The sequence below is a fragment of the Bombus affinis genome, unplaced genomic scaffold (genome assembly GCF_024516045.1).
Source record: "Bombus affinis isolate iyBomAffi1 unplaced genomic scaffold, iyBomAffi1.2 ctg00000058.1, whole genome shotgun sequence".
NCBI lineage: Eukaryota > Metazoa > Arthropoda > Insecta > Hymenoptera > Apidae > Bombus > Bombus affinis.
In genome coordinates, this window is record NW_026108819.1 from 2287392 (window position 1) to 2575749 (window position 288358).

Consider the following 288358-nt stretch of genomic DNA (forward strand, 5'->3'; position numbering starts at 1 on the left):
CATAAATAGTACTATTTCCACATACTACAGTGTAATGTGATGTCCGAAATGTCTGAGAAAATTAGGTAATAACACGAAACAAATGCAAGGCAATATAAGGTATATGTATAGCTTGGAAATTGTGATCGTTTGCTCGCTCGCTCCGCTCGCTCGTAAAAATCTAGTCCAACCTAACAACCGATGCGACACGTTCGCAAATTTGAAATAAGTCGCCTCAATGTCGAATGACTAACGCAACAGGGATTGGATTTAGTTTAGGCTATAGTTTTCGAGCGAGCACTGTGAGCGAGGGACGCGGAAAGTTGTGTCACAATCCTACGGTTTGGCACATAAGGACATTGAAATATTCGCACCACCCCGAGGAGCCGGAAGTCTTTATCGAATTGCCTACTGACACATGTTTACAGGTTTATGAATAGTTTCACATAACTAGTACTATTTCCACATAGTAAAGTGCAATCTGATGACAGAAATGGCTGACAAAATTAGGTAATAACACGAAATATATGCAAGGCAATGTAAGGTATATGTATAGCTTGGAAATTGTGATCGTTGCTCGCTCGCTCCGCTCGCTCGTAAAAATCTAGTCCAACCTCACAACCGATCCGACACGTTCGCAAATTCGATATATGTCGCCACCATATCGAATAATGGACGCAAGATGTATGGTTTTAGGTTAGGCTATAGCTTTCGAGCGAGCGCAGCGAGCGAGAGACGCGTAAAGGTGTGTCACAAACCAACGGTTTGGCACATACGGACATTGAAATATTCGCACCAGCCCGAGGAGCCGGAAGTCTTGATCGAATTGCCTACTGACAAATTTTTACAGTTTATGAATAGTTTCACATAAATAGTACTATTTCCACATAGTAAAGTGCAATGTGATGTCAGAAATGGCTGACAAAATTAGGTAATAACACGAAGCAAATGCAATGGAATGTAAGGTATATGTATAGCATGGAAATTGTGATCGTTGCTCGCTCGCTCCGCTCGCTCGTAAAAATCTAGTCCAACCTAACAACCGATGCGACACGTTCGCAAATTTGAAATAAGTCGCCACCATATCGAATAATGAACGCAAGATGGATTGGTTTTAGGTTGGGAAATAGTTTTCGAGCGAGCGCAGCGAGAGAGGGACGCGTAAAGGTGTGTCACAAACCAACGGTTTGGCACATACGGATATTGAAATATTCGCACCAGCCCGAGGACCCGGAAGTCTTTATCGAATTGCCTACTGACAAATGTTTACAGTTTATGAATAGTTTCACATAACTAGTACTATTTCCACATAGTAAAGTGCAATCTGATGACAGAAATGGCTGACAAAATTAGGTAATAACACGAAATATATGCAAGGCAATGTAAGGTATATGTATAGCTTGGAAATTGTGATCGTTGTTCGCTCGCTCCGCTCGCTCGTAAAAATCTAGTCCAACCTTACAACCTATACGACACGTTCGCAAATTTGAAATAAGTCGCCACCATATCGAATAATGAACGCAAGATGGATTGGTTTTAGGTTGGGCAATATTTTTCGAGCGAGATCCGCGAGCGAGGGACGCGTAAAGGTGAGTCACAAACCAACGGTTTGGCACATACGGACAATGAAATATTCGCACCAGCCCGAGGAGCCGGAAGTCTTTATCGAATTGCCTACTGACAAATGTATACAGTTTATGAATAGTTTCACATAAATAGTACTATTTCCACATACTACAGTGCAATGTGATGTCCGAAATGTCTGAGAAAATTAGGCAATAACACGAAACAAATGCAAGGCAATATAAGGTATATGTATAGCTTGGAAATTGTGATCGTTGCTCGCTCGCTCCGCTCGCTCGTAAAAATCTAGTCCAACCTCACAACCGATCCGACACGTTCGCAAATTCGATATATGTCGCCACCATATCGAATAATGGACGCAAGATGTATGGTTTTAGGTTAGGCTATAGCTTTCGAGCGAGCGCAGCGTGCGAGAGACGCGTAAAGGTGTGTCACAAACCAACGGTTTGGCACATACGGACATTGAAATATTCGCACCAGCCCGAGGAGCCGGAAGTCTTGATCGAATTGCCTACTGACAAATTTTTACAGTTTATGAATAGTTTCACATAAATAGTACTATTTCCACATAGTAAAGTGCAATGTGATGTCAGAAATGGCTGACAAAATTAGGTAATAACACGAAATATATGCAAGGCAATATAAGGTATATGTATAGCTTGGAAATTGTGATCGTAGCTCGCTCGCTTCGCTCGCTCGTAAAAATCTAGTCCAACCTCACAACCGATCCGACACGTTCGCAAATTCGATATATTTCGCCACCATATCGAATAATGAACACAAGATGGATTGGTTTTAGGTTGGGCAATAGTTTTCGAGCGAGCGCAGTGAGCGAGTGACGCGTAAAGGTGTGTCACAAACCAACGGTTTGGCACATACGGACATTGAATTGTTCGCACCAGCCCGAGGAGCCGGAAGTCTTTATCCTATTGCCTACTTACAAATGTTTACAGTTTATGAATAGTTTCACATAAATAGTACTATTTCCACATACTACAGTGCAATGTGATGTCCGAAATGTCTGAGAAAATTAGGTAATAACACGAAACAAATGCAAGGCAATATAAGGTATATGTATACCTTGGAAATTGTGATCGTTGCTCGCTCGCTCCGCTCGCTCGTAAAAATCTAGTCCATCATAACAACCGATGCGACACGTTCGCTAATTTGAAATAAGTCGCCACCATATCGAATAATGAACGCAAGATGGATTGGTTTTAGGTTGGGCAATAGTTTTCGAGCGAGCGCAGCGAGCGAGGGACACGTAAAGGTGTGTCTCAAACCAACGGTTTGGCACATACGGACATTGAAATATTCGCACCAGCCCGAGGAGCCGGAAGTCTTTATCGAATTGCCTACTGACAAATGTTTACAGTTTATGGATAGTTTCACAAAAATAGTACTATTTGCACATAGTAAAGTGCAATGTGATGTCAGAAATGGCTGAGAAAATTAGGTAATAACACGAAACAAATGCAAGGCAATATAAGGTATATGTATAGCTTGGAAATTCTGATCGTTGCTCGCTCGCTCCGCTCGCTCGTAAAAATCTAGTCCAACCTAACAACCGATGCGACACGTTCGCAAATTTGAAATAAGTCGCCACCATATCGAATAATGAACGCAAGATGGATTGGTTTTAGGGAGGGCAATAGTTTTCGAGCGAGCGCAGCGAGCGAGGGACGCGTAAAGGTGTGTCACAATCCAACGGTTTGGCACATACGGACATTGAATTATTCGCACCAGCCCGAGGAGCCGGAAGTCTTTATCCTATTGCCTACTGACAAATGTTTACAGTTTATGAATAGTTTCACATAAATAGTACTATTTCCACATAGTAAAGTGCAATGTGATGTCAGAAATGGCGGACAAAATTAGGTAATAACACGAAATATATGCACGGCAATATAAGGTATATGTATAGCTTGGAAATTGTGATCGTTGCTCGCTCGCTCCGCTCGCTCGTAAAAGTCTAGTCCAACCTTACAACCGATACGACACGTTCGCAAATTTGAAATAAGTCGCCACCATATCGAATAATGAACGCAAGATTGAATGGTTTTAGGTTGGGCAATAGTTTTCGAGCGAGCTCAGCGAGCGAGCGACGCGTAAAGGTGAGTCACAAACCAACGGTTTGGCACATACGGACAATGAAATATTCGCACCAGCCCGAGGAGCCGGAGGTCTTTATCGAATTGCCTACTGACAAAGGTATACAGTTTATGAATAGTTTCACATAAATAGTACTATTTCCACATACTACAGTGCAATGTGATGTCCGAAATGTCTGAGAAAATTAGGCAATAACACGAAACAAATGCAAGGCAATATAAGGTATATGTATAGCTTGGAAATTGTGATCGTTGCTCGCTCGCTCCGCTCGCTCGTAAAAATCTAGTCCAACCTAACAACCGATGCGACACGTTCGCAAATTTGAAATAAGTCGCCACCACATCGAATAATGAACGCAAGATGGATTGGTTTTAGGTTGGGCAATAGTTTTCGAGCGAGCGCAGCGAGCGAGGGACGCGTAAAGGTGTGTCACAAACCAACGGTTTGGCACATACGGACATTGAAATATTCGCACCAGCCCGAGAAGCCGGAAGTCTTTATCGAATTGCCTACTGACAAATGTTTACAGTTTATGAATAGTTTCACATAAATAGTACTATTTGCACATAGTAAAGTGCAATATGATGTCAGAAATGGCTGAGAAAATTAGGTAATAACACGAAACAAATGCAAGGCAATATAAGGTATATGTATTGCTTGGAAATTGTGATCGTTGCTCGCTCGCTCCGCTCGCTCGTAAAAATCTAGTCCAACCTCACAACCGATCCGACACGTTCGCAAATTCGATATATGTCGCCACCATATCGAATAATGGACGCAAGATGTATGGTTTTAGGTTAGGCTATAGCTTTCGAGCGAGCGCAGCGTGCGAGAGACGCGTAAAGGTGTGTCACAAACCAACGGTTTGGCACATACGGACATTGAAATATTCGCACCAGCCCGAGGAGCCGGAAGTCTTGATCGAATTGCCTACTGACAAATTTTTACAGTTTATGAATAGTTTCACATAAATAGTACTATTTCCACATAGTAAAGTGCAATGTGATGTCAGAAATGGCTGACAAAATTAGGTAATAACACGAAATATATGCAAGGCAATATAAGGTATATGTATAGCTTGGAAATTGTGATCGTAGCTCGCTCGCTTCGCTCGCTCGTAAAAATCTAGTCCAACCTCACAACCGATCCGACACGTTCGCAAATTCGATATATTTCGCCACCATATCGAATAATGAACACAAGATGGATTGGTTTTAGGTTGGGCAATAGTTTTCGAGCGAGCGCAGTGAGCGAGTGACGCGTAAAGGTGTGTCACAAACCAACGGTTTGGCACATACGGACATTGAATTGTTCGCACCAGCCCGAGGAGCCGGAAGTCTTTATCCTATTGCCTACTTACAAATGTTTACAGTTTATGAATAGTTTCACATAAATAGTACTATTTCCACATACTACAGTGCAATGTGATGTCCGAAATGTCTGAGAAAATTAGGTAATAACACGAAACAAATGCAAGGCAATATAAGGTATATGTATACCTTGGAAATTGTGATCGTTGCTCGCTCGCTCCGCTCGCTCGTAAAAATCTAGTCCATCATAACAACCGATGCGACACGTTCGCTAATTTGAAATAAGTCGCCACCATATCGAATAATGAACGCAAGATGGATTGGTTTTAGGTTGGGCAATAGTTTTCGAGCGAGCGCAGCGAGCGAGGGACACGTAAAGGTGTGTCTCAAACCAACGGTTTGGCACATACGGACATTGAAATATTCGCACCAGCCCGAGGAGCCGGAAGTCTTTATCGAATTGCCTACTGACAAATGTTTACAGTTTATGGATAGTTTCACAAAAATAGTACTATTTGCACATAGTAAAGTGCAATGTGATGTCAGAAATGGCTGAGAAAATTAGGTAATAACACGAAACAAATGCAAGGCAATATAAGGTATATGTATAGCTTGGAAATTCTGATCGTTGCTCGCTCGCTCCGCTCGCTCGTAAAAATCTAGTCCAACCTAACAACCGATGCGACACGTTCGCAAATTTGAAATAAGTCGCCACCATATCGAATAATGAACGCAAGATGGATTGGTTTTAGGGAGGGCAATAGTTTTCGAGCGAGCGCAGCGAGCGAGGGACGCGTAAAGGTGTGTCACAATCCAACGGTTTGGCACATACGGACATTGAATGATTCGCACCAGCCCGAGGAGCCGGAGGTCTTTATCGAATTGCCTACTGACAAAGGTATACAGTTTATGAATAGTTTCACATAAATAGTACTATTTCCACATACTACAGTGCAATGTGATGTCCGAAATGTCTGAGAAAATTAGGCAATAACACGAAACAAATGCAAGGCAATATAAGGTATATGTATAGCTTGGAAATTGTGATCGTTGCTCGCTCGCTCCGCTCGCTCGTAAAAATCTAGTCCAACCTAACAACCGATGCGACACGTTCGCAAATTTGAAATAAGTCACCACATCGAATAATGAACGCAAGATGGATTGGTTTTAGGTTGGGCAATAGTTTTCGAGCGAGCGCAGCGAGCGAGGGACGCGTAAAGGTGTGTCACAAACCAACGGTTTGGCACATACGGACATTGAAATATTCGCACCAGCCCGAGAAGCCGGAAGTCTTTATCGAATTGCCTACTGACAAATGTTTACAGTTTATGAATAGTTTCACATAAATAGTACTATTTGCACATAGTAAAGTGCAATATGATGTCAGAAATGGCTGAGAAAATTAGGTAATAACACGAAACAAATGCAAGGCAATATAAGGTATATGTATTGCTTGGAAATTGTGATCGTTGCTCGCTCGCTCCGCTCGCTCGTAAAAATCTAGCCCAACCTCACAACCGATCCGACACGTTCGCAAATTCGATATATGTCGCCACCATATCGAATTATGGACGCAAGATGTATGGTTTTAGGTTAGGCTATAGCTTTCGAGCGAGCGCAGCGAGCGAGGGACGCGTAAAGGTGTGTCACAAACCAACGGTTTGGCACATACGGATATTGAAATATTCGCACCAGCCCGAGGACCCGGAAGTCTTTATCGAATTGCCTACTGACAAATGTTTACAGTTTATGAATAGTTTCACATAACTAGTACTATTTCCACATATTAAAGTGCAATCTGATGACAGAAATGGCTGACAAAATTAGGTAATAACACGAAATATATGCAAGGCAATGTAAGGTATATGTATAGCTTGGAAATTGTGATCGTTGCTCGCTCGCTCCGCTCGCTCGTAAAAATCTAGTCCAACCTTACAACCTATACGACACGTTCGCAAATTTGAAATAAGTCGCCACCATATCGAATAATGAACGCAAGATGGATTGGTTTTAGGTTGGGCAATATTTTTCGAGCGAGCTCCGCGAGCGAGGGACGCGTAAAGGTGAGTCACAAACCAACGGTTTGGCACATACGGACAATGAAATATTCGCACCAGCCCGAGGAGCCGGAAGTCTTTATCGAATTGCCTACTGACAAATGTATACAGTTTATGAATAGATTCACATAAATAGTACTATTTCCACATACTACAGTGCAATGTGATGTCCGAAATGTCTGAGAAAATTAGGCAATAACACGAAACAAATGCAAGGCAATATAAGGTATATGTATAGCTTGGAAATTGTGATCGTTGCTCGCTCGCTCCGCTTGCTCGTAAAAATCTAGCCCAACCTCACAACCGATCCGACACGTTCGCAAATTCGATATATGTCGCCACCATATCGAATTATGGACGCAAGATGTATGGTTTTAGGTTAGGCTATAGCTTTCGAGCGAGCGCAGCGAGCGAGAGACGCGTAAAGGTGTGTCACAAACCAACGGTTTGGCACATACGGACATTGAAATATTCGCACCAGCCCGAGGAGCCGGAAGTCTTGATCGAATTGCCTACTGACAAATTTTTACAGTTTATGAATAGTTTCACATAAATAGTACTATTTGCACATAGTAAAGTGCAATGTGATGTCAGAAATGGCTGACAAAATTAGGTAATAACACGAAACAAATGCAATGCAATGTAAGGTATATGTATAGCATGGAAATTGTGATCGTTGCTCGCCCGCTCCGCTCGCTCGTAAAAATCTAGTCCAACCTAACAACCGATGCGACACGTTCGCAAATTTGAAATAAGTCGCCACCATATCGAATAATGAACGCAAGATGGATTGGTTTTAGGTTGGGAAATAGTTTTCGAGCGAGCGCAGCGAGAGAGGGACGCGTAAAGGTGTGTCACAAACCAACGGTTTGGCACATACGGATATTGAAATATTCGCACCAGCCCGAGGACCCGGAAGTCTTTATCGAATTGCCTACTGACAAATGTTTACAGTTTATGAATAGTTTCACATAACTAGTACTATTTCCACATAGTAAAGTGCAATCTGATGACAGAAATGGCTGACAAAATTAGGTAATAACACGAAATATATGCAAGGCAATGTAAGGTATATGTATAGCTTGGAAATTGTGATCGTTGCTCGCTCGCTCCGCTCGCTCGTAAAAATCTAGTCCAACCTTACAACCTATACGACACGTTCGCAAATTTGAAATAAGTCGCCACCATATCGAATAATGAACGCAAGATGGATTGGTTTTAGGTTGGGCAATATTTTTCGAGCGAGCTCCGCGAGCGAGGGACGCGTAAAGGTGAGTCACAAACCAACGGTTTGGCACATACGGACAATGAAATATTCGCACCAGCCCGAGGAGCCGGAAGTCTTTATCGAATTGCCTACTGACAAATGTATACAGTTTATGAATAGTTTCACATAAATAGTACTATTTCCACATACTACAGTGCAATGTGATGTCCGAAATGTCTGAGAAAATTAGGCAATAACACGAAACAAATGCAAGGCAATATAAGGTATATGTATAGCTTGGAAATTGTGATCGTTGCTCGCTCGCTCCGCTTGCTCGTAAAAATCTAGTCCAACCTCACAACCGATCCGACACGTTCGCAAATTCGATATATGTCGCCACCATATCGAATAATGGACGCAAGATGTATGGTTTTAGGTTAGGCTATAGCTTTCGAGCGAGCGCAGCGTGCGAGAGACGCGTAAAGGTGTGTCACAAACCAACGGTTTGGCACATACGGACATTGAAATATTCGCACCAGCCCGAGGAGCCGGAAGTCTTGATCGAATTGCCTACTGACAAATTTTTACAGTTTATGAATAGTTTCACATAAATAGTACTATTTCCACATAGTAAAGTGCAATGTGATGTCAGAAATGGCTGACAAAATTAGGTAATAACACGAAATATATGCAAGGCAATATAAGGTATATGTATAGCTTGGAAATTGTGATCGTAGCTCGCTCGCTTCGCTCGCTCGTAAAAATCTAGTCCAACCTCACAACCGATCCGACACGTTCGCAAATTCGATATATTTCGCCACCATATCGAATAATGAACACAAGATGGATTGGTTTTAGGTTGGGCAATAGTTTTCGAGCGAGCGCAGTGAGCGAGTGACGCGTAAAGGTGTGTCACAAACCAACGGTTTGGCACATACGGACAGTGAATTGTTCGCACCAGCCCGAGGAGCCGGAAGTCTTTATCCTATTGCCTACTTACAAATGTTTACAGTTTATGAATAGTTTCACATAAATAGTACTATTTCCACATACTACAGTGCAATGTGATGTCCGAAATGTCTGACAAAATTAGGTAATAACACGAAACAAATGCAAGGCAATATAAGGTATATGTATACCTTGGAAATTGTGATCGTTGCTCGCTCGCTCCGCTCGCTCGTAAAAATCTAGTCCATCATAACAACCGATGCGACACGTTCGCTAATTTGAAATAAGTCGCCACCATATCGAATAATGAACGCAAGATGGATTGGTTTTAGGTTGGGCAATAGTTTTCGAGCGAGCGCAGCGAGCGAGGGACACGTAAAGGTGTGTCTCAAACCAACGGTTTGGCACATACGGACATTGAAATATTCGCACCAGCCCGAGGAGCCGGAAGTCTTTATCGAATTGCCTACTGACAAATGTTTACAGTTTATGGATAGTTTCACAAAAATAGTACTATTTGCACATAGTAAAGTGCAATGTGATGTCAGAAATGGCTGAGAAAATTAGGTAATAACACGAAACAAATGCAAGGCAATATAAGGTATATGTATAGCTTGGAAATTCTGATCGTTGCTCGCTCGCTCCGCTCGCTCGTAAAAATCTAGTCCAACCTAACAACCGATGCGACACGTTCGCAAATTTGAAATAAGTCGCCACCATATCGAATAATGAACGCAAGATGGATTGGTTTTAGGGAGGGCAATAGTTTTCGAGCGAGCGCAGCGAGCGAGGGACGCGTAAAGGTGTGTCACAATCCAACGGTTTGGCACATACGGACATTGAATTATTCGCACCAGCCCGAGGAGCCGGAAGTCTTTATCCTATTGCCTACTGACAAATGTTTACAGTTTATGAATAGTTTCACATAAATAGTACTATTTCCACATAGTAAAGTGCAATGTGATGTCAGAAATGGCTGACAAAATTAGGTAATAACACGAAATATATGCACGGCAATATAAGGCATATGTATAGCTTGGAAATTGTGATCGTTGCTCGCTCGCTCCGCTCGCTCGTAAAAGTCTAGTCCAACCTTACAACCGATACGACACGTTCGCAAATTTGAAATAAGTCGCCACCATATCGAATAATGAACGCAAGATTGAATGGTTTTAGGTTGGGCAATAGTTTTCGAGCGAGCTCAGCGAGCAAGCGACGCGTAAAGGTGAGTCACAAACCAACGGTTTGGCACATACGGACAATGAAATATTCGCACCAGCCCGAGGAGCCGGAGGTCTTTATCGAATTGCCTACTGACAAAGGTATACAGTTTATGAATAGTTTCACATAAATAGTACTATTTCCACATACTACAGTGCAATGTGATGTCCGAAATGTCTGAGAAAATTAGGCAATAACACGAAACAAATGCAAGGCAATATAAGGTATATGTATAGCTTGGAAATTGTGATCGTTGCTCGCTCGCTCCGCTCGCTCGTAAAAATCTAGTCCAACCTAACAACCGATGCGACACGTTCGCAAATTTGAAATAAGTCGCCACCACATCGAATAATGAACGCAAGATGGATTGGTTTTAGGTTGGGCAATAGTTTTCGAGCGAGCGCAGCGAGCGAGGGACGCGTAAAGGTGTGTCACAAACCAACGGTTTGGCACATACGGACATTGAAATATTCGCACCAGCCCGAGAAGCCGGAAGTCTTTATCGAATTGCCTACTGACAAATGTTTACAGTTTATGAATAGTTTCACATAAATAGTACTATTTGCACATAGTAAAGTGCAATATGATGTCAGAAATGGCTGAGAAAATTAGGTAATAACACGAAACAAATGCAAGGCAATATAAGGTATATGTATTGCTTGGAAATTGTGATCGTTGCTCGCTCGCTCCGCTCGCTCGTAAAAATCTAGCCCAACCTCACAACCGATCCGACACGTTCGCAAATTCGATATATGTCGCCACCATATCGAATTATGGACGCAAGATGTATGGTTTTAGGTTAGGCTATAGCTTTCGAGCGAGCGCAGCGAGCGAGAGACGCGTAAAGGTGTGTCACAAACCAACGGTTTGGCACATACGGACATTGAAATATTCGCACCAGCCCGAGGAGTCGGAAGTCTTGATCGAATTGCCTACTGACAAATTTTTACAGTTTATGAATAGTTTCACATAAATAGTACTATTTGCAGATAGTAAAGTGCAATGTGATGTCAGAAATGGCTGACAAAATTAGGTAATAACACGAAACAAATGCAATGCAATGTAAGGTATATGTATAGCATGGAAATTGTGATCGTTGCTCGCTCGCTCCGCTCGCTCGTAAAAATCTAGTCCAACCTAACAACCGATGCGACACGTTCGCAAATTTGAAATAAGTCGCCACCATATCGAATAATGAACGCAAGATGGATTGGTTTTAGGTTGGGAAATAGTTTTCGAGCGAGCGCAGCGAGAGAGGGACGCGTAAAGGTGTGTCACAAACCAACGGTTTGGCACATACGGATATTGAAATATTCGCACCAGCCCGAGGACCCGGAAGTCTTTATCGAATTGCCTACTGACAAATGTTTACAGTTTATGAATAGTTTCACATAACTAGTACTATTTCCACATAGTAAAGTGCAATCTGATGACAGAAATGGCTGACAAAATTAGGTAATAACACGAAATATATGCAAGGCAATGTAAGGTATATGTATAGCTTGGAAATTGTGATCGTTGCTCGCTCGCTCCGCTCGCTCGTAAAAATCTAGTCCAACCTTACAACCTATACGACACGTTCGCAAATTTGAAATAAGTCGCCACCATATCGAATAATGAACGCAAGATGGATTGGTTTTTGGTTGGGCAATATTTTTCGAGCGAGCTCCGCGAGCGAGGGACGCGTAAAGGTGAGTCACAAACCAACGGTTTGGCACATACGGACAATGAAATATTCGCACCAGCCCGAGGAGCCGGAAGTCTTTATCGAATTGCCTACTGACAAATGTATACAGTTTATGAATAGTTTCACATAAATAGTACTATTTCCACATACTACAGTGCAATGTGATGTCCGAAATGTCTGAGAAAATTAGGCAATAACACGAAACAAATGCAAGGCAATATAAGGTATATGTATAGCTTGGAAATTGTGATCGTTGCTCGCTCGCTCCGCTCGCTCGTAAAAATCTAGTCCAACCTAACAACCGATGCGACACGTTCGCAAATTTGAAATAAGTCGCCACCATATCGAATAATGAACGCAAGATGGATTGGTTTTAGGTTTGGCAATAGTTTTCGAGCGAGCGCAGCGAGCGAGGGACGCGTAAAGGTGTGTCACATACCAACGGTTTGGCACATACGGACATTGAAATATTCGCACCAGACCGAGGAGCCGGAAGTCTTTATCGAATTGCCTACTGACAAATGTTTACAGTTTATGAATAGTTTCACATAAATAGTACTATTTGCACATAGTAGAGTGCAATGTGATGTCAGAAATGGCTGAGAAAATTAGGTAATAACACGAAACAAGTGCAAGGCAATATAAGGTAAATGTATAGCTTGGAAATTGTGATCGTTGCTCGCTCGCTCCGCTCGCTCGTAAAAATCTAGTCCAACCTCACAACCGATCCGACACGTTCGCAAATTCGATATATGTCGCCACCATATCGAATAATGGACGCAAGATGTATGGTTTTAGGTTAGGCTATAGCTTTCGAGCGAGCGCAGCGTGCGAGAGACGCGTAAAGGTGTGTCACAAACCAACGGTTTGGCACATACGGACATTGAAATATTCGCACCAGCCCGAGGAGCCGGAAGTCTTTATCGAATTGCCTACTGACAAATGTTTACAGTTTATGAATAGTTTCACAAAAATAGTACTATTTGCACATAGTAAAGTGCAATGTGATGTCAGAAATGGCTGAGAAAATTAGGTAATAACACGAAACAAATGCAAGGCAATATAAGGTATATGTATAGCTTGGAAATTCTGACCGTTGCTCGCTCGCTCCGCTCGCTCGTAAAAATCTAGTCCAACCTTACAACCGATACGACACGTTCGCAAATTTGAAATAAGTCGCCACCATATCGAATAATGAACGCAAGATTGAATGGTTTTAGGTTGGGCAATAGTTTTCGAGCGAGCGCAGCGAGCGAGGGACGCGTAAAGGTGTGTCACAAACCAACGGTTTGGCACATACGGACATTGAAATATTCGCACCAGCCCGAGGAGCCGGAAGTCTTTATCGAATTGCCTACTGACGAATGTTTACAGTTTATGAATAGTTTCACATAAATAGTACTATTTCCACATAGTAAAGTGCAATGTGATGTCAGAAATGGCTGACAAAATTAGGTAATAACACGAAATATATGCACGGCAATATAAGGTATATGTATAGCTTGGAAATTGTGATCGTTGCTCGCTCGCTCCGCTCGCTCGTAAAAATCTAGTCCAACCTCACAACCGATCCGACACGTTCGCAAATTCGATATATTTCGCCATCATATCGAATAATGAACGCAAGATGTATGGTTTTAGGTTAGGCTATAGCTTTCGAGCGAGCGCCGCGAGCGAGAGACGCGTAAAGGTGTGTCACAAACCAACGGTTTGGCACATACGGACATTGAAATATTCGCACAAGCCCGAGGAGCCGGAAGTCTTTATCCTATTGCCTACTGACAAATGTTTACAGTTTATGAATAGTTTCACATAAATAGTACTATTTCCACATACTATAGTGCAACGTGATGTCCGAAATGTCTGAGAAAATTTGGTAATAACACGAAACAAATGCAAGGCAATATAAGGTATATGTATAGCTTGGAAATTGTGATCGTTGCTCGCTCGCTCCGCTCGCTCGTAAAAATCTAGTCCAACCTAACAACCGATGTGACACGTTCGCAAATTTGAAATAAGTCGCCACCACATCGAATAATGAACGCAAGATGGATTGGTTTTAGGTTGGGCAATAGTTTTCGAGCGAGCGCAGCGAGCGAGGGACGCGTAAAGGTGTGTCACAAACCAACGGTTTGGCACATACGGACATTGAAATAATCGCACCAGCCCGAGGAGCCGGAAGTCTTTATCGAATTCCCTACTGACAAATGTTTACAGTTTATGAATAGTTTCACATAAATAGTACTATTTGCACATAGTAAAGTGCAATGTGATGTCAGAAATGGCTGAGAAAGTTAGGTAATAACACGAAACAAATGCAAGGCAATATAAGGTATATGTATAGCTTGGAAATTGTGATCGTTGCTCGCTCGCTCCGCTCGCTCGTAAAAATCTAGCCCAACCTCACAACCGATCCGACACGTTCGCAAATTCGATATATGTCGCCACCATATCGAATAATGGACGCAAGATGTATGGTTTTAGGTTAGGCTATAGCTTTCGAGCGAGCGCAGCGAGCGAGAGACGCGTAAAGGTGTGACACAAACCAACGGTTTGGCACATACGGACATTGAAATATTCGCACAAGCCCGAGGAGCCGGAAGTCTTTATCCTATTGCCTACTGACAAATGTTTACAGTTTATGAATAGTTTCACATAAATAGTACTATTTCCACATACTATAGTGCAACGTGATGTCCGAAATGTCTGAGAAAATTTGGTAATAACACGAAACAAATGCAAGGCAATATAAGGTATATGTATAGCTTGGAAATTCTGATCGTTGCTCGCTCGCTCCGCTCGCTCGTAAAAATCTAGTCCAACCTAACAACCGATGCGACACGTTCGCAAATTTGAAATAAGTCGCCACCATATCGAATAATGAACGCAAGATGTATGGTTTTAGGTTAGGCTATAGCTTTCGAGCGAGCGCAGCGAGCGAGAGAGGCGTAAAGGTGTGTCACAAACCAACGGTTTGGCACATACGGACATTGAAATATTCGCACCAGCCCGAGGAGCCGGAAGTCTTTATCCTATTGCGTACTGACAAATGTTTACAGTTCATGAATATTTTCACATAAATAGTACTATTTGCACATAGTAAAGTGCAATGTGATGTCAGAAATGGCTGAGAAAATTAGGTAATAACACGAAACAAATGCAAGGCAATGTAAGGTATATGTATAGCTTGGAAATTCTGATCGTTGCTCGCTCGCTCCGCTCGCTCGTAAAAATCTAGTCCAACCTCACAACCGATCCGACACGTTCGCAAATTCGATATATTTCGCCATCATATCGAATAATGAACGCAAGATGTATGGTTTTAGGTTAGGCTATAGCTTTCGAGCGAGCGCCGCGAGCGAGAGACGCGTAAAGGTGTGTCACAAACCAACGGTTTGGCACATGCGGACATTGAATTATTCGCACCAGCCCGAGGAGCCGGAAGTCTTTATCCTATTGCCTACTGACAAATGTTTACAGTTTATGAATAGTTTCACATAAATAGTACTATTTCCACATAGTAAAGTGCAATGTGATGTCAGAAATGGCTGACAAAATTAGGTAATAACACGAAATATATGCACGGCAATATAAGGTATATGTATAGCTTGGAAATTGTGATCGTTGCTCGCTCGCTCCGCTCGCTCGTAAAAGTCTAGTCCAACCTTACAACCGATACGACACGTTCGCAAATTTGAAATAAGTCGCCACCATATCGAATAATGAACGCAAGATTGAATGGTTTTAGGTTGGGCAATAGTTTTCGAGCGAGCTCAGCGAGCGAGCGACGCGTAAAGGTGAGTCACAAACCAACGGTTTGGCACATACGGACAATGAAATATTCGCACCAGCCCGAGGAGCCGGAGGTCTTTATCGAATTGCCTACTGAGAAATGTATACAGTTTATGAATAGTTTCACATAAATGATCCTATTTCCACATAGTAAAGTGCAATGTGATGTCAGAAATGGCTGACAAAATTCGGTAATAACACGAAATATATGCAAGGCAATATAAGGTATATGTATAGCTTGGAAATTGTGATCGTTGCTCGCTCGCTCCGCTCGCTCGTAAAAATCTAGTCCAACCTCACAACCGATCCGACACGTTCGCAAATTCGATATATTTCGCCATTATATCGAATAATGAACGCAAGATGTATGGTTTTAGGTTAGGCTATAGCTTTCGAGCGAGCGCCGCGAGCGAGAGACGCGTAAAGGTGTGTCACAAACCAACGGTTTGGCACATACGGACATTGAAATATTCGCACCAGCCCGAGGAGCCGGAAGTCTTTATCGAATTGCCTACTGACAAATGTTTACAGTTTATGAATAGTTTCACAAAAATAGTACTATTTGCACATAGTAAAGTGCAATGTGATGTCAGAAATGGCTGACAAAATTAGGTAATAACACGAAACAAATGCAAGGCAATATAAGGTATATGTATACCTTGGAAATTGTGATAGTTGCTCGCTCGCTCCGCTCGCTCGTAAAAATCTAGTCCATCATAACAACCGATGCGACACGTTGGCAAATTTGAAATAAGACGCCACCATATCGAATAATGAACGCAAGATGGATTGGTTTTAGGTTGGGCAATAGTTTTCGAGCGAGCGCAGCGAGCGAGGGACACGTAAAGGTGTGTCTCAAACCAACGGTTTGGCACATACGGACATTGAAATATTCGCACCAGCCCGAGAAGCCGGAAGTCTTGATCGAATTGTCTACTGACAAATTTTTACAGTTTATGAATAGTTTCACATAAATAGTACTATTTCCACATACTATAGTGCAACGTGATGTCCGAAATGTCTGAGAAAATTTGGTAATAACACGAAACAAATGCAAGGCAATATAAGGTATATGTATAGCTTGGAAATTGAGATCGTTGCTCGCTCGCTCCGCTCGCTCGTAAAAATCTAGTCCAACCTCACAACCGATCCGACACGTTCGCAAATTCGATATATGTCGCCACCATATCGAATAATGAACGCAAGATGTATGGTTTTAGGTTAGGCTATAGCTTTCGAGCGAGCGCAGCGAGCGAGAGAGGCGTAAAGGTGTGTCACAAACCAACGGTTTGGCACATACGGACATTGAAATATTCGCACCAGCCCGAGGAGCCGGAAGTCTTTATCCTATTGCGTACTGACAAATGTTTACAGTTCATGAATAGTTTCACATAAATAGTACTATTTGCACATAGTAAAGTGCAATGTGATGTCAGAAATGGCTGAGAAAATTAGGTAATAACACGAAACAAATGCAAGGCAATATAAGGTATATGTATAGCTTGGAAATTCTGATCGTTGCTCGCTCGCTCCGCTCGCTCGTAAAAATCTAGTCCAACCTCACAACCGATCCGACACGTTCGCAAATTCGATATATTTCGCCATCATATCGAATAATGAACGCAAGATGTATGGTTTTAGGTTAGGCTATAGCTTTCGAGCGAGCGCCGCGAGCGAGAGACGCGTAAAGGTGTGTCACAAACCAACGGTTTGGCACATACGGACATTGAATTATTCGCACCAGCCCGAGGAGCCGGAAGTCTTTATCCTATTGCCTACTGACAAATGTTTACAGTTTATGAATAGTTTCACATAAATAGTACTATTTCCACATAGTAAAGTGCAATGTGATGTCAGAAATGGCTGACAAAATTAGGTAATAACACGAAATATATGCACGGCAATATAAGGTATATGTATAGCTTGGAAATTGTGATCGTTGCTCGCTCGCTCCGCTCGCTCGTAAAAGTCTAGTCCAACCTTACAACCGATACGACACGTTCGCAAATTTGAAATAAGTCGCCACCATATCGAATAATGAACGCAAGATTGAATGGTTTTAGGTTGGGCAATAGTTTTCGAGCGAGCTCAGCGAGCGAGCGACGCGTAAAGGTGAGTCACAAACCAACGGTTTGGCACATACGGACAATGAAATATTCGCACCAGCCCGAGGAGCCGGAGGTCTTTATCGAATTGCCTACTGAGAAATGTATACAGTTTATGAATAGTTTCACATAAATAGTCCTATTTCCACATAGTAAAGTGCAATGTGATGTCAGAAATGGCTGACAAAATTCGGTAATAACACGAAATATATGCAAGGCAATATAAGGTATATGTATAGCTTGGAAATTGTGATCGTTGCTCGCTCGCTCCGCTCGCTCGTAAAAATCTAGTCCAACCTCACAACCGATCCGACACGTTCGCAAATTCGATATATTTCGCCATTATATCGAATAATGAACGCAAGATGTATGGTTTTAGGTTAGGCTATAGCTTTCGAGCGAGCGCCGCGAGCGAGAGACGCGTAAAGGTGTGTCACAAACCAACGGTTTGGCACATACGGACATTGAAATATTCGCACCAGCCCGAGGAGCCGGAAGTCTTTATCGAATTGCCTACTGACAAATGTTTACAGTTTATGAATAGTTTCACAAAAATAGTACTATTTGCACATAGTAAAGTGCAATGTGATGTCAGAAATGGCTGACAAAATTAGGTAATAACACGAAACAAATGCAAGGCAATATAAGGTATATGTATACCTTGGAAATTGTGATAGTTGCTCGCTCGCTCCGCTCGCTCGTAAAAATCTAGTCCATCATAACAACCGATGCGACACGTTGGCAAATTTGAAATAAGTCGCCACCATATCGAATAATGAACGCAAGATGGATTGGTTTTAGGTTGGGCAATAGTTTTCGAGCGAGCGCAGCGAGCGAGGGACACGTAAAGGTGTGTCTCAAACCAACGGTTTGGCACATACGGACATTGAAATATTCGCACCAGCCCGAGAAGCCGGAAGTCTTGATCGAATTGCCTACTGACAAATTTTTACAGTTTATGAATAGTTTCACATAAATAGTACTATTTCCACATACTATAGTGCAACGTGATGTCCGAAATGTCTGAGAAAATTTGGTAATAACACGAAACAAATGCAAGGCAATATAAGGTATATGTATAGCTTGGAAATTGAGATCGTTGCTCGCTCGCTCCGCTCGCTCGTAAAAATCTAGTCCAACCTCACAACCGATCCGACACGTTCGCAAATTCGATATATGTCGCCACCATATCGAATAATGAACGCAAGATGTATGGTTTTAGGTTAGGCTATAGCTTTCGAGCGAGCGCAGCGAGCGAGAGAGGCGTAAAGGTGTGTCACAAACCAACGGTTTGGCACATACGGACATTGAAATATTCGCACCAGCCCGAGGAGCCGGAAGTCTTTATCCTATTGCGTACTGACAAATGTTTACTGTTCATGAATAGTTTCACATAAATAGTACTATTTGCACATAGTAAAGTGCAATGTCATGTCAGAAATGGCTGAGAAAATTAGGTAATAACACGAAACAAATGCAAGGCAATATAAGGTATATGTATAGCTTGGAAATTCTGATCGTTGCTCGCTCGCTCCGCTCGCTCGTAAAAATCTAGTCCAACCTCACAACCGATACGACACGTTCGCAAATTCGATATATTTCGCCACCATATCGAATAATGAACGCAAGATGTATGGTTTTAGGTTAGGCTATAGCTTTCGAGCGAGCGCAGCGAGCGAGAGACGCGTAAAGGTGTGACACAAACCAACGGTTTGGCACATACGGACATTGAAATATTCGCACAAGCCCGAGGAGCCGGAAGTCTTTATCCTATTGCCTACTGACAAATGTTTACAGTTTATGAATAGTTTCACATAAATAGTACTATTTCCACATACTATAGTGCAACGTGATGTCCGAAATGTCTGAGAAAATTTGGTAATAACACGAAACAAATGCAAGGCAATATAAGGTATATGTATAGCTTGGAAATTCTGATCGTTGCTCGCTCGCTCCGCTCGCTCGTAAAAATCTAGTCCAACCTAACAACCGATGCGACACGTTCGCAAATTTGAAATAAGTCGCCACCATATCGAATAATGAACGCAAGATGTATGGTTTTAGGTTAGGCTATAGCTTTCGAGCGAGCGCAGCGAGCGAGAGAGGCGTAAAGGTGTGTCACAAACCAACGGTTTGGCACATACGGACATTGAAATATTCGCACCAGCCCGAGGAGCCGGAAGTCTTTATCCTATTGCGTACTGACAAATGTTTACAGTTCATGAATATTTTCGCATAAATAGTACTATTTGCACATAGTAAAGTGCAATGTGATGTCAGAAATGGCTGAGAAAATTAGGTAATAACACGAAACAAATGCAAGGCAATATAAGGTATATGTATAGCTTGGAAATTCTGATCGTTGCTCGCTCGCTCCGCTCGCTCGTAAAAATCTAGTCCAACCTCACAACCGATCCGACACGTTCGCAAATTCGATATATTTCGCCACCATATCGTATAATGAACGCAAGATGTATGGTTTTAGGTTAGGCTATAGCTTTCGAGCGAGCGCCGCGAGCGAGAGACGCGTAAAGGTGTGTCACAAACCAACGGTTTGGCACATACGGACGTTGAAATATTCGCACAAGCCCGTGGAGCCGGAAGTCTTTATCGAATTGCCTACTGACAAATGTATACAGTTTATGAATAGTTTCACATAAATAGTACTATTTCCACATACTACAGTGCAATGTGATGTCCGAAATGTCTGAGAAAATTAGGCAATAACACGAAACAAATGCAAGGCAATATAAGGTATATGTATAGCTTGGAAATTGTGATCGTTGCTCGCTCGCTCCGCTCGCTCGTAAAAATCCATTCCAACCTAACAACCGATGCGACACGTTCGCAAATTTGAAATAAGTCGCCACCACATCGAATAATGAACGCAAGATGGATTGGTTTTAGGTTGGGCAATAGTTTTCGAGCGAGCGCAGCGAGCGAGGGACGCGTAAAGGTGTGTCACAAACCAACGGTTTGGCACATACGGACATTGAAATATTCGCGCCAGCCCGAGGAGCAGGAAGTCTTTATCGAATTCCCTACTGACAAATGTTTACAGTTTATGAATAGTTTCACATAAATAGTACTATTTGCACATAGTAAAGTGCAATGTGATGTCAGAAATGGCTGAGAAAGTTAGGTAATAACACGAAACAAAGCAAGGCAATATAAGGTATATGTATAGCTTGGAAATTGTGATCGTTGCTCGCTCGGTCCGCTCGCTCGTAAAAATCTAGCCCAACCTCACAACCGATCCGACACGCTCGCAAATTCGATATATTTCGCCACCATATCGAATAATGAACGCAAGATGTATGGTTTTAGGTTAGGCTATAGCTTTCGAGCGAGCGCCGCGAGCGAGAGACGCGTAAAGGTGTGTCACAAACCAACGGTTTGGCACATAGGGACATTGAAATATTCGCACAAGCCCGAGGAGCCGGAAGTCTTTATCCTATTGCCTACTGACAAATGTTTACAGTTTATGAATAGTTTCACATAAATAGTACTATTTCCACATACTATAGTGCAACGTGATGTCCGAAATGTCTGAGAAAATTTGGTAATAACACGAAACAAATGCAAGGCAATATAAGGTATTTGTATAGCTTGGAAATTGTGATCGTTGATCGCTCGCTCCGCTCGCTCGTAAAAATCTAGTCCAACCTAACAACCGATGCGACACGTTCGCAAATTTGAAATAAGTCGCCACCACATCGAATAATGAACGCAAGATGGATTGGTTTTAGGTTGGGCAATAGTTTTCGAGCGAGCGCAGCGAGCGAGGGACGCGTAAAGGTGTGTCACAAACCAACGGTTTGGCACATACGGACATTGAAATATTCGCACCAGCCCGAGGAGCCGGAAGTCTTTATCGAATTCCCTACTGACAAATGTTTACAGTTTATGAATAGTTTCACATAAATAGTACTATTTGCACATAGTAAAGTGCAATGTGATGTCAGAAATGGCTGAGAAAGTTAGGTAATAACACGAAACAAATGCAAGGCAATATAAGGTATATGTATAGCTTGGAAATTGAGATCGTTGCTCGCTCGCTCCGCTCGCTCGTAAAAATCTAGTCCAACCTCACAACCGATCCGACACGTTCGCAAATTCGATATATGTCGCCACCATATCGAATAATGAACGCAAGATGTATGGTTTTAGGTTAGGCTATAGCTTTCGAGCGAGCGCAGCGAGCGAGAGAGGCGTAAAGGTGTGTCACAAACCAACGGTTTGGCACATACGGACATTGAAATATTCGCACCAGCCCGAGGAGCCGGAAGTCTTTATCGAATTGCCTACTGACAAATGTATACAGTTTATGAATAGTTTCACATAAATAGTACTATTTCCACATACTACAGTGCAATGTGATGTCCGAAATGTCTGAGAAAATTAGGCAATAACACGAAACAAATGCAAGGCAATATAAGGTATATGTATAGCTTGGAAATTGTGATCGTTGCTCGCTCGCTCCGCTCGCTCGTAAAAATCTAGTCCAACCTAACAACCGATGCGACACGTTCGCAAATTTGAAATAAGTCGCCACCACATCGAATAATGAACGCAAGATGGATTGGTTTTAGGTTGGGCAATAGTTTTCGAGCGAGCGCAGCGAGCGAGGGACGCGTAAAGGTGTGTCACAAACCAACGGTTTGGCACATACGGACATTGAAATATTCGCACCAGCCCGAGGAGCGGGAAGTCTTTATCCTATTGCCTACTGACAAATGTTTACAGTTTATGAATAGTTTCACATAAATAGTACTATTTGCACATAGTAAAGTGCAATGTGATGTCAGAAATGGCTGAGAAAGTTAGGTAATAACACGAAACAAATACAAGGCAATATAAGGTATATGTATAGCTTGGAAATTGTGATCGTTGCTCGCTCGCTCTGCTCGCTCGTAAAAATCTAGCCCAACCTCACAACCGATCCGACACGTTCGCAAATTCGATATATGTCGCCACCATATCGAATAGTGGACGCAAGATGTATGGTTTTAGGTTAGGCTATAGCTTTCGAGCGAGCGCAGCGAGCGAGAGACGCGTAAGGGTGTGTCACAAACCAACGGTTTGGCACATACGGACATTGAAATATTCGCACCAGCCCGAGGAGCCGGAAGTCTTGATTGAATTGCCTACTGACAAATTTTTACAGTTTATGAATAGTTCCACATAAATAGTACTATTTCCACATAGTAAAGTGCAATGTGATGTCAGAAATGGCTGACAAAATTAGGTAATGACACGAAATATATGCAAGGCAATATAAGGTATTTGTATAGCTTGGAAATTGTGATCGTTGCTCGCTCGCTCCGCTCGCTCGTAAAAATCTAGTCCAACCTCACAACCGATCCGACACGTTCGCAAATTCGATATATTTCGCCACCATATCGAATAATGAACGCAAGATGTATGGTTTTAGGTTAGGCTATAGCTTTCGAGCGAGCGCCGCGAGCGAGAGACGCGTAAAGGTGGGTCACAAACCAACGGTTTGGCACATACGGACATTGAAATATTCGCACAAGCCCGAGGAGCCGGAAGTCTTTATCCTATTGCCTACTGACAAATGTTTACAGTTTATGAATAGTTTCACATAAATAGTACTATTTCCACATACTATAGTGCAACGTGATGTCCGAAATGTCTGCGAAAATTTGGTAATAACACGAAACAAATGCAAGGCAATATAAGGTATATGTATAGCTTGGAAATTGTGATCGTTGCTCGCTCGCTCCGCTCGCTCGTAAAAATCTAGTCCAACCTCACAACCGATCCGACACGTTCGCAAATTCGATATATGTCAACACCATATCGAATAATGAACGCAAGATGTATGGTTTTAGGTTAGGCTATAGCTTTCGAGCGAGCGCAGCATCGAGAGAGGCGTAAAGGTGTGTCACAAACCAACGGTTTGGCACATACGGACATTGAAATATTCGCACCAGCCCGAGGAGCCGGAAGTCTTTATCCTATTGCCTACTGACAAATGTTTACAGTTTATGAATAGTTTCACATAAATAGTACTATTTCCACATAGTAAAGTGCAATGTGACGTCAGAAATGGCTGAGAAATTTAGGTAATAACACGAAACAAATGCAAGGCAATATAAGTTATATGTATAGCTTGGAAATTGTGATCGTTGCTCGCTCGCTCCGCTCGCTCGTAGAAATCTAGTCCAACCTCACAACCGATCCGACACGTTCGCAAATTCGATATATGTCGCCACCATATCCAATAATGAACGCAAGATGTATGGTTTTAGGTAAGGCTATAGCTTTCGAGCGAGCGCAGCGAGCGAGAGACGCGTAAAGGTGTGTCACAAACCAACGGTTTGGCACATACGGACATTGAAATATTCGCACCAGCCCGAGGAGCCGGATGTCTTTATCGAATTGCCTACTGACAAATGTTTACAGTTTATGAATAGTTTCACATAAAGAGTGCTATTTCCACATAGTAAAGTGCAATCTGATGACAGAAATGGCTGACAAAATTAGGTAATAACACGAAATATATGCAAGGCAATATAAGGTATATGTATAGCTTGGAAATTGTGATCGTTGCTCGCTCGCTCCGCTCGCTCGTAAAAATCTAGTCCAACCTAACAACCGATGCGACACGTTCGCAAATTTGAAATAAGTCGCCACCACATCGAATAATGAACGCAAGATGGATTGGTTTTAGGTTGGGCAATAGTTTTCGAGCGAGCGCAGCGAGCGAGGGACGCGTAAAGGTGTGTCACAAACCAACGGTTTGGCACATACGGACATTGAAATATTCGCACAAGCCCGAGGAGCCGGAAGTCTTTATCCTATTGCCTACTGACAAATGTTTACAGTTTATGAATAGTTTCACATAAATAGTACTATTTCCACATACTATAGTGCAACGTGATGTCCGAAGTGTCTGAGAAAATTTGGTAATAACACGAAACAAATGCAAGGCAATATAAGGTATATGTATAGCTTGGAAATTGTGATCGTTGCTCGCTCGCTCCGCTCGCTCGTAAAAATCTAGTCCAACCTCACAACCGATCCGACACGTTCGCAAATTCGATATATTTCGCCACCATATCGAATAATGAACGCAAGATGTATGGTTTTAGGTTAGGCTATAGCTTTCGAGCGAGCGCCGCGAGCGAGAGACGCGTAAAGGTGTGTCACAAACCAACGGTTTGGCACATAGGGACATTGAAATATTCGCACAAGCCCGAGGAGCCGGAAGTCTTTATCCTATTGCCTACTGACAAATGTTTACAGTTTATGAATAGTTTCACATAAATAGTACTATTTCCACATACTATAGTGCAACGTGATGTCCGAAATGTCTGAGAAAATTTGGTAATAACACGAAACAAATGCAAGGCAATATAAGGTATATGTATAGCTTGGAAATTGTGATCGTTGCTCGCTCGCTCCGCTCGCTCGTAAAAATCTAGTCCAACCTAACAACCGATGCGACACGTTCGCAAATTTGAAATAAGTCGCCACCACATCGAATAATGAACGCAAGATGGATTGGTTTTAGGTTGGGCAATAGTTTTCGAGCGAGCGCAGCGAGCGAGGGACGCGTAAAGGTGTGTCACAAACCAACGGTTTGGCACATACGGACATTGAAATATTCGCACCAGCCCGAGGAGCCGGAAGTCTTTATCGAATTGCCTACTGACAAATGTTTACAGTTTATGAATAGTTTCACATAAATAGTACTATTTGCACATAGTAAAGTGCAATGTGATGTCAGAAATGGCTGAGAAAGTTAGGTAATAACACGAAATATATGCAAGGCAATATAAGGTATATGTATAGCTTGGAAATTGTGATCGTTGCTCGCTCGCTCCGCTCGCTCGTAAAAATCTAGCCCAACCTCACAACCGATCCGACACGTTCGCAAATTCGATATATGTCGCCACCATATCGAATAATGGACGCAAGATGTATGGTTTTAGGTTAGGCTATAGCTTTCGAGCGAGCGCAGCGAGCGAGAGACGCGTAAAGGTGTGTCACAAACCAACGGTTTGGCACATACGGACATTGAAACATTCGCACCAGCCCGCGGAGCCGGAAGTCTTTATCGAATTGCCTACTGACAAATGTTTACAGTTTATGAATAGTTTCACATAAATAGTACTATTTCCACATAGTAAAGTGCAATGTGATGTCAGAAATGGCTGACAAAATTAGGTAATGACACGAAATATATGCAAGGCAATATAAGGTATTTGTATAGCTTGGAAATTGTGATCGTTGCTCGCTCGCTCCGCTCGCTCGTAAAAATCTAGCCCAACCTCACAACCGATCCGACACGTTCGCAAATTCGATATATGTCGCCACCATATCGAATAGTGGACGCAAGATGTATGGTTTTAGGTTAGGCTATAGCTTTCGAGCGAGCGCAGCGAGCGAGAGACGCGTAAGGGTGTGTCACAAACCAACGGTTTGGCACATACGGACATTGAAATATTCGCACCAGCCCGAGGAGCCGGAAGTCTTGATTGAATTGCCTACTGACAAATTTTTACAGTTTATGAATAGTTTCAATAAATAGTACTATTTCCACATAGTAAAGTGCAATGTGATGTCAGAAATGGCTGACAAAATTAGGTAATGACACGAAATATATGCAAGGCAATATAAGGTATTTGTATAGCTTGGAAATTGTGATCGTTGCTCGCTCGCTCCGCTCGCTCGTAAAAATCTAGTCCAACCTCACAACCGATCCGACACGTTCGCAAATTCGATATATTTCGCCACCATATCGAATAATGAACGCAAGATGTATGGTTTTAGGTTAGGCTATAGCTTTCGAGCGAGCGCCGCGAGCGAGAGACGCGTAAAGGTGTGTCACAAACCAACGGTTTGGCACATACGGACATTGAAATATTCGCACAAGCCCGAGGAGCCGGAAGTCTTTATCCTATTGCCTACTGACAAATGTTTACAGTTTATGAATAGTTTCACATAAATAGTACTATTTCCACATACTTTAGTGCAACGTGATGTCCGAAATGTCTGCGAAAATTTGGTAATAACACGAAACAAATGCAAGGCAATATAAGGTATATGTATAGCTTGGAAATTGTGATCGTTGCTCGCTCGCTCCGCTCGCTCGTAAAAATCTAGTCCAACCTCACAACCGATCCGACACGTTCGCAAATTCGATATATGTCGCCACCATATCGAATAATGAACGCAAGATGTATGGTTTTAGGTTAGGCTATAGCTTTCGAGCGAGCGCAGCAAGCGAGAGAGGCGTAAAGGTGTGTCACAAACCAACGGTTTGGCACATACGGACATTGAATTATTCGCACCAGCCCGAGGAGCCGGAAGTCTTTATCCTATTGCCTACTGACAAATGTTTACAGTTTATGAATAGTTTCACATAAATAGTACTATTTCCACATAGTAAAGTGCAATGTGACGTCAGAAATGGCTGAGAAATTTAGGTAATAACACGAAACAAATGCAAGGCAATATAAGTTATATGTATAGCTTGGAAATTGTGATCGTTGCTCGCTCGCTCCGCTCGCTCGTAGAAATCTAGTCCAACCTCACAACCGATCCGACACGTTCGCAAATTCGATATATGTCGCCACCATATCCAATAATGAACGCAAGATGTATGGTTTTAGGTAAGGCTATAGCTTTCGAGCGAGCGCAGCGAGCGAGAGACGCGTAAAGGTGTGTCACAAACCAACGGTTTGGCACATACGGACATTGAAATATTCGCACCAGCCCGAGGAGCCGGATGTCTTTATCGAATTGCCTACTGACAAATGTTTACAGTTTATGAATAGTTTCACATAAAGAGTGCTATTTCCACATAGTAAAGTGCAATCTGATGACAGAAATGGCTGACAAAATTAGGTAATAACACGAAATATATGCAAGGCAATATAAGGTATATGTATAGCTTGGAAATTGTGATCGTTGCTCGCTCGCTCCGCTCGCTCGTAAAAATCTAGTCCAACCTAACAACCGATGCGACACGTTCGCAAATTTGAAATAAGTCGCCACCACATCGAATAATGAACGCAAGATGGATTGGTTTTAGGTTGGGCAATAGTTTTCGAGCGAGCGCAGCGAGCGAGGGACGCGTAAAGGTGTGTCACAAACCAACGGTTTGGCACATACGGACATTGAAATATTCGCACAAGCCCGAGGAGCCGGAAGTCTTTATCCTATTGCCTACTGACAAATGTTTACAGTTTATGAATAGTTTCACATAAATAGTACTATTTCCACATACTATAGTGCAACGTGATGTCCGAAGTGTCTGAGAAAATTTGGTAATAACACGAAACAAATGCAAGGCAATATAAGGTATATGTATAGCTTGGAAATTGTGATCGTTGCTCGCTCGCTCCGCTCGCTCGTAAAAATCTAGTCCAACCTCACAACCGATCCGACACGTTCGCAAATTCGATATATTTCGCCACCATATCGAATAATGAACGCAAGATGTATGGTTTTAGGTTAGGCTATAGCTTTCGAGCGAGCGCCGCGAGCGAGAGACGCGTAAAGGTGTGTCACAAACCAACGGTTTGGCACATAGGGACATTGAAATATTCGCACAAGCCCGAGGAGCCGGAAGTCTTTATCCTATTGCCTACTGACAAATGTTTACAGTTTATGAATAGTTTCACATAAATAGTACTATTTCCACATACTATAGTGCAACGTGATGTCCGAAATGTCTGAGAAAATTTGGTAATAACACGAAACAAATGCAAGGCAATATAAGGTATATGTATAGCTTGGAAATTGTGATCGTTGCTCGCTCGCTCCGCTCGCTCGTAAAAATCTAGTCCAACCTAACAACCGATGCGACACGTTCGCAAATTTGAAATAAGTCGCCACCACATCGAATAATGAACGCAAGATGGATTGGTTCTAGGTTGGGCAATAGTTTTCGAGCGAGCGCAGCGAGCGAGGGACGCGTAAAGGTGTGTCACAAACCAACGGTTTGGCACATACGGACATTGAAATATTCGCACCAGCCCGAGGAGCCGGAAGTCTTTATCGAATTGCCTACTGACAAATGTTTACAGTTTATGAATAGTTTCACATAAATAGTACTATTTGCACATAGTAAAGTGCAATGTGATGTCAGAAATGGCTGAGAAAGTTAGGTAATAACACGAAATATATGCAAGGCAATATAAGGTATATGTATAGCTTGGAAATTGTGATCGTTGCTCGCTCGCTCCGCTCGCTCGTAAAAATCTAGCCCAACCTCACAACCGATCCGACACGTTCGCAAATTCGATATATGTCGCCACCATATCGAATAATGGACGCAAGATGTATTGTTTTAGGTTAGGCTATAGCTTTCGAGCGAGCGCAGCGAGCGAGAGACGCGTAAAGGTGTGTCACAAACCAACGGTTTGGCACATACGGACATTGAAACATTCGCACCAGCCCGCGGAGCCGGAAGTCTTTATCGAATTGCCTACTGACAAATGTTTACAGTTTATGAATAGTTTCACATAAATAGTACTATTTCCACATACTATAGTGCAACGTGATGTCCGAAATGTCTGAGAAAATTTGGTAATAACACGAAACAAATGCAAGGCAATATAAGGTATATGTATAGCTTGGAAATTGTGATCGTTGCTCGCTCGCTCCGCTCGCTCGTAAAAATCTAGTCCAACCTAACAACCGATGCGACACGTTCGCAAATTTGAAATAAGTCGCCACCACATCGAATAATGAACGCAAGATGGATTGGTTCTAGGTTGGGCAATAGTTTTCGAGCGAGCGCAGCGAGCGAGGGACGCGTAAAGGTGTGTCACAAACCAACGGTTTGGCACATACGGACATTGAAATATTCGCACCAGCCCGAGGAGCCGGAAGTCTTTATCGAATTGCCTACTGACAAATGTTTACAGTTTATGAATAGTTTCACATAAATAGTACTATTTGCACATAGTAAAGTGCAATGTGATGTCAGAAATGGCTGAGAAAGTTAGGTAATAACACGAAATATATGCAAGGCAATATAAGGTATATGTATAGCTTGGAAATTGTGATCGTTGCTCGCTCGCTCCGCTCGCTCGTAAAAATCTAGCCCAACCTCACAACCGATCCGACACGTTCGCAAATTCGATATATGTCGCCACCATATCGAATAATGGACGCAAGATGTATTGTTTTAGGTTAGGCTATAGCTTTCGAGCGAGCGCAGCGAGCGAGAGACGCGTAAAGGTGTGTCACAAACCAACGGTTTGGCACATACGGACATTGAAACATTCGCACCAGCCCGCGGAGCCGGAAGTCTTTATCGAATTGCCTACTGACAAATGTTTACAGTTTATGAATAGTTTCACATAAATAGTACTATTTCCACATACTATAGTGCAACGTGATGTCCGAAATGTCTGAGAAAATTTGGTAATAACACGAAACAAATGCAAGGCAATATAAGGTATATGTATAGCTTGGAAATTGTGATCGTTGCTCGCTCGCTCCGCTCGCTCGTAAAAATCTAGTCCAACCTAACAACCGATGCGACACGTTCGCAAATTTGAAATAAGTCGCCACCACATCGAATAATGAACGCAAGATGGATTGGTTTTAGGTTGGGCAATAGTTTTCGAGCGAGCGCAGCGAGCGAGGGACGCGTAAAGGTGTGTCACAAACCAACGGTTTGGCACATACGGACATTGAAATAATCGCACCAGCCCGAGGAGCCGGAAGTCTTTATCGAATTCCCTACTGACAAATGTTTACAGTTTATGAATAGTTTCACATAAATAGTACTATTTGCACATAGTAAAGTGCAATGTGATGTCAGAAATGGCTGAGAAAGTTAGGTAATAACACGAAACAAATGCAAGGCAATATAAGGTGTATGTATAGCTTGGAAATTGTGATCGTTGCTCGCTCGCTCCGCTCGCTCGTAAAAATCTAGCCCAACCTCACAACCGATCCGACACGTTCGCAAATTCGATATATGTCGCCACCATATCGAATAATGGACGCAAGATGTATGGTTTTAGGTTAGGCTATAGCTTTCGAGCGAGCGCAGCGAGCGAGAGACGCGTAAAGGTGTGACACAAACCAACGGTTTGGCACATACGGACATTGAAATATTCGCACAAGCCCGAGGAGCCGGAAGTCTTTATCCTATTGCCTACTGACAAATGTTTACAGTTTATGAATAGTTTCACATAAATAGTACTATTTCCACATACTATAGTGCAACGTGATGTCCGAAATGTCTGAGAAAATTTGGTAATAACACGAAACAAATGCAAGGCAATATAAGGTATATGTATAGCTTGGAAATTCTGATCGTTGCTCGCTCGCTCCGCTCGCTCGTAAAAATCTAGTCCAACCTAACAACCGATGCGACACGTTCGCAAATTTGAAATAAGTCGCCACCATATCGAATAATGAACGCAAGATGTATGGTTTTAGGTTAGGCTATAGCTTTCGAGCGAGCGCAGCGAGCGAGAGAGGCGTAAAGGTGTGTCACAAACAAACGGTTTGGCACATACGGACATTGAAATATTCGCACCAGCCCGAGGAGCCGGAAGTCTTTATCCTATTGCGTACTGACAAATGTTTACAGTTCATGAATATTTTCACATAAATAGTACTATTTGCACATAGTAAAGTGCAATGTGATGTCAGAAATGGCTGAGAAAATTAGGTAATAACACGAAACAAATGCAAGGCAATATAAGGTATATGTATAGCTTGGAAATTCTGATCGTTGCTCGCTCGCTCCGCTCGCTCGTAAAAATCTAGTCCAACCTCACAACCGATCCGACACGTTCGCAAATTCGATATATTTCGCCACCATATCGTATAATGAACGCAAGATGTATGGTTTTAGGTTAGGCTATAGCTTTCGAGCGAGCGCCGCGAGCGAGAGACGCGTAAAGGTGTGTCACAAACCAACGGTTTGGCACATACGGACGTTGAAATATTCGCACAAGCCCGTGGAGCCGGAAGTCTTTATCGAATTGCCTACTGACAAATGTATACAGTTTATGAATAGTTTCACATAAATAGTACTATTTCCACATAGTAAAGTGCAATGTGATGTCAGAAATGGCTGAGAAAGTTAGGTAATAACACGAAACAAAGCAAGGCAATATAAGGTATATGTATAGCTTGGAAATTGTGATCGTTGCTCGCTCGGTCCGCTCGCTCGTAAAAATCTATTCCAACATAACAACCGATGCGACACGTTCGCAAATTTGAAATAAGTCGCCACCACATCGAATAATGAACGCAAGATGGATTGGTTTTAGGTTGGGCAATAGTTTTCGAGCGAGCGCAGCGAGCGAGGGACGCGTAAAGGTGTGTCACAAACCAACGGTTTGGCACATACGGACATTGAAATATTCGCGCCAGCCCGAGGAGCCGGAAGTCTTTATCGAATTCCCTACTGACAAATGTTTACAGTTTAAGAATAGTTTCACATAAATAGTACTATTTGCACATAGTAAAGTGCAATGTGATGTCAGAAATGGCTGAGAAAGTTAGGTAATAACACGAAACAAAGCAAGGCAATATAAGGTATATGTATAGCTTGGAAATTGTGATCGTTGCTCGCTCGGTCCGCTCGCTCGTAAAAATCTAGCCCAACCTCACAACCGATCCGACACGCTCGCAAATTCGATATATTTCGCCACCATATCGAATAATGAACGCAAGATGTATGGTTTTAGGTTAGGCTATAGCTTTCGAGCGAGCGCCGCGAGCGAGAGACGCGTAAAGGTGTGTCACAAACCAACGGTTTGGCACATAGGGACATTGAAATATTCGCACAAGCCCGAGGAGCCGGAAGTCTTTATCCTATTGCCTACTGACAAATGTTTACAGTTTATGAATAGTTTCACATAAATAGTACTATTTCCACATACTATAATGCAACGTGATGTCCGAAATGTCTGAGAAAATTTGGTAATAACACGAAACAAATGCAAGGCAATATAAGGTATATGTATAGCTTGGAAATTGTGATCGTTGCTCGCTCGCTCCGCTCGCTCGTAAAAATCTAGTCCAACCTAACAACCGATGCGACACGTTCGCAAATTTGAAATAAGTCGCCACCACATCGAATAATGAACGCAAGATGGATTGGTTTTAGGTTGGGCAATAGTTTTCGAGCGAGCGCAGCGAGCGAGGGACGCGTAAAGGTGTGTCACAAACCAACGGTTTGGCACATACGGACATTGAAATATTCGCACCAGCCCGAGGAGCCGGAAGTCTTTATCGAATTCCCTACTGACAAATGTTTACAGTTTATGAATAGTTTCACATAAATAGTACTATTTGCACATAGTAAAGTGCAATGTGATGTCAGAAATGGCTGAGAAAGTTAGGTAATAACACGAAACAAATGCAAGGCAATATAAGGTATATGTATAGCTTGGAAATTGTGATCGTTGCTCGCTCGCTCCGCTCGCTCGTAAAAATCTAGCCCAACCTCACAACCGATCCGACACGTTCGCAAATTCGATATATGTCGCCACCATATCGAATAATGGACGCAAGATGTATGGTTTTAGGTTAGGCTATAGCTTTCGAGCGAGCGCAGCGAGCGAGAGACGCGTAAAGGTGTGACACAAACCAACGGTTTGGCACATACGGACATTGAAATATTCGCACAAGCCCGAGGAGCCGGAAGTCTTTATCCTATTGCCTACTGACAAATGTTTACAGTTTATGAATAGTTTCATATAAATAGTACTATTTCCACATACTATAGTGCAACGTGATGTCCGAAATGTCTGAGAAAATTTGGTAATAACACGAAACAAATGCAAGGCAATATAAGGTATATGTATAGCTTGGAAATTGAGATCGTTGCTCGCTCGCTCCGCTCGCTCGTAAAAATCTAGTCCAACCTCACAACCGATCCGACACGTTCGCAAATTCGATATATGTCGCCACCATATCGAATAATGAACGCAAGATGTATGGTTTTAGGTTAGGCTATAGCTTTCGAGCGAGCGCAGCGAGCGAGAGAGGCGTAAAGTTGTGTCACAAACCAACGGTTTGGCACATACGGACATTGAAATATTCGCACCAGCCCGAGGAGCCGGAAGTCTTTATCCTATTGCGTACTGACAAATGTTTACAGTTCATGAATAGTTTCACATAAATAGTGCTATTTGCACATAGTAAAGTGCAATGTGATGTCAGAAATGGCTGAGAAAATTAGGTAATAACACGAAACAAATGCAAGGCAATATAAGGTATATGTATAGCTTGGAAATTGTGATCGTTGCTCGCTCGCTCTGCTCGCTCGTAAAAATCTAGCCCAACCTCACAACCGATCCGACACGTTCGCAAATTCGATATATGTCGCCACCATATCGAAGAATGGACGCAAGATCTATTGTTTTAGGTTAGGCTATAGCTTTCGAGCGAGCGCAGCGAGCGAGAGACGCGTAAAGGTGTGTCACAAACCAACGGTTTGGCACATACGGACATTGAAATATTCGCACCAGCCCGAGGAGCCGGAAGTCTTTATCCTATTGCCTACTGACAAATGTTTACAGTTTATGAATAGTTTCACATAAATAGTACTATTTCCACATAGTAAAGTGCAATGTGACGTCAGAAATGGCTGAGAAATTTAGGTAATAACACGAAACAAATGCAAGGCAATATAAGGTATATGTATAGCTTGGAAATTGTGATCGTTGCTCGCTCGCTCCGCTCGCTCGTAAAAATCTAGTCCAACCTTACAACCTATACGACACGTTCGCAAATTTGAAATAAGTCGCCACCATATCGAATAATGAACGCAAGATGGATTGGTTTTAGGTTGGGCAATATTTTTCGAGCGAGCTCCGCGAGCGAGGGACGCGTAAAGGTGAGTCACAAACCAACGGTTTGGCACATACGGACAATGAAATATTCGCACCAGCCCGAGGAGCCGGAAGTCTTTATCGAATTGCCTACTGACAAATGTATACAGTTTATGAATAGTTTCACATAAATAGTACTATTTCCACATACTACAGTGCAATGTGATGTCCGAAATGTCTGAGAAAATTAGGCAATAACACGAAACAAATGCAAGGCAATATAAGGTATATGTATAGCTTGGAAATTGTGATCGTTGCTCGCTCGCTCCGCTTGCTCGTAAAAATCTAGTCCAACCTCACAACCGATCCGACACGTTCGCAAATTCGATATATGTCGCCACCATATCGAATAATGGACGCAAGATGTATGGTTTTAGGTTAGGCTATAGCTTTCGAGCGAGCGCAGCGTGCGAGAGACGCGTAAAGGTGTGTCACAAACCAACGGTTTGGCACATACGGACATTGAAATATTCGCACCAGCCCGAGGAGCCGGAAGTCTTGATCGAATTGCCTACTGACAAATTTTTACAGTTTATGAATAGTTTCACATAAATAGTACTATTTCCACATAGTAAAGTGCAATGTGATGTCAGAAATGGCTGACAAAATTAGGTAATAACACGAAATATATGCAAGGCAATATAAGGTATATGTATAGCTTGGAAATTGTGATCGTAGCTCGCTCGCTTCGCTCGCTCGTAAAAATCTAGTCCAACCTCACAACCGATCCGACACGTTCGCAAATTCGATATATTTCGCCACCATATCGAATAATGAACACAAGATGGATTGGTTTTAGGTTGGGCAATAGTTTTCGAGCGAGCGCAGTGAGCGAGTGACGCGTAAAGGTGTGTCACAAACCAACGGTTTGGCACATACGGACATTGAATTGTTCGCACCAGCCCGAGGAGCCGGAAGTCTTTATCCTATTGCCTACTTACAAATGTTTACAGTTTATGAATAGTTTCACATAAATAGTACTATTTCCACATACTACAGTGCAATGTGATGTCCGAAATGTCTGAGAAAATTAGGTAATAACACGAAACAAATGCAAGGCAATATAAGGTATATGTATACCTTGGAAATTGTGATCGTTGCTCGCTCGCTCCGCTCGCTCGTAAAAATCTAGTCCATCATAACAACCGATGCGACACGTTCGCTAATTTGAAATAAGTCGCCACCATATCGAATAATGAACGCAAGATGGATTGGTTTTAGGTTGGGCAATAGTTTTCGAACGAGCGCAGCGAGCGAGGGACACGTAAAGGTGTGTCTCAAACCAACGGTTTGGCACATACGGACATTGAAATATTCGCACCAGCCCGAGGAGCCGGAAGTCTTTATCGAATTGCCTACTGACAAATGTTTACAGTTTATGGATAGTTTCACAAAAATAGTACTATTTGCACATAGTAAAGTGCAATGTGATGTCAGAAATGGCTGAGAAAATTAGGTAATAACACGAAACAAATGCAAGGCAATATAAGGTATATGTATAGCTTGGAAATTCTGATCGTTGCTCGCTCGCTCCGCTCGCTCGTAAAAATCTAGTCCAACCTAACAACCGATGCGACACGTTCGCAAATTTGAAATAAGTCGCCACCATATCGAATAATGAACGCAAGATGGATTGGTTTTAGGGAGGGCAATAGTTTTCGAGCGAGCGCAGCGAGCGAGGGACGCGTAAAGGTGTGTCACAATCCAACGGTTTGGCACATACGGACATTGAATTATTCGCACCAGCCCGAGGAGCCGGAAGTCTTTATCCTATTGCCTACTGACAAATGTTTACAGTTTATGAATAGTTTCACATAAATAGTACTATTTCCACATAGTAAAGTGCAATGTGATGTCAGAAATGGCTGACAAAATTAGGTAATAACACGAAATATATGCACGGCAATATAAGGCATATGTATAGCTTGGAAATTGTGATCGTTGCTCGCTCGCTCCGCTCGCTCGTAAAAGTCTAGTCCAACCTTACAACCGATACGACACGTTCGCAAATTTGAAATAAGTCGCCACCATATCGAATAATGAACGCAAGATTGAATGGTTTTAGGTTGGGCAATAGTTTTCGAGCGAGCTCAGCGAGCAAGCGACGCGTAAAGGTGAGTCACAAACCAACGGTTTGGCACATACGGACAATGAAATATTCGCACCAGCCCGAGGAGCCGGAGGTCTTTATCGAATTGCCTACTGACAAAGGTATACAGTTTATGAATAGTTTCACATAAATAGTACTATTTCCACATACTACAGTGCAATGTGATGTCCGAAATGTCTGAGAAAATTAGGCAATAACACGAAACAAATGCAAGGCAATATAAGGTATATGTATAGCTTGGAAATTGTGATCGTTGCTCGCTCGCTCCGCTCGCTCGTAAAAATCTAGTCCAACCTAACAACCGATGCGACACGTTCGCAAATTTGAAATAAGTCGCCACCACATCGAATAATGAACGCAAGATGGATTGGTTTTAGGTTGGGCAATAGTTTTCGAGCGAGCGCAGCGAGCGAGGGACGCGTAAAGGTGTGTCACAAACCAACGGTTTGGCACATACGGACATTGAAATATTCGCACCAGCCCGAGAAGCCGGAAGTCTTTATCGAATTGCCTACTGACAAATGTTTACAGTTTATGAATAGTTTCACATAAATAGTACTATTTGCACATAGTAAAGTGCAATATGATGTCAGAAATGGCTGAGAAAATTAGGTAATAACACGAAACAAATGCAAGGCAATATAAGGTATATGTATTGCTTGGAAATTGTGATCGTTGCTCGCTCGCTCCGCTCGCTCGTAAAAATCTAGCCCAACCTCACAACCGATCCGACACGTTCGCAAATTCGATATATGTCGCCACCATATCGAATTATGGACGCAAGATGTATGGTTTTAGGTTAGGCTATAGCTTTCGAGCGAGCGCAGCGAGCGAGAGACGCGTAAAGGTGTGTCACAAACCAACGGTTTGGCACATACGGACATTGAAATATTCGCACCAGCCCGAGGAGCCGGAAGTCTTGATCGAATTGCCTACTGACAAATTTTTACAGTTTATGAATAGTTTCACATAAATAGTACTATTTGCAGATAGTAAAGTGCAATGTGATGTCAGAAATGGCTGACAAAATTAGGTAATAACACGAAACAAATGCAATGCAATGTAAGGTATATGTATAGCATGGAAATTGTGATCGTTGCTCGCTCGCTCCGCTCGCTCGTAAAAATCTAGTCCAACCTAACAACCGATGCGACACGTTCGCAAATTTGAAATAAGTCGCCACCATATCGAATAATGAACGCAAGATGGATTGGTTTTAGGTTGGGAAATAGTTTTCGAGCGAGCGCAGCGAGAGAGGGACGCGTAAAGGTGTGTCACAAACCAACGGTTTGGCACATACGGATATTGAAATATTCGCACCAGCCCGAGGACCCGGAAGTCTTTATCGAATTGCCTACTGACAAATGTTTACAGTTTATGAATAGTTTCACATAACTAGTACTATTTCCACATAGTAAAGTGCAATCTGATGACAGAAATGGCTGACAAAATTAGGTAATAACACGAAATATATGCAAGGCAATGTAAGGTATATGTATAGCTTGGAAATTGTGATCGTTGCTCGCTCGCTCCGCTCGCTCGTAAAAATCTAGTCCAACCTTACAACCTATACGACACGTTCGCAAATTTGAAATAAGTCGCCACCATATCGAATAATGAACGCAAGATGGATTGGTTTTTGGTTGGGCAATATTTTTCGAGCGAGCTCCGCGAGCGAGAGACGCGTAAAGGTGAGTCACAAACCAACGGTTTGGCACATACGGACAATGAAATATTCGCACCAGCCCGAGGAGCCGGAAGTCTTTATCGAATTGCCTACTGACAAATGTATACAGTTTATGAATAGTTTCACATAAATAGTACTATTTCCACATACTACAGTGCAATGTGATGTCCGAAATGTCTGAGAAAATTAGGCAATAACACGAAACAAATGCAAGGCAATATAAGGTATATGTATAGCTTGGAAATTGTGATCGTTGCTCGCTCGCTCCGCTCGCTCGTAAAAATCTAGTCCAACCTAACAACCGATGCGACACGTTCGCAAATTTGAAATAAGTCGCCACCATATCGAATAATGAACGCAAGATGGATTGGTTTTAGGTTTGGCAATAGTTTTCGAGCGAGCGCAGCGAGCGAGGGACGCGTAAAGGTGTGTCACATACCAACGGTTTGGCACATACGGACATTGAAATATTCGCACCAGACCGAGGAGCCGGAAGTCTTTATCGAATTGCCTACTGACAAATGTTTACAGTTTATGAATAGTTTCACATAAATAGTACTATTTGCACATAGTAAAGTGCAATATGATGTCAGAAATGGCTGAGAAAATTAGGTAATAACACGAAACAAATGCAAGGCAATATAAGGTATATGTATTGCTTGGAAATTGTGATCGTTGCTCGCTCGCTCCGCTCGCTCGTAAAAATCTAGCCCAACCTCACAACCGATCCGACACGTTCGCAAATTCGATATATGTCGCCACCATATCGAATTATGGACGCAAGATGTATGGTTTTAGGTTAGGCTATAGCTTTCGAGCGAGCGCAGCGAGCGAGAGACGCGTAAAGGTGTGTCACAAACCAACGGTTTGGCACATACGGACATTGAAATATTCGCACCAGCCCGAGGAGCCGGAAGTCTTGATCGAATTGCCTACTGACAAATTTTTACAGTTTATGAATAGTTTCACATAAATAGTACTATTTGCAGATAGTAAAGTGCAATGTGATGTCAGAAATGGCTGACAAAATTAGGTAATAACACGAAACAAATGCAATGCAATGTAAGGTATATGTATAGCATGGAAATTGTGATCGTTGCTCGCTCGCTCCGCTCGCTCGTAAAAATCTAGTCCAACCTAACAACCGATGCGACACGTTCGCAAATTTGAAATAAGTCGCCACCATATCGAATAATGAACGCAAGATGGATTGGTTTTAGGTTGGGAAATAGTTTTCGAGCGAGCGCAGCGAGAGAGGGACGCGTAAAGGTGTGTCACAAACCAACGGTTTGGCACATACGGATATTGAAATATTCGCACCAGCCCGAGGACCCGGAAGTCTTTATCGAATTGCCTACTGACAAATGTTTACAGTTTATGAATAGTTTCACATAACTAGTACTATTTCCACATAGTAAAGTGCAATCTGATGACAGAAATGGCTGACAAAATTAGGTAATAACACGAAATATATGCAAGGCAATGTAAGGTATATGTATAGCTTGGAAATTGTGATCGTTGCTCGCTCGCTCCGCTCGCTCGTAAAAATCTAGTCCAACCTTACAACCTATACGACACGTTCGCAAATTTGAAATAAGTCGCCACCATATCGAATAATGAACGCAAGATGGATTGGTTTTTGGTTGGGCAATATTTTTCGAGCGAGCTCCGCGAGCGAGAGACGCGTAAAGGTGAGTCACAAACCAACGGTTTGGCACATACGGACAATGAAATATTCGCACCAGCCCGAGGAGCCGGAAGTCTTTATCGAATTGCCTACTGACAAATGTATACAGTTTATGAATAGTTTCACATAAATAGTACCATTTCCACATACTACAGTGCAATGTGATGTCCGAAATGTCTGAGAAAATTAGGCAATAACACGAAACAAATGCAAGGCAATATAAGGTATATGTATAGCTTGGAAATTGTGATCGTTGCTCGCTCGCTCCGCTCGCTCGTAAAAATCTAGTCCAACCTAACAACCGATGCGACACGTTCGCAAATTTGAAATAAGTCGCCACCATATCGAATAATGAACGCAAGATGGATTGGTTTTAGGTTTGGCAATAGTTTTCGAGCGAGCGCAGCGAGCGAGGGACGCGTAAAGGTGTGTCACATACCAACGGTTTGGCACATACGGACATTGAAATATTCGCACCAGACCGAGGAGCCGGAAGTCTTTATCGAATTGCCTACTGACAAATGTTTACAGTTTATGAATAGTTTCACATAAATAGTACTATTTGCACATAGTAGAGTGCAATGTGATGTCAGAAATAGCTGAGAAAATTAGGTAATAACACGAAACAAGTGCAAGGCAATATAAGGTAAATGTATAGCTTGGAAATTGTGATCGTTGCTCGCTCGCTCCGCTCGCTCGTAAAAATCTAGTCCAACCTCACAACCGATCCGACACGTTCGCAAATTCGATATATGTCGCCACCATATCGAATAATGGACGCAAGATGTATGGTTTTAGGTTAGGCTATAGCTTTCGAGCGAGCGCAGCGTGCGAGAGACGCGTAAAGGTGTGTCACAAACCAACGGTTTGGCACATACGGACATTGAAATATTCGCACCAGCCCGAGGAGCCGGAAGTCTTGATCGAATTGCCTACTGACAAATTTTTACAGTTTATGAATAGTTTCACATAAATAGTACTATTTCCACATAGTAAAGTGCAATGTGATGTCAGAAATGGCTGACAAAATTAGGTAATAACACGAAATATATGCAAGGCAATATAAGGTATATGTATAGCTTGGAGATTGTGATCGTAGCTCGCTCGCTTCGCTCGCTCGTAAAAATCTAGTCCAACCTCACAACCGATCCGACACGTTCGCAAATTCGATATATTTCGCCACCATATCGAATAATGAACACAAGATGGATTGGTTTTAGGTTGGGCAATAGTTTTCGAGCGAGCGCAGTGAGCGAGTGACGCGTACAGGTGTGTCACAAACCAACGGTTTGGCACATACGGACAATGAAATATTCGCACCAGCCCGAGGAGCCGGAGGTCTTTATCGAATTGCCTACTGACAAAGGTATACAGTTTATGAATAGTTTCACATAAATAGTACTATTTCCACATAGTAAAGTGCAATGTGATGTCAGAAATGGCTGAGAAAATTAGGTAATATCACGAAACAAATGCAAGGCAATATAAGGTATATGTATAGCTTGGAAATTGTGATCGTTGCTCGCTCGCTCCGCTCGCTCGTAAAAATCTAGTCCAACCTAACAACCGATGCGACACGTTCGCAAATTTGAAATAAGTCGCCACCATATCGAATAATGAACGCAAGATGGATTGGTTTTAGGTTTGGCAATAGTTTTCGAGCGAGCGCAGCGAGCGAGGGACGCGTAAAGGTGTGTCACATACCAACGGTTTGGCACATACGGACATTGAAATATTCGCACCAGCCCGAGGAGCCGGAAGTCTTTATCGAATTGCCTACTGACAAATGTTTACAGTTTATGAATAGTTTCACATAAATAGTACTATCTGCACATAGTAAAGTGCAATGTGATGTCAGAAATGGCTGAGAAAATTAGGTAATAACGCGAAACAAATGCAAGGCAATATAAGGTAAATGTATAGCTTGGAAATTGTGATCGTTGCTCGCTCGCTCCGCTCGCTCGCAAAAATCTAGTCCAACCTCACAACCGATCCGACACGTTCGCAAATTCGACATATGTCGCCACCATATCGAATAATGGACGCAAGATGTATGGTTTTAGGTTAGGCTATAGCTTTCGAGCGAGCGCAGCGAGCGAGAGACGCGTAAAGGTGTGTCACAAACCAACGGTTTGGGCACATACGGACATTGAAATATTCGCACCAGCCCGAGGAGCCGGAAGTCTTGATCGAATTGCCTACTGACAAATTTTTACAGTTTATGAATAGTTTCACATAAATAGTACTATTTCCACATAGTAAAGTGCAATGTGATGTCAGAAATGGCTGACAAAATTAGGTAATAACACGAAACAAATGCAAGGCAATATAGGGTATATGTATACCTTGGAAATTGTGATCGTTGCTCGCTCACTCCGCTCGCTCGTAAAAATCTAGTCCATCATAACAACCGATGCGACAGGTTCGCAAATTTGAAATAAGTCGCCACCATATCGAATAATGAACGCAAGATGGATTGGTTTTAGGTTGGGCAATAGCTTTCGAGCGAGCGCAGCGGGCGAGGGACACGTAAAGGTGTGTCTCAAACCAACGGTTTGGCACATACGGACATTGAAATATTCGCACCAGCCCGAGGAGCCGGAAGTCTTTATCGAATTGCCTACTGACAAATGTTTACAGTTTATGAATAGTTTCACAAAAATAGTACTATTTGCACATAGTAAAGTGCAATGTGATGTCAGAAATGGCTGAGAAAATTAGGTAATAACACGAAACAAATGCAAGGCAATATAAGGTATATGTATAGCTTGGAAATTCTGACCGTTGCTCGCTCGCTCCACTCGCTCGTAAAAATCTAGTCCAACCTTACAACCGATACGACACGTTCGCAAATTTGAAATAAGTCGCCACCATATCGAATAATGAACGCAAGATTGAATGGTTTTAGGTTGGGCAATAGTTTTCGAGCGAGCTCAGCGAGCGAGCGACGCGTAAAGGTGAGTCACAAACCAACGGTTTGGCACATACGGACAATGAAATATTCGCACCAGCCCGAGGAGCCGGAGGTCTTTATCGAATTGCCTACTGACAAAGGTATACAGTTTATGAATAGTTTCACATAAATAGTACTATTTCCACATAGTAAAGTGCAATGTGATGTCAGAAATGGCTGACAAAATTAGGTAATAACACGAAATATATGCAAGGCAATATAAGGTATATGTATAGCTTGGAAATTGTGATCGTTGCTCGCTCGCTCCGCTCGCTCGTAAAAATCTAGTCCAACCTCACAACCGATCCGACACGTTCGCAAATTCGATATATTTCGCCATCATATCGAATAATGAACGCAAGATGGATTGGTTTTAGGTTAGGCTATAGCTTCCGAGCGAGCGCAGCGAGCGAGAGACGCGTAAAGGTGTGTCACAAACCAACGGTTTGGCACATACGGACATTGAAATATTCGCACCAGCCCGAGGAGCCGGAAGTCTTTATCGAATTGCCTACTGACAAATGTTTACAGTTTATGAATAGTTCCACATAAATAGTACTATTTCCACATACTACAGTGCAATGTTGTGTCCGAAATGTCTGAGAAAATTAGGTAATAACACGAAACAAATGCAAGGCAATATAAGGTATATGTATAGCTTGGAAATTGTGATCGTTGCTCGCTCGCTCCGCTCGCTCGTAAAAATCTAGTCCAACCTAACAACCGATGCGACACGTTCGCAAATTTGAAATAAGTCGCCACCATTTCGAATAATGAACGCAAGATGGATTGGTTTTAGGTTGGGCAATAGTTTTCGAGCGAGCGCAGCGAGAGAGGGACGCGTAAAGGTGAGTCACAAACCAACGGTTTGGCACATACGGACAATGAAATATTCGCACCAGCCCGAGGAGCCGGAAGTCTTTATCGAATTTCCTACTGACAAATGTATACAGTTTATGAATAGTTTCACTCAAATAGTACTATTTCCACATACTACAGTGCAATGTGATGTCCGAAATGTCTGAGAAAATTAGGCAATAACACGAAACAAATGCAAGGCAATATAAGGTATATGTATAGCTTGGAAATTGTGATCGTTGCTCGCTCGCTCCGTTCGCTCGTAAAAATCTAGTCCAACCTAACAACCGATGCGACACGTTCGCAAATTTGAAATAAGTCGCCACCATATCGAATAATGAACGCAAGATGGATTGGTTTTAGATTTGGCAATAGTTTTCGAGCGAGCGCAGCGAGCGAGGGACGCGTAAAGGTGTGTCACATACCAACGGTTTGGCACATACGGACATTGAAATATTCGCACCAGCCCGAGGAGCCGGAAGTCTTTATCGAATTGCCTACTGACAAATGTTTACAGTTTATGAATAGTTTCACATAAATAGTACTATTTGCACATAGTAAAGTGCAATGTGATGTCAGAAATGGCTGAGAAAATTAGGTAATAACGCGAAACAAATGCAAGGCAATATAAGGTAAATGTATAGCTTGGAAATTGTGATCGTTGCTCGCTCGCTCCGCTCGCTCGCAAAAATCTAGTCCAACCTCACAACCGATCCGACACGTTCGCAAATTCGACATATGTCGCCACCATATCGAATAATGGACGCAAGATGTATGGTTTTAGGTTAGGCTATAGCTTTCGAGCGAGCGCAGCGAGCGAGAGACGCGTAAAGGTGTGTCACAAACCAACGGTTTGGCACATACGGACATTGAAATATTCGCACCAGCCCGAGGAGCCGGAAGTCTTGATCGAATTGCCTACTGACAAATTTTTACAGTTTATGAATAGTTTCACATAAATAGTACTATTTCCACATAGTAAAGTGCAATGTGATGTCAGAAATGGCTGACAAAATTAGGTAATAACACGAAACAAATGCAAGGCAATATAGGGTATATGTATACCTTGGAAATTGTGATCGTTGCTCGCTCACTCCGCTCGCTCGTAAAAATCTAGTCCATCATAACAACCGATGCGACAGGTTCGCAAATTTGAAATAAGTCGCCACCATATCGAATAATGAACGCAAGATGGATTGGTTTTAGGTTGGGCAATAGCTTTCGAGCGAGCGCAGCGGGCGAGGGACACGTAAAGGTGTGTCTCAAACCAACGGTTTGGCACATACGGACATTGAAATATTCGCACCAGCCCGAGGAGCCGGAAGTCTTTATCGAATTGCCTACTGACGAATGTTTACAGTTTATGAATAGTTTCACATAAATAGTACTATTTCCACATAGTAAAGTGCAATGTGATGTCAGAAATGGCTGACAAAATTAGGTAATAACACGAAATATATGCACGGCAATATAAGGTATATGTATAGCTTGGAAATTGTGATCGTTGCTCGCTCGCTCCGCTCGCTCGTAAAAATCTAGTCCAACCTCACAACCGATCCGACACGTTCGCAAATTCGATATATTTCGCCATCATATCGAATAATGAACGCAAGATGTATGGTTTTAGGTTAGGCTATAGCTTTCGAGCGAGCGCCGCGAGCGAGAGACGCGTAAAGGTGTGTCACAAACCAACGGTTTGGCACATACGGACATTGAAATATTCGCACAAGCCCGAGGAGCCGGAAGTCTTTATCCTATTGCCTACTGACAAATGTTTACAGTTTATGAAAAGTTTCACATAAATAGTACTATTTCCACATACTATAGTGCAACGTGATGTCCGAAATGTCTGAGAAAATTTGGTAATAACACGAAACAAATGCAAGGCAATATAAGGTATATGTATAGCTTGGAAATTGTGATCGTTGCTCGCTCGCTCCGCTCGCTCGTAAAAATCTAGTCCAACCTAACAACCGATGTGACACGTTCGCAAATTTGAAATAAGTCGCCACCACATCGAATAATGAACGCAAGATGGATTGGTTTTAGGTTGGGCAATAGTTTTCGAGCGAGCGCAGCGAGCGAGGGACGCGTAAAGGTGTGTCACAAACCAACGGTTTGGCACATACGGACATTGAAATAATCGCACCAGCCCGAGGAGCCGGAAGTCTTTATCGAATTCCCTACTGACAAATGTTTACAGTTTATGAATAGTTTCACATAAATAGTACTATTTGCACATAGTAAAGTGCAATGTGATGTCAGAAATGGCTGAGAAAGTTAGGTAATAACACGAAACAAATGCAAGGCAATATAAGGTATATGTATAGCTTGGAAATTGTGATCGTTGCTCGCTCGCTCCGCTCGCTCGTAAAAATCTAGCCCAACCTCACAACCGATCCGACACGTTCGCAAATTCGATATATGTCGCCACCATATCGAATAATGGACGCAAGATGTATGGTTTTAGGTTAGGCTATAGCTTTCGAGCGAGCGCAGCGAGCGAGAGACGCGTAAAGGTGTGACACAAACCAACGGTTTGGCACATACGGACATTGAAATATTCGCACAAGCCCGAGGAGCCGGAAGTCTTTATCCTATTGCCTACTGACAAATGTTTACAGTTTATGAATAGTTTCACATAAATAGTACTATTTCCACATACTATAGTGCAACGTGATGTCCGAAATGTCTGAGAAAATTTGGTAATAACACGAAACAAATGCAAGGTAATATAAGGTATATGTATAGCTTGGAAATTCTGATCGTTGCTCGCTCGCTCCGCTCGCTCGTGAAAATCTAGTCCAACCTAACAACCGATGCGACACGTTCGCAAATTTGAAATAAGTCGCCACCATATCGAATAATGAACGCAAGATGTATGGTTTTAGGTTAGGCTATAGCTTTCGAGCGAGCGCAGCGAGCGAGAGAGGCGTAAAGGTGTGTCACAAACCAACGGTTTGGCACATACGGACATTGAAATATTCGCACCAGCCCGAGGAGCCGGAAGTCTTTATCCTATTGCGTACTGACAAATGTTTACAGTTCATGAATGTTTTCACATAAATAGTACTATTTGCACATAGTAAAGTGCAATGTGATGTCAGAAATGGCTGAGAAAATTAGGTAATAACACGAAACAAATGCAAGGCAATATAAGGTATATGTATAGCTTGGAAATTCTGATCGTTGCTCGCTCGCTCCGCTCGCTCGTAAAAATCTAGTCCAACCTCACAACCGATCCGACACGTTCGCAAATTCGATATATTTCGCCATCATATCGAATAATGAACGCAAGATGTATGGTTTTAGGTTAGGCTATAGCTTTCGAGCGAGCGCCGCGAGCGAGAGACGCGTAAAGGTGTGTCACAAACCAACGGTTTGGCACATGCGGACATTGAATTATTCGCACCAGCCCGAGGAGCCGGAAGTCTTTATCCTATTGCCTACTGACAAATGTTTACAGTTTATGAATAGTTTCACATAAATAGTACTATTTCCACATAGTAAAGTGCAATGTGATGTCAGAAATGGCTGACAAAATTAGGTAATAACACGAAATATATGCACGGCAATATAAGGTATATGTATAGCTTGGAAATTGTGATCGTTGCTCGCTCGCTCCGCTCGCTCGTAAAAGTCTAGTCCAACCTTACAACCGATACGACACGTTCGCAAATTTGAAATAAGTCGCCACCATATCGAATAATGAACGCAAGATTGAATGGTTTTAGGTTGGGCAATAGTTTTCGAGCGAGCTCAGCGAGCGAGCGACGCGTAAAGGTGAGTCACAAACCAACGGTTTGGCACATACGGACACTGAAATATTCGCACCAGCCCGAGGAGCCGGAGGTCTTTATCGAATTGCCTACTGAGAAATGTATACAGTTTATGAATAGTTTCACATAAATAGTCCTATTTCCACATAGTAAAGTGCAATGTGATGTCAGAAATGGCTGACAAAATTCGGTAATAACACGAAATATATGCAAGGCAATATAAGGTATATGTATAGCTTGGAAATTGTGATCGTTGCTCGCTCGCTCCGCTCGCTCGTAAAAATCTAGTCCAACCTCACAACCGATCCGACACGTTCGCAAATTCAATATATTTCGCCATTATATCGAATAATGAACGCAAGATGTATGGTTTTAGGTTAGGCTATAGCTTTCGAGCGAGCGCCGCGAGCGAGAGACGCGTAAAGGTGTGTCACAAACCAACGGTTTGGCACATACGGACATTGAAATATTCGCACCAGCCCGAGGAGCCGGAAGTCTTTATCGAATTGCCTACTGACAAATGTTTACAGTTTATGAATAGTTTCACAAAAATAGTACTATTTGCACATAGTAAAGTGCAATGTGATGTCAGAAATGGCTGACAAAATTAGGTAATAACACGAAACAAATGCAAGGCAATATAAGGTATATGTATACCTTGGAAATTGTGATAGTTGCTCGCTCGCTCCGCTCGCTCGTAAAAATCTAGTCCATCATAACAACCGATGCGACACGTTGGCAAATTTGAAATAAGTCGCCACCATATCGAATAATGAACGCAAGATGGATTGGTTTTAGGTTGGGCAATAGTTTTCGAGCGAGCGCAGCGAGCGAGGGACACGTAAAGGTGTGTCTCAAACCAACGGTTTGGCACATACGGACATTGAAATATTCGCACCAGCCCGAGAAGCCGGAAGTCTTGATCGAATTGCCTACTGACAAATTTTTACAGTTTATGAATAGTTTCACATAAATAGTACTATTTCCACATACTATAGTGCAACGTGATGTCCGAAATGTCTGAGAAAATTTGGTAATAACACGAAACAAATGCAAGGCAATATAAGGTATATGTATAGCTTGGAAATTGAGATCGTTGCTCGCTCGCTCCGCTCGCTCGTAAAAATCTAGTCCAACCTCACAACCGATCCGACACGTTCGCAAATTCGATATATGTCGCCACCATATCGAATAATGAACGCAAGATGTATGGTTTTAGGTTAGGCTATAGCTTTCGAGCGAGCGCAGCGAGCGAGAGAGGCGTAAAGGTGTGTCACAAACCAACGGTTTGGCACATACGGACATTGAATTATTCGCACCAGCCCGAGGAGCCGGAAGTCTTTATCCTATTGCCTACTGACAAATGTTTACAGTTTATGAATAGTTTCACATAAATAGTACTATTTCCACATAGTAAAGTGCAATGTGATGTCAGAAATGGCTGACAAAATTAGGTAATAACACGAAATATATGCACGGCAATATAAGGTATATGTATAGCTTGGAAATTGTGATCGTTGCTCGCTCGCTCCGCTCGCTCGTAAAAGTCTAGTCCAACCTTACAACCGATACGACACGTTCGCAAATTTGAAATAAGTCGCCACCATATCGAATAATGAACGCAAGATTGAATGGTTTTAGGTTGGGCAATAGTTTTCGAGCGAGCTCAGCGAGCGAGCGACGCGTAAAGGTGAGTCACAAACCAACGGTTTGGCACATACGGACAATGAAATATTCGCACCAGCCCGAGGAGCCGGAGGTCTTTATCGAATTGCCTACTGAGAAATGTATACAGTTTATGAATAGTTTCACATAAATAGTCCTATTTCCACATAGTAAAGTGCAATGTGATGTCAGAAATGGCTGACAAAATTCGGTAATAACACGAAATATATGCAAGGCAATATAAGGTATATGTATAGCTTGGAAATTGTGATCGTTGCTCGCTCGCTCCGCTCGCTCGTAAAAATCTAGTCCAACCTCACAACCGATCCGACACGTTCGCAAATTCGATATATTTCGCCATTATATCGAATAATGAACGCAAGATGTATGGTTTTAGGTTAGGCTATAGCTTTCGAGCGAGCGCCGCGAGCGAGAGACGCGTAAAGGTGTGTCACAAACCAACGGTTTGGCACATACGGACATTGAAATATTCGCACCAGCCCGAGGAGCCGGAAGTCTTTATCGAATTGCCTACTGACAAATGTTTACAGTTTATGAATAGTTTCACAAAAATAGTACTATTTGCACATAGTAAAGTGCAATGTGATGTCAGAAATGGCTGACAAAATTAGGTAATAACACGAAACAAATGCAAGGCAATATAAGGTATATGTATACCTTGGAAATTGTGATAGTTGCTCGCTCGCTCCGCTCGCTCGTAAAAATCTAGTCCATCATAACAACCGATGCGACACGTTGGCAAATTTGAAATAAGTCGCCACCATATCGAATAATGAACGCAAGATGGATTGGTTTTAGGTTGGGCAATAGTTTTCGAGCGAGCGCAGCGAGCGAGGGACACGTAAAGGTGTGTCTCAAACCAACGGTTTGGCACATACGGACATTGAAATATTCGCACCAGCCCGAGAAGCCGGAAGTCTTGATCGAATTGCCTACTGACAAATTTTTACAGTTTATGAATAGTTTCACATAAATAGTACTATTTCCACATACTATAGTGCAACGTGATGTCCGAAATGTCTGAGAAAATTTGGTAATAACACGAAACAAATGCAAGGCAATATAAGGTATATGTATAGCTTGGAAATTGAGATCGTTGCTCGCTCGCTCCGCTCGCTCGTAAAAATCTAGTCCAACCTCACAACCGATCCGACACGTTCGCAAATTCGATATATGTCGCCACCATATCGAATAATGAACGCAAGATGTATGGTTTTAGGTTAGGCTATAGCTTTCGAGCGAGCGCAGCGAGCGAGAGAGGCGTAAAGGTGTGTCACAAACCAACGGTTTGGCACATACGGACATTGAAATATTCGCACCAGCCCGAGGAGCCGGAAGTCTTTATCCTATTGCGTACTGACAAATGTTTACTGTTCATGAATAGTTTCACATAAATAGTACTATTTGCACATAGTAAAGTGCAATGTCATGTCAGAAATGGCTGAGAAAATTAGGTAATAACACGAAACAAATGCAAGGCAATATAAGGTATATGTATAGCTTGGAAATTGTGATCGTTGCTCGCTCGCTCCGCTCGCTCGTAAAAATCTAGTCCAACCTAACAACCGATGTGACACGTTCGCAAATTTGAAATAAGTCGCCACCACATCGAATAATGAACGCAAGATGGATTGGTTTTAGGTTGGGCAATAGTTTTCGAGCGAGCGCAGCGAGCGAGGGACGCGTAAAGGTGTGTCACAAACCAACGGTTTGGCACATACGGACATTGAAATAATCGCACCAGCCCGAGGAGCCGGAAGTCTTTATCGAATTCCCTACTGACAAATGTTTACAGTTTATGAATAGTTTCACATAAATAGTACTATTTGCACATAGTAAAGTGCAATGTGATGTCAGAAATGGCTGAGAAAGTTAGGTAATAACACGAAACAAATGCAAGGCAATATAAGGTATATGTATAGCTTGGAAATTGTGATCGTTGCTCGCTCGCTCCGCTCGCTCGTAAAAATCTAGCCCAACCTCACAACCGATCCGACACGTTCGCAAATTCGATATATGTCGCCACCATATCGAATAATGGACGCAAGATGTATGGTTTTAGGTTAGGCTATAGCTTTCGAGCGAGCGCAGCGAGCGAGAGACGCGTAAAGGTGTGACACAAACCAACGGTTTGGCACATACGGACATTGAAATATTCGCACAAGCCCGAGGAGCCGGAAGTCTTTATCCTATTGCCTACTGACAAATGTTTACAGTTTATGAATAGTTTCACATAAATAGTACTATTTCCACATACTATAGTGCAACGTGATGTCCGAAATGTCTGAGAAAATTTGGTAATAACACGAAACAAATGCAAGGTAATATAAGGTATATGTATAGCTTGGAAATTCTGATCGTTGCTCGCTCGCTCCGCTCGCTCGTAAAAATCTAGTCCAACCTAACAACCGATGCGACACGTTCGCAAATTTGAAATAAGTCGCCACCATATCGAATAATGAACGCAAGATGTATGGTTTTAGGTTAGGCTATAGCTTTCGAGCGAGCGCAGCGAGCGAGAGAGGCGTAAAGGTGTGTCACAAACCAACGGTTTGGCACATACGGACATTGAAATATTCGCACCAGCCCGAGGAGCCGGAAGTCTTTATCCTATTGCGTACTGACAAATGTTTACAGTTCATGAATGTTTTCACATAAATAGTACTATTTGCACATAGTAAAGTGCAATGTGATGTCAGAAATGGCTGAGAAAATTAGGTAATAACACGAAACAAATGCAAGGCAATATAAGGTATATGTATAGCTTGGAAATTCTGATCGTTGCTCGCTCGCTCCGCTCGCTCGTAAAAATCTAGTCCAACCTCACAACCGATCCGACACGTTCGCAAATTCGATATATTTCGCCATCATATCGAATAATGAACGCAAGATGTATGGTTTTAGGTTAGGCTATAGCTTTCGAGCGAGCGCCGCGAGCGAGAGACGCGTAAAGGTGTGTCACAAACCAACGGTTTGGCACATGCGGACATTGAATTATTCGCACCAGCCCGAGGAGCCGGAAGTCTTTATCCTATTGCCTACTGACAAATGTTTACAGTTTATGAATAGTTTCACATAAATAGTACTATTTCCACATAGTAAAGTGCAATGTGATGTCAGAAATGGCTGACAAAATTAGGTAATAACACGAAATATATGCACGGCAATATAAGGTATATGTATAGCTTGGAAATTGTGATCGTTGCTCGCTCGCTCCGCTCGCTCGTAAAAGTCTAGTCCAACCTTACAACCGATACGACACGTTCGCAAATTTGAAATAAGTCGCCACCATATCGAATAATGAACGCAAGATTGAATGGTTTTAGGTTGGGCAATAGTTTTCGAGCGAGCTCAGCGAGCGAGCGACGCGTAAAGGTGAGTCACAAACCAACGGTTTGGCACATACGGACACTGAAATATTCGCACCAGCCCGAGGAGCCGGAGGTCTTTATCGAATTGCCTACTGAGAAATGTATACAGTTTATGAATAGTTTCACATAAATAGTCCTATTTCCACATAGTAAAGTGCAATGTGATGTCAGAAATGGCTGACAAAATTCGGTAATAACACGAAATATATGCAAGGCAATATAAGGTATATGTATAGCTTGGAAATTGTGATCGTTGCTCGCTCGCTCCGCTCGCTCGTAAAAATCTAGTCCAACCTCACAACCGATCCGACACGTTCGCAAATTCAATATATTTCGCCATTATATCGAATAATGAACGCAAGATGTATGGTTTTAGGTTAGGCTATAGCTTTCGAGCGAGCGCCGCGAGCGAGAGACGCGTAAAGGTGTGTCACAAACCAACGGTTTGGCACATACGGACATTGAAATATTCGCACCAGCCCGAGGAGCCGGAAGTCTTTATCGAATTGCCTACTGACAAATGTTTACAGTTTATGAATAGTTTCACAAAAATAGTACTATTTGCACATAGTAAAGTGCAATGTGATGTCAGAAATGGCTGACAAAATTAGGTAATAACACGAAACAAATGCAAGGCAATATAAGGTATATGTATACCTTGGAAATTGTGATAGTTGCTCGCTCGCTCCGCTCGCTCGTAAAAATCTAGTCCATCATAACAACCGATGCGACACGTTGGCAAATTTGAAATAAGTCGCCACCATATCGAATAATGAACGCAAGATGGATTGGTTTTAGGTTGGGCAATAGTTTTCGAGCGAGCGCAGCGAGCGAGGGACACGTAAAGGTGTGTCTCAAACCAACGGTTTGGCACATACGGACATTGAAATATTCGCACCAGCCCGAGAAGCCGGAAGTCTTGATCGAATTGCCTACTGACAAATTTTTACAGTTTATGAATAGTTTCACATAAATAGTACTATTTCCACATACTATAGTGCAACGTGATGTCCGAAATGTCTGAGAAAATTTGGTAATAACACGAAACAAATGCAAGGCAATATAAGGTATATGTATAGCTTGGAAATTGAGATCGTTGCTCGCTCGCTCCGCTCGCTCGTAAAAATCTAGTCCAACCTCACAACCGATCCGACACGTTCGCAAATTCGATATATGTCGCCACCATATCGAATAATGAACGCAAGATGTATGGTTTTAGGTTAGGCTATAGCTTTCGAGCGAGCGCAGCGAGCGAGAGAGGCGTAAAGGTGTGTCACAAACCAACGGTTTGGCACATACGGACATTGAATTATTCGCACCAGCCCGAGGAGCCGGAAGTCTTTATCCTATTGCGTACTGACAAATGTTTACTGTTCATGAATAGTTTCACATAAATAGTACTATTTGCACATAGTAAAGTGCAATGTCATGTCAGAAATGGCTGAGAAAATTAGGTAATAACACGAAACAAATGCAAGGCAATATAAGGTATATGTATAGCTTGGAAATTCTGATCGTTGCTCGCTCGCTCCGCTCGCTCGTAAAAATCTAGTCCAACCTCACAACCGATCCGACACGTTCGCAAATTCGATATATTTCGCCACCATATCGAATAATGAACGCAAGATGTATGGTTTTAGGTTAGGCTATAGCTTTCGAGCGAGCGCCGCGAGCGAGAGACGCGTAAAGGTGTGTCACAAACCAACGGTTTGGCACATACGGACGTTGAAATATTCGCACAAGCCCGAGGAGCCGGAAGTCTTTATCGAATTCCCTACTGACAAATGTTTACAGTTTATGAATAGTTTCACATAAATAGTACTACTTGCACATAGTAAAGTGCAATGTGATGTCAGAAATGCCTGAGAAAGTTAGGTAATAACACGAAACAAATGCAAGACAATATAAGGTATATGTATAGCTTGGAAATTGTGATCGTTGCTCGCTCGCTCCGCTCGCTCGTAAAAATCTAGCCCAACCTCACAACCGATCCGACACGCTCGCAAATTCGATATATTTCGCCACCATATCGAATAATGAACGCAAGATGTATGGTTTTAGGTTAGGCTATAGCTTTCGAGCGAGCGCCGCGAGCGAGAGACGCGTAAAGGTGTGTCACAAACCAACGGTTTGGCACATAGGGACATTGAAATATTCGCACAAGCCCGAGGAGCCGGAAGTCTTTATCCTATTGCCTACTGACAAATGTTTACAGTTTATGAATAGTTTCACATAAATAGTACTATTTCCACATACTATAGTGCAACGTGATGTCCGAAATGTCTGAGAAAATTTGGTAATAACACGAAACAAATGCAAGGCAATATAAGGTATATGTATAGCTTGGAAATTGTGATCGTTGCTCGCTCGCTCCGCTCGCTCGTAAAAATCTAGTCCAACCTAACAATCGATGCGACACGTTCGCAAATTTGAAATAAGTCGCCACCACATCGAATAATGAACGCAAGATGGATTGGTTTTAGGTTGGGCAATAGTTTTCGAGCGAGCGCAGCGAGCGAGGGACGCGTAAAGGTGCGTCACAAACCAACGGTTTGGCACATACGGACTTTGAAATAATCGCACCAGCCCGAGGAGCCGGAAGTCTTTATCGAATTCCCTACTGACAAATGTTTACAGTTTATGAATAGTTTCACATAAATAGTACTATTTGCACATAGTAAAGTGCAATGTGATGTCAGAAATGGCTGAGAAAGTTAGGTAATAACACGAAACAAATGCAAGGCAATATAAGGTATATGTATAGCTTGGAAATTGTGATCGTTGCTCGCTCGCTCCGCTCGCTCGTAAGAATCTAGCCCAACCTCACAACCGATCCGACACGTTCGCAAATTCGATATATGTCGCCACCATATCGAATAATGGACGCAAGATGTATGGTTTTAGGTTAGGCTATAGCTTTCGAGCGAGCGCAGCGAGCGAGAGACGCGTAAAGGTGTGACACAAACCAACGGTTTGGCACATACGGACATTGAAATATTCGCACAAGCCCGAGGAGCCGGAAGTCTTTATCCTATTGCCTACTGACAAATGTTTACAGTTTATGAATAGTTTCACATAAATAGTACTATTTCCACATACTATAGTGCAACGTGATGTCCGAAATGTCTGAGAAAATTTGGTAATAACACGAAACAAATGCAAGGCAATATAAGGTATATGTATAGCTTGGAAATTCTGATCGTTGCTCGCTCGCTCCGCTCGCTCGTAAAAATCTAGTCCAACCTAACAACCGATGCGACACGTTCGCAAATTTGAAATAAGTCGCCACCATATCGAATAATGAACGCAAGATGTATGGTTTTAGGTTAGGCTATAGCTTTCGAGCGAGCGCAGCGAGCGAGAGAGGCGTAAAGGTGTGTCACAAACCAACGGTTTGGCACATACGGACATTGAAATATTCGCACCAGCCCGAGGAGCCGGAAGTCTTTATCCTATTGCGTACTGACAAATGTTTACAGTTCATGAATATTTTCGCATAAATAGTACTATTTGCACATAGTAAAGTGCAATGTGATGTCAGAAATGGCTGAGAAAATTAGGTAATAACACGAAACAAATGCAAGGCAATATAAGGTATATGTATAGCTTGGAAATTCTGATCGTTGCTCGCTCGCTCCGCTCGCTCGTAAAAATCTAGTCCAACCTCACAACCGATCCGACACGTTCGCAAATTCGATATATTTCGCCACCATATCGTATAATGAACGCAAGATGTATGGTTTTAGGTTAGGCTATAGCTTTCGAGCGAGCGCCGCGAGCGAGAGACGCGTAAAGGTGTGTCACAAACCAACGGTTTGGCACATACGGACGTTGAAATATTCGCACAAGCCCGTGGAGCCGGAAGTCTTTATCGAATTGCCTACTGACAAATGTATACAGTTTATGAATAGTTTCACATAAATAGTACTATTTCCACATACTACAGTGCAATGTGATGTCCGAAATGTCTGAGAAAATTAGGCAATAACACGAAACAAATGCAAGGCAATATAAGGTATATGTATAGCTTGGAAATTGTGATCGTTGCTCGCTCGCTCCGCTCGCTCGTAAAAATCCATTCCAACCTAACAACCGATGCGACACGTTCGCAAATTTGAAATAAGTCGCCACCACATCGAATAATGAACGCAAGATGGATTGGTTTTAGGTTGGGCAATAGTTTTCGAGCGAGCGCAGCGAGCGAGGGACGCGTAAAGGTGTGTCACAAACCAACGGTTTGGCACATACGGACATTGAAATATTCGCGCCAGCCCGAGGAGCCGGAAGTCTTTATCGATTTCCCTACTGACAAATGTTTACAGTTTATGAATAGTTTCACATAAATAGTACTATTTGCACATAGTAAAGTGCAAAGTGATGTCAGAAATGGCTGAGAAAGTTAGGTAATAACACGAAACAAAGCAAGGCAATATAAGGTATATGTATAGCTTGGAAATTGTGATCGTTGCTCGCTCGGTCCGCTCGCTCGTAAAAATTTAGCCCAACCTCACAACCGATCCGACACGCTCGCAAATTCGATATATTTCGCCACCATATCGAATAATGAACGCAAGATGTATGGTTTTAGGTTAGGCTATAGCTTTCGAGCGAGCGCCGCGAGCGAGAGACGCGTAAAGGTGTGTCACAAACCAACGGTTTGGCACATAGGGACATTGAAATATTCGCACAAGCCCGAGGAGCCGGAAGTCTTTATCCTATTGCCTACTGACAAATGTTTACAGTTTATGAATAGTTTCACATAAATAGTACTATTTCCACATACTATAGTGCAACGTGATGTCCGAAATGTCTGAGAAAATTTGGTAATAACACGAAACAAATGCAAGGCAATATAAGGTATTTGTATAGCTTGGAAATTGTGATCGTTGATCGCTCGCTCCGCTCGCTCGTAAAAATCTAGTCCAACCTAACAACCGATGCGACACGTTCGCAAATTTGAAATAAGTCGCCACCACATCGAATAATGAACGCAAGATGGATTGGTTTTAGGTTGGGCAATAGTTTTCGAGCGAGCGCAGCGAGCGAGGGACGCGTAAAGGTGTGTCACAAACCAACGGTTTGGCACATACGGACATTGAAATATTCGCACCAGCCCGAGGAGCCGGAAGTCTTTATCGAATTCCCTACTGACAAATGTTTACAGTTTATGAATAGTTTCACATAAATAGTACTATTTGCACATAGTAAAGTGCAATGTGATGTCAGAAATGGCTGAGAAAGTTAGGTAATAACACGAAACAAATGCAAGACAATATAAGGTATATGTATAGCTTGGAAATTGTGATCGTTGCTCGCTCGCTCCGCTCGCTCGTAAAAATCTAGCCCAACCTCACAACCGATCCGACACGTTCGCAAATTCGATATATGTCGCCACCATATCGAATAATGGACGCAAGATGTATGGTTTTAGGTTAGGCTATAGCTTTCGAGCGAGCGCAGCGAGCGAGAGACGCGTAAAGGTGTGACACAAACCAACGGTTTGGCACATACGGACATTGAAATATTCGCACAAGCCCGAGGGGCCGGAAGTCTTTATCCTATTGCCTACTGACAAATGTTTACAGTTTATGAATAGTTTCACATAAATAGTACTATTTCCACATACTATAGTGCAACGTGATGTCCGAAATGTCTGAGAAAATTTGGTAATAACACGAAACAAATGCAAGGCAATATAAGGTATATGTATAGCTTGGAAATTGAGATCGTTGCTCGCTCGCTCCGCTCGCTCGTAAAAATCTAGTCCAACCTCACAACCGATCCGACACGTTCGCAAATTCGATATATGTCGCCACCATATCGAATAATGAACGCAAGATGTATGGTTTTAGGTTAGGCTATAGCTTTCGAGCGAGCGCAGCGAGCGAGAGAGGCGTAAAGGTGTGTCACAAACCAACGGTTTGGCACATACGGACATTGAAATATTCGCACCAGCCCGAGGAGCCGGAAGTCTTGATTGAATTGCCTACTGACAAATGTATACAGTTTATGAATAGTTTCACATAAATAGTACTATTTCCACATACTACAGTGCAATGTGATGTCCGAAATGTCTGAGAAAATTAGGCAATAACACGAAACAAATGCAAGGCAATATAAGGTATATGTATAGCTTGGAAATTGTGATCGTTGCTCGCTCGCTCCGCTCGCTCGTAAAAATCTAGTCCAACCTAACAACCGATGCGACACGTTCGCAAATTTGAAATAAGTCGCCACCACATCGAATAATGAACGCAAGATGGATTGGTTTTAGGTTGGGCAATAGTTTTCGAGCGAGCGCAGCGAGCGAGGGACGCGTAAAGGTGTGTCACAAACCAACGGTTTGGCACATACGGACATTGAAATATTCGCACCAGCCCGAGGAGCGGGAAGTCTTTATCCTATTGCCTACTGACAAATGTTTACAGTTTATGAATAGTTTCACATAAATAGTACTATTTGCACATAGTAAAGTGCAATGTGATGTCAGAAATGGCTGAGAAAGTTAGGTAATAACACGAAACAAATAGAAGGCAATATAAGGTATATGTATAGCTTGGAAATTGTGATCGTTGCTCGCTCGCTCTGCTCGCTCGTAAAAATCTAGCCCAACCTCACAACCGATCCGACACGTTCGCAAATTCGATATATGTCGCCACCATATCGAATAGTGGACGCAAGATGTATGGTTTTAGGTTAGGCTATAGCTTTCGAGCGAGCGCAGCGAGCGAGAGACGCGTAAGGGTGTGTCACAAACCAACGGTTTGGCACATACGGACATTGAAATATTCGCACCAGCCCGAGGAGCCGGAAGACTTGATTGAATTGCCTACTGACAAATTTTTACAGTTTATGAATAGTTTCACATAAATAGTACTATTTCCACATAGTAAAGTGCAATGTGATGTCAGAAATGGCTGACAAAATTAGGTAATGTCACGAAATATATGCAAGGCAATATAAGGTATTTGTATAGCTTGGAAATTGTGATCGTTGCTCGCTCGCTCCGCTCGCTCGTAAAAATCTAGTCCAACCTCACAACCGATCCGACACGTTCGCAAATTCGATATATTTCGCCACCATATCGAATAATGAACGCAAGATGTATGGTTTTAGGTTAGGCTATAGCTTTCGAGCGAGCGCCGCGAGCGAGAGACGCGTAAAGGTGGGTCACAAACCAACGGTTTGGCACATACGGACATTGAAATATTCGCACAAGCCCGAGGAGCCGGAAGTCTTTATCCTATTGCCTACTGACAAATGTTTACAGTTTATGAATAGTTTCACATAAATAGTACTATTTCCACATACTATAGTGCAACGTGATGTCCGAAATGTCTGCGAAAATTTGGTAATAACACGAAACAAATGCAAGGCAATATAAGGTATATGTATAGCTTGGAAATTGTGATCGTTGCTCGCTCGCTCCGCTCGCTCGTAAAAATCTAGTCCAACCTCACAACCGATCCGACACGTTCGCAAATTCGATATATGTCGCCACCATATCGAATAATGAACGCAAGATGTATGGTTTTAGGTTAGGCTATAGCTTTCGAGCGAGCGCAGCATCGAGAGAGGCGTAAAGGTGTGTCACAAACCAACGGTTTGGCACATACGGACATTGAAATATTCGCACCAGCCCGAGGAGCCGGAAGTCTTTATCCTATTGCCTACTGACAAATGTTTACAGTTTATGAATAGTTTCACATAAATAGTACTATTTCCACATAGTAAAGTGCAATGTGACGTCAGAAATGGCTGAGAAATTTAGGTAATAACACGAAACAAATGCAAGGCAATATAAGTTATATGTATAGCTTGGAAATTGTGATCGTTGCTCGCTCGCTCCGCTCGCTCGTAGAAATCTAGTCCAACCTCACAACCGATCCGACACGTTCGCAAATTCGATATATGTCGCCACCATATCCAATAATGAACGCAAGATGTATGGTTTTAGGTAAGGCTATAGCTTTCGAGCGAGCGCAGCGAGCGAGAGACGCGTAAAGGTGTGTCACAAACCAACGGTTTGGCACATACGGACATTGAAATATTCGCACCAGCCCGAGGAGCCGGATGTCTTTATCGAATTGCCTACTGACAAATGTTTACAGTTTATGAATAGTTTCACATAAAGAGTGCTATTTCCACATAGTAAAGTGCAATCTGATGACAGAAATGGCTGACAAAATTAGGTAATAACACGAAATATATGCAAGGCAATATAAGGTATATGTATAGCTTGGAAATTGTGATCGTTGCTCGCTCGCTCCGCTCGCTCGTAAAAATCTAGTCCAACCTAACAACCGATGCGACACGTTCGCAAATTTGAAATAAGTCGCCACCACATCGAATAATGAACGCAAGATGGATTGGTTTTAGGTTGGGCAATAGTTTTCGAGCGAGCGCAGCGAGCGAGGGACGCGTAAAGGTGTGTCACAAACCAACGGTTTGGCACATACGGACATTGAAATATTCGCACAAGCCCGAGGAGCCGGAAGTCTTTATCCTATTGCCTACTGACAAATGTTTACAGTTTAGGAATAGTTTCACATAAATAGTACTATTTCCACATACTATAGTGCAACGTGATGTCCGAAGTGTCTGAGAAAATTTGGTAATAACACGAAACAAATGCAAGGCAATATAAGGTATATGTATAGCTTGGAAATTGTGATCGTTGCTCGCTCGCTCCGCTCGCTCGTAAAAATCTAGTCCAACCTCACAACCGATCCGACACGTTCGCAAATTCGATATATTTCGCCACCATATAGAATAATGAACGCAAGATGTATGGTTTTAGGTTAGGCTATAGCTTTCGAGCGAGCGCCGCGAGCGAGAGACGCGTAAAGGTGTGTCACAAACCAACGGTTTGGCACATAGGGACATTGAAATATTCGCACAAGCCCGAGGAGCCGGAAGTCTTTATCCTATTGCCTACTGACAAATGTTTACAGTTTATGAATAGTTTCACATAAATAGTACTATTTCCACATACTATAGTGCAACGTGATGTCCGAAATGTCTGAGAAAATTTGGTAATAACACGAAACAAATGCAAGGCAATATAAGGTATATGTATAGCTTGGAAATTGTGATCGTTGCTCGCTCGCTCCGCTCGCTCGTAAAAATCTAGTCCAACCTAACAACCGATGCGACACGTTCGCAAATTTGAAATAAGTCGCCACCACATCGAATAATGGACGCAAGATGTATGGTTTTAGGTTAGGCTATAGCTTTCGAGCGAGCGCAGCGAGCGAGAGACGCGTAAAGGTGTGTCACAAACCAACGGTTTGGCACATACGGACATTGAAACATTCGCACCAGCCCGCGGAGCCGGAAGTCTTTATCGAATTGCCTACTGACAAATGTTTACAGTTTATGAATAGTTTCACATAAATAGTACTATTTCCACATAGTAAAGTGCAATGTGATGTCAGAAATGGCTGACAAAATTAGGTAATGACACGAAATATATGCAAGGCAATATAAGGTATTTGTATAGCTTGGAAATTGTGATCGTTGCTCGCTCGCTCCGCTCGCTCGTAAAAATCTAGCCCAACCTCACAACCGATCCGACACGTTCGCAAATTCGATATATGTCGCCACCATATCGAATAGTGGACGCAAGATGTATGGTTTTAGGTTAGGCTATAGCTTTCGAGCGAGCGCAGCGAGCGAGAGACGCGTAAGGGTGTGTCACAAACCAACGGTTTGGCACATACGGACATTGAAATATTCGCACCAGCCCGAGGAGCCGGAAGTCTTGATTGAATTGCCTACTGACAAATTTTTACAGTTTATGAATAGTTTCACATAAATAGTACTATTTCCACATAGTAAAGTGCAATGTGATGTCAGAAATGGCTGACAAAATTAGGTAATGACACGAAATATATGCAAGGCAATATAAGGTATTTGTATAGCTTGGAAATTGTGATCGTTGCTCGCTCGCTCCGCTCGCTCGTAAAAATCTAGTCCAACCTCACAACCGATCCGACACGTTCGCAAATTCGATATATTTCGCCACCATATCGAATAATGAACGCAAGATGTATGGTTTTAGGTTAGGCTATAGCTTTCGAGCGAGCGCCGCGAGCGAGAGACGCGTAAAGGTGTGTCACAAACCAACGGTTTGGCACATACGGACATTGAAATATTCGCACAAGCCCGAGGAGCCGGAAGTCTTTATCCTATTGCCTACTGACAAATGTTTACAGTTTATGAATAGTTTCACATAAATAGTACTATTTCCACATACTATAGTGCAACGTGATGTCCGAAATGTCTGCGAAAATTTGGTAATAACACGAAACAAATGCAAGGCAATATAAGGTATATGTATAGCTTGGAAATTGTGATCGTTGCTCGCTCGCTCCGCTCGCTCGTAAAAATCTAGTCCAACCTCACAACCGATCCGACACGTTCGCAAATTCGATATATGTCGCCACCATATCGAATAATGAACGCAAGATGTATGGTTTTAGGTTAGGCTATAGCTTTCGAGCGAGCGCAGCAAGCGAGAGAGGCGTAAAGGTGTGTCACAAACCAACGGTTTGGCACATACGGACATTGAATTATTCGCACCAGCCCGTGGAGCCGGAAGTCTTTATCCTATTGCCTACTGACAAATGTTTACAGTTTATGAATAGTTTCACATAAATAGTACTATTTCCACATAGTAAAGTGCAATGTGACGTCAGAAATGGCTGAGAAATTTAGGTAATAACACGAAACAAATGCAAGGCAATATAAGTTATATGTATAGCTTGGAAATTGTGATCGTTGCTCGCTCGCTCCGCTCGCTCGTAGAAATCTAGTCCAACCTCACAACCGATCCGACACGTTCGCAAATTCGATATATGTCGCCACCATATCCAATAATGAACGCAAGATGTATGGTTTTAGGTAAAGCTATAGCTTTCGAGCGAGCGCAGCGAGCGAGAGACGCGTAAAGGTGTGTCACAAACCAACGGTTTGGCACATACGGACATTGAAATATTCGCACCAGCCCGAGGAGCCGGATGTCTTTATCGAATTGCCTACTGACAAATGTTTACAGTTTATGAATAGTTTCACATAAATAGTACTATTTCCACATAGTAAAGTGCAATGTGATGTCAGAAATGGCTGACAAAATTAGGTAATGTCACGAAATATATGCAAGGCAATATAAGGTATTTGTATAGCTTGGAAATTGTGATCGTTGCTCGCTCGCTCCGCTCGCTCGTAAAAATCTAGTCCAACCTCACAACCGATCCGACACGTTCGCAAATTCGATATATTTCGCCACCATATCGAATAATGAACGCAAGATGTATGGTTTTAGGTTAGGCTATAGCTTTCGAGCGAGCGCCGCGAGCGAGAGACGCGTAAAGGTGGGTCACAAACCAACGGTTTGGCACATACGGACATTGAAATATTCGCACAAGCCCGAGGAGCCGGAAGTCTTTATCCTATTGCCTACTGACAAATGTTTACAGTTTATGAATAGTTTCACATAAATAGTACTATTTCCACATACTATAGTGCAACGTGATGTCCGAAATGTCTGCGAAAATTTGGTAATAACACGAAACAAATGCAAGGCAATATAAGGTATATGTATAGCTTGGAAATTGTGATCGTTGCTCGCTCGCTCCGCTCGCTCGTAAAAATCTAGTCCAACCTCACAACCGATCCGACACGTTCGCAAATTCGATATATGTCGCCACCATATCGAATAATGAACGCAAGATGTATGGTTTTAGGTTAGGCTATAGCTTTCGAGCGAGCGCAGCATCGAGAGAGGCGTAAAGGTGTGTCACAAACCAACGGTTTGGCACATACGGACATTGAAATATTCGCACCAGCCCGAGGAGCCGGAAGTCTTTATCCTATTGCCTACTGACAAATGTTTACAGTTTATGAATAGTTTCACATAAATAGTACTATTTCCACATAGTAAAGTGCAATGTGACGTCAGAAATGGCTGAGAAATTTAGGTAATAACACGAAACAAATGCAAGGCAATATAAGTTATATGTATAGCTTGGAAATTGTGATCGTTGCTCGCTCGCTCCGCTCGCTCGTAGAAATCTAGTCCAACCTCACAACCGATCCGACACGTTCGCAAATTCGATATATGTCGCCACCATATCCAATAATGAACGCAAGATGTATGGTTTTAGGTAAGGCTATAGCTTTCGAGCGAGCGCAGCGAGCGAGAGACGCGTAAAGGTGTGTCACAAACCAACGGTTTGGCACATACGGACATTGAAATATTCGCACCAGCCCGAGGAGCCGGATGTCTTTATCGAATTGCCTACTGACAAATGTTTACAGTTTATGAATAGTTTCACATAAAGAGTGCTATTTCCACATAGTAAAGTGCAATCTGATGACAGAAATGGCTGACAAAATTAGGTAATAACACGAAATATATGCAAGGCAATATAAGGTATATGTATAGCTTGGAAATTGTGATCGTTGCTCGCTCGCTCCGCTCGCTCGTAAAAATCTAGTCCAACCTAACAACCGATGCGACACGTTCGCAAATTTGAAATAAGTCGCCACCACATCGAATAATGAACGCAAGATGGATTGGTTTTAGGTTGGGCAATAGTTTTCGAGCGAGCGCAGCGAGCGAGGGACGCGTAAAGGTGTGTCACAAACCAACGGTTTGGCACATACGGACATTGAAATATTCGCACAAGCCCGAGGAGCCGGAAGTCTTTATCCTATTGCCTACTGACAAATGTTTACAGTTTAGGAATAGTTTCACATAAATAGTACTATTTCCACATACTATAGTGCAACGTGATGTCCGAAGTGTCTGAGAAAATTTGGTAATAACACGAAACAAATGCAAGGCAATATAAGGTATATGTATAGCTTGGAAATTGTGATCGTTGCTCGCTCGCTCCGCTCGCTCGTAAAAATCTAGTCCAACCTCACAACCGATCCGACACGTTCGCAAATTCGATATATTTCGCCACCATATCGAATAATGAACGCAAGATGTATGGTTTTAGGTTAGGCTATAGCTTTCGAGCGAGCGTCGCGAGCGAGAGACGCGTAAAGGTGTGTCACAAACCAACGGTTTGGCACATAGGGACATTGAAATATTCGCACAAGCCCGAGGAGCCGGAAGTCTTTATCCTATTGCCTACTGACAAATGTTTACAGTTTATGAATAGTTTCACATAAATAGTACTATTTCCACATACTATAGTGCAACGTGATGTCCGAAATGTCTGAGAAAATTTGGTAATAACACGAAACAAATGCAAGGCAATATAAGGTATATGTATAGCTTGGAAATTGTGATCGTTGCTCGCTCGCTCCGCTCGCTCGTAAAAATCTAGTCCAACCTAACAACCGATGCGACACGTTCGCAAATTTGAAATAAGTCGCCACCACATCGAATAATGGACGCAAGATGTATGGTTTTAGGTTAGGCTATAGCTTTCGAGCGAGCGCAGCGAGCGAGAGACGCGTAAAGGTGTGTCACAAACCAACGGTTTGGCACATACGGACATTGAAACATTCGCACCAGCCCGCGGAGCCGGAAGTCTTTATCGAATTGCCTACTGACAAATGTTTACAGTTTATGAATAGTTTCACATAAATAGTACTATTTCCACATAGTAAAGTGCAATGTGATGTCAGAAATGGCTGACAAAATTAGGTAATGACACGAAATATATGCAAGGCAATATAAGGTATTTGTATAGCTTGGAAATTGTGATCGTTGCTCGCTCGCTCCGCTCGCTCGTAAAAATCTAGCCCAACCTCACAACCGATCCGACACGTTCGCAAATTCGATATATGTCGCCACCATATCGAATAGTGGACGCAAGATGTATGGTTTTAGGTTAGGCTATAGCTTTCGAGCGAGCGCAGCGAGCGAGAGACGCGTAAGGGTGTGTCACAAACCAACGGTTTGGCACATACGGACATTGAAATATTCGCACCAGCCCGAGGAGCCGGAAGTCTTGATTGAATTGCCTACTGACAAATTTTTACAGTTTATGAATAGTTTCACATAAATAGTACTATTTCCACATAGTAAAGTGCAATGTGATGTCAGAAATGGCTGACAAAATTAGGTAATGACACGAAATATATGCAAGGCAATATAAGGTATTTGTATAGCTTGGAAATTGTGATCGTTGCTCGCTCGCTCCGCTCGCTCGTAAAAATCTAGTCCAACCTCACAACCGATCCGACACGTTCGCAAATTCGATATATTTCGCCACCATATCGAATAATGAACGCAAGATGTATGGTTTTAGGTTAGGCTATAGCTTTCGAGCGAGCGCCGCGAGCGAGAGACGCGTAAAGGTGTGTCACAAACCAACGGTTTGGCACATACGGACATTGAAATATTCGCACAAGCCCGAGGAGCCGGAAGTCTTTATCCTATTGCCTACTGACAAATGTTTACAGTTTATGAATAGTTTCACATAAATAGTACTATTTCCACATACTATAGTGCAACGTGATGTCCGAAATGTCTGCGAAAATTTGGTAATAACACGAAACAAATGCAAGGCAATATAAGGTATATGTATAGCTTGGAAATTGTGATCGTTGCTCGCTCGCTCCGCTCGCTCGTAAAAATCTAGTCCAACCTCACAACCGATCCGACACGTTCGCAAATTCGATATATGTCGCCACCATATCGAATAATGAACGCAAGATGTATGGTTTTAGGTTAGGCTATAGCTTTCGAGCGAGCGCAGCAAGCGAGAGAGGCGTAAAGGTGTGTCACAAACCAACGGTTTGGCACATACGGACATTGAATTATTCGCACCAGCCCGTGGAGCCGGAAGTCTTTATCCTATTGCCTACTGACAAATGTTTACAGTTTATGAATAGTTTCACATAAATAGTACTATTTCCACATAGTAAAGTGCAATGTGACGTCAGAAATGGCTGAGAAATTTAGGTAATAACACGAAACAAATGCAAGGCAATATAAGTTATATGTATAGCTTGGAAATTGTGATCGTTGCTCGCTCGCTCCGCTCGCTCGTAGAAATCTAGTCCAACCTCACAACCGATCCGACACGTTCGCAAATTCGATATATGTCGCCACCATATCGAATAATGAACGCAAGATGTATGGTTTTAGGTTAGGCTATAGCTTTCGAGCGAGCGCCGCGAGCGAGAGACGCGTAAAGGTGTGTCACAAACCAACGGTTTGGCACATAGGGACATTGAAATATTCGCACAAGCCCGAGGAGCCGGAAGTCTTTATCCTATTGCCTACTGACAAATGTTTACAGTTTATGAATAGTTTCACATAAATAGTACTATTTCCACATACTATAGTGCAACGTGATGTCCGAAATGTCTGAGAAAATTTGGTAATAACACGAAACAAATGCAAGGCAATATAAGGTATATGTATAGCTTGGAAATTGTGATCGTTGCTCGCTCGCTCCGCTCGCTCGTAAAAATCTAGTCCAACCTAACAACCGATGCGACACGTTCGCAAATTTGAAATAAGTCGCCACCACATCGAATAATGAACGCAAGATGGATTGGTTCTAGGTTGGGCAATAGTTTTCGAGCGAGCGCAGCGAGCGAGGGACGCGTAAAGGTGTGTCACAAACCAACGGTTTGGCACATACGGACATTGAAATATTCGCACCAGCCCGAGGAGCCGGAAGTCTTTATCGAATTGCCTACTGACAAATGTTTACAGTTTATGAATAGTTTCACATAAATAGTACTATTTGCACATAGTAAAGTGCAATGTGATGTCAGAAATGGCTGAGAAAGTTAGGTAATAACACGAAATATATGCAAGGCAATATAAGGTATATGTATAGCTTGGAAATTGTGATCGTTGCTCGCTCGCTCCGCTCGCTCGTAAAAATCTAGCCCAACCTCACAACCGATCCGACACGTTCGCAAATTCGATATATGTCGCCACCATATCGAATAATGGACGCAAGATGTATTGTTTTAGGTTAGGCTATAGCTTTCGAGCGAGCGCAGCGAGCGAGAGACGCGTAAAGGTGTGTCACAAACCAACGGTTTGGCACATACGGACATTGAAACATTCGCACCAGCCCGCGGAGCCGGAAGTCTTTATCGAATTGCCTACTGACAAATGTTTACAGTTTATGAATAGTTTCACATAAATAGTACTATTTGCACATAGTAAAGTGCAATGTGATGTCAGAAATGGCTGAGAAAATTAGGTAATAACACGAAACAAATGCAAGGCAATATAAGGTATATGTATAGCTTGGAAATTGTGATCGTTGCTCGCTCGCTCCGCTCGCTCGTAAAAATCTAGCCCAACCTCACAACCGATCCGACACGTTCGCAAATTCGATATATGTCGCCACCATATCGAATAATGAACGCAGGATGTATGGTTTTAGGTTAGGCTATAGCTTTCGAGCGAGCGCAGCGAGCGAGAGAGGCGTAAAGGTGTGTCACAAACCAACGGTTTGGCACATACGGACATTGAAACATTCGCACCAGCCCGAGGAGCGGGAAGTCTTTATCCTATTGCCTACTGACAAATGTTTACAGTTTATGAATAGTTTCACATAAATAGTACTATTTGCACATAGTAAAGTGCAATGTGATGTCAGAAATGGCTGAGAAAGTTAGGTAATAACACGAAACAAATACAAGGCAATATAAGGTATATGTATAGCTTGGAAATTGTGATCGTTGCTCGCTCGCTCTGCTCGCTCGTAAAAATCTAGCCCAACCTCACAACCGATCCGACACGTTCGCAAATTCGATATATGTCGCCACCATATCGAATAGTGGACGCAAGATGTATGGTTTTAGGTTAGGCTATAGCTTTCGAGCGAGCGCAGCGAGCGAGAGACGCGTAAGGGTGTGTCACAAACCAACGGTTTGGCACATACGGACATTGAAATATTCGCACCAGCCCGAGGAGCCGGAAGTCTTGATTGAATTGCCTACTGACAAATTTTTACAGTTTATGAATAGTTTCACATAAATAGTACTATTTCCACATAGTAAAGTGCAATGTGATGTCAGAAATGGCTGAGAAATTTAGGTAATGACACGAAATATATGCAAGGCAATATAAGGTATTTGTATAGCTTGGAAATTGTGATCGTTGCTCGCTCGCTCCGCTCGCTCGTAGAAATCTAGTCCAACCTCACAACCGATCCGACACGTTCGCAAATTCGATATATGTCGCCACCATATCCAATAATGAACGCAAGATGTATGGTTTTAGGTAAGGCTATAGCTTTCGAGCGAGCGCAGCGAGCGAGAGACGCGTAAAGGTGTGTCACAAACCAACGGTTTGGCACATACGGACATTGAAATATTCGCACCAGCCCGAGGAGCCGGATGTCTTTATCGAATTGCCTACTGACAAATGTTTACAGTTTATGAATAGTTTCACATAAAGAGTGCTATTTCCACATAGTAAAGTGCAATCTGATGACAGAAATGGCTGACAAAATTAGGTAATAACACGAAATATATGCAAGGCAATATAAGGTATATGTATAGCTTGGAAATTGTGATCGTTGCTCGCTCGCTCCGCTCGCTCGTAAAAATCTAGTCCAACCTAACAACCGATGCGACACGTTCGCAAATTTGAAATAAGTCGCCACCACATCGAATAATGAACGCAAGATGGATTGGTTTTAGGTTGGGCAATAGTTTTCGAGCGAGCGCAGCGAGCGAGGGACGCGTAAAGGTGTGTCACAAACCAACGGTTTGGCACATACGGACATTGAAATATTCGCACAAGCCCGAGGAGCCGGAAGTCTTTATCCTATTGCCTACTGACAAATGTTTACAGTTTATGAATAGTTTCACATAAATAGTACTATTTCCACATACTATAGTGCAACGTGATGTCCGAAGTGTCTGAGAAAATTTGGTAATAACACGAAACAAATGCAAGGCAATATAAGGTATATGTATAGCTTGGAAATTGTGATCGTTGCTCGCTCGCTCCGCTCGCTCGTAAAAATCTAGCCCAACCTCACAACCGATCCGACACGCTCGCAAATTCGATATATTTCGCCACCATATCGAATAATGAACGCAAGATGTATGGTTTTAGGTTAGGCTATAGCTTTCGAGCGAGCGCCGCGAGCGAGAGACGCGTAAAGGTGTGTCACAAACCAACGGTTTGGCACATAGGGACATTGAAATATTCGCACAAGCCCGAGGAGCCGGAAGTCTTTATCCTATTGCCTACTGACAAATGTTTACAGTTTATGAATAGTTTCACATAAATAGTACTATTTCCACATACTATAGTGCAACGTGATGTCCGAAATGTCTGAGAAAATTTGGTAATAACACGAAACAAATGCAAGGCAATATAAGGTATATGTATAGCTTGGAAATTGTGATCGTTGCTCGCTCGCTCCGCTCGCTCGTAAAAATCTAGTCCAACCTAACAACCGATGCGACACGTTCGCAAATTTGAAATAAGTCGCCACCACATCGAATAATGAACGCAAGATGGATTGGTTTTAGGTTGGGCAATAGTTTTCGAGCGAGCGCAGCGAGCGAGGGACGCGTAAAGGTGTGTCACAAACCAACGGTTTGGCACATACGGACATTGAAATAATCGCACCAGCCCGAGGAGCCGGAAGTCTTTATCGAATTCCCTACTGACAAATGTTTACAGTTTATGAATAGTTTCACATAAATAGTACTATTTGCACATAGTAAAGTGCAATGTGATGTCAGAAATGGCTGAGAAAGTTAGGTAATAACACGAAACAAATGCAAGGCAATATAAGGTGTATGTATAGCTTGGAAATTGTGATCGTTGCTCGCTCGCTCCGCTCGCTCGTAAAAATCTAGCCCAACCTCACAACCGATCCGACACGTTCGCAAATTCGATATATGTCGCCACCATATCGAATAATGGACGCAAGATGTATGGTTTTAGGTTAGGCTATAGCTTTCGAGCGAGCGCAGCGAGCGAGAGACGCGTAAAGGTGTGACACAAACCAACGGTTTGGCACATACGGACATTGAAATATTCGCACAAGCCCGAGGAGCCGGAAGTCTTTATCCTATTGCCTACTGACAAATGTTTACAGTTTATGAATAGTTTCACATAAATAGTACTATTTCCACATACTATAGTGCAACGTGATGTCCGAAATGTCTGAGAAAATTTGGTAATAACACGAAACAAATGCAAGGCAATATAAGGTATATGTATAGCTTGGAAATTCTGATCGTTGCTCGCTCGCTCCGCTCGCTCGTAAAAATCTAGTCCAACCTAACAACCGATGCGACACGTTCGCAAATTTGAAATAAGTCGCCACCATATCGAATAATGAACGCAAGATGTATGGTTTTAGGTTAGGCTATAGCTTTCGAGCGAGCGCAGCGAGCGAGAGAGGCGTAAAGGTGTGTCACAAACAAACGGTTTGGCACATACGGACATTGAAATATTCGCACCAGCCCGAGGAGCCGGAAGTCTTTATCCTATTGCGTACTGACAAATGTTTACAGTTCATGAATATTTTCACATAAATAGTACTATTTGCACATAGTAAAGTGCAATGTGATGTCAGAAATGGCTGAGAAAATTAGGTAATAACACGAAACAAATGCAAGGCAATATAAGGTATATGTATAGCTTGGAAATTCTGATCGTTGCTCGCTCGCTCCGCTCGCTCGTAAAAATCTAGTCCAACCTCACAACCGATCCGACACGTTCGCAAATTCGATATATTTCGCCACCATATCGTATAATGAACGCAAGATGTATGGTTTTAGGTTAGGCTATAGCTTTCGAGCGAGCGCCGCGAGCGAGAGACGCGTAAAGGTGTGTCACAAACCAACGGTTTGGCACATACGGACGTTGAAATATTCGCACAAGCCCGTGGAGCCGGAAGTCTTTATCGAATTGCCTACTGACAAATGTATACAGTTTATGAATAGTTTCACATAAATAGTACTATTTCCACATAGTAAAGTGCAATGTGATGTCAGAAATGGCTGAGAAAGTTAGGTAATAACACGAAACAAAGCAAGGCAATATAAGGTATATGTATAGCTTGGAAATTGTGATCGTTGCTCGCTCGGTCCGCTCGCTCGTAAAAATCTATTCCAACATAACAACCGATGCGACACGTTCGCAAATTTGAAATAAGTCGCCACCACATCGAATAATGAACGCAAGATGGATTGGTTTTAGGTTGGGCAATAGTTTTCGGGCGAGCGCAGCGAGCGAGGGACGCGTAAAGGTGTGTCACAAACCAACGGTTTGGCACATACGGACATTGAAATATTCGCGCCAGCCCGAGGAGCCGGAAGTCTTTATCGAATTCCCTACTGACAAATGTTTACAGTTTAAGAATAGTTTCACATAAATAGTACTATTTGCACATAGTAAAGTGCAATGTGATGTCAGAAATGGCTGAGAAAGTTAGGTAATAACACGAAACAAAGCAAGGCAATATAAGGTATATGTATAGCTTGGAAATTGTGATCGTTGCTCGCTCGGTCCGCTCGCTCGTAAAAATCTAGCCCAACCTCACAACCGATCCGACACGCTCGCAAATTCGATATATTTCGCCACCATATCGAATAATGAACGCAAGATGTATGGTTTTAGGTTAGGCTATAGCTTTCGAGCGAGCGCCGCGAGCGAGAGACGCGTAAAGGTGTGTCACAAACCAACGGTTTGGCACATAGGGACATTGAAATATTCGCACAATCCCGAGGAGCCGGAAGTCTTTATCCTATTGCCTACTGACAAATGTTTACAGTTTATGAATAGTTTCACATAAATAGTACTATTTCCACATACTATAATGCAACGTGATGTCCGAAATGTCTGAGAAAATTTGGTAATAACACGAAACAAATGCAAGGCAATATAAGGTATATGTATAGCTTGGAAATTGTGATCGTTGCTCGCTCGCTCCGCTCGCTCGTAAAAATCTAGTCCAACCTAACAACCGATGCGACACGTTCGCAAATTTGAAATAAGTCGCCACCACATCGAATAATGAACGCAAGATGGATTGGTTTTAGGTTGGGCAATAGTTTTCGAGCGAGCGCAGCGAGCGAGGGACGCGTAAAGGTGTGTCACAAACCAACGGTTTGGCACATACGGACATTGAAATATTCGCACCAGCCCGAGGAGCCGGAAGTCTTTATCGAATTCCCTACTGACAAATGTTTACAGTTTATGAATAGTTTCACATAAATAGTACTATTTGCACATAGTAAAGTGCAATGTGATGTCAGAAATGGCTGAGAAAGTTAGGTAATAACACGAAACAAATGCAAGGCAATATAAGGTATATGTATAGCTTGGAAATTGTGATCGTTGCTCGCTCGCTCCGCTCGCTCGTAAAAATCTAGCCCAACCTCACAACCGATCCGACACGTTCGCAAATTCGATATATGTCGCCACCATATCGAAAAATGGACGCAAGATGTATGGTTTTAGGTTAGGCTATAGCTTTCGAGCGAGCGCAGCGAGCGAGAGACGCGTAAAGGTGTGACACAAACCAACGGTTTGGCACATACGGACATTGAAATATTCGCACAAGCCCGAGGAGCCGGAAGTCTTTATCCTATTGCCTACTGACAAATGTTTACAGTTTATGAATAGTTTCACATAAATAGTACTATTTCCACATACTATAGTGCAACGTGATGTCCGAAATGTCTGAGAAAATTTGGTAATAACACGAAACAAATGCAAGGCAATATAAGGTATATGTATAGCTTGGAAATTCTGATCGTTGCTCGCTCGCTCCGCTCGCTCGTAAAAATCTAGTCCAACCTAACAACCGATGCGACACGTTCGCAAATTTGAAATAAGTCGCCACCATATCGAATAATGAACGCAAGATGTATGGTTTTAGGTTAGGCTATAGCTTTCGAGCGAGCGCAGCGAGCGAGAGAGGCGTAAAGGTGTGTCACAAACAAACGGTTTGGCACATACGGACATTGAAATATTCGCACCAGCCCGAGGAGCCGGAAGTCTTTATCCTATTGCGTACTGACAAATGTTTACAGTTCATGAATATTTTCACATAAATAGTACTATTTGCACATAGTAAAGTGCAATGTGATGTCAGAAATGGCTGAGAAAATTAGGTAATAACACGAAACAAATGCAAGGCAATATAAGGTATATGTATAGCTTGGAAATTCTGATCGTTGCTCGCTCGCTCCGCTCGCTCGTAAAAATCTAGTCCAACCTCACAACCGATCCGACACGTTCGCAAATTCGATATATTTCGCCACCATATCGTATAATGAACGCAAGATGTATGGTTTTAGGTTAGGCTATAGCTTTCGAGCGAGCGCCGCGAGCGAGAGACGCGTAAAGGTGTGTCACAAACCAACGGTTTGGCACATACGGACGTTGAAATATTCGCACAAGCCCGTGGAGCCGGAAGTCTTTATCGAATTGCCTACTGACAAATGTATACAGTTTATGAATAGTTTCACATAAATAGTACTATTTCCACATAGTAAAGTGCAATGTGATGTCAGAAATGGCTGAGAAAGTTAGGTAATAACACGAAACAAAGCAAGGCAATATAAGGTATATGTATAGCTTGGAAATTGTGATCGTTGCTCGCTCGGTCCGCTCGCTCGTAAAAATCTATTCCAACATAACAACCGATGCGACACGTTCGCAAATTTGAAATAAGTCGCCACCACATCGAATAATGAACGCAAGATGGATTGGTTTTAGGTTGGGCAATAGTTTTCGAGCGAGCGCAGCGAGCGAGGGACGCGTAAAGGTGTGTCACAAACCAACGGTTTGGCACATACGGACATTGAAATATTCGCGCCAGCCCGAGGAGCCGGAAGTCTTTATCGAATTCCCTACTGACAAATGTTTACAGTTTAAGAATAGTTTCACATAAATAGTACTATTTGCACATAGTAAAGTGCAATGTGATGTCAGAAATGGCTGAGAAAGTTAGGTAATAACACGAAACAAAGCAAGGCAATATAAGGTATATGTATAGCTTGGAAATTGTGATCGTTGCTCGCTCGGTCCGCTCGCTCGTAAAAATCTAGCCCAACCTCACAACCGATCCGACACGCTCGCAAATTCGATATATTTCGCCACCATATCGAATAATGAACGCAAGATGTATGGTTTTAGGTTAGGCTATAGCTTTCGAGCGAGCGCCGCGAGCGAGAGACGCGTAAAGGTGTGTCACAAACCAACGGTTTGGCACATAGGGACATTGAAATATTCGCACAATCCCGAGGAGCCGGAAGTCTTTATCCTATTGCCTACTGACAAATGTTTACAGTTTATGAATAGTTTCGCATAAATAGTACTATTTCCACATACTATAATGCAACGTGATGTCCGAAATGTCTGAGAAAATTTGGTAATAACACGAAACAAATGCAAGGCAATATAAGGTATATGTATAGCTTGGAAATTGTGATCGTTGCTCGCTCGCTCCGCTCGCTCGTAAAAATCTAGTCCAACCTAACAACCGATGCGACACGTTCGCAAATTTGAAATAAGTCGCCACCACATCGAATAATGAACGCAAGATGGATTGGTTTTAGGTTGGGCAATAGTTTTCGAGCGAGCGCAGCGAGCGAGGGACGCGTAAAGGTGTGTCACAAACCAACGGTTTGGCACATACGGACATTGAAATATTCGCACCAGCCCGAGGAGCCGGAAGTCTTTATCGAATTCCCTACTGACAAATGTTTACAGTTTATGAATAGTTTCACATAAATAGTACTATTTGCACATAGTAAAGTGCAATGTGATGTCAGAAATGGCTGAGAAAGTTAGGTAATAACACGAAACAAATGCAAGGCAATATAAGGTATATGTATAGCTTGGAAATTGTGATCGTTGCTCGCTCGCTCCGCTCGCTCGTAAAAATCTAGCCCAACCTCACAACCGATCCGACACGTTCGCAAATTCGATATATGTCGCCACCATATCGAAAAATGGACGCAAGATGTATGGTTTTAGGTTAGGCTATAGCTTTCGAGCGAGCGCAGCGAGCGAGAGACGCGTAAAGGTGTGACACAAACCAACGGTTTGGCACATACGGACATTGAAATATTCGCACAAGCCCGAGGAGCCGGAAGTCTTTATCCTATTGCCTACTGACAAATGTTTACAGTTTATGAATAGTTTCATATAAATAGTACTATTTCCACATACTATAGTGCAACGTGATGTCCGAAATGTCTGAGAAAATTTGGTAATAACACGAAACAAATGCAAGGCAATATAAGGTGTATGTATAGCTTGGAAATTGAGATCGTTGCTCGCTCGCTCCGCTCGCTCGTAAAAATCTAGTCCAACCTCACAACCGATCCGACACGTTCGCAAATTCGATATATGTCGCCACCATATCGAATAATGAACGCAAGATGTATGGTTTTAGGTTAGGCTATAGCTTTCGAGCGAGCGCAGCGAGCGAGAGAGGCGTAAAGTTGTGTCACAAACCAACGGTTTGGCACATACGGACATTGAAATATTCGCACCAGCCCGAGGAGCCGGAAGTCTTTATCCTATTGCGTACTGACAAATGTTTACAGTTCATGAATAGTTTCACATAAATAGTGCTATTTGCACATAGTAAAGTGCAATGTGATGTCAGAAATGGCTGAGAAAATTAGGTAATAACACGAAACAAATGCAAGGCAATATAAGGTATATGTATAGCTTGGAAATTGTGATCGTTGCTCGCTCGCTCTGCTCGCTCGTAAAAATCTAGCCCAACCTCACAACCGATCCGACACGTTCGCAAATTCGATATATGTCGCCACCATATCGAAGAATGGACGCAAGATCTATTGTTTTAGGTTAGGCTATAGCTTTCGAGCGAGCGCAGCGAGCGAGAGACGCGTAAAGGTGTGTCACAAACCAACGGTTTGGCACATACGGACATTGAAATATTCGCACCAGCCCGAGGAGCCGGAAGTCTTTATCCTATTGCCTACTGACAAATGTTTACAGTTTATGAATAGTTTCACATAAATAGTACTATTTCCACATAGTAAAGTGCAATGTGACGTCAGAAATGGCTGAGAAATTTAGGTAATAACACGAAACAAATGCAAGGCAATATAAGGTATATGTATAGCTTGGAAACTCTGATCGTTGCTCGCTCGCTCCGCTCGCTCGTAAAAATCTAGTCCAACCTTACAACCGATACGACACGTTCGCAAATTTGAAATAAGTCGCCACCATATCGAATAATGAACGCAAGATGGATTGGTTTTAGGTTGGGCAATAGTTTTCGAGCGAGCTCAGCGAGCGAGGGACGCCTAAAGGTGAGTCACAAACCAACGGTTTGGCACATACGGACAATGAAACATTCGCACCAGCCCGAGGAGCCGGAAGTCTTTATCGAATTGCCTACTGACAAATGTATACAGTTTATGAATAGTTTCACATAAAAAGTACTATTTCCACATACTACAGTGCAATGTGATGTCCGAAATGTCTGAGAAAATTAGGCAATAACACGAAACAATTGCAAGGCAATATAAGGTATATGTATAGCTTGGAAATTGTGATCGTTGCTCGCTCGCTCCGCTCGCTCGTAAAAATCTAGTCCAACCTAACAACCGATGCGACACGTTCGCAAATTTGAAATAAGTCGCCACCACATCGAATAATGAACGCAAGATGGATTGGTTTTAGGTTGGGCAATAGTTTTCGAGCGAGCGCAGCGAGCGAGGGACGCGTAAAGGTGTGTCACAAACCAACGGTTTGGCACATACGGACATTGAAATATTCGCACAAGCCCGAGGAGCCGGAAGTCTTTATCCTATTGCCTACTGACAAATGTTTACAGTTTATGAATAGTTTCACATAAATAGTACTATTTCCACATACTATAGTGCAACGTGATGTCCGAAGTGTCTGAGAAAATTTGGTAATAACACGAAACAAATGCAAGGCAATATAAGGTATATGTATAGCTTGGAAATTGTGATCGTTGCTCGCTCGCTCCGCTCGCTCGTAAAAATCTAGTCCAACCTCACAACCGATCCGACACGTTCGCAAATTCGATATATGTCGCCACCATATCGAATAATGAACGCAAGATGTATGGTTTTAGTTTAGGCTATAGCTTTCGAGCGAGCGCAGCGAGCGAGAGAGGCGTAAAGGTGTGTCACAAACCAACGGTTTGGCACATACGAACATTGAAATATTCTCACCAGCCCGAGGAGCCGGAAGTCTTTATCCTATTGCCTACTGACAAATGTTTACAGTTTATGAATAGTTTCACATAAATAGTACTATTTGCACATAGTAAAGTGCAATGTGATGTCAGAAATGGCTGAGAAAATTAGGTAATAACACGAAACAAATGCAAGGCAATATAAGGTATATGTATAGCTTGGAAATTCTGATCGTTGCTCGCTCGCTCCGCTCGCTCGTAAAAATCTAGTCTAACCTCACAACCGATCCGACACGTTCGCAAATTCGATATATGTCGCCACCATATCGAATAATGAACGCAAGATGTATGGTTTTAGGTTAGGCTATAGCTTTCGAGCGAGCGCAGCGAGCTAGAGAGGCGTAAAGGTGTGTCACAAACCAACGGTTTGGCACATACGGACATTGAAATATTCGCACCAGCCCGAGGAGCCGGAAGTCTTTATCCTATTGCGTACTGACAAATGTTTACAGTTCATGAATAGTTTCACATAAATAGTGCTATTTGCACATAGTAAAGTGCAATGTGATGTCAGAAATGGCTGAGAAAATTAGGTAATAACACGAAACAAATGCAAGGCAATATAAGGTATATGTATAGCTTGGAAATTGTGATCGTTGCTCGCTCGCTCTGCTCGCTCGTAAAAATCTAGCCCAACCTCACAACCGATGCGACACGTTCGCAAATTCGATATATGTCGCCACCATATCGAAGAATGGACGCAAGATCTATTGTTTTAGGTTAGGCTATAGCTTTCGAGCGAGCGCAGCGAGCGAGAGACGCGTAAAGGTGTGTCACAAACCAACGGTTTGGCACATACGGACATTGAAATATTCGCACCAGCCCGAGGAGCCGGAAGTCTTGATTGCATTGCCTACTGACAAATTTTTACAGTTTATGAATAGTTTCACATAAATAGTACTATTTCCACATAGTAAAGTGCAATGTGATGTCAGAAATGGCTGACAAAATTAGGTTATGACACGAAATGTATGCAAGGCAATATAAGGTATATGTATAGCTTGGAAATTGTGATCGTTGCTCGCTCGCTCCGCTCGCTCGTAAAAATCTAGTCCAACCTTACAACCGATACGACACGTTCGCAAATTTGAAATAAGTCGCCACCATATCGAATAATGAACGCAAGATGGATTGGTTTTAGGTTGGGCAATAGTTTTCGAGCGAGCTCAGCGAGCGAGGGACGCCTAAAGGTGAGTCACAAACCAACGGTTTGGCACATACGGACAATGAAATATTCGCACCAGCCCGAGGAGCCGGAAGTCTTTATCGAATTGCCTACTGTCAAATGTTTACAGTTTATGAATAGTTTCACATAAATAGTACTATTTGCACATAGTAAAGTGCAATGTGATGTCAGAAATGGCTGAGAAAATTAGGTAATAACACGAAACAAATGCAAGGCAATATAAGGTATATGTATAGCTTGGAAATTGTGATCGTTGCTCGCTCGCTCCGCTCGCTCGTAAAAATCTAGCCCAACCTCACAACCGAACCGACACGTTCGCAAATTCGATATATGTCGCCACCATATCGAATAATGAACGCAAGATGTATGGTTTTAGGTTAGGCTATAGCTTTCGAGCGAGCGCCGCGAGCGAGAGACGCGTAAAGGTGTGTCACAAACCAACGGTTTGGCACATACGGACATTGAAATATTCGCACAAGCCCGAGGAGCCGGAAGTCTTTATCCTATTGCCTACTGACAAATGTTTACAGTTTATGAATAGTTTCACATAAATAGTACTATTTCCACATACTATAGTGCAACGTGATGTCCGAAATGTCTGAGAAAATTTGGTAATAACACGAAACAAATGCAAGGCAATATAAGGTATATGTATAGCTTGGAAATTGTGATCGTTGCTCGCTCGCTCCGCTCGCTCGTAAAAATCTAGTCCAACCTCACAACCGATCCGACACGTTCGCAAATTCTATATATGTCGCCACCATATCCAATAATGAACGCAAGATGTATGGTTTTAGGTTAGGCTATAGCTTTCGAGCGAGCGCAGCGAGCGAGAGACGCGTAAAGGTGTGTCACAAACCAACGGTTTGGCACATACGGACATTGAAATATTCGCACCAGCCCGAGGAGCCGGATGTCTTTATCGAATTGCCTACTGACAAATGTTTACAGTTTATGAATAGTTTCACATAAAGAGTGCTATTTCCACATAGTAAAGTGCAATCTGATGACAGAAATGGCTGACAAAATTAGGTAATAACACGAAATATATGCAAGGCAATATAAGGTATATGTATAGCTTGGAAATTGTGATCGTTGCTCGCTCGCTCCGCTCGCTCGTAAAAATCTAGTCCAACCTTACAACCGATACGACACGTTCGCAAATTTGAAATAAGTCGCCACCATATCGAATAATGAACGCAAGATGGATTGGTTTTAGGTTGGGCAATAGTTTTCGAGCGAGCTCAGCGAGCGAGGGACGCGTAAAGGTGTGTCACAAACCAACGGTTTGGCACATACGGACATTGAAACATTCGCACCAGCCCGAGGAGCCGGAAGTCTTGATTGAATTGCCTACTGACAAATTTTTACAGTTTATGAATAGTTTCACATAAATAGTACTATTTCCACATAGTAAAGTGCAATGTGATGTCAGAAATGGCTGACAAAATTAGGTAATGACACGAAATATATGCAAGGCAATATAAGGCATTTGTACAGCTTGGAAATTGTGATCGTTGCTCGCTCGCTCCGCTCGCTCGTAAAAATCTAGTCCAACCTCACAACCTATCCGACACGTTCGCAAATTCGATATATTTCGCCACCATATCGAATAATGAACGCAAGATGTATGTTTTAGGTTAGGCTACAGCTTTCGAGCGAGCGCCGCGAGCGAGAGACGCGTAAAGGTGTGTCACAAACCAACGGTTTGGCACATACGGACATTGAAATATTCGCACAAGCCCGAGGAGCCGGAAGTCTTTATCCTATTGCCTACTGACAAATGTTTACAGTTTATGAATAGTTTCACATAAATAGTACTATTTCCACATACTATAGTGCAACGTGATGTCCGAAGTGTCTGAGAAAATTTGGTAATAACACGAAACAAATGCAAGGCAATATAAGGTATATGTATAGCTTGGAAATTGTGATCGTTGCTCGCTCGCTCCGCTCGCTCGTAAAAATCTAGTCCAACCTCACAACCGATCCGACACGTTCGCAAGTTCGATATATGTCGCCACCATATCGAATAATGAACGCAAGATGTATGGTTTTAGGTTAGGCTATAGCTTTCGAGTGAGCGCAGCGAGCGAGAGAGGCGTAAAGGTGTGTCACAAACCAACGGTTTGGCACATACGGACATTGAAATATTCTCACCAGCCCGAGGAGCCGGAAGTCTTTATCGAATTGCCTACTGACAAATGTATACAGTTTATGAATAGTTTCACATAAATAGTACTATTTCCACATACTACAGTGCAATGTGATGTCCGAAATGTCTGAGAAAATTAGGCAATAACACGAATCAATTGCAAGGCAATATAAGGTATATGTATAGCTTGGAAATTGTGATCGTTGCTCGCTCGCTCCGCTCGCTCGTAAAAATCTAGTCCAACCTAACAACCGATGCGACACGTTCGCAAATTTGAAATAAGTCGCCACCACATCGAATAATGAACGCAAGATGGATTGGTTTTAGGTTGGGCAATAGTTTTCGAGCGAGCGCAGCGAGCGAGGGACGCGTAAAGGTGTGTCACAAACCAACGGTTTGGCACATACGGACATTGAAATATTCTCACCAGCCCGAGGAGCCGGAAGTCTTTATCCTATTGCGTACTGACAAATGTTTACAGTTCATGAATAGTTTCACATAAATAGTACTATTTGCACATAGTAAAGTGCAATGTGATGTCAGAAATGGCTGAGAAAATTAGGTAATAACACGAAACAAATGCAAGGCAATATAAGGTATATGTATAGCTTGGAAATTCTGATCGTTGCTCGCTCGCTCCGCTCGCTCGTAAAAATCTAGTCCAACCTCACAACCGATCCGACACGTTCGCAAATTCGATATATGTCGCCACCATATCGAATAATGAACGCAAGATGTATGGTTTTAGGTTAGGCTATAGCTTTCGAGCGAGCGCAGCGAGCGAGAGAGGCGTAAAGGTGTGTCACAAACCAACGGTTTGGCACATACGGACATTGAAATATTCGCACCAGCCCGAGGAGCCGGAAGTCTTTATCCTATTGCCTACTGACAAATGTTTACAGTTTATGAATAGTTTCACATAAATAGTACTATTTCCACATACTATAGTGCAACGTGATGTCCGAAATGTCTGAGAAAATTTGGTAATAACACGAAACAAATGCAAGGCAATATAAGGTATATGTATAGCTTGGAAATTGTGATCGTTGCTCGATCGCTCCGCTCGCTCGTAAAAATCTAGTCCAACCTAACAACCGATGCGACACGTTCGCAAATTTGAAATAAGTCGCCACCATATCGAATAATGAACGCAAGATGGATTGGTTTTAGGTAGGGCAATAGTTTTCGAGCGAGCGCAGCGAGCGAGGGACGCCCTAAAGGTGTGTCACAAACCAACGGTTTGGCACATACGGACATTGAATTATTCGCACCAGCCCGAGGAGCCGGAAGTCTTTATCCTATTGCCTACTGACAAATGTTTACAGTTTATGAATAGTTTCACATAAATAGTACTATTTCCACATAGTAAAGTGCAATGTGAGGTCAGAAATGGCTGAGAAAATTAGGTAATAACACGAAACAAATGCAAGGCAATATAAGGTATATGTACAGCTTGGAAATTGTGATCGTTGCTCGCTCGCTCCGCTCGCTCGTAAAAATCTAGTCCAACCTCACAACCGATCCGACACGTTCGCAAATTCGATATATGTCGCCACCATATCGAATAATGGACGCAAGATGTATGGTTTTAGGTTAGGCTATAGCTTTCGAGCGAGCGCAGCGAGCGAGAGACGCGTAAAGGTGTGTCACTAACCAACGGTTTGGCACATACGGACATTGAAATATTCGCACCAGCCCGAGGAGCCGGAAGTCTTGATCGAATTGCATACTGACAAATTTTTACAGTTTATGAATAGTTTCACATAAATAGTACTATTTCCACATAGTAAAGTGCAATGTGATGTCAGAAATGGCTGACATAATTAGGTAATAACACGAAATATATGCAAGGCAATATAAGGTATATGTATAGCTTGGAAATTGTGATCGTAGCTCGCTCGCTCCGCTCGCTCGTAAAAATCTAGTCCAACCTAACAACCGATGCGACACGTTCGCAAATTTGAAATAAGTCGCCACCATATCGAATAATGAACGCAAGATGGATTGGTTTTAGGTAGGGCAATAGTTTTCGAGCGAGCGCAGCGAGCGAGGGACGTGTTAAGGTGTGTCACAAACCAACGGTTTGGCACATACGGACATTGAATTATTCGCACCAGCCCGAGGAGCCGGAAGTCTTTATCCTATTGCCTACTGACAAATGTTTACAGTTTATGAATAGTTTCACATAAATGGTACTATTTGCACATAGTAAAGTGCAATGTGTTGTCAGAAATGCCTGAGAAAATTAGGTAATAACACGAAACAAATGCAAGGCAATATAAGGTATATGTATAGCATGGAAATTGTGATCGTTGCTCGCTCGCTCCGCTCGCTCGTAAAAATCTAGTCCAACCTAACAACCGATGCGACACGTTCGCAAATTTGAAATAAGTCGCCACCATATCGAATAATGAACGCAAGATGTATGGTTTTAGGTTAGGCTATAGCTTTCGAGCGAACACAGCGAGCGAGAGAGGCGTAAAGGTGTGTCACAAACCAACGGTTTGGCACATACGGACATTGAAATATTCGCACCAGCCCGAGTAGCCGGAAGTCTTTATCCTATTGCCTACTGACAAATGTTTACAGTTTATGAATAGTTTCACATAAATAGTACTATTTCCACATAGTAAAGTGCAATGTGATGTCAGATATGGCTGAGAAAATTAGGTAATAACACGAAACAAATGCAAGGCAATATAAGGTATATGTATAGCTTGGAAATTGTGATCGTTGCTCGCTCGCTCCGCTCGCTCGTAAAAATCTAGTCCAACCTCACAACCGTTCCGACACGTTCGCAAATTCGATATATGTCGCCACCATATCGAATAATGGACGCAAGATGTATGGTTTTAGGTTAGGCTATAGCTTTCGAGCGAGCGCAGCGAGCGAGAGACGCGTAAAGGTGTGTCACAAACCAACGGTTTGGCACATACGGACATTGAAATATTCGCACCAGCCCGAGGAGCCGGAAGTCTTTATCGAATTGCCTACTGACAAATGTTTACAGTTTATGAATAGCTTCACATAAATAGTACTATTTCTACATACTACAGTGCAATCTGATGTCCGAAATGTCTGAGAAAATTAGGTAATAACACGAAACAAATGCAAGGCAATATAAGGTATATGTATAGCTAGGAAATTGTGATCCTTGCTCGCTCGCTCCGCTCGCTCGTAAAAATCTAGTCCAACCTTACAACCGATACGACACGTCCGCAAATTTGAAATAAGTCGCCACCATATCGAATAATGAACGCAAGATGGATTGGTTTTAGGTTGGGCAATAGTTTTCGAGCGAGCTCAGCGAGCGAGGGACGCCTAAAGGCGAGTCACAAACCAACGGTTTGGCACATACGGACAATGAAATATTCGCACCAGCCCGAGGAGCCGGAAGTCTTTATCGAATTGCCTACTGACAAATGTATACAGTTTATGAATAGTTTCACATAAATAGTACTATTTCCACATACTACAGTGCAATGTGATGTCCGAAATGTCTGAGAAAATTAGGCAATAACACGAAACAAATGCAAGGCAATATAAGGTATATGTATAGCTTGGAAATTGTGATCGTTGCTCGCTCGTTCCACTCGCTCTTAAAAATCTAGTCCAACCTAACAACCGATGCGACACGTTCGCAAATTTGAAATAAGTCGCCACCATATCCAATAATGAACGCAAGATGTATGGTTTTAGGTTAGGCTATAGCTTTCGAGCGAGCGCAGCGAGCGAGAGACGCGTAAAGGTGTGTCACAAACTAACGGTTTGGCACATACGGACATTGAAATATTCGCACCAGCCCGAGGAGCCGGATGTCTTTATCGAATTGCCTACTGACAAATGTTCACAGTTCATGAATAGTTTCACATAAATAGTACTATTTCCACATAGTAAAGTACAATCTGATGACAGAAATGGCTGACAAAATTAGGTAATAACACGAAATATATGCAAGGCAATATAAGGTATATGTATAGCTTGGAAATTGTGATCGTTGCTCGCTCGCTCCGCTCGCTCGTAAAAATCTAGTCCAACCTTACAACCGATACGACACGTTCGCAAATTTGAAATAAGTCGCCACTATATCGAATAATGAACACAAGATGGATTGGTTTTAGGTTGGGCAATAGTTTTCGAGCGAGCTCAGCGAGCGAGGGACGCTTAAAGGTGAGTCACAAACCAACGGTTTGGCACATACGGACAATGAAACATTCGCACCAGCCCGAGGAGCCGGAAGTCTTTATCGAATTGCCTACTGACAAGTGTATACAGTTTATGAATAGCTTCACATAAATAGTACTATTTCTACATACTACAGTGCAATGTGATGTCCGAAATGTCTGAGAAAATTAGGCAATAACACGAAACAAATGCAAGGCAATATAAGGTATATGTATAGCTTGGAAATTGTGATCGTTGCTCGCTCGCTCCGCTCGCTCGTAAAAATCTAGTCCAACCTAACAACCGATGCGACACGTTCGCAAATTTGAAATAAGTCGCCACCATATCGAATAATGGACGCAAGATGTATGGTTTTAGGTTAGGCTATAGCTTTCGAGCGAGCGCAGCGAGCGAGAGACGCGTAAAGGTGTGTAACAAACCAACGGTTTGGCACATACGGACATTGAAATATTCGCACCAGCCCGAGGAGCCGGAAGTCTCTATCTTATTGCCTACTGACAAATGTTTACAGTTTATCAATAGTTTCACATAAATAGTACTATTTGCACATAGTAAAGTGCAATGTGTTGTCAGAAATGCCTGAGAAAATTAGGTAATAACACGAAACAAATGCAAGGCAATATAAGGTATATGTATAGCTTGGAAATTGTGATCGTTGCTCGCTCGCTCCGCTCGCTCGTAAAAATCTAGTCCAACCTCACAACCGATCCGACACGTTCGCAAATTCTATATATGTCGCCACCATATCGAATAATGGACGCAAGATGTATGGTTTTAGGTTAGGCTATAGCTTTCGAGCGAGCGCAGCGAGCGAGAGACGCGTAAAGGTGTGTCACTAACCAACGGTTTGGCACATACGGACGTTGAAATATTCGCACCAGCCCGAGGAGCCGGAAGTCTTGATCGAATTGCATACTGACAAATTTTTACAGTTTATGAATAGTTTCACATAAATAGTACTATTTCCACATAGTAAAGTGCAATGTGATGTCAGAAATGGCTGACATAATTAGGTAATAACACGAAATATATGCAAGGCAATATAAGGTATATGTATAGCTTGGAAATTGTGATCGTTGCTCGCTCGCTCCGCTCGCTCGTAAAAATCTAGTCCAACCTAACAACCGATGCGACACGTTCGCAAATTTGAAATAAGTCGCCACCATATCGAATAATGAACGCAAGATGGATTGGTTTTAGGTAGGGCAATAGTTTTCGAGCGAGCGCAGCGCGCGAGGGACGCGTTAAGGTGTGTCACAAACCAACGGTTTGGCACATACGGACATTGAATTATTCGCACCAGCCCGAGGAGCCGGAAGTCTTTATCCTATTGCCTACTGACAAATGTTTACAGTTTATGAATAGTTTCACATAAATAGTACTATTTCCACATAGTAAAGTGCAATGTGATGTCAGAAATGGCTGAGAAAATTAGGTAATAACACGAAACAAATGCAAGGCAATATAAGGTATATGTATAGCTTGGAAATTGTGATCGTTGCTCGCTCGCTCCGCTCGCTCGTAAAAATCTAGTCCAACCTCACAACCGATCCGACACGTTCGCAAATTCGATATATGTCGCCACCATATCGAATAATGGACGCAAGATGTATGGTTTTAGGTTAGGCTATAGCTTTCGAGCGAGCGCAGCGAGCGAGAGACGCGTAAAGGTGTGTCACAAACCAACGGTTTGGCACATACGGACATTGAAATATTCGCACCAGCCCGAGGAGCCGGAAGTCTTGATCGAATTGCCTACTGACAAATTTTTACAGTTTATGAATAGTTTCACATAAATAGTACTATTTCTACATAGTAAAGTGCATTGTGATGTCAGAAATGGCTGACAAAATTAGGTAATAACACGAAATATATGCAAGGCAATATAAGGTATATGTATAGCTTGGAAATTGTGATCGTTGCTCGCTCGCTCCGCTCGCTCGTAAAAATCTAGTCCAACCTAACAACCGATGCGACACGTTCGCAAATTCGATATATGTCGCCACCATATCGAATAATGAACGCAAGATGTATGGTTTTAGGTTAGGCCATAGCTTTCGAGCGAGCGCAGCGAGCTAGAGACGCGTAAAGGTGTGTCACAAACCAACGGTTTGGCACATACGGACATTGAAATATTCGCACAAGCCCGAGGAGCCGGAAGTCTTTATCCTATTGCCTACTGACAAATGTTTACAGTTTATGAATAGTTTCACATAAATAGTACTATCTCCACATACTACAGTGCAATGTGATGTCCGAAATGTCTGAGAAAATTAGGTAATAACACGAAACAAATACAAGGCAATATAAGGTATATGTATACCTTGGAAATTGTGATCGTTGCTCGCTCCCTCCGCTCGCTCGTAAAAATCTATTCCAACATAACAACCGATGCGACACGTTCGCAAATTCGATATATGTCGCCACCATATCGAATAATGGACGCAAGATGTATGGTTTTAGGTTAGGCTATAGCTTTCGAGCGAGCGCAGCGAGCGAGAGACGCGTAAAGGTGTGTCACAAACCAACGGTTTGGCACATACGGACATTGAAATATTCGCACCAGCCCGAGGAGCCGGAAGTCTCTATCGAATTGCCTACTGACAAATGTTTACAGTTTATGAATAGCTTCACATAAATAGTACTATTTCTACATGCTACAGTGCAATGTGATGTCCGAAATGTCTGAGAACATTAGGTAATAACACGAAACAAATGCAGGGCAATATAAGGTATATGTATACCTTGGAAATTGTGATCGTTGCTCGCTCGCTCCGCTCGCTCGTCAAAATCTAGTCCAACATAACAACCGATGCGACACGTTCGCAAATTTGAAATAAGTCGCCACCATATCGAATAATGAACGCAAAATGGATTGGTTTTAGGTAGGGCAATAGTTTTCGAGCGAGCGCAGCGAACGAGGGACGCGTAAAGGTGTGTCACAAACCAACGGTTTGGCACATACGGACATTGAATTATTCGCACCAGCCCGAGGAGCCGGAAGTCTTTATCCTATTGCCTACTGACAAATGTTTACAGTTTATGAATAGTTTCACATAAATAGTACTATTTGCACACAGTAAATTGCAACGTGATGTCAGAAATGGCTGAGAAAATTAGGTAATAACACGAAACAAATGCAAGGCAATATAAGGTATATGTATAGCTTGGAAATTGTGATCGTTGCTCGCTCGCTCCGCTCGCTCGTAAAAATCTAGTCCAACCTCACGACCGATCCGACACGTTCGCAAATTCGATATATGTCGCCACCATATCGAATAATGGACGCAAGATGTATGGTTTTAGGTTAGGCTATAGCTTTCGAGCGAGCGCAGCGAGCGAGAGACGCGTAAAGGTGTGTCACAAACCAACGGTTTGGCACATACGGGCATTGAAATACTCGCACCAGCCCGAGGAGCCGGAAGTCTTTATCCTATTGCCTACTGACAAATGTTTACAGTTTATGAATAGTTTCACATAAATAGTACTATTTCCACATAGTAAAGTGCAATGTGATGTCAGAAATGGCTGAGAAAATTAGGTAATAACACGAAACAAATGCAAGGCAATATAAGGTATATGTATAGCTTGGAAATTGTGATCGTTGCTCGCTCGCTCCGCTCGCTCGTAAAAATCTAGTCCAACCTCACAACCGATCCGACACGTCCGCATATTCGATATATGTCGCCACCATATCGAATAATGAACGCAAGATGTATGGTTTTAGGTTAGGCTATAGCTTTCGAGCGAGCGCAGCGAGCGAGAGACGCGTAAAGGTGTGTCACAAACCAACGGTTTGGCACATACGGACATTGAAATATTCGCACAAGCCCGAGGAGCCGGATGTCCTTATCCTATTGCCTACTGACAAATGTTTACAGTTTATGAATAGTTTCACATAAATAGTACTATTTGCACATAGTAAAGTGCAATGTGATGTCAGAAATGGCAGAGAAAATTAGGTAATAACACGAAACAAATGCAAGGCAATATAAGGTATATGTATAGCTTGGAAATTCTGATCGTTGCTCGCTCGCTCCGCTCTCTCGTAAAAATCTAGTCCAACCTCACAACCGATGCGACTCGTTCGCAAATTCGATATATGTCGCCACCATACCGAATAATGAACGCAAGATGTATGGTTTTAGGTTAGGCTATAGCTTCCGAGCGAGCGCAGCGAGCGAGAGACGCGTAAAGGTGTGTCACAATCCAACGGTTTGGCACATGGGGACATTGAAATATTCGCACCAGCCCGAGGAGCCGGAAGTCTTCATCGAATTGCCTACTGACAAATGTTTACAGTTTATGAATAGTTTCACATAAATAGTACTATTTCCACATAGTAAAGTGCAATGTGATGTCAGAAATGGCTGACAAAATTAGGTAATAACACGATATATATGCACGGCAATATAAGGTATATGTATAGCTTGGAAATTGTGATCGTTGCTCGCTCGCTCCGCTCGCTCGTAAAAATCTAGTCCAACCTCACAACCGATACGGCACGTTCGCAAATTTGAAATAAGTCGCCACCATATCGAATAATGAACGCAAGATGGATTGGTTTTAGGTTGGGCAATAGTTTTCGAGCGAGCTCAGCGAGCGAGGGACGCGTAAAGGTGAGTCGCAAACCAACGGTTTGGCACATACGGACAATGAAATATTCGCACCAGCCCGAGGAGCCGGAAGTCTTTATCGAATTGCCTACTGACAAATGTTTACAGTTTATGAATAGTTTCACATAAATAGTACTATTTCCACATATTACAGTGCAATGTTGTGTCCGAAATGTCTGAGAAAATTAGGTAATAACACGAAACAAATGCAAGGCAATATAAGGTATATGTATAGCTTGGAAATTGTGATCGTTGCTCGCTCGCTCCGCTCGCTCGTAATGATTTAGTCCAACCTCACATCCGATCCGTCACGTTCGCAAATTTAAAATAAGTCGCCACCATATCGAATAATGAACGCAAGATGGATTGGTTTTAGGTTAGGCTAAAGTTTTCGAGCGAGCACGGAGGGCGAGGGACGCGGAAAGTTGTGTCACAATCCAACGGTTTGGCACATGGGGACATTGAAATATTCGCACCAGCCCGAGGAGCCGGAAGTCTTTAACCTATTGCCTACTGACAAATGTTTACAGTTTACCAATAGTATCACATAAATAGTACTATTTCCACATACTACAGAGCAATGTGATGTCCGAAATGGCTGACAAAATTAGGTACTAACACGAAATATGTGCAAGGCAATATATGGTATATGTATAGCTTGGAAATTGTGATCGCTGCTCGCTCGCTCCGCTCGCTCGTAAAAATCTAGTCCAACCTCACAACCGATCCGACACGTTCGCAAATTTGAAATAAGTCGCCTCAATGTCGAATGACTAACGCAACAGGGATTGGTTTTAGTTTAGGCTATAGTTTTCGAGCGAACGCAGCGAGCGAGGGACGCGTAAAGGTGTATCACAATCCAACGGTTTGGCACATACGGACATTGAAATATTCGCACCAGCCCGAGGAGCCAGAAGTCTTTATCGAATTGCCTACTGACAAATGTTTACAGTTTACCAATAGTTTCATATAAGTAGTACTATTTGCACATAGTAAAGTGCAATGTGATGTCAGAAATGGCTGACAAAATTAGCTAATAACACGAAATATATGCAAGGCAATATAAGGTATATGTATAGCTTGGATATTGTGATCGTTGCTCGCTCGCTCCGCTCGCTCGTAAAGATTTAGTCCAACCTCACATCCGATCCGACACGTTCGCAAATTTGAAATTAGTCGCCACCATATCGAATAATGAACGCAAGATGGATTGGTTTTAGGTTAGGCTAAAGTTTTCGAGCGACCGCAGCGAGCGTGAGACGCGTAAAGGTGTGTCACAATCCAACGGTTTGGCACATGGGGACATTGAAATATTCGCACCAGCCCGAGGAGCCGGAAGTCTTTATGCTATTGCCTACTGACAAATGTTTACAGTTTACCAATAGTTTCACATAAATAGTACTATTTCCACATACAACAGAGCAATGTGATGTCCGAAATGGCTGACAAAATTAGGTAATAACACGAAATATATGCAAGGCAATATAGGGTATATGTATAGCTTGGAAATTGTGACCGTTGCTGGCTCGATCCACTCGCTCGTAAAAATCTAGTCCAACCTCACAACCGATCCGACACGTTCCCAAATTTGAAAGAAGTCGCCTCAATGTCGAATGACTAACGCAACAGGGATTGGATTTAGTTTAGGCTATAGTTTTCGAGCGAGCACTGTGAGCGAGGGACGCGGAAAGTTGTGTCACAATCCTACGGTTTGGCACATAAGGACATTAAAATATTCGCACCAGCCCGAGGAGCCGGAAGTCTTTATCCTATTGCCTATTGACAACTGTTTAGAGTTTATGAATAGTTTCACATAAATAGTACCATTTCCACATACTACAGAGCAATGTCATGTCCGAAATGGCTGACAATATTAGGTAATAACACGAAATATATGCAAGGCAATATAAGGTATATGTATAGCTTGGAAATTGTGATCGTTGCTCTCTCGCTCCGCTCGCTCGTAAAAATTTAGTCCAACCTCACATCCGATCAGACACGTTCGCAAATTTGAAATAAGTCGCCACCACATCGAATAATGAACGCAAGATGGATTTGTTTTAGGTTAGGCTTTAGTTTTCGAGCGGGCGCAGCGAGCGAGGGACGCGTAAAGGTGTATCACAAACTAACGGTTTGGCACATACGGACATTGAAATATTCGCACCAGCCCGAGGAGCCGGAAGTCTTTATCCCTTTGCCTACTGACAAATGTTTACAGTTTATGAATAGTTTCACATAAATAGTACTATCTCCACATACTACAGTGCAATGTGATGTCCGAAATGTCTGAGAAAATTAGGTAATAACACGAAACAAATACAAGGCAATATAAGGTATATGTATACCTTGGAAATTGTGATCGTTGCTCGCTCCCTCCGCTCGCTCGTAAAAATCTATTCCAACATAACAACCGATGCGACACGTTCGCAAATTCGATATATGTCGCCACCATATCGAATAATGGACGCAAGATGTATGGTTTTAGGTTAGGCTATAGCTTTCGAGCGAGCGCAGCGAGCGAGAGACGCGTAAAGGTGTGTCACAAACCAACGGTTTGGCACATACGGACATTGAAATATTCGCACCAGCCCGAGGAGCCGGAAGTCTCTATCGAATTGCCTACTGACAAATGTTTACAGTTTATGAATAGCTTCACATAAATAGTACTATTTCTACATGCTACAGTGCAATGTGATGTCCGAAATGTCTGAGAACATTAGGTAATAACACGAAACAAATGCAGGGCAATATAAGGTATATGTATACCTTGGAAATTGTGATCGTTGCTCGCTCGCTCCGCTCGCTCGTCAAAATCTAGTCCAACATAACAACCGATGCGACACGTTCGCAAATTTGAAATAAGTCGCCACCATATCGAATAATGAACGCAAAATGGATTGGTTTTAGGTAGGGCAATAGTTTTCGAGCGAGCGCAGCGAACGAGGGACGCGTAAAGGTGTGTCACAAACCAACGGTTTGGCACATACGGACATTGAATTATTCGCACCAGCCCGAGGAGCCGGAAGTCTTTATCCTATTGCCTACTGACAAATGTTTACAGTTTATGAATAGTTTCACATAAATAGTACTATTTGCACACAGTAAATTGCAACGTGATGTCAGAAATGGCTGAGAAAATTAGGTAATAACACGAAACAAATGCAAGGCAATATAAGGTATATGTATAGCTTGGAAATTGTGATCGTTGCTCGCTCGCTCCGCTCGCTCGTAAAAATCTAGTCCAACCTCACGACCGATCCGACACGTTCGCAAATTCGATATATGTCGCCACCATATCGAATAATGGACGCAAGATGTATGGTTTTAGGTTAGGCTATAGCTTTCGAGCGAGCGCAGCGAGCGAGAGACGCGTAAAGGTGTGTCACAAACCAACGGTTTGGCACATACGGGCATTGAAATACTCGCACCAGCCCGAGGAGCCGGAAGTCTTTATCCTATTGCCTACTGACAAATGTTTACAGTTTATGAATAGTTTCACATAAATAGTACTATTTCCACATAGTAAAGTGCAATGTGATGTCAGAAATGGCTGAGAAAATTAGGTAATAACACGAAACAAATGCAAGGCAATATAAGGTATATGTATAGCTTGGAAATTGTGATCGTTGCTCGCTCGCTCCGCTCGCTCGTAAAAATCTAGTCCAACCTCACAACCGATCCGACACGTCCGCATATTCGATATATGTCGCCACCATATCGAATAATGAACGCAAGATGTATGGTTTTAGGTTAGGCTATAGCTTTCGAGCGAGCGCAGCGAGCGAGAGACGCGTAAAGGTGTGTCACAAACCAACGGTTTGGCACATACGGACATTGAAATATTCGCACAAGCCCGAGGAGCCGGATGTCCTTATCCTATTGCCTACTGACAAATGTTTACAGTTTATGAATAGTTTCACATAAATAGTACTATTTGCACATAGTAAAGTGCAATGTGATGTCAGAAATGGCAGAGAAAATTAGGTAATAACACGAAACAAATGCAAGGCAATATAAGGTATATGTATAGCTTGGAAATTCTGATCGTTGCTCGCTCGCTCCGCTCTCTCGTAAAAATCTAGTCCAACCTCACAACCGATGCGACTCGTTCGCAAATTCGATATATGTCGCCACCATACCGAATAATGAACGCAAGATGTATGGTTTTAGGTTAGGCTATAGCTTCCGAGCGAGCGCAGCGAGCGAGAGACGCGTAAAGGTGTGTCACAATCCAACGGTTTGGCACATGGGGACATTGAAATATTCGCACCAGCCCGAGGAGCCGGAAGTCTTCATCGAATTGCCTACTGACAAATGTTTACAGTTTATGAATAGTTTCACATAAATAGTACTATTTCCACATAGTAAAGTGCAATGTGATGTCAGAAATGGCTGACAAAATTAGGTAATAACACGATATATATGCACGGCAATATAAGGTATATGTATAGCTTGGAAATTGTGATCGTTGCTCGCTCGCTCCGCTCGCTCGTAAAAATCTAGTCCAACCTCACAACCGATACGGCACGTTCGCAAATTTGAAATAAGTCGCCACCATATCGAATAATGAACGCAAGATGGATTGGTTTTAGGTTGGGCAATAGTTTTCGAGCGAGCTCAGCGAGCGAGGGACGCGTAAAGGTGAGTCGCAAACCAACGGTTTGGCACATACGGACAATGAAATATTCGCACCAGCCCGAGGAGCCGGAAGTCTTTATCGAATTGCCTACTGACAAATGTTTACAGTTTATGAATAGTTTCACATAAATAGTACTATTTCCACATATTACAGTGCAATGTTGTGTCCGAAATGTCTGAGAAAATTAGGTAATAACACGAAACAAATGCAAGGCAATATAAGGTATATGTATAGCTTGGAAATTGTGATCGTTGCTCGCTCGCTCCGCTCGCTCGTAATGATTTAGTCCAACCTCACATCCGATCCGTCACGTTCGCAAATTTAAAATAAGTCGCCACCATATCGAATAATGAACGCAAGATGGATTGGTTTTAGGTTAGGCTAAAGTTTTCGAGCGAGCACGGAGGGCGAGGGACGCGGAAAGTTGTGTCACAATCCAACGGTTTGGCACATGGGGACATTGAAATATTCGCACCAGCCCGAGGAGCCGGAAGTCTTTAACCTATTGCCTACTGACAAATGTTTACAGTTTACCAATAGTATCACATAAATAGTACTATTTCCACATACTACAGAGCAATGTGATGTCCGAAATGGCTGACAAAATTAGGTACTAACACGAAATATGTGCAAGGCAATATATGGTATATGTATAGCTTGGAAATTGTGATCGCTGCTCGCTCGCTCCGCTCGCTCGTAAAAATCTAGTCCAACCTCACAACCGATCCGACACGTTCGCAAATTTGAAATAAGTCGCCTCAATGTCGAATGACTAACGCAACAGGGATTGGTTTTAGTTTAGGCTATAGTTTTCGAGCGAACGCAGCGAGCGAGGGACGCGTAAAGGTGTATCACAATCCAACGGTTTGGCACATACGGACATTGAAATATTCGCACCAGCCCGAGGAGCCAGAAGTCTTTATCGAATTGCCTACTGACAAATGTTTACAGTTTACCAATAGTTTCATATAAGTAGTACTATTTGCACATAGTAAAGTGCAATGTGATGTCAGAAATGGCTGACAAAATTAGCTAATAACACGAAATATATGCAAGGCAATATAAGGTATATGTATAGCTTGGATATTGTGATCGTTGCTCGCTCGCTCCGCTCGCTCGTAAAGATTTAGTCCAACCTCACATCCGATCCGACACGTTCGCAAATTTGAAATTAGTCGCCACCATATCGAATAATGAACGCAAGATGGATTGGTTTTAGGTTAGGCTAAAGTTTTCGAGCGACCGCAGCGAGCGTGAGACGCGTAAAGGTGTGTCACAATCCAACGGTTTGGCACATGGGGACATTGAAATATTCGCACCAGCCCGAGGAGCCGGAAGTCTTTATGCTATTGCCTACTGACAAATGTTTACAGTTTACCAATAGTTTCACATAAATAGTACTATTTCCACATACAACAGAGCAATGTGATGTCCGAAATGGCTGACAAAATTAGGTAATAACACGAAATATATGCAAGGCAATATAGGGTATATGTATAGCTTGGAAATTGTGACCGTTGCTGGCTCGATCCACTCGCTCGTAAAAATCTAGTCCAACCTCACAACCGATCCGACACGTTCCCAAATTTGAAAGAAGTCGCCTCAATGTCGAATGACTAACGCAACAGGGATTGGATTTAGTTTAGGCTATAGTTTTCGAGCGAGCACTGTGAGCGAGGGACGCGGAAAGTTGTGTCACAATCCTACGGTTTGGCACATAAGGACATTAAAATATTCGCACCAGCCCGAGGAGCCGGAAGTCTTTATCCTATTGCCTATTGACAACTGTTTAGAGTTTATGAATAGTTTCACATAAATAGTACCATTTCCACATACTACAGAGCAATGTCATGTCCGAAATGGCTGACAATATTAGGTAATAACACGAAATATATGCAAGGCAATATAAGGTATATGTATAGCTTGGAAATTGTGATCGTTGCTCTCTCGCTCCGCTCGCTCGTAAAAATTTAGTCCAACCTCACATCCGATCAGACACGTTCGCAAATTTGAAATAAGTCGCCACCACATCGAATAATGAACGCAAGATGGATTTGTTTTAGGTTAGGCTTTAGTTTTCGAGCGGGCGCAGCGAGCGAGGGACGCGTAAAGGTGTATCACAAACTAACGGTTTGGCACATACGGACATTGAAATATTCGCACCAGCCCGAGGAGCCGGAAGTCTTTATCCCTTTGCCTACTGACAAATGTTTACAGTTTATGAATAGTTTCACATAAATAGTACTATTTCCACATACTACAGTGCAATGTGATGACAGAAATGGCTGACAAAATTAGGTAATAACACGAAATATATGCAAGGCAATATAAGGTATATGTATAGCTTGGAAATTGTGATCGTTGCTCGCTCGCTCCGCTCGCTCGTAAAAATCTATTCCAACCTTACAACCGATCCGACACGTTCGCAAATTTGAAATAAGTCGCCACCATATCGAATAATAAACGCAAGATGGATTGGCTTTAGGTTGGGCAATAGTTTTCGAGCGAGCTCAGCGAGCGAGGGACGCGTAAAGGTGAGTCACAAACCAACGGTTTGGCACATACGGACAATGAAATATTCGCACCAGCCCGAGGAGCCGGAAGTCTTTATCCTATTGCCTACTGACAAATCTTTACAGTTTATGAATAGTTTCACATAAATAGTACTATTTCCACATAGTAAAGTGCAATGTGATGTCAGAAATGGCTGAGAAAATTAGGTAATAACACGAAACAAATGCAAGGCAATATAGGGTATATGTATAGCTTGGAAATTGTGATCGTTGCTCGCTCGCTCCGCTCGCTCGTAAAAATCTAGTCCAACCTCACAACCGATCCGACACGTTCGCAAATTCGATATATGTCGCCACCATATCGAATAATGAACGCAAGGTGTATGGTTTTAGGTTAGGCTATAGCTTTCGAGCGAGCGCAGCGAGCGAGAGACGCGTAGAGGTGTGTCACAAACCAACGGTTTGGCACATACGGACATTCAAATATTCGCACCAGCCCGAGGAGCCGGAAGTCTTTATCGAATAGCCTACTGACAAATGTTTACAGTTTATGAATAGTTTCACATAAATAGTACTATTTCCACATAGGAAAGTGCAATGTGATGTCAGAAATGGCTGACAAAATTAGGTAATAACACGAAATATATGCACGGCAATATAAGGTATATGTATAGCTTGGAAATTGTGATCGTTGCTCGCTCGCTCCGCTCGCTCGTAAAAATCTAGTCCAACCTCACAACCGATACGACACGTTCGCAAATTTGAAATAAGTCGCCACCATATCGAATAATGAACGCAAGATGGATTGGTTTTAGGTTGGGCAATAGTTTTCGAGCGAGCTCAGCGAGCGAGGGACGCGTAAAGGTGAGTCGCAAACCAACGGTTTGGAACATACGGACAATGAAATATTCGCACCAGCCCGAGGAGCCGGAAGTCTTTATCGAATTGCCTACTGACAAATGTTTACAGTTTATGAATAGTTTCACATAAATAGTACTATTTCCACATATTACAGTGCAATGTTGTGTCCGAAATGTCTGAGAAAATTAGGTAATAACACGAAACAAATGCAAGGCAATATAAGGTATATGTATAGCTTGGAAATTGTGATCGTTGCTCGCTCGCTCCGCTCGCTCGTAAAAATCTAGTCCAACCTCACAACCGATCCGACACGTTCGCAAATTCTATATATGTCGCCACCATATCGAATAATGGACGCAAGATGTATGGTTTTAGGTTAGGCTATAGCTTTCGAGCGAGCGCAGCGAGCGAGAGACGCGTAAAGGTGTGTCACTAACCAACGGTTTGGCACATACGGACGTTGAAATATTCGCACCAGCCCGAGGAGCCGGAAGTCTTGATCGAATTGCATACTGACAAATTTTTACAGTTTATGAATAGTTTCACATAAATAGTACTATTTCCACATAGTAAAGTGCAATGTGATGTCAGAAATGGCTGACATAATTAGGTAATAACACGAAATATATGCAAGGCAATATAAGGTATATGTATAGCTTGGAAATTGTGATCGTTGCTCGCTCGCTCCGCTCGCTCGTAAAAATCTAGTCCAACCTAACAACCGATGCGACACGTTCGCAAATTTGAAATTAGTCGCCACCATATCGAATAATGAACGCAAGATGGATTGGTTTTAGGTAGGGCAATAGTTTTCGAGCGAGCGCAGCGCGCGAGGGACGCGTTAAGGTGTGTCACAAACCAACGGTTTGGCACATACGGACATTGAATTATTCGCACCAGCCCGAGGAGCCGGAAGTCTTTATCCTATTGCCTACTGACAAATGTTTACAGTTTATGAATAGTTTCACATAAATAGTACTATTTCCACATAGTAAAGTGCAATGTGATGTCAGAAATGGCTGAGAAAATTAGGTAATAACACGAAACAAATGCAAGGCAATATAAGGTATATGTATAGCTTGGAAATTGTGATCGTTGCTCGCTCGCTCCGCTCGCTCGTAAAAATCTAGTCCAACCTCACAACCGATCCGACACGTTCGCAAATTCGATATATGTCGCCACCATATCGAATAATGGACGCAAGATGTATGGTTTTAGGTTAGGCTATAGCTTTCGAGCGAGCGCAGCGAGCGAGAGACGCGTAAAGGTGTGTCACAAACCAACGGTTTGGCACATACGGACATTGAAATATTCGCACCAGCCCGAGGAGCCGGAAGTCTTGATCGAATTGCCTACTGACAAATTTTTACAGTTTATGAATAGTTTCACATAAATAGTACTATTTCTACATAGTAAAGTGCATTGTGATGTCAGAAATGGCTGACAAAATTAGGTAATAACACGAAATATATGCAAGGCAATATAAGGTATATGTATAGCTTGGAAATTGTGATCGTTGCTCGCTCGCTCCGCTCGCTCGTAAAAATCTAGTCCAACCTAACAACCGATGCGACACGTTCGCAAATTCGATATATGTCGCCACCATATCGAATAATGAACGCAAGATGTATGGTTTTAGGTTAGGCCATAGCTTTCGAGCGAGCGCAGCGAGCTAGAGACGCGTAAAGGTGTGTCACAAACCAACGGTTTGGCACATACGGACATTGAAATATTCGCACAAGCCCGAGGAGCCGGAAGTCTTTATCCTATTGCCTACTGACAAATGTTTACAGTTTATGAATAGTTTCACATAAATAGTACTATCTCCACATACTACAGTGCAATGTGATGTCCGAAATGTCTGAGAAAATTAGGTAATAACACGAAACAAATACAAGGCAATATAAGGTATATGTATACCCTTGGAAATTGTGATCGTTGCTCGCTCCCTCCGCTCGCTCGTAAAAATCTAGTCCAACATAACAACCGATGCGACACGTTCGCAAATTCGATATATGTCGCCACCATATCGAATAATGGACGCAAGATGTATGGTTTTAGGTTAGGCTATAGCTTTCGAGCGAGCGCAGCGAGCGAGAGACGCGTAAAGGTGTGTCACAAACCAACGGTTTGGCACATACGGACATTGAAATATTCGCACCAGCCCGAGGAGCCGGAAGTCTCTATCGAATTGCCTACTGACAAATGTTTACAGTTTATGAATAGCTTCACATAAATAGTACTATTTCTACATGCTACAGTGCAATGTGATGTCCGAAATGTCTGAGAACATTAGGTAATAACACGAAACAAATGCAGGGCAATATAAGGTATATGTATACCTTGGAAATTGTGATCGTTGCTCGCTCGCTCCGCTCGCTCGTCAAAATCTAGTCCAACATAACAACCGATGCGACACGTTCGCAAATTTGAAATAAGTCGCCACCATATCGAATAATGAACGCAAAATGGATTGGTTTTAGGTAGGGCAATAGTTTTCGAGCGAGCGCAGCGAACGAGGGACGCGTAAAGGTGTGTCACAAACCAACGGTTTGGCACATACGGACATTGAATTATTCGCACCAGCCCGAGGAGCCGGAAGTCTTTATCCTATTGCCTACTGACAAATGTTTACAGTTTATGAATAGTTTCACATAAATAGTACTATTTGCACACAGTAAATTGCAACGTGATGTCAGAAATGGCTGAGAAAATTAGGTAATAACACGAAACCAAATGCAAGGCAATATAAGGTATATGTATAGCTTGGAAATTGTGATCGTTGCTCGCTCGCTCCGCTCGCTCGTAAAAATCTAGTCCAACCTCACGACCGATCCGACACGTTCGCAAATTCGATATATGTCGCCACCATATCGAATAATGGACGCAAGATGTATGGTTTTAGGTTAGGCTATAGCTTTCGAGCGAGCGCAGCGAGCGAGAGACGCGTAAAGGTGTGTCACAAACCAACGGTTTGGCACATACGGACATTGAAATACTCGCACCAGCCCGAGGAGCCGGAAGTCTTTATCCTATTGCCTACTGACAAATGTTTACAGTTTATGAATAGTTTCACATAAATAGTACTATTTCCACATAGTAAAGTGCAATGTGATGTCAGAAATGGCTGAGAAAATTAGGTAATAACACGAAACAAATGCAAGGCAATATAAGGTATATGTATAGCTTGGAAATTGTGATCGTTGCTCGCTCGCTCCGCTCGCTCGTAAAAATCTAGTCCAACCTCACAACCGATCCGACACGTCCGCATATTCGATATATGTCGCCACCATATCGAATAATGAACGCAAGATGTATGGTTTTAGGTTAGGCTATAGCTTTCGAGCGAGCGCAGCGAGCGAGAGACGCGTAAAGGTGTGTCACAAACCAACGGTTTGGCACATACGGACATTGAAATATTCGCACAAGCCCGAGGAGCCGGATGTCCTTATCCTATTGCCTACTGACAAATGTTTACAGTTTATGAATAGTTTCACATAAATAGTACTATTTGCACATAGTAAAGTGCAATGTGATGTCAGAAATGGCAGAGAAAATTAGGTAATAACACGAAACCAAATGCAAGGCAATATAAGGTATATGTATAGCTTGGAAATTCTGATCGTTGCTCGCTCGCTCCGCTCTCTCGTAAAAATCTAGTCCAACCTCACAACCGATGCGACTCGTTCGCAAATTCGATATATGTCGCCACCATACCGAATAATGAACGCAAGATGTATGGTTTTAGGTTAGGCTATAGCTTCCGAGCGAGCGCAGCGAGCGAGAGACGCGTAAAGGTGTGTCACAATCCAACGGTTTGGCACATGGGGACATTGAAATATTCGCACCAGCCCGAGGAGCCGGAAGTCTTCATCGAATTGCCTACTGACAAATGTTTACAGTTTATGAATAGTTTCACATAAATAGTACTATTTCCACATAGTAAAGTGCAATGTGATGTCAGAAATGGCTGACAAAATTAGGTAATAACACGATATATATGCACGGCAATATAAGGTATATGTATAGCTTGGAAATTGTGATCGTTGCTCGCTCGCCCCGCTCGCTCGTAAAAATCTAGTCCAACCTCACAACCGATACGGCACGTTCGCAAATTTGAAATAAGTCGCCACCATATCGAATAATGAACGCAAGATGGATTGGTTTTAGGTTGGGCAATAGTTTTCGAGCGAGCTCAGCGAGCGAGGGACGCGTAAAGGTGAGTCGCAAACCAACGGTTTGGCACATACGGACAATGAAATATTCGCACCAGCCCGAGGAGCCGGAAGTCTTTATCGAATTGCCTACTGACAAATGTTTACAGTTTATGAATAGTTTCACATAAATAGTACTATTTCCACATATTACAGTGCAATGTTGTGTCCGAAATGTCTGAGAAAATTAGGTAATAACACGAAACAAATGCAAGGCAATATAAGGTATATGTATAGCTTGGAAATTGTGATCGTTGCTCGCTCGCTCCGCTCGCTCGTAATGATTTAGTCCAACCTCACATCCGATCCGTCACGTTCGCAAATTTAAAATAAGTCGCCACCATATCGAATAATGAACGCAAGATGGATTTGTTTTAGGTTAGGCTTTAGTTTTCGAGCGGGCGCAGCGAGCGAGGGACGCGTAAAGGTGTATCACAAACTAACGGTTTGGCACATACGGACATTGAAATATTCGCACCAGCCCGAGGAGCCGGAAGTCTTTATCCCTTTGCCTACTGACAAATGTTTACAGTTTATGAATAGTTTCACATAAATAGTACTATTTCCACATACTACAGTGCAATGTGATGACAGAAATGGCTGACAAAATTAGGTAATAACACGAAATATATGCAAGGCAATATAAGGTATATGTATAGCTTGGAAATTGTGATCGTTGCTCGCTCGCTCCGCTCGCTCGTAAAAATCTATTCCAACCTTACAACCGATCCGACACGTTCGCAAATTTGAAATAAGTCGCCACCATATCGAATAATAAACGCAAGATGGATTGGCTTTAGGTTGGGCAATAGTTTTCGAGCGAGCTCAGCGAGCGAGGGACGCGTAAAGGTGAGTCACAAACCAACGGTTTGGCACATACGGACAATGAAATATTCGCACCAGCCCGAGGAGCCGGAAGTCTTTATCCTATTGCCTACTGACAAATCTTTACAGTTTATGAATAGTTTCACATAAATAGTAATATTTCCACATAGTAAAGTGCAATGTGATGTCAGAAATGGCTGAGAAAATTAGGTAATAACACGAAACAAATGCAAGGCAATATAGGGTATATGTATAGCTTGGAAATTGTGATCGTTGCTCGCTCGCTCCGCTCGCTCGTAAAAATCTAGTCCAACCTCACAACCGATCCGACACGTTCGCAAATTCGATATATGTCGCCACCATATCGAATAATGAACGCAAGGTGTATGGTTTTAGGTTAGGCTATAGCTTTCGAGCGAGCGCAGCGAGCGAGAGACGCGTAGAGGTGTGTCACAAACCAACGGTTTGGCACATACGGACATTCAAATATTCGCACCAGCCCGAGGAGCCGGAAGTCTTTATCGAATAGCCTACTGACAAATGTTTACAGTTTATGAATAGTTTCACATAAATAGTACTATTTCCACATAGGAAAGTGCAATGTGATGTCAGAAATGGCTGACAAAATTAGGTAATAACACGAAATATATGCACGGCAATATAAGGTATATGTATAGCTTGGAAATTGTGATCGTTGCTCGCTCGCTCCGCTCGCTCGTAAAAATCTAGTCCAACCTCACAACCGATACGACACGTTCGCAAATTTGAAATAAGTCGCCACCATATCGAATAATGAACGCAAGATGGATTGGTTTTAGGTTGGGCAATAGTTTTCGAGCGAGCTCAGCGAGCGAGGGACGCGTAAAGGTGAGTCGCAAACCAACGGTTTGGAACATACGGACAATGAAATATTCGCACCAGCCCGAGGAGCCGGAAGTCTTTATCGAATTGCCTACTGACAAATGTTTACAGTTTATGAATAGTTTCACATAAATAGTACTATTTCCACATATTACAGTGCAATGTTGTGTCCGAAATGTCTGAGAAAATTAGGTAATAACACGAAACAAATGCAAGGCAATATAAGGTATATGTATAGCTTGGAAATTGTGATCGTTGCTCGCTCGCTCCGCTCGCTCGTAAAATCTAGTCCAACCTCACAACCGATCCGACACGTTCGCAAATTCTATATATGTCGCCACCATATCGAATAATGGACGCAAGATGTATGGTTTTAGGTTAGGCTATAGCTTTCGAGCGAGCGCAGCGAGCGAGAGACGCGTAAAGGTGTGTCACTAACCAACGGTTTGGCACATACGGACGTTGAAATATTCGCACCAGCCCGAGGAGCCGGAAGTCTTGATCGAATTGCATACTGACAAATTTTTACAGTTTATGAATAGTTTCACATAAATAGTACTATTTCCACATAGTAAAGTGCAATGTGATGTCAGAAATGGCTGACATAATTAGGTAATAACACGAAATATATGCAAGGCAATATAAGGTATATGTATAGCTTGGAAATTGTGATCGTTGCTCGCTCGCTCCGCTCGCTCGTAAAAATCTAGTCCAACCTAACAACCGATGCGACACGTTCGCAAATTTGAAATAAGTCGCCACCATATCGAATAATGAACGCAAGATGGATTGGTTTTAGGTAGGGCAATAGTTTTCGAGCGAGCGCAGCGCGCGAGGGACGCGTTAAGGTGTGTCACAAACCAACGGTTTGGCACATACGGACATTGAATTATTCGCACCAGCCCGAGGAGCCGGAAGTCTTTATCCTATTGCCTACTGACAAATGTTTACAGTTTATGAATAGTTTCACATAAATAGTACTATTTCCACATAGTAAAGTGCAATGTGATGTCAGAAATGGCTGAGAAAATTAGGTAATAACACGAAACAAATGCAAGGCAATATAAGGTATATGTATAGCTTGGAAATTGTGATCGTTGCTCGCTCGCTCCGCTCGCTCGTAAAAATCTAGTCCAACCTCACAACCGATCCGACACGTTCGCAAATTCGATATATGTCGCCACCATATCGAATAATGGACGCAAGATGTATGGTTTTAGGTTAGGCTATAGCTTTCGAGCGAGCGCAGCGAGCGAGAGACGCGTAAAGGTGTGTCACAAACCAACGGTTTGGCACATACGGACATTGAAATATTCGCACCAGCCCGAGGAGCCGGAAGTCTTGATCGAATTGCCTACTGACAAATTTTTACAGTTTATGAATAGTTTCACATAAATAGTACTATTTCTACATAGTAAAGTGCATTGTGATGTCAGAAATGGCTGACAAAATTAGGTAATAACACGAAATATATGCAAGGCAATATAAGGTATATGTATAGCTTGGAAATTGAGATCGTTGCTCGCTCGCTCCGCTCGCTCGTAAAAATCTAGTCCAACCTAACAACCGATGCGACACGTTCGCAAATTCGATATATGTCGCCACCATATCGAATAATGAACGCAAGATGTATGGTTTTAGGTTAGGCCATAGCTTTCGAGCGAGCGCAGCGAGCTAGAGACGCGTAAAGGTGTGTCACAAACCAACGGTTTGGCACATACGGACATTGAAATATTCGCACAAGCCCGAGGAGCCGGAAGTCTTTATCCTATTGCCTACTGACAAATGTTTACAGTTTATGAATAGTTTCACATAAATAGTACTATCTCCACATACTACAGTGCAATGTGATGTCCGAAATGTCTGAGAAAATTAGGTAATAACACGAAACAAATACAAGGCAATATAAGGTATATGTATACCTTGGAAATTGTGATCGTTGCTCGCTCCCTCCGCTCGCTCGTAAAAATCTAGTCCAACATAACAACCGATGCGACACGTTCGCAAATTCGATATATGTCGCCACCATATCGAATAATGGACGCAAGATGTATGGTTTTAGGTTAGGCTATAGCTTTCGAGCGAGCGCAGCGAGCGAGAGACGCGTAAAGGTGTGTCACAAACCAACGGTTTGGCACATACGGACATTGAAATATTCGCACCAGCCCGAGGAGCCGGAAGTCTCTATCGAATTGCCTACTGACAAATGTTTACAGTTTATGAATAGCTTCACATAAATAGTACTATTTCTACATGCTACAGTGCAATGTGATGTCCGAAATGTCTGAGAACATTAGGTAATAACACGAAACAAATGCAGGGCAATATAAGGTATATGTATACCTTGGAAATTGTGATCGTTGCTCGCTCGCTCCGCTCGCTCGTCAAAATCTAGTCCAACATAACAACCGATGCGACACGTTCGCAAATTTGAAATAAGTCGCCACCATATCGAATAATGAACGCAAAATGGATTGGTTTTAGGTAGGGCAATAGTTTTCGAGCGAGCGCAGCGAACGAGGGACGCGTAAAGGTGTGTCACAAACCAACGGTTTGGCACATACGGACATTGAATTATTCGCACCAGCCCGAGGAGCCGGAAGTCTTTATCCTATTGCCTACTGACAAATGTTTACAGTTTATGAATAGTTTCACATAAATAGTACTATTTGCACACAGTAAATTGCAACGTGATGTCAGAAATGGCTGAGAAAATTAGGTAATAACACGAAACAAATGCAAGGCAATATAAGGTATATGTATAGCTTGGAAATTGTGATCGTTGCTCGCTCGCTCCGCTCGCTCGTAAAAATCTAGTCCAACCTCACGACCGATCCGACACGTTCGCAAATTCGATATATGTCGCCACCATATCGAATAATGGACGCAAGATGTATGGTTTTAGGTTAGGCTATAGCTTTCGAGCGAGCGCAGCGAGCGAGAGACGCGTAAAGGTGTGTCACAAACCAACGGTTTGGCACATACGGACATTGAAATACTCGCACCAGCCCGAGGAGCCGGAAGTCTTTATCCTATTGCCTACTGACAAATGTTTACAGTTTATGAATAGTTTCACATAAATAGTACTATTTCCACATAGTAAAGTGCAATGTGATGTCAGAAATGGCTGAGAAAATTAGGTAATAACACGAAACAAATGCAAGGCAATATAAGGTATATGTATAGCTTGGAAATTGTGATCGTTGCTCGCTCGCTCCGCTCGCTCGTAAAAATCTAGTCCAACCTCACAACCGATCCGACACGTCCGCATATTCGATATATGTCGCCACCATATCGAATAATGAACGCAAGATGTATGGTTTTAGGTTAGGCTATAGCTTTCGAGCAAGCGCAGCGAGCGAGAGACGCGTAAAGGTGTGTCACAAACCAACGGTTCGGCACATACGGACATTGAAATATTCGCACAAGCCCGAGGAGCCGGATGTCCTTATCCTATTGCCTACTGACAAATGTTTACAGTTTATGAATAGTTTCACATAAATAGTACTATTTGCACATAGTAAAGTGCAATGTGATGTCAGAAATGGCAGAGAAAATTAGGTAATAACACGAAACAAATGCAAGGCAATATAAGGTATATGTATAGCTTGGAAATTCTGATCGTTGCTCGCTCGCTCCGCTCTCTCGTAAAAATCTAGTCCAACCTCACAACCGATGCGACTCGTTCGCAAATTCGATATATGTCGCCACCATACCGAATAATGAACGCAAGATGTATGGTTTTAGGTTAGGCTATAGCTTCCGAGCGAGCGCAGCGAGCGAGAGACGCGTAAAGGTGTGTCACAATCCAACGGTTTGGCACATGGGGACATTGAAATATTCGCACCAGCCCGAGGAGCCGGAAGTCTTCATCGAATTGCCTACTGACAAATGTTTACAGTTTATGAATAGTTTCACATAAATAGTACTATTTCCACATAGTAAAGTGCAATGTGATGTCAGAAATGGCTGACAAAATTAGGTAATAACACGATATATATGCACGGCAATATAAGGTATATGTATAGCTTGGAAATTGTGATCGTTGCTCGCTCGCCCCGCTCGCTCGTAAAAATCTAGTCCAACCTCACAACCGATACGGCACGTTCGCAAATTTGAAATAAGTCGCCACCATATCGAATAATGAACGCAAGATGGATTGGTTTTAGGTTGGGCAATAGTTTTCGAGCGAGCTCAGCGAGCGAGGGACGCGTAAAGGTGAGTCGCAAACCAACGGTTTGGCACATACGGACAATGAAATATTCGCACCAGCCCGAGGAGCCGGAAGTCTTTATCGAATTGCCTACTGACAAATGTTTACAATTTATGAATAGTTTCACATAAATAGTACTATTTCCACATATTACAGTGCAATGTTGTGTCCGAAATGTCTGAGAAAATTAGGTAATAACACGAAACAAATGCAAGGCAATATAAGGTATATGTATAGCTTGGAAATTGTGATCGTTGCTCGCTCGCTCCGCTCGCTCGTAATGATTTAGTCCAACCTCACATCCGATCCGTCACGTTCGCAAATTTAAAATAAGTCGCCACCATATCGAATAATGAACGCAAGATGGATTGGTTTTAGGTTAGGCTAAAGTTTTCGAGCGAGCACGGAGGGCGAGGGACGCGGAAAGTTGTGTCACAATCCAACGGTTTGGCACATGGGGACATTGAAATATTCGCACCAGCCCGAGGAGCCGGAAGTCTTTATCCTATTGCCTACTGACAAATGTTTACAGTTTACCAATAGTATCACATAAATAGTACTATTTCCACATACTACAGAGCAATGTGATGTCCGAAATGGCTGACAAAATTAGGTACTAACACGAAATATGTGCAAGGCAATATATGGTATATGTATAGCTTGGAAATTGTGATCGCTGCTCGCTCGCTCCGCTCGCTCGTAAAAATCTAGTCCAACCTCACAACCGATCCGACACGTTCGCAAATTTGAAATAAGTCGCCTCAATGTCGAATGACTAACGCAACAGGGATTGGTTTTAGTTTAGGCTATAGTTTTCGAGCGAACGCAGCGAGCGAGGGACGCGTAAAGGTGTATCACAATCCAACGGTTTGGCACATACGGACATTGAAATATTCGCACCAGCCCGAGGAGCCAGAAGTCTTTATCGAATTGCCTACTGACAAATGTTTACAGTTTACCAATAGTTTCATATAAGTAGTACTATTTGCACATAGTAAAGTGCAATGTGATGTCAGAAATGGCTGACAAAATTAGCTAATAACACGAAATATATGCAAGGCAATATAAGGTATATGTATAGCTTGGATATTGTGATCGTTGCTCGCTCGCTCCGCTCGCTCGTAAAGATTTAGTCCAACCTCACATCCGATCCGACACGTTCGCAAATTTGAAATTAGTCGCCACCATATCGAATAATGAACGCAAGATGGATTGGTTTTAGGTTAGGCTAAAGTTTTCGAGCGACCGCAGCGAGCGTGAGACGCGTAAAGGTGTGTCACAATCCAACGGTTTGGCACATGGGGACATTGAAATATTCGCACCAGCCCGAGGAGCCGGAAGTCTTTATGCTATTGCCTACTGACAAATGTTTACAGTTTACCAATAGTTTCACATAAATAGTACTATTTCCACATACAACAGAGCAATGTGATGTCCGAAATGGCTGACAAAATTAGGTAATAACACGAAATATATGCAAGGCAATATAGGGTATATGTATAGCTTGGAAATTGTGACCGTTGCTGGCTCGATCCACTCGCTCGTAAAAATCTAGTCCAACCTCACAACCGATCCGACACGTTCCCAAATTTGAAAGAAGTCGCCTCAATGTCGAATGACTAACGCAACAGGGATTGGATTTAGTTTAGGCTATAGTTTTCGAGCGAGCACTGTGAGCGAGGGACGCGGAAAGTTGTGTCACAATCCTACGGTTTGGCACATAAGGACATTAAAATATTCGCACCAGCCCGAGGAGCCGGAAGTCTTTATCCTATTGCCTATTGACAACTGTTTACAGTTTATGAATAGTTTCACATAAATAGTACCATTTCCACATACTACAGAGCAATGTCATGTCCGAAATGGCTGACAAAATTAGGTAATAACACGAAATATATGCAAGGCAATATAAGGTATATGTATAGCTTGGAAATTGTGATCGTTGCTCTCTCGCTCCGCTCGCTCGTAAAAATTTAGTCCAACCTCACATCCGATCAGACACGTTCGCAAATTTGAAATAAGTCGCCACCACATCGAATAATGAACGCAAGATGGATTTGTTTTAGGTTAGGCTTTAGTTTTCGAGCGGGCGCAGCGAGCGAGGGACGCGTAAAGGTGTATCACAAACTAACGGTTTGGCACATACGGACATTGAAATATTCGCACCAGCCCGAGGAGCCGGAAGTCTTTATCCCTTTGCCTACTGACAAATGTTTACAGTTTATGAATAGTTTCACATAAATAGTACTATTTCCACATACTACAGTGCAATGTGATGACAGAAATGGCTGACAAAATTAGGTAATAACACGAAATATATGCAAGGCAATATAAGGTATATGTATAGCTTGGAAATTGTGATCGTTGCTCGCTCGCTCCGCTCGCTCGTAAAAATCTATTCCAACCTTACAACCGACCCGACACGTTCGCAAATTTGAAATAAGTCGCCACCATATCGAATAATAAACGCAAGATGGATTGGCTTTAGGTTGGGCAATAGTTTTCGAGCGAGCTCAGCGAGCGAGGGACGCGTAAAGGTGAGTCACAAACCAACGGTTTGGCACATACGGACAATGAAATATTCGCACCAGCCCGAGGAGCCGGAAGTCTTTATCCTATTGCCTACTGACAAATCTTTACAGTTTATGAATAGTTTCACATAAATAGTACTATTTCCACATAGTAAAGTGCAATGTGATGTCAGAAATGGCTGAGAAAATTAGGTAATAACACGAAACAAATGCAAGGCAATATAGGGTATATGTATAGCTTGGAAATTGTGATCGTTGCTCGCTCGCTCCGCTCGCTCGTAAAAATCTAGTCCAACCTCACAACCGATCCGACACGTTCGCAAATTCGATATATGTCGCCACCATATCGAATAATGAACGCAAGGTGTATGGTTTTAGGTTAGGCTATAGCTTTCGAGCGAGCGCAGCGAGCGAGAGACGCGTAGAGGTGTGTCACAAACCAACGGTTTGGCACATACGGACATTCAAATATTCGCACCAGCCCGAGGAGCCGGAAGTCTTTATCGAATAGCCTACTGACAAATGTTTACAGTTTATGAATAGTTTCACATAAATAGTACTATTTCCACATAGTAAAGTGCAATGTGATGTCAGAAATGGCTGACAAAATTAGGTAATAACACGAAATATATGCACGGCAATATAAGGTATATGTATAGCTTGGAAATTGTGATCGTTGCTCGCTCGCTCCGCTCGCTCGTAAAAATCTAGTCCAACCTCACAACCGATACGACACGTTCGCAAATTTGAAATAAGTCGCCACCATATCGAATAATGAACGCAAGATGGATTGGTTTTAGGTTGGGCAATAGTTTTCGAGCGAGCTCAGCGAGCGAGGGACGCGTAAAGGTGAGTCGCAAACCAACGGTTTGGAACATACGGACAATGAAATATTCGCACCAGCCCGAGGAGCCGGAAGTCTTTATCGAATTGCCTACTGACAAATGTTTACAGTTTATGAATAGTTTCACATAAATAGTACTATTTCCACATATTACAGTGCAATGTTGTGTCCGAAATGTCTGAGAAAATTAGGTAATAACACGAAACAAATGCAAGGCAATATAAGGTATATGTATAGCTTGGAAATTGTGATCGTTGCTCGCTCGCTCCGCTCGCCCGTAAACATCTAGTCCAACCTAACAAACGATGCGACACGTTCGCAAATTTGAAATAAGTCGCCACCATATCGAATAATGAACGCAAGATGGATTGGTTTTAGGTTGGGCAATAGTTTTCGAGCGAGCTCAGCGAGCGGGGGACGCGTAAAGGTGAGTCACAAACCAACGGTTTGGCACATACGGACAATGAAATATTCGCACCAGCCCGAGGAGCCGGAAATCTTTATCGAATTGCCTACTGACAAATGTTTACAGTTTATGAATAGTTTCACATAAATAGTACTATTTCCACATACTACAGTGTAATGTGATGTCCGAAATGTCTGAGAAAATTAGATAATAACACGAAACAAATGCAAGGCAATATAAGGTATATGTATAGCTTGGAAATTGTGATCGTTGCTCGCTCGCTCCGCTCGCTCGTAAAAATCTAGTCCAACCTAACAACCGATGCGACACGTTCGCAAATTTGAAATAAGTCGCCTCAATGTCGAATGACTAACGCAACAGGGATTGGATTTAGTTTAGGCTATAGTTTTCGAGCGAGCACTGTGAGCGAGGGACGCGGAAAGTTGTGTCACAATCCTACGGTTTGGCACATAAGGACATTGAAATATTCGCACCACCCCGAGGAGCCGGAAGTCTTTATCGAATTGCCTACTGACACATGTTTACAGTTTATGAATAGTTTCACATAACTAGTACTATTTCCACATAGTAAAGTGCAATCTGATGACAGAAATGGCTGACAAAATTAGGTAATAACACGAAATATATGCAAGGCAATGTAAGGTATATGTATAGCTTGGAATTGTGATCGTTGCTCGCTCGCTCCGCTCGCTCGTAAACATCTAGTCCAACCTAACAACCGATGCGACACGTTCGCAAATTTGAAATAAGTCGCCACCATATCGAATAATGAACGCAAGATGGATTGGTTTTAGGTTGGGCAATAGTTTTCTAGCGAGCGCAGCGAGAGAGGGACGCGTAAAGGTGTGTCACAAACCAACTGTTTGGCACATACGGACATTGAAATATTCGCACCAGCCCGAGGAGCCGGAAGTCTTTATCGAATTGCCTACTGACAAATGTATACAGTTTATGAATAGTTTCACATAAATAGTACTATTTCCACATAGTAAAGTGCAATGTGATGTCCGAAATGTCTGAGAAAATTAGGCAATAACACGAAACAAATGCAAGGCAATATAAGATATATGTATAGCTTGGAAATTGTGATCGTTGCTCGCTCGCTCCGCTCGCTCGTAAAAATCTAGTCCAACCTAACAACCGATGCGACAGGTTCGCAAATTCGATATATGTCGCCACCATATCGAATAATGGACGCAAGATGTATGGTTTTAGGTTAGGCTATTGCTTTCGAGCGAGCGCAGCGAGCGAGAGACGCGTAAAGGTGTGTCACAAACCAACGGTTTGGCACATACGGACATTGAAATATTCGCACCAGCCCGAGGAGCCGGAAGTCTTGATCGAATTGCCTACTGACAAATTTTTACAGTTTATGAATAGTTTCACATAAATAGTACTATTTCCACATAGTAAAGTGCAATGTGATGTCCGAAATGTCTGAGAAAATTAGGTAATAACACGAAACAAATGCAAGGCAATATAAGGTAAATGTATAGCTTGGAAATTGTGATCGTTGCTCGCTCGCTCCGCTCGCTCGTAAAATCTAGTCCAACCTAACAACCGATGCGACACGTTCGCAAATTTGAATAAGTCGCCACCATATCGAATAATGAACGCAAGATGGATTGGTTTTAGGTTGGGCAATAGTTTTCGAGCGAGCGCAGCGAGCGAGGGACACATAAAGGTGTGTCTCAAACCAACGGTTTGGCACATACGGACATTGAAATATTCGCACCAGCCCGAGGAGCCGGAAGTCTTTATCGAATTGCCCTACTGACAAATGTTTACAGTTTATGGATAGTTTCACAAAAATAGTACTATTTGCACATAGTAAAGTGCAATGTGATGTCAGAAATGGCTGAGAAAATTAGGTAATAACACGAAACAAATGCAAGGCAATATAAGGTATATGTATAGCTTGGAAATTCTGATCGTTGCTCGCTCGCTCCGCTCGCTCGTAAAAATCTAGTCCAACCTAACAACCGATGCGACACGTTCGCAAATTTGAAATAAGTCGCCACCATATCGAATAATGAACGCAAGATGGATTGGTTTTAGGGAGGGCAATAGTTTTCGAGCGAGCGCAGCGAGCGAGGGACGCGTAAAGGTGTGTCACATACCAACGGTTTGGCACATACGGACATTGAAATATTCGCACCAGCCCGAGGAGCCAGAAGTCTTTATCGAATTGCCTACTGACAAATGTTTACAGTTTATGAATAGTTTCACATAAATAGTACTATTTCCACATAGTAAAGTGCAATGTGATGTCAGAAATGGCTGACAAAATTAGGTAATAACACGAAATATATGCAAGGCAATATAAGGTATATGTATAGCTTGGAAATTGTGATCGTAGCTCGCTCGCTCCGCTCGCTCGTAAAAATCTAGTCCATCATAACAACCGATGCGACACGTTCGCTAATTTGAAATAAGTCGCCACCATATCGAATAATGAACGCAAGATGGATTGGTTTTAGGTTGGGCAATAGTTTTCGAGCGAGCGCAGCGAGCGAGGGACGCGTAAAGGTGTGTCACATACCAACGGTTTGGCACATACGGACATTGAAATATTCGCACCAGCCCGAGGAGCCGGAAGTCTTTATCGAATTGCCTACTGACAAATGTTTACAGTTTATGAATAGTTTCACATAAATAGTACTATTTGCACATAGTAAAGTGCAATGTGATGTCAGAAATGGCTGAGAAAATTAGGTAATAACACGAAACAAATGCAAGGCAATATAAGGTAAATGTATAGCTTGGAAATTGTGATCGTTGCTCGCTCGCTCCGCTCGCTCGTAAAAATCTAGTCCAACCTCACAACCGATCCGACACGTTCGCAAATTCGATATATGTCGCCACCATATCGAATAATGGACGCAAGATGTATGGTTTTAGGTTAGGCTATAGCTTTCGAGCGAGCGCAGCGAGCGAGAGACGCGTAAAGGTGTGTCACAAACCAACGGTTTGGCACATACGGACATTGAAATATTCGCACCAGCCCGAGGAGCCGGAAGTCTTGATCGAATTGCCTACTGACAAATTTTTACAGTTTATGAATAGTTTCACATAAATAGTACTATTTCCACATAGTAAAGTGCAATGTGATGTCAGAAATGGCTGACAAAATTAGGTAATAACACGAAGCAAATGCAATGGAATGTAAGGTATATGTATAGCATGGAAATTGTGATCGTTGCTCGCTCGCTCCGCTCGCTCGTAAAAATCTAGTCCAACCTAACAACCGATGCGACACGTTCGCAAATTTGAAATAAGTCGCCACCATATCGAATAATGAACGCAAGATGGATTGGTTTTAGGTTGGGAAATAGTTTTCGAGCGAGCGCAGCGAGAGAGGGACGCGTAAAGGTGTGTCAGAAACCAACGGTTTGGCACATATGGATATTGAAATATTCGCACCAGCCCGAGGACCCGGAAGTCTTTATCGAATTGCCTACTGACAAATGTTTACAGTTTATGAATAGTTTCACATAACTAGTACTATTTCCACATAGTAAAGTGCAATCTGATGACAGAAATGGCTGACAAAATTAGGTAATAACACGAAATATATGCAAGGCAATGTAAGGTATATGTATAGCTTGGAAATTGTGATCGTTGCTCGCTCGCTCCGCTCGCTCGTAAAAATCTAGTCCAACCTTACAACCTATACGACACGTTCGCAAATTTGAAATAAGTCGCCACCATATCGAATAATGAACGCAAGATGGATTGGTTTTAGGTTGGGCAATATTTTTCGAGCGAGCTCCGCGAGCGAGGGACGCGTAAAGGTGAGTCACAAACCAACGGTTTGGCACATACGGACAATGAAATATTCGCACCAGCCCGAGGAGCCGGAAGTCTTTATCGAATTGCCTACTGACAAATGTATACAGTTTATGAATAGTTTCACATAAATAGTACTATTTCCACATACTACAGTGCAATGTGATGTCCGAAATGTCTGAGAAAATTAGGCAATAACACGAAACAAATGCAAGGCAATATAAGGTATATGTATAGCTTGGAAATTGTGATCGTTGCTCGCTCGCTCCGCTCGCTCGTAAAAATCTAGTCCAACCTCACAACCGATCCGACACGTTCGCAAATTCGATATATGTCGCCACCATATCGAATAATGGACGCAAGATGTATGGTTTTAGGTTAGGCTATAGCTTTCGAGCGACCGCAGCGTGCGAGAGACGCATAAAGGTGTGTCACAAACCAACGGTTTGGTACATACGGACATTGAAATATTCGCACCAGCCCGAGGAGCCGGAAGTCTTTATCGAATTGCCTACTGACAAATGTATACAGTTTATGAATAGTTTCACATAAATAGTACTATTTCCACATACTACAGTGCAATGTGATGTCCGAAATGTCTGAGAAAATTAGGCAATAACACGAAATATATGCAAGGCAATATAAGGTATATGTATAGCTTGGAAATTGTGATCGTAGCTCGCTCGCTTCGCTCGCTCGTAAAAATCTAGTCCAACCTCACAACCGATCCGACACGTTCGCAAATTCGATATATTTCGCCACCATATCGAATAATGCACACAAGATGGATTGGTTTTAGGTTGGGCAATAGTTTTCGAGCGAGCGCAGTGAGCGAGTGACGCGTAAAGGTGTGTCACAAACCAACGGTTTGGCACATACGGACATTGAAATATTCGCACCAGCCCGAGGAGCCAGAAGTCTTTATCGAATTGCCTACTGACAAATGTTTACAGTTTATGGATAGTTTCACAAAAATAGTACTATTTGCACATAGTAAAGTGCAATGTGATGTCAGAAATGGCTGAGAAAATTAGGTAATAACACGAAACAAATGCAAGGCAATATAAGGTATATGTATAGCTTGGAAATTCTGATCGTTGCTCGCTCGCTCCGCTCGCTCGTAAAAATCTAGTCCAACCTAACAACCGATGCGACACGTTCGCAAATTTGAAATAAGTCGCCACCATATCGAATAATGAACGCAAGATGGATTGGTTTTAGGGAGGGCAATAGTTTTCGAGCGAGCGCAGCGAGCGAGGGACGCGTAAAGGTGTGTCACATACCAACGGTTTGGCACATACGGACATTGAAATATTCGCACCAGCCCGAGGAGCCAGAAGTCTTTATCGAATTGCCTACTGACAAATGTTTACAGTTTATGAATAGTTTCACATAAATAGTACTATTTCCACATAGTAAAGTGCAATGTGATGTCAGAAATGGCTGACAAAATTAGGTAATAACACGAAATATATGCAAGGCAATATAAGGTATATGTATAGCTTGGAAATTGTGATCGTTGCTCGCTCGCTCCGCTCGCTCGTAAAAGTCTAGTCCAACCTTACAACCGATACGACACGTTCGCAAATTTGAAATAAGTCGCCACCATATCGAATAATGAACGCAAGATTGAATGGTTTTAGGTTGGGCAATAGTTTTCGAGCGAGCTCAGCGAGCGAGCGACGCGTAAAGGTGAGTCACAAACCAACGGTTTGGCACATACGGACAATGATATATTCGCACCAGCCCGAGGAGCCGGAGGTCTTTATCGAATTGCCTACTGACAAATGTTTACAGTTTATGAATAGTTTCACATAAATAGTACTATTTGCACATAGTAAAGTGCAATGTGATGTCAGAAATGGCTGAGAAAATTAGGTAATAACACGAAACAAATGCAAGGCAATATAAGGTAAATGTATAGCTGGGAAATTGTGATCGTTGCTCGCTCGCTCCGCTCGCTCGTAAAAATCTAGTCCAACCTCACAACCGATCCGACACGTTCGCAAATTCGATATATGTCGCCACCATATCGAATAATGGACGCAAGATGTATGGTTTTAGGTTAGGCTATAGCTTTCGAGCGAGCGCAGCGAGCGAGAGACGCGTAAAGGTGTGTCACAAACCAACGGTTTGGCACATACGGACATTGAAATATTCGCACCAGCCCGAGGAGCCGGAAGTCTTGATCGAATTGCCTACTGACAAATTTTTACAGTTTATGAATAGTTTCACATAAATAGTACTATTTCCACATAGTAAAGTGCAATGTGATGTCAGAAATGGCTGACAAAATTAGGTAATAACACGAAGCAAATGCAATGGAATGTAAGGTATATGTATAGCATGGAAATTGTGATCGTTGCTCGCTCGCTCCGCTCGCTCGTAAAAATCTAGTCCAACCTAACAACCGATGCGACACGTTCGCAAATTTGAAATAAGTCGCCACCATATCGAATAATGAACGCAAGATGGATTGGTTTTAGGTTGGGAAATAGTTTTCGAGCGAGCGCAGCGAGAGAGGGACGCGTAAAGGTGTGTCAGAAACCAACGGTTTGGCACATATGGATATTGAAATATTCGCACCAGCCCGAGGACCCGGAAGTCTTTATCGAATTGCCTACTGACAAATGTTTACAGTTTATGAATAGTTTCACATAACTAGTACTATTTCCACATAGTAAAGTGCAATCTGATGACAGAAATGGCTGACAAAATTAGGTAATAACACGAAATATATGCAAGGCAATGTAAGGTATATGTATAGCTTGGAAATTGTGATCGTTGCTCGCTCGCTCCGCTCGCTCGTAAAAATCTAGTCCAACCTTACAACCTATACGACACGTTCGCAAATTTGAAATAAGTCGCCACCATATCGAATAATGAACGCAAGATGGATTGGTTTTAGGTTGGGCAATATTTTTCGAGCGAGCTCCGCGAGCGAGGGACGCGTAAAGGTGAGTCACAAACCAACGGTTTGGCACATACGGACAATGAAATATTCGCACCAGCCCGAGGAGCCGGAAGTCTTTATCGAATTGCCTACTGACAAATGTATACAGTTTATGAATAGTTTCACATAAATAGTACTATTTCCACATACTACAGTGCAATGTGATGTCCGAAATGTCTGAGAAAATTAGGCAATAACACGAAACAAATGCAAGGCAATATAAGGTATATGTATAGCTTGGAAATTGTGATCGTTGCTCGCTCGCTCCGCTCGCTCGTAAAAATCTAGTCCAACCTCACAACCGATCCGACACGTTCGCAAATTCGATATATGTCGCCACCATATCGAATAATGGACGCAAGATGTATGGTTTTAGGTTAGGCTATAGCTTTCGAGCGACCGCAGCGTGCGAGAGACGCATAAAGGTGTGTCACAAACCAACGGTTTGGTACATACGGACATTGAAATATTCGCACCAGCCCGAGGAGCCGGAAGTCTTGATCGAATTGCCTACTGACAAATTTTTACAGTTTATGAATAGTTTCACATAAATAGTACTATTTCCACATAGTAAAGTGCAATGTGATGTCAGAAATGGCTGACAAAATTAGGTAATAACACGAAATATATGCAAGGCAATATAAGGTATATGTATAGCTTGGAAATTGTGATCGTAGCTCGCTCGCTTCGCTCGCTCGTAAAAATCTAGTCCAACCTCACAACCGATCCGACACGTTCGCAAATTCGATATATTTCGCCACCATATCGAATAATGCACACAAGATGGATTGGTTTTAGGTTGGGCAATAGTTTTCGAGCGAGCGCAGTGAGCGAGTGACGCGTAAAGGTGTGTCACAAACCAACGGTTTGGCACATACGGACATTGAAATATTCGCACCAGCCCGAGGAGCCAGAAGTCTTTATCGAATTGCCTACTGACAAATGTTTACAGTTTATGGATAGTTTCACAAAAATAGTACTATTTGCACATAGTAAAGTGCAATGTGATGTCAGAAATGGCTGAGAAAATTAGGTAATAACACGAAACAAATGCAAGGCAATATAAGGTATATGTATAGCTTGGAAATTCTGATCGTTGCTCGCTCGCTCCGCTCGCTCGTAAAAATCTAGTCCAACCTAACAACCGATGCGACACGTTCGCAAATTTGAAATAAGTCGCCACCATATCGAATAATGAACGCAAGATGGATTGGTTTTAGGGAGGGCAATAGTTTTCGAGCGAGCGCAGCGAGCGAGGGACGCGTAAAGGTGTGTCACATACCAACGGTTTGGCACATACGGACATTGAAATATTCGCACCAGCCCGAGGAGCCAGAAGTCTTTATCGAATTGCCTACTGACAAATGTTTACAGTTTATGAATAGTTTCACATAAATAGTACTATTTCCACATAGTAAAGTGCAATGTGATGTCAGAAATGGCTGACAAAATTAGGTAATAACACGAAATATATGCAAGGCAATATAAGGTATATGTATAGCTTGGAAATTGTGATCGTTGCTCGCTCGCTCCGCTCGCTCGTAAAAGTCTAGTCCAACCTTACAACCGATACGACACGTTCGCAAATTTGAAATAAGTCGCCACCATATCGAATAATGAACGCAAGATTGAATGGTTTTAGGTTGGGCAATAGTTTTCGAGCGAGCTCAGCGAGCGAGCGACGCGTAAAGGTGAGTCACAAACCAACGGTTTGGCACATACGGACAATGATATATTCGCACCAGCCCGAGGAGCCGGAGGTCTTTATCGAATTGCCTACTGACAAAGGTATACAGTTTATGAATAGTTTCACATAAATAGTACTATTTCCACATACTACAGTGCAATGTGATGTCCGAAATGGCTGAGAAAATTAGGTAATAACACGAAACAAATGCAAGGCAATATAAGGTAAATGTATAGCTTGGAAATTGTGATCGTTGCTCGCTCGCTCCGCTCGCTCGTAGAAATCTAGTCCAACCTCACAACCGATCCGACACGTTCGCAAATTCGATATATGTCGCCACCATATCGAATAATGGACGCAAGATGTATGGTTTTAGGTTAGGCTATAGCTTTCGAGCGAGCGTAGCGAGCGAGAGACGCGTAAAGGTGTGTCACAAACCAACGGTTTGGCACATACGGACATTGAAATATTCGCACCAGCCCGAGGAGCCGGAAGTCTTGATCGAATTGCCTACTGACAAATTTTTACAGTTTATGAATAGTTTCACATAAATAGTACTATTTCCACATAGTAAAGTGCAATGTGATGTCAGAAATGGCTGACAAAATTAGGTAATAACACGAAACAAATGCAAGGCAATATAAGGTAAATGTATAGCTTGGAAATTGTGATCGTTGCTCGCTCGCTCCGCTCGCTCGTAAAAATCTAGTCCAACCTAACAACCGATGCGACACGTTCGCAAATTTGAAATAAGTCGCCACCATATCGAATAATGAACGCAAGATGGATTGGTTTTAGGTTGGGCAATAGTTTTCGAGCGAGCGCAGCGAGCGAGGGACGCGTAAAGGTGTGTCACATACCAACGGTTTGGCACATACGGACATTGAAATATTCGCACCAGCCCGAGGAGCCAGAAGTCTTTATCGAATTGCCTACTGACAAATGTTTACAGTTTATGAATAGTTTCACATAAATAGTACTATTTCCACATAGTAAAGTGCAATGTGATGTCAGAAATGGCTGACAAAATTAGGTAATAACACGAAGCAAATGCAATGGAATGTAAGGTATATGTATAGCATGGAAATTGTGATCGTTGCTCGCTCGCTCCGCTCGCTCGTAAAAATCTAGTCCAACCTAACAACCGATGCGACACGTTCGCAAATTTGAAATAAGTCGCCACCATATCGAATAATGAACGCAAGATGGATTGGTTTTAGGTTGGGAAATAGTTTTCGAGCGAGCGCAGCGAGAGAGGGACGCGTAAAGGTGTGTCACAAACCAACGGTTTGGCACATACGGATATTGAAATATTCGCACCAGCCCGAGGACCCGGAAGTCTTTATCGAATTGCCTACTGACAAATGTTTACAGTTTATGAATAGTTTCACATAACTAGTACTATTTCCACATAGTAAAGTGCAATCTGATGACAGAAATGGCTGACAAAATTAGGTAATAACACGAAATATATGCAAGGCAATGTAAGGTATATGTATAGCTTGGAAATTGTGATCGTTGCTCGCTCGCTCCGCTCGCTCGTAAAAATCTAGTCCAACCTTACAACCTATACGACACGTTCGCAAATTTGAAATAAGTCGCCACCATATCGAATAATGAACGCAAGATGGATTGGTTTTAGGTTGGGCAATATTTTTCGAGCGAGCTCCGCGAGCGAGTGACGCGTAAAGGTGAGTCACAAACCAACGGTTTGGCACATACGGACAATGAAATATTCGCACCAGCCCGAGGAGCCGGAAGTCTTTATCGAATTGCCTACTGACAAATGTATACAGTTTATGAATAGTTTCACATAAATAGTACTATTTCCACATACTACAGTGCAATGTGATGTCCGAAATGTCTGAGAATATTAGGCAATAACACGAAACAAATGCAAGGCAATATAAGGTATATGTATAGCTTGGAAATTGTGATCGTTGCTCGCTCGCTCCGCTCGCTCGTAAAAATCTAGTCCAACCTCACAACCGATCCGACACGTTCGCAAATTCGATATATGTCGCCACCATATCGAATAATGGACGCAAGATGTATGGTTTTAGGTTAGGCTATAGCTTTCGAGCGAGCGCAGCGTGCGAGAGACGCGTAAAGGTGTGTCACAAACCAACGGTTTGGCACATACGGACATTGAAATATTCGCACAAGCCCGAGGAGCCGGATGTCTTTATCCTATTGCCTACTGACAAATGTTTACAGTTTATGAATAGTTTCACATAAATAGTACTATTTCCACATACTACAGTGCAATGTGATGTCCGAAATGGCTGAGAAAATTAGGTAATAACACGAAACAAATGCAAGGCAATATAAGGTATATGTATTGCTTGGAAATTGTGATCGTTGCTCGCTCGCTCCGCTCGCTCGTAAAAATCTAGTCCAACCTAACAACCGATGCGACACGTTCGCAAATTTGAAATAAGTCGCCACCATATCAAATAATGAACGCAAGATGGATTGGTTTTAGGTTGGGAAATAGTTCTCGAGCGAGCGCAGCGAGAGAGGCACGCGTAAAGGTGTGTCACAAACCAACGGTTTGGCACATACGGATATTGAAATATTCGCACCAGCCCGAGGACCCTGAAGTCTTTATCGAATTGCCTACTGACAAATGTTTACAGTTTATGAATAGTTTCACATAACTAGTACTATTTCCACATAGTAAAGTGCAATCTGATGACAGAAATGGCTGACAAAATTAGGTAATAACACGAAATATATGCAAGGTAATGTAAGGTATATGTATAGCTTGGAAATTGTGATCGTTGCTCGCTCGCTCCGCTCGCTCGTAAAAATCTAGTCCAACCTTACAACCTATACGACACGTTCGCAAATTTGAAATAAGTCGCCACCATATCGAATAATGAACGCAAGATGGATTGGTTTTAGGTTGGGCAATATTTTTCGAGCGAGCTCCGCGAGCGAGGGACGCGTAAAGGTGAGTCACAAACCAACGGTTTGGCACATACGGACAATGAAATATTCGCACCAGCCCGAGGAGCCGGAAGTCTTTATCGAATTGCCTACTGACAAATGTATACAGTTTATGAATAGTTTCACATAAATAGTACTATTTCCACATACTACAGTGCAATGTGATGTCCGAAATGGCTGAGAAAATTAGCTAATAACACGAAACAAATGCAAGGCAATATAAGGTATATGTATAGCTTGGAAATTGTGATCGTTGCTCGCTCGCTCCGCTCGCTCGCAAAAATCTAGTCCAACCTAACAACCGATGCGACACGTTCGCAAATTCGATATATGTCGCCACCATATCGAATAATGAACACAAGATGGATTGGTTTTAGGTTGGGCAATAGTTTTCGAGCGAGCGCAGCGAGCGAGGGACACGTAAAGGTGTGTCTCAAACCAACGGTTTGGCACATACGGACATTGAAATATTCGCACCAGCCCGAGGAGCCGGAAGTCTTTATCGAATTGCCTACTGACAAATGTTTACAGTTTATGGATAGTTTCACAAAAATAGTACTATTTGCACATAGTAAAGTGCAATGTGATGTCAGAAATGGCTGAGAAAATTAGCTAATAACACGAAACAAATGCAAGGCAATATAAGGTATATGTATAGCTTGGAAATTGTGATCGTTGCTCGCTCGCTCCGCTCGCTCGTAAAAGTCTAGTCCAACCTTACAACCGATACGACACGTTCGCAAATTTGAAATAAGTCGCCACCATTTCGAATAATGAACGCAAGATGGATTGGTTTTAGGTTGGGCAATAGTTTTCGAGCGAGCGCAGCGAGAGAGGGACGCGTAAAGGTGAGTCACAAACCAACGGTTTGGCACATACGGACAATGAAATATTCGCACCAGCCCGAGGAGCCGGAAGACTTTATCGAATTTCCTACTGACAAATGTATAGAGTTTATGAATAGTTTCACTCAAATAGTACTATTTCCACATACTACAGTGCAATGTGATGTCCGAAATGTCTGAGAAAATTAGGCAATAACACGAAACAAATGCAAGGCAATATAAGGTATATGTATAGCTTGGAAATTGTGATCGTTGCTCGCTCGCTCCGCTCGCTCGTAAAAATCTAGTCCAACCTAACAACCGATGCGACACGTTCGCAAATTTGAAATAAGTCGCCACCATATCGAATAATGAACGCAAGATGGATTGGTTTTAGGTTTGGCAATAGTTTTCGAGCGAGCGCAGCGAGCGAGGGACGCGTAAAGGTGTGTCACATACCAACGGTTTGGCACATACGGACATTGAAATATTCGCACCAACCCGAGGAGCCGGAAGTCTTTATCGAATTGCCTACTGACAAATGTTTACAGTTTATGAATAGTTTCACATAAATAGTACTATTTGCACATAGTAAAGTGCAATGTGATGTCAGAAATGGCTGAGAAAATTAGGTAATAACACGAAACAAATGCAAGGCAATATAAGGTAAATGTATAGCTTGGAAATTGTGATCGTTGCTCGCTCGCTCCGCTCGCTCGCAAAAATCTAGTCCAACCTCACAACCGATCCGACACGTTCGCAAATTCGATATATGTCGCCACCATATCGAATAATGGACGCAAGATGTATGGTTTTATGTTAGGCTATAGCTTTCGAGCGAGCGCAGCGAGCGAGAGACGCGTAAAGGTGTGTCACAAACCAACGGTTTGGCACATACGGACATTGAAATATTCGCACCAGCCCGAGGAGCCGGAAGTCTTGATCGAATTGCCTACTGACAAATTTTTACAGTTTATGAATAGTTTCACATAAATAGTACTATTTCCACATAGTAAAGTGCAATGTGATGTCAGAAATGGCTGACAAAATTAGGTAATAACACGAAACAAATGCAAGGCAATATAAGGTATATGTATACCTTGGAAATTGTGATCGTTGCTCGCTCACTCCGCTCGCTCGTAAAAATCTAGTCCATCATAACAACCGATGCGACACGTTCGCAAATTTGAAATAAGTCGCCACCATATCGAATAATGAACGCAAGATGGATTGGTTTTAGGTTGGGCAATAGTTTTCGAGCGGGCGCAGCGGGCGAGGGACACGTAAAGGTGTGTCTCAAACCAACGGTTTGGCACATACGGACATTGAAATATTCGCACCAGCCCGAGGAGCCGGAAGTCTTTATCCTATTGCGTACTGACAAATGTTTACAGTTCATGAATATTTTCACGTAAATAGTACTATTTGCACATAGTAAAGTGCAATGTGATGTCAGAAATGGCTGAGAAAATTAGGTAATAACACGAAACAAATGCAAGGCAATATAAGGTATATGTATAGCTTGGAAATTCTGATCGTTGCTCGCTCGCTCCGCTCGCTCGTAAAAATCTAGTCCAACCTCACAACCGATCCGACACGTTCGCAAATTCGATATATTTCGCCACCATATCGAATAATGAACGCAAGATGTATGGTTTTAGGTTAGGCTATAGCTTTCGAGCGAGCGCCGCGAGCGAGAGACGCGTAAAGGTGTGTCACAAACCAACGGTTTGGCACATACGGACATTGAATTATTCGCACCAGCCCGTGGAGCCGGAAGTCTTTATCCTATTGCCTACTGACAAATGTTTACAGTTTATGAATAGTTTCACATAAATAGTACTATTTCCACATAGTAAAGTGCAATGTGATGTCAGAAATGGCTGACAAAATTAGGTAATAACACGAAATATATGCACGGCAATATAAGGTATATGTATAGCTTGGAAATTGTGATCGTTGCTCGCTCGCTCCGCTCGCTCGTAAAAGTCTAGTCCAACCTTACAACCGATACGACACGTTCGCAAATTTGAAATAAGTCGCCACCATATCGAATAATGAACGCAAGATTGAATGGTTTTAGGTTGGGCAATAGTTTTCGAGCGAGCTCAGCGAGCGAGAGAGGCGTAAAGGTGTGTCACAAACCAACGGTTTGGCACATACGGACATTGAAATAATCGCACCAGCCCGAGGAGCCGGAAGTCTTTATCGAATTCCCTACTGACAAATGTTTACAGTTTATGAATGGTTTCACATAAATAGTACTATTTCCACATACTATAGTGCAACGTGATGTCCGAAATGTCTGAGAAAATTTGGTAATAACACGAAACAAATGCAAGGCAATATAAGGTATATGTATAGCTTTGAAATTGTGATCGTTGCTCGCTCGCTCCGCTCGCTCGTAAAAATCTAGTCCAACCTAACAACCGATGCGACACGTTCGCAAATTTGAAATAAGTCGCCACCACATCGAATAATGAACGCAAGATGGATTGGTTTTAGGTTGGGCAATAGTTTTCGAGCGAGCGCAGCGAGCGAGGGACGCGTAAAGGTGTGTCACAAACCAACGGTTTGGCACATACGGACATTGAAATAATCGCACCAGCCCGAGGAGCCGGAAGTCTTTATCGAATTCCCTACTGACAAATGTTTACAGTTTATGAATAGTTTCACATAAATAGTACTATTTGCACATAGTAAAGTGCAATGTGATGTCAGAAATGGCTGAGAAAGTTAGGTAATAACACGAAACAAATGCAAGGCAATATAAGGTATATGTATAGCTTGGAAATTGTGATCGTTGCTCGCTCGCTCCGCTCGCTCGTAAAAATCTAGCCCAACCTCACAACTTATCCGACACGTTCGCAAATTCGATATATGTCGCCACCATATCGAATAATGGACGCAAGATGTATGGTTTTAGGTTAGGCTATAGCTTTCGAGCGAGCGCAGCGAGCGAGAGACGCGTAAAGGTGTGACACAAACCAACGGTTTGGCACATACGGACATTGAAATATTCGCACAAGCCCGAGGAGCCGGAAGTCTTTATCCTATTGCCTACTGACAAATGTTTACAGTTTATGAATAGTTTCACATAAATAGTACTATTTCCACATACTATAGTGCAACGTGATGTCCGAAATGTCTGAGAAAATTTGGTAATAACACGAAACAAATGCAAGGCAATATAAGGTATATGTATAGCTTGGAAATTGTGATCGTTGCTCGCTCGCTCCGCTCGCTCGTAAAAATCTAGTCCAACCTAACAACCGATGCGACACGTTCGCAAATTTGAAATAAGTCGCCACCACATCGAATAATGAACGCAAGATGGATTGGTTTTAGGTTGGGCAATAGTTTTCGAGCGAGCGCAGCGAGCGAGGGACGCGTAAAGGTGTGTCACAAACCAACGGTTTGGCACATACGGACATTGAAATAATCGCACCAGCCCGAGGAGCCGGAAGTCTTTATCGAATTCCCTACTGACAAATGTTTACAGTTTATGAATAGTTTCACATAAATAGTACTATTTGCACATAGTAAAGTGCAATGTGATGTCAGAAATGGCTGAGAAAGTTAGGTAATAACACGAAACAAATGCAAGGCAATATAAGGTATATGTATAGCTTGGAAATTGAGATCGTTGCTCGCTCGCTCCGCTCGCTCGTAAAAATCTAGCCCAACCTCACAACCGATCCGACACGTTCGCAAATTCGATATATGTCGCCACCATATCGAATAATGGACGCAAGATGTATGGTTTTAGGTTGGGCAATAGTTTTCGAGCGAGCGCAGCGAGCGAGGGACACGTAAAGGTGTGTCTCAAACCAACGGTTTGGCACATACGGACATTGAAATATTCGCACCAGCCCGAGAAGCCGGAAGTCTTGATCGAATTGCCTACTGACAAATTTTTACAGTTTATGAATAGTTTCATATAAATAGTACTATTTCCACATAGTAAAGTGCAATGTGATGTCAGAAATGGCTGACAAAATTAGGTAATAACACGAAACAAATGCAGGGCAATATAAGGTATATGTATAGCTTGGAAATTCTGATCGTTGCTCGCTCGCTCCGCTCGCTCGTAAAAATCTAGTCCAACCTCACAACCGATCCGACACGTTCGCAAATTCGATATATTTCGCCACCATATCGAATAATGAACGCAAGATGTATGGTTTTAGGTTAGGCTATAGCTTTCGAGCGAGCGCCGCGAGCGAGAGACGCGTAAGGGTGTGTCACAAACCAACGGTTTGGCACATACGGACATTGAAATATTCGCACAAGCCCGAGGAGCCGGAAGTCTTTATCGAATTCCCTACTGACAAATGTTTACAGTTTATGAATAGTTTCACATAAATAGTACTATTTGCACATAGTAAAGTGCAATGTGATGTCAGAAATGGCTGAGAAAGTTAGGTAATAACACGAAACAAATGCAAGGCAATATAAGGTATATGTATAGCTTGGAAATTGTGATCGTTGCTCGCTCGCTCCGCTCGCTCGTAAAAATCTAGCCCAACCTCACAACCGATCCGACACGCTCGCAAATTCGATATATTTCGCCACCATATCGAATAATGAACGCAAGATGTATGGTTTTAGGTTAGGCTATAGCTTTCGAGCGAGCGCCGCGAGCGAGAGACGCGTAAAGGTATGTCACAAACCAACGGTTTGGCACATAGGGACATTGAAATATTCGCACAAGCCCGAGGAGCCGGAAGTCTTTATCCTATTGCCTACTGACAAATGTTTACAGTTTATGAATGGTTTCACATAAATAGTACTATTTCCACATACTATAGTGCAACGTGATGTCCGAAATGTCTGAGAAAATTTGGTAATAACACGAAACAAATGCAAGGCAATATAAGGTATATGTATAGCTTGGAAATTGTGATCGTTGCTCGCTCGCTCCGCTCGCTCGTAAAAATCTAGCCCAACCTCACAACCGATCCGACACGTTCGCAAATTTGAAATAAGTCGCCACCACATCGAATAATGAACGCAAGATGGATTGGTTTTAGGTTGGGCAATAGTTTTCGAGCGAGCGCAGCGAGCGAGGGACGCGTAAAGGTGTGTCACAAACCAACGGTTTGGCACATACGGACATTGAAATAATCGCACCAGACCGAGGAGCCGGAAGTCTTTATCGAATTCCCTACTGACAAATGTTTACAGTTTATGAATAGTTTCACATAAATAGTACTATTTGCACATAGTAAAGTGCAATGTGATGTCAGAAATGGCTGAGAAAGTTAGGTAATAACACGAAACAAATGCAAGGCAATATAAGGTATATGTATAGCTTGGAAATTGAGATCGTTGCTCGCTCGCTCCGCTCGCTCGTAAAAATCTAGCCCAACCTCACAACCGATCCGACACGTTCGCAAATTCGATATATGTCGCCACCATATCGAATAATGGACGCAAGATGTATGGTTTTAGGTTAGGCTATAGCTTTCGAGCGAGCGCAGCGAGCGAGAGACGCGTAAAGGTGTGACACAAACCAACGGTTTGGCACATACGGACATTGAAATATTCGCACAAGCCCGAGGAGCCGGAAGTCTTTATCCTATTGCCTACTGACAAATGTTTACAGTTTATGAATAGTTTCACATAAATAGTACTATTTCCACATACTATAGTGCAACGTGATGTCCGAAATGTCTGAGAAAATTTGGTAATAACACGAAACAAATGCAAGGCAATATAAGGTATATGTATAGCTTGGAAATTCTGATCGTTGCTCGCTCGCTCCGCTCGCTCGTAAAAATCTAGTCCAACCTAACAACCGATGCGACACGTTCGCAAATTTGAAATAAGTCGCCACCATATCGAATAATGAACGCAAGATGTATGGTTTTAGGTTAGGCTATAGCTTTCGAGCGAGCGCCGCGAGCGAGAGAGGCGTAAAGGTGTGTCACAAACCAACGGTTTGGCACATACGGACATTGAAATATTCGCACCAGCCCGAGGAGCCGGAAGTCTTTATCGAATTCCCTACTGACAAATGTTTACAGTTTATGAATATTTTCACATAAATAGTACTATTTGCACATAGTAAAGTGCAATGTGATGTCAGAAATGGCTGAGAAAATTAGGTAATAACACGAAACAAATGCAAGGCAATATAAGGTATATGTATAGCTTGGAAATTGTGATCGTTGCTCGCTCGCTCCGCTCGCTCGTAAAAATCTAGCCCAACCTCACAACCGATCCGACACGCTCGCAAATTCGATATATTTCGCCACCATATCGAATAATGAACGCAAGATGTATGGTTTTAGGTTAGGCTATAGCTTTCGAGCGAGCGCCGCGAGCGAGAGACGCGTAAAGGTGTGTCACAAACCAACGGTTTGGCACATAGGGACATTGAAATATTCGCACAAGCCCGAGGAGCCGGAAGTCTTTATCCTATTGCCTACTGACAAATGTTTACAGTTTATGAATGGTTTCACATAAATAGTACTATTTCCACATACTATAGTGCAACGTGATGTCCGAAATGTCTGAGAAAATTTGGTAATAACACGAAACAAATGCAAGGCAATATAAGGTATATGTATAGCTTGGAAATTGTGATCGTTGCTCGCTCGCTCCGCTCGCTCGTAAAAATCTAGTCCAACCTAACAACCGATGCGACACGTTCGCAAATTTGAAATAAGTCGCCACCATATCGAATAATGAACGCAAGATGGATTGGTTTTAGGTTGGGCAATAGTTTTCGAGCGAGCGCAGCGAGCGAGGGACGCGTAAAGGTGTGTCACAAACCAACGGTTTGGCACATACGGACATTGAAATAATCGCACCAGCCCGAGGAGCCGGAAGTCTTTATCGAATTCCCTACTGACAAATGTTTACAGTTTATGAATAGTTTCACATAAATAGTACTATTTGCACATAGTAAAGTGCAATGTGATGTCAGAAATGGCTGAGAAAGTTAGGTAATAACACGAAACAAATGCAAGGCAATATAAGGTATATGTATAGCTTGGAAATTGTGATCGTTGCTCGCTCGCTCCGCTCGCTCGTAAAAATCTAGCCCAACCTCACAACTTATCCGACACGTTCGCAAATTCGATATATGTCGCCACCATATCGAATAATGGACGCAAGATGTATGGTTTTAGGTTAGGCTATAGCTTTCGAGCGAGCGCAGCGAGCGAGAGACGCGTAAAGGTGTGACACAAACCAACGGTTTGGCACATACGGACATTGAAATATTCGCACAAGCCCGAGGAGCCGGAAGTCTTTATCCTATTGCCTACTGACAAATGTTTACAGTTTATGAATAGTTTCACATAAATAGTACTATTTCCACATACTATAGTGCAACGTGATGTCCGAAATGTCTGAGAAAATTTGGTAATAACACGAAACAAATGCAAGGCAATATAAGGTATATGTATAGCTTGGAAATTGTGATCGTTGCTCGCTCGCTCCGCTCGCTCGTAAAAATCTAGTCCAACCTAACAACCGATGCGACACGTTCGCAAATTTGAAATAAGTCGCCACCACATCGAATAATGAACGCAAGATGGATTGGTTTTAGGTTGGGCAATAGTTTTCGAGCGAGCGCAGCGAGCGAGGGACGCGTAAAGGTGTGTCACAAACCAACGGTTTGGCACATACGGACATTGAAATAATCGCACCAGCCCGAGGAGCCGGAAGTCTTTATCGAATTCCCTACTGACAAATGTTTACAGTTTATGAATAGTTTCACATAAATAGTACTATTTGCACATAGTAAAGTGCAATGTGATGTCAGAAATGGCTGAGAAAGTTAGGTAATAACACGAAACAAATGCAAGGCAATATAAGGTATATGTATAGCTTGGAAATTGAGATCGTTGCTCGCTCGCTCCGCTCGCTCGTAAAAATCTAGCCCAACCTCACAACCGATCCGACACGTTCGCAAATTCGATATATGTCGCCACCATATCGAATAATGGACGCAAGATGTATGGTTTTAGGTTGGGCAATAGTTTTCGAGCGAGCGCAGCGAGCGAGGGACACGTAAAGGTGTGTCTCAAACCAACGGTTTGGCACATACGGACATTGAAATATTCGCACCAGCCCGAGAAGTCGGAAGTCTTGATCGAATTGCCTACTGACAAATTTTTACAGTTTATGAATAGTTTCACATAAATAGTACTATTTCCACATAGTAAAGTGCAATGTGATGTCAGAAATGGCTGACAAAATTAGGTAATAACACGAAACAAATGCAGGGCAATATAAGGTATATGTATAGCTTGGAAATTCTGATCGTTGCTCGCTCGCTCCGCTCGCTCGTAAAAATCTAGTCCAACCTCACAACCGATCCGACACGTTCGCAAATTCGATATATTTCGCCACCATATCGAATAATGAACGCAAGATGTATGGTTTTAGGTTAGGCTATAGCTTTCGAGCGAGCGCCGCGAGCGAGAGACGCGTAAAGGTGTGTCACAAACCAACGGTTTGGCACATACGGACATTGAAATATTCGCACAAGCCCGAGGAGCCGGAAGTCTTTATCGAATTCCCTACTGACAAATGTTTACAGTTTATGAATAGTTTCACATAAATAGTACTATTTGCACATAGTAAAGTGCAATGTGATGTCAGAAATGGCTGAGAAAGTTAGGTAATAACACGAAACAAATGCAAGGCAATATAAGGTATATGTATAGCTTGGAAATTGTGATCGTTGCTCCCTCGCTCCGCTCGCTCGTAAAAATCTAGCCCAACCTCACAACCGATCCGACACGCTCGCAAATTCGATATATTTCGCCACCATATCGAATAATGAACGCAAGATGTATGGTTTTAGGTTAGGCTATAGCTTTCGAGCGAGCGCCGCGAGCGAGAGACGCGTAAAGGTGTGTCACAAACCAACGGTTTGGCACATAGGGACATTGAAATATTCGCACAAGCCCGAGGAGCCGGAAGTCTTTATCCTATTGCCTACTGACAAATGTTTACAGTTTATGAATGGTTTCACATAAATAGTACTATTTCCACATACTATAGTGCAACGTGATGTCCGAAATGTCTGAGAAAATTTGGTAATAACACGAAACAAATGCAAGGCAATATAAGGTATATGTATAGCTTGGAAATTGTGATCGTTGCTCGCTCGCTCCGCTCGCTCGTAAAAATCTAGTCCAACCTAACAACCGATGCGACACGTTCGCAAATTTGAAATAAGTCGCCACCACATCGAATAATGAACGCAAGATGGATTGGTTTTAGGTTGGGCAATAGTTTTCGAGCGAGCGCAGCGAGCGAGGGACGCGTAAAGGTGTGTCACAAACCAACGGTTTGGCACATACGGACATTGAAATAATCGCACCAGCCCGAGGAGCCGGAAGTCTTTATCGAATTCCCTACTGACAAATGTTTACAGTTTATGAATAGTTTCACATAAATAGTACTATTTGCACATAGTAAAGTGCAATGTGATGTCAGAAATGGCTGAGAAAGTTAGGTAATAACACGAAACAAATGCAAGGCAATATAAGGTATATGTATAGCTTGGAAATTGAGATCGTTGCTCGCTCGCTCCGCTCGCTCGTAAAAATCTAGCCCAACCTCACAACCGATCCGACACGTTCGCAAATTCGATATATGTCGCCACCATATCGAATAATGGACGCAAGATGTATGGTTTTAGGTTAGGCTATAGCTTTCGAGCGAGCGCAGCGAGCGAGAGACGCGTAAAGGTGTGACACAAACCAACGGTTTGGCACATACGGACATTGAAATATTCGCACAAGCCCGAGGAGCCGGAAGTCTTTATCCTATTGCCTACTGACAAATGTTTACAGTTTATGAATAGTTTCACATAAATAGTACTATTTCCACATACTATAGTGCAACGTGATGTCCGAAATGTCTGAGAAAATTTGGTAATAACACGAAACAAATGCAAGGCAATATAAGGTATATGTATAGCTTGGAAATTCTGATCGTTGCTCGCTCGCTCCGCTCGCTCGTAAAAATCTAGTCCAACCTCACAACCGATCCGACACGTTCGCAAATTCGATATATTTCGCCACCATATCGAATAATGGACGCAAGATGTATGGTTTTAGGTTAGGCTATAGCTTTCGAGCGAGCGCAGCGAGCGAGAGACGCGTAAAGGTGTGACACAAACCAACGGTTTGGCACATACGGACATTGAAATATTCGCACAAGCCCGAGGAGCCGGAAGTCTTTATCCTATTGCCTACTGACAAATGTTTACAGTTTATGAATAGTTTCACATAAATAGTACTATTTCCACATACTATAGTGCAACGTGATGTCCGAAATGTCTGAGAAAATTTGGTAATAACACGAAACAAATGCAAGGCAATATAAGGTATATGTATAGCTTGGAAATTCTGATCGTTGCTCGCTCGCTCCGCTCGCTCGTAAAAATCTAGTCCAACCTAACAACCGATGCGACACGTTCGCAAATTTGAAATAAGTCGCCACCATATCGAATAATGAACGCAAGATGTATGGTTTTAGGTTAGGCTATAGCTTTCGAGCGAGCGCAGCGAGCGAGAGAGGCGTAAAGGTGTGTCACAAACCAACGGTTTGGCACATACGGACATTGAAATATTCGCACCAGCCCGAGGAGCCGGAAGTCTTTATCCTATTGCGTACTGACAAATGTTTACAGTTCATGAATATTTTCACATAAATAGTACTATTTGCACATAGTAAAGTGCAATGTGATGTCAGAAATGGCTGAGAAAATTAGGTAATAACACGAAACAAATGCAAGGCAATATAAGGTATATGTATAGCTTGGAAATTCTGATCGTTGCTCGCTCGCTCCGCTCGCTCGTAAAAATCTAGTCCAACCTCACAACCGATCCGACACGTTCGCAAATTCGATATATTTCGCCACCATATCGAATAATGAACGCAAGATGGATTGGTTTTAGGTTGGGCAATAGTTTTCGAGCGAGCGCAGCGAGCGAGGGACGCGTAAAGGTGTGTCACAAACCAACGGTTTGGCACATACGGACATTGAAATATTCGCGCCAGCCCGAGGAGCCGGAAGTCTTTATCGAATTCCCTACTGACAAATGTTTACAGTTTATGAATAGTTTCACATAAATAGTACTATTTGCACATAGTAAAGTGCAATGTGATGTCAGAAATGGCTGAGAAAGTTAGGTAATAACACGAAACAAATGCAAGGCAATATAAGGTATATGTATAGCTTGGAAATTGTGATCGTTGCTCGCTCGCTCCGCTCGCTCGTAAAAATCTAGCCCAACCTCACAACCGATCCGACACGCTCGCAAATTCGATATATTTCGCCACCATATCGAATAATGAACGCAAGATGTATGGTTTTAGGTTAGGCTATAGCTTTCGAGCGAGCGCCGCGAGCGAGAGACGCGTAAAGGTGTGTCACAAACCAACGGTTTGGCACATAGGGACATTGAAATATTCGCACAAGCCCGAGGAGCCGGAAGTCTTTATCCTATTGCCTACTGACAAATGTTTACAGTTTATGAATAGTTTCACATAAATAGTACTATTTCCACATACTATAGTGCAACGTGATGTCCGAAATGTCTGAGAAAATTTGGTAATAACACGAAACAAATGCAAGGCAATATAAGGTATATGTATAGCTTGGAAATTGTGATCCTTTGCTCGCTCGCTCCGCTCGCTCGTAAAAATCTAGTCCAACCTAACAACCGATGCGACACGTTCGCAAATTTGAAATAAGTCGCCACCACATCGAATAATGAACGCAAGATGGATTGGTTTTAGGTTGGGCAATAGTTTTCGAGCGAGCGCAGCGAGCGAGGGACGCGTAAAGGTGTGTCACAAACCAACGGTTTGGCACATACGGACATTGAAATAATCGCACCAGCCCGAGGAGCCGGAAGTCTTTATCGAATTCCCTACTGACAAATGTTTACAGTTTATGAATAGTTTCACATAAATAGTACTATTTGCACATAGTAAAGTGCAATGTGATGTCAGAAATGGCTGAGAAAGTTAGGTAATAACACGAAACAAATGCAAGGCAATATAAGGTATATGTATAGCTTGGAAATTGTGATCGTTGCTCGCTCGCTCCGCTCGCTCGTAAAAATCTAGCCCAACCTCACAACCGATCCGACACGTTCGCAAATTCGATATATGTCGCCACCATATCGAATAATGGACGCAAGATGTATGGTTTTAGGTTAGGCTATAGCTTTCGAGCGAGCGCAGCGAGCGAGAGACGCGTAAAGGTGTGACACAAACCAACGGTTTGGCACATACGGACATTGAAATATTCGCACAAGCCCGAGGAGCCGGAAGTCTTTATCCTATTGCCTACTGACAAATGTTTACAGTTTATGAATAGTTTCACATAAATAGTACTATTTCCACATACTATAGTGCAACGTGATGTCCGAAATGTCTGAGAAAATTTGGTAATAACACGAAACAAATGCAAGGCAATATAAGGTATATGAATAGCTTGGAAATTCTGATCGTTGCTCGCTCGCTCCGCTCGCTCGTAAAAATCTAGTCCAACCTCACAACCGATCCGACACGTTCGCAAATTCGATATATGTCGCCACCATATCGAATAATGGACGCAAGATGTATGGTTTTAGGTTAGGCTATAGCTTTCGAGCGAGCGCCGCGAGCGAGAGACGCGTAAAGGTGTGTCACAAACCAACGGTTTGGCACATACGGACGTTGAAATATTCGCACAAGCCCGTGGAGCCGGAAGTCTTTATCGAATTGCCTACTGACAAATGTATACAGTTTATGAATAGTTTCACATAAATAGTACTATTTCCACATAGTAAAGTGCAATGTGATGTCAGAAATGGCTGACAAAATTAGGTAATGACACGAAATATATGCAAGGCAATATAAGGTATTTGTATAGCTTGGAAATTGTGATCGTTGCTCGCTCGCTCCGCTCGCTCGTAAAAATCTAGTCCAACCTCACAACCGATCCGACACGTTCGCAAATTCGATATATTTCGCCACCATATCGAATAATGAACGCAAGATGTATGGTTTTAGGTTAGGCTATAGCTTTCGAGCGAGCGCCGCGAGCGAGAGACGCGTAAAGGTGTGTCACAAACCAACGGTTTGGCACATACGGACATTGAAATATTCGCACAAGCCCGAGGAGCCGGAAGTCTTTATCCTATTGCCTACTGACAAATGTTTACAGTTTATGAATAGTTTCACATAAATAGTACTATTTCCACATACTATAGTGCAACGTGATGTCCGAAATGTCTGCGAAAATTTGGTAATAACACGAAACAAATGCAAGGCAATATAAGGTATATGTATAGCTTGGAAATTGTGATCGTTGCTCGCTCGCTCCGCTCGCTCGTAAAAATCTAGTCCAACCTCACAACCGATCCGACACGTTCGCAAATTCGATATATGTCGCCACCATATCGAATAATGAACGCAAGATGTATGGTTTTAGGTTAGGCTATAGCTTTCGAGCGAGCGCAGCGAGCGAGAGAGGCGTAAAGGTGTGTCACAAACCAACGGTTTGGCACATACGGACATTGAAATATTCGCACCAGCCCGAGGAGCCGGAAGCCTTTATCCTATTGCGTACTGACAAATGTTTACAGTTCATGAATAGTTTCACATAAATAGTACTATTTGCACATAGTAAAGTGCAATGTGATGTCAGAAATGGCTGAGAAAATTAGGTAATAACACGAAACAAATGCAAGGCAATATAAGGTATATGTATAGCTTGGAAATTGTGATCGTTGCTCGCTCGCTCTGCTCGCTCGTAAAAATCTAGCCCAACCTCACAACCGATCCGACACGTTCGCAAATTCGATATATGTCGCCACCATATCGAAGAATGGACGCAAGATCTATGGTTTTAGGTTATGCTATAGCTTTCGAGCGAGCGCAGCGAGCGAGAGACGCGTAAAGGTGTGTCACAAACCAACGGTTTGGCACATACGGACATTGAAATATTCGCACCAGCCCGAGGAGCCGGAAGTCTTTATCCTATTGCCTACTGACAAATGTTTACACTTTATGAATAGTTTCACATAAATAGTACTATTTCCACATAGTAAAGTGCAATGTGACGTGAGAAATGGCTGAGAAATTTAGGTAATAACACGAAACAAATGCAAGGCAATATAAGGTATATGTATAGCTTGGAAATTGTGTTCGTTGCTCGCTCGCTCCGCTCGCTCGTAAAAATCTAGTCCAACCTCACAACCGATCCGACACGTTCGCAAATTCGATATATGTCGCCACCATATCCAATAATGAACGCAAGATGTATGGTTTTAGGTAAGGCTATAGCTTTCGAGCGAGCGCAGCGAGCGAGAGACGCGTAAAGGTGTGTCACAAACCAACGGTTTGGCACATACGGACATTGAAATATTCGCACCAGCCCGAGGAGCCGGATGTCTTTATCGAATTGCCTACTGACAAATGTTTACAGTTTATGAATAGTTTCACATAAAGAGTGCTATTTCCACATAGTAAAGTGCAATCTGATGACAGAAATGGCTGACAAAATTAGGTAATAACACGAAATATATGCAAGGCAATATAAGGTATATGTATAGCTTGGAAATTGTGATCGTTGCTCGCTCGCTCCGCTCGCTCGTAAAAATCTAGTCCAACCTTACAACCGATACGACACGTTCGCAAATTTGAAATAAGTCGCCACCATATCGAATAATGAACGCAAGATGGATTGGTTTTAGGTTGGGCAATAGTTTTCGAGCGAGCTCAGCGAGCGAGGGACGCCTAAAGGTGAGTCACAAACCAACGGTTTGGCACATACGGACAATGAAACATTCGCACCAGCCCGAGGAGCCGGAAGTCTTTATCGAATTGCCTACTGACAAATGTATACAGTTTATGAATAGTTTCACATAAAAAGTACTATTTCCACATACTTCAGTGCAATGTGATGTCCGAAATGTCTGAGAAAATTAGGCAATAACACGAAACAATTGCAAGGCAATATAAGGTATATGTATAGCTTGGAAATTGTGATCGTTGCTCGCTCGCTCCGCTCGCTCGTAAAAATCTAGTCCAACCTAACAACCGATGCGACACGTTCGCAAATTTGAAATAAGTCGCCACCACATCGAATAATGAACGCAAGATGGATTGGTTTTAGGTTGGGCAATAGTTTTCGAGCGAGCGCAGCGAGCGAGGGACGCGTAAAGGTGTGTCACAAACCAACGGTTTGGCACATACGGACATTGAAATATTCGCACAAGCCCGAGGAGCCGGAAGTCTTTATCCTATTGCCTACTGACAAATGTTTACAGTTTATGAATAGTTTCACATAAATAGTACTATTTCCACATACTATAGTGCAACGTGATGTCCGAAGTGTCTGAGAAAATTTGGTAATAACACGAAACAAATGCAAGGCAATATAAGGTATATGTATAGCTTGGAAATTGTGATCGTTGCTCGCTCGCTCCGCTCGCTCGTAAAAATCTAGTCCAACCTCACAACCGATCCGACACGTTCGCAAATTCGATATATGTCGCCACCATATCGAATAATGAACGCAAGATGTATGGTTTTAGGTTAGGCTATAGCTTTCGAGCGAGCGCAGCGAGCGAGAGAGGCGTAAAGGTGTGTCACAAACCAACGGTTTGGCACATACGGACATTGAAATATTCGCGCCAGCCCGAGGAGCCGGAAGTCTTTATCGAATTCCCTACTGACAAATGTTTACAGTTTATGAATAGTTTCACATAAATAGTACTATTTGCACATAGTAAAGTGCAATGTGATGTCAGAAATGGCTGAGAAAATTAGGTAATAACACGAAACAAATGCAAGGCAATATAAGGTATATGTATAGCTTGGAAATTCTGATCGTTGCTCGCTCGCTCCGCTCGCTCGTAAAAATCTAGTCCAACCTCACATCCGATCCGACACGTTCGCAAATTCGATATATTTCGCCACCATATCGAATAATGAACGCAAGATGTATGGTTTTAGGTTAGGCTATAGCTTTCGAGCGAGCGCCGCGAGCGAGAGACGCGTAAAGGTGTGTCACAAACCAACGGTTTGGCACATAGGGACATTGAAATATTCGCACAAGCCCGAGGAGCCGGAAGTCTTTATCCTATTGCCTACTGACAAATGTTTACAGTTTATGAATAGTTTCACATAAATAGTACTATTTCCACATACTATAGTGCAACGTGATGTCCGAAATGTCTGAGAAAATTTGGTAATAACACGAAACAAATGCAAGGCAATATAAGGTATATGTATAGCTTGGAAATTGTGATCCTTTGCTCGCTCGCTCCGCTCGCTCGTAAAAATCTAGTCCAACCTAACAACCGATGCGACACGTTCGCAAATTTGAAATAAGTCGCCACCACATCGAATAATGAACGCAAGATGGATTGGTTTTAGGTTGGGCAATAGTTTTCGAGCGAGCGCAGCGAGCGAGGGACGCGTAAAGGTGTGTCACAAACCAACGGTTTGGTACATACGGACATTGAAATAATCGCACCAGCCCGAGGAGCCGGAAGTCTTTATCGAATTCCCTACTGACAAATGTTTACAGTTTATGAATAGTTTCACATAAATAGTACTATTTGCACATAGTAAAGTGCAATGTGATGTCAGAAATGGCTGAGAAAGTTAGGTAATAACACGAAACAAATGCAAGGCAATATAAGGTATATGTATAGCTTGGAAATTGTGATCGTTGCTCGCTCGCTCCGCTCGCTCGTAAAAATCTAGCCCAACCTCACAACCGATCCGACACGTTCGCAAATTCGATATATGTCGCCACCATATCGAATAATGGACGCAAGATGTATGGTTTTAGGTTAGGCTATAGCTTTCGAGCGAGCGCAGCGAGCGAGAGACGCGTAAAGGTGTGACACAAACCAACGGTTTGGCACATACGGACATTGAAATATTCGCACAAGCCCGAGGAGCCGGAAGTCTTTATCCTATTGCCTACTGACAAATGTTTACAGTTTATGAATAGTTTCACATAAATAGTACTATTTCCACATACTATAGTGCAACGTGATGTCCGAAATGTCTGAGAAAATTTGGTAATAACACGAAACAAATGCAAGGCAATATAAGGTATATGAATAGCTTGGAAATTCTGATCGTTGCTCGCTCGCTCCGCTCGCTCGTAAAAATCTAGTCCAACCTCACAACCGATCCGACACGTTCGCAAATTCGATATATGTCGCCACCATATCGAATAATGGACGCAAGATGTATGGTTTTAGGTTAGGCTATAGCTTTCGAGCGAGCGCCGCGAGCGAGAGACGCGTAAAGGTGTGTCACAAACCAACGGTTTGGCACATACGGACGTTGAAATATTCGCACAAGCCCGTGGAGCCGGAAGTCTTTATCGAATTGCCTACTGACAAATGTATACAGTTTATGAATAGTTTCACATAAATAGTACTATTTCCACATAGTAAAGTGCAATGTGATGTCAGAAATGGCTGACAAAATTAGGTAATGACACGAAATATATGCAAGGCAATATAAGGTATTTGTATAGCTTGGAAATTGTGATCGTTGCTCGCTCGCTCCGCTCGCTCGTAAAAATCTAGTCCAACCTCACAACCGATCCGACACGTTCGCAAATTCGATATATTTCGCCACCATATCGAATAATGAACGCAAGATGTATGGTTTTAGGTTAGGCTATAGCTTTCGAGCGAGCGCCGCGAGCGAGAGACGCGTAAAGGTGTGTCACAAACCAACGGTTTGGCACATACGGACATTGAAATATTCGCACAAGCCCGAGGAGCCGGAAGTCTTTATCCTATTGCCTACTGACAAATGTTTACAGTTTATGAATAGTTTCACATAAATAGTACTATTTCCACATACTATAGTGCAACGTGATGTCCGAAATGTCTGCGAAAATTTGGTAATAACACGAAACAAATGCAAGGCAATATAAGGTATATGTATAGCTTGGAAATTGTGATCGTTGCTCGCTCGCTCCGCTCGCTCGTAAAAATCTAGTCCAACCTCACAACCGATCCGACACGTTCGCAAATTCGATATATGTCGCCACCATATCGAATAATGAACGCAAGATGTATGGTTTTAGGTTAGGCTATAGCTTTCGAGCGAGCGCAGCGAGCGAGAGAGGCGTAAAGGTGTGTCACAAACCAACGGTTTGGCACATACGGACATTGAAATATTCGCACCAGCCCGAGGAGCCGGAAGCCTTTATCCTATTGCGTACTGACAAATGTTTACAGTTCATGAATAGTTTCACATAAATAGTACTATTTGCACATAGTAAAGTGCAATGTGATGTCAGAAATGGCTGAGAAAATTAGGTAATAACACGAAACAAATGCAAGGCAATATAAGGTATATGTATAGCTTGGAAATTGTGATCGTTGCTCGCTCGCTCTGCTCGCTCGTAAAAATCTAGCCCAACCTCACAACCGATCCGACACGTTCGCAAATTCGATATATGTCGCCACCATATCGAAGAATGGACGCAAGATCTATGGTTTTAGGTTATGCTATAGCTTTCGAGCGAGCGCAGCGAGCGAGAGACGCGTAAAGGTGTGTCACAAACCAACGGTTTGGCACATACGGACATTGAAATATTCGCACCAGCCCGAGGAGCCGGAAGTCTTTATCCTATTGCCTACTGACAAATGTTTACACTTTATGAATAGTTTCACATAAATAGTACTATTTCCACATAGTAAAGTGCAATGTGACGTCAGAAATGGCTGAGAAATTTAGGTAATAACACGAAACAAATGCAAGGCAATATAAGGTATATGTATAGCTTGGAAATTGTGTTCGTTGCTCGCTCGCTCCGCTCGCTCGTAAAAATCTAGTCCAACCTCACAACCGATCCGACACGTTCGCAAATTCGATATATGTCGCCACCATATCCAATAATGAACGCAAGATGTATGGTTTTAGTTAAGGCTATAGCTTTCGAGCGAGCGCAGCGAGCGAGAGACGCGTAAAGGTGTGTCACAAACCAACGGTTTGGCACATACGGACATTGAAATATTCGCACCAGCCCGAGGAGCCGGATGTCTTTATCGAATTGCCTACTGACAAATGTTTACAGTTTATGAATAGTTTCACATAAAGAGTGCTATTTCCACATAGTAAAGTGCAATCTGATGACAGAAATGGCTGACAAAATTAGGTAATAACACGAAATATATGCAAGGCAATATAAGGTATATGTATAGCTTGGAAATTGTGATCGTTGCTCGCTCGCTCCGCTCGCTCGTAAAAATCTAGTCCAACCTTACAACCGATACGACACGTTCGCAAATTTGAAATAAGTCGCCACCATATCGAATAATGAACGCAAGATGGATTGGTTTTAGGTTGGGCAATAGTTTTCGAGCGAGCTCAGCGAGCGAGGGACGCCTAAAGGTGAGTCACAAACCAACGGTTTGGCACATACGGACAATGAAACATTCGCACCAGCCCGAGGAGCCGGAAGTCTTTATCGAATTGCCTACTGACAAATGTATACAGTTTATGAATAGTTTCACATAAAAAGTACTATTTCCACATACTACAGTGCAATGTGATGTCCGAAATGTCTGAGAAAATTAGGCAATAACACGAAACAATTGCAAGGCAATATAAGGTATATGTATAGCTTGGAAATTGTGATCGTTGCTCGCTCGCTCCGCTCGCTCGTAAAAATCTAGTCCAACCTAACAACCGATGCGACACGTTCGCAAATTTGAAATAAGTCGCCACCACATCGAATAATGAACGCAAGATGGATTGGTTTTAGGTTGGGCAATAGTTTTCGAGCGAGCGCAGCGAGCGAGGGACGCGTAAAGGTGTGTCACAAACCAACGGTTTGGCACATACGGACATTGAAATATTCGCACAAGCCCGAGGAGCCGGAAGTCTTTATCCTATTGCCTACTGACAAATGTTTACAGTTTATGAATAGTTTCACATAAATAGTACTATTTCCACATACTATAGTGCAACGTGATGTCCGAAGTGTCTGAGAAAATTTGGTAATAACACGAAACAAATGCAAGGCAATATAAGGTATATGTATAGCTTGGAAATTGTGATCGTTGCTCGCTCGCTCCGCTCGCTCGTAAAAATCTAGTCCAACCTCACAACCGATCCGACACGTTCGCAAATTCGATATATGTCGCCACCATATCGAATAATGAACGCAAGATGTATGGTTTTAGGTTAGGCTATAGCTTTCGAGCGAGCGCAGCGAGCGAGAGAGGCGTAAAGGTGTGTCACAAACCAACGGTTTGGCACATACGAACATTGAAATATTCTCACCAGCCCGAGGAGCCGGAAGTCTTTATCCTATTGCGTACTGACAAATGTTTACAGTTCATGAATAGTTTCACATAAATAGTACTATTTCCACATACTATAGTGCAACGTGATGTCCGAAGTGTCTGAGAAAATTTGGTAATAACACGAAACAAATGCAAGGCAATATAATGTATATGTATAGCTTGGAAATTGTGATCGTTGCTCGCTCGCTCCGCTCGCTCGTAAAAATCTAGTCCAACCTCACAACCGATCCGACACGTTCGCAAATTCGATATATGTCGCCACCATATCGAATAATGAACGCAAGATGTATGGTTTTAGGTTAGGCTATAGCTTTCGAGCGAGCGCAGCGAGCGAGAGACGCGTAAAGGTGTGTCACAAACCAACGGTTTGGCACATACGGACATTGAAATATGCGCACCAGCCCGAGGAGCCGGAAGTCTTTATCCTATTGCCTACTGACAAATGTTTACAGTTTATGAATAGTTTCACATAAATAGTACTATTTGCACATAGTAAAGTGCAATGTGATGTCAGAAATGGCTGAGAAAATTAGGTAATAACACGAAACAAATGCAAGGCAATATAAGGTATATGTATAGCTTGGAAATTCTGATCGTTGCTCGCTCGCTCCGCTCGCTCGTAAAAATCTAGTCCAACCTCACAACCGATCCGACACGTTCGCAAATTCGATATATGTCGCCACCATATCGAATAATGGACGCAAGATGTATGGTTTTAGGTTAGGCTATAGCTTTCGAGCGAGCGCAGCGAGCGAGAGACGCGTAAAGGTGTGTCACAAACCAACGGTTTGGCACATACGGACATTGAAATATTCGCACCGGCCCGAGGAGCCGGAAGTCTTGATTGAATTGCCTACTGACAAATATTTACAGATTATGAATAGTTTCACATAAATAGTACTATTTCCACATAGTAAAGTGCAATGTGATGTCAGAAATGGCTGACAAAATTAGGTAATGACACGAAATATATGCAAGGCAATATAAGGTATATGTATAGCTTGGAAATTGTGATCGTTGCTCGCTCGCTCCGCTCGCTCGTAAAAATCTAGTCCAACCTTACAACCGATACGACACGTTCGCAAATTTGAAATAAGTCGCCACCATATCGAATAATGAACGCAAGATGGATTGGTTTTAGGTTGGGCAATAGTTTTCGAGCGAGCTCAGCAAGCGAGGGACGCCTAAAGGTGAGTCACAAACCAACGGTTTGGCACATACGGACAATGAAATATTCGCACCAGCCCGAGGAGCCGGAAGTCTTTATCGAATTGCCCACTGACAAATGTTTACAGTTTATGAATAGTTTCACATAAATAGTACTATTTGCACATAGTAAAGTGCAATGTGATGTCAGAAATGGCTGAGAAAATTAGGTAATAACACGAAACAAATGCAAGGCAATATAAGGTATATGTATAGCTTGGAAATTGTGATCGTTGCTCGCTCGCTCCGCTCGCTCGTAAAAATCTAGCCCAACCTCACAACCGATCCGACACGACCGCAAATTCGATATATGTCGCCACCATATCGAATAATGAACGCAAGATGTATGGTTTTAGGTTAGGCTATAGCTTTCGAGCGAGCGCAGCGAGCGAGAGAGGCGTAAAGGTGTGTCATAAACCAACGGTTTGGCACATACGGACATTGAAATATTCGCACCAGCCCGAGGAGCCGGAAGTCTTTATCCTATTGCGTACTGACAAATGTTTACAGTTCATGAATAGTTTCACATAAATAGTACTATTTGCACATAGTAAAGTGCAATGTGATGTCAGAAATGGCTGAGAAAATTAGGTAATAACACGAAACAAATGCAAGGCAATATAAGGTATATGTATAGCTTGGAAATTCTGATCGTTGCTCGCTCGATCCGCTCGCTCGTAAAAATCTAGTCCAACCTCACAACCGATCCGACACGTTCGCAAATTCGATATATTTCGCCACCATATCGAATAATGAACGCAAGATGTATGGTTTTAGGTTAGGCTATAGCTTTCGAGCGAGCGCCGCGAGCGAGAGACGCGTAAAGGTGTGTCACAAACCATCGGTTTGGCACATACGGACATTGAAACATTCGCACCAGCCCGAGGAGCGGGAAGTCTTTATCCTATTGCCTACTGACAAATGTTTACAGTTTATGAATAGTTTCACATAAATAGTACTATTTGCACATAGTAAAGTGCAATGTGATGTCAGAAATGGCTGAGAAAGTTAGGTAATAACACGAAACAAATACAAGGCAATATAAGGTATATGTATAGCTTGGAAATTGTGATCGTTGCTCGCTCGCTCTGCTCGCTCGTAAAAATCTAGCCCAACCTCACAACCGTTCCGACACGTTCGCAAATTCGATATATGTCGCCACCATATCGAATAATGGACGCAAGATGTATGGTTTTAGGTTAGGCTATAACTTTCGAGCGAGCGCAGCGAGCGAGAGACGCGTAAAGGTGTGTCACAAACCAACGGTTTGGCACATGCGGACATTGAAATATTCGCACCAGCCCGAGGAGCCGGAAGTCTTGATTGAATTGCCTCCTGACAAATTTTTACAGTTTATGAATAGTTTCACATAAATAGTACTATTTCCACATAGTAAAGTGCAATGTGATGTCAGAAATGGCTGACAAAATTAGGTAATGACACGAAATATATGCAAGGCAATATAAGGTATTTGTATAGCTTGGAAATTGTGATCGTTGCTCGCTCGCTCCGCTCGCTCGTAAAAATCTAGTCCAACCTCACAACCGATCCGACACGTTCGCAAATTCGATATATTTCGCCACCATATCGAATAATGAACGCAAGATGTATGGTTTTAGGTTAGGCTATAGCTTTCGAGCGAGCGCCGCGAGCGAGAGACGCGTAAAGGTGTGTCACAAACCAACGGTTTGGCACATACGGACATTGAAATATTCGCACAAGCCCGAGGAGCCGGAAGTCTTTATCCTATTGCCTACTGACAAATGTTTACAGTTTATGAATAGTTTCTCATAAATAGTACTATTTCCACATACTATAGTGCAACGTGATGTCCGAAATGTCTGAGAAAGTTTGGTAATAACACGAAACAAATGCAAGGCAATATAAGGTATATGTATAGCTTGGAAATTGTGATCGTTGCTCGCTCGCTCCGCTCGCTCCTAAAAATCTAGTCCAACCTCACAACCGATCCGACACGTTCGCAAATTCGATATATGTCGCCACCATATCGAATAATGAACGCAAGATGTATGGTTTTAGGTTAGGCTATAGCTTTCGAGCGAGCGCAGCGAGCGAGAGAGGCGTAAAGGTGTGTCACAAACCAACGGTTTGGCACATACGGACATTGAAATATTCGCACCAGCCCGAGGAGCCGGAAGTCTTTATCCTATTGCGTACTGACAAATGTTTACAGTTCATGAATAGTTTCACATAAATAGTACTATTTGCACATAGTAAAGTGCAATGTGATGTCAGAAATGGCTGAGAAAATTAGGTAATAACACGAAACAAATGCAAGGCAATATAAGGTATATGTATAGCTTGGAAATTGTGATCGTTGCTCGCTCGCTCTGCTCGCTCGTAAAAATCTAGCCCAACCTCACAACCGATCCGACACGTTCGCAAATTCGATATATGTCGCCACCATATCGAAGAATGGACGCAAGATGTATGGTTTTAGGTTAGGCTATAGCTTTCGAGCGAGCGCAGCGAGCGAGAGACGCGTAAAGGTGTGTCACAAACCAACGGTTTGGCACATACGGACATTGAAATATTCGCACCAGCCCGAGGAGCCGGAAGTCTTTATCCTATTGCCTACTGACAAATGTTTACAGTTTATGAATAGTTTCACATAAATAGTACTATTTCCACATAGTAAAGTGCAATGTGACGTCAGAAATGGCTGAGAAATTTAGGTAATAACACGAAACAAATGCAAGGCAATATAAGGTATATGTATAGACTGGAAATTGTGATCGTTGCTCGCTCGCTCCGCTCGCTCGTAAAAATCTAATCCAACCTCACAACCGATCCGACACGTTCGCAAATTCTATATATGTCGCCACCATATCCAATAATGAACGCAAGATGTATGGTTTTAGGTTAGGCTATAGCTTTCGAGCGAGCGCAGCGAGCGAGAGACGCGTAAAGGTGTGTCACAAACCAACGGTTTGGCACATACGGACATTGAAATATTCGCACCAGCCCGAGGAGCCGGATGTCTTTATCGAATTGCCTACTGACAAATGTTTACAGTTTATGAATAGTTTCACATAAAGAGTGCTATTTCCACATAGTAAAGTGCAATCTGATGACAGAAATGGCTGACAAAATTAGGTAATAACACGAAATATATGCAAGGCAATATAAGGTATATGTATAGCTTGGAAATTGTGATCGTTGCTCGCTCGCTCCGCTCGCTCGTAAAAATCTAGTCCAACCTTACAACCGATACGACACGTTCGCAAATTTGAAATAAGTCGCCACCATATCGAATAATGAACGCAAGATGGATTGGTTTTAGGTTGGGCAATAGTTTTCGAGCGAGCTCAGCGACCGAGGGACGCCTAAAGGTGAGTCACAAACCAACGGTTTGGCACATACGGACAATGAAATATTCGCACCAGCCCGAGGAGCCGGAAGTCTTTATCGAATTGCCTACTGACAAATGTATACAGTTTATGAATAGTTTCACATAAAAAGTACTATTTCCACATACTACAGTGCAATGTGATGTCCGAAATGTCTGAGAAAATTAGGCAATAACACGAAACAAATGCAAGGCAATATAAGGTATATGTATAGCTTGGAAATTGTGATCGTTGCTCGCTCGCTCCGCTCGCTCGTAAAAATCTAGTCCAACCTAACAACCGATGCGACACGTTCGCAAATTTGAAATAAGTCGCCACCACATCGAATAATGAACGCAAGATGGATTGGTTTTAGGTTGGGCAATAGTTTTCGAGCGAGCGCAGCGAGCGAGGGACGCGTAAAGGTGTGTCACAAACCAACGGTTTGGCACATACGGACATTGAAACATTCGCACCAGCCCGAGGAGCCGGAAGTCTTGATTGAATTGCCTACTGACAAATGTTTACAGTTTATGTATAGTTTCACATAAATAGTACTATTTCCACATAGTAAAGTGCAATGTGATGTCAGAAATGGCTGACAAAATTAGGTAATGACACGAAATATATGCAAGGCAATATAAGGCATTTGTATAGCTTGGAAATTGTGATCGTTGCTCGCTCGCTCCGCTCGCTCGTAAAAATCTAGTCCAACCTCACAACCGATCCGACACGTTCGCAAATTCGATATATGTCGCCACCATATCGAATAATGAACGCAAGATGTATGGTTTTAGGTTAGGCTATAGCTTTCGAGCGAGCGCAGCGAGCGAGAGACGCGTAAAGGTGTGTCACAAACCAACGGTTTGGCACATACGGACATTGAAATATTCGCACCAGCCCGAGGAGCCGGAAGTCTTGATTGAATTGCCTACTAACAAATGTTTACAGTTTATGTATAGTTTCACATAAATAGTACTATTTCCACATAGTAAAGTGCAATGTGACGTCAGAAATGGCTGAGAAATTTAGGTAATAACACGAAACAAATGCAAGGCAATATAAGGTATATGTATAGCTTGGAAATTGTGATCGTTGCTCGCTCGCTCCGCTCGCTCGTAAAAATCTAGTCCAACCTCACAACCGATCCGACACGTTCGCAAATTCTATATATGTCGCCACCATATCCAATAATGAACGCAAGATGTATGGTTTTAGGTTAGGCTATAGCTTTCGAGCGAGCGCAGCGAGCGAGAGACGCGTAAAGGTGTGTCACAAACCAACGGTTTGGCACATACGGACATTGAAATATTCGCACCAGCCCGAGGAGCCGGAAGTCTTTATCCTATTGCGTACTGACAAATGTTTACAGTTCATGAATAGTTTCACATAAATAGTACTATTTGCACATAGTAAAGTGCAATGTGATGTCAGAAATGGCTGAGAAAATTAGGTAATAACACGAAACAAATGCAAGGCAATATAAGGTATATGTATAGCTTGGAAATTCTGATCGTTGCTCGCTCGATCCGCTCGCTCGTAAAAATCTAGTCCAACCTCACAACCGATCCGACACGTTCGCAAATTCGATATATTTCGCCACCATATCGAATAATGAACGCAAGATGTATGGTTTTAGGTTAGGCTATAGCTTTCGAGCGAGCGCCGCGAGCGAGAGACGCGTAAAGGTGTGTCACAAACCATCGGTTTGGCACATACGGACATTGAAACATTCGCACCAGCCCGAGGAGCGGGAAGTCTTTATCCTATTGCCTACTGACAAATGTTTACAGTTTATGAATAGTTTCACATAAATAGTACTATTTGCACATAGTAAAGTGCAATGTGATGTCAGAAATGGCTGAGAAAGTTAGGTAATAACACGAAACAAATACAAGGCAATATAAGGTATATGTATAGCTTGGAAATTGTGATCGTTGCTCGCTCGCTCTGCTCGCTCGTAAAAATCTAGCCCAACCTCACAACCGATCCGACACGTTCGCAAATTCGATATATGTCGCCACCATATCGAAGAATGGACGCAAGATGTATGGTTTTAGGTTAGGCTATAGCTTTCGAGCGAGCGCAGCGAGCGAGAGACGCGTAAAGGTGTGTCACAAACCAACGGTTTGGCACATACGGACATTGAAATATTCGCACCAGCCCGAGGAGCCGGAAGTCTTTATCCTATTGCCTACTGACAAATGTTTACAGTTTATGAATAGTTTCACATAAATAGTACTATTTCCACATAGTAAAGTGCAATGTGACGTCAGAAATGGCTGAGAAATTTAGGTAATAACACGAAACAAATGCAAGGCAATATAAGGTATATGTATAGACTGGAAATTGTGATCGTTGCTCGCTCGCTCCGCTCGCTCGTAAAAATCTAATCCAACCTCACAACCGATCCGACACGTTCGCAAATTCTATATATGTCGCCACCATATCCAATAATGAACGCAAGATGTATGGTTTTAGGTTAGGCTATAGCTTTCGAGCGAGCGCAGCGAGCGAGAGACGCGTAAAGGTGTGTCACAAACCAACGGTTTGGCACATACGGACATTGAAATATTCGCACCAGCCCGAGGAGCCGGATGTCTTTATCGAATTGCCTACTGACAAATGTTTACAGTTTATGAATAGTTTCACATAAAGAGTGCTATTTCCACATAGTAAAGTGCAATCTGATGACAGAAATGGCTGACAAAATTAGGTAATAACACGAAATATATGCAAGGCAATATAAGGTATATGTATAGCTTGGAAATTGTGATCGTTGCTCGCTCGCTCCGCTCGCTCGTAAAAATCTAGTCCAACCTTACAACCGATACGACACGTTCGCAAATTTGAAATAAGTCGCCACCATATCGAATAATGAACGCAAGATGGATTGGTTTTAGGTTGGGCAATAGTTTTCGAGCGAGCTCAGCGACCGAGGGACGCCTAAAGGTGAGTCACAAACCAACGGTTTGGCACATACGGACAATGAAATATTCGCACCAGCCCGAGGAGCCGGAAGTCTTTATCGAATTGCCTACTGACAAATGTATACAGTTTATGAATTGTTTCACATAAAAAGTACTATTTCCACATACTACAGTGCAATGTGATGTCCGAAATGTCTGAGAAAATTAGGCAATAACACGAAACAATTGCAAGGCAATATAAGGTATATGTATAGCTTGGAAATTGTGATCGTTGCTCGCTCGCTCCGCTCGCTCGTAAAAATCTAGTCCAACCTAACAACCGATGCGACACGTTCGCAAATTTGAAATAAGTCGCCACCACATCGAATAATGAACGCAAGATGGATTGGTTTTAGGTTGGGCAATAGTTTTCGAGCGAGCGCAGCGAGCGAGGGACGCGTAAAGGTGTGTCACAAACCAACGGTTTGGCACATACGGACATTGAAACATTCGAACCAGCCCGAGGAGCCAGAAGTCTTGATTGAATTGCCTACTGACAAATTTTTACAGTTTATGAATAGTTTCACATAAATAGTACTATTTCCACATAGTAAAGTGCAATGTGATGTCAGAAATGGCTGACAAAATTAGGTAATGACACGAAATATATGCAAGGCAATATAAGGCATTTGTATAGCTTGGAAATTGTGATCGTTGCTCGCTCGCTCCGCTCGCTCGCAAAAATCTAGTCCAACCTCACAACCTATCCGACACGTTCGCAAATTCGATATATTTCGCCACCATATCGAATAATGAACGCAAGATGTATGGTTTTAGGTTAGGCTATAGCTTTCGAGCGAGCGCAGCGAGCGAGAGAGGCGTAAAGGTGTGTCACAAACCAACGGTTTGGCACATACGGACATTGAAATATTCTCACCAGCCCGAGGAGCCGGAAGTCTTTATCCTATTGCGTACTGACAAATGTTTACAGTTCATGAATAGTTTCACATAAATAGTACTATTTCCACATACTATAGTGCAACGTGATGTCCGAAGTGTCTGAGAAAATTTGGTAATAACACGAAACAAATGCAAGGCAATATAAGGTATATGTATAGCTTGGAAATTGTGATCGTTGCTCGCTCGCTCCGCTCGCTCGTAAAAATCTAGTCCAACCTCACAACCGATCCGACACGTTCGCAAATTCGATATATGTCGCCACCATATCGAATAATGAACGCAAGATGTATGGTTTTAGGTTAGGCTATAGCTTTCGAGCGAGCGCAGCGAGCGAGAGACGCGTAAAGGTGTGTCACAAACCAACGGTTTGGCACATACGGACATTGAAATATTCGCACCAGCCCGAGGAGCCGGAAGTCTTGATTGAATTGCCTACTGACAAATGTTTACAGTTTATGTATAGTTTCACATAAATAGTACTATTTCCACATAGTAAAGTGCAATGTGACGTCAGAAATGGCTGAGAAATTTAGGTAATAACACGAAACAAATGCAAGGCAATATAAGGTATATGTATAGCTTGGAAATTGTGATCGTTGCTCGCTCGCTCCGCTCGCTCGTAAAAATCTAGTCCAACCTCACAACCGATCCGACACGTTCGCAAATTCTATATATGTCGCCACCATATCCAATAATGAACGCAAGATGTATGGTTTTAGGTTAGGCTATAGCTTTCGAGCGAGCGCAGCGAGCGAGAGACGCGTAAAGGTGTGTCACAAACCAACGGTTTGGCACATACGGACATTGAAATATTCGCACCAGCCCGAGGAGCCGGAAGTCTTTATCGAATTGCCTACTGACAAATGTATACAGTTTATGAATAGTTTCACATAAATAGTACTATTTCCACATACTACAGTGCAATGTGATGTCCGAAATGTCTGAGAAAATTAGGCAATAACACGAAACAAATGCAAGGCAATATAAGGTATATGTATAGCTTGGAAATTGTGATCGTTGCTCGCTCGTTCCACTCGCTCTTAAAAATCTAGTCCAACCTAACAACCGATGCGACACGTTCGCAAATTTGAAATAAGTCGCCACCATATCCAATAATGAACGCAAGATGTATGGTTTTAGGTTAGGCTATAGCATTCGAGCGAGCGCAGCGAGCGAGAGACGCGTAAAGGTGAGTCACAAACCAACGGTTTGGCACATACGGACAATGAAACATTCGCACCAGCCCGAGGAGCCGGAAGTCTTTATCGAATTGCCTACTGAAAAGTGTATACAGTTTATGAATAGCTTCACATAAATAGTACTATTTCTACATACTACAGTGCAATGTGATGTCCGAAATGTCTGAGAAAATTAGGCAATAACACGAAACAAATGCAAGGCAATATAAGGTATATGTATAGCTTGGAAATTGTGATCGTTGCTCGCTCGCTCCGCTCGCTCGTAAAAATCTAGTCCAACCTAACAACCGATGCGACACGTTCGCAAATTTGAAATAAGTCGCCACCATATCGAATAATGGACGCAAGATGTATGGTTTTAGGTTAGGCTATAGCTTACGAGCGAGCGCAGCGAGCGAGAGACGCGTAAAGGTGTGTAACAAACCAACGGTTTGGCACATACGGACATTGAAATATTCGCACCAGCCCGAGGAGCCGGAAGTCTTGATCGAATTGCATACTGACAAATTTTTACAGTTTATGAATAGTTTCACATAAATAGTACTATTTCCACATAGTAAAGTGCAATGTGATGTCAGAAATGGCTGACATAATTAGGTAATAACACGAAATATATGCAAGGCAATATAAGGTATATGTATAGCTTGGAAATTGTGATCGTTGCTCGCTCGCTCCGCTCGCTCGTAAAAATCTAGTCCAACCTAACAACCGATGCGACACGTTCGCAAATTTGAAATAAGTCGCCACCATATCGAATAATGAACGCAAGATGGATTGGTTTTAGGTAGGGCAATAGTTTTCGAGCGAGCGCAGCGAGCGAGGGACGCGTTAAGGTGTGTCACAAACCAACGGTTTGGCACATACGGACATTGAATTATTCGCACCAGCCCGAGGAGCCGGAAGTCTTTATCCTATTGCCTACGGACAAATGTTTACAGTTTATGAATAGTTTCACATAAATAGTACTATTTCCACATAGTAAAGTGCAATGTGATGTCAGAAATGGCTGAGAAAATTAGGTAATAACACGAAACAAATGCAAGGCAATATAAGGTATATGTATAGCTTGGAAATTGTGATCGTTGCTCGCTCGCTCCGCTCGCTCGTAAAAATCTAGTCCAACCTCACAACCGATCCGACACGTTCGCAAATTCGATATATGTCGCCACCATATCGAATAATGGACGCAAGATGTATGGCTTTAGGTTAGGCTATAGCTTTCGAGCGAGCGCAGCGAGCGAGAGACGCGTAAAGGTGTGTCACAAACCAACGGTTTGGCACATACGGACATTGAAATATTCGCACCAGCCCGAGGAGCCGGAAGTCTTGATCGAATTGCCTACTGACAAATTTTTACAGTTTATGAATAGTTTCACATAAATAGTACTATTTCTACATAGTAAAGTGCATTGTGATGTCAGAAATGGCTGACAAAATTAGGTAATAACACGAAATATATGCAAGGCAATATAAGGTATATGTATAGCTTGGAAATTGTGATCGTTGCTCGCTCGCTCCGCTCGCTCGTAAAAATCTAGTCCAACCTAACAACCGATGCGACACGTTCGCAAATTTGAAATAAGTCGCCACCATATCGAATAATGAACGCAAGATGGATTGGTTTTAGGTTGGGCAATAGTTTTCGAGCGAGCTCAGCGACCGAGGGACGCCTAAAGGTGAGTCACAAACCAACGGTTTGGCACATACGGACAATGAAATATTCGCACCAGCCGGAGGAGCCGGAAGTCTTTATCGAATTGCCTACTGACAAATGTATACAGTTTATGAATAGTTTCACATAAAAAGTACTATTTCCACATACTACAGTGCAATGTGATGTCCGAAATGTCTGAGAAAATTAGGCAATAACACGAAACAATTGCAAGGCAATATAAGGTATTTGTATAGCTTGGAAATTGTGATCGTTGCTCGCTCGCTCCGCTCGCTCGTAAAAATCTAGTCCAACCTAACAACCGTTGCGACACGTTCGCAAATTTGAAATAAGTCGCCACCACATCGAATAATGAACGCAAGATGGATTGGTTTTAGGTTGGGCAATAGTTTTCGAGCGAGCGCAGCGAGCGAGGGACGCGTAAAGGTGTGTCACAAACCAACGGTTTGGCACATACGGACATTGAAACATTCGCACCAGCCCGAGGAGCCGGAAGTCTTGATTGAATTGCCTACTGACAAATTTTTACAGTTTATGAATAGTTTCACATAAATAGTACTATTTCCACATAGTAAAGTGCAATGTGATGTCAGAAATGGCTGACAAAATTAGGTAATGACACGAAATATATGCAAGGCAATATAAGGCATTTGTATAGCTTGGAAATTGTGATCGTTGCTCGCTCGCTCCGCTCGCTCGTAAAAATCTAGTCCAACCTCACAACCTATCCGACACGTTCGCAAATTCGATATATTTCGCCACCATATCGAATAATGAACGCAAGATGTATGGTTTTAGGTTAGACTACAGCTTTCGAGCGAGCGCCGCGAGCGAGAGACGCGTAAAGGTGTGTCACAAACCAACGGTTTGGCACATACGGACATTGAAATATTCGCACAAGCCCGAGGAGCCGGAAGTCTTTATCCTATTGCCTACTGACAAATGTTTACAGTTTATGAATAGTTTCACATAAATAGTACTATTTCCACATACTATAGTGCAACGTGATGTCCGAAGTGTCTGAGAAAATTTGGTAATAACACGAAACAAATGCAAGGCAATATAAGGTATATGTATAGCTTGGAAATTGTGATCGTTGCTCGCTCGCTCCGCTCGCTCGTAAAAATCAAGTCCAACCTCACAACCGATCCGACACGTTCGCAAATTCGATATATGTCGCCACCATATCGAATAATGAACGCAAGATGTATGGTTTTAGGTTAGGCTATAGCTTTCGAGCGAGCGCAGCGAGCGAGAGAGGCGTAAAGGTGTGTCACAAACCAACGGTTTGGCACATACGGACATTGAAATATTCTCACCAGCCCGAGGAGCCGGAAGTCTTTATCCTATTGCGTACTGACAAATGTTTACAGTTCATGAATAGTTTCACATAAATAGTACTATTTCCACATACTATAGTGCAACGTGATGTCCGAAGTGTCTGAGAAAATTTGGTAATAACACGAAACAAATGCAAGGCAATATAAGGTATATGTATAGCTTGGAAATTGTGATCGTTGCTCGCTCGCTCCGCTCGCTCGTAAAAATCTAGTCCAACCTCACAACCGATCCGACACGTTCGCAAATTCGATATATGTCGCCACCATATCGAATAATGAACGCAAGATGTATGGTTTTAGGTTAGGCTATAGCTTTCGAGCGAGCGCAGCGAGCGAGAGACGCGTAAAGGTGTGTCACAAACCAACGGTTTGGCACATACGGACATTGAAATATTCGCACCACCCCGAGGAGCCGGAAGTCTTGATTGAATTGCCTACTGACAAATGTTTACAGTTTATGTATAGTTTCACATAAATAGTACTATTTCCACATAGTAAAGTGCAATGTGACGTCAGAAATGGCTGAGAAATTTAGGTAATAACACGAAACAAATGCAAGGCAATATAAGGTATATGTATAGCTTGGAAATTGTGATCGTTGCTCGCTCGCTCCGCTCGCTCGTAAAAATCTAGTCCAACCTTACAACCGATACGACACGTTCGCAAATTTGAAATAAGTCGCCACCATATCGAATAATGAACGCAAGATGGATTGGTTTTAGGTTGGGCAATAGTTTTCGAGCGAGCTCAGCGAGCGAGGGACGCCTAAAGGTGAGTCACAAACCAACGGTTTGGCACATACGGACAATGAAATATTCGCACCAGCCCGAGGAGCCTTAAGTCTTTATCGAATTGCCTACTGACAAATGTATACAGTTTATGAATAGTTTCACATAAATAGTACTATTTCCACATACTACAGTGCAATGTGATGTCCGAAATGTCTGAGAAAATTAGGCAATAACACGAAACAATTGCAAGGCAATATAAGGTATATGTATAGCTTGGAAATCGTGATCGTTGCTCGCTCGCTCCGCTCGCTCGTAAAAATCTAGTCCAACCTAACAACCGATGCGACACGTTCGCAAATTTGAAATAAGTCGCCACCACATCGAATAATGAACGCAAGATGGATTGGTTTTAGGTTGGGCAATAGTTTTCGGGCGAGCGCAGCGAGCGAGGGACGCGTAAAGGTGTGTCACAAACCAACGGTTTGGCACATACGGACATTGAAATATTCTCACCAGCCCGAGGAGCCGGAAGTCTTTATCCTATTGCGTACTGACAAATGTTTACAGTTCATGAATAGTTTCACATAAATAGTACTATTTGCACATAGTAAAGTGCAATGTGATGTCAGAAATGGCTGAGAAAATTAGGTAATAACACGAAACAAATGCAAGGCAATATAAGGTATATGTATAGCTTGGAAATTCTGATCGTTGCTCGCTCGCTCCGCTCGCTCGTAAAAATCTAGTCCAACCTCACAACCGATCCGACACGTTCGCAAATTCGATATATTTCGCCACCATATCGAATAATGAACGCAAGATGTATGGTTTTAGGTTAGGCTATAGCTTTCGAGCGAGCGCCGCGAGCGAGAGACGCGTAAAGGTGTGTCACAAACCAACGGTTTGGCACATACGGACGTTGAAATATTCGCACAAGCCCGAGGAGCCGGAAGTCTTTATCCTATTGCCTACTGACAAATGTTTACAGTTTATGAATAGTTTCACATAAATAGTACTATTTCCACATACTATAGTGCAACGTGATGTCCGAAATATCTGAGAAAATTAGGTAATAACACGAAACAAATGCAAGGCAATATAAGGTATATGTATAGCTTGGAAATTCTGATCGTTGCTCGCTCGCTCCGCTCGCTCGTAAAAATCTAGTCCAACCTCACAACCGATCCGACACGTTCGCAAATTCGATATATTTCGCCACCATATCGAATAATGAACGCAAGATGTATGGTTTTAGGTTAGGCTATAGCTTTCGAGCGAGCGCCGCGAGCGAGAGACGCGTAAAGGTGTGTCACAAACCAACGGTTTGGCACATACGGACGTTGAAATATTCGCACAAGCCCGAGGAGCCGGAAGTCTTTATCCTATTGCCTACTGACAAATGTTTACAGTTTATGAATAGTTTCACATAAATAGTACTATTTCTACATACTACAGTGCAATGTGATGTCCGAAATGTCTGAGAAAATTAGGCAATAACACGAAACAAATGCAAGGCAATATAAGGTATATGTATAGCTTGGAAATTGTGATCGTTGCTCGCTCGCTCCGCTCGCTCGTAAAAATCTAGTCCAACCTAACAACCGATGCGACACGTTCGCAAATTTGAAATAAGTCGCCACCATATCGAATAATGGACGCAAGATGTATGGTTTTAGGTTAGGCTATAGCTTACGAGCGAGCGCAGCGAGCGAGAGACGCGTAAAGGTGTGTAACAAACCAACGGTTTGGCACATACGGACATTGAAATATTCGCACCAGCCCGAGGAGCCGGAAGTCTCTATCCTATTGCCTACTGACAAATGTTTACAGTTTATCAATAGTTTCACATAAATAGTACTATTTGCACATACTACAGTGCAATGTGATGTCCGAAATGTCTGAGAAAATTAGGCAATAACACGAAACAAATGCAAGGCAATATAAGGTATATGTATAGCTTGGAAATTGTGATCGTTGCTCGCTCGCTCCGCTCGCTCGTAAAAATCTAGTCCAACCTAACAACCGATGCGACACGTTCCCAAATCTGAAATAAGTCGCCACCATATCGAATAATGAACGCAAGATGGATTGGTTTTAGGTAGGGCAATAGTTTTCGAGCGAGCGCAGCGAGCAAGGGACGCGTAAAGGTGTGTCACAAACCAACGGTTTGGCACATACGGACATTGAAATATTCGCACCAGCCCGAGGAGCCGGAAGTCTTAATCGAATTGCCTACTGACAAATGTTTACAGTTTATGAATAGTTTCACATAAATGGTACTATTTGCACATAGTAAAGTGCAATGTGTTGTCAGAAATGCCTGAGAAAATTAGGTAATAACACGAAACAAATGCAAGGCAATATAAGGTATATGTATAGCTTGGAAATTGTGATCGTTGCTCGCTCGCTCCGCTCGCTCGTAAAAATCTAGTCCAACCTCACAACCGATCCGACACGTTCGCAAATTCTATATATGTCGCCACCATATCGAATAATGGACGCAAGATGTATGGTTTTAGGTTAGGCTATAGCTTTCGAGCGAGCGCAGCGAGCGAGAGACGCGTAAAGGTGTGTCACTAACCAACGGTTTGGCACATACGGACATTGAAATATTCGCACCAGCCCGAGGAGCCGGAAGTCTTGATCGAATTGCATACTGACAAATTTTTACAGTTTATGAATAGTTTCACATAAATAGTACTATTTCCACATAGTAAAGTGCAATGTGATGTCAGAAATGGCTGACATAATTAGGTAATAACACGAAATATATGCAAGGCAATATAAGGTATATGTATAGCTTGGAAATTGTGATCGTTGCTCGCTCGCTCCGCTCGCTCGTAAAAATCTAGTCCAACCTAACAACCGATGCGACACGTTCGCAAATTTGAAATAAGTCGCCACCATATCGAATAATGAACGCAAGATGGATTGGTTTTAGGTAGGGCAATAGTTTTCGAGCGAGCGCAGCGAGCGAGGGACGCGTAAAGGTGTGTCACAAACCAACGGTTTGGCACATACGGACATTGAAATATTCGCACCAGCCGGAGGAGCCGGAAGTCTTGATCGAATTGCATACTGACAAATTTTTACAGTTTATGAATAGTTTCACATAAATAGTACTATTTCCACATAGTAAAGTGCAATGTGATGTCAGAAATGGCTGACATAATTAGGTAATAACACGAAATATATGCAAGGCAATATAAGGTATATGTATAGCTTGGAAATTGTGATCGTTGCTCGCTCGCTCCGCTCGCTCGTAAAAATCTAGTCCAACCTAACAACCGATGCGACACGTTCGCAAATTTGAAATAAGTCGCCACCATATCGAATAATGAACGCAAGATGGATTGGTTTTAGGTAGGGCAATAGTTTTCGAGCGAGCGCAGCGAGCGAGGGACGCGTTAAGGTGTGTCACAAACCAACGGTTTGGCACATACGGTCATTGAATTATTCGCACCAGCCCGAGGAGCCGGAAGTCTTTATCCTATTGCCTACTGACAAATGTTTACAGTTTATGAATAGTTTCACATAAATAGTACTATTTCCACATAGTAAAGTGCAATGTGATGTCAGAAATGGCTGAGAAAATTAGGTAATAACACGAAACAAATGCAAGGCAATATAAGGTATATGTATAGCTTGGAAATTGTGATCGTTGCTCGCTCGCTCCGCTCGCTCGTAAAAATCTAGTCCAACCTCACAACCGATCCGACACGTTCGCAAATTCGATATATGTCGCCACCATATCGAATAATGGACGCAAGATGTATGGTTTTAGGTTAGGCTATAGCTTTCGAGCGAGCGCAGCGAGCGAGAGACGCGTAAAGGTGTCGCACAAACCAACGGTTTGGCACATACGGACATTGAAATATTCGCACCAGCCCGAGGAGCCGGAAGTCTTGATCGAATTGCCTACTGACAAATTTTTACAGTTTATGAATAGTTTCACATAAATAGTACTATTTCTACATAGTAAAGTGCATTGTGATGTCAGAAATGGCTGACAAAATTAGGTAATAACACGAAATATATGCAAGGCAATATAAGGTATATGCATAGCTTGGAAATTGTGATCGTTGCTCGCTCGCTCCGCTCGCTCGTAAAAATCTAGTCCAACCTCACAACCGATCCGACACGTTCGCAAATTTGATATATGTCGCCACCATATCGAATAATGGACGCAAGATGTATGGTTTTAGGTTAGGCTATAGCTTTCGAGCGAGCGCAGCGAGCGAGAGACGCGTAAAGGTGTGTCACAAACCAACGGTTTGGCACATACGGACATTGAAATATTCGCACCAGCCCGAGGAGCCGGAAGTCTTGATCGAATTGCCTACTGACAAATTTTTACAGTTTATGAATAGTTTCACATAAATAGTACTATTTCTACATAGTAAAGTGCATTGTGATGTCAGAAATGGCTGACAAAATTAGGTAATAACACGAAATATATGCAAGGCAATATAAGGTATATGCATAGCTTGGAAATTGTGATCGTTGCTCGCTCGCTCCGCTCGCTCGTAAAAATCTAGTCCAACCTAACAACCGATGCGACACGTTCGCAAATTTGAAATAAGTCGCCACCATATCGAATAATGAACGCAAGATGTATGGTTTTAGGTTAGGCTATAGCTTTCGAGCGAGCGCAGCGAGCGAGAGACGCGTAAAGGTGTGTCACAAACTAACGGTTTGGCACATACGGACATTGAAATATTCGCACCAGCCCGAGGAGCCGGATGTCTTTATCGAATTGCCTACTGACAAATGTTCACAGTTTATGAATAGTTTCACATAAATAGTACTATTTCCACATAGTAAGGTACAATCTGATGACAGAAATGGCTGACAAAATTTGGTAATAACACGAAATATATGCAAGGCAATATGAGGTATATGTATAGCTTGGAAATTGTGATCGTTGCTCGCTCGCTCCGCTCGCTCGTAAAAATCTAGTCCAACCTTACAACCGATACGACACGTTCGCAAATTTGAAATAAGTCGCCACCATATCGAATAATGAACACAAGATGGATTGGTTTTAGGTTGGGCAATAGTTTTCGAGCGAGCTCAGCGAGCGAGGGACGCGTAAAGGTGAGTCACAAACCAACGGTTTGGCACATACGGACAATGAAACATTCGCACCAGCCCGAGCAGCCGGAAGTCTTTATCGAATTGCCTACTGACAAGTGTATACAGTTTATGAATAGCTTCACATAAATAGTACTATTTCTACATACTACAGTGCAATGTGATGTCCGAAATGTCTGAGAAAATTAGGCAATAACACGAAACAAATGCAAGGCAATATAAGGTATATGTATAGCTTGGAAATTGTGATCGTTGCTCGCTCGCTCCGCTCGCTCGTAAAAATCTAGTCCAACCTAACAACCGATGCGACACGTTCGCAAATTTGAAATAAGTCGCCACCATATCGAATAATGGACGCAAGATGTATGGTTTTAGGTTAGGCTATAGCTTTCGAGCGAGCGCAGCGAGCGAGAGACGCGTAAAGGTGTGTCACTAACCAACGGTTTGGCACATACGGACATTGAAATATTCGCACCAGCCCGAGGAGCCGGAAGTCTTGATCGAATTGCATACTGACAAATTTTTACAGTTTATGAATAGTTTCACATAAATAGTACTATTTCCACATAGTAAAGTGCAATGTGATGTCAGAAATGGCTGACATAATTAGGTAATAACACGAAATATATGCAAGGCAATATAAGGTATATGTATAGCTTGGAAATTGTGATCGTTGCTCGCTCGCTCCGCTCGCTCGTAAAAATCTAGTCCAACCTAACAACCGATGCGACACGTTCGCAAATTTGAAATAAGTCGCCACCATATCGAATAATGAACGCAAGATGGATTGGTTTTAGGTAGGGCAATAGTTTTCGAGCGAGCGCAGCGAGCGAGGGACGCGTTAAGGTGTGTCACAAACCAACGGTTTGGCACATACGGACATTGAATTATTCGCACCAGCCCGAGGAGCCGGAAGTCTTTATCCTATTGCCTACTGACAAATGTTTACAGTTTATGAATAGTTTCACATAAATAGTACTATTTCCACATAGTAAAGTGCAATGTGATGTCAGAAATGGCTGAGAAAATTAGGTAATAACACGAAACAAATGCAAGGCAATATAAGGTATATGTATAGCTTGGAAATTGTGATCGTTGCTCGCTCGCTCCGCTCGCTCGTAAAAATCTAGTCCAACCTCACAACCGATCCGACACGTTCGCAAATTTGATATATGTCGCCACCATATCGAATAATGGACGCAAGATGTATGGTTTTAGGTTAGGCTATAGCTTTCGAGCGAGCGCAGCGAGCGAGAGACGCGTAAAGGTGTGTCACAAACCAACGGTTTGGCACATACGGACATTGAAATATTCGCACCAGCCCGAGGAGCCGGAAGTCTTGATCGAATTGCCTACTGACAAATTTTTACAGTTTATGAATAGTTTCACATAAATAGTACTATTTCTACATAGTAAAGTGCATTGTGATGTCAGAAATGTCTGAGAAAATTAGGCAATAACACGAAACAAATGCAAGGCAATATAAGGTATATGTATAGCTTGGAAATTGTGATCGTTGCTCGCTCGCTCCGCTCGCTCGTAAAAATCTAGTCCAACCTAACAACCGATGCGACACGTTCGCAAATTTGAAATAAGTCGCCACCATATCGAATAATGGACGCAAGATGTATGGTTTTAGGTTAGGCTATAGCTTACGAGCGAGCGCAGCGAGCGAGAGACGCGTAAAGGTGTGTAACAAACCAACGGTTTGGCACATACGGACATTGAAATATTCGCACCAGCCCGAGGAGCCGGAAGTCTCTATCCTATTGCCTACTGACAAATGTTTACAGTTTATCAATAGTTTCACATAAATAGTACTATTTGCACATACTACAGTGCAATGTGATGTCCGAAATGTCTGAGAAAATTAGGCAATAACACGAAACAAATGCAAGGCAATATAAGGTATATGTATAGCTTGGAAATTGTGATCGTTGCTCGCTCGCTCCGCTCGCTCGTAAAAATCTAGTCCAACCTAACAACCGATGCGACACGTTCGCAAATTTGAAATAAGTCGCCACCATATCGAATAATGGACGCAAGATTTATGGTTTTAGGTTAGGCTATAGCTTTCGAGCGAGCGCAGCGAGCGAGAGACGCGTAAAGGTGTGTCACTAACCAACGGTTTGGCACATACGGACATTGAAATATTCGCACCAGCCCGAGGAGCCGGAAGTCTTGATCGAATTGCATACTGACAAATTTTTACAGTTTATGAATAGTTTCACATAAATAGTACTATTTCCACATAGTAAAGTGCAATGTGATGTCAGAAATGGCTGACATAATTAGGTAATAACACGAAATATATGCAAGGCAATATAAGGTATATGTATAGCTTGGAAATTGTGATCGTTGCTCGCTCGCTCCGCTCGCTCGTAAAAATCTAGTCCAACCTAACAACCGATGCGACACGTTCGCAAATTTGAAATAAGTCGCCACCATATCGAATAATGAACGCAAGATGGATTGGTTTTAGGTAGGGCAATAGTTTTCGAGCGAGCGCAGCGAGCGAGGGACGCGTTAAGGTGTGTCACAAACCAACGGTTTGGCACATACGGACATTGAATTATTCGCACCAGCCCGAGGAGCCGGAAGTCTTTATCCTATTGCCTACTGACAAATGTTTACAGTTTATGAATAGTTTCACATAAATAGTACTATTTCCACATAGTAAAGTGCAATGTGATGTCAGAAATGGCTGAGAAAATTAGGTAATAACACGAAACAAATGCAAGGCAATATAAGGTATATGTATAGCTTGGAAATTGTGATCGTTGCTCGCTCGCTCCGCTCGCTCGTAAAAATCTAGTCCAACCTCACAACCGATCCGACACGTTCGCAAATTTGATATATGTCGCCACCATATCGAATAATGGACGCAAGATGTATGGTTTTAGGTTAGGCTATAGCTTTCGAGCGAGCGCAGCGAGCGAGAGACGCGTAAAGGTGTGTCACAAACCAACGGTTTGGCACATACGGACATTGAAATATTCGCACCAGCCCGAGGAGCCGGAAGTCTTGATCGAATTGCCTACTGACAAATTTTTACAGTTTATGAATAGTTTCACATAAATAGTACTATTTCTACATAGTAAAGTGCATTGTGATGTCAGAAATGGCTGACAAAATTAGGTAATAACACGAAATATATGCAAGGCAATATAAGGTATATGTATAGCTTGGAAATTGTGATCGTTGCTCGCTCGCTCCGCTCGCTCGTAAAAATCTAGTCCAACCTAACAACCGATGCGACACGTTCGCAAATTTGAAATAAGTCGCCACCATATCGAATAATGAACGCAAGATGTATGGTTTTAGGTTAGGCTATAGCTTTCGAGCGAGCGCAGCGAGCGAGAGACGCGTAAATGTGTGTCACAAACTAACGGTTTGGCACATACGGACATTGAAATATTCGCACCAGCCCGAGGAGCCGGATGTCTTTATCGAATTGCCTACTGACAAATGTTCACAGTTTATGAATAGTTTCACATAAATAGTACTATTTCCACATAGTAAAGTACAATCTGATGACAGAAATGGCTGACAAAATTAGGTAATAACACGAAATATATGCAAGGCAATATAAGGTATATGTATAGCTTGGAAATTGTGATCGTTGCTCGCTCGCTCCGCTCGCTCGTAAAAATCTAGTCCAACCTTACAACCGATACGACACGTTCGCAAATTTGAAATAAGTCGCCACCATATCGAATAATGAACACAAGATGGATTGGTTTTAGGTTGGGCAATAGTTTTCGAGCGAGCTCAGCGAGCGAGGGACGCGTAAAGGTGAGTCACAAACCAACGGTTTGGCACATACGGACAATGAAACATTCGCACCAGCCCGAGGAGCCGGAAGTCTTTATCGAATTGCCTACTGACAAGTGTATACAGTTTATGAATAGCTTCACATAAATAGTACTATTTCTACATACTACAGTGCAATGTGATGTCCGAAATGTCTGAGAAAATTAGGCAATAACACGAAACAAATGCAAGGCAATATAAGGTATATGTATAGCTTGGAAATTGTGATCGTTGCTCGCTCGCTCCGCTCGCTCGTAAAAATCTAGTCCAACCTAACAACCGATGCGACACGTTCGCAAATTTGAAATAAGTCGCCACCATATCGAATAATGGACGCAAGATGTATGGTTTTAGGTTAGGCTATAGCTTACGAGCGAGCGCAGCGAGCGAGAGACGCGTAAAGGTGTGTAACAAACCAACGGTTTGGCACATACGGACATTGAAATATTCGCACCAGCCCGAGGAGCCGGAAGTCTCTATCCTATTGCCTACTGACAAATGTTTACAGTTTATCAATAGTTTCACATAAATAGTACTATTTGCACATACTACAGTGCAATGTGATGTCCGAAATGTCTGAGAAAATTAGGCAATAACACGAAACAAATGCAAGGCAATATAAGGTATATGTATAGCTTGGAAATTGTGATCGTTGCTCGCTCGCTCCGCTCGCTCGTAAAAATCTAGTCCAACCTAACAACCGATGCGACACGTTCGCAAATTTGAAATAAGTCGCCACCATATCGAATAATGAACGCAAGATGGATTGGTTTTAGGTAGGGCAATAGTTTTCGAGCGAGCGCAGCGAGCAAGGGACGCGTAAAGGTGTGTCACAAACCAACGGTTTGGCACATACGGACATTGAAATATTCGCACCAGCCGGAGGAGCCGGAAGTCTTGATCGAATTGCATACTGACAAATTTTTACAGTTTATGAATAGTTTCACATAAATAGTACTATTTCCACATAGTAAAGTGCAATGTGATGTCAGAAATGGCTGACATAATTAGGTAATAACACGAAATATATGCAAGGCAATATAAGGTATATGTATAGCTTGGAAATTGTGATCGTTGCTCGCTCGCTCCGCTCGCTCGTAAAAATCTAGTCCAACCTAACAACCGATGCGACACGTTCGCAAATTTGAAATAAGTCGCCACCATATCGAATAATGAACGCAAGATGGATTGGTTTTAGGTAGGGCAATAGTTTTCGAGCGAGCGCAGCGAGCGAGGGACGCGTTAAGGTGTGTCACAAACCAACGGTTTGGCACATACGGTCATTGAATTATTCGCACCAGCCCGAGGAGCCGGAAGTCTTTATCCTATTGCCTACTGACAAATGTTTACAGTTTATGAATAGTTTCACATAAATAGTACTATTTCCACATAGTAAAGTGCAATGTGATGTCAGAAATGGCTGAGAAAATTAGGTAATAACACGAAACAAATGCAAGGCAATATAAGGTATATGTATAGCTTGGAAATTGTGATCGTTGCTCGCTCGCTCCGCTCGCTCGTAAAAATCTAGTCCAACCTCACAACCGATCCGACACGTTCGCAAATTCGATATATGTCGCCACCATATCGAATAATGGACGCAAGATGTATGGTTTTAGGTTAGGCTATAGCTTTCGAGCGAGCGCAGCGAGCGAGAGACGCGTAAAGGTGTGTCACAAACCAACGGTTTGGCACATACGGACATTGAAATATTCGCACCAGCCCGAGGAGCCGGAAGTCTTGATCGAATTGCCTACTGACAAATTTTTACAGTTTATGAATAGTTTCACATAAATAGTACTATTTCTACATAGTAAAGTGCATTGTGATGTCAGAAATGGCTGACAAAATTAGGTAATAAAACGAAATATATGCAAGGCAATATAAGGTATATGCATAGCTTGGAAATTGTGATCGTTGCTCGCTCGCTCCGCTCGCTCGTAAAAATCTAGTCCAACCTAACAACCGATGCGACACGTTCGCAAATTTGAAATAAGTCGCCACCATATCGAATAATGAACGCAAGATGTATGGTTTTAGGTTAGGCTATAGCTTTCGAGCGAGCGCAGCGAGCGAGAGACGCGTAAAGGTGTGTCACAAACTAACGGTTTGGCACATACGGACATTGAAATATTCGCACCAGCCCGAGGAGCCGGATGTCTTTATCGAATTGCCTACTGACAAATGTTCACAGTTTATGAATAGTTTCACATAAATAGTACTATTTCCACATAGTAAGGTACAATCTGATGACAGAAATGGCTGACAAAATTTGGTAATAACACGAAATATATGCAAGGCAATATAAGGTATATGTATAGCTTGGAAATTGTGATCGTTGCTCGCTCGCTCCGCTCGCTCGTAAAAATCTAGTCCAACCTTACAACCGATACGACACGTTCGCAAATTTGAAATAAGTCGCCACCATATCGAATAATGAACACAAGATGGATTGGTTTTAGGTTGGGCAATAGTTTTCGAGCGAGCTCAGCGAGCGAGGGACGCGTAAAGGTGAGTCACAAACCAACGGTTTGGCACATACGGACAATGAAACATTCGCACCAGCCCGAGGAGCCGGAAGTCTTTATCGAATTGCCTACTGACAAGTGTATACAGTTTATGAATAGCTTCACATAAATAGTACTATTTCTACATACTACAGTGCAATGTGATGTCCGAAATGTCTGAGAAAATTAGGCAATAACACGAAACAAATGCAAGGCAATATAAGGTATATGTATAGCTTGGAAATTGTGATCGTTGCTCGCTCGCTCCGCTCGCTCGTAAAAATCTAGTCCAACCTAACAACCGATGCGACACGTTCGCAAATTTGAAATAAGTCGCCACCATATCGAATAATGGACGCAAGATGTATGGTTTTAGGTTAGGCTATACCTTTCGAGCGAGCGCAGCGAGCGAGAGACGCGTAAAGGTGTGTCACTAACCAACGGTTTGGCACATACGGACATTGAAATATTCGCACCAGCCCGAGGAGCCGGAAGTCTTGATCGAATTGCATACTGACAAATTTTTACAGTTTATGAATAGTTTCACATAAATAGTACTATTTCCACATAGTAAAGTGCAATGTGATGTCAGAAATGGCTGACATAATTAGGTAATAACACGAAATATATGCAAGGCAATATAAGGCATATGTATAGCTTGGAAATTGTGATCGTTGCTCGCTCGCTCCGCTCGCTCGTAAAAATCTAGTCCAACCTAACAACCGATGCGACACGTTCGCAAATTTGAAATAAGTCGCCACCATATCGAATAATGAACGCAAGATGGATTGGTTTTAGGTAGGGCAATAGTTTTCGAGCGAGCGCAGCGAGCGAGGGACGCGTTAAGGTGTGTCACAAACCAACGGTTTGGCACATACGGACATTGAATTATTCGCACCAGCCCGAGGAGCCGGAAGTCTTTATCCTATTGCCTACTGACAAATGTTTACAGTTTATGAATAGTTTCACATAAATAGTACTATTTCCACATAGTAAAGTGCAATGTGATGTCAGAAATGGCTGAGAAAATTAGGTAATAACACGAAACAAATGCAAGGCAATATAAGGTATATGTATAGCTTGGAAATTGTGATCGTTGCTCGCTCGCTCCGCTCGCTCGTAAAAATCTAGTCCAACCTCACAACCGATCCGACACGTTCGCAAATTTGATATATGTCGCCACCATATCGAATAATGGACGCAAGATGTATGGTTTTAGGTTAGGCTATAGCTTTCGAGCGAGCGCAGCGAGCGAGAGACGCGTAAAGGTGTTTCACAAACCAACGGTTTGGCACATACGGACATTGAAATATTCGCACCAGCCCGAGGAGCCGGAAGTCTTGATCGAATTGCCTACTGACAAATTTTTACAGTTTATGAATAGTTTCACATAAATAGTACTATTTCTACATAGTAAAGTGCATTGTGATGTCAGAAATGGCTGACAAAATTAGGTAATAACACGAAATATATGCAAGGCAATATAAGGTATATGTATAGCTTGGAAATTGTGATCGTTGCTCGCTCGCTCCGCTCGCTCGTAAAAATCTAGTCCAACCTAACAACCGATGCGACACGTTCGCAAATTTGAAATAAGTCGCCACCATATCGAATAATGAACGCAAGATGTATGGTTTTAGGTTAGGCTATAGCTTTCGAGCGAGCGCAGCGAGCGAGAGACGCGTAAATGTGTGTCACAAACTAACGGTTTGGCACATACGGACATTGAAATATTCGCACCAGCCCGAGGAGCCGGATGTCTTTATCGAATTGCCTACTGACAAATGTTCACAGTTTATGAATAGTTTCACATAAATAGTACTATTTCCACATAGTAAAGTACAATCTGATGACAGAAATGGCTGACAAAATTAGGTAATAACACGAAATATATGCAAGGCAATATAAGGTATATGTATAGCTTGGAAATTGTGATCGTTGCTCGCTCGCTCCGCTCGCTCGTAAAAATCTAGTCCAACCTTACAACCGATACGACACGTTCGCAAATTTGAAATAAGTCGCCACCATATCGAATAATGAACACAAGATGGATTGGTTTTAGGTTGGGCAATAGTTTTCGAGCGAGCTCAGCGAGCGAGGGACGCGTAAAGGTGAGTCACAAACCAACGGTTTGGCACATACGGACAATGAAACATTCGCACCAGCCCGAGGAGCCGGAAGTCTTTATCGAATTGCCTACTGACAAGTGTATACAGTTTATGAATAGCTTCACATAAATAGTACTATTTCTACATACTACAGTGCAATGTGATGTCCGAAATGTCTGAGAAAATTAGGCAATAACACGAAACAAATGCAAGGCAATATAAGGTATATGTATAGCTTGGAAATTGTGATCGTTGCTCGCTCGCTCCGCTCGCTCGTAAAAATCTAGTCCAACCTAACAACCGATGCGACACGTTCGCAAATTTGAAATAAGTCGCCACCATATCGAATAATGGACGCAAGATGTATGGTTTTAGGTTAGGCTATAGCTTACGAGCGAGCGCAGCGAGCGAGAGACGCGTAAAGGTGTGTAACAAACCAACGGTTTGGCACATACGGACATTGAAATATTCGCACCAGCCCGAGGAGCCGGAAGTCTCTATCCTATTGCCTACTGACAAATGTTTACAGTTTATCAATAGTTTCACATAAATAGTACTATTTGCACATACTACAGTGCAATGTGATGTCCGAAATGTCTGAGAAAATTAGGCAATAACACGAAACAAATGCAAGGCAATATAAGGTATATGTATAGCTTGGAAATTGTGATCGTTGCTCGCTCGCTCCGCTCGCTCGTAAAAATCTAGTCCAACCTAACAACCGATGCGACACGTTCGCAAATTTGAAATAAGTCGCCACCATATCGAATAATGAACGCAAGATGGATTGGTTTTAGGTAGGGCAATAGTTTTCGAGCGAGCGCAGCGAGCAAGGGACGCGTAAAGGTGTGTCACAAACCAACGGTTTGGCACATACGGACATTGAAATATTCGCACCAGCCGGAGGAGCCGGAAGTCTTGATCGAATTGCATACTGACAAATTTTTACAGTTTATGAATAGTTTCACATAAATAGTACTATTTCCACATAGTAAAGTGCAATGTGATGTCAGAAATGGCTGACATAATTAGGTAATAACACGAAATATATGCAAGGCAATATAAGGTATATGTATAGCTTGGAAATTGTGATCGTTGCTCGCTCGCTCCGCTCGTTCGTAAAAATCTAGTCCAACCTAACAACCGATGCGACACGTTCGCAAATTTGAAATAAGTCGCCACCATATCGAATAATGAACGCAAGATGGATTGGTTTTAGGTAGGGCAATAGTTTTCGAGCGAGCGCAGCGAGCGAGGGACGCGTTAAGGTGTGTCACAAACCAACGGTTTGGCACATACGGTCATTGAATTATTCGCACCAGCCCGAGGAGCCGGAAGTCTTTATCCTATTGCCTACTGACAAATGTTTACAGTTTATGAATAGTTTCACATAAATAGTACTATTTCCACATAGTAAAGTGCAATGTGATGTCAGAAATGGCTGAGAAAATTAGGTAATAACACGAAACAAATGCAAGGCAATATAAGGTATATGTATAGCTTGGAAATTGTGATCGTTGCTCGCTCGCTCCGCTCGCTCGTAAAAATCTAGTCCAACCTCACAACCGATCCGACACGTTCGCAAATTCGATATATGTCGCCACCATATCGAATAATGGACGCAAGATGTATGGTTTTAGGTTAGGCTATAGCTTTCGAGCGAGCGCAGCGAGCGAGAGACGCGTAAAGGTGTGTCACAAACCAACGGTTTGGCACATACGGACATTGAAATATTCGCACCAGCCCGAGGAGCCGGAAGTCTTGATCGAATTGCCTACTGACAAATTTTTACAGTTTATGAATAGTTTCACATAAATAGTACTATTTCTACATAGTAAAGTGCATTGTGATGTCAGAAATGGCTGACAAAATTAGGTAATAACACGAAATATATGCAAGGCAATATAAGGTATATGTATAGCTTGGAAATTGTGATCGTTGCTCGCTCGCTCCGCTCGCTCGTAAAAATCTAGTCCAACCTTACAACCGATACGACACGTTCGCAAATTTGAAATAAGTCGCCACCATATCGAATAATGAACACAAGATGGATTGGTTTTAGGTTGGGCAATAGTTTTCGAGCGAGCTCAGCGAGCGAGGGACGCGTAAAGGTGAGTCACAAACCAACGGTTTGGCACATACGGACAATGAAACATTCGCACCAGCCCGAGGAGCCGGAAGTCTTTATCGAATTGCCTACTGACAAGTGTATACAGTTTATGAATAGCTTCACATAAATAGTACTATTTCTACATACTACAGTGCAATGTGATGTCCGAAATGTCTGAGAAAATTAGGCAATAACACGAAACAAATGCAAGGCAATATAAGGTATATGTATAGCTTGGAAATTGTGATCGTTGCTCGCTCGCTCCGCTCGCTCGTAAAAATCTAGTCCAACCTAACAACCGATGCGACACGTTCGCAAATTTGAAATAAGTCGCCACCATATCGAATAATGGACGCAAGATGTATGGTTTTAGGTTAGGCTATAGCTTTCGAGCGAGCGCAGCGTGCGAGAGACGCGTAAAGGTGTGTCACTAACCAACGGTTTGGCACATACGGACATTGAAATATTCGCACCAGCCCGAGGAGCCGGAAGTCTTGATCGAATTGCATACTGACAAATTTTTACAGTTTATGAATAGTTTCACATAAATAGTACTATTTCCACATAGTAAAGTGCAATGTGATGTCAGAAATGGCTGACATAATTAGGTAATAACACGAAATATATGCAAGGCAATATAAGGTATATGTATAGCTTGGAAATTGTGATCGTTGCTCGCTCGCTCCGCTCGCTCGTAAAAATCTAGTCCAACCTAACAACCGATGCGACACGTTCGCAAATTTGAAATAAGTCGCCACCATATCGAATAATGGACGCAAGATGGATTGGTTTTAGGTTAGGCTATAGCTTTCGAGCGAGCGCAGCGAGCGAGGGACGCGTTAAGGTGTGTCACAAACCAACGGTTTGGCACATACGGACATTGAATTATTCGCACCAGCCCGAGGAGCCGGAAGTCTTTATCCTATTGCCGACTGACAAATGTTTACAGTTTATGAATAGTTTCACATAAATAGTACTATTTCCACATAGTAAAGTGCAATGTGATGTCAGAAATGGCTGAGAAAATTAGGTAATAACACGAAACAAATGCAAGGCAATATAAGGTATATGTATAGCTTGGAAATTGTGATCGTTGCTCGCTCGCTCCGCTCGCTCGTAAAAATCTAGTCCAACCTCACAACCGATCCGACACGTTCGCAAATTTGATATATGTCGCCACCATATCGAATAATGGACGCAAGATGTATGGTTTTAGGTTAGGCTATAGCTTTCGAGCGAGCGCAGCGAGCGAGAGACGCGTAAAGGTGTGTCACAAACCAACGGTTTGGCACATACGGACATTGAAATATTCGCACCAGCCCGAGGAGCCGGAAGTCTTGATCGAATTGCCTACTGACAAATTTTTACAGTTTATGAATAGTTTCACATAAATAGTACTATTTCTACATAGTAAAGTGCATTGTGATGTCAGAAATGTCTGAGAAAATTAGGCAATAACACGAAACAAATGCAAGGCAATATAAGGTATATGTATAGCTTGGAAATTGTGATCGTTGCTCGCTCGCTCCGCTCGCTCGTAAAAATCTAGTCCAACCTAACAACCGATGCGACACGTTCGCAAATTTGAAATAAGTCGCCACCATATCGAATAATGGACGCAAGATGTATGGTTTTAGGTTAGGCTATAGCTTACGAGCGAGCGCAGCGAGGGAGAGACGCGTAAAGGTGTGTAACAAACCAACGGTTTGGCACATACGGACATTGAAATATTCGCACCAGCCCGAGGAGCCGGAAGTCTCTATCCTATTGCCTACTGACAAATGTTTACAGTTTATCAATAGTTTCACATAAATAGTACTATTTGCACATACTACAGTGCAATGTGATGTCCGAAATGTCTGAGAAAATTAGGCAATAACACGAAACAAATGCAAGGCAATATAAGGTATATGTATAGCTTGGAAATTGTGATCGTTGCTCGCTCGCTCCGCTCGCTCGTAAAAATCTAGTCCAACCTAACAACCGATGCGACACGTTCGCAAATTTGAAATAAGTCGCCACCATATCGAATAATGGACGCAAGATGTATGGTTTTAGGTTAGGCTATAGCTTTCGAGCGAGCGCAGCGAGCGAGAGACGCGTAAAGGTGTGTCACTAACCAACGGTTTGGCACATACGGACATTGAAATATTCGCACCAGCCCGAGGAGCCGGAAGTCTTGATCGAATTGCATACTGACAAATTTTTACAGTTTATGAATAGTTTCACATAAATAGTACTATTTCCACATAGTAAAGTGCAATGTGATGTCAGAAATGGCTGACATAATTAGGTAATAACACGAAATATATGCAAGGCAATATAAGGTATATGTATAGCTTGGAAATTGTGATCGTTGCTCGCTCGCTCCGCTCGCTCGTAAAAATCTAGTCCAACCTAACAACCGATGCGACACGTTCGCAAATTTGAAATAAGTCGCCACCATATCGAATAATGAACGCAAGATGGATTGGTTTTAGGTAGGGCAATAGTTTTCGAGCGAGCGCAGCGAGCGAGGGACGCGTTAAGGTGTGTCACAAACCAACGGTTTGGCACATACGGACATTGAATTATTCGCACCAGCCCGAGGAGCCGGAAGTCTTTATCCTATTGCCTACTGACAAATGTTTACAGTTTATGAATAGTTTCACATAAATAGTACTATTTCCACATAGTAAAGTGCAATGTGATGTCAGAAATGGCTGAGAAAATTAGGTAATAACACGAAACAAATGCAAGGCAATATAAGGTATATGTATAGCTTGGAAATTGTGATCGTTGCTCGCTCGCTCCGCTCGCTCGTAAAAATCTAGTCCAACCTCACAACCGATCCGACACGTTCGCAAATTTGATATATGTCGCCACCATATCGAATAATGGACGCAAGATGTATGGTTTTAGGTTAGGCTATAGCTTTCGAGCGAGCGCAGCGAGCGAGAGACGCGTAAAGGTGTGTCACAAACTAACGGTTTGGCACATACGGACATTGAAATATTCGCACCAGCCCGAGGAGCCGGATGTCTTTATCGAATTGCCTACTGACAAATGTTCACAGTTTATGAATAGTTTTCACATAAATAGTACTATTTCTACATAGTAAAGTGCATTGTGATGTCAGAAATGGCTGACAAAATTAGGTAATAACACGAAATATATGCAAGGCAATATAAGGTATATGTATAGCTTGGAAATTGTGATCGTTGCTCGCTCGCTCCGCTCGCTCGTAAAAATCTAGTCCAACCTAACAACCGATGCGACACGTTCGCAAATTTGAAATAAGTCGCCACCATATCGAATAATGAACGCAAGATGTATGGTTTTAGGTTAGGCTATAGCTTTCGAGCGAGCGCAGCGAGCGAGAGACGCGTAAAGGTGTGTCACAAACTAACGGTTTGGCACATACGGACATTGAAATATTCGCACCAGCCCGAGGAGCCGGATGTCTTTATCGAATTGCCTACTGACAAATGTTCACAGTTTATGAATAGTTTCACATAAATAGTACTATTTCCACATAGTAAGGTACAATCTGATGACAGAAATGGCTGACAAAATTTGGTAATAACACGAAATATATGCAAGGCAATATAAGGTATATGTATAGCTTGGAAATTGTGATCGTTGCTCGCTCGCTCCGCTCGCTCGTAAAAATCTAGTCCAACCTTACAACCGATACGACAGGTTCGCAAATTTGAAATAAGTCGCCACCATATCGAATAATGAACACAAGATGGATTGGTTTTAGGTTGGGCAATAGTTTTCGAGCGAGCTCAGCGAGCGAGGGACGCGTAAAGGTGAGTCACAAACCAACGGTTTGGCACATACGGACAATGAAACATTCGCACCAGCCCGAGGAGCCGGAAGTCTTTATCGAATTGCCTACTGACAAGTGTATACAGTTTATGAATAGCTTCACATAAATAGTACTATTTCTACATACTACAGTGCAATGTGATGTCCGAAATGTCTGAGAAAATTAAGCAATAACACGAAACAAATGCAAGGCAATATAAGGTATATGTATAGCTTGGAAATTGTGATCGTTGCTCGCTCGCTCCGCTCGCTCGTAAAAATCTAGTCCAACCTAACAACCGATGCGACACGTTCGCAAATTTGAAATAAGTCGCCACCATATCGAATAATGGACGCAAGATGTATGGTTTTAGGTTAGGCTATAGCTTACGAGCGAGCGCAGCGAGCGAGAGACGCGTAAAGGTGTGTAACAAACCAACGGTTTGGCACATACGGACATTGAAATATTCGCACCAGCCCGAGGAGCCGGAAGTCTCTATCCTATTTCCTACTGACAAATGTTTACAGTTTATCAATAGTTTCACATAAATAGTACTATTTGCACATACTACAGTGCAATGTGATGTCCGAAATGTCTGAGAAAATTAGGCAATAACACGAAACAAATGCAAGGCAATATAAGGTATATGTATAGCTTGGAAATTGTGATCGTTGCTCGCTCGCTCCGCTCGCTCGTAAAAATCTAGTCCAACCTAACAACCGATGCGACACGTTCGCAAATTTGAAATAAGTCGCCACCATATCGAATAATGAACGCAAGATGGATTGGTTTTAGGTAGGGCAATAGTTTTCGAGCGAGCGCAGCGAGCAAGGGACGCGTAAAGGTGTGTCACAAACCAACGGTTTGGCACATACGGACATTGAAATATTCGCACCAGCCCGAGGAGCCGGAAGTCTTAATCGAATTGCCTACTGACAAATGTTTACAGTTTATGAATAGTTTCACATAAATGGTACTATTTGCACATAGTAAAGTGCAATGTGTTGTCAGAAATGCCTGAGAAAATTAGGTAATAACACGAAACAAATGCAAGGCAATATAAGGTATATGTATAGCTTGGAAATTGTGATCGTTGCTCGCTCGCTCCGCTCGCTCGTAAAAATCTAGTCCAACCTCACAACCGATCCGACACGTTCGCAAATTCTATATATGTCGCCACCATATCGAATAATGGACGCAAGATGTATGGTTTTAGGTTAGGCTATAGCTTTCGAGCGAGCGCAGCGAGCGAGAGACGCGTAAAGGTGTGTCACTAACCAACGGTTTGGCACATACGGACATTGAAATATTCGCACCAGCCCGAGGAGCCGGAAGTCTTGATCGAATTGCATACTGACAAATTTTTACAGTTTATGAATAGTTTCACATAAATAGTACTATTTCCACATAGTAAAGTGCAATGTGATGTCAGAAATGGCTGACATAATTAGGTAATAACACGAAATATATGCAAGGCAATATAAGGTATATGTACAGCTTGGAAATTGTGATCGTTGCTCGCTCGCTCCGCTCGCTCGTAAAAATCTAGTCCAACCTAACAACCGATGCGACACGTTCGCAAATTTGAAATAAGTCGCCACCATATCGAATAATGAACGCAAGATGGATTGGTTTTAGGTAGGGCAATAGTTTTCGAGCGAGCGCAGCGAGCGAGGGACGCGTTAAGGTGTGTCACAAACCAACGGTTTGGCACATACGGACATTGAATTATTCGCACCAGCCCGAGGAGCCGGAAGTCTTTATCCTATTGCATACTGACAAATGTTTACAGTTTATGAATAGTTTCACATAAATAGTACTATTTCCACATAGTAAAGTGCAATGTGATGTCAGAAATGGCTGAGAAAATTAGGTAATAACACGAAACAAATGCAAGGCAATATAAGGTATATGTATAGCTTGGAAATTGTGATCGTTGCTCGCTCGCTCCGCTCGCTCGTAAAAATCTAGTCCAACCTCACAACCGATCCGACACGTTCGCAAATTCGATATATGTCGCCACCATATCGAATAATGGACGCAAGATGTATGGTTTTAGGTTAGGCTATAGCTTTCGAGCGAGCGCAGCGAGCGAGAGACGCGTAAAGGTGTGTCACAAACCAACGGTTTGGCACATACGGACATTGAAATATTCGCACCAGCCCGAGGAGCCGGAAGTCTTGATCGAATTGCCTACTGACAAATTTTTACAGTTTATGAATAGTTTCACATAAATAGTACTATTTCTACATAGTAAAGTGCATTGTGATGTCAGAAATGGCTGACAAAATTAGGTAATAACACGAAATATATGCAAGGCAATATAAGGTATATGTATAGCTTGGAAATTGTGATCGTTGCTCGCTCGCTCCACTCGCTCGTAAAAATCTAGTCCAACCTAACAACCGATGCGACACGTTCGCAAATTTGAAATAAGTCGCCACCATATCGAATAATGAACGCAAGATGTATGGTTTTAGGTTAGGCTATAGCTTTCGAGCGAGCGCAGCGAGCGAGAGACGCGTAAAGGTGTGTCACTAACCAACGGTTTGGCACATACGGACATTGAAATATTCGCACCAGCCCGAGGAGCCGGAAGTCTTGATCGAATTGCATACTGACAAATTTTTACAGTTTATGAATAGTTTCACATAAATAGTACTATTTCCACATAGTAAAGTGCAATGTGATGTCAGAAATGGCTGACATAATTAGGTAATAACACGAAATATATGCAAGGCAATATAAGGTATATGTACAGCTTGGAAATTGTGATCGTTGCTCGCTCGCTCCGCTCGCTCGTAAAAATCTAGTCCAACCTAACAACCGATGCGACACGTTCGCAAATTTGAAATAAGTCGCCACCATATCGAATAATGAACGCAAGATGGATTGGTTTTAGGTAGGGCAATAGTTTTCGAGCGAGCGCAGCGAGCGAGGGACGCGTTAAGGTGTGTCACAAACCAACGGTTTGGCACATACGGACATTGAATTATTCGCACCAGCCCGAGGAGCCGGAAGTCTTTATCCTATTGCCTACTGACAAATGTTTACAGTTTATGAATAGTTTCACATAAATAGTACTATTTCCACATAGTAAAGTGCAATGTGATGTCAGAAATGGCTGAGAAAATTAGGTAATAACACGAAACAAATGCAAGGCAATATAAGGTATATGTATAGCTTGGAAATTGTGATCGTTGCTCGCTCGCTCCGCTCGCTCGTAAAAATCTAGTCCAACCTCACAACCGATCCGACACGTTCGCAAATTCGATATATGTCGCCACCATATCGAATAATAGACGCAAGATGTATGGTTTTAGGTTAGGCTATAGCTTTCGAGCGAGCGCAGCGAGCGAGAGACGCGTAAAGGTGTGTCACAAACCAACGGTTTGGCACATACGGACATTGAAATATTCGCACCAGCCCGAGGAGCCGGAAGTCTTGATCGAATTGCCTACTGACAAATTTTTACAGTTTATGAATAGTTTCACATAAATAGTACTATTTCTACATAGTAAAGTGCATTGTGATGTCAGAAATGGCTGACAAAATTAGGTAATAACACGAAATATATGCAAGGCAATATAAGGTATATGTATAGCTTGGAAATTGTGATCGTTGCTCGCTCGCTCCACTCGCTCGTAAAAATCTAGTCCAACCTAACAACCGATGCGACACGTTCGCAAATTTGAAATAAGTCGCCACCATATCGAATAATGAACGCAAGATGTATGGTTTTAGGTTAGGCTATAGCTTTCGAGCGAGCGCAGCGAGCGAGAGACGCGTAAAGGTGTGTCACAAACTAACGGTTTGGCACATACGGACATTGAAATATTCGCACCAGCCCGAGGAGCCGGATGTCTTTATCGAATTGCCTACTGACAAATGTTCACAGTTTATGAATAGTTTCACATAAATAGTACTATTTCCACATAGTAAAGTACAATCTGATGACAGAAATGGCTGACAAAATTAGGTAATAACACGAAATATATGCAAGGCAATATAAGGTATATGTATAGCTTGGAAATTGTGATCGTTGCTCGCTCGCTCCGCTCGTTCGTAAAAATCTAGTCCAACCTAACAACCGATGCGACACGTTCGCAAATTTGAAATAAGTCGCCACCATATCGAATAATGAACGCAAGATGGATTGGTTTTAGGTAGGGCAATAGTTTTCGAGCGAGCGCAGCGAGCGAGGGACGCGTTAAGGTGTGTCACAAACCAACGGTTTGGCACATACGGTCATTGAATTATTCGCACCAGCCCGAGGAGCCGGAAGTCTTTATCCTATTGCCTACTGACAAATGTTTACAGTTTATGAATAGTTTCACATAAATAGTACTATTTCCACATAGTAAAGTGCAATGTGATGTCAGAAATGGCTGAGAAAATTAGGTAATAACACGAAACAAATGCAAGGCAATATAAGGTATATGTATAGCTTGGAAATTGTGATCGTTGCTCGCTCGCTCCGCTCGCTCGTAAAAATCTAGTCCAACCTCACAACCGATCCGACACGTTCGCAAATTCGATATATGTCGCCACCATATCGAATAATGGACGCAAGATGTATGGTTTTAGGTTAGGCTATAGCTTTCGAGCGAGCGCAGCGAGCGAGAGACGCGTAAAGGTGTGTCACAAACCAACGGTTTGGCACATACGGACATTGAAATATTCGCACCAGCCCGAGGAGCCGGAAGTCTTGATCGAATTGCCTACTGACAAATTTTTACAGTTTATGAATAGTTTCACATAAATAGTACTATTTCTACATAGTAAAGTGCATTGTGATGTCAGAAATGGCTGACAAAATTAGGTAATAACACGAAATATATGCAAGGCAATATAAGGTATATGTATAGCTTGGAAATTGTGATCGTTGCTCGCTCGCTCCGCTCGCTCGTAAAAATCTAGTCCAACCTTACAACCGATACGACACGTTCGCAAATTTGAAATAAGTCGCCACCATATCGAATAATGAACACAAGATGGATTGGTTTTAGGTTGGGCAATAGTTTTCGAGCGAGCTCAGCGAGCGAGGGACGCGTAAAGGTGAGTCACAAACCAACGGTTTGGCACATACGGACAATGAAACATTCGCACCAGCCCGAGGAGCCGGAAGTCTTTATCGAATTGCCTACTGACAAGTGTATACAGTTTATGAATAGCTTCACATAAATAGTACTATTTCTACATACTACAGTGCAATGTGATGTCCGAAATGTCTGAGAAAATTAGGCAATAACACGAAACAAATGCAAGGCAATATAAGGTATATGTATAGCTTGGAAATTGTGATCGTTGCTCGCTCGCTCCGCTCGCTCGTAAAAATCTAGTCCAACCTAACAACCGATGCGACACGTTCGCAAATTTGAAATAAGTCGCCACCATATCGAATAATGGACGCAAGATGTATGGTTTTAGGTTAGGCTATAGCTTTCGAGCGAGCGCAGCGTGCGAGAGACGCGTAAAGGTGTGTCACTAACCAACGGTTTGGCACATACGGACATTGAAATATTCGCACCAGCCCGAGGAGCCGGAAGTCTTGATCGAATTGCATACTGACAAATTTTTACAGTTTATGAATAGTTTCACATAAATAGTACTATTTCCACATAGTAAAGTGCAATGTGATGTCAGAAATGGCTGACATAATTAGGTAATAACACGAAATATATGCAAGGCAATATAAGGTATATGTATAGCTTGGAAATTGTGATCGTTGCTCGCTCGCTCCGCTCGCTCGTAAAAATCTAGTCCAACCTAACAACCGATGCGACACGTTCGCAAATTTGAAATAAGTCGCCACCATATCGAATAATGAACGCAAGATGGATTGGTTTTAGGTAGGGCAATAGTTTTCGAGCGAGCGCAGCGAGCGAGGGACGCGTTAAGGTGTGTCACAAACCAACGGTTTGGCACATACGGACATTGAATTATTCGCACCAGCCCGAGGAGCCGGAAGTCTTTATCCTATTGCCGACTGACAAATGTTTACAGTTTATGAATAGTTTCACATAAATAGTACTATTTCCACATAGTAAAGTGCAATGTGATGTCAGAAATGGCTGAGAAAATTAGGTAATAACACGAAACAAATGCAAGGCAATATAAGGTATATGTATAGCTTGGAAATTGTGATCGTTGCTCGCTCGCTCCGCTCGCTCGTAAAAATCTAGTCCAACCTCACAACCGATCCGACACGTTCGCAAATTTGATATATGTCGCCACCATATCGAATAATGGACGCAAGATGTATGGTTTTAGGTTAGGCTATAGCTTTCGAGCGAGCGCAGCGAGCGAGAGACGCGTAAAGGTGTGTCACAAACCAACGGTTTGGCACATACGGACATTGAAATATTCGCACCAGCCCGAGGAGCCGGAAGTCTTGATCGAATTGCCTACTGACAAATTTTTACAGTTTATGAATAGTTTCACATAAATAGTACTATTTCTACATAGTAAAGTGCATTGTGATGTCAGAAATGTCTGAGAAAATTAGGCAATAACACGAAACAAATGCAAGGCAATATAAGGTATATGTATAGCTTGGAAATTGTGATCGTTGCTCGCTCGCTCCGCTCGCTCGTAAAAATCTAGTCCAACCTAACAACCGATGCGACACGTTCGCAAATTTGAAATAAGTCGCCACCATATCGAATAATGGACGCAAGATGTATGGTTTTAGGTTAGGCTATAGCTTACGAGCGAGCGCAGCGAGGGAGAGACGCGTAAAGGTGTGTAACAAACCAACGGTTTGGCACATACGGACATTGAAATATTCGCACCAGCCCGAGGAGCCGGAAGTCTCTATCCTATTGCCTACTGACAAATGTTTACAGTTTATCAATAGTTTCACATAAATAGTACTATTTGCACATACTACAGTGCAATGTGATGTCCGAAATGTCTGAGAAAATTAGGCAATAACACGAAACAAATGCAAGGCAATATAAGGTATATGTATAGCTTGGAAATTGTGATCGTTGCTCGCTCGCTCCGCTCGCTCGTAAAAATCTAGTCCAACCTAACAACCGATGCGACACGTTCGCAAATTTGAAATAAGTCGCCACCATATCGAATAATGGACGCAAGATGTATGGTTTTAGGTTAGGCTATAGCTTTCGAGCGAGCGCAGCGAGCGAGAGACGCGTAAAGGTGTGTCACTAACCAACGGTTTGGCACATACGGACATTGAAATATTCGCACCAGCCCGAGGAGCCGGAAGTCTTGATCGAATTGCATACTGACAAATTTTTACAGTTTATGAATAGTTTCACATAAATAGTACTATTTCCACATAGTAAAGTGCAATGTGATGTAAGAAATGGCTGACATAATTAGGTAATAACACGAAATATATGCAAGGCAATATAAGGTATATGTATAGCTTGGAAATTGTGATCGTTGCTCGCTCGCTCCGCTCGCTCGTAAAAATCTAGTCCAACCTAACAACCGATGCGACACGTTCGCAAATTTGAAATAAGTCGCCACCATATCGAATAATGAACGCAAGATGGATTGGTTTTAGGTAGGGCAATAGTTTTCGAGCGAGCGCAGCGAGCGAGGGACGCGTTAAGGTGTGTCACAAACCAACGGTTTGGCACATACGGACATTGAATTATTCGCACCAGCCCGAGGAGCCGGAAGTCTTTATCCTATTGCCTACTGACAAATGTTTACAGTTTATGAATAGTTTCACATAAATAGTACTATTTCCACATAGTAAAGTGCAATGTGATGTCAGAAATGGCTGAGAAAATTAGGTAATAACACGAAACAAATGCAAGGCAATATAAGGTATATGTATAGCTTGGAAATTGTGATCGTTGCTCGCTCGCTCCGCTCGCTCGTAAAAATCTAGTCCAACCTCACAACCGATCCGACACGTTCGCAAATTTGATATATGTCGCCACCATATCGAATAATGGACGCAAGATGTATGGTTTTAGGTTAGGCTATAGCTTTCGAGCGAGCGCAGCGAGCGAGAGACGCGTAAAGGTGTGTCACAAACTAACGGTTTGGCACATACGGACATTGAAATATTCGCACCAGCCCGAGGAGCCGGATGTCTTTATCGAATTGCCTACTGACAAATGTTCACAGTTTATGAATAGTTTCACATAAATAGTACTATTTCTACATAGTAAAGTGCATTGTGATGTCAGAAATGGCTGACAAAATTAGGTAATAACACGAAATATATGCAAGGCAATATAAGGTATATGTATAGCTTGGAAATTGTGATCGTTGCTCGCTCGCTCCGCTCGCTCGTAAAAATCTAGTCCAACCTAACAACCGATGCGACACGTTCGCAAATTTGAAATAAGTCGCCACCATATCGAATAATGAACGCAAGATGTATGGTTTTAGGTTAGGCTATAGCTTTCGAGCGAGCGCAGCGAGCGAGAGACGCGTAAAGGTGTGTCACAAACTAACGGTTTGGCACATACGGACATTGAAATATTCGCACCAGCCCGAGGAGCCGGATGTCTTTATCGAATTGCCTACTGACAAATGTTCACAGTTTATGAATAGTTTCACATAAATAGTACTATTTCCACATAGTAAGGTACAATCTGATGACAGAAATGGCTGACAAAATTTGGTAATAACACGAAATATATGCAAGGCAATATAAGGTATATGTATAGCTTGGAAATTGTGATCGTTGCTCGCTCGCTCCGCTCGCTCGTAAAAATCTAGTCCAACCTTACAACCGATACGACACGTTCGCAAATTTGAAATAAGTCGCCACCATATCGAATAATGAACACAAGATGGATTGGTTTTAGGTTGGGCAATAGTTTTCGAGCGAGCTCAGCGAGCGAGGGACGCGTAAAGGTGAGTCACAAACCAACGGTTTGGCACATACGGACAATGAAACATTCGCACCAGCCCGAGGAGCCGGAAGTCTTTATCGAATTGCCTACTGACAAGTGTATACAGTTTATGAATAGCTTCACATAAATAGTACTATTTCTACATACTACAGTGCAATGTGATGTCCGAAATGTCTGAGAAAATTAAGCAATAACACGAAACAAATGCAAGGCAATATAAGGTATATGTATAGCTTGGAAATTGTGATCGTTGCTCGCTCGCTCCGCTCGCTCGTAAAAATCTAGTCCAACCTAACAACCGATGCGACACGTTCGCAAATTTGAAATAAGTCGCCACCATATCGAATAATGGACGCAAGATGTATGGTTTTAGGTTAGGCTATAGCTTACGAGCGAGCGCAGCGAGCGAGAGACGCGTAAAGGTGTGTAACAAACCAACGGTTTGGCACATACGGACATTGAAATATTCGCACCAGCCCGAGGAGCCGGAAGTCTCTATCCTATTTCCTACTGACAAATGTTTACAGTTTATCAATAGTTTCACATAAATAGTACTATTTGCACATACTACAGTGCAATGTGATGTCCGAAATGTCTGAGAAAATTAGGCAATAACACGAAACAAATGCAAGGCAATATAAGGTATATGTATAGCTTGGAAATTGTGATCGTTGCTCGCTCGCTCCGCTCGCTCGTAAAAATCTAGTCCAACCTAACAACCGATGCGACACGTTCGCAAATTTGAAATAAGTCGCCACCATATCGAATAATGAACGCAAGATGGATTGGTTTTAGGTAGGGCAATAGTTTTCGAGCGAGCGCAGCGAGCAAGGGACGCGTAAAGGTGTGTCACAAACCAACGGTTTGGCACATACGGACATTGAAATATTCGCACCAGCCCGAGGAGCCGGAAGTCTTAATCGAATTGCCTACTGACAAATGTTTACAGTTTATGAATAGTTTCACATAAATGGTACTATTTGCACATAGTAAAGTGCAATGTGTTGTCAGAAATGCCTGAGAAAATTAGGTAATAACACGAAACAAATGCAAGGCAATATAAGGTATATGTATAGCTTGGAAATTGTGATCGTTGCTCGCTCGCTCCGCTCGCTCGTAAAAATCTAGTCCAACCTCACAACCGATCCGACACGTTCGCAAATTCTATATATGTCGCCACCATATCGAATAATGGACGCAAGATGTATGGTTTTAGGTTAGGCTATAGCTTTCGAGCGAGCGCAGCGAGCGAGAGACGCGTAAAGGTGTGTCACTAACCAACGGTTTGGCACATACGGACATTGAAATATTCGCACCAGCCCGAGGAGCCGGAAGTCTTGATCGAATTGCATACTGACAAATTTTTACAGTTTATGAATAGTTTCACATAAATAGTACTATTTCCACATAGTAAAGTGCAATGTGATGTCAGAAATGGCTGACATAATTAGGTAATAACACGAAATATATGCAAGGCAATATAAGGTATATGTACAGCTTGGAAATTGTGATCGTTGCTCGCTCGCTCCGCTCGCTCGTAAAAATCTAGTCCAACCTAACAACCGATGCGACACGTTCGCAAATTTGAAATAAGTCGCCACCATATCGAATAATGAACGCAAGATGGATTGGTTTTAGGTAGGGCAATAGTTTTCGAGCGAGCGCAGCGAGCGAGGGACGCGTTAAGGTGTGTCACAAACCAACGGTTTGGCACATACGGACATTGAATTATTCGCACCAGCCCGAGGAGCCGGAAGTCTTTATCCTATTGCCTACTGACAAATGTTTACAGTTTATGAATAGTTTCACATAAATAGTACTATTTCCACATAGTAAAGTGCAATGTGATGTCAGAAATGGCTGAGAAAATTAGGTAATAACACGAAACAAATGCAAGGCAATATAAGGTATATGTATAGCTTGGAAATTGTGATCGTTGCTCGCTCGCTCCGCTCGCTCGTAAAAATCTAGTCCAACCTCACAACCGATCCGACACGTTCGCAAATTCGATATATGTCGCCACCATATCGAATAATGGACGCAAGATGTATGGTTTTAGGTTAGGCTATAGCTTTCGAGCGAGCGCAGCGAGCGAGAGACGCGTAAAGGTGTGTCACAAACCAACGGTTTGGCACATACGGACATTGAAATATTCGCACCAGCCCGAGGAGCCGGAAGTCTTGATCGAATTGCCTACTGACAAATTTTTACAGTTTATGAATAGTTTCACATAAATAGTACTATTTCTACATAGTAAAGTGCATTGTGATGTCAGAAATGGCTGACAAAATTAGGTAATAACACGAAATATATGCAAGGCAATATAAGGTATATGTATAGCTTGGAAATTGTGATCGTTGCTCGCTCGCTCCACTCGCTCGTAAAAATCTAGTCCAACCTAACAACCGATGCGACACGTTCGCAAATTTGAAATAAGTCGCCACCATATCGAATAATGAACGCAAGATGTATGGTTTTAGGTTAGGCTATAGCTTTCGAGCGAGCGCAGCGAGCGAGAGACGCGTAAAGGTGTGTCACAAACTAACGGTTTGGCACATACGGACATTGAAATATTCGCACCAGCCCGAGGAGCCGGATGTCTTTATCGAATTGCCTACTGACAAATGTTCACAGTTTATGAATAGTTTCACATAAATAGTACTATTTCCACATAGTAAAGTACAATCTGATGACAGAAATGGCTGACAAAATTAGGTAATAACACGAAATATATGCAAGGCAATATAAGGTATATGTATAGCTTGGAAATTGTGATCGTTGCTCGCTCGCTCCGCTCGCTCGTAAAAATCTAGTCCAACCTTACAACCGATACGACACGTTCGCAAATTTGAAATAAGTCGCCACCATATCGAATAATGAACACAAGATGGATTGGTTTTAGGTTGGGCAATAGTTTTCGAGCGAGCTCAGCGAGCGAGGGACGCGTAAAGGTGAGTCACAAACCAACGGTTTGGCACATGCGGACAATGAAACATTCGCACCAGCCCGAGGAGCCGGAAGTCTTTATCGAATTGCCTACTGACAAGTGTATACAGTTTATGAATAGCTTCACATAAATAGTACTATTTCTACATACTACAGTGCAATGTGATGTCCGAAATGTCTGAGAAAATTAGGCAATAACACGAAACAAATGCAAGGCAATATAAGGTATATGTATAGCTTGGAAATTGTGATCGTTGCTCGCTCGCTCCGCTCGCTCGTAAAAATCTAGTCCAACCTAACAACCGATGCGACACGTTCGCAAATTTGAAATAAGTCGCCACCATATCGAATAATGGACGCAAGATGTATGGTTTTAGGTTAGGCTATAGCTTACGAGCGAGCGCAGCGAGCGAGAGACGCGTAAAGGTGTGTAACAAACCAACGGTTTGGCACATACGGACATTGAAATATTCGCACCAGCCCGAGGAGCCGGAAGTCTCTATCCTATTGCCTACTGACAAATGTTTACAGTTTATCAATAGTTTCACATAAATAGTACTATTTGCACATACTACAGTGCAATGTGATGTCCGAAATGTCTGAGAAAATTAGGCAATAACACGAAACAAATGCAAGGCAATATAAGGTATATGTATAGCTTGGAAATTGTGATCGTTGCTCGCTCGCTCCGCTCGCTCGTAAAAATCTAGTCCAACCTAACAACCGATGCGACACGTTCGCAAATTTGAAATAAGTCGCCACCATATCGAATAATGAACGCAAGATGGATTGGTTTTAGGTAGGGCAATAGTTTTCGAGCGAGCGCAGCGAGCAAGGGACGCGTAAAGGTGTGTCACAAACCAACGGTTTGGCACATACGGACATTGAAATATTCGCACCAGCCCGAGGAGCCGGAAGTCTTAATCGAATTGCCTACTGACAAATGTTTACAGTTTATGAATAGTTTCACATAAATGGTACTATTTGCACATAGTAAAGTGCAATGTGTTGTCAGAAATGCCTGAGAAAATTAGGTAATAACACGAAACAAATGCAAGGCAATATAAGGTATATGTATAGCTTGGAAATTGTGATCGTTGCTCGCTCGCTCCGCTCGCTCGTAAAAATCTAGTCCAACCTCACAACCGATCCGACACGTTCGCAAATTCTATATATTTCGCCACCATATCGAATAATGGACGCAAGATGTATGGTTTTAGGTTAGGCTATAGCTTTCGAGCGAGCGCAGCGAGCGAGAGACGCGTAAAGGTGTGTCACTAACCAACGGTTTGGCACATACGGACATTGAAATATTCGCACCAGCCCGAGGAGCCGGAAGTCTTGATCGAATTGCATACTGACAAATTTTTACAGTTTATGAATAGTTTCACATAAATAGTACTATTTCCACATAGTAAAGTGCAATGTGATGTCAGAAATGGCTGACATAATTAGGTAATAACACGAAATATATGCAAGGCAATATAAGGTATATGTATAGCTTGGAAATTGTGATCGTTGCTCGCTCGCTCCGCTCGCTCGTAAAAATCTAGTCCAACCTAACAATCGATGCGACACGTTCGCAAATTTGAAATAAGTCGCCACCATATCGAATAATGAACGCAAGATGGATTGGTTTTAGGTAGGGCAATAGTTTTCGAGCGAGCGCAGCGAGCGAGGGACGCGTTAAGGTGTGTCACAAACCAACGGTTTGGCACATACGGACATTGAATTATTCGCACCAGCCCGAGGAGCCGGAAGTCTTTATCCTATTGCCTACGGACAAATGTTTACAGTTTATGAATAGTTTCACATAAATAGTACTATTTCCACATAGTAAAGTGCAATGTGATGTCAGAAATGGCTGAGAAAATTAGGTAATAACACGAAACAAATGCAAGGCAATATAAGGTATATGTATAGCTTGGAAATTGTGATCGTTGCTCGCTCGCTCCGCTCGCTCGTAAAAATCTAGTCCAACCTCACAACCGATCCGACACGTTCGCAAATTCGATATATGTCGCCACCATATCGAATAATGGACGCAAGATGTATGGCTTTAGGTTAGGCTATAGCTTTCGAGCGAGCGCAGCGAGCGAAAGACGCGTAAAGGTGTGTCACAAACCAACGGTTTGGCACATACGGACATTGAAATATTCGCACCAGCCCGAGGAGCCGGAAGTCTTGATCGAATTGCATACTGACAAATTTTTACAGTTTATGAATAGTTTCACATAAATAGTACTATTTCCACATAGTAAAGTGCAATGTGATGTCAGAAATGGCTGAGAAAATTAGGTAATAACACGAAACAAATGCAAGGCAATATAAGGTATATGTATAGCTTGGAAATTGTGATCGTTGCTCGCTCGCTCCGCTCGCCCGTAAAAATCTAGTCCAACCTCACAACCGATCCGACACGTTCGCAAATTCGATATATGTCGCCACCATATCGAATAATGGACGCAAGATGTATGGTTTTAGGTTAGGCTATAGCTTTCGAGCGAGCGCAGCGAGCGAGAGACGCGTAAAGGTGTGTCACAAACCAACGGTTTGGCACATACGGACATTGAAATATTCGCACCAGCCCGAGGAGCCGGAAGTCTTGATCGAATTGCCTACTGACAAATGTTTACAGTTTATGAATAGTTTCACATAAATAGTACTATCTCCACATACTACAGTGCAATGTGATGTCCGAAATGTCTGAGAAAATTAGGTAATAACACGAAACAAATACAAGGCAATATAAGGTATATGTATAGCTTGGAAATTGTGATCGTTGCTCGCTCGCTCCGCTCGCTCGTAAAAATCTAGTCCAACCTAACAACCGATGCGACACGTTCGCAAATTCGATATATGTCGCCACCATATCGAATAATGAACGCAAGATGTATGGTTTTAGGTTAGGCCATAGCTTTCGAGCGAGCGCAGCGAGCTAGAGACGCGTAAAGGTGAGTCACAAACCAACGGTTTGGCACATACGGACATTGAAATATTCCCCCCATCCCGAGGAGCCGGAAGTCCTTATCCTATTGCCTACTGACAAATGTTTACAGTTTATGAATAGTTTCACATAAATAGTACTATCTCCACATACTACAGTGCAATGTGATGTCCGAAATGTCTGAGAAAATTAGGTAATAACACCAAACAAATACAAGGCAATATAAGGTATATGTATACCTTGGAAATAGTGATCGTTGCTCGCTCGCTCCGCTCGCTCGTAAAAATCTAGTCCAACATAACAACCGATGCGACACGTTCGCAAATTCGATATATGTCGCCACCATATCGAATAATGGACGCAAGATGTATGGTTTTAGGTTAGGCTATAGCTTTCGAGCGAGCGCAGCGAGCGAGAGACGCGTAAAGGTGTGTCACAAACCAACGGTTTGGCACATACGGACATTGAAATATTCGCACCAGCCCGAGGAGCCGGAAGTCTCTATCGAATTGCCTACTGACAAATGTTTACAGTTTATGAATAGCTTCACATAAATAGTACTATTTCTACATGCTACAGTGCAATGTGATGTCCGAAATGTCTGAGAACATTAGGTAATAACACGAAACAAATGCAGGGCAATATAAGGTATATGTATACCTTGGAAATTGTGATCGTTGCTCGCTCGCTCCGCTCGCTCGTCAAAATCTAGTCCAACATAACAACCGATGCGACACGTTCGCAAATTTGAAATAAGTCGCCACCATATCGAATAATGAACGCAAGATGGATTGGTTTTAGGTAGGGCAATAGTTTTCGAGCGAGCGCAGCGAACGAGGGACGCGTAAAGGTGTGTCACAAACCAACGGTTTGGCACATACGGACATTGAATTATTCGCACCAGCCCGAGGAGCCGGAAGTCTTTATCCTATTGCCTACTGACAAATGTTTACAGTTTATGAATAGTTTCACATAAATAGTACTATTTGCACACAGTAAATTGCAACGTGATGTCAGAAATGGCTGAGAAAATTAGGTAATAACACGAAACAAATGCAAGGCAATATAAGGTATATGTATAGCTTGGAAATTGTGATCGTTGCTCGCTCGCTCCGCTCGCTCGTAAAAATCTAGTCCAACCTCACGACCGATCCGACACGTTCGCAAATTCGATATATGTCGCCACCATATCGAATAATGGACGCAAGATGTATGGTTTTAGGTTAGGCTATAGCTTTCGAGCGAGCGCAGCGAGCGAGAGACGCGTAAAGGTGTGTCACAAACCAACGGTTTGGCACATACGGACATTGAAATATTCGCACCAGCCCGAGGAGCCGGAAGTCTTTATCCTATTGCCTACTGACAAATGTTTACAGTTTATGAATAGTTTCACATAAATAGTACTATTTCCACATAGTAAAGTGCAATGTGATGTCAGAAATGGCTGAGAAAATTAGGTAATAACACGAAACAAATGCAAGGCAATATAAGGTATATGTATAGCTTGGAAATTGTGATCGTTGCTCGCTCGCTCCGCTCGCTCGTAAAAATCTAGTCCAACCTCACAACCGATCCGACACGTCCGCATATTCGATATATGTCGCCACCATATCGAATAATGAACGCAAGATGTATGGTTTTAGGTAAGGCTATAGCTTTCGAGCGAGCGCAGCGAGCGAGAGACGCGTAAAGGTGTGTCACAAACCAACGGTTTGGCACATACGGACATTGAAATATTCGCACAAGCCCGAGGAGCCGGATGTCCTTATCCTATTGCCTACTGACAAATGTATACAGTTTATGAATAGTTTCACATAAATAGTACTATTTGCACATAGTAAAGTGCAATGTGATGTCAGAAATGGCAGAGAAAATTAGGTAATAACACGAAACAAATGCAAGGCAATATAAGGTATATGTATAGCTGGGAAATTCTGATCGTTGCTCGCTCGCTCCGCTCGCTCGTAAATATCTAGTCCAACCTCACAACCGATCCGACACGTTCGCAAATTCGATATATGTCGCCACCACATCGAATAATGGACGCAAGATGTATGGTTTTAGGTTAGGCTATAGCTTTCGAGCGAGCGCAGCGAGCGAGAGACGCGTAAAGGTGTGTCACAAACCAACGGTTTGGCACATACGGACATTGAAATATTCGCACCAGCCCGAGGAGCCGGAAGTCTTTATCGAATTGCCTACTGACAAATGTTTACAGTTTATGAATAGCTTCACATAAATAGTACTATTTCTACATACTACAGTGCAATGTGATGTCAGAAATGGCTGAGAAAATTAGGTAATAACACGAAACAAATGCAAGGCAATATAAGGTATATGTATAGCTTGGAAATTCTGATCGTTGCTCGCTCGCTCCGCTCGCTCGTAAAAATCTAGTCCAACCTCACAACCGATCCGACACGTTCGCAAATTCGATATATGTCGCCACCATATCGAATAATGGACGCAAGATGTATGGCTTTAGGTTGGGCAATACTTTTCGAGCGAGCGCAGCGAGCGAGGGACGCGTAAAGGTGTGTCACAAACCAACGGTTTGGCACATACGGACATTGAAATATTCGCACCAGCCCGAGGAGCCGGAAGTCTTTATCGAATTGCCTACTGACAAATGTTTACAGTTTATGAATAGTTTCACATTAATAGTACTATTTCCACATAGTAAAGTGCAATGTGATGTCAGAAATGGCTGAGAAAATTAGGTAATAACACGAAACAAATGCAAGGCAATATAAGGTATATGTATAGCTTGGAAATTCTGATCGTTGCTCGCTCGCTCCGCTCGCTCGTAAAAATCTAGTCCAACCTCACAACCGATCCGACACGTCCGCATATTCGATATATGTCGCCACCATATCGAATAATGAACGCAAGATGGATTGGTTTTAGGTTTGGAAATGGTTTTCGAGCGAGCGCAGCGAGCGAGGGACGCGTAAAGGTGTGTTACAAACCAACGGTTTGGCACATACGGACATTGAAATATTCGCACCAGCCCGAGGAGCCGGAAGTCTTTATCCTATTGCCTACTGTCAAATGTTTACAGTTTATGAATAGTTTCACATAAATAGTACTATTTGCACATAGTAAAGTGCAATGTGATGTCAGAAATGGCTGAGAAAATTAGGTAATAACACGAAACAAATGCAAGGCAATATAAGGTATATGTATAGCTTGGAAATTCTGATCATTGCTCGCTCGCTCCGCTCGCTCGTAAAAATCTAGTCCAACCTCGCAACCGATCCGACTCGTTCGCAAATTCGATATATGTCGCCACCATATCGAATAATGGACGCAAGATGTGTGGTTTTAGGTTAGGCTATAGTTTTCGAGCGAGCGCAGCGAGCGAGAGACGCGTAAAGGTGTGTCCCAAACCAACGGTTTGGCACATACGGACATTGAAATATTCGCACCAGACCGAGAAGCCGGAATTCTTTATCGAATTTCCTACTGACAAATGTTTACAGTTTATGAATAGTTTCACATAAATAGTACTATTTCCACATACTACAGTGCAATGTGATGTGCGAAATGTCTGAGAAAATTAGGTAATAACACGAAACAAATGCAAGGCAATATAAGGTATATGTATAGCTTGGAAATTGTGATCGTTGCTCGCTCGCTCGTAAAAATCTAGTCCAACCTAACAACCGATGCGACACGTTCGCAAATTCGATATATGTCGCCACCATATCGAATAATGGACGCAAGATGAATGGTTTTAGGTTAGGCTATAGCTTTCGAGCGAGCGCAGCGAGCGAGAGACGCGTAAAGGTGTGTCACAAACCAACGGTTTGGCACATACGGACATTGAAATATTCGCACCAGCCCGAGGAGCCGGAAGTCTCTATCGAATTGCCTACTGACAAATGTTTACAGTTTATGAATAGCTTCACATAAATAGTACTATTTCTACATACTACAGTGCAATGTGATGTCCGAAATGTCTGAGAACATTAGGTAATAACACGAAACAAATGCAGGGCAATATAAGGTATATGTATACCTTGGAAATTGTGATCGTTGCTCGCTCGCTCCGCTCGCTCGTAAAAATCTAGTCCAACCTCACGACCGATCCGACACGTTCGCAAATTCGATATATGTCGCCACCATATCGAATAATGGACACAAGATGTATGGTTTTAGGTTAGGCTATAGCTTTCGAGCGAGCGCAGCGAGCGAGAGACGCGTAAAGGTGTGTCACAAACCAACGGTTTGGCACATACGGACATTGAAATATTCGCACCAGCCCGAGGAGCCGGAAGTCTTGATCGAATTGCCTACTGACAAATTTTTACAGTTTATGAATAGTTTCATATAAATAGTACTATTTCCACATAGTAAAGTGCATTGTGATGTCAGAAATGGCTGACAAAATTAGGTAATAACACGAAATATATGCAAGGCAATATAAGGTATATGTATAGCTTGGAAATTGTGATCGTTGCTCGCTCGCTCCGCTCGCTGGTAAAAATCTAGTCCAACCTAACAACCGATGCGACACGTTCGCAAATTCGATATATGTCGCCACCATATCGAATAATGAACGCAAGATGTATGGTTTTAGGTTAGGCTATAGCTTTCGAGCGAGCGCAGCGAGCGAGAGACGCGTAAAGGTGTGTCACAAACCAACGGTTTGGCACATACGGACATTGAAATATTCGCACAAGCCCGAGGAGCCGGAAGTCTTCATCCTATTGCCTACTGACAAATGTTTACAGTTTATGAATAGTTTCACATAAATAGTACTATTTGCACATAGTAAAGTGCAATGTGATGTCAGAAATGGCAGAGAAAATTAGGTAATAACACGAAACAAATGCAAGGCAATATAAGGTATATGTATAGCTGGGAAATTCTGATCGTTGCTCGCTCGCTCCGCTCGCTCGTAAAAATCTAGTCCAACCTCACAACCGATCCGACACGTCCGCATATTCCATATATGTCGCCACCATATCGAATAATGAACGCAAGATGTATGGTTTTAGGTTAGGCTATAGCTTTCGAGCGAGCGCAGCGAGCGAGAGACGCGTAAAGGTGTGTCACAAACCAACGGTTTGGCACATACGGACATTGAAATATTCGCACCAGCCCGAGGAGCCGGAAGTCTTTATCGAATTGCCTACTGACAAATGTTTACAGTTTATGAATAGCTTCACATAAATAGTACTATTTCTACATACTACAGTGCAATGTGATGTCAGAAATGGCTGAGAAAATTAGGTAATAACACGAAACAAATGCAAGGCAATATAAGGTATATGTATAGCTTGGAAATTCTGATCGTTGCTCGCTCGCTCCGCTCGCTCGTAAAAATCTAGTCCAACCTCACAACCGATCCGACACGTTCGCAAATTCGATATATGTCGCCACCATATCGAATAATGGACGCAAGATGTATGGCTTTAGGTTGGGCAATAGTTTTCGAGCGAGCGCAGCGAGCGAGGGTCGCGTAAAGGTGTGTCACAAACCAACGGTTTGGCACATACGGACATTGAAATATTCGCACCAGCCCGAGGAGCCGGAAGTCTTTATCGAATTGCCTACTGACAAATGTTTACAGTTTATGAATAGTTTCACATTTATAGTACTATTTCCACATAGTAAAGTGCAATGTGATGTCAGAAATGGCTGAGAAAATTAGGTAATAACACGAAACAAATGCAAGGCAATATAAGGTATATGTATAGCTTGGAAATTCTGATCGTTGCTCGCTCGCTCCGCTCGCTCGTAAAAATCTAGTCCAACCTCACAACCGATCCGACACGTCCGCATATTCGATATATGTCGCCACCATATCGAATAATGAACGCAAGATGGATTGGTTTTAGGTTTGGAAATGGTTTTCGAGCGAGCGCAGCGAGCGAGGGACGCGTAAAGGTGTGTTACAAACCAACGGTTTGGCACATACGGACATTGAAATATTCGCACCAGCCCGAGGAGCCGGAAGTCTTTATCCTATTGCCTACTGTCAAATGTTTACAGTTTATGAATAGTTTCACATAAATAGTACTATTTGCACATAGTAAAGTGCAATGTCATGTCAGAAATGGCTGAGAAAATTAGGTAATAACACGAAACGAATGCAAGGCAATATAAGGTATATGTATACCTTGGAAATTGTGATCGTTGCTCGCTCGCTCCGCTCGCTCGTAAAAATCTAGTCCAACCTAACAACCGATGCGACACGTTCGCAAATTTGAAATAAGTCGCCACCATATCGAATAATGAACGCAAGATGGATTGGTTTTAGGTAGGGCAATAGTTATCGAGCGAGCGCAGCGAGCGAGGGACGCGTAAAGGTGTGTCACAAACCAACGGTTTGGCACATACGGACATTGAATTATTCGCACCAGCCCGAGGAGCCAGAAGTCTTTATCCTATTGCCTACTGACAAATGTTTACAGTTTATGAATAGTTTCACATAAATAGTACTATTTCCACATAGTAAAGTGCAATGTGATGTCAGAAATGGCTGATGAAATTAGGTAATAACACGAAACAAATGCAATGCAATATAAGGTATATGTATAGCTTGGAAATTGTCACCATTGCTCGCTCGCTCCGCTCGCTCGTAAAAATCTAGTCCATCCTCACAACCAATACGACACGTTCGCAAATTTGAAATAAGTCGCCACCATATCGAATAATGAACGCAAGATGGAATGGTTTTAGGTTGGGCAATAGTTTTCGAGCGAGCTCAGCGAGCGAGGGACGCGTAAAGGTGAGTCACAAACCAACGGTTTGGCACATACGGACAATGAAATATTCGCACCAGCCCGAGGATCCGGAAGTGTTTATCGAATTGCCTACTGACAAATGTTTACAGTTTATGTATAGCTTCACATAAATAGTACTATTTCTACATACTACAGTGCAATGTGATGTCCGAAATGTCTGAGAAAATTAGGTAATAATACGAAACAAATGCAGGGCAATATAAGGTATATGTATAGCTTGGAAATTGTGATCGTTGCTCGCTCGCTCCGCTCGCTCGTAAAAATCTAGACCAACCTAACAACCGATGCGACACGTTCGCAAATTTGAAATAAGTCGCCACCATATCGAATAATGAACGCAAGATGGATTGGTTTTAGGTAGGGCAATAGTTATCGAGCGAGCGCAGCGAGCGACAGACGCGTAAAGGTGTGTCACAAACCAACGGTTTGGCACATACGGACATTGAATTATTCGCACCAGCCCGAGGAGCCGGAAGTCTTTATCCTATTGCCTACTGACAAATGTTTACAGTTTATGAATAGTTTCACATAAATAGTACTATTTCCACATAGTAAAGTGCAATGTGATGTCAGAAATGGCTGATGAAATTAGGTAATAACACGAATCAAATGCAATGCAATATAAGGTATATGTATAGCTTGGAAATTGTCACCATTGCTCGCTCGCTCCGCTCGCTCGTAAAAATCTAGTCCATCCTCACAACCAATACGACACGTTCGCAAATTTGAAATAAGTCGCCACCATATCGAATAATGAACGCAAGATGGAATGGTTTTAGGTTGGGCAATAGTTTTCGAGCGAGCTCAGCGAGCGAGGGACGCGTAAAGGTGAGTCACAAACCAACGGTTTGGCACATACGGACAATGAAATATTCGCACCAGCCCGAGGATCCGGAAGTGTTTATCGAATTGCCTACTGACAAATGTTTACAGTTTATGAATAGTTTCACATAAATAGTACTATTTCCACATAGTAAAGTGCAATGTGATGTCAGAAATGGCTGAGAAAATTAGGTAATAACACGAAACAAATGCAAGGCAATATAAGGTATATGTATAGCTTGGAAATTCTGATCGTTGCTCGCTCGCTCCGCTCGCTCGTAAAAATCTAGTCCAACCTCACAACCGATCCGACACGTTCGCAAATTCGATATATGTCGCCACCATATCGAATAATGGACGCAAGATGTATGGCTTTAGGTTGGGCAATAGTTTTCGAGCGAGCGCAGCGAGCGAGGGTCGCGTAAAGGTGTGTCACAAACCAACGGTTTGGCACATACGGACATTGAAATATTCGAACCAGCCCGAGGAGCCGGAAGTCTTTATCGAATTGCCTACTGACAAATGTTTACAGTTTATGAATAGTTTCACATTTATAGTACTATTTCCACATAGTAAAGTGCAATGTGATGTCAGAAATGGCTGAGAAAATTAGGTAATAACACGAAACAAATGCAAGGCAATATAAGGTATATGTATAGCTTGGAAATTCTGATCGTTGCTCGCTCGCTCCGCTCGCTCGTAAAAATCTAGTCCAACCTCACAACCGATCCGACACGTCCGCATATTCGATATATGTCGCCACCATATCGAATAATGAACGCAAGATGGATTGGTTTTAGGTTTGGAAATGGTTTTCGAGCGAGCGCAGCGAGCGAGGGACGCGTAAAGGTGTGTTACAAACCAACGGTTTGGCACATACGGACATTGAAATATTCGCACCAGCCCGAGGAGCCGGAAGTCTTTATCCTATTGCCTACTGTCAAATGTTTACAGTTTATGAATAGCTTCACATAAATAGTACTATTTTTACATACTACAGTGCAATGTGATGTCCGAAATGTCTGAGAAAATTAGGTAATAACACGAAACAAATGCAAGGCAATATAAGGTATATGTATACCTTGGAAATTGTGATCGTTGCCCGCTCGCTCCGCTCGCTCGTAAAAATCTAGTCCAACCTAACAACCGATGCGACACGTTCGCAAATTTGAAATAAGTCGCCACCATATCGAATAATGAACGCAAGATGGATTGGTTTTAGGTAGGGCAATAGTTTTCGAGCGAGCGCAGCGAACGAGGGACGCGTAAAGGTGTGTCACAAACCAACGGTTTGGCACATACGGACATTGAATTATTCGCACCAGCCCGAGGAGCCGGAAGTCTTTATCCTATTGCCTACTGACAAATGTTTACAGTTTATGAATAGTTTCACATAAATAGTACTATTTCCACATAGTAAAGTGCATTGAGATGTCAGAAATGGCTGACAAAATTAGGTAATAACTCGAAACAAATGCAAGGCAATATAAGGTATATGTATACCTTGGAAATTGTGATCGTTGCCCGCTCGCTCCGCTCGCTCGTAAAAATCTAGTCCAACCTAACAACCGATGCGACACGTTCGCAAATTTGAAATAAGTCGCCACCATATCGAATAATGAACGCAAGATGGATTGGTTTTAGGTAGGGCAATAGTTTTCGAGCGAGCGCAGCGAACGAGGGACGCGTAAAGGTGTGTCACAAACCAACGGTTTGGCACATACGGACATTGAATTATTCGCACCAGGCCGAGGAGCCGGAAGTCTTTATCCTATTGCCTACTGACAAATGTTTACAGTTTATGAATAGTTTCACATAAATAGTACTATTTCCACATAGTAAAGTGCAATGTGATGTCAGAAATGGCTGAGAAAATTAGGTAATAACACGAAACAAATGCAAGGCAATATAAGGTATATGTATAGCTTGGAAATTGTGATCGTTGCTCGCTCGCTCCGCTCGCTCGTAAAAATCTAGTCCAACCTCACAACCGATCCGACACGTCCGCATATTCGATATATGTCGCCACCATATCGAATAATGAACGCAAGATGTATGGTTTTAGGTTAGGCTATAGCTTTCGAGCGAGCGCAGCGAGCGAGAGACGCGTAAAGGTGTGTCACAAACCAACGGTTTGGCACATACGGACATTGAAATATTCGCACCAGCCCGAGGAGCCGGATGTCTTTATCGAATTGCCTACTGACAAATGTTTACAGTTTATGAATAGTTTCACATAAATAGTACTACTTCCACATAGTAAAGTGTAATGTGATGTCAGAAATGGCTGACAAAATTAGGTAATAACACGAAACAAATGCAATGCAATATAAGGTATATGTATAGCTTGGAAATTGTGATCGTTGCTCGCTCGCTCCGCTCGCTCGTAAAAATCTAGTCCAACATAACAACCGATGCGACACGTTCGCAAATTTGAAGGAAGTCGCCACCATATCGAATAATGAACGCAAGATGGATTGGTTTTAGGCTTGGCAATAGTTTTCGAGCGAGCGCAGCGAGCGAGGGACGCGTAAAGGTGTGTCACAAACCGACGGTTTGGCACATACGGACATTGAAATATTCGCACCAGCCCGAGGAGCCGGAAGTCTTTATCCTATTGCCTACTGTCAAATGTTTACAGTTTATGAATAGTTTCACATAAATAGTACTATTTCCATATAGTAAAGTGCAATGTGATGTCAGAAATGGCTGAGAAAATTAGGTAATAACACGAAACAAATGCAAGGCAATATAAGGTATATGTATAGCTTGGAAATTGTGAACGTTGCTCGCTCGCTCCGCTCGCTCGTAAAAATCTAGTCCAACCTCACAACCGATCCGACACGTCCGCATATTCGATATATGTCGCCACCATATCGAATAATGAACGCAAGATGTATGGTTTTAGGTTAGGCTATAGCTTTCGAGCGAGCGCAGCGAGCGAGAGACGCGTAAAGGTGTGTCACAAACCAACGGTTTGGCACATACGGACATTGAAATATTCGCACCAGCCCGAGGAGCCGGAAGTCTTTATCCTATTGCCTACTGACAAATGTTTACAGTTTATGAATAGTTTCACATAAATAGTACTATTTCCACATAGTAAAGTGCAATGTGATGTCAGAAATGGCTGACAAAATTAGGTAATAACACGAAACAAATGCAAAGCAATATAAGGTATATGTATAGCTTGGAAATTGTGATCGTTGCTCGCTCGCTCCGCTCGCTCGTAAAAATCTAGTCCAACCTCACAACCGATCCGACACGTTCGCAAATTCGATATATGTCGCCACCATATCGAATAATGAACACAAGATGTATGGTTTTAGGCTAGGCTATAGCTTTCGAGCGAGCGCAGCGAGCGAGAGACGCGTAAAGGTGTGTCACAAACCAACGGTTTGGCACATACGGACATTGAAATATTCGCACCAGCCCGAGGAGACGGAAGTCTTTATCGAATTGCCTACTGACAAATGTTTGCAGTTTATGAATAGCTTCACATAAATAGTACTATTTCTACATACTACAGTGCAATGTGATGTCCGAAATGGCTGACAAAATTAGGTAATAACACGAAACAAATGCAAGGCAATATAAGGTATATGTATAGCTTGGAAATTGTGATCGTTGCTCGCTCGCTCCGCTCGCTCGTAAAAATCTAGTCCAACCTCACAACCGATCCGACACGTTCGCAAATTCGATATATGTCGCCACCATATCGAATAATGAACGCAAGATGTATGGTTTTAGGTTAGGCTATAGCTTCCGAGCGAGCGCAGCGAGCAAGAGACGCGTAAAGGTGTGTCACAAACCAACGGTTTGGCACATACGGACATTGAAATATTCGCACCAGCCCGAGGAGCCGGATGTCTTTATCGAATTGCCTACTGACAAATGTTTTCAGTTTATGAATAGTTTCACATAAATAGTACTATTTCCACATAGTAAAGTGCAATCTGATGTCAGAAATGGCTGACAAAATTAGGTAATAACACGAAACAAATGCAAAGCAATATAAGGTATATGTATAGCTTGGAAATTGTGATCGTTGCTCGCTCGCTCCGCTCGCTCGTAAAAATCTAGTCCAACATAACAACCGATGCGACACGTTCGGAAATTTGAAATAAGTCGCCACCATATCGAATAATGAACGCAAGATGGAATGGTTTTAGGTTGGGCAATAGTTTTCGAGCGAGCGCAGCGAGCGAGAGACGCGTAAAGGTGTGTCACAAACCAACGGTTTGGCACATACGGACATTGAAATATTCGCACCAGCCCGAGGAGACGGAAGTCTTTATCGAATTGCCTACTGACAAATGTTTACAGTTTATGAATAGCTTCACATAAATAGTACTATTTCTACATACTACAGTGCAATGTGATGTCCGAAATGTCTGAGAAAATTAGGTAATAACACGAAACAAATGCAAGGCAATATAAGGTATACGTATACCTTGGGAATTGTGATCGTTGCCCGCTCGCTCCGCTCGCTCGTAAAAATCTAGTCCAACCTAACAACCGATGCGACACGTTCGGAAATTTGAAATAAGTCGCCACCATATCGAATAATGAACGCAAGATGGATTGGTTTTAGGTAGGGCAATAGTTATCGAGCGAGCGCAGAGAGCGAGGGACGCGTAAAGGTGTGTCACAAACCAACGGTTTGGCACATACGGACATTGAAATATTCGCACCAGCCCGAGGAGACGGAAGTCTTTATCGAATTGCCTACTGACAAATGTTTACAGTTTATGAATAGCTTCACATAAATAGTACTATTTCTACATACTACAGTGCAATGTGATGTCCGAAATGTCTGAGAAAATTAGGTAATAACACGAAACAAATGCAAGGCAATATAAGGTATATGTATAGCTTGGAAATTGTGATCGTTGCCCGCTCGCTCCGCTCGCTCGTAAAAATCTAGTCCAACCTAACAACCGATGCGACACGTTCGGAAATTTGAAATAAGTCGCCACCATATCGAATAATGAACGCAAGATGGATTGGTTTTAGGTAGGGCAATAGTTTTCGAGCGAGCGCAGCGAACGAGGGACGCGTAAAGGTGTGTCACAAACCAACGGTTTGGCACATACGGACATTGAATTATTCGCACCAGCCCGAGGAGCCGGAAGTCTTTATCCTATTGCCTACTGACAAATGTTTACAGTTTATGAATAGTTTCACATAAATAGTACTATTTCCACATAGTAAAGTGCAATGTGATGTCAGAAATGGCTGAGAAATTTAGGTAATAACACGAAACAAATGCAATGCAATATAAGGTATATGTATAGCTTGGAAATTCTCACCATTGCTCGCTCGCTCCGCCCGCTCGTAAAAATCTAGCCCAACCTCACAACCGATCCGACACGTTCGCAAATTCGATATATGTCGCCACCATATCGAATAATGAACGCAAGATGTATGGTTTTAGGTAGGGCAATAGTTTTCGAGCGAGCGCAGCGAGCGAGGGACGCGTAAAGGTGTGTCACAAACCAACGGTTTGGCACATACGGACATTGAATTATTCGCACCAGCCCGAGGAGCCGGAAGTCTTTATCGAATTGCCTACTGACAAATGTTTACAGTTTACGAATAGTTTCACATAAATAGTACTATTTCCACATTCTACAGTGCAATGTGATGTCAGAAATGGCTGAGAAAATTAGGTAATAACACGAAACATATGCAAGGCAATATAAGGTATATGTATAGCTTGGAAATTGTGATCGTTGCTCGCTCGCTCCGCTCGCTCGTAAAAATCTAGTCCAACATTACAACCGGTGCGACACGTTCGCAAATTTGAAATAAGTCGCCACCATATCGAATAATGAACGCGAGATGGATTGGTTTTAGGTTGGGCAATAGTTCTCGAGCGAGCTCAGCAAGCGAGGGACGCGTAAAGGTGTGTCACAAACCAACGGTTTGGCACACACGGACATTGAATTATTCGCACCAGCCCGAGGAGCCGGAAGTCTTTATCTTATTGCCTACTGACAAATGTTTACAGTTTATGAATAGTTTCACATAAATAGTACTATTTCCACATAGTAAAGTGCAATGTGATGTCAGGAATGGCTGAGAAAATTAGGTAATAACACGAAACAAATGCAAGGCAATATAAGGTATATGTATAGCTTGGAAATTGTGATCGTTGCTCGCTCGCTCCGCTCGCTCGTAAAAATCTAGTCCAACCTCACAACCGATCCGACACGTTCGCAAATTCGATATATGTCGCCACCATATCGAATAATGAACGCAAGATGTATGGTGATAGGTCAGGCTATAGCTTTCGAGCGAGCGCAGCGAGCGAGAGACGCGTAAAGTTCTGTCACAAACCAACGGTTTGGCACATACGGACATTGAAATATTCGCACAAGTCCGAGGAGCCGGAAGTCTTTATCCTATTGCCTACTGACAAATGTTTACAGTTTAGGAATAGTTTCACAGAAATAGTACTATTTCCACATACTACAGTGCAATGTGATGTCCGAAATGGCTGAGAAAATTTGGTAATAACACGAAACAAATGCAAGGCAATATAAGGTATATGTATAGCTTGGAAATTGTGATCGTTGCTCGCTCGCTCCGCTCGCTCGTAAAAATCTAGTCCAACCTCACAACCGATCCGACACATTCGCAAATTCGATATATGTCGCCACCATATCGAATAATGAACGCAAGGTGTATGGTTTTAGGTTAGGCTATAGCTTTCGAGCGAGCGCCGCGAGCGAGAGACGCGTAAAGGTGTGTCACAAACCTACGGTTTGGCACATACGGACATTGAAATATTCGCACCACCCCGAGGAGCCGGAAGTCTCTATCGAATTGCCTACTGACAAATGTTTACAGTTTATGAATAGTTTCACATAAATAGTACTATTTCCACATAGTAAAGTGCAATGTGATGTCAGAAATGGCTGACAAAATTAGGTAATAACAGGAAATATATGCACGGCAATATAAGGTATATGTATAGCTTGGAAATTGTGATCGTTACTCGCTCTCTCCGCTCGCTCGCAAAAATCTAGTCCAACCTTACAACCGATACGACACGTTCGCAAATTTGAAATAAGTCGCCACCATATCGAATAATGAACGCAAGATGGATTGGATTTAGGTTGGGCAATAGTTTTCGAGCGAGCTCAGCGAGCGAGGGACGCGTAAAGGTGAGTCACAAACCAACGGTTTGGCACATACGGACATTGAAATATTCGCACCAGCCCGAGGAGCCGGAAGTCTTTATCGAATTGCCTACTGACAAATGTTTACAGTTTATGAATAGTTTCACATAAATAGTACTATTTCCACATAGTAAAGTGCAATGTGATGTCAGAAATGGCTGACAAAATTAGGTAATAACACGAAATATATGCAAGGCAATATAAGGTATATGTATAGCTTAGAAATTGTGATCGTTGCTCGCTCGCTCCGCTCTCTCGTAAAAATCTAGTCCAACCTCACAACCGATGCGACTCCTTCGCAAATTCGAAATAAGTCGCCACCATATCGAATAATGAACGCAAGATGGATTGGTTTTAGGTTGGGCAATAGTTTTCGAGCGAGCGCAGTGAGCGAGTGACGCGTAAAGGTGTGTCACAAACCAACGGTTTGGCACATACGGACATTGAATTATTCGCACCAGCCCGAGGAGCCGGAAGTCTTTATCCTATTGCCTACTGACAAATGTTTACAGTTTATGAATAGTTTCACATAAATAGTACTATTTCCACATAGTAAAGTGCAATGTGATGTCAGAAATGGCTGAGAAAATTAGCTAATAACACGAAACAAATGCAAGGCAATATAAGGTATATGTATAGCTTGGAAATTGTGATCGTTGCTCGCTCGCTCCGCTTTCTCGTAAAAATCTAGTCCAACCTCACAACCGATGCGACTCCTACGCAAATTCGAAATAAGTCGCCACCATATCGAATAATGAACGCAAGATGGATTGGTTTAAGGTTGGGCAATAGATTTCGAGCGAGCTCAGCGAGCGAGGGACGCGTAAAGGTGAGTCACATACCAACGGTTTGGCACATACGGACAATGAATTATTCGCACCAGCCCGAGGAGCCGGAAGTCTTTATCCAATTGCCTACTGACAAATGTTTACAGTTTATGAATAGTTTCACATAAATAGTACTATTTCGACATAGTAAAGTGCAATGTGATGTCAGAAATGGCTGACAAAATTAGGTAATAACACGAAACAAATGCAATGCAATATAAGGTATATGTATAGCTTGGAAATTGTCACCATTGCTCGCTCGCTCCGCTCGCGCGTAAAAATCTAGTCCAACCTCACAACCGATGCGACTCGTTCGCAAATTCGATATATGTCGCAACCATATCGAATAATGAACGCAAGATGTATGGTTTTAGGTTAGGCTATAGCTTTCGAGCGAGCGCAGCGAGCGAGAGACGCGTAAAGGTGTGTCACAAACCAACGGTTTGGCACATACGGACATTGAAATATTCGCACCAGCCCGAGGAGCCGGAAGTCTTTATCCTATTGCCTACTGACAAATGTTTACAGTTTATGAATAGTTTCACATAAATAGTACTATTTCCACATACTACAGTGCAATGTGATGTCAGAAATGGCTGACAAAATTAGGTAATAACACGAAACATATGCAAGGCAATATAAGGTATATGTATAGCTTGGAAATTATGACCCTTATTCGCTCGCTCCGCTCGCTCGTAAAAATCTAGTCCAACCTCACAACCGATCCGACACGTTCGCAAATTCGATATAAGTCGCCACCATATCGAATAATGAACGCAAGATGTATGGTTTTAGGTTAGGCTATAGCTTTCGAGCGAGCGCAGCGAGCGAGAGACGCGTAAAGGTGTGTCACAAACCAACGGTTTGGCACATACGGACATTGAAATATTCGCACAAGCCCTAGGAGCCGGAAGTCTTTATCCTATTGCCTACTGACAAATGTTTACAGTTTATGAATAGTTTCACATAAATAGTACTATTTCCACATACTACAGTGTAATGTGATGTCCGAAATGGCTGAGAAAATTAGGTAATAACACGAAACAAATGCAAGGCAATATAAGGTATATGTATAGCTTGGAAACTGTGATCGTTGCTCGCTCGCTCCGCTCGCTCGTAAAAATCTAGTACAACCTCACAACCGATCCGACACGTTCGCAAATTCGATATATGTCGCCACCATATCGAATAATGGACGCAAGATGTATGGTTTTAGGTTAGGCTATAGCTTTCTAGCGAGCGCAGCGAGCGAGAGACCCGCAAAGGTGTGTCACAAACCAACGGTTTGGCACATACGGACATTGAAATATTCGCACCAGCCCGAGGAGCCGGAAGTCTTTATCGAATTGCCTACTGACAAATGTTTACAGTTTATGAATAGCTTCACATAAATAGTACTACTTCTACATACTACAGTGCAATGTGATGTCCGAAATGTCTGAGAAAATTAGGTAATAACACGAAACAAATGCAAGGCAATATAAGGTATATATATAGCTTGGAAATTGTCACCGTTGCTCGCTCGGTCCGCTCGTTCGGAAAAATCTAGTCCAACCTCACAACCGATGCGACTCGTTCGCAAATTCGATATATGTCGCCACCATATCGAATAATGAACGCAAGATGTATGGTTTTAGGTAGGGCAATAGTTTTCGATCGAGCGCAGCGAGCGAGGGTCCCGTAAAGGTGTGTCACAACCAACGGTTTGGCACATACGGACATTGAATTATTCGCACCAGCCCGAGGAGCCGGAAGTCTTCATCCTATTGCCTACTGACAAAAGTTTACAGTTTATGAATAGTTTCACATAAATAGTACTATTTCCACATAGTAAAGTGCAATGTGATGTCAGAAATGGCTGAGAAAATTAGCTAATATACGAAACAAATGCAAGGCAATATAAGGTATATGTATAGCTTGGAAATTGTGATCGTTGCTCGCTCGCTCCGCTCGCTCGTAAAAATCTAGTCCAACCTCACAACCGATCCGACACGTTCGCAAATTCGAAATATGTCGCCACCATATCGAATAATGGACGCAAGATGTATGGTTTTAGGTAGGGCAATAGTTTTCGATCGAGCGCAGCGAGCGAGGGACCCGTAAAGGTGTGTCACAAACCAACGGTTTGGCACATACGGACATTGAATTATTCGCACCAGCCCGAGGAGCCGGAAGTCTTTATCCTATTGCCTACTGACAAATGTTTACAGTTTATGAATAGTTTCACATAAATAGTACTATTTCCACATAGTAAAGTGCAATGTGATGTCAGAAATGGCTGAGAAAATTAGCTAATATACGAAACAAATGCAAGGCAATATAAGGTATATGTATAGCTTGGAAATTGTGATCGTTGCTCGCTCGCTCCGCTCGCTCGTAAAAATCAAGTCCAACCTCACAACCGATCCGACACGTTCGCAAATTCGAAATATGTCGCCACCATATCGAATAATGGACGCAAGATGTATGGTTTTAGGTTAGGCTATAGCTTTCGAGCGAGTGCATCGAGGGAGAGACGCGTAAAGGTGTGTCACAAACCAACGGTTTGGCACATATGGACATTGAAATATTCGCACAAGACCGAGGAGCCGGAAGTCTTTATCCTATTGCCTACTGACAAATGTTTACAGTTTATGAATAGTTTCACATAAATAGTACTATTTCCACATACTACAGTGCAATGTGATGTCCGAAATGTCTGAGAAAATTAGGTAATAACACGAAACAAATGCAAGGCAATATAAGGTATATGTATAGCTTGGAAATTGTGATCGTTGCTCGCTCGCTCCGCTCGCTCGTAAAAATCTAGTCCAACATTACAACCGGTGCGACACGTTCGCAAATTTGAAATAAGTCGCCACCATATCGAATAATGAACGCAAGATGGATTGGTTTTAGGTTGGGCAATAGTTTTCGAGCGAGCGCAGCAAGCGAGGGACGCGTAAAGATGTGTCACAAACCAACGGTTTGGCACATACGGACATTGAATTATTCGCACCAGCCCGAGGAGCGGGAAGTCTTTATCTTATTGCCTACTGACAAATGTTTACAGTTTATGAATAGTTTCACATAAATAGTACTATTTCCACATAGTAAAGTGCAATGTGATGTCAGAAATGGCTGAGAAAATTAGGTAATAACACGAAACAAATGCAAGGCAATATAAGGTATATGTATAGCTTGGAAATTGTGATCGTTGCTCGCTCGCTCCGCTCGCTCGTAAAAATCTAGTCCAACCTCACAACCGATCCGACACGTTCGCAAATTCGATATATGTCGCCACCATATCGAATAATGAACGCAAGATGTATGGTGATAGGTCAGGCTATAGCTTTCGAGCGAGCGCAGCGAGCGAGAGACGCGTAAAGTTCTGTCACAAACCAACGGTTTGGCACATACGGACATTGAAATATTCGCACAAGCCCGAGGAGCCGGAAGTCTTTATCCTATTGCCTACTGACAAATGTTTACAGTTTATGAATAGTTTCACATAAATAGTACTATTTCCACATAGTAAAGTGCAATGTGATGTCAGAAATGGCTGAGAAAATTAGCTAATATACGAAACAAATGCAAGGCAATATAAGGTATATGTATAGCTTGGAAATTGTGATCGTTGCTCGCTCGCTCCGCTCGCTCGTAAAAATCTAGTCCAACCTCACAACCGATCCGACACGTTCGCAAATTCGAAATATGTCGCCACCATATCGAATAATGGACGCAAGATGTATGGTTTTAGGAAGGCTATAGCTTTCGAGCGAGCGCATCGAGGGAGAGACGCGTAAAGTTCTGTCACAAACCAACGGTTTGGCACATACGGACATTGAAATATTCGCACAAGCCCGAGGAGCCGGAAGTCTTTATCCTATTGCCTACTGACAAATGTTTACAGTTTATGAATAGTTTCACATAAATAGTACTATTTCCACATACTACAGTGCAATGTGATGTCCGAAATGTCTGAGAAAATTAGGTAATAACACGAAACAAATGCAAGGCAATATAAGGTATATGTATAGCTTGGAAATTGTGATCGTTGCTCGCTCGCCCCTCTCGCTCGTAAAAATCTAGTCCAACATTACAACCGGTGCGACACGTTCGCAAATTTGAAATAAGTCGCCACCATATCGAATAATGAACGCAAGATGGATTGGTTTTAGGTTGGGCAATAGTTTTCGAGCGAGCGCAGCAAGCGAGGGACGCGTAAAGGTGTGTCACAAACCAACGGTTTGGCACATACGGACATTGAATTATTCGCACCAGCCCGAGGAGCGGGAAGTCTTTATCTTATTGCCTACTGACAAATGTTTACAGTTTATGAATAGTTTCACATAAATAGTACTATTTCCACATAGTAAAGTGCAATGTGATGTCAGAAATGGCTGAGAAAATTAGGTAATAACACGAAATATATGCACGGCAATATAAGGTATATGTATAGCTTGGAAATTGTGATCGTTGCTCGCTCGCTCCGCTCGCTCGTAAAAATCTAGTCCAACCTCACAACCGATGCGACACGTTCGAAAATTCGATATATGTCGCCACCATATCGAATAATGGGCGCAAGATGTATGGTTTTAGGTTAGGCTATAGCTTTCGAGCGAGCGCATCGAGCGAGAGACGCGTAAAGGTGTGTCACAAACCAACGGTTTGGCACATACGGACATTGAAATATTCGCACAAGCCCGAGGAGCCGGAAGTTTTTATCCTATTGCCTACTGACAAATGTTTACAGTTTATGAATAGTTTCACATAAATAGTACTATTTCCACATACTACAGTGCAATATGATGTCCGAAATGTCTGAGAAAATTAGGTAATAACACGAAACAAATGCAAGGCAATATAAGGTACATGTATAGCTTGGAAATTGTCACCGTTGCTCGCTCGGTCCGCTCGTTCGTAAAAATCTAGTCCAACCTCACAACCGATGCGACTCGTTCGCAAATTCGATATATGTCACCACCATATCGAATAATGAACGCAAGATGTATGGTTTTAGGTAGGGCAATAGTTTTCGATCGAGCCCAGCGAGCGAGGGACCCGTAAAGGTGTGTCACAAACCAACGGTTTGGCACATACGGACATTGAATTATTCGCACCAGCCCGAGGAGCCGGAAGTCTTTATCCTATTGCCTACTGACAAATGTTTACAGTTTATGAATAGCTTCACATAAATAGTACTACTTCTACATACTACAGTGCAATGTGATGTCCGAAATGTCTGAGAAAATTAGGTAATAACACGAAACAAATACAAGGCAATATAAGGTATATGTATAGCTTGGAAATTGTGATCGTTGCTCGCTCGCTCCGCTCGCTCGTAAAAATCTAGTCCATCATAACAACCGATGCGACACGTTCGCAAATTTGAAATAAGTCGCCACCATATCGAATAATGAACGCAAGATGGATTGGTTTTAGGTTGGGCAATAGTTTTCGAGCGAGCGCAGCGAGCGAGGGACACGTAAAGGTGTGTCTCAAACCAACGGTTTGGCACATACGGACATTGAAATATTCGCACCAGCCCGAGGAGCCGGAAGTCTTTATCGAATTGCCTACTGACAAATGTTTACAGTTTATGAATAGTTTCACAAAAATAGTACTATTTGCACATAGTAAAGTGCAATGTGATGTCAGAAATGGCTGAGAAGATTAGGTAATAACACGAAACAAATGCAAGGCAATATAAGGTATATGTATATCTTGGAAATTCTGATCGTTGCTCGCTCGCTCCGCACGCTCGTAAAAATCTAGTCCAACCTAACAACCGATGCGACACGTTCGCAAATTTGAAATAAGTCGCCACCATATCGAATAATGAACGCAAGATTGAATGGTTTTAGGTTGGGCAATAGTTTTCGAGCGAGCTCAGCGAGCGAGCGACGCGTAAAGGTGAGTCACAAACCAACGGTTTGGCACATACGGACAATGAAATATTCGCACCAGCCCGAGGAGCCGGTGGTCTTTATCGAATTGCCTACTGAGAAATGTATACAGTTTATGAATAGTTTCACATAAATAGTACTATTTCCACATACTACAGTGCAATGTGATGTCCGAAATGTCTGAGAAAATTAGGCAATAACACGAAACAAATGCAAGGCAATATAAGGTATATGTATAGCTTGGAAATTCTCACCATTGCTCGCTCGCTCCGCTCGCTCGTAAAAATCTAGTCCAACCTCACAACCGATGCGACTCGTTCGCAAATTCGATATATGTCACCACCATATCGAATAATGAACGCAAGATGTATGGTTTTAGGTTAGGCTATAGCTTTCGAGCGAGCGCATCGAGCGAGAGACGCGTAAAGGTGTGTCACAAACCAACGGTTTGGCACATACGGACATTGAAATATTCGCACAAGCCCGAGGAGCCGGAAGTTTTTATCCTATTGCCTACTGACAAATGTTTACAGTTTATGAATAGTTTCACATAAATAGTACTATTTCCACATACTACAGTGCAATATGATGTCCGAAATGTCTGAGAAAATTAGGTAATAACACGAAACAAATGCAAGGCAATATAAGGTACATGTATAGCTTGGAAATTGTCACCGTTGCTCGCTCGGTCCGCTCGTTCGTAAAAATCTAGTCCAACCTCACAACCGATGCGACTCGTTCGCAAATTCGATATATGTCGCCACCATATCGAATAATGAACGCAAGATGGATTGGTTTTAGGTTGGGCAATAGTTTTCGAGCGAGCGCAGCAAGCGAGGGACGCGTAAAGGTGTGTCACAAACCAACGGTTTGGCACATACGGACATTGAATTATTCGCACCAGCCCGAGGAGCCGGAAGTCTTTATCGAATTGCCTACTGACAAATGTTTACAGTTTATGAATAGCTTCACATAAATAGTACTACTTCTAAATACTACAGTGCAATGTGATGTCCGAAATGTCTGAGAAAATTAGGTAATAACGCGAAACAAATACAAGGCAATATAAGGTATATGTATAGCTTGGAAATTGTGATCGTTGCTCGCTCGCTCCGCTCGCTCGTAAAAATCTAGTCCAACCTCACAACCGATCCGACACGTTCGCAAATTCGATGTATGTCGCCACCATATCGAATAATGGACGCAAGATGTATGGTTTTAGGTTAGGCTATAGCTTTCGAGCGAGCGCAGCGAGCGAGAGACGCGCAAAGGTGTGTCACAAACCAACGGTTTGGCACATACGGACATTGAAGTATTCGCAACAGCCCGAGGAGCCGGAAGTCTTTATCGAATTGCCTACTGACAAATGTTTACAGTTTATGAATAGTTTCACATAAATCGTACTATTTCCACATAGTAAAGTGCAATGTGATGTCAGAAATGGCTGAGAAAATTAGCTAATAACACGAAACAAATGCAAGGCAATATAAGGTATATGTATAGCTTGGAAATTGTGATCGTTGCTCGCTCGCTCCGCTCTCTCGTAAAAATCTAGTCCAACCTCACAACCGATGCGACTCCTTCGCAAATTCGAAATAAGTCGCCACCATATCGAATAATGAACGCAAGATGGATTGGTTTTAGGTTGGGCAATAGATTTCGAGCGAGCTCAGCGAGCGAGGGACGCGTAAAGGTGAGTCACATACCAACGGTTTGGCACATACGGACAATGAATTATTCGCACCAGCCCGAGGAGCCGGAAGTCTTTATCCTATTGCCTACTGACAAATGTTTACAGTTTATGAATAGTTTCACATAAATAGTACTATTTCCACATACTACAGTGCAAGGTGATGTCAGAAATGGCTGACAAAATTAGGTAATAACACGAAACATATGCAAGGCAATATAAGGTATATGTATAGCTTGGAAATTATGACCCTTATTCGCTCGCTCCGCTCGCTCGTAAAAATCTAGTCCAACCTCACAACCGATCCGACACGTTCGCAAATTCGATATATGTCGCCACCATATCGAATAATGAACGCAAGATGTATGGTTTTAGGTTAGGCTATAGCTTTCGAGCGAGCGCAGCGAGCGAGAGACGCGTAAAGGTGTGTCACAAACCAACGGTTTGGCACATACGGACATTGAAATATTCGCACAAGCCCGAGGAGCCGGAAGTCTTTATCTTATTGCCTACTGACAAATGTTTACAGTTTATGAATAGTTTCACATATATAGTACTATTTCCACATACAACAGTGTAATGTGATGTCCGAAATGGCTGAGAAAATTAGGTAATAACACGAAACAAATGCAAGGCAATATAAGGTATATGTATACCTTGGAAATTGTGATCGTTGCCCGCTCGCTCCGCTCGCTCGTAAAAATCTAGTCCAACCTAACAACCGATGCGACACGCTCCCAAATTTGAAATTAGTCGCCTCCATGTCGAATGACGAACGCAAGAGGGATTGGTTTTAGGTTACGCTATAGTTTTCGAGCGAGCGCAGCGAGCGAGGGACGCGTAAAGGCGTGTCACAAACCAACCGTTTGGCACATGGGGACATTGAAATATTCGCACCAGCCCGCGGAGCCGGAAGTCTTTATCCTATTGCCTACTGACAAAAGTTTACAGTTTATCAATAGTTTCATATAAATAGTACTATTTCCACATAGTACAGTGCAATGTGATGTCCGAAATTGCTGACAAAAATAGGTAATTACACAAAATATATGCAAGGCAATATAAGGTATATGTATAGCTTGGAAATTGTAATCATTGCTCGCTCGCTCCTCTCGCTCGTAAAAAACTATTCGAACCTCACAACCGATCAGACACGCTCCCAAATTTGAAATTAGTCGCCTCCATGTCGAATAACGAACGCAAGAGGGATTGGTTTTAGGTTACGCTATAGTTTTCGAGCGAGCGCAGCGAGCGAGGGACGCGTAAAGGCGTGTCACAAACCAACCGTTTGGCACATGGGGACACTGAAATATTCGCACCAGCCCGAGGAGCCGGAAGTCTTTATCCTATTGCCTACTGACAAAAGTTTACAGTTTATCGATAGTTTCACATAAATAGCACTATTTCAACATAGTACAGTGCAATGTGATGTCCGAAATTGCTGACAAAAATAGGTAATAACTGGAAATATATGCAAGGCAAAATAAGGTATATGTATAGCTTGGAAATTGTGATCGTTGCTCGCTCGCTCCCCTCGCTCGTAAAAATGGAGTCCAACCTCACAACCGATCCGACACGTACGCAAATTTGAAATTAGTCGCCTCCTTATCGAATAACGAATGCGAAAATGGTTGGTTTTAGGTTAGGTTGTAGTTTTCAAGCGGTCGCAGGGAGCGATGGACTCGAGAAGGTATGTCACAAACCAACGGTTTGGCACATACGGACATTGAAATATACGCACCACCCCGAGGAGCCGGAAGTCTCTATCGAATTGCCTACTGACAAATGTTTACAGTTTATGAATAGTTTCACATAAATAGTACTATTTCCACATTCTACAGTGCAATGTGATGTCAGAAATGGCTGACAAAATTAGGTAATAACATGAAACATATGCAAGGCAATATAAGGTATATGTATAGCTTGGAAATGATGACCGTTATTCGCTCGCTCCGCTCGCTCGTAAAAATCTAGTCCAACCTCACAACCGAGGCGACTCGTTCGCAAATTCGATATATGTCGCCACCATATCGAATAATGAACGCAAGATGTATGGTTTTAGGTAGGGCAATAGTTTTCGAGCGAGCGCAGCGAGCGAGGGACGCATAAAGGTGTGTCACAAACCAACGGTTTGGCACATACGGACATTGAATTATTCGCACCAGCCCGAGGAGCCGGAAGTCTTTATCCTATTGCCTACTGACAAATGTTTACAGTTTATGAATAGTTTCACATAAATAGTACTATTTCCACATAGTAAAGTGCAATGTGATGTCAGAAATGGCTGAGAAAATTAGCTAATAACACGAAACAAATGCAAGGCAATATAAGGTATATGTATAGCTTGGAAATTGTGATCGTTGCTCGCTCGCTCCGCTCTCTCGTAAAAATCTAGTCCAAACTCACAACCGATGCGACTCCTTCGCAAATTCGAAATAAGTCGCCACCATATCGAATAATGAACGCCAGATGGATTGGTTTTAGGTTGGGCAATAGATTTCGAGCGAGCTCAGCGAGCGAGGGACGCGTAAAGGTGAGTCACATACCAACGGTTCGGCATATACGGACAATGAATTATTCGCACCAGCCCGAGGAGCCGGAAGTCTTTATCCTATTGCCTACTGACAAATGTTTACAGGTTATGAATAGTTTCACATAAATAGTACTATTTCCGCATACTACAGTGCAAGGTGATGTCAGAAATGGCTGACAAAATTAGGTAATAACACGAAACATATGCAAGGCAATATAAGGTATATGTATAGCTTGGAAATTATGACCCTTATTCGCTCGCTCCGCTCGCTCGTAAAAATCTAGTCCAACCTCACAACCGATCCGACACGTTCGCAAATTCGATATATGTCGCCACCATATCGAATAATGAACGCAAGATGTATGGTTTTGGGTTAGGCTATAGCTTTCGAGCGAGCGCAGCGAGCGAGAGACGCGTAAACGTGTGTCACAAACCAACGGTTCGGCACATACGGACACTGAAATATTCGCACAAGCCCGAGGAGCCGGATGTCTTTATCCTATTGCCTACTGACAAATGTTTACAGTTTATGAATAGTTTCACATAAATAGTACTATTTCCACATACTACAGTGCAATGTGATGTCCGAAATGTCTGAGAAAATTAGGCAATAACACGAAACAAATGCAAGGCAATATAAGGTACATGTATAGCTTGGAAACTGTCACCGTTGCTCGCTCGGTCCGCTCGTTCGTAAAAATCTAGTCCAACCTCACAACCGATGCGACTCGTTCGCAAATTCGATATATGTCGCCACCATATCGAATAATGAACGCAAGATGTATGGTTTTAGGTAGGGCAATAGTTTTCGATCGAGCGCAGCGAGCGAGGGACCCGTAAAGGTGTGTCACAAACCAACGGTTTGGCACATACGGACATTGAATTATTCGCACCAGCCCGAGGAGCCGGAAGTCTTTATCCTATTGCCTACTGACAAATGTTTACAGTTTATGAATAGTTTCACATAAATAGTACTATTTCCACATAGTAAAGTGCAACGTGATGTCAGAAATGGCTGAGAAAATTAGCTAATAACACGAAACAAATGCAAGGCAATATAAGGTATATGTATAGCTTGGAAATTGTGATCGTTGCTCGCTCGCTCCGCTCTCTCGTAAAAATCTAGTCCAAACTCACAACCGATGCGACTCCTTCGCAAATTCGAAATAAGTCGCCACCATATCGAATAATGAACGCCAGATGGATTGGTTTTGGGTTAGGCTATAGCTTTCGAGCGAGCGCAGCGAGCGAGAGACGCGTAAACGTGTGTCACAAACCAACGGTTTGGCATATACGGACATTGAAATATTCGCACAAGCCCGAGGAGCCGGATGTCTTTATCCTATTGCCTACTGACAAATGTTTACAGTTTATGAATAGTTTCACATAAATAGTACTATTTCCACATACTACAGTGCAATGTGATGTCCGAAATGTCTGAGAAAATTAGGCAATAACACGAAACAAATGCAAGGCAATATAAGGTACATGTATAGCTTGGAAATTGTCACCGTTGCTCGCTCGGTCCGCTCGTTCGTAAAAATCTAGTCCAACCTCACAACCGATGCGACTCGTTCGCAAATTCGATATATGTCGCCACCATATCGAATAATGAACGCAAGATGTATGGTTTTAGGTAGGGCAATAGTTTTCGATCGAGCGCAGCGAGCGAGGGACCCGTAAAGGTGTGTCACAAACCAACGGTTTGGCACATACGGACATTGAATTATTCGCACCAGCCCGAGGAGCCGGAAGTCTTTATCCTATTGCCTACTGACAAATGTTTACAGTTTATGAATAGTTTCACATAAATAGTACTATTTCCACATAGTAAAGTGCAACGTGATGTCAGAAATGGCTGAGAAAATTAGCTAATATACGAAACAAATGCAAGGCAATATAAGGTATGTGTATAGCTTGGAAATTGTGATCGTTGCTCGCTCGCTCCGCGCGCTCGTAAAAATCTAGTCCAACCTTCACAACCGATCCGACACGTTCGCAAATTCGAAATATATCGCCACCATATCGAATAATGAACGCAAGATGTATGGTTTTGGGTTAGGCTATAGCTTTCGAGCGAGCGCAGCGAGCGAGAGACGCGTTAACGTGTGTCACAAACCAACGGTTTGGCACATACGGACATTGAAATATTCGCACAAGCCCGAGGAGCCGGATGTCTTTATCCTATTGCCTACTGACAAATGTTTACAGTTTATGAATAGTTTCACATAAATAGTACTATTTCCACATACTACAGTGCAATGTGATGTCCGAAATGTCTGAGAAAATTAGGCAATAACACGAAACAAATGCAAGGCAATATAAGGTACATGTATAGCTTGGAAATTGTCACCGTTGCTCGCTCGGTCCGCTCGTTCGTAAAAATCTAGTCCAACATTAGAACCGGTGCGACACGTTCGCAAATTTGAAATAAGTCGCCACCATATCGAATAATGAACGCAAGATGGATTGGTTTTAGGTTGGGCAATAGTTTTCGAGCGAGCGCAGCAAGCGAGGGACGCGTAAAGGTGTGTCACAAACCAACGGTTTGGCACATACGGACATTGAATTATTCGCACCAGCCCGAGGAGCGGGAAGTCTTTATCTTATTGCCTACTGACAAATGTTTAGAGTTTATGAATAGTTTCACATAAATCGTACTATTTCCACATAGTAAAGTGCAATGTTATGTCAGAAATGGCTGAGAAAATTAGGTAATAACACGAAACAAATGCAAGGCAATATAAGGTATATGTATAGCTTGGAAATTGTGATCGTTGCTCGCTCGCTCCGCTCGCTCGTAAAAATCTAGTCCAACCTCACAACCGATCCGACACGTTCGCAAATTCGATATATGTCGCCACCATATCTAATAATGAACGCAAGATGTATGGTTTTGGGTTAGGCTATAGCTTTCGAGCGAGCGCAGCGAGCGAGAGACGCGTAAAGGTGTGTCACAAACCAACGGTTTGGCACATACGGACATTGAAATATTCGCACAAGCCCGAGGAGCCGGATGTCTTTATCCTATTGCCTACTGACAAATGTTTGCAGTTTATGAATAGTTTCACATAAATAGTACTATTTCCACATACTACAGTGCAATGTGATGTCCGAAATGGCTGAGAAAATTAGGTAATAACACGAAACAAATGCAAGGCAATATAAGGTATATGTATAGCTTGGAAATTGTGATCGTTGCTCGCTCGCTCCGCTCGCTCGTAAAAATCTAGTCCAACCTCACAACCGATCCGACACGTTCGCAAATTCGATATATGTCGCCACCATATCGAATAATGAACGCAAGATGTATGGTTTTGGGTTAGGCTATAGCTTTCGAGCGAGCGCAGCGAGCGAGAGACGCGTAAACGTGTGTCACAAACCAACGGTTTGGCACATACGGACATTGAAATATTCGCACAAGCCCGAGGAGCCGGATGTCTTTATCCTATTGCCTACTGACAAATGTTTACAGTTTATGAATAGTTTCACATAAATAGTACTATTTCCACATACTACAGTGCAATGTGATGTCCGAAATGGCTGAGAAAATTAGGTAATAACACGAAACAAATGCAAGGCAATATAAGGTATATGTATATCTTGGAAATTCTGATCGTTGCTCGCTCGCTCCGCACGCTCGTAAAAATCTAGTCCAACCTAACAACCGATGCGACACGTTCGCAAATTTGAAATAAGTCGCCACCATATCGAATAATGAACGCAAGATTGAATGGTTTTAGGTTGGGCAATAGTTTTCGAGCGAGCTCAGCGAGCGAGCGACGCGTAAAGGTGAGTCACAAACCAACGGTTTGGCACATACGGACAATGAAATATTCGCACGAGCCCGAGGAGCCGGAGGTCTTTATCGAATTGCCTACTGAGAAATGTATACAGTTTATGAATAGTTTCACATAAATAGTACTATTTCCACATACTACAGTGCAATGTGATGTCCGAAATGTCTGAGAAAATTAGGCAATAACACGAAACAAATGCAAGGCAATATAAGGTACATGTATAGCTTGGAAATTGTCACCGTTGCTCGCTCGGTCCGCTCGTTCGTAAAAATCTAGTCCAACCTCACAACCGATGCGACTCGTTCGCAAATTCGATATATGTCGCCACCATATCGAATAATGAACGCAAGATGTATGGTTTTAGGTAGGGCAATAGTTTTCGATCGAGCGCAGCGAGCGAGGGACCCGTAAAGGTGTGTCACAAACCAACGGTTTGGCACATACGGACATTGAATTATTCGCACCAGCCCGAGGAGCCGGAAGTCTTTATCCTATTGCCTACTGACAAATGTTTACAGTTTATGAATAGTTTCACATAAATAGTACTATTTCCACATAGTAAAGTGCAACGTGATGTCCGAAATGTCTGAGAAAATTAGGCAATAACACGAAACAAATGCAAGGCAATATAAGGTACATGTATAGCTTGGAAATTGTCACCGTTGCTCGCTCGGTCCGCTCGTTCGTAAAAATCTAGTCCAACCTCACAACCGATGCGACTCGTTCGCAAATTCGATATATGTCGCCACCATATCGAATAATGAACGCAAGATGTATGGTTTTAGGTAGGGCAATAGTTTTCGATCGAGCGCAGCGAGCGAGGGACCCGTAAAGGTGTGTCACAAACCAACGGTTTGGCACATACGGACATTGAATTATTCGCACCAGCCCGAGGAGCCGGAAGTCTTTATCCTATTGCCTACTGACAAATGTTTACAGTTTATGAATAGTTTCACATAAATGGTACTATTTCCACATAGTAAAGTGCAACGTGATGTCAGAAATGGCTGAGAAAATTAGCTAATATACGAAACAAATGCAAGGCAATATAAGGTATGTGTATAGCTTGGAAATTGTGATCGTTGCTCGCTCGCTCCGCGCGCTCGTAAAAATCTAGTCCAACCTTCACAACCGATCCGACACGTTCGCAAATTCGAAATATATCGCCACCATATCGAATAATGGACGCAAGATGTATGGTTTTAGGTTAGGCTATAGCTTTCGAGCGAGCGCATCGAGGGAGACACGCGTAAAGGTGTGTCACAAACCAACGGTTTGGCACATATGGACATTGAAATATTCGCACAAGACCGAGGAGCCGGATGTCTTTATCCTATTGCCTACTGACAAATGTTTACAGTTTATGAATAGTTTCACATAAATAGTACTATTTCCACATACTACAGTGCAATGTGATGTCCGAAATGTCTGAGAAAATTAGGTAATAACACGAAACAAATGCAAGGCAATATAAGGTATATGTATAGCTTGGAAATTGTGATCGTTGCTCGCTCGCTCCGCTCGCTCGTAAAAATCTAGTCCAACATTAGAACCGGTGCGACACGTTCGCAAATTTGAATTAAGTCGCCACCATATCGAATAATGAACGCAAGATGTATGGTGATAGGTCAGGCTATAGCTTTCGAGCGAGCGCAGCGAGCGAGAGACGCGTAAAGTTCTGTCACAAACCAACGGTTTGGCACATACGGACATTGAATTATTCGCACCAGCCCGAGGAGCCGGAAGTCTTTATCCTATTGCCTACTGACAAATGTTTACAGTTTATGAATAGTTTCACATAAATAGTACTATTTCCACATAGTAAAGTGCAATGTGATGTCAGAAATGGCTGACAAAATTAGGTAATAACACGAAATATATGCAAGGCAATATAAGGTATATGTATAGCTTAGAAATTGTGATCGTTGCTCGCTCGCTCCGCTCTCTCGTAAAAATCTAGTCCAACCTCACAACCGACGCGACTCCTTCGCAAATTCGAAATAAGTCGCCACCATATCGAATAATGAACGCAAGATGGATTGGTTTTAGGTTGGGCAATAGTTTTCGAGCGAGCTCAGCGAGCGAGGGACGCGTAAAGGTGAGTCACATACCAACGGTTTGGCACATACGGACAATGAAATATTCGCACCAGCCCGAGGAGCCGGAAGTCTTTATCCAATTGCCTACTGACAAATGTTTACAGTTTATGAATAGTTTCACATAAATAGTACTATTTCCACATTCTACAGTGCAATGTGATGTCAGAAATGGCTGACAAAATTAGGTAATAACATGAAACATATGCAAGGCAATATAAGGTATATGTATAGCTTGGAAATGATGACCGTTATTCGCTCGCTCCGCTCGCTCGTAAAAATCTAGTCCAACCTCACAACCGAGGCGACTCGTTCGCAAATTCGATATATGTCGCCACCATATCGAATAATGAACGCAAGATGTATGGTTTTAGGTAGGGCAATAGTTTTCGAGCGAGCGCAGCGAGCGAGGGACGCATAAAGGTGTGTCACAAACCAACGGTTTGGCACATACGGACATTGAATTATTCGCACCAGCCCGAGGAGCCGGAAGTCTTTATCCTATTGCCTACTGACAAATGTTTACAGTTTATGAATAGTTTCACATAAATAGTACTATTTCCACATAGTAAAGTGCAATGTGATGTCAGAAATGGCTGAGAAAATTAGCTAATAACACGAAACAAATGCAAGGCAATATAAGGTATATGTATAGCTTGGAAATTGTGATCGTTGCTCGCTCGCTCCGCTCTCTCGTAAAAATCTAGTCCAACCTCACAACCGATGCGACTCCTTCGCAAATTCGAAATAAGTCGCCACCATATCGAATAATGAACGCAAGATGGATTGGTTTTAGGTTGGGCAATAGATTTCGAGCGAGCTCAGCGAGCGAGGGACGCGTAAAGGTGAGTCACATACCAACGGTTTGGCACATACGGACAACGAATTATTCGCACCAGCCCGAGGAGCCGGAAGTCTTTATCCTATTGCCTACTGACAAATGTTTACAGTTTATGAATAGTTTCACATAAATAGTACTATTTCCACATACTACAGTGCAAGGTGATGTCAGAAATGGCTGACAAAATTAGGTAATAACACGAAACATATGCAAGGCAATATAAGGTATATGTATAGCTTGGAAATTATGACCCTTATTCGCTCGCTCCGCTCGCTCGTAAAAATCTAGTCCAACCTCACAACCGATCCGACACGTTCGCAAATTCGATATATGTCGCCACCATATCGAATAATGAACGCAAGATGTATGGTTTTAGTTTAGGCTATAGCTTTCGAGCGAGCGCAGCGAGCGAGAGACGCGCAAAGGTGTGTCACAAACCAACGGTTTGGCACATACGGACATTGAAATATTCGCACAAGCCCGAGGAGCCGGAAGTCTTTATCTTATTGCCTACTGACAAATGTTTACAGTTTATGAATAGTTTCACATATATAGTACTATTTCCACATACAACAGTGTAATGTGATGTCCGAAATGGCTGAGAAAATTAGGTAATAACACGAAACAAATGCAAGGCAATATAAGGTATATGTATAGCTTGGAAATTGTGATCGTTGCTCGCTCGCTCCGCTCGCTCGTAAAAATCTAGTCCAACCTCACAACCGATCCGACACGCTCCCAAATTTGAAATTAGTCGCCTCCATGTCGAATGACGAACGCAAGAGGGATTGGTTTTAGGTTACGCTATAGTTTTCGAGCGAGCGCAGCGAGCGAGGGACGCGTAAAGGCGTGTCACAAACCAACCGTTTGGCACATGGGGACATTGAAATATTCGCACCAGCCCGCGGAGCCGGAAGTCTTTATCCTATTGCCTACTGACAAAAGTTTACAGTTTATCAATAGTTTCATATAAATAGTACTATTTCCACATAGTACAGTGCAATGTGATGTCCGAAATTGCTGACAAAAATAGGTAATTACACAAAATATATGCAAGGCAATATAAGGTATATGTATAGCTTGGAAATTGTAATCATTGCTCGCTCGCTCCTCTCGCTCGTAAAAAACTATTCGAACCTCACAACCGATCAGACACGCTCCCAAATTTGAAATTAGTCGCCTCCATGTCGAATGACGAACGCAAGAGGGATTGGTTTTAGGTTACGCTATAGTTTTCGAGCGAGCGCAGCGTGCGAGGGACGCGTAAAGGCGTGTCACAAACCAACCGTTTGGCACATGGGGACACTGAAATATTCGCACCAGCCCGAGGAGCCGGAAGTCTTTATCCTATTGCCTACTGACAAAAGTTTACAGTTTATCGATAGTTTCACATAAATAGCACTATTTCAACATAGTACAGTGCAATGTGATGTCCGAAATTGCTGACAAAAATAGGTAATAACTGGAAATATATGCAAGGCAAAATAAGGTATATGTATAGCTTGGAAATTGTGATCGTTGCTCGCTCGCTCCCCTCGCTCGTAAAAATGGAGTCCAACCTCACAACCGATCCGACACGTACGCAAATTTGAAATTAGTCGCCTCCATGTCGAATGACGGACGCAAGAGGGATTGGTTTTAGGTTAGGCTATAGTTTTCGAGCGAGCGCAGCGAGCGAGGGACGCGTAAAGGCGTGTCACAAACCAACCGTTTGGCACATGGGGACACTGAAATATTCGCACCAGCCCGAGGAGCTGGAAGTCTTTATCCTATTGCCTACTAACAAAAGTTTACAGTTTATCAATAGTTTCACATAAATAGTACTATTTCCACACAGTACAGTGCAACATGAGGTCCGAAATCGCTGACACAATTAGGTAATAACTGGAAATATATGCAAGGCAATATAAGGTATATGTATAGCTTGGAAATTGTGATCGTTGCTCGCTCGCTACGCTCGCTCGTAAAAATCTAGTCCAACCTCATAACCGATCCGACACGTTCGCAAATTTGAAATAAGTCGCCTCCTTATCGAATAACGAATGCGAAAATGGTTGGTTTTAGGTTAGGTTGTAGTTTTCAAGCGGTCGCAGGGAGCGATGGACTCGTGAAGGTATGTCACAAACCAACGGTTTGGCACATACGGACATTGAAATATACGCACCACCCCGAGGAGCCGGAAGTCTCTATCGAATTGCCTACTGACAAATGTTTACAGTTTATGAATAGTTTCACATAAATAGTACTATTTCCACATAGTAAAGTGCAATGTGATGTCAGAAATGGCTGAGAAAATTAGGTAATAACACGAAACAAATGCAAGGCAATATAAGGTATATGTATAGCTTGGAAATTGTGATCGCTATTCGCTCGCTCCGCTCGCTCGTAAAAATCTAGTCCAACCTCACAACCGATCCGACACGTTCTCAAATTCGATATATGTCGCTACTATATCGAATAATGAACGCAAGATGTATGGTTTTAGGTTAGGCTATAGCTTTCGAGCGAGCGCAGCGAGCGAGAGACGCGTAAAGGTGTGTCACAAACCAAAGGTTTGGCACATACGGACATTGAAATATTCGCACCAGCCCGAGGAGCCGGAAGTCTTTATCGAATTGCCTACTGACAAATGTTTACAGTTTATGAATAGTTTCACATAAATAGTACTATTTCCACATAGTAAAGTTCAATGTGATGTCAGAAATGGCTGAGAAAATTAGCTAATATACGAAACAAATGCAAGGCAATATAAGGTATATGTATAGCTTGGAAATTGTGATCGTTGCTCGCTCGCTCCGCTCGCTCGTAAAAATCTAGTCCAACCTCACAACCGATCCGACACGTTCGCAAATTCGAAATATGTCGCCACCATATCGAATAATGGACGCAAGATGTATGGTTTTAGGTTAGGCTATAGCTTTCGAGCGAGCGCATCGAGGGAGAGACGCGTAAAGGTGTGTCACAAACCAACGGTTTGGCACATATGGACATTGAAATATTCGCACAAGACCGAGGAGCCGAAAGTCTTTATCCTATTACCTACTGACAAAAGTTTACAGTTTATCGATAGTTTCACATAAATAGCACTATTTCAACATAGTACAGTGCAATGTGATGTCCGAAATTGCTGACAAAAATAGGTAATAACTGGAAATATATGCAAGGCAAAATAAGGTATATGTATAGCTTGGAAATTGTGATCGTTGCTCGCTCGCTCCCCTCGCTCGTAAAAATGGAGTCCAACCTCACAACCGATCCGACACGTACGCAAATTTGAAATTAGTCGCCTCCTTATCGAATAACGAATGCGAAAATGGTTGGTTTTAGGTTAGGTTGTAGTTTTCAAGCGGTCGCAGGGAGCGATGGACTCGAGAAGGTATGTCACAAACCAACGGTTTGGCACATACGGACATTGAAATATACGCACCACCCCGAGGAGCCGGAAGTCTCTATCGAATTGCCTACTGACAAATGTTTACAGTTTATGAATAGTTTCACATAAATAGTACTATTTCCACATTCTACAGTGCAATGTGATGTCAGAAATGGCTGACAAAATTAGGTAATAACATGAAACATATGCAAGGCAATATAAGGTATATGTATAGCTTGGAAATGATGACCGTTATTCGCTCGCTCCGCTCGCTCGTAAAAATCTAGTCCAACCTCACAACCGAGGCGACTCGTTCGCAAATTCGATATATGTCGCCACCATATCGAATAATGAACGCAAGATGTATGGTTTTAGGTAGGGCAATAGTTTTCGAGCGAGCGCAGCGAGCGAGGGACGCATAAAGGTGTGTCACAAACCAACGGTTTGGCACATACGGACATTGAATTATTCGCACCAGCCCGAGGAGCCGGAAGTCTTTATCCTATTGCCTACTGACAAATGTTTACAGTTTATGAATAGTTTCACATAAATAGTACTATTTCCACATAGTAAAGTGCAATGTGATGTCAGAAATGGCTGAGAAAATTAGCTAATAACACGAAACAAATGCAAGGCAATATAAGGTATATGTATAGCTTGGAAATTGTGATCGTTGCTCGCTCGCTCCGCTCTCTCGTAAAAATCTAGTCCAAACTCACAACCGATGCGACTCCTTCGCAAATTCGAAATAAGTCGCCACCATATCGAATAATGAACGCCAGATGGATTGGTTTTAGGTTGGGCAATAGATTTCGAGCGAGCTCAGCGAGCGAGGGACGCGTAAAGGTGAGTCACATACCAACGGTTCGGCATATACGGACAATGAATTATTCGCACCAGCCCGAGGAGCCGGAAGTCTTTATCCTATTGCCTACTGACAAATGTTTACAGGTTATGAATAGTTTCACATAAATAGTACTATTTCCGCATACTACAGTGCAAGGTGATGTCAGAAATGGCTGACAAAATTAGGTAATAACACGAAACATATGCAAGGCAATATAAGGTATATGTATAGCTTGGAAATTATGACCCTTATTCGCTCGCTCCGCTCGCTCGTAAAAATCTAGTCCAACCTCACAACCGATCCGACACGTTCGCAAATTCGATATATGTCGCCACCATATCGAATAATGAACGCAAGATGTATGGTTTTGGGTTAGGCTATAGCTTTCGAGCGAGCGCAGCGAGCGAGAGACGCGTAAACGTGTGTCACAAACCAACGGTTCGGCACATACGGACACTGAAATATTCGCACAAGCCCGAGGAGCCGGATGTCTTTATCCTATTGCCTACTGACAAATGTTTACAGTTTATGAATAGTTTCACATAAATAGTACTATTTCCACATACTACAGTGCAATGTGATGTCCGAAATGTCTGAGAAAATTAGGCAATAACACGAAACAAATGCAAGGCAATATAAGGTACATGTATAGCTTGGAAACTGTCACCGTTGCTCGCTCGGTCCGCTCGTTCGTAAAAATCTAGTCCAACCTCACAACCGATGCGACTCGTTCGCAAATTCGATATATGTCGCCACCATATCGAATAATGAACGCAAGATGTATGGTTTTAGGTAGGGCAATAGTTTTCGATCGAGCGCAGCGAGCGAGGGACCCGTAAAGGTGTGTCACAAACCAACGGTTTGGCACATACGGACATTGAATTATTCGCACCAGCCCGAGGAGCCGGAAGTCTTTATCCTATTGCCTACTGACAAATGTTTACAGTTTATGAATAGTTTCACATAAATAGTACTATTTCCACATAGTAAAGTGCAACGTGATGTCAGAAATGGCTGAGAAAATTAGCTAATAACACGAAACAAATGCAAGGCAATATAAGGTATATGTATAGCTTGGAAATTGTGATCGTTGCTCGCTCGCTCCGCTCTCTCGTAAAAATCTAGTCCAAACTCACAACCGATGCGACTCCTTCGCAAATTCGAAATAAGTCGCCACCATATCGAATAATGAACGCCAGATGGATTGGTTTTGGGTTAGGCTATAGCTTTCGAGCGAGCGCAGCGAGCGAGAGACGCGTAAACGTGTGTCACAAACCAACGGTTTGGCATATACGGACATTGAAATATTCGCACAAGCCCGAGGAGCCGGATGTCTTTATCCTATTGCCTACTGACAAATGTTTACAGTTTATGAATAGTTTCACATAAATAGTACTATTTCCACATACTACAGTGCAATGTGATGTCCGAAATGTCTGAGAAAATTAGGCAATAACACGAAACAAATGCAAGGCAATATAAGGTACATGTATAGCTTGGAAATTGTCACCGTTGCTCGCTCGGTCCGCTCGTTCGTAAAAATCTAGTCCAACCTCACAACCGATGCGACTCGTTCGCAAATTCGATATATGTCGCCACCATATCGAATAATGAACGCAAGATGTATGGTTTTAGGTAGGGCAATAGTTTTCGATCGAGCGCAGCGAGCGAGGGACCCGTAAAGGTGTGTCACAAACCAACGGTTTGGCACATACGGACATTGAATTATTCGCACCAGCCCGAGGAGCCGGAAGTCTTTATCCTATTGCCTACTGACAAATGTTTACAGTTTATGAATAGTTTCACATAAATAGTACTATTTCCACATAGTAAAGTGCAACGTGATGTCAGAAATGGCTGAGAAAATTAGCTAATATACGAAACAAATGCAAGGCAATATAAGGTATGTGTATAGCTTGGAAATTGTGATCGTTGCTCGCTCGCTCCGCGCGCTCGTAAAAATCTAGTCCAACCTTCACAACCGATCCGACACGTTCGCAAATTCGAAATATATCGCCACCATATCGAATAATGAACGCAAGATGTATGGTTTTGGGTTAGGCTATAGCTTTCGAGCGAGCGCAGCGAGCGAGAGACGCGTTAACGTGTGTCACAAACCAACGGTTTGGCACATACGGACATTGAAATATTCGCACAAGCCCGAGGAGCCGGATGTCTTTATCCTATTGCCTACTGACAAATGTTTACAGTTTATGAATAGTTTCACATAAATAGTACTATTTCCACATACTACAGTGCAATGTGATGTCCGAAATGTCTGAGAAAATTAGGCAATAACACGAAACAAATGCAAGGCAATATAAGGTACATGTATAGCTTGGAAATTGTCACCGTTGCTCGCTCGGTCCGCTCGTTCGTAAAAATCTAGTCCAACATTAGAACCGGTGCGACACGTTCGCAAATTTGAAATAAGTCGCCACCATATCGAATAATGAACGCAAGATGGATTGGTTTTAGGTTGGGCAATAGTTTTCGAGCGAGCGCAGCAAGCGAGGGACGCGTAAAGGTGTGTCACAAACCAACGGTTTGGCACATACGGACATTGAATTATTCGCACCAGCCCGAGGAGCGGGAAGTCTTTATCTTATTGCCTACTGACAAATGTTTAGAGTTTATGAATAGTTTCACATAAATCGTACTATTTCCACATAGTAAAGTGCAATGTTATGTCAGAAATGGCTGAGAAAATTAGGTAATAACACGAAACAAATGCAAGGCAATATAAGGTATATGTATAGCTTGGAAATTGTGATCGTTGCTCGCTCGCTCCGCTCGCTCGTAAAAATCTAGTCCAACCTCACAACCGATCCGACACGTTCGCAAATTCGATATATGTCGCCACCATATCTAATAATGAACGCAAGATGTATGGTTTTGGGTTAGGCTATAGCTTTCGAGCGAGCGCAGCGAGCGAGAGACGCGTAAAGGTGTGTCACAAACCAACGGTTTGGCACATACGGACATTGAAATATTCGCACAAGCCCGAGGAGCCGGATGTCTTTATCCTATTGCCTACTGACAAATGTTTGCAGTTTATGAATAGTTTCACATAAATAGTACTATTTCCACATACTACAGTGCAATGTGATGTCCGAAATGGCTGAGAAAATTAGGTAATAACACGAAACAAATGCAAGGCAATATAAGGTATATGTATAGCTTGGAAATTGTGATCGTTGCTCGCTCGCTCCGCTCGCTCGTAAAAATCTAGTCCAACCTCACAACCGATCCGACACGTTCGCAAATTCGATATATGTCGCCACCATATCGAATAATGAACGCAAGATGTATGGTTTTGGGTTAGGCTATAGCTTTCGAGCGAGCGCAGCGAGCGAGAGACGCGTAAACGTGTGTCACAAACCAACGGTTTGGCACATACGGACATTGAAATATTCGCACAAGCCCGAGGAGCCGGATGTCTTTATCCTATTGCCTACTGACAAATGTTTACAGTTTATGAATAGTTTCACATAAATAGTACTATTTCCACATACTACAGTGCAATGTGATGTCCGAAATGGCTGAGAAAATTAGGTAATAACACGAAACAAATGCAAGGCAATATAAGGTATATGTATATCTTGGAAATTCTGATCGTTGCTCGCTCGCTCCGCACGCTCGTAAAAATCTAGTCCAACCTAACAACCGATGCGACACGTTCGCAAATTTGAAATAAGTCGCCACCATATCGAATAATGAACGCAAGATTGAATGGTTTTAGGTTGGGCAATAGTTTTCGAGCGAGCTCAGCGAGCGAGCGACGCGTAAAGGTGAGTCACAAACCAACGGTTTGGCACATACGGACAATGAAATATTCGCACGAGCCCGAGGAGCCGGAGGTCTTTATCGAATTGCCTACTGAGAAATGTATACAGTTTATGAATAGTTTCACATAAATAGTACTATTTCCACATACTACAGTGCAATGTGATGTCCGAAATGTCTGAGAAAATTAGGCAATAACACGAAACAAATGCAAGGCAATATAAGGTACATGTATAGCTTGGAAATTGTCACCGTTGCTCGCTCGGTCCGCTCGTTCGTAAAAATCTAGTCCAACCTCACAACCGATGCGACTCGTTCGCAAATTCGATATATGTCGCCACCATATCGAATAATGAACGCAAGATGTATGGTTTTAGGTAGGGCAATAGTTTTCGATCGAGCGCAGCGAGCGAGGGACCCGTAAAGGTGTGTCACAAACCAACGGTTTGGCACATACGGACATTGAATTATTCGCACCAGCCCGAGGAGCCGGAAGTCTTTATCCTATTGCCTACTGACAAATGTTTACAGTTTATGAATAGTTTCACATAAATAGTACTATTTCCACATAGTAAAGTGCAACGTGATGTCCGAAATGTCTGAGAAAATTAGGCAATAACACGAAACAAATGCAAGGCAATATAAGGTACATGTATAGCTTGGAAATTGTCACCGTTGCTCGCTCGGTCCGCTCGTTCGTAAAAATCTAGTCCAACCTCACAACCGATGCGACTCGTTCGCAAATTCGATATATGTCGCCACCATATCGAATAATGAACGCAAGATGTATGGTTTTAGGTAGGGCAATAGTTTTCGATCGAGCGCAGCGAGCGAGGGACCCGTAAAGGTGTGTCACAAACCAACGGTTTGGCACATACGGACATTGAATTATTCGCACCAGCCCGAGGAGCCGGAAGTCTTTATCCTATTGCCTACTGACAAATGTTTACAGTTTATGAATAGTTTCACATAAATGGTACTATTTCCACATAGTAAAGTGCAACGTGATGTCAGAAATGGCTGAGAAAATTAGCTAATATACGAAACAAATGCAAGGCAATATAAGGTATGTGTATAGCTTGGAAATTGTGATCGTTGCTCGCTCGCTCCGCGCGCTCGTAAAAATCTAGTCCAACCTTCACAACCGATCCGACACGTTCGCAAATTCGAAATATATCGCCACCATATCGAATAATGGACGCAAGATGTATGGTTTTAGGTTAGGCTATAGCTTTCGAGCGAGCGCATCGAGGGAGACACGCGTAAAGGTGTGTCACAAACCAACGGTTTGGCACATATGGACATTGAAATATTCGCACAAGACCGAGGAGCCGGATGTCTTTATCCTATTGCCTACTGACAAATGTTTACAGTTTATGAATAGTTTCACATAAATAGTACTATTTCCACATACTACAGTGCAATGTGATGTCCGAAATGTCTGAGAAAATTAGGTAATAACACGAAACAAATGCAAGGCAATATAAGGTATATGTATAGCTTGGAAATTGTGATCGTTGCTCGCTCGCTCCGCTCGCTCGTAAAAATCTAGTCCAACATTAGAACCGGTGCGACACGTTCGCAAATTTGAATTAAGTCGCCACCATATCGAATAATGAACGCAAGATGTATGGTGATAGGTCAGGCTATAGCTTTCGAGCGAGCGCAGCGAGCGAGAGACGCGTAAAGTTCTGTCACAAACCAACGGTTTGGCACATACGGACATTGAATTATTCGCACCAGCCCGAGGAGCCGGAAGTCTTTATCCTATTGCCTACTGACAAATGTTTACAGTTTATGAATAGTTTCACATAAATAGTACTATTTCCACATAGTAAAGTGCAATGTGATGTCAGAAATGGCTGACAAAATTAGGTAATAACACGAAATATATGCAAGGCAATATAAGGTATATGTATAGCTTAGAAATTGTGATCGTTGCTCGCTCGCTCCGCTCTCTCGTAAAAATCTAGTCCAACCTCACAACCGACGCGACTCCTTCGCAAATTCGAAATAAGTCGCCACCATATCGAATAATGAACGCAAGATGGATTGGTTTTAGGTTGGGCAATAGTTTTCGAGCGAGCTCAGCGAGCGAGGGACGCGTAAAGGTGAGTCACATACCAACGGTTTGGCACATACGGACAATGAAATATTCGCACCAGCCCGAGGAGCCGGAAGTCTTTATCCAATTGCCTACTGACAAATGTTTACAGTTTATGAATAGTTTCACATAAATAGTACTATTTCCACATTCTACAGTGCAATGTGATGTCAGAAATGGCTGACAAAATTAGGTAATAACATGAAACATATGCAAGGCAATATAAGGTATATGTATAGCTTGGAAATGATGACCGTTATTCGCTCGCTCCGCTCGCTCGTAAAAATCTAGTCCAACCTCACAACCGAGGCGACTCGTTCGCAAATTCGATATATGTCGCCACCATATCGAATAATGAACGCAAGATGTATGGTTTTAGGTAGGGCAATAGTTTTCGAGCGAGCGCAGCGAGCGAGGGACGCATAAAGGTGTGTCACAAACCAACGGTTTGGCACATACGGACATTGAATTATTCGCACCAGCCCGAGGAGCCGGAAGTCTTTATCCTATTGCCTACTGACAAATGTTTACAGTTTATGAATAGTTTCACATAAATAGTACTATTTCCACATAGTAAAGTGCAATGTGATGTCAGAAATGGCTGAGAAAATTAGCTAATAACACGAAACAAATGCAAGGCAATATAAGGTATATGTATAGCTTGGAAATTGTGATCGTTGCTCGCTCGCTCCGCTCTCTCGTAAAAATCTAGTCCAACCTCACAACCGATGCGACTCCTTCGCAAATTCGAAATAAGTCGCCACCATATCGAATAATGAACGCAAGATGGATTGGTTTTAGGTTGGGCAATAGATTTCGAGCGAGCTCAGCGAGCGAGGGACGCGTAAAGGTGAGTCACATACCAACGGTTTGGCACATACGGACAACGAATTATTCGCACCAGCCCGAGGAGCCGGAAGTCTTTATCCTATTGCCTACTGACAAATGTTTACAGTTTATGAATAGTTTCACATAAATAGTACTATTTCCACATACTACAGTGCAAGGTGATGTCAGAAATGGCTGACAAAATTAGGTAATAACACGAAACATATGCAAGGCAATATAAGGTATATGTATAGCTTGGAAATTATGACCCTTATTCGCTCGCTCCGCTCGCTCGTAAAAATCTAGTCCAACCTCACAACCGATCCGACACGTTCGCAAATTCGATATATGTCGCCACCATATCGAATAATGAACGCAAGATGTATGGTTTTAGTTTAGGCTATAGCTTTCGAGCGAGCGCAGCGAGCGAGAGACGCGCAAAGGTGTGTCACAAACCAACGGTTTGGCACATACGGACATTGAAATATTCGCACAAGCCCGAGGAGCCGGAAGTCTTTATCTTATTGCCTACTGACAAATGTTTACAGTTTATGAATAGTTTCACATATATAGTACTATTTCCACATACAACAGTGTAATGTGATGTCCGAAATGGCTGAGAAAATTAGGTAATAACACGAAACAAATGCAAGGCAATATAAGGTATATGTATAGCTTGGAAATTGTGATCGTTGCTCGCTCGCTCCGCTCGCTCGTAAAAATCTAGTCCAACCTCACAACCGATCCGACACGCTCCCAAATTTGAAATTAGTCGCCTCCATGTCGAATGACGAACGCAAGAGGGATTGGTTTTAGGTTACGCTATAGTTTTCGAGCGAGCGCAGCGAGCGAGGGACGCGTAAAGGCGTGTCACAAACCAACCGTTTGGCACATGGGGACATTGAAATATTCGCACCAGCCCGCGGAGCCGGAAGTCTTTATCCTATTGCCTACTGACAAAAGTTTACAGTTTATCAATAGTTTCATATAAATAGTACTATTTCCACATAGTACAGTGCAATGTGATGTCCGAAATTGCTGACAAAAATAGGTAATTACACAAAATATATGCAAGGCAATATAAGGTATATGTATAGCTTGGAAATTGTAATCATTGCTCGCTCGCTCCTCTCGCTCGTAAAAAACTATTCGAACCTCACAACCGATCAGACACGCTCCCAAATTTGAAATTAGTCGCCTCCATGTCGAATGACGAACGCAAGAGGGATTGGTTTTAGGTTACGCTATAGTTTTCGAGCGAGCGCAGCGTGCGAGGGACGCGTAAAGGCGTGTCACAAACCAACCGTTTGGCACATGGGGACACTGAAATATTCGCACCAGCCCGAGGAGCCGGAAGTCTTTATCCTATTGCCTACTGACAAAAGTTTACAGTTTATCGATAGTTTCACATAAATAGCACTATTTCAACATAGTACAGTGCAATGTGATGTCCGAAATTGCTGACAAAAATAGGTAATAACTGGAAATATATGCAAGGCAAAATAAGGTATATGTATAGCTTGGAAATTGTGATCGTTGCTCGCTCGCTCCCCTCGCTCGTAAAAATGGAGTCCAACCTCACAACCGATCCGACACGTACGCAAATTTGAAATTAGTCGCCTCCATGTCGAATGACGGACGCAAGAGGGATTGGTTTTAGGTTAGGCTATAGTTTTCGAGCGAGCGCAGCGAGCGAGGGACGCGTAAAGGCGTGTCACAAACCAACCGTTTGGCACATGGGGACACTGAAATATTCGCACCAGCCCGAGGAGCTGGAAGTCTTTATCCTATTGCCTACTAACAAAAGTTTACAGTTTATCAATAGTTTCACATAAATAGTACTATTTCCACACAGTACAGTGCAACATGAGGTCCGAAATCGCTGACACAATTAGGTAATAACTGGAAATATATGCAAGGCAATATAAGGTATATGTATAGCTTGGAAATTGTGATCGTTGCTCGCTCGCTACGCTCGCTCGTAAAAATCTAGTCCAACCTCATAACCGATCCGACACGTTCGCAAATTTGAAATAAGTCGCCTCCTTATCGAATAACGAATGCGAAAATGGTTGGTTTTAGGTTAGGTTGTAGTTTTCAAGCGGTCGCAGGGAGCGATGGACTCGTGAAGGTATGTCACAAACCAACGGTTTGGCACATACGGACATTGAAATATACGCACCACCCCGAGGAGCCGGAAGTCTCTATCGAATTGCCTACTGACAAATGTTTACAGTTTATGAATAGTTTCACATAAATAGTACTATTTCCACATAGTAAAGTGCAATGTGATGTCAGAAATGGCTGAGAAAATTAGGTAATAACACGAAACAAATGCAAGGCAATATAAGGTATATGTATAGCTTGGAAATTGTGATCGCTATTCGCTCGCTCCGCTCGCTCGTAAAAATCTAGTCCAACCTCACAACCGATCCGACACGTTCTCAAATTCGATATATGTCGCTACTATATCGAATAATGAACGCAAGATGTATGGTTTTAGGTTAGGCTATAGCTTTCGAGCGAGCGCAGCGAGCGAGAGACGCGTAAAGGTGTGTCACAAACCAAAGGTTTGGCACATACGGACATTGAAATATTCGCACCAGCCCGAGGAGCCGGAAGTCTTTATCGAATTGCCTACTGACAAATGTTTACAGTTTATGAATAGTTTCACATAAATAGTACTATTTCCACATAGTAAAGTTCAATGTGATGTCAGAAATGGCTGAGAAAATTAGCTAATATACGAAACAAATGCAAGGCAATATAAGGTATATGTATAGCTTGGAAATTGTGATCGTTGCTCGCTCGCTCCGCTCGCTCGTAAAAATCTAGTCCAACCTCACAACCGATCCGACACGTTCGCAAATTCGAAATATGTCGCCACCATATCGAATAATGGACGCAAGATGTATGGTTTTAGGTTAGGCTATAGCTTTCGAGCGAGCGCATCGAGGGAGAGACGCGTAAAGGTGTGTCACAAACCAACGGTTTGGCACATATGGACATTGAAATATTCGCACAAGACCGAGGAGCCGAAAGTCTTTATCCTATTACCTACTGACAAATGTTTACAGTTTAAGAATAGTTTCACATAAATAGTACTATTTCCACATACTACAGTGCAATGTGATGTCCGAAATGGCTGAGAAAATTAGGTAATAACACGAAACAAATGCAAGGCAATATAAGGTATATGTATATCTTGGAAATTCTGATCGTTGCTCGCTCGCTCCGCACGCTCGTAAAAATCTAGTCCAACCTAACAACCGATGCGACACGTTCGCAAATTTGAAATAAGTCGCCACCATATCGAATAATGAACGCAAGATTGAATGGTTTTAGGTTGGGCAATAGTTTTCGAGCGAGCTCAGCGAGCGAGCGACGCGTAAAGGTGATTCACAAACCAACGGTTTGGCACATACGGACAATGAAATATTCGCACCAGCCCGAGGAGCCGGAGGTCTTTATCGAATTGCCTACTGAGAAATGTATACAGTTTATGAATAGTTTCACATAAATAGTACTATTTCCACATACTACAGTGCAATGTGATGTCCGAAATGTCTGAGAAAATTAGGCAATAACACGAAACAAATGCAAGGCAATATAAGGTACATGTATAGCTTGGAAATTGTCACCGTTGCTCGCTCGGTCCGCTCGTTCGTAAAAATCTAGTCCAACCTCACAACCGATGCGACTCGTTCGCAAATTCGATATATGTCGCCACCATATCGAATAATGAACGCAAGATGTATGGTTTTAGGTAGGGCAATAGTTTTCGATCGAGCGCAGCGAGCGAGGGACCCGTAAAGGTGTGTCACAAACCAACGGTTTGGCACATACGGACATTGAATTATTCGCACCAGCCCGAGGAGCCGGAAGTCTTTATCCTATTGCCTACTGACAAATGTTTACAGTTTATGAATAGTTTCACATAAATAGTACTATTTCCACATAGTAAAGTGCAACGTGATGTCCGAAATGTCTGAGAAAATTAGGCAATAACACGAAACAAATGCAAGGCAATATAAGGTACATGTATAGCTTGGAAATTGTCACCGTTGCTCGCTCGGTCCGCTCGTTCGTAAAAATCTAGTCCAACCTCACAACCGATGCGACTCGTTCGCAAATTCGATATATGTCGCCACCATATCGAATAATGAACGCAAGATGTATGGTTTTAGGTAGGGCAATAGTTTTCGATCGAGCGCAGCGAGCGAGGGACCCGTAAAGGTGTGTCACAAACCAACGGTTTGGCACATACGGACATTGAATTATTCGCACCAGCCCGAGGAGCCGGAAGTCTTTATCCTATTGCCTACTGACAAATGTTTACAGTTTATGAATAGTTTCACATAAATAGTACTATTTCCACATAGTAAAGTGCAACGTGTTGTCAGAAATGGCTGAGAAAATTAGCTAATATACGAAACAAATGCAAGGCAATATAAGGTATGTGTATAGCTTGGAAATTGTGATCGTTGCTCGCTCGCTCCGCGCGCTCGTAAAAATCTAGTCCAACCTTCACAACCGATCCGACACGTTCGCAAATTCGAAATATATCGCCACCATATCGAATAATGGACGCAAGATGTATGGTTTTAGGTTAGGCTATAGCTTTCGAGCGAGCGCATCGAGGGAGACACGCGTAAAGGTGTGTCACAAACCAACGGTTTGGCACATATGGACATTGAAATATTCGCACAAGACCGAGGAGCCGGATGTCTTTATCCTATTGCCTACTGACAAATGTTTACAGTTTATGAATAGTTTCACATAAATAGTACTATTTCCACATACTACAGTGCAATGTGATGTCCGAAATGTCTGAGAAAATTAGGTAATAACACGAAACAAATGCAAGGCAATATAAGGTATATGTATAGCTTGGAAATTGTGATCGTTGCTCGCTCGCTCCGCTCGCTCGTAAAAATCTAGTCCAACATTAGAACCGGTGCGACACGTTCGCAAATTTGAAATAAGTCGCCACCATATCGAATAATGAACGCAAGATGGATTGGTTTTAGGTTGGGCAATAGTTTTCGAGCGAGCGCAGCAAGCGAGGGACGCGTAAAGGTGTGTCACAAACCAACGGTTTGGCACATACGGACATTGAATTATTCGCACCAGCCCGAGGAGCGGGAAGTCTTTATCTTATTGCCTACTGACAAATGTTTACAGTTTATGAATAGTTTCACATAAATCGTACTATTTCCACATAGTAAAGTGCAATGTGATGTCAGAAATGGCTGAGAAAATTAGGTAATAACACGAAACAAATGCAAGGCAATATAAGGTATATGTATAGCTTGGAAATTGTGATCGTTGCTCGCTCGCTCCGCTCGCTCGTAAAAATCTAGTCCAACCTCACAACCGATCCGACACGTTCGCAAATTCGATATATGTCGCCACCATATCTAATAATGAACGCAAGATGTATGGTTTTGGGTTAGGCTATAGCTTTCGAGCGAGCGCAGCGAGCGAGAGACGCGTAAAGGTGTGTCACAAACCAACGGTTTGGCACATACGGACATTGAAATATTCGCACAAGCCCGAGGAGCCGGATGTCTTTATCCTATTGCCTACTGACAAATGTTTGCAGTTTATGAATAGTTTCACATAAATAGTACTATTTCCACATACTACAGTGCAATGTGATGTCCGAAATGGCTGAGAAAATTAGGTAATAACACGAAACAAATGCAAGGCAATATAAGGTATATGTATAGCTTGGAAATTGTGATCGTTGCTCGCTCGCTCCGCTCGCTCGTAAAAATCTAGTCCAACCTCACAACCGATCCGACACGTTCGCAAATTCGATATATGTCACCACCATATCGAATAATGAACGCAAGATGTATGGTGATAGGTCAGGCTATAGTTTTCGAGCGAGCGCAGCGAGCGAGGGACGCATAAAGGTGTGTCACAAACCAACGGTTTGGCACATACGGACATTGAATTATTCGCACCAGCCCGAGGAGCCGGAAGTCTTTATCCTATTGCCTACTGACAAATGTTTACAGTTTATGAATAGTTTCACATAAATAGTACTATTTCCACATAGTAAAGTGCAATGTGATGTCAGAAATGGCTGAGAAAATTAGCTAATAACACGAAACAAATGCAAGGCAATATAAGGTATATGTATAGCTTGGAAATTGTGATCGTTGCTCGCTCGCTCCGCTCTCTCGTAAAAATCTAGTCCAACCTCACAACCGATGCGACTCCTTCGCAAATTCGAAATAAGTCGCCACCATATCGAATAATGAACGCAAGATGGATTTGGTTTTAGGTTGGGCAATAGATTTCGAGCGAGCTCAGCGAGCGAGGGACGCGTAAAGGTGAGTCACATACCAACGGTTTGGCACATACGGACAATGAATTATTCGCACCAGCCCGAGGAGCCGGAAGTCTTTATCCTATTGCCTACTGACAAATGTTTACAGTTTATGAATAGTTTCACATAAATAGTACTATTTCCACATACTACAGTGCAAGGTGATGTCAGAAATGGCTGACAAAATTAGGTAATAACACGAAACATATGCAAGGCAATATAAGGTATATGTATAGCTTGGAAATTATGACCCTTATTCGCTCGCTCCGCTCGCTCGTAAAAATCTAGTCCAACCTCACAACCGATCCGACACGTTCGCAAATTCGATATATGTCGCCACCATATCGAATAATGAACGCAAGATGTATGGTTTTAGTTTAGGCTATAGCTTTCGAGCGAGCGCAGCGAGCGAGAGACGTGCAAAGGTGTGTCACAAACCAACGGTTTGGCACATACGGACATTGAAATATTCGCACAAGCCCGAGGAGCCGGAAGTCTTTATCTTATTGCCTACTGACAAATGTTTACAGTTTATGAATAGTTTCACATATATAGTACTACTTCCACATACAACAGTGTAATGTGATGTCCGAAATGGCTGAGAAAATTAGGTAATAACACGAAACAAATGCAAGGCAATATAAGGTATATGTATAGCTTGGAAATTGTGATCGTTGCTCGCTCGCTCCGCTCGCTCGTAAAAATCTAGTCCAACCTCACAACCGATCCGACACGTTCGCAAATTCGATATATGTCGCCACCATATCGAATAATGGACGCAAGATGTATGGTTTTAGGTTAGGCTATAGCTTTCGAGCGAGCGCAGCGAGCGAGAGACGCGTAAAGGTGTGTCACAAACCAACGGTTTGGCACATACGGACATTGAAATATTCGCACCAGCCCGAGGAGCAGGAAGTCTTTATCGAATTGCCTACTGACAAATGTTTACAGTTTATGAATAGCTGCACATAAATAGTACTAATTCTACATACTACAGTGCAATGTGATGTCCGAAATGTCTGAGAAAATTAGGTAATAACACGAAACAAATGCAAGGCAATATAAGGTATATGTATACCTTGGAAATTGTGATCGTTGCCCGCTCGCTCCGCTCGCTCGTAAAAATCTAGTCCAACCTAACAACCGATGCGACACGCTCCCAAATTTGAAATTAGTCGCCTCCATGTCGAATGACGAACGCAAGAGGGATTGGTTTTAGGTTAGGCTATAGTTTTCGAGCGAGCGCAGCGAGCGAGGGACGCGTAAAGGCGTGTCACAAACCAACCGTTTGGCACATGGGGACACTGAAATATTCGCACCAGCCCGAGGAGCTGGAAGTCCTTATCCTATTGCCTACTAACAAAAGTTTACAGTTTATCAATAGTTTCACATAAATAGTACTATTTCCACACAGTACAGTGCAACATGAGGTCCGAAATCGCTGACACAATTAGGTAATAACTGGAAATATATGCAAGGCAATATAAGGTATATGTATAGCTTGGAAATTGTGATCGTTGCTCGCTCGCTACGCTCGCTCGTAAAAATCTAGTCCAACCTCATAACCGATCCGACACGTTCGCAAATTTGAAATAAGTCGCCTCCTTATCGAATAACGAACGCGAAAATGGTTGGTTTTAGGTTAGGTTGTAGTTTTCAAGCGGTCGCAGGGAGCGATGGACTCGTGAAGGTATGTCACAAACCAGCGGTTTGGCACATACGGACATTGAAATATACGCACCACCCCGAGGAGCCGGAAGTCTCTATCGAATTGCCTACTGACAAATGTTTACAGTTTATGAATAGTTTCACATAAATAGTACTATTTCCACATAGTAAAGTGCAATGTGATGTCAGAAATGGCTGAGAAAATTAGGTAATAACACGAAACAAATGCAAGGCAATATAAGGTATATGTATAGCTTGGAAATTGTGATCGCTATTCGCTCGCTCCGCTCGCTCGTAAAAATCTAGTCCAACCTCACAACCGATCCGACACGTTCTCAAATTCGATATATGTCGCTACCATATCGAATAATGAACGCAAGATGTATGGTTTTAGGTTAGGCTATAGCTTTCGAGCGAGCGCAGCGAGCGAGAGACGCGTAAAGGTGTGTCACAAACCAAAGGTTTGGCACATACGGACATTGAAATATTCGCACCAGCCCGAGGAGCCGGAAGTCTTTATCGAATTGCCTACTGACAAATGTTTACAGTTTATGAATAGTTTCACATAAATAGTACTATTTCCACATAGTAAAGTTCAATGTGATGTCAGAAATGGCTGAGAAAATTAGCTAATATACGAAACAAATGCAAGGCAATATAAGGTATATGTATAGCTTGGAAATTGTGATCGTTGCTCGCTCGCTCCGCTCGCTCGTAAAAATCTAGTCCAACCTCACAACCGATCCGACACGTTCGCAAATTCGAAATATGTCGCCACCATATCGAATAATGGACGCAAGATGTATGGTTTTAGGTTAGGCTATAGCTTTCGAGCGAGCGCATCGAGGGAGAGACGCGTAAAGGTGTGTCACAAACCAACGGTTTGGCACATATGGACATTGAAATATTCGCACAAGACCGAGGAGCCGAAAGTCTTTATCCTATTACCTACTGACAAATGTTTACAGTTTAAGAATAGTTTCACATAAATAGTACTATTTCCACATACTACAGTGCAATGTGATGTCCGAAATGTCTGAGAAAATTAGGTAATAGCACGAAACAAATGCAAGGCAATATAAGGTATATGTATGGCTTGGAAATTGTGATCGTTGCTCGCTCGCTCCGCTCGCTCGTAAAAATCTAGTCCAACATTAGAACCGGTGCGACACGTTCGCAAATTTGAAATAAGTCGCCACCATATCGAATAATGAACGCAAGATGGATTGGTTTTAGGTTGGGCAATAGTTTTCGAGCGAGCGCAGCAAGCGAGGGACGCGTAAAGGTGTGTCACAAACCAACGGTTTGGCACATACGGACATTGAATTATTCGCACCAGCCCGAGGAGCGGGAAGTCTTTATCTTATTGCCTACTGACAAATGTTTACAGTTTATGAATAGTTTCACATAAATCGTACTATTTCCACATAGTAAAGTGCAATGTGATGTCAGAAATGGCTGAGAAAATTAGGTAATAACACGAAACAAATGCAAGGCAATATAAGGTATATGTATAGCTTGGAAATTGTGATCGTTGCTCGCTCGCTCCGCTCGCTCGTAAAAATCTAGTCCAACCTCACAACCGATCCGACACGTTCGCAAATTCGATATATGTCGCCACCATATCTAATAATGAACGCAAGATGTATGGTTTTGGGTTAGGCTATAGCTTTCGAGCGAGCGCAGCGAGCGAGAGACGCGTAAAGGTGTGTCACAAACCAACGGTTTGGCACATACGGACATTGAAATATTCGCACAAGCCCGAGGAGCCGGATGTCTTTATCCTATTGCCTACTGACAAATGTTTGCAGTTTATGAATAGTTTCACATAAATAGTACTATTTCCACATACTACAGTGCAATGTGATGTCCGAAATGGCTGAGAAAATTAGGTAATAACACGAAACAAATGCAAGGCAATATAAGGTATATGTATAGCTTGGAAATTGTGATCGTTGCTCGCTCGCTCCGCTCGCTCGTAAAAATCTAGTCCAACCTCACAACCGATCCGACACGTTCGCAAATTCGATATATGTCACCACCATATCGAATAATGAACGCAAGATGTATGGTGATAGGTCAGGCTATAGTTTTCGAGCGAGCGCAGCGAGCGAGGGACGCATAAAGGTGTGTCACAAACCAACGGTTTGGCACATACGGACATTGAATTATTCGCACCAGCCCGAGGAGCCGGAAGTCTTTATCCTATTGCCTACTGACAAATGTTTACAGTTTATGAATAGTTTCACATAAATAGTACTATTTCCACATAGTAAAGTGCAATGTGATGTCAGAAATGGCTGAGAAAATTAGCTAATAACACGAAACAAATGCAAGGCAATATAAGGTATATGTATAGCTTGGAAATTGTGATCGTTGCTCGCTCGCTCCGCTCTCTCGTAAAAATCTAGTCCAACCTCACAACCGATGCGACTCCTTCGCAAATTCGAAATAAGTCGCCACCATATCGAATAATGAACGCAAGATGGATTGGTTTTAGGTTGGGCAATAGATTTCGAGCGAGCTCAGCGAGCGAGGGACGCGTAAAGGTGAGTCACATACCAACGGTTTGGCACATACGGACAATGAATTATTCGCACCAGCCCGAGGAGCCGGAAGTCTTTATCCTATTGCCTACTGACAAATGTTTACAGTTTATGAATAGTTTCACATAAATAGTACTATTTCCACATACTACAGTGCAAGGTGATGTCAGAAATGGCTGACAAAATTAGGTAATAACACGAAACATATGCAAGGCAATATAAGGTATATGTATAGCTTGGAAATTATGACCCTTATTCGCTCGCTCCGCTCGCTCGTAAAAATCTAGTCCAACCTCACAACCGATCCGACACGTTCGCAAATTCGATATATGTCGCCACCATATCGAATAATGAACGCAAGATGTATGGTTTTAGTTTAGGCTATAGCTTTCGAGCGAGCGCAGCGAGCGAGAGACGTGCAAAGGTGTGTCACAAACCAACGGTTTGGCACATACGGACATTGAAATATTCGCACAAGCCCGAGGAGCCGGAAGTCTTTATCTTATTGCCTACTGACAAATGTTTACAGTTTATGAATAGTTTCACATATATAGTACTACTTCCACATACAACAGTGTAATGTGATGTCCGAAATGGCTGAGAAAATTAGGTAATAACACGAAACAAATGCAAGGCAATATAAGGTATATGTATAGCTTGGAAATTGTGATCGTTGCTCGCTCGCTCCGCTCGCTCGTAAAAATCTAGTCCAACCTCACAACCGATCCGACACGTTCGCAAATTCGATATATGTCGCCACCATATCGAATAATGGACGCAAGATGTATGGTTTTAGGTTAGGCTATAGCTTTCGAGCGAGCGCAGCGAGCGAGAGACGCGTAAAGGTGTGTCACAAACCAACGGTTTGGCACATACGGACATTGAAATATTCGCACCAGCCCGAGGAGCAGGAAGTCTTTATCGAATTGCCTACTGACAAATGTTTACAGTTTATGAATAGCTGCACATAAATAGTACTATTTCTACATACTACAGTGCAATGTGATGTCCGAAATGTCTGAGAAAATTAGGTAATAACACGAAACAAATGCAAGGCAATATAAGGTATATGTATACCTTGGAAATTGTGATCGTTGCCCGCTCGCTCCGCTCGCTCGTAAAAATCTAGTCCAACCTAACAACCGATGCGACACGCTCCCAAATTTGAAATTAGTCGCCTCCATGTCGAATGACGAACGCAAGAGGGATTGGTTTTAGGTTAGGCTATAGTTTTCGAGCGAGCGCAGCGAGCGAGGGACGCGTAAAGGCGTGTCACAAACCAACCGTTTGGCACATGGGGACACTGAAATATTCGCACCAGCCCGAGGAGCTGGAAGTCCTTATCCTATTGCCTACTAACAAAAGTTTACAGTTTATCAATAGTTTCACATAAATAGTACTATTTCCACACAGTACAGTGCAACATGAGGTCCGAAATCGCTGACACAATTAGGTAATAACTGGAAATATATGCAAGGCAATATAAGGTATATGTATAGCTTGGAAATTGTGATCGTTGCTCGCTCGCTACGCTCGCTCGTAAAAATCTAGTCCAACCTCATAACCGATCCGACACGTTCGCAAATTTGAAATAAGTCGCCTCCTTATCGAATAACGAATGCGAAAATGGTTGGTTTTAGGTTAGGTTGTAGTTTTCAAGCGGTCGCAGGGAGCGATGGACTCGTGAAGGTATGTCACAAACCAGCGGTTTGGCACATACGGACATTGAAATATACGCACCACCCCGAGGAGCCGGAAGTCTCTATCGAATTGCCTACTGACAAATGTTTACAGTTTATGAATAGTTTCACATAAATAGTACTATTTCCACATAGTAAAGTGCAATGTGATGTCAGAAATGGCTGAGAAAATTAGGTAATAACACGAAACAAATGCAAGGCAATATAAGGTATATGTATAGCTTGGAAATTGTGATCGCTATTCGCTCGCTCCGCTCGCTCGTAAAAATCTAGTCCAACCTCACAACCGATCCGACACGTTCTCAAATTCGATATATGTCGCTACCATATCGAATAATGAACGCAAGATGTATGGTTTTAGGTTAGGCTATAGCTTTCGAGCGAGCGCAGCGAGCGAGAGACGCGTAAAGGTGTGTCACAAACCAAAGGTTTGGCACATACGGACATTGAAATATTCGCACCAGCCCGAGGAGCCGGAAGTCTTTATCGAATTGCCTACTGACAAATGTTTACAGTTTATGAATAGTTTCACATAAATAGTACTATTTCCACATAGTAAAGTTCAATGTGATGTCAGAAATGGCTGAGAAAATTAGCTAATATACGAAACAAATGCAAGGCAATATAAGGTATATGTATAGCTTGGAAATTGTGATCGTTGCTCGCTCGCTCCGCTCGCTCGTAAAAATCTAGTCCAACCTCACAACCGATCCGACACGTTCGCAAATTCGAAATATGTCGCCACCATATCGAATAATGGACGCAAGATGTATGGTTTTAGGTTAGGCTATAGCTTTCGAGCGAGCGCATCGAGGGAGAGACGCGTAAAGGTGTGTCACAAACCAACGGTTTGGCACATATGGACATTGAAATATTCGCACAAGACCGAGGAGCCGAAAGTCTTTATCCTATTACCTACTGACAAATGTTTACAGTTTAAGAATAGTTTCACATAAATAGTACTATTTCCACATACTACAGTGCAATGTGATGTCCGAAATGTCTGAGAAAATTAGGTAATAGCACGAAACAAATGCAAGGCAATATAAGGTATATGTATGGCTTGGAAATTGTGATCGTTGCTCGCTCGCTCCGCTCGCTCGTAAAAATCTAGTCCAACATTACAACCGGTGCGACACATTCGCAAATTTGAAATAAGTCGCCACCATATCGAATAATGAACGCAAGATGGATTGGTTTTAGGTTGGGCAATAGTTTTCGAGCGAGCGCAGCAAGCGAGGGACGCGTCAAGGTGTGTCACAAACCAACGGTTTGGCACATACGGACATTGAATTATTCGCACCAGCCCGAGGAGCCGGAAGTCTTTATCGAATTGCCTACTGACAAATGTTTACAGTTTATGAATAGTTTCACAAAAATAGTACTATTTGCACATAGTAAAGTGCAATGTGATGTCAGAAATGGCTGAGAAAATTAGGTAATAACACGAAACAAATGCAAGGCAATATAAGGTATATGTATAGCTTGGAAATTGTGATCGTTGCTCGCTCGCTCCGCTCGCTCGTAAAAATCTAGTCCAACCTCACGACCGATCCGACACGTTCGCAAATTCGATATATGTCGCCACCATATCGAATAATGAACGCAAGATGTATGGTTTTAGGTTAGGCTATAGCTTTCGAGCGAGCGCAGCGAGCGAGAGACGCGTAAAGGTGTGTCACAAACCAACGGTTTGGCACATACGGACATTGAAATATTCGCACCAGCCCGAGGAGCAGGAAGTCTTTATCGAATTGCCTACTGACAAATGTTTACAGTTTATGAATAGCTTCACATAAATAGTACTATTTCTACATACTACAGTGCAATGTGATGTCCGAAATGTCTGAGAAAATTAAGTAATAACACGAAACAAATGCAAGGCAATATAAGGTATATGTATACCTTGGAAATTGTGATCGTTGCCCGCTCGCTCCGCTCGCTCGTAAAAATCTAGTCCAACCTAACAACCGATACGACACGTTCTAAAATTTGAAATAAGTCGCCACCATATCGAATAATGAACGCAAGATGGATTGGATTTAGGTTGGGCAATAGTTTTCGAGCGAGCTCAGCGAGCGAGGGACGCGTGAAGGTGAGTCACAAACCAACGGTTTGGCACATGGGGACACTGAAATATTCGCACCAGCCCGAGGAGCCGGAAGTCTTTATCCTATTGCCTACTGACAAAAGTTTACAGTTTATCAATAGTTTCATATAAATAGTACTATTTCCACATAGTACAGTGCAATGTGATGTCCGAAATTGCTGACAAAAATAGGTAATAACACAAAATATATGCAATTCAATATAAGGTATATGTATAGCTGGGAAATTGTAATCATTGCTCGCTCGCTCCTCTCGCTCGTAAAAAACTATTCGAACCTCACAACCGATCAGACACGCTCCCAAATTTGAAATTAGTCGCCTCCATGTCGAATGACGAACGCAAGAGGGATTGGTTTTAGGTTACGCTATAGTTTTCGAGCGAGCGCAGCGAGCGAGGGACGCGTAAAGGCGTGTCACAAACCAACCGTTTGGCACATGGGGACACTGAAATATTCGCACCAGCCCGAGGAGCCGGAAGTCTTTATCCTATTGTCTACTGACAAAAGTTTACAGTTTATCGATAGTTTCACATAAATAGTACTATTTCCACATAGTAAAGTGCAATGTGATGTCAGAAATGGCTGAGAAAATTAGCTAATAACACGAAACAAATGCAAGGCAATATAAGGTAAATTATAGCTTGGAAATTGTGATCGTTGCTCGCTCGCTCCGCTCTCTCGTAAAAATCTAGTCCAACCTCACAACCGATGCGACTCCTTCGCAAATTCGAAATAAGTCGCCACCATATCGAATAATGAACGCAAGATGGATTGGTTTTAGGTTGGGCAATAGATTTCGAGCGAGCTCAGCGAGCGAGGGACGCGTAAAGGTGAGTCACATACCAACGGTTTGGCACATACGGACAATGAATTATTCGCACCAGCCCGAGTAGCCGGAAGTCTTTATCCTATTGCCTACTGACAAATGTTTACAGTTTATGAATAGTTTCACATAAATAGTACTATTTCCACATACTACAGTGCAAGGTGATGTCAGAAATGGCTGACAAAATTAGGTAATAACACGAAACATATGCAAGGCAATATAAGGTATATGTATAGCTTGGAAATTATGACCCTTATTCGCTCGCTCCGCTCGCTCGTAAAAATCTAGTCCAACATTACAACCGGTGCGACACATTCGCAAATTTGAAATAAGTCGCCACCATATCGAATAATGAACGCAAGATGGATTGGTTTTAGGTTGGGCAATAGTTTTCGAGCGAGCGCAGCAAGCGAGGGACGCGTAAAGGTGTGTCACAAACCAACGGTTTGGCACATACGGACATTGAATTATTCGCACCAGCCCGAGGAGCCGGAAGTCTTTATCGAATTGCCTACTGACAAATGTTTACAGTTTATGAATAGCTTCACATAAATAGTACTACTTCTACATACTACAGTGCAATGTGATTTCCGAAATGTCTGAGAAAATTAGGTAATAACACGAAACAAATGCAAGGCAATATAAGGTATATGTATAGCTTGGAAATTGTGATCGTTGCTCGCTCGCTCCGCTCGCTCGTAAAAATCTAGTCCAACCTCACAACCGATCCGACACGTTCTCAAATTCGATATATGTCGCTACCATATCGAATAATGAACGCAAGATGTATGGTTTTAGGTTAGGCTATAGCTTTCGAGCGAGCGCAGCGAGCGAGAGACGCGTAAAGGTGTGTCACAAACCAAAGGTTTGGCACATACGGACATTGAAATATTCGCACCAGCCCGAGGAGCCGGAAGTCTTTATCGAATTGCCTACTGACAAATGTTTACAGTTTATGAATAGCTTCACATAAATAGTACTACTTCTACATACTACAGTGCAATGTGATGTCAGAAATGGCTGACAAAATTAGGTAATAACACGAAACAAATGCAAGGCAATATAAGGTATATGTATACCTTGGAAATTGTGATCGTTGCTCGCTCGCTCCGCTCGCTCGTAAAAATCTAGTCCATCATAACAACCGATGCGACACGTTCGCAAATTTGAAATAAGTCGCCTCCATGTCGAATGACGAACGCAAGAGGGATTGGTTTTAGGTTAGGCTATAGTTTTCGAGCGAGCGCAGCGAGCGAGGGACGCGTAAAGGCGTGTCACAAACCAACCGTTTGGCACATGGGGACACTGAAATATTCGCACCAGCCCGAGGAGCTGGAAGTCTTTATCCTATTGCCTACTAACAAAAGTTTACAGTTTATCAATAGTTTCACATAAATAGTACTATTTCCACACAGTACAGTGCAACATGAGGTCCGAAATCGCTGACACAATTAGGTAATAACTGGAAATATATGCAAGGCAATATAAGGTATATGTATAGCTTGGAAATTGTGATCGTTGCTCGCTCGCTACGCTCGCTCGTAAAAATCTAGTCCAACATTACAACCGGTGCGACACATTCGCAAATTTGAAATAAGTCGCCACCATATCGAATAATGAACGCAAGATGGATTGGTTTTAGGTTGGGCAATAGTTTTCGAGCGAGCGCAGCAAGCGAGGGACGCGTCAAGGTGTGTCACAAACCAACGGTTTGGCACATACGGACATTGAATTATTCGCACCAGCCCGAGGAGCCGGAAGTCTTTATCGAATTGCCTACTGACAAATGTTTACAGTTTATGAATAGTTTCACAAAAATAGTACTATTTGCACATAGTAAAGTGCAATGTGATGTCAGAAATGGCTGAGAAAATTAGGTAATAACACGAAACAAATGCAAGGCAATATAAGGTATATGTATAGCTTGGAAATTGTGATCGTTGCTCGCTCGCTCCGCTCGCTCGTAAAAATCTAGTCCAACCTCACGACCGATCCGACACGTTCGCAAATTCGATATATGTCGCCACCATATCGAATAATGAACGCAAGATGTATGGTTTTAGGTTAGGCTATAGCTTTCGAGCGAGCGCAGCGAGCGAGAGACGCGTAAAGGTGTGTCACAAACCAACGGTTTGGCACATACGGACATTGAAATATTCGCACCAGCCCGAGGAGCAGGAAGTCTTTATCGAATTGCCTACTGACAAATGTTTACAGTTTATGAATAGCTTCACATAAATAGTACTATTTCTACATACTACAGTGCAATGTGATGTCCGAAATGTCTGAGAAAATTAAGTAATAACACGAAACAAATGCAAGGCAATATAAGGTATATGTATACCTTGGAAATTGTGATCGTTGCCCGCTCGCTCCGCTCGCTCGTAAAAATCTAGTCCAACCTAACAACCGATACGACACGTTCTAAAATTTGAAATAAGTCGCCACCATATCGAATAATGAACGCAAGATGGATTGGATTTAGGTTGGGCAATAGTTTTCGAGCGAGCTCAGCGAGCGAGGGACGCGTGAAGGTGAGTCACAAACCAACGGTTTGGCACATGGGGACACTGAAATATTCGCACCAGCCCGAGGAGCCGGAAGTCTTTATCCTATTGCCTACTGACAAAAGTTTACAGTTTATCAATAGTTTCATATAAATAGTACTATTTCCACATAGTACAGTGCAATGTGATGTCCGAAATTGCTGACAAAAATAGGTAATAACACAAAATATATGCAATTCAATATAAGGTATATGTATAGCTGGGAAATTGTAATCATTGCTCGCTCGCTCCTCTCGCTCGTAAAAAACTATTCGAACCTCACAACCGATCAGACACGCTCCCAAATTTGAAATTAGTCGCCTCCATGTCGAATGACGAACGCAAGAGGGATTGGTTTTAGGTTACGCTATAGTTTTCGAGCGAGCGCAGCGAGCGAGGGACGCGTAAAGGCGTGTCACAAACCAACCGTTTGGCACATGGGGACACTGAAATATTCGCACCAGCCCGAGGAGCCGGAAGTCTTTATCCTATTGTCTACTGACAAAAGTTTACAGTTTATCGATAGTTTCACATAAATAGTACTATTTCCACATAGTAAAGTGCAATGTGATGTCAGAAATGGCTGAGAAAATTAGCTAATAACACGAAACAAATGCAAGGCAATATAAGGTAAATTATAGCTTGGAAATTGTGATCGTTGCTCGCTCGCTCCGCTCTCTCGTAAAAATCTAGTCCAACCTCACAACCGATGCGACTCCTTCGCAAATTCGAAATAAGTCGCCACCATATCGAATAATGAACGCAAGATGGATTGGTTTTAGGTTGGGCAATAGATTTCGAGCGAGCTCAGCGAGCGAGGGACGCGTAAAGGTGAGTCACATACCAACGGTTTGGCACATACGGACAATGAATTATTCGCACCAGCCCGAGTAGCCGGAAGTCTTTATCCTATTGCCTACTGACAAATGTTTACAGTTTATGAATAGTTTCACATAAATAGTACTATTTCCACATACTACAGTGCAAGGTGATGTCAGAAATGGCTGACAAAATTAGGTAATAACACGAAACATATGCAAGGCAATATAAGGTATATGTATAGCTTGGAAATTATGACCCTTATTCGCTCGCTCCGCTCGCTCGTAAAAATCTAGTCCAACATTACAACCGGTGCGACACATTCGCAAATTTGAAATAAGTCGCCACCATATCGAATAATGAACGCAAGATGGATTGGTTTTAGGTTGGGCAATAGTTTTCGAGCGAGCGCAGCAAGCGAGGGACGCGTAAAGGTGTGTCACAAACCAACGGTTTGGCACATACGGACATTGAATTATTCGCACCAGCCCGAGGAGCCGGAAGTCTTTATCGAATTGCCTACTGACAAATGTTTACAGTTTATGAATAGCTTCACATAAATAGTACTACTTCTACATACTACAGTGCAATGTGATTTCCGAAATGTCTGAGAAAATTAGGTAATAACACGAAACAAATGCAAGGCAATATAAGGTATATGTATAGCTTGGAAATTGTGATCGTTGCTCGCTCGCTCCGCTCGCTCGTAAAAATCTAGTCCAACCTCACAACCGATCCGACACGTTCTCAAATTCGATATATGTCGCTACCATATCGAATAATGAACGCAAGATGTATGGTTTTAGGTTAGGCTATAGCTTTCGAGCGAGCGCAGCGAGCGAGAGACGCGTAAAGGTGTGTCACAAACCAAAGGTTTGGCACATACGGACATTGAAATATTCGCACCAGCCCGAGGAGCCGGAAGTCTTTATCGAATTGCCTACTGACAAATGTTTACAGTTTATGAATAGCTTCACATAAATAGTACTACTTCTACATACTACAGTGCAATGTGATGTCAGAAATGGCTGACAAAATTAGGTAATAACACGAAACAAATGCAAGGCAATATAAGGTATATGTATACCTTGGAAATTGTGATCGTTGCTCGCTCGCTCCGCTCGCTCGTAAAAATCTAGTCCATCATAACAACCGATGCGACACGTTCGCAAATTTGAAATAAGTCGCCTCCATGTCGAATGACGAACGCAAGAGGGATTGGTTTTAGGTTAGGCTATAGTTTTCGAGCGAGCGCAGCGAGCGAGGGACGCGTAAAGGCGTGTCACAAACCAACCGTTTGGCACATGGGGACACTGAAATATTCGCACCAGCCCGAGGAGCTGGAAGTCTTTATCCTATTGCCTACTAACAAAAGTTTACAGTTTATCAATAGTTTCACATAAATAGTACTATTTCCACACAGTACAGTGCAACATGAGGTCCGAAATCGCTGACACAATTAGGTAATAACTGGAAATATATGCAAGGCAATATAAGGTATATGTATAGCTTGGAAATTGTGATCGTTGCTCGCTCGCTACGCTCGCTCGTAAAAATCTAGTCCAACCTCATAACCGATCCGACACGTTCGCAAATTTGAAATAAGTCGCCTCCTTATCGAATAACGAATGCGAAAATGGTTGGTTTTAGGTTAGGTTGTAGTTTTCAAGCGGTCGCAGGGAGCGATGGACTCGTGAAGGTATGTCACAAACCAACGGTTTGGCACATACGGACATTGAAATATACGCACCACCCCGAGGAGCCGGAAGTCTCTATCGAATTGCCTACTGACAAATGTTTACAGTTTATGAATAGTTTCACATAAATAGTACTATTTCCACATAGTAAAGTGCAATGTGATGTCAGAAATGGCTGAGAAAATTAGGTAATAACACGAAACAAATGCAAGGCAATATAAGGTATATGTATAGCTTGGAAATTGTGATCGCTATTCGCTCGCTCCGCTCGCTCGTAAAAATCTAGTCCAACCTCACAACCGATCCGACACTTTCTCAAATTCGATATATGTCGCTACCATATCGAATAATGAACGCAAGATGTATGGTTTTAGGTTAGGCTATAGCTTTCGAGCGAGCGCAGCGAGCGAGAGACGCGTAAAGGTGTGTCACAAACCAAAGGTTTGGCACATACGGACATTGAAATATTCGCACCAGCCCGAGGAGCCGGAAGTCTTTATCGAATTGCCTACTGACAAATGTTTACAGTTTATGAATAGTTTCACATAAATAGTACTATTTCCACATAGTAAAGTTCAATGTGACGTCAGAAATGGCTGAGAAAATTAGCTAATATACGAAACAAATGCAAGGCAATATAAGGTATATGTATAGCTTGGAAATTGTGATCGTTGCTCGCTCGCTCCGCTCGCTCGTAAAAATCTAGTCCAACCTCACAACCGATCCGACACGTTCGCAAATTCGAAATATGTCGCCACCATATCGAATAATGGACGCAAGATGTATGGTTTTAGGTTAGGCTATAGCTTTCGAGCGAGCGCATAGAGGGAGAGACGCGTAAAGGTGTGTCACAAACCAACGGTTTGGCACATATGGACATTGAAATATTCGCACAAGACCGAGGAGCCGAAAGTCTTTATCCTATTACCTACTGACAAATGTTTACAGTTTAAGAATAGTTTCACATAAATAGTACTATTTCCACATACTACAGTGCAATGTGATGTCCGAAATGTCTGAGAAAATTAGGTAATAGCACGAAACAAATGCAAGGCAATATAAGGTATATGTATGGCTTGGAAATTGTGATCGTTGCTCGCTCGCTCCGCTCGCTCGTAAAAATCTAGTCCAACATTACAACCGGTGCGACACATTCGCAAATTTGAAATAAGTCGCCACCATATCGAATAATGAACGCAAGATGGATTGGTTTTAGGTTGGGCAATAGTTTTCGAGCGAGCGCAGCATGCGAGGGACGCGTAAAGGTGTGTCACAAACCAACGGTTTGGCACATACGGACATTGAATTATTCGCACCAGCCCGAGGAGCCGGAAGTCTTTATCGAATTGCCTACTGACAAATGTTTACAGTTTATGAATAGTTTCACATAAATAGTACTATTTCCACATAGTAAAGTGCAATGTGATGTCAGAAATGGCTGAGAAAATTAGCTAATAACACGAAACAAATGCAAGGCAATATAAGGTATATGTATAGCTTGGAAATTGTGATCGTTGCTCGCTCGCTCCGCTCGCTCGTAAAAATCTAGTCCAACCTCACAACCGATCCGACACGTTCGCAAATTCGAAATATGTCGCCACCATATCGAATAATGGACGCAAGATGTATGGTTTTAGGTTAGGCTATAGCTTTCGAGCGAGCGCATCGAGGGAGAGACGCGTAAAGGTGTGTCACAAACCAACAGTTTGGCACATACGGACATTGAAACATTCGCACCAGCCCGAGGAGGCGGAAGTATTTATCCTATTGCCTACTGACAAATGTTTACAGTTTACCAACAGTTTCACATAAATAGTACTATTTCCACATAGTAAAGTGCAATGTGATGTCAGAAATGGCTGACCAAATTAGGTAATAACACGAAATATATGCAAGGCAATATAAGGTATATGTATAGCTTAGAAATTGTGATCGTTGCTCGCTCGCTCCGCTCTCTCGTAAAAATCTAGTCCAACCTCACAACCGATGCTACTCCTTCGCAAATTCGAAATAAGTCGCCACCATATCGAATAATGAACGCAAGATGGATTGGTTTTAGGTTGGGCAATAGTTTTCGAGCGAGCTCAGCGAGCGAGGGACGCATAAAGGTGAGTCACATACCAACGGTTTGGCACATACGGACAATGAAATATTCGCACCAGCCCGAGAAGCCGGAAGTCTTTATCCAATTGCCTACTGACAAATGTTTACAGTTTATGAATAGTTTCACATAAATAGTACTATTTCCACATTCTACAGTGCAATGTGATGTCACAAATGGCTGACAAAATTAGGTAATAACATGAAACATATGCAAGGCAATATAAGGTATATGTATAGCTTGGAAATGATGACCGTTATTCGCTCGCTCCGCTCGCTCGTAAAAATCTAGTCCAACCTCACAACCGAGGCGACTCGTTCGCAAATTCGATATATGTCGCCACCATATCGAATAATGAACGCAAGATGTATGGTTTTAGGTAGGGCAATAGTTTTCGAGCGAGCGCAGCGAGCGAGGAACGCATAAAGGTGTGTCACAAACCAACGGTTTGGCACATACGGACATTGAATTATTCGCACCAGCCCGAGGAGCCGGAAGTCTTTATCCTATTGCCTACTGACAAATGTTTACAGTTTATGAATAGTTTCACATAAATAGTACTATTTCCACATAGTAAAGTGCAATGTGATGTCAGAAATGGCTGAGAAAATTAGCTAATAACACGAAACAAATGCAAGGCAATATAAGGTATATGTATAGCTTGGAAATTGTGATCGTTGCTCGCTCGCTCCGCTCTCTCGTAAAAATCTAGTCCAACCTCACAACCGATGCGACTCCTTCGCAAATTCGAAATAAGTCGCCACCATATCGAATAATGAACGCAAGATGGATTGGTTTTAGGTTGGGCAATAGATTTCGAGCGAGCGCAGCGAGCGAGGAACGCATAAAGGTGTGTCACAAACCAACGGTTTGGCACATACGGACATTGAATTATTCGCACCAGCCCGAGGAGCCGGAAGTCTTTATCCTATTGCCTACTGACAAATGTTTACAGTTTATGAATAGCTTCACATAAATAGTACTATTTCTACATACTACAGTGCAATGTGATGTCCGAAATGTCTGAGAAAATTAAGTAATAACACGAAACAAATGCAAGGCAATATAAGGTATATGTATACCTTGGAAATTGTGATCGTTGCCCGCTCGCTCCGCTCGCTCGTAAAAATCTAGTCCAACCTAACAACCGATACGACACGTTCTAAAATTTGAAATAAGTCGCCACCATATCGAATAATGAACGCAAGATGGATTGGATTTAGGTTGGGCAATAGTTTTCGAGCGAGCTCAGCGAGCGAGGGACGCGTGAAGGTGAGTCACAAACCAACGGTTTGGCACATGGGGACACTGAAATATTCGCACCAGCCCGAGGAGCCGGAAGTCTTTATCCTATTGTCTACTGACAAAAGTTTACAGTTTATCGATAGTTTCACATAAATAGTACTATTTCCACATAGTAAAGTGCAATGTGATGTCAGAAATGGCTGAGAAAATTAGCTAATAACACGAAACAAATGCAAGGCAATATAAGGTAAATTATAGCTTGGAAATTGTGATCGTTGCTCGCTCGCTCCGCTCTCTCGTAAAAATCTAGTCCAACCTCACAACCGATGCGACTCCTTCGCAAATTCGAAATAAGTCGCCACCATATCGAATAATGAACGCAAGATGGATTGGTTTTAGGTTGGGCAATAGATTTCGAGCGAGCTCAGCGAGCGAGGGACGCGTAAAGGTGAGTCACATACCAACGGTTTGGCACATACGGACAATGAATTATTCGCACCAGCCCGAGTAGCCGGAAGTCTTTATCCTATTGCCTACTGACAAATGTTTACAGTTTATGAATAGTTTCACATAAATAGTACTATTTCCACATACTACAGTGCAAGGTGATGTCAGAAATGGCTGACAAAATTAGGTAATAACACGAAACATATGCAAGGCAATATAAGGTATATGTATAGCTTGGAAATTATGACCCTTATTCGCTCGCTCCGCTCGCTCGTAAAAATCTAGTCCAACATTACAACCGGTGCGACACATTCGCAAATTTGAAATAAGTCGCCACCATATCGAATAATGAACGCAAGATGGATTGGTTTTAGGTTGGGCAATAGTTTTCGAGCGAGCGCAGCAAGCGAGGGACGCGTAAAGGTGTGTCACAAACCAACGGTTTGGCACATACGGACATTGAATTATTCGCACCAGCCCGAGGAGCCGGAAGTCTTTATCGAATTGCCTACTGACAAATGTTTACAGTTTATGAATAGCTTCACATAAATAGTACTACTTCTACATACTACAGTGCAATGTGATTTCCGAAATGTCTGAGAAAATTAGGTAATAACACGAAACAAATGCAAGGCAATATAAGGTATATGTATAGCTTGGAAATTGTGATCGTTGCTCGCTCGCTCCGCTCGCTCGTAAAAATCTAGTCCAACCTCACAACCGATCCGACACGTTCTCAAATTCGATATATGTCGCTACCATATCGAATAATGAACGCAAGATGTATGGTTTTAGGTTAGGCTATAGCTTTCGAGCGAGCGCAGCGAGCGAGAGACGCGTAAAGGTGTGTCACAAACCAAAGGTTTGGCACATACGGACATTGAAATATTCGCACCAGCCCGAGGAGCCGGAAGTCTTTATCGAATTGCCTACTGACAAATGTTTACAGTTTATGAATAGCTTCACATAAATAGTACTACTTCTACATACTACAGTGCAATGTGATGTCAGAAATGGCTGACAAAATTAGGTAATAACACGAAACAAATGCAAGGCAATATAAGGTATATGTATACCTTGGAAATTGTGATCGTTGCTCGCTCGCTCCGCTCGCTCGTAAAAATCTAGTCCATCATAACAACCGATGCGACACGTTCGCAAATTTGAAATAAGTCGCCTCCATGTCGAATGACGAACGCAAGAGGGATTGGTTTTAGGTTAGGCTATAGTTTTCGAGCGAGCGCAGCGAGCGAGGGACGCGTAAAGGCGTGTCACAAACCAACCGTTTGGCACATGGGGACACTGAAATATTCGCACCAGCCCGAGGAGCTGGAAGTCTTTATCCTATTGCCTACTAACAAAAGTTTACAGTTTATCAATAGTTTCACATAAATAGTACTATTTCCACACAGTACAGTGCAACATGAGGTCCGAAATCGCTGACACAATTAGGTAATAACTGGAAATATATGCAAGGCAATATAAGGTATATGTATAGCTTGGAAATTGTGATCGTTGCTCGCTCGCTACGCTCGCTCGTAAAAATCTAGTCCAACCTCATAACCGATCCGACACGTTCGCAAATTTGAAATAAGTCGCCTCCTTATCGAATAACGAATGCGAAAATGGTTGGTTTTAGGTTAGGTTGTAGTTTTCAAGCGGTCGCAGGGAGCGATGGACTCGTGAAGGTATGTCACAAACCAACGGTTTGGCACATACGGACATTGAAATATACGCACCACCCCGAGGAGCCGGAAGTCTCTATCGAATTGCCTACTGACAAATGTTTACAGTTTATGAATAGTTTCACATAAATAGTACTATTTCCACATAGTAAAGTGCAATGTGATGTCAGAAATGGCTGAGAAAATTAGGTAATAACACGAAACAAATGCAAGGCAATATAAGGTATATGTATAGCTTGGAAATTGTGATCGCTATTCGCTCGCTCCGCTCGCTCGTAAAAATCTAGTCCAACCTCACAACCGATCCGACACGTTCTCAAATTCGATATATGTCGCTACCATATCGAATAATGAACGCAAGATGTATGGTTTTAGGTTAGGCTATAGCTTTCGAGCGAGCGCAGCGAGCGAGAGACGCGTAAAGGTGTGTCACAAACCAAAGGTTTGGCACATACGGACATTGAAATATTCGCACCAGCCCGAGGAGCCGGAAGTCTTTATCGAATTGCCTACTGACAAATGTTTACAGTTTATGAATAGTTTCACATAAATAGTACTATTTCCACATAGTAAAGTTCAATGTGACGTCAGAAATGGCTGAGAAAATTAGCTAATATACGAAACAAATGCAAGGCAATATAAGGTATATGTATAGCTTGGAAATTGTGATCGTTGCTCGCTCGCTCCGCTCGCTCGTAAAAATCTAGTCCAACCTCACAACCGATCCGACACGTTCGCAAATTCGAAATATGTCGCCACCATATCGAATAATGGACGCAAGATGTATGGTTTTAGGTTAGGCTATAGCTTTCGAGCGAGCGCATCGAGGGAGAGACGCGTAAAGGTGTGTCACAAACCAACGGTTTGGCACATATGGACATTGAAATATTCGCACAAGACCGAGGAGCCGAAAGTCTTTATCCTATTACCTACTGACAAATGTTTACAGTTTAAGAATAGTTTCACATAAATAGTACTATTTCCACATACTACAGTGCAATGTGATGTCCGAAATGTCTGAGAAAATTAGGTAATAGCACGAAACAAATGCAAGGCAATATAAGGTATATGTATGGCTTGGAAATTGTGATCGTTGCTCGCTCGCTCCGCACGCTCGTAAAAATCTAGTCCAACATTACAACCGGTGCGACACATTCGCAAATTTGAAATAAGTCGCCACCATATCGAATAATGAACGCAAGATGGATTGGTTTTAGGTTGGGCAATAGTTTTCGAGCGAGCGCAGCAAGCGAGGGACGCGTAAAGGTGTGTCACAAACCAACGGTTTGGCACATACGGACATTGAATTATTCGCACCAGCCCGAGGAGCCGGAAGTCTTTATCGAATTGCCTACTGACAAATGTTTACAGTTTATGAATAGTTTCACATAAATAGTACTATTTCCACATAGTAAAGTGCAATGTGATGTCAGAAATGGCTGAGAAAATTAGCTAATAACACGAAACAAATGCAAGGCAATATAAGGTATATGTATAGCTTGGAAATTGTGATCGTTGCTCGCTCGCTCCGCTCTCTCGTAAAAATCTAGTCCAACCTCACAACCGATGCGACTCCTTCGCAAATTCGAAATAAGTCGCCACCATATCGAATAATGAACGCAAGATGGATTGGTTTTAGGTTGGGCAATAGATTTCGAGCGAGCTCAGCGAGCGAGGGACGCGTAAAGGTGAGTCACATACCAACGGTTTGGCACATACGGACAATGAATTATTCGCACCAGCCCGAGTAGCCGGAAGTCTTTATCCTATTGCCTACTGACAAATGTTTACAGTTTATGAATAGTTTCACATAAATAGTACTATTTCCACATACTACAGTGCAAGGTGATGTCAGAAATGGCTGACAAAATTAGGTAATAACACGAAACATATGCAAGGCAATATAAGGTATATGTATAGCTTGGAAATTATGACCCTTATTCGCTCGCTCCGCTCGCTCGTAAAAATCTAGTCCAACCTCACAACCGATCCGACACGTTCGCAAATTCGATATATGTCGCCACCATATCGAACAATGAACGCAAGATGTATGGTTTTAGGTTAGGCTATAGCTTTCGAGCGAGCGCAGCGAGCGAGAGACGCGTAAAGGTGTGTCACAAACCAACGGTTTGGCACATACGGACATTGAAATATTCGCACAAGCCCGAGGAGCCGGAAGTCTTTATCCTATTGCCTACTGACAAATGTTTACAGTTTATGAATAGTTTCACATATATAGTACTATTTCCACATACTACAGTGTAATGTGATGTCCGAAATGGCTGAGAAAATTAGGTAATAACACGAAACAAATGCAAGGCAATATAAGGTATATGTATAGCTTGGAAATTGTGATCGTTGCTCGCTCGCTCCGCTCGCTCGTAAAAATCTAGTCCAACCTCACAACCGATCCGACACGTTCGCAAATTCGATATATATCGCCACCATATCGAATAATGGACGCAAGATGTATGGTTTTAGGTTAGGCTATAGCTTTCGAGCGAGCGCAGCGAGCGAGAGACGCGTAAAGGTGTGTCACAAACCAACGGTTTGGCACATACGGACATTGAAATATTCGCACCAGCCCGAGGAGCAGGAAGTCTTTATCGAATTGCCTACTGACAAATGTTTACAGTTTATGAATAGCTTCACATAAATAGTACTATTTCTACATACTACAGTGCAATGTGATGTCCGAAATGTCTGAGAAAATTAGGTAATAACACGAAACAAATGCAAGGCAATATAAGGTATATGTATACCTTGGAAATTGTGATCGTTGCCCGCTCGCTCCGCTCGCTCGTAAAAATCTAGTCCAACCTAACAACCGATACGACACGTTCTAAAATTTGAAATAAGTCGCCACCATATCGAATAATGAACGCAAGATGGATTGGATTTAGGTTGGGCAATAGTTTTCGAGCGAGCTCAGCGAGCGAGGGACGCGTGAAGGTGAGTCACAAACCAACGGTTTGGCACATGGGGACACTGAAATATTCGCACCAGCCCGAGGAGCCGGAAGTCTTTATCCTATTGCCTACTGACAAAAGTTTACAGTTTATCAATAGTTTCATATAAATAGTACTATTTCCACATAGTACAGTGCAATGTGATGTCCGAAATTGCTGACAAAAATAGGTAATAACACAAAATATATGCAATTCAATATAAGGTATATGTATAGCTGGGAAATTGTAATCATTGCTCGCTCGCTCCTCTCGCTCGTAAAAAACTATTCGAACCTCACAACCGATCAGACACGCTCCCAAATTTGAAATTAGTCGCCTCCATGTCGAATGACGAACGCAAGAGGGATTGGTTTTAGGTTACGCTATAGTTTTCGAGCGAGCGCAGCGAGCGAGGGACGCGTAAAGGCGTGTCACAAACCAACCGTTTGGCACATGGGGACACTGAAATATTCGCACAAGCCCGAGGAGCCGGAAGTCTTTATCCTATTGCCTACTGACAAAAGTTTACAGTTTATCGATAGTTTCACATAAATAGCACTATTTCAACATAGTACAGTGCAATGTGATGTCCGAAATTGCTGACAAAAATAGGTAATAACTGGAAATATATGCAAGGCAAAATAAGGTATATGTATAGCTTGGAAATTGTGATCGTTGCTCGCTCGCTCCCCTCGCTCGTAAAAATGGAGTCCAACCTCACAACCGATCCGACACGTACGCAAATTTGAAATTAGTCGCCTCCATGTCGAATGACGAACGCAAGAGGGATTGGTTTTAGGTTAGGCTATAGTTTTCGAGCGAGCGCAGCGAGCGAGGGACGCGTAAAGGCGTGTCACAAACCAACCGTTTGGCACATGGGGACACTGAAATATTCGCACCAGCCCGAGGAGCTGGAAGTCTTTATCCTATTGCCTACTAACAAAAGTTTACAGTTTATCAATAGTTTCACATAAATAGTACTATTTCCACACAGTACAGTGCAACATGAGGTCCGAAATCGCTGACACAATTAGGTAATAACTGGAAATATATGCAAGGCAATATAAGGTATATGTATAGCTTGGAAATTGTGATCGTTGCTCGCTCGCTACGCTCGCTCGTAAAAATCTAGTCCAACCTTACAACCGATACGACACGTTCTAAAATTTGAAATAAGTCGCCACCATATCGAATAATGAACGCAAGATGGATTGGATTTAGGTTGGGCAATAGTTTTCGAGCGAGCTCAGCGAGCGAGGGACGCGTAAAGGTGAGTCACAAACCAACGGTTTGGCACATACGGACAATGAAATATTCGCACCAGCCCGAGGAGCCGGAAGTCTTTATCTTATTGCCTACTGACAAATGTTTACAGTTTATGAATAGTTTCACATAAATAGTACTATTTCCACATAGTAAAGTGCAATGTGATGTCAGAAATGGCTGAGAAAATTAGGTAATAACACGAAACAAATGCAAGGCAATATAAGGTATATGTATAGCTTGGAAATTGTGATCGCTATTCGCTCGCTCCGCTCGCTCGTAAAAATCTAGTCCAACCTCACAACCGATCCGACACGTTCTCAAATTCGATATATGTCGCTACCATATCGAATAATGAACGCACGATGTATGGTTTTAGGTTAGGCTATAGCTTTCGAGCGAGCGCAGCGAGCGAGAGACGCGTAAAGGTGTGTCACAAACCAAAGGTTTGGCACATACGGACATTGAAATATTCGCACCAGCCCGAGGAGCCGGAAGTCTTTATCGAATTGCCTACTGACAAATGTTTACAGTTTATGAATAGTTTCACATAAATAGTACTATTTCCACATAGTAAAGTTCAATGTGATGTCAGAAATGGCTGAGAAAATTAGCTAATATACGAAACAAATGCAAGGCAATATAAGGTATATGTATAGCTTGGAAATTGTGATCGTTGCTCGTTCGCTCCGCTCGCTCGTAAAAATCTAGTCCAACCTCACAACCGATCCGACACGTTCGCAAATTCGAAATATGTCGCCACCATATCGAATAATGGACGCAAGATGTATGGTTTTAGGTTAGGCTATAGCTTTCGAGCGAGCGCATCGAGGGAGAGACGCGTAAAGGTGTGTCACAAACCAACGGTTTGGCACATATGGACATTGAAATATTCGCACAAGACCGAGGAGCCGAAAGTCTTTATCCTATTACCTACTGACAAATGTTTACAGTTTAAGAATAGTTTCACATAAATAGTACTATTTCCACATACTACAGTGCAATGTGATGTCCGAAATGTCTGAGAAAATTAGGTAATAACAATTAGGTAATAACGAAACAAATGCAAGGCAATATAAGGTATATGTATGGCTTGGAAATTGTGATCGTTGCTCGCTCGCTCCGCTCGCTCGTAAAAATCTAGTCCAACCTCACAACCGATCCGACACGTACGCAAATTTGAAATTAGTCGCCTCCATATCGAATGACGAACGCAAGAGGGATTGGTTTTAGGTTAGGTTACAGTTTTCGAGCGAGCGCAGCGAGCGAGGGATGCGTAAAGGTGTGTCACAAACCAACCGTTTGGCACGTGGGGACATTGAAATATTCGCACCTGCCCGAGGAGCCGGAAGTCTTTATCCTATTGCCTACTGACGAAAGTTTACAGTTTATCGATAGTTTCACATAAATAGTACTATTTCCACATATTACAGTGCAATGTGATGTCCGAAATTGCTGACGAGAATAGGTAATAACACGAAATATATGCAAGGCAATATAAGGTATATGTATAGCTTGGAAATTGTGATCGTTGCTCGCTCGCTCCGCTCGCTCGTAAAAATCTAGTCCAACTTCGCAACCAATCAGACACTTTCCCAAATTTGATATAAGTCGCCTCCATATCGAATGACGAACGCAAGAGGGATTGGTTTTAGGTTATGCTATAGCTTTCGAGCGAGCGCAGCGAGCGAGGGACGCGTAAAGGTGTGTCACAAACCAACCGTTTGGCACATGGGGACATTGAAATATTCGTACCAGCCCGAGGAGCCGGAAGTGTTTATCGAATTGCCTACTGACAAAAGTTTACAGTTTATGAATAGTTTCACGTAAATAGCAATATTTCCACATAGTACAGTGCAACATGAGGTCCGAAATCGCTGACAAAATTAGGTAATAACTGGAAATATATGCAAGGCAATATAAGGTATATGTATAGCTTGGAAATTGTGATCGTTGCTCGCTCGATACGCTCGCTCGTAAAAGTCTAGTCCAACCTCACATCCGATCCGACACGTTCGCAAATTTGAAATAAGTTGCCTCCTTATCGAATAACGAATGCGAGAATGGTTGGTTTTAGGTTAGGCTACAGTGTTCGAGCGAGCACGGCGAGCGAGGGATGCGTAAAGGTGTGTCACAAACCAACCGTTTGGCACATGGGGACATTGAAATATTCGCACCTGCCCGAGGAGCCGGAAGTCTTTATCCTCTTGCCTACTGACAAAAGTTTACAGTTTATCGACAGTTTAACATAAATAGCAATATTTCCACATAGTACAGTGCAACATGAGGTCCGAAATCGCTGACAAAATTAGGTAATACCACGAAATATATGCAAGGCAATATAAGGTATATGTATAGCTTGGAAATTGTGATCGTTGCTCGCTCGCTCCGCTCGCTCGTAAAAATCTAGTCTAACCTCACAACCTACCCGACGCGTTCCCAAATTTGAAATAGGTCGCCTCCATATCGAATGACGAACGCAAGAGGGATTGGTTTTAGGTTAGGCTACAGTTTTCGAGCGCGCACAGCGAGCGAGGTACACGTAAAGGTGTGTCACAAACCAACCGTTTGGCACATGGGGACATTGAAATATTCGCACCAGCCCGAGGAGCCTGAAGTCTCTATCGAAGTGCCTACTGACAAAAGTTTACAGTTTATGAATAGTTTCACATACATAGCAATATTTCCACATAGTTCAGTGCAACATGAGGACCGAAATCGCTGACAAAATTAGGTAATAACTGGAAATATATGCAAGGCAATACAAGGTATATGTATAGCTTGGAAATTGTGATCGTTGCTCGCTCGCTCCGCTCGCTCGTAAAAATCTAGTCCAACCTCACAACCGATCCGACACGTTCGCAAATTTGAAATAAGTCGCCTCCTTATCGAATAACGAATGCGAGAATGGTTGGTTTTAGGTTAGGTTGTAGTTTTCAAGCGGTCGCAGGGAGCGATGGACGCGTAAAGGTGTGTCACAAACCAACCGTTTGGCACATGGGGACATTGAAATATTCGCACCTGCCCGAGGAGCCGGAAGTCTTTATCCTATTGCCTACTGACAAAAGTTTACAGTTTATCGATAGTTTAACATAAATAGCAATATTTCCACATAGTACAGTGCAACATGAGGTCCGAAATCGCTGACAAAATTAGGTAATACCACGAAATATATGCAAGGCAATATAAGGTATATGTATAGCTCGGAAATTGTGATCGTTGCTCGCTCGCTACGCTCGCTCGTAAAAATCTAGTCCAACCTCACAACCGATCCGACACGTACGCAAATTTGAAATTAGTCGCCTCGATATCGAATGACGAACGCAAGAGGGATTGGTTTTAGGTTAGGTTACAGTTTTCGAGCGAGCGCAGCGAGCGAGGGACGCGTAAATGTGTGTCACAAACCAACCGTTTGGCACATGGGGACATTGAAATAATCGCACCTGCCGAGGAGCCGGAAGTCTTTATCCTATTGCCTACTGACAAAAGTTTACAGTTTATGAATAGTTTCACATATATAGTACTATTTCCACATAGTACAGTGCAATGTGATGTCCGAAATTGCTGACAAAAATAGGTAATAACACGAAATATATGCAAGGCTTTATTTGGTATATGTAAATCTTGGAAATTGTGATGGTTGCTCGCTCGCTCCGCTCGCTCGTAAAAATCTAGTCCAACCTCACAACCGATCCGACACGTACGCAAATTTGAAATTAGTCGCCTCCATATCGAATGACGAACGCAAGAGGGATTGGTTTTAGGTTAGGTTACAGTTTTCGAGCGAGCGCAGCGAGCGAGGGATGCGTAAAGGTGTGTCACAAACCAACCGTTTGGCACGTGGGGACATTGAAATATTCGCACCTGCCCGAGGAGCCGGAAGTCTTTATCCTATTGCCTACTGACGAAAGTTTACAGTTTATCGATAGTTTCACATAAATAGTACTATTTCCACATATTACAGTGCAATGTGATGTCCGAAATTGCTGACGAGAATAGGTAATAACACGAAATATATGCAAGGCAATATAAGGTATATGTATAGCTTGGAAATTGTGATCGTTGCTCGCTCGCTCCGCTCGCTCGTAAAAATCTAGTCCAACTTCGCAACCAATCAGACACTTTCCCAAATTTGATATAAGTCGCCTCCATATCGAATGACGAACGCAAGAGGGATTGGTTTTAGGTTATGCTATAGCTTTCGAGCGAGCGCAGCGAGCGAGGGACGCGTAAAGGTGTGTCACAAACCAACCGTTTGGCACATGGGGACATTGAAATATTCGTACCAGCCCGAGGAGCCGGAAGTGTTTATCGAATTGCCTACTGACAAAAGTTTACAGTTTATGAATAGTTTCACGTAAATAGCAATATTTCCACATAGTACAGTGCAACATGAGGTCCGAAATCGCTGACAAAATTAGGTAATAACTGGAAATATATGCAAGGCAATATAAGGTATATGTATAGCTTGGAAATTGTGATCGTTGCTCGCTCGATACGCTCGCTCGTAAAAGTCTAGTCCAACCTCACATCCGATCCGACACGTTCGCAAATTTGAAATAAGTTGCCTCCTTATCGAATAACGAATGCGAGAATGGTTGGTTTTAGGTTAGGCTACAGTGTTCGAGCGAGCACGGCGAGCGAGGGATGCGTAAAGGTGTGTCACAAACCAACCGTTTGGCACATGGGGACATTGAAATATTCGCACCTGCCCGAGGAGCCGGAAGTCTTTATCCTCTTGCCTGCTGACAAAAGTTTACAGTTTATCGACAGTTTAACATAAATAGCAATATTTCCACATAGTACAGTGCAACATGAGGTCCGAAATCGCTGACAAAATTAGGTAATACCACGAAATATATGCAAGGCAATATAAGGTATATGTATAGCTTGGAAATTGTGATCGTTGCTCGCTCGCTCCGCTCGCTCGTAAAAATCTAGTCTAACCTCACAACCTACCCGACGCGTTCCCAAATTTGAAATAGGTCGCCTCCATATCGAATGACGAACGCAAGAGGGATTGGTTTTAGGTTAGGCTACAGTTTTCGAGCGCGCACAGCGAGCGAGGTACACGTAAAGGTGTGTCACAAACCAACCGTTTGGCACATGGGGACATTGAAATATTCGCACCAGCCCGAGGAGCCGGAAATCTTTATCCTATTGCCTATTGACAAAAGTTTACAGTTTATCGATAGTTTAACATAAATAGCAATATTTCCACATAGTACAGTGCAACATGAGGTCCGAAATCGCTGACAAAATTAGGTAATACCACGAAATATATGCAAGGCAATATAAGGTATATGTATAGCTTGGAAATTGTGATCGTTGCTCGCTCGCTCCGCTCGCTCGTAAAAATCTAGTCCAACCTCACAACCGATCCGACACGTTCGCAAATTTGAAATAAGTCGCCTCCTTATCGAATAACGAATGCGAGAATGGTTGGTTTTAGGTTAGGTTGTAGTTTTCAAGCGGTCGCAGGGAGCGATGGACGCGTAAAGGTGTGTCACAAACCAACCGTTTGGCACATGGGGACATTGAAATATTCGCACCTGCCCGAGGAGCCGGAAGTCTTTATCCTATTGCCTACTGACAAAAGTTTACAGTTTATCGATAGTTTAACATAAATAGCAATATTTCCACATAGTACAGTGCAACATGAGGTCCGAAATCGCTGACAAAATTAGGTAATACCACGAAATATATGCAAGGCAATATAAGGTATATGTATAGCTCGGAAATTGTGATCGTTGCTCGCTCGCTACGCTCGCTCGTAAAAATCTAGTCCAACCTCACAACCGATCCGACACGTACGCAAATTTGAAATTAGTCGCCTCGATATCGAATGACGAACGCAAGAGGGATTGGTTTTAGGTTAGGTTACAGTTTTCGAGCGAGCGCAGCGAGCGAGGGACGCGTAAATGTGTGTCACAAACCAACCGTTTGGCACATGGGGACATTGAAATAATCGCACCTGCCGAGGAGCCGGAAGTCTTTATCCTATTGCCTACTGACAAAAGTTTACAGTTTATGAATAGTTTCACATATATAGTACTATTTCCACATAGTACAGTGCAATGTGATGTCCGAAATTGCTGACAAAAATAGGTAATAACACGAAATATATGCAAGGCTTTATTTGGTATATGTAAATCTTGGAAATTGTGATCGTTGCTCGCTCGCTCCGCTCGCTCGTAAAAATCTAGTCCAACCTCACAACCGATCCGACACGTACGCAAATTTGAAATTAGTCGCCTCCATATCGAATGACGAACGCAAGAGGGATTGGTTTTAGGTTAGGTTACAGTTTTCGAGCGAGCGCAGCGAGCGAGGGATGCGTAAAGGTGTGTCACAAACCAACCGTTTGGCACGTGGGGACATTGAAATATTCGCACCTGCCCGAGGAGCCGGAAGTCTTTATCCTATTGCCTACTGACGAAAGTTTACAGTTTATCGATAGTTTCACATAAATAGTACTATTTCCACATATTACAGTGCAATGTGATGTCCGAAATTGCTGACGAGAATAGGTAATAACACGAAATATATGCAAGGCAATATAAGGTATATGTATAGCTTGGAAATTGTGATCGTTGCTCGCTCGCTCCGCTCGCTCGTAAAAATCTAGTCCAACTTCGCAACCAATCAGACACTTTCCCAAATTTGATATAAGTCGCCTCCATATCGAATGACGAACGCAAGAGGGATTGGTTTTAGGTTATGCTATAGCTTTCGAGCGAGCGCAGCGAGCGAGGGACGCGTAAAGGTGTGTCACAAACCAACCGTTTGGCACATGGGGACATTGAAATATTCGTACCAGCCCGAGGAGCCGGAAGTGTTTATCGAATTGCCTACTGACAAAAGTTTACAGTTTATGAATAGTTTCACGTAAATAGCAATATTTCCACATAGTACAGTGCAACGTGAGGTCCGAAATCGCTGACAAAATTAGGTAATAACTGGAAATATATGCAAGGCAATATAAGGTATATGTATAGCTTGGAAATTGTGATCGTTGCTCGCTCGATACGCTCGCTCGTAAAAATCTAGTCCAACCTCACATCCGATCCGACACGTTCGCAAATTTGAAATAAGTTGCCTCCTTATCGAATAACGAATGCGAGAATGGTTGGTTTTAGGTTAGGCTACAGTGTTCGAGCGAGCACGGCGAGCGAGGGATGCGTAAAGGTGTGTCACAAACCAACCGTTTGGCACATGGGGACATTGAAATATTCGCACCTGCCCGAGGAGCCGGAAGTCTTTATCCTCTTGCCTACTGACAAAAGTTTACAGTTTATCGACAGTTTAACATAAATAGCAATATTTCCACATAGTACAGTGCAACATGAGGTCCGAAATCGCTGACAAAATTAGGTAATACCACGAAATATATGCAAGGCAATATAAGGTATATGTATAGCTTGGAAATTGTGATCGTTGCTCGCTCGCTCCGCTCGCTCGTAAAAATCTAGTCTAACCTCACAACCTACCCGACGCGTTCCCAAATTTGAAATAGGTCGCCTCCATATCGAATGACGAACGCAAGAGGGATTGGTTTTAGGTTAGGCTACAGTTTTCGAGCGCGCACAGCGAGCGAGGTACACGTAAAGGTGTGTCACAAACCAACCGTTTGGCACATGGGGACATTGAAATATTCGCACCAGCCCGAGGAGCCGGAAGTCTCTATCGAAGTGCCTACTGACAAAAGTTTACAGTTTATGAATAGTTTCACATACATAGCAATATTTCCACATAGTTCAGTGCAACATGAGGACCGAAATCGCTGACAAAATTAGGTAATAACTGGAAATATATGCAAGGCAATACAAGGTATATGTATAGCTTGGAAATTGTGATCGTTGCTCGCTCGCTCCGCTCGCTCGTAAAAATCTAGTCCAACCTCACAACCGATCCGACACGTTCGCAAATTTGAAATAAGTCGCCTCCTTATCGAATAACGAATGCGAGAATGGTTGGTTTTAGGTTAGGTTGTAGTTTTCAAGCGGTCGCAGGGAGCGATGGACGCGTAAAGGTGTGTCACAAACCAACCGTTTGGCACATGGGGACATTGAAATATTCGCACCTGCCCGAGGAGCCGGAAGTCTTTATCCTATTGCCTACTGACAAAAGTTTACAGTTTATCGATAGTTTAACATAAATAGCAATATTTCCACATAGTACAGTGCAACATGAGGTCCGAAATCGCTGACAAAATTAGGTAATACCACGAAATATATGCAAGGCAATATAAGGTATATGTATAGCTCGGAAATTGTGATCGTTGGTCGCTCGCTACGCTCGCTCGTAAAAATCTAGTCCAACCTCACAACCGATCCGACACGTACGCAAATTTGAAATTAGTCGCCTCGATATCGAATGACGAACGCAAGAGGGATTGGTTTTAGGTTAGGTTACAGTTTTCGAGCGAGCGCAGCGAGCGAGGGACGCGTAAAGGTGTGTCACAAACCAACCGTTTGGCACATGGGGACATTGAAATATTCGCACCAGCCCGAGGAGCCGGAAGTCTTTATCCTATTGCCTACTGACGAAAGTTTACAGTTTATCGATAGTTTCACATAAATAGTACTATTTCCACATAGTACAGTGCAATGTGATGTCCGAAATTGCTGACGAGAATAGGTAATAACACGAAATATATGCAACGCAATATAAGGTATATGTATAGCTTGGAAATTGTGATCGTTGCTCGCTCGCTCCGCTCGCTCGTAAAAATCTAGTCCAACTTCGCAACCAATCAGACACGTTCCGAAATTTGATATAAGTCGCCTCCATATCGAATGACGAACGCAAGAGGGATTGGTTTTAGGTTATGCTATAGCTTTCGAGCGAGCGCAGCGTGCGAGGGACGCGTTAAGGTTTATCACAACCCAACCGTTTGGCACATGGCGACATTGAAATATTCGCACCTGCCGAGGAGCCGGAAGTCTTTATCCTATTGCCTACTGACAAAAGTTTACAGTTTATGAATAGTTTCACATAAATAGTACTATTTCCACATAGTACAGTGCAATGTGATGTCCGAAATTGCTGACAAAAATAGGTAACAACACGAAATATATGCAAGGCAGTATAAGGTATATGTATAGCTCGGAAATTGTGATCGTTGCTCGCTCGCTACGCTCGCTCGTAAAAATCTAGTCCAACCTCACAACCGATCCGACACGTACGCAAATTTGAAATTAGTCGCCTCCATATCGAATGACGAACGCAAGAGGGATTGGTTTTAGGTTAGGTTACAGTTTTCGAGCGAGCGCAGCGAGCGAGGGACGCGTAAAGGTGTGTCACAAACCAACCGTTTGGCACATGGGGACATTGAAATATTCGCACCAGCCCGAGGAGCCGGAAGTCTTTATCCTATTGCCTACTGACGAAAGTTTACAGTTTATCGATAGTTTCACATAAATAGTACTATTTCCACATAGTACAGTGCAATGTGATGTCCGAAATTGCTGACGAGAATAGGTAATAACACGAAATATATGCAAGGCAATATAAGGTATATGTATAGCTTGGAAATTGTGATCGCTGCTCGCTCGCTCCGCTCGCTGATAAAAATCTAGTCCAACCTCACAGCCGATCCGACACGTTCGCAAATTCGAAATATGTCGCCGCCATATCGAATAATGAACGCAAGATGGATTGGTTTTAGGTTAGGCTATAGCTTTCTAGCGAGCACGGCGAGCGAAGGACGAGTAAAGGTGTGTCACAAACCAACGGTTTGGCTCATACGGACATTGAAATATTCGCACCAGCCCGAGGAGCCGGAAGCCTTTATCCTATTGCCTACTGACAAATGTATACAATTTACCTATAGTTTCACATAAATAGTACTATTTCCTCATAGTATAGTGCAACGTGTTGTCCGAAATGGCTGTCAAAATTAGGTACTAACACGAAATACATGCAAGGCCATATAAGGTATATGTATAGCTTGGAAATTGTGACCGTTGCTCGCTCGCTCCGCTCGCTCGTAAAAATCTAGTCCACCCTCACAACCGATCCGACACGTTCGCAAATTCGAAATATGTCGCCGCCATATCGAATAATGAACGCAAGATGGATTGGTTTTAGGTTAGGCTATAGTTTTCGAGCGAGCACGGCGAGCGAGAGACGGGGAAAGTTGTGTCACAATCCAACGATTTGGCACATGGGGACATTGAAATATTCGCACCAGCCCGAGGAGCCGGAAATCTTTATCCTATTGCCTATTGACAAATGTTTACAGTTTATGAATACTTTCACATAAATAGTACTATTTCCACATAGTACAGTGCAATGTGATTGAAAAGATATAGAATGGATTCGGAAATACAAATAATTCCCTTTATTCAGCACACAACTGTTATACATATATCTTATACTCTTAAGATCTCAAAATCCTACACGCACGCACGCTTGTTGTCAACCGACTCTTCCAGATACTTCTAACCGACTGGCTCTTGTCTTTTGTCTCAACCAAGACCCGGACGTCCTCTGACGCTTACACACACATTCACATGTACAGTGTAAATGTATCATATTCCCAACACGCCTCCTTACATTTATACTGTACACTTAATCGTATTTACATGCTTTGACGAATTACGTAACAGAAACTTTAACACTTATTTATTTACATTTCTCTTAGTTTACATTCATCCATGACCTAAACCTTTCGAATTTCTCTCTACACAGTGCCTTCGTAAAAATATCCGCAGTATTTTCGTCTGTACTTACTTTAAGTATGTTTATCTTGTTCTCCTTTAAGCACTCGTGAACGTAGTGGTAATGAACTTCAATGTGTTTAGAATTTTTTGTAAAATTTCCGTGCTTTGCTATACTTATCACTCCAGAGTTATCCTCATAAATTTTTACAGGGTTATCGTCTAGATTTACATTGAAGATTTTCATAATTTCCCTAATAGACATTAATTCACTCACCGCTTCCGATAGAGCTACATACTCTGCATACGTCGAGGCTTTTGTCACACACCTTTGTTTTTTAGACTTCCAACCAATTACATTTGCATACAATCTAATTACATATCCAGAAGTCGATTTCCTATCTAAATGATCTCCTGCCCAATCAGCGTCCACATAACAATCTATCGTTTCACATTTTTCATTCCTTTTATAATCTAATCTTAAATCTCTAGTCCGGTACAAATATTTCAATATTCGCAAAGCATATTTAAAATGTGTCTCATTACAACAATCTTGAAATCTACTCAAATAATTCACACTATAACTTATATCGGGTCTGGTATTTACACTAATATACAACAATGCGCCAATTAAATTTTTGTATCCAATATCCTCTCTATTTATCTCAGCTTTTTCAATTTTTAAGTTGGTCTCCATAGGTGTACAGTACAATTTGCTATTTTGTAACTTATATTTGTTTGCTAATGATTCAATGTATTTCTTTTGGCTTAATCTCATTTCATTTTTGAAATAATCATACTCTATATTTATTCCAAGATATTCTTTGACTTCACCTAAATCTTTCATTTCAAATCTATTAGTTAATAGCTTCTTTACATTTTGTATCTTCCTTTTGTTTTTACTACAAATTAGCAAATCGTCTACATATATTAACAAATAAGCAACATTTTCTTCCTCTCCATGTGTATATAGGCACAACTCTATGTTATTCTTTTTAAAACCTAATCTCGTCACATACTTATCAAAACACTCATACCAGTCCCTTGGACTTTCTTTTAAACCATACAGCGCTTTCGATAGTTTACAAACTCTATTCGTTCCGTCCGCATATCCCTTTGGTTGATTTACATATACCTCCGAGGTTACTTCACCATTTAAAAAGGCAGTTTCTACATCCATTTGCTCAATAATTAATCCATTTTGACAACAATATGATAGCAATATCTTAAAGGTCTGATTACTCGCTACTGGGGAGTATATGTCATCAGCTACATTTCTTTGTTGGAATCCTCTTACCACTAATCTAGCCTTATACCTGTCATCTGATTTTCTCGTGTAAACCCATTTTACATCTAATACGTCTTTGCCTTTTACCCTTTCTACCAATTTCCAAGTTTTATTCTTATAAAGACATTCTATTTCCTTATCCATAGCTTGTTTCCAATCTTCACTATCTTTGCAACAAATCGCCTCCTCAAATGTATAAGGGATATCTACTCTACAATAATTTGCATGGATTTCACTAATGTTTTCCTTTTCTGGATATCTTACTGGAGTTCTCTTATTACGTGTAGATCTTCTAGGGATGTTTAAGCTTTCAAGACTGTTATCATTTTCATCTTCCCTACTTTCTAACTCTTCCTTATTCATGTTTACCAATAAATCATTATCCTCAATGTCATCGTTATCTTTATCGAATGAATTTTCCACAAAGCCGATACATTTTGTGTCTGTTCCTATGACCTCTACATGTCTCGCTATTGTTATTTTCCCACCTAATAAGACTCTGTAACCTACTTCACTATATCCTAACAAAATTCCCATATCTGCCTTCTTATCCCATTTAGAAACTCTTTTTTGTTCTGGTCTTCTTACAAAAACTTTACTTCCATATAGATGTAGATTTTCAACACTTGGTTTTCTTCCGAAGAATATTTCAAAAGGTGTCTTTCTCTCTATAGTATTTGCCAGTATTCGATTTTTCAAGTATACCGCTGTACAAACTATTTCCGGCCAGTACCTTTTATGTACTTTCGCTTCCGCTAACAAGCAACGCGCCATGTCCATAACTGTTCTATTATACCTTTCCGCTGTCCCGTTTAATTCATGTACGTAGGTTGGGCAATTATTTATTCTGATACCTTTATCCCTAGCAAATTTATAAATTCGATTATTCAAATACTCTTTTCCATTATCACATCTCAATATTTTTAACTTCTTGCCCGTTAAATTCTCGGCTTCATTTACAAACTGTACGAAACAATCAAAAATCTCACCCTTTGATTTTATACAATAAATTCTAGCTATTTTGCTATAATCATCGATAAATGAGATGAAATATTTCTCTTCATTGAATCCGGTAGTCTTAAAGGGACCGCACACGTCCGTATGAATAATTTCCATTATCTCCCTAGCCTTGGTTCGATTATTTTTGAATGGTAAATTGTGCATTTTACTTTCTATACACACCCTACATTTCAAAAATTCCTTCTCAAATTCATTCGGTATACCAGTAACTAGCTGCTCTTTACCCAAAATATTTAAATATTTAAAATTTACGTGTCCTAACATCCTATGCCATCTTTCCTTTTTACTCATACCACTACGTTCGGCGCTGTTTGCTAAGTGCTCCTTCCCTTTCAATATACTTTTCATTCTATATGTTCCCTTTTCTTTAACTGCTACCGCTGTAAGCTTATTGTCCTCATCTATTACTTTTGCAATATTTCCTTTTGAAATAACCGTGTTCTTATTATCTGTTAACTTGCCTAAACTAATCAAGTTTGCGGACATTTCTTTCGCGTAAAAAACATTATTCATATTTATTTCATTTTGCTTTCCAAATGCTTCAAAATAACTTATAACATTCCCTACTTTTGTTGCCTTTATCGATCTATTATCGCCTAAATATATATTTACCGGTTCTTTAAGGTCAATAGATTTATCGAAATAATTTACGTTGTTAATTATGTGATCTGTGCAACCGCTATCTAATAGCCACATTACTTCATTATTACTTATCTCGTTCGCCTCGCCGCTGTGTGCTGCGTGCGCCGTTGCTATCCATATGCCTGATCTTGAGTTACCATGCTCGCTCGTGCCGGTTGTTGATTGACGATGGAAATTTCCACGTCCCCTGCTCGTATTTCCTTTGTTTCCTCTTCCTCTGCTGCGACCACGTGTTGACCCACGCCTAAAACTGTTACTGCTTCCCGCTTCGACGCCATTTTGACACTCTCTCGCAAAATGTCCTACTCTTCCACATCTGAAGCATCCTTTATATCTGAGAAACATCGTTATTCTTTGCTTCCACATACCGTAATCCTCACCATCGAAAATAGGTATCATGATTTCCGATCTCTCCATTTTAAATGATTCCTTATCTCTTACTCAAGCGTTCCTACGTGCTCGAAGTGTATTTTTCCTCTTTGTAACCTTAGAACGTTTCTTTCCTTACTGAGAACTCACTCGAACTAACTCGCAATATTGAAAAACACGCACTAAAATAACTTGCAAAATTATGAACCACGCTCTGCTACCATGAAAAAATATAGAATGGATTCGGAAATACAAATAATTCCCTTTATTCAGCACACAACTGTTATACATATATCTTATACACTTAAGACCTCAAAATCCTACACGCACGCACGCTTGTTGTCAACCGACTCTTCCAGATACTTCTAACCGACTGGCTCTTGTCTTTTGTCTCAACCAAGACCCGGACGTCCTCTGACGCTTACACACACATTCACATGTACAGTGTAAATGTATCATATTCCCAACAGTGATGTCCGAAATGGCTGACAAAATTAGGTAATAACACGAAATATATGCAAGGCAATATAAGGTATATGTATAGCTTGGAAATTGTGATCGCTGCTCGCTCGCTCTGCTCGCTCGTAAAAATCTAGTCCAACCTCACAACCGATCCGACACGTTCCCAAATTTGAAATAAGTTTCCTCCATATCGAATGACTAACGCAAAAGGGATTCGTTCTAGGTTAGGCTATAGCTTTCTAGCGAGCACTGCGAGCGAGGGACGCGGAAAGTTGTGTCACAATCCAACGGTATGGCACATGGGGACATTGAAATATTCGCACCAGCCCGAGGAGCCGGAAGTCTCTATCCTATTGCCCACTGACAAATGTATACAGTTTACCAGTAGTTTCACATAAATAATACTATTTCCTCATAGTATAGTGCATTGTGATGTCCGAAATGGCTGACAAAATTAGGTACTAACACGAAATACATGCAAGGCAATATAAGGTATATGTACAGCTTGGAAATTGTGACCGTTGCTCGCTCGCTCCGCTCGCTCGTAAAAATCTAGTCCAACCTCACAACCGATCCGACACGTTCGCAAATTCGAAATATGTCGCCACCATATCGAATAATGAACGCAAGATGGATTGGTTTTAGGTTAGGCTATAGTTTTCTAGCGAGCACGGCGAGCGAGGGACGGGGAATGTTGTGTCACAATCCAACGGTTTAGCACATGGGACATTGAAATATTCGCACCAGCCCGAGGAGCCGGAAGTCCTTATGCTCTTGCCTACTGACAAATGTTTACAGTTTACCAATAGTTTCACATAAATAGTACTATTTCCTCATAGTATAGTGCAATGTGATGTCCGAAATGGCTGACAGAATTAGGTAATAACACGAAATATATGCAAAGCAATGTAAGGTATATGTATAGCTTGGAAATTGTGATCGCTGCTCGCTCGCTCCGCTCTCTCGTAAAAATCTAGTCCAACCTCACAACCGATCCGACGCGTTCGCAAATTCGAAGTATGTCGCCACCATATCGAATAATGAACGCAAGATGGATTGGTTTTAGATTAGGCTATAGTTTTCGAACGAGCGCAGCGAGCGAGCGACGAGTAAAGGTGTGTCACAAACCAACAGTTTGGCACATACGGACATTGAAACATTCGCACCAGCCCGAGGAGCGGGAAGTCTTTATCCTATTGCCTATTGACAAATGTTAACAGTTTACCTATAGCTTCACATAAATAGTACTATTTCCTCATACTACAATGCAATGTGATGTCCGAAATGGCTGACAAAATTAGGTAATAACACGAAATATATGCAAGGCAATATAAGGTATATGTATAGCTTGGAAATTGTGATCGCTGCTCGCTCGCTCTGCTCGCTCGTAAAAATCTAGTCCAACCTCACAACCGATCCGACACGTTCGCAAATTCGAAATATGTCGCCACCATATCGAATAATGAACGCAAGATGGATTGGTTTTAGGTTAGGCTATAGTGTTCGAGCGAGCACGGCGAGCGAGAGACGGGGAAAGTTGTGTCACAATCCAACGATTTGCCTCATGGGGACATTGAAATATTCGCACCAGCCCGAGGAGCCGGAAATCTTTATCCTATTGCCTACTGACAAATGTTTACAGTTTATGAATAGTTTCACATAAATAGTACTATTTCCACATAGTACAGTGCAATGTGATGGCCGAAATGGCTGACAAAATTAGGTAATAACACGAAATATATGCAAGGCAATATAAGGTATATGTATAGCTTGGAAATTGTGATCGCTGCTCGCTCGCTCTGCTCGCTCGTAAAAATCTAGTCCAACCTCACAACCGATCCGACACGTTCGCAAATTCGAAATATGTCGCCACCATATCGAATAATGAACGCAAGATGGATTGGTCTTAGGTTAGGCTATAGTTTTCTAGCGAGCATGGCCAGCGAGGGACGGGGAATGTTGTGTCACAATCCAACGGTTTAGCACATGGGACATTGAAATATTCGCACCAGCCCGAGGAGCCGGAAATCTTTATCCTATTGCCTACTGACAAATGTTTACAGTTTATGAATAGTTTCACATAAATAGTACTATTTCCACATAGTACAGTGCAATGTGATGGCCGAAATGGCTAACAAAATTAGGTAATAACACGAAATATATGCAAGGCAATATAAGGTATATGTATAGCTTGGAAATTGAGATCGCTGCTCGCTCGCTCCGCTCGCTCGTAAAAATCTAGTCCAACCTCACAACCGATCCGACACGTTCGCAAATTCGAAATATGTCGCCACCATATCGAATAATGAACGCAAGATGGATTGGTTTTAGGTTAGGCTATAGTTTTCGAACGAGCGCAGCGAGGGAGCGACGAGTAAAGGTGTGTCACAAACCAACGGTTTGGCTCGTACGGACATTGAAACATTCGCACCAGACCGAGGAGCGGGAAGTCTTTATCCCATTGCCTATTGACAAATGTTTACAGTTTACCTATAGTTTCACATAAATAGTACTATTTCCTCATAGTATAGTGCAATGTGTTGTCCGAAATGGCTGACAAAATTAGGTAATAACACGAAATATATGCAAGGCAATATAAGGTATATGTATAGCTTGGAAATTGTGATAGCTGCTCGCTCGCTCTGCTCGCTCGTAAAAATCTAGTCCAACCTCACAGCCGATCCGACACGTTCCCAAATTTGAAATAAGTTTCCTCCATATCGAATGACTACCGCAAGAGGGATTCGTTCTAGGTTAGGCTATAGCTTTCTAGCGAGCACGGCGAGCGAAGGACGAGTAAAGGTGTGTCACAAACCAACGGTTTGCACATACGGACATTGAAACATTCGCACCAGCCCGAGGAGCCGGAAGCCTTTATCCTATTGCCTACAGACAAATGTATACAATTTACCTATAGTTTCACATAAATGGTACTATTTCCTCATAGTATAGTGCAATGTGTTTTCCGAAATGGCTGACAAAATTTGGTACTAACAGGAAATACATGCAAGGCCATATAAGGTATATGTACAGCTTGGAAATTGTGACCGTTGCTCGCTCGCTCCGCTGGCTCGTAAAAATCTAGTCCAACCTCACAACCGATCCGACACGTTCGCAAATTCGAAATATGTCGCCGCCATATCGAATAATGAACGCAAGGTGGATTAGTTTTAGGTTAGGCTATAGTTTTCGAGCGAGCACGGCGAGCGAGAGACGGGGAAAGTTGTGTCACAATCCAACGATTTGGCACATGGGGACATTGAAATATTCGCACCAGCCCGAGGAGCCGGAAATCTTTATCCTATTGCCTACTGACAAATGTTTACAGTTTATGAATAGTTTCGCATAAATAGTACTATTTCCACATAGTACAGTGCAATGTGATGGCCGAAATGGCTAACAAAATTAGGTAATAACACGAAATATATGCAAGGCAATATGAGGTATATGTATAGCTTGGAAATTGTGATCGCTGCTCGCTCGCTCCGCTCGCTGGTAAAAATCTAGTCCAACCTCACAACCGATCCGACACGTTCGCAAATTCGAAATATGTCGCCACCATATCGAATAATGAACGCAAGATGGATTGGTTTTAGGTTCGGCTATAGTTTTCGAACGAGCGATGCGAGCGAGCGGCGAGTAAAGGTGTGTCACAAACCAACGTTTTGGCACATACGGACATTGAAACATTCACACCAGCCCGAGGAGCCGGATGCCTTTATCCTATTGCCTACTGACAAATGTATACAATTTACCTATAGTTTCACATAAATAGTACTATTTCCTCATAGTATAGTGCAATGTGATGTCCGAAATGGCTGACAAAATTAGGTACTAACACGAAATACATGCAAGGCAATATAAGGTATATGTACAGCTTGGAAATTGTGACCGTTGCTCGCTCGCTCCGCTCGCTCGTAAAAATCTAGTCCAACCTCACAACCGATCCGACACGTTCGCAAATTCGAAATATGTCGCCACCATATCGAATAATGAACGCAAGATGGATTGGTTTTAGGTTAGGCTATAGTTTTCTAGCGAGCATGGCCAGCGAGGGACGGGGAATGTTGTGTCACAATCCAACGGTTTAGCACATGGGACATTGAAATATTCGCACCAGCCCGAGGAGCCGGAAATCTTTATCCTATTGCCTACTGACAAATGTTCACAGTTTATGAATAGTTTCACATAAATAGTACTATTTCCACATAGTACAGTGCAATGTGATGGCCGAAATGGCTAACAAAATTAGGTAATAACACGAAATATATGCAAGGCAATATAAGGTATATGTATAGCTCGGAAATTGAGATCGCTGCTCGCTCGCTCCGCTCGCTCGTAAAAATCTAGTCCAACCTCACAACCGATCCGACACGTTCGCAAATTCGAAATATGTCGCCACCATATCGAATAATGAACGCAAGATGGATTGGTTTTAGGTTAGGCTATAGTTTTCGAACGAGCGCAGCGAGCGAGCGACGAGTAAAGGTGTGTCACAAACCAACGGTTTGGCTCGTACGGACATTGAAACATTCGCACCAGACCGAGGAGCGGGAAGTCTTTATCCCATTGCCTATTGACAAATGTTTACAGTTTACCTATAGTTTCACACAAATAGTACTATTTCCTCATAGTATAGTGCAATGTGTTGTCCGAAATGGCTGACAGAATTAGGAAATAACACGAAATATATGCAAAGCAATATAAGGTATATGTATAGCTTGGAAATTGTGATCGCTGCTCGCTCGCTCCGCTCGCTCGTAAAAATCTAGTCCAACCTCACAGCCGATCCGACACGTTCGCAAATTCGAAATATGTCGCCGCCATATCGAATAATGAACGCAAGATGGTTTGGTTTTGGGTTAGGCTATAGCTTTCTAGCGAGCACGGCGAGCGAAGGACGAGTAAAGGTGTGTCACAAACCAACAGTTTGGCACATACGGACATTGAAACATTCGCACCAGCCCGAGGAGCGGGAAGTCTTTATCCTATTGCCTATTGACAAATGTTAACAGTTTACCTATAGCTTCACATAAATAGTACTATTTCCACATAGTACAGTGCAATGTGATGTCCGAAATGGCTGACAAAATTAGGTAATAACACGAAATATATGCAAGGCAATATAAGGTATATGTATAGCTTGGAAATTGTGATCGCTGCTCGCTCGCTCCGCTCGCTCGTAAAAATCTAGTCCAACCTCACAGCCGATCCGACACGTTCGCAAATTCGAAATATGTCGCCGCCATATCGAATAATGAACGCAAGATGGTTTGGTTTTAGGTTAGGCTATAGCTTTCTAGCGAGCACGGCGAGCGAAGGACGAGTAAAGTGTGTCACAAACCAACGGTTTGGCTCATACGGACATTGAAATATTCGCACCAGCCCGAGGAGCCGGAAGCCTTTATCCTATTGCCTACTGACAAATGTATACAATTTACCTATAGTTTCACATAAATAGTACTATTTCCTCATAGTATAGTGCAACGTGTTGTCCGAAATGGCTGTCAAAATTAGGTACTAACACGAAATACATGCAAGGCCATATAAGGTATATGTACAGCTTGGAAATTGTGACCGTTGCTCGCTCGCTCCGCTCGCTCGTAAAAATCTAGTCCAACCTCACAACCGATCCGACACGTTCCCAAATTTGAAATAAGTTTCCTCCATATCGAATGACTAACGCAAGAGGGATTCGTTCTAGGTTAGGCTATAGCTTTCTAGCGAGCACGGCGAGCGAAGGACGAGTAAAGGTGTGTCACAAACCAACGGTTTGCACATACGGACATTGAAACATTCGCACCAGCCCGAGGAGCCGGAAGCCTTTATCCTATTGCCTACTGACAAATGTATACAATTTACCTATAGTTTCACATAAATGGTACTATTTCCTCATAGCATAGAGCAATGTGTTTTCCGAAATGGCTGACAAAATGAGGTACTAACAGGAAATACATGCAAGGCCATATAAGGTATATGTACAGCTTGGAAATTGTGACCGTTGCTCGCTCGCTCCGCTGGCTCGTAAAAATCTAGTCCAACCTCACAACCGATCCGACACGTTCGCAAATTCGAAATATGTCGCCGCCATATCGAATAATGAACGCAAGATGGATTGGTTTTAGGTTAGGCTATAGTTTTCGAGCGAGCACGGCGAGCGAGAGACGAGGAAAGTTGTGTCACAATCCAACGATTTGGCACATGGGGACATTGAAATATTCGCACCAGCCCGAGGAGCCGGAAATCTTTATCCTATTGCCTACTGACAAATGCTTACAGTTTATGAATAGTTTCACATAAATAGTACTATTTCCACATAGTACAGTGCAATGTGATGGCAGAAATGGCTAACAAAATTAGGTAATAACACGAAATATATGCAAGGCAATATAAGGTATATGTATAGCTTGGAAATTGTGATCGCTGCTCGCTCGCTCGTAAAAATCTAGTCCAACCTCACAACCGATCCGACACGTTCGCAAATTCGAAATATGTCGCCACCATATCGAATAATGAACGCAAGATGGATTGGTTTTAGGTTAGGCTATAGTTTTCGAACGAGCGCAGCGAGCGAGCGACGAGTAAAGGTGTGTCACAGACCAACAGTTTGGCACATACGGACATTGAAACATTCGCACCAGCCCGAGGAGCGCGAAGTCTTTATCCTATTGCCTATTGACAAATGTTTACAGTTTACATATAGTTTCACACAAATAGTACTATTTCCTCATACTACAGTGCAATGTGATGTCCGAAATGGCTGATAAAATTAGGTAATAACACGAAAAATATGCAAGGCAATATAAGGTATATGTATAGCTTGGAAATTGTGATCGCTGCTCGCTCCCTCTGCTCGCTCGTAAAAATCTAGTCCAACCTCACAACCGATCCGACACGTTCCCAAATTTGAAATAAGTTTCCTCCATATCGAATGAATAACGCAAGAGGGATTCGTTCTAGGTTAGGCTATAGCTTTCTAGCGAGCACGGCGAGCGCAGGACGAGTAAAGCTGTGTCACAAACCAACGGTTTGGCACATACGGACATTGAAACATTCGCACCAGCCCGAGGAGCCGGAAGCCTTTATCCTATTGCCTACTGACAAATGTATACAATTTACCTATAGTTTCACATAAATAGTACTATTTCCTCATAGTATAGTGCAATGTGATGTCCGAAATGGCTGACAAAATTAGGTGCTAACACGAAATACATGCAAGGCCATATAAGGTATATGTACAGCTTGGAAATTGTGACCGTTGCTCGCTCGCTCCGCTCGCTCGTAAAAATCTA

At 42.5% G+C, this 288358-nt stretch overlaps 1 long non-coding RNA gene across 3 annotated transcripts; it reads left to right on the plus strand.

Moving 5' to 3' along the window:
* The first annotated feature begins 28810 nt into the window (after positions 1-28810).
* LOC126926768 (uncharacterized) lies at positions 28811-216133 on the plus strand. Of its 3 annotated transcripts, none has more exons than XR_007714851.1 (3): positions 28811-28911; positions 196634-196682; positions 216056-216133. It is a non-coding gene; the product is annotated as an uncharacterized LOC126926768 (long non-coding RNA). The 3 variants fall into 3 exon arrangements; XR_007714852.1 differs by lacking the exon at positions 28811-28911 and adding an exon at positions 29654-29754; XR_007714853.1 differs by lacking the exon at positions 28811-28911 and adding an exon at positions 68420-68520.
* Positions 216134-288358: the final 72225 nt, after the last annotated feature.